At 41.3% G+C, this 288,358-nt stretch overlaps 9 protein-coding genes and 1 non-coding gene across 10 annotated transcripts; 8 read left to right on the top strand and 2 right to left on the bottom strand.

Moving 5' to 3' along the window:
- Window positions 1-89,896: 89,896 nt before the first annotated feature.
- Window positions 89,897-89,990, top strand: trnai-uau (transfer RNA isoleucine (anticodon UAU)). Its single transcript has 2 exons — window positions 89,897-89,934; window positions 89,955-89,990. It is a non-coding gene; the product is annotated as a tRNA-Ile (tRNA).
- A 2,440-nt stretch (window positions 89,991-92,430) lies between these two features.
- On the top strand, window positions 92,431-97,641 carry LOC141009130 (NLR family CARD domain-containing protein 3-like). The gene is made up of 8 exons (XM_073481566.1): window positions 92,431-92,534; window positions 92,629-92,707; window positions 93,376-93,604; window positions 93,715-95,500; window positions 95,600-95,773; window positions 96,060-96,233; window positions 96,817-96,863; window positions 96,958-97,641. Exons 1-8 carry the CDS (start codon window positions 92,461-92,463, stop codon window positions 97,497-97,499), a joined length of 3,105 nt encoding a protein of 1,034 aa, XP_073337667.1. The 5' UTR covers window positions 92,431-92,460; the 3' UTR covers window positions 97,500-97,641.
- A 691-nt stretch (window positions 97,642-98,332) lies between these two features.
- pcca (propionyl-CoA carboxylase subunit alpha) lies at window positions 98,333-109,340 on the top strand. The gene is made up of 23 exons (XM_073481567.1): window positions 98,333-98,411; window positions 99,811-99,888; window positions 100,132-100,179; window positions 100,482-100,550; window positions 100,840-100,953; window positions 101,135-101,188; window positions 101,297-101,428; window positions 101,933-101,969; window positions 102,521-102,599; window positions 103,517-103,619; window positions 103,883-103,977; window positions 104,308-104,458; window positions 104,678-104,821; window positions 105,348-105,422; window positions 105,606-105,674; window positions 105,815-105,890; window positions 105,978-106,191; window positions 106,600-106,702; window positions 107,000-107,098; window positions 107,242-107,295; window positions 107,574-107,714; window positions 108,039-108,116; window positions 108,302-109,340. The coding sequence occupies exons 1-23, from the start codon at window positions 98,358-98,360 to the stop codon at window positions 108,368-108,370; spliced, it is 2,136 nt and encodes a 711-aa protein (XP_073337668.1). The 5' UTR covers window positions 98,333-98,357; the 3' UTR covers window positions 108,371-109,340.
- Window positions 109,341-110,636: 1,296 nt separating this feature from the next.
- vps8 (VPS8 subunit of CORVET complex) lies at window positions 110,637-140,813 on the top strand. The gene is made up of 45 exons (XM_073481758.1): window positions 110,637-110,764; window positions 111,743-111,811; window positions 112,214-112,344; window positions 112,687-112,783; window positions 112,998-113,030; window positions 113,759-113,813; window positions 119,816-119,940; window positions 120,909-120,995; window positions 121,249-121,316; window positions 124,125-124,278; window positions 124,382-124,441; window positions 124,737-124,844; window positions 125,234-125,314; window positions 125,656-125,826; window positions 126,642-126,716; window positions 127,127-127,162; window positions 127,447-127,537; window positions 127,934-127,980; window positions 128,081-128,170; window positions 128,566-128,612; window positions 128,765-128,987; window positions 129,354-129,443; window positions 130,045-130,096; window positions 130,220-130,262; window positions 130,391-130,463; window positions 130,882-131,001; window positions 131,204-131,275; window positions 131,456-131,575; window positions 132,718-132,774; window positions 132,942-133,024; window positions 133,285-133,369; window positions 133,645-133,743; window positions 133,937-134,026; window positions 134,651-134,697; window positions 134,818-134,962; window positions 135,781-135,870; window positions 136,179-136,364; window positions 136,503-136,584; window positions 136,972-137,054; window positions 137,419-137,499; window positions 138,282-138,451; window positions 138,673-138,841; window positions 139,175-139,228; window positions 139,672-139,752; window positions 140,301-140,813. The coding sequence occupies exons 1-45, from the start codon at window positions 110,693-110,695 to the stop codon at window positions 140,418-140,420; spliced, it is 4,212 nt and encodes a 1,403-aa protein (XP_073337859.1). The 5' UTR covers window positions 110,637-110,692; the 3' UTR covers window positions 140,421-140,813.
- Window positions 115,454-116,308, bottom strand: LOC141009023 (DELTA-sagatoxin-Srs1a-like). Its single transcript, XM_073481425.1, has 2 exons — window positions 116,235-116,308; window positions 115,454-115,880 (listed from the first exon to the last, which is right to left on the bottom strand). The coding sequence occupies exons 1-2, from the start codon at window positions 116,300-116,302 to the stop codon at window positions 115,454-115,456; spliced, it is 495 nt and encodes a 164-aa protein (XP_073337526.1). The 5' UTR covers window positions 116,303-116,308.
- Window positions 140,814-144,151: 3,338 nt separating the features above from the next.
- Window positions 144,152-145,354, top strand: LOC141009041 (calcium homeostasis modulator protein 2-like). The gene is made up of 2 exons (XM_073481450.1): window positions 144,152-144,703; window positions 144,941-145,354. Exons 1-2 carry the CDS (start codon window positions 144,152-144,154, stop codon window positions 145,352-145,354), a joined length of 966 nt encoding a protein of 321 aa, XP_073337551.1.
- A 3,142-nt stretch (window positions 145,355-148,496) lies between these two features.
- On the top strand, window positions 148,497-164,060 carry ncapd3 (non-SMC condensin II complex, subunit D3). The gene is made up of 35 exons (XM_073481324.1): window positions 148,497-148,563; window positions 149,615-149,787; window positions 149,936-150,098; window positions 150,598-150,761; window positions 151,310-151,477; window positions 151,570-151,631; window positions 151,717-151,804; window positions 151,953-152,086; window positions 152,654-152,726; window positions 152,856-152,981; window positions 153,903-154,155; window positions 154,352-154,390; window positions 154,488-154,580; window positions 154,750-154,823; window positions 155,117-155,251; window positions 155,429-155,649; window positions 155,898-156,089; window positions 156,188-156,285; window positions 156,360-156,469; window positions 157,212-157,319; window positions 157,443-157,557; window positions 157,986-158,081; window positions 158,207-158,445; window positions 159,531-159,610; window positions 159,860-159,997; window positions 160,189-160,322; window positions 160,557-160,765; window positions 161,038-161,148; window positions 161,481-161,648; window positions 161,781-161,893; window positions 162,102-162,166; window positions 162,713-162,760; window positions 163,091-163,153; window positions 163,264-163,312; window positions 163,798-164,060. Exons 1-35 carry the CDS (start codon window positions 148,512-148,514, stop codon window positions 163,865-163,867), a joined length of 4,224 nt encoding a protein of 1,407 aa, XP_073337425.1. The 5' UTR covers window positions 148,497-148,511; the 3' UTR covers window positions 163,868-164,060.
- Window positions 164,061-165,667: 1,607 nt separating this feature from the next.
- Window positions 165,668-169,308, top strand: LOC141009584 (uncharacterized). Its single transcript, XM_073482251.1, has 4 exons — window positions 165,668-166,052; window positions 166,712-166,935; window positions 167,050-167,209; window positions 167,662-169,308. The coding sequence occupies exons 1-4, from the start codon at window positions 165,770-165,772 to the stop codon at window positions 167,805-167,807; spliced, it is 813 nt and encodes a 270-aa protein (XP_073338352.1). The 5' UTR covers window positions 165,668-165,769; the 3' UTR covers window positions 167,808-169,308.
- A 1,657-nt stretch (window positions 169,309-170,965) lies between these two features.
- rin2a (Ras and Rab interactor 2a) lies at window positions 170,966-211,186 on the top strand. Its single transcript, XM_073482023.1, has 12 exons — window positions 170,966-171,135; window positions 181,322-181,419; window positions 182,676-182,776; window positions 184,259-184,472; window positions 185,406-185,517; window positions 188,996-189,068; window positions 191,075-191,166; window positions 197,187-198,866; window positions 207,384-207,692; window positions 207,834-207,965; window positions 208,133-208,296; window positions 208,723-211,186. The coding sequence occupies exons 1-12, from the start codon at window positions 171,087-171,089 to the stop codon at window positions 209,197-209,199; spliced, it is 3,501 nt and encodes a 1,166-aa protein (XP_073338124.1). The 5' UTR covers window positions 170,966-171,086; the 3' UTR covers window positions 209,200-211,186.
- Window positions 211,187-218,142: 6,956 nt separating this feature from the next.
- slc24a3 (solute carrier family 24 member 3) lies at window positions 218,143-287,207 on the bottom strand. Its single transcript, XM_073482176.1, has 17 exons — window positions 287,118-287,207; window positions 263,088-263,213; window positions 229,863-229,939; window positions 228,802-228,876; window positions 228,587-228,671; window positions 228,186-228,289; window positions 227,482-227,556; window positions 226,355-226,380; window positions 226,168-226,221; window positions 225,550-225,677; window positions 225,059-225,219; window positions 224,068-224,296; window positions 222,517-222,683; window positions 221,293-221,407; window positions 220,513-220,625; window positions 218,451-218,516; window positions 218,143-218,292 (listed from the first exon to the last, which is right to left on the bottom strand). Exons 1-17 carry the CDS (start codon window positions 287,179-287,181, stop codon window positions 218,143-218,145), a joined length of 1,815 nt encoding a protein of 604 aa, XP_073338277.1. The 5' UTR covers window positions 287,182-287,207.
- Between the last annotated feature and the right edge of the window lie 1,151 nt (window positions 287,208-288,358).

The following is a 288,358-nucleotide window of genomic DNA, read 5'->3' as shown; positions in this document are numbered from 1 at the left end:
GAATCCGATGGGGACTGCTGTGTCTCATTCAGCGAGTAGAGGACCACATTCGTGATGAATTTCGAGTCAATCGGTCAAAAGACGACCGTAACCCTAACCCTAGCTCCATAACCCTAACCCTAATGCCAGCCTTAAGGCAGTCTCATGAAACATTGTCTCTTTTCACTAAAATATTCACCAAAAATACAAATTTCACCGGAATCCGATGGGGACTGCTGTGTCTCGTTCAGCCAGTATTGGAGCACATTTGGGAGCGATTTCGAGTCAATCAGTCCAAAGACCTGGAAGCTATTGAAAAAATGGGCCACTTTTTTCTTTAAAATATTCACCAAAAATACAAATTTCACCGGAATCCGATGGGGACTGCTGTGTCTCATTCAGCGAGTAGAGGACCACATTCGTGACGAATTTCGAGTCAATCGGTCAAAAGACGACCGTAACCCTAACCCTAGCTCCATAACCCTAACCCTAACCCTAACCCTAATGCCAGCCTTAAGGCAGTCTCATGAAACATTGTCTCTTTTCACTAAAATATTCACCAAAAATACAAATTTCACCGGAATCTGATGGGGACTGCTGTGTCTCATTCAGCGAGTAGAGGACCACATTCGTGACGAATTTCAAGTCAATCGGTCCAAAGACCTGGAAGCTATTGAAAAAATGGGCCACTTTTTTCACTAAAATATTCACCAAAAATACAAATTTCACCGGAATCCGATGGGGACTGCTGTGTCTCGTTCAACCAGTATAGGAGCACATTTGGGAGCGATTTCGAGTCAATCGGTCCAAAGACCTGGAAGCTATTGAAAAAATGGGCCACTTTTTTCTTTAAAATATTCACCAAAAATACAAATTTCACCGGAATCCGATGGGGACTGCTGTGTCTCATTCAGCGAGTAGAGGACCATATTCGTGACGAATTTCGAGTCAATCGGTCAAAAGACGACCGTAACCCTAAACCTAGCTCCATAACCCTAACCCTAACCCTAACCCTAATGCCAGCCTTAAGGCAGTCTCATGAAACATTGTCTCTTTTCACTAAAATATTCACCAAAAATACAAATTTCACCGGAATCCGATGGGGACTGCTGTGTCTCGTTCAGCCAGTATAGGAGCACATTTGGGAGCGATTTCAAGTCAATCGGTCCAAAGACCTGGAAGCTATTGAAAAAATGGGCCACTTTTTTCACTAAAATATTCACCAAAAATACAAATTTCACCGGAATCCGATGGGGACTGCTGTGTCTCATTCAGCGAGTAGAGGACCACATTCGTGACGAATTTCGAGTCAATCGGTCAAAAGACGACCGTAACCCTAACCCTAGCTCCATAACCCTAACCCTAACCCTAACCCTAATGCCAGCCTTAAGGCAGTCTCATGAAACATTGTCTCTTTTCACTAAAATATTCACCAAAAATACAAATTTCACCGGAATCCGATGGGGACTGCTGTGTCTCGTTCAGCCAGTATAGGAGCACATTTGGGAGCGATTTCGAGTCAATCGGTCCAAAGACCTGGAAGCTATTGAAAAAATGGGCCACTTTTTTCTTTAAAATATTCACCAAAAATACAAATTTCACCGGAATCCGATCGGGACTGCTGTGTCTCATTCAGCGAGTAGAGGACCACATTCGTGACGAATTTCGAGTCAATCGGTCAAAAGACGACCGTAACCCTAACCCTAGCTCCATAACCCTAACCCTAACCCTAACCCTAATGCCAGCCTTAAGGCAGTCTCATGAAACATTGTCTCTTTTCACTAAAATATTCACCAAAAATACAAATTTCACCGGAATCCGATGGGGACTGCTGTGTCTCGTTCAGCCAGTATAGGAGCACATTTGGGAGCGATTTCGAGTCAATCGGTCCAAAGACCTGGAAGCTATTGAAAAAATGGGCCACTTTTTTCACTAAAATATTCACCAAAAATACAAATTTCACCGGAATCCGATGGGGACTGCTGTGTCTCGTTCAACCAGTATAGGAGCACATTTGGGAGCGATTTCGAGTCAATCGGTCCAAAGACCTGGAAGCTATTGAAAAAATGGGCCACTTTTTTCTTTAAAATATTCACCAAAAATACAAATTTCACCGGAATCCGATGGGGACTGCTGTGTCTCATTCAGCGAGTAGAGGACCACATTCGTGACGAATTTGGAGTCAATCGGTCAAAAGACGACCGTAACCCTAACCCTAGCTCCATAACCCTAACCCTAACCCTAACCCTAATGCCAGCCTTAAGGCAGTGTCATGAAACATTGTCTCTTTTCACTAAAATATTCACCAAAAATACAAATTTCACCGGAATCCGATGGGGACTGCTGTGTCTCGTTCAGCCAGTATAGGAGCACATTTGGGAGCGATTTCGAGTCAATCGGTCCAAAGACCTGGAAGCTATTGAAAAAATGGGCCACTTTTTTCTTTAAAATATTCACCAAAAATACAAATTTCACCGGAATCCGATCGGGACTGCTGTGTCTCATTCAGCGAGTAGAGGACCACATTCGTGACGAATTTCGAGTCAATCGGTCAAAAGACGACCGTAACCGTAACCCTAACCCTAGCTCCATAACCCTAACCCTAACCCTAACCCTAATGCCAGCCTTAAGGCAGTCTCATGAAACATTGTCTCTTTTCACTAAAATATTCACCAAAAATACAAATTTCACCGGAATCCGATGGGGACTGCTGTGTCTCGTTCAGCCAGTATAGGAGCACATTTGGGAGCGATTTGGAGTCAATCGGTCCAAAGACCTGGAAGCTATTGAAAAAATGGGCCACTTTTTTCTTTAAAATATTCACCAAAAATACAAATTTCACCGGAATCCGATGGGGAATGCTGTGTCTCGTTCAGCCAGTATAGGAGCACATTTGGGAGCGATTTCAAGTCAATCGGTCCAAAGACCTGGAAGCTATTGAAAAAATGGGCCACTTTTTTCTTTAAAATATTCACCAAAAATACAAATTTCACCGGAATCCGATGGGGACTGCTGTGTCTCATTCAGCGAGTAGAGGACCACATTCGTGACGAATTTCGAGTCAATCGGTCAAAAGACGACCGTAACCCTAACCCTAGCTCCATAACCCTAACCCTAACCCTAACCCTAATGCCAGCCTTAAGGCAGTCTCATGAAACATTGTCTCTTTTCACTAAAATATTCACCAAAAATACAAATTTCACCGGAATCCGATGGGGACTGCTGTGTCTCGTTCAGCCAGTATAGGAGCACATTTGGGAGCGATTTCGAGTCAATCGGTCCAAAGACCTGGAAGCTATTGAAAAAATGGGCCACTTTTTTCTTTAAAATATTCACCAAAAATACAAATTTCACCGGAATCCGATCGGGACTGCTGTGTCTCATTCAGCGAGTAGAGGACCACATTCGTGACGAATTTCGAGTCAATCGGTCAAAAGACGACCGTAACCCTAACCCTAGCTCCATAACCCTAACCCTAACCCTAACCCTAATGCCAGCCTTAAGGCAGTCTCATGAAACATTGTCTCTTTTCACTAAAATATTCACCAAAAATACAAATTTCACCGGAATCCGATGGGGACTGCTGTGTCTCGTTCAGCCAGTATAGGAGCACATTTGGGAGCGATTTCGAGTCAATCGGTCCAAAGACCTGGAAGCTATTGAAAAAATGGGCCACTTTTTTCTTTAAAATATTCACCAAAAATACAAATTTCACCGGAATCCGATGGGGACTGCTGTGTCTCATTCAGCGAGTAGAGGACCACATTCGTGACGAATTTCGAGTCAATCGGTCAAAAGACGACCGTAACCCTAACCCTAGCTCCATAACCCTAACCCTAACCCTAACCCTAATGCCAGCCTTAAGGCAGTCTCATGAAACATTGTCTCTTTTCACTAAAATATTCACCAAAAATACAAATTTCACCGGAATCCGATGGGGACTGCTGTGTCTCGTTCAGCCAGTATAGGAGCACATTTGGGAGCGATTTCGAGTCAATCGGTCCAAAGACCTGAAAGCTATTGAAAAAATGGGCCACTTTTTTCTTTAAAATATTCACCAAAAATACAAATTTCACCGGAATCCGATGGGGACTGCTGTGTCTCGTTCAGCCAGTATAGGAGCACATTTGGGAGCGATTTCAAGTCAATCGGTCCAAAGACCTGGAAGCTATTGAAAAAATGGGCCACTTTTTTCTTTAAAATATTCACCAAAAATACAAATTTCACCGGAATTCGATGGGGACTGCTGTGTCTCATTCAGCGAGTAGAGGACCACATTCGTGACGAATTTCGAGTCAATCGGTCAAAAGACGACCGTAACCCTAACCCTAGCTCCATAACCCTAACCCTAACCCTAACCCTAATGCCAGCCTTAAGGCAGTCTCATGAAACATTGTCTCTTTTCACTAAAATATTCACCAAAAATACAAATTTCACCGGAATCCGATGGGGACTGCTGTGTCTCGTTCAGCCAGTATAGGAGCACATTTGGGAGCGATTTCGAGTCAATCGGTCCAAAGACCTGGAAGCTATTGAAAAAATGGGCCACTTTTTTCTTTAAAATATTCACCAAAAATACAAATTTCACCGGAATCCGATGGGGACTGCTGTGTCTCATTCAGCGAGTAGAGGACCACATTCGTGACGAATTTGGAGTCAATCGGTCAAAAGACGACCGTAACCCTAACCCTAGCTCCATAACCCTAACCCTAACCCTAACCCTAATGCCAGCCTTAAGGCAGTCTCATGAAACATTGTCTCTTTTCACTAAAATATTCACCAAAAATACAAATTTCACCGGAATCCGATGGGGACTGCTGTGTCTCGTTCAGGCAGTATAGGAGCACATTTGGGAGCGATTTCGAGTCAATCGGTCCAAAGACCTGGAAGCTATTGAAAAAATGGGCCACTTTTTTCTTTAAAATATTCACCAAAAATACAAATTTCACCGGAATCCAATGGGGACTGCTGTGTCTCATTCAGCGAGTAGAGGACCACATTCGTGACGAATTTCGAGTCAATCGGTCAAAAGACGACCGTAACCCTAACCCTAGCTCCATAACCCTAACCCTAACCCTAACCCTAATGCCAGCCTTAAGGCAGTCTCATGAAACATTGTCTCTTTTCACTAAAATATTCACCAAAAATACAAATTTCACCGGAATCCGATGGGGACTGCTGTGTCTCGTTCAGCCAGTATAGGAGCACATTTGGGAGCGATTTCGAGTCAATCGGTCCAAAGACCTGGAAGCTATTGAAAAAATGGGCCACTTTTTTCACTAAAATATTCACCAAAAATACAAATTTCACCGGAATCCGATGGGGACTGCTGTGTCTCGTTCAACCAGTATAGGAGCACATTTGGGAGCGATTTCGAGTCAATCGGTCCAAAGACCTGGAAGCTATTGAAAAAATGGGCCACTTTTTTCTTTAAAATATTCACCAAAAATACAAATTTCACCGGAATCCGATGGGGACTGCTGTGTCTCATTCAGCGAGTAGAGGACCACATTCGTGACGAATTTGGAGTCAATCGGTCAAAAGACGACCGTAACCCTAACCCTAGCTCCATAACCCTAACCCTAACCCTAACCCTAATGCCAGCCTTAAGGCAGTCTCATGAAACATTGTCTCTTTTCACTAAAATATTCACCAAAAATACAAATTTCACCGGAATCCGATGGGGACTGCTGTGTCTCGTTCAGCCAGTATAGGAGCACATTTGGGAGCGATTTCGAGTCAATCGGTCCAAAGACCTGGAAGCTATTGAAAAAATGGGCCACTTTTTTCTTTAAAATATTCACCAAAAATACAAATTTCACCGGAATCCGATGGGGACTGCTGTGTCTCGTTCAGGCAGTATAGGAGCACATTTGGGAGCGATTTCGAGTCAATCAGTCCAAAGACCTGGAAGCTATTGAAAAAATGGGCCACTTTTTTCTTTAAAATATTCACCAAAAATACAAATTTCACCGGAATCCAATGGGGACTGCTGTGTCTCATTCAGCGAGTAGAGGACCACATTCGTGACGAATTTCGAGTCAATCGGTCAAAAGACGACCGTAACCCTAACCCTAGCTCCATAACCCTAACCCTAACCCTAACCCTAATGCCAGCCTTAAGGCAGTCTCATGAAACATTGTCTCTTTTCACTAAAATATTCACCAAAAATACAAATTTCACCGGAATCCGATGGGGACTGCTGTGTCTCGTTCAGCCAGTATAGGAGCACATTTGGGAGCGATTTCGAGTCAATCGGTCCAAAGACCTGGAAGCTATTGAAAAAATGGGCCACTTTTTTCACTAAAATATTCACCAAAAATACAAATTTCCCCGGAATCCGATGGGGACTGCTGTGTCTCGTTCAACCAGTATAGGAGCACATTTGGGAGCGATTTCGAGTCAATCGGTCCAAAGACCTGGAAGCTATTGAAAAAATGGGCCACTTTTTTCTTTAAAATATTCACCAAAAATACAAATTTCACCGGAATCCGATGGGGACTGCTGTGTCTCATTCAGCGAGTAGAGGACCACATTCGTGATGAATTTCGAGTCAATCGGTCAAAAGACGACCGTAACCCTAACCCTAGCTCCATAACCCTAACCCTAATGCCAGCCTTAAGGCAGTCTCATGAAACATTGTCTCTTTTCACTAAAATATTCACCAAAAATACAAATTTCACCGGAATCCGATGGGGACTGCTGTGTCTCGTTCAGCCAGTATTGGAGCACATTTGGGAGCGATTTCGAGTCAATCAGTCCAAAGACCTGGAAGCTATTGAAAAAATGGGCCACTTTTTTCTTTAAAATATTCACCAAAAATACAAATTTCACCGGAATCCGATGGGGACTGCTGTGTCTCATTCAGCGAGTAGAGGACCACATTCGTGACGAATTTCGAGTCAATCGGTCAAAAGACGACCGTAACCCTAACCCTAGCTCCATAACCCTAACCCTAACCCTAACCCTAATGCCAGCCTTAAGGCAGTCTCATGAAACATTGTCTCTTTTCACTAAAATATTCACCAAAAATACAAATTTCACCGGAATCTGATGGGGACTGCTGTGTCTCATTCAGCGAGTAGAGGACCACATTCGTGACGAATTTCAAGTCAATCGGTCCAAAGACCTGGAAGCTATTGAAAAAATGGGCCACTTTTTTCACTAAAATATTCACCAAAAATACAAATTTCACCGGAATCCGATGGGGACTGCTGTGTCTCGTTCAACCAGTATAGGAGCACATTTGGGAGCGATTTCGAGTCAATCGGTCCAAAGACCTGGAAGCTATTGAAAAAATGGGCCACTTTTTTCTTTAAAATATTCACCAAAAATACAAATTTCACCGGAATCCGATGGGGACTGCTGTGTCTCATTCAGCGAGTAGAGGACCATATTCGTGACGAATTTCGAGTCAATCGGTCAAAAGACGACCGTAACCCTAAACCTAGCTCCATAACCCTAACCCTAACCCTAACCCTAATGCCAGCCTTAAGGCAGTCTCATGAAACATTGTCTCTTTTCACTAAAATATTCACCAAAAATACAAATTTCACCGGAATCCGATGGGGACTGCTGTGTCTCGTTCAGCCAGTATAGGAGCACATTTGGGAGCGATTTCAAGTCAATCGGTCCAAAGACCTGGAAGCTATTGAAAAAATGGGCCACTTTTTTCACTAAAATATTCACCAAAAATACAAATTTCACCGGAATCCGATGGGGACTGCTGTGTCTCATTCAGCGAGTAGAGGACCACATTCGTGACGAATTTCGAGTCAATCGGTCAAAAGACGACCGTAACCCTAACCCTAGCTCCATAACCCTAACCCTAACCCTAACCCTAATGCCAGCCTTAAGGCAGTCTCATGAAACATTGTCTCTTTTCACTAAAATATTCACCAAAAATACAAATTTCACCGGAATCCGATGGGGACTGCTGTGTCTCGTTCAGCCAGTATAGGAGCACATTTGGGAGCGATTTCGAGTCAATCGGTCCAAAGACCTGAAAGCTATTGAAAAAATGGGCCACTTTTTTCTTTAAAATATTCACCAAAAATACAAATTTCACCGGAATCCGATCGGGACTGCTGTGTCTCATTCAGCGAGTAGAGGACCACATTCGTGACGAATTTCGAGTCAATCGGTCAAAAGACGACCGTAACCGTAACCCTAACCCTAGCTCCATAACCCTAACCCTAACCCTAACCCTAATGCCAGCCTTAAGGCAGTCTCATGAAACATTGTCTCTTTTCACTAAAATATTCACCAAAAATACAAATTTCACCGGAATCCGATGGGGACTGCTGTGTCTCCTTCAGCCAGTATAGGAGCACATTTGGGAGCGATTTCGAGTCAATCGGTCCAAAGACCTGGAAGCTATTGAAAAAATGGGCCACTTTTTTCTTTAAAATATTCACCAAAAATACAAATTTCACCGGAATCCGATGGGGAATGCTGTGTCTCGTTCAGCCAGTATAGGAGCACATTTGGGAGCGATTTCAAGTCAATCGGTCCAAAGACCTGGAAGCTATTGAAAAAATGGGCCACTTTTTTCTTTAAAATATTCACCAAAAATACAAATTTCACCGGAATCCGATGGGGACTGCTGTGTCTCATTCAGCGAGTAGAGGACCACATTCGTGACGAATTTCGAGTCAATCGGTCAAAAGACGACCGTAACCCTAACCCTAGCTCCATAACCCTAACCCTAACCCTAACCCTAATGCCAGCCTTAAGGCAGTCTCATGAAACATTGTCTCTTTTCACTAAAATATTCACCAAAAATACAAATTTCACCGGAATCCGATGGGGACTGCTGTGTCTCGTTCAGCCAGTATAGGAGCACATTTGGGAGCGATTTCAAGTCAATCGGTCCAAAGACCTGGAAGCTATTGAAAAAATGGGCCACTTTTTTCTTTAAAATATTCACCAAAAATACAAATTTCACCGGAATCCGATGGGGACTGCTGTGTCTCATTCAGCGAGTAGAGGACCACATTCGTGACGAATTTGGAGTCAATCGGTCAAAAGACGACCGTAACCCTAACCCTAGCTCCATAACCCTAACCCTAACCCTAACCCTAATGCCAGCCTTAAGGCAGTCTCATGAAACATTGTCTCTTTTCACTAAAATATTCACCAAAAATACAAATTTCACCGGAATCCGATGGGGACTGCTGTGTCTCGTTCAGCCAGTATAGGAGCACATTTGGGAGCGATTTCGAGTCAATCGGTCCAAAGACCTGGAAGCTATTGAAAAAATGGGCCACTTTTTTCTTTAAAATATTCACCAAAAATACAAATTTCACCGGAATCCGATGGGGACTGCTGTGTCTCGTTCAGGCAGTATAGGAGCACATTTGGGAGCGATTTCGAGTCAATCAGTCCAAAGACCTGGAAGCTATTGAAAAAATGGGCCACTTTTTTCTTTAAAATATTCACCAAAAATACAAATTTCACCGGAATCCAATGGGGACTGCTGTGTCTCATTCAGCGAGTAGAGGACCACATTCGTGACGAATTTCGAGTCAATCGGTCAAAAGACGACCGTAACCCTAACCCTAGCTCCATAACCCTAACCCTAACCCTAACCCTAATGCCAGCCTTAAGGCAGTCTCATGAAACATTGTCTCTTTTCACTAAAATATTCACCAAAAATACAAATTTCACCGGAATCCGATGGGGACTGCTGTGTCTCGTTCAGCCAGTATAGGAGCACATTTGGGAGCGATTTCGAGTCAATCGGTCCAAAGACCTGGAAGCTATTGAAAAAATGGGCCACTTTTTTCACTAAAATATTCACCAAAAATACAAATTTCACCGGAATCCGATGGGGACTGCTGTGTCTCGTTCAACCAGTATAGGAGCACATTTGGGAGCGATTTCGAGTCAATCGGTCCAAAGACCTGGAAGCTATTGAAAAAATGGGCCACTTTTTTCTTTAAAATATTCACCAAAAATACAAATTTCACCGGAATCCGATGGGGACTGCTGTGTCTCATTCAGCGAGTAGAGGACCACATTCGTGACGAATTTGGAGTCAATCGGTCAAAAGACGACCGTAACCCTAACCCTAGCTCCATAACCCTAACCCTAACCCTAACCCTAATGCCAGCCTTAAGGCAGTCTCATGAAACATTGTCTCTTTTCACTAAAATATTCACCAAAAATACAAATTTCACCGGAATCCGATGGGGACTGCTGTGTCTCGTTCAGCCAGTATAGGAGCACATTTGGGAGCGATTTCGAGTCAATCGGTCCAAAGACCTGGAAGCTATTGAAAAAATGGGCCACTTTTTTCTTTAAAATATTCACCAAAAATACAAATTTCACCGGAATCCGATGGGGACTGCTGTGTCTCGTTCAGGCAGTATAGGAGCACATTTGGGAGCGATTTCGAGTCAATCAGTCCAAAGACCTGGAAGCTATTGAAAAAATGGGCCACTTTTTTCTTTAAAATATTCACCAAAAATACAAATTTCACCGGAATCCAATGGGGACTGCTGTGTCTCATTCAGCGAGTAGAGGACCACATTCGTGACGAATTTCGAGTCAATCGGTCAAAAGACGACCGTAACCCTAACCCTAGCTCCATAACCCTAACCCTAACCCTAACCCTAATGCCAGCCTTAAGGCAGTCTCATGAAACATTGTCTCTTTTCACTAAAATATTCACCAAAAATACAAATTTCACCGGAATCCGATGGGGACTGCTGTGTCTCGTTCAGCCAGTATAGGATCACAATTGGGAGCGATTTCGAGTCAATCGGTCCAAAGACCTGGAAGCTATTGAAAAAATGGGCCACTTTTTTCTTTAAAATATTCACCAAAAATACAAATTTCACCGGAATCTGATGGGGACTGCTGTGTCTCATTCAGCGAGTAGAGGACCACATTCGTGACGAATTTCGAGTCAATCGGTCAAAAGACGACCGTAACCCTAACCCTAGCTCCATAACCCTAACCCTAACCCTAACCCTAATGCCAGCCTTAAGGCAGTCTCATGAAACATTGTCTCTTTTCACTAAAATATTCACCAAAAATACAAATTTCACCGGAATCCGATGGGGACTGCTGTGTCTCGTTCAGCCAGTATAGGAGCACATTTGGGAGCGATTTCGAGTCAATCGGTCCAAAGACCTGGAAGCTATTGAAAAAATGGGCCACTTTTTTCTTTAAAATATTCACCAAAAATACAAATTTCACCGGAATCCGATGGGGACTGCTGTGTCTCGTTCAGCCAGTATAGGAGCACATTTGGGAGCGATTTCAAGTCAATCGGTCCAAAGACCTGGAAGCTATTGAAAAAATGGGCCACTTTTTTCTTTAAAATATTCACCAAAAATACAAATTTCACCGGAATCTGATGGGGACTGCTGTGTCTCATTCAGCGAGTAGAGGACCACATTCGTGACGAATTTCAAGTCAATCGGTCAAAAGACGACCGTAACCCTAACCCTAGCTCCATAACCCTAACCCTAACCCTAACCCTAATGCCAGCCTTAAGGCAGTCTCATGAAACATTGTCTCTTTTCACTAAAATATTCACCAAAAATACAAATTTCACCGGAATCCGATGGGGACTGCTGTGTCTCGTTCAGCCAGTATAGGAGCACATTTGGGAGCGATTTCGAGTCAATCGGTCCAAAGACCTGGAAGCTATTGAAAAAATGGGCCACTTTTTTCACTAAAATATTCACCAAAAATACAAATTTCACCGGAATCCGATGGGGACTGCTGTGTCTCGTTCAGCCAGTATTGGAGCACATTTGGGAGCGATTTCGAGTCAATCAGTCCAAAGACCTGGAAGCTATTGAAAAAATGGGCCACTTTTTTCTTTAAAATATTCACCAAAAATACAAATTTCACCGGAATCCGATGGGGACTGCTGTGTCTCATTCAGCGAGTAGAGGACCACATTCGTGACGAATTTCGAGTCAATCGGTCAAAAGACGACCGTAACCCTAACCCTAGCTCCATAACCCTAACCCTAACCCTAACCCTAATGCCAGCCTTAAGGCAGTCTCATGAAACATTGTCTCTTTTCACTAAAATATTCACCAAAAATACAAATTTCACCGGAATCCGATGGGGACTGCTGTGTCTCGTTCAGCCAGTATAGGAGCACATTTGGGAGCGATTTCGAGTCAATCGGTCCAAAGACCTGGAAGCTATTGAAAAAATGGGCCACTTTTTTCTTTAAAATATTCACCAAAAATACAAATTTCACCGGAATCTGATGGGGACTGCTGTGTCTCATTCAGCGAGTAGAGGACCACATTCGTGACGAATTTCGAGTCAATCGGTCAAAAGACGACCGTAACCCTAACCCTAGCTCCATAACCCTAACCCTAACCCTAACCCTAATGCCAGCCTTAAGGCAGTCTCATGAAACATTGTCTCTTTTCACTAAAATATTCACCAAAAATACAAATTTCACCGGAATCCGATGGGGACTGCTGTGTCTCGTTCAGCCAGTATAGGAGCACATTTGGGAGCGATTTCAAGTCAATCGGTCCAAAGACCTGGAAGCTATTGAAAAAATGGGCCACTTTTTTCTTTAAAATATTCACCAAAAATACAAATTTCACCGGAATCCGATGGGGACTGCTGTGTCTCATTCAGCGAGTAGAGGACCACATTCGTGACGAATTTCGAGTCAATCGGTCAAAAGACGACCGTAACCCTAACCCTAGCTCCATAACCCTAACCCTAACCCTAACCCTAATGCCAGCCTTAAGGCAGTCTCATGAAACATTGTCTCTTTTCACTAAAATATTCACCAAAAATACAAATTTCACCGGAATCCGATGGGGACTGCTGTGTCTCGTTCAGCCAGTATAGGAGCACATTTGGGAGCGATTTCGAGTCAATCGGTCCAAAGACCTGGAAGCTATTGAAAAAATGGGCCACTTTTTTCACTAAAATATTCACCAAAAATACAAATTTCCCCGGAATCCGATGGGGACTGCTGTGTCTCGTTCAACCAGTATAGGAGCACATTTGGGAGCGATTTCAAGTCAATCGGTCCAAAGACCTGGAAGCTATTGAAAAAATGGGCCACTTTTTTCTTTAAAATATTCACCAAAAATACAAATTTCACCGGAATCCGATGGGGACTGCTGTGTCTCATTCAGCGAGTAGAGGACCACATTCGTGATGAATTTCGAGTCAATCGGTCAAAAGACGACCGTAACCCTAACCCTAGCTCCATAACCCTAACCCTAATGCCAGCCTTAAGGCAGTCTCATGAAACATTGTCTCTTTTCACTAAAATATTCACCAAAAATACAAATTTCACCGGAATCCGATGGGGACTGCTGTGTCTCGTTCAGCCAGTATTGGAGCACATTTGGGAGCGATTTCGAGTCAATCAGTCCAAAGACCTGGAAGCTATTGAAAAAATGGGCCACTTTTTTCTTTAAAATATTCACCAAAAATACAAATTTCACCGGAATCCGATGGGGACTGCTGTGTCTCATTCAGCGAGTAGAGGACCACATTCGTGACGAATTTGGAGTCAATCGGTCAAAAGACGACCGTAACCCTAACCCTAGCTCCATAACCCTAACCCTAACCCTAACCCTAATGCCAGCCTTAAGGCAGTCTCATGAAACATTGTCTCTTTTCACTAAAATATTCACCAAAAATACAAATTTCACCGGAATCCGATGGGGACTGCTGTGTCTCGTTCAGCCAGTATAGGAGCACATTTGGGAGCGATTTCGAGTCAATCGGTCCAAAGACCTGGAAGCTATTGAAAAAATGGGCCACTTTTTTCTTTAAAATATTCACCAAAAATACAAATTTCACCGGAATCTGATGGGGACTGCTGTGTCTCATTCAGCGAGTAGAGGACCACATTCGTGACGAATTTCGAGTCAATCGGTCAAAAGACGACCGTAACCCTAACCCTAGCTCCATAACCCTAACCCTAACCCTAACCCTAATGCCAGCCTTAAGGCAGTCTCATGAAACATTGTCTCTTTTCACTAAAATATTCACCAAAAATACAAATGTCACCGGAATCCGATGGGGACTGCTGTGTCTCGTTCAGCCAGTATAGGAGCACATTTGGGAGCGATTTCAAGTCAATCGGTCCAAAGACCTGGAAGCTATTGAAAAAATGGGCCACTTTTTTCTTTAAAATATTCACCAAAAATACAAATTTCACCGGAATCCGATCGGGACTGCTGTGTCTCATTCAGCGAGTAGAGGACCACATTCGTGACGAATTTCGAGTCAATCGGTCAAAAGACGACCGTAACCCTAACCCTAGCTCCATAACCCTAACCCTAACCCTAACCCTAATGCCAGCCTTAAGGCAGTCTCATGAAACATTGTCTCTTTTCACTAAAATATTCACCAAAAATACAAATTTCACCGGAATCCGATGGGGACTGCTGTGTCTCGTTCAGCCAGTATAGGAGCACATTTGGGAGCGATTTCGAGTCAATCGGTCCAAAGACCTGGAAGCTATTGAAAAAATGGGCCACTTTTTTCACTAAAATATTCACCAAAAATACAAATTTCACCGGAATCCGATGGGGACTGCTGTGTCTCGTTCAACCAGTATAGGAGCACATTTGGGAGCGATTTCGAGTCAATCGGTCCAAAGACCTGGAAGCTATTGAAAAAATGGGCCACTTTTTTCTTTAAAATATTCACCAAAAATACAAATTTCACCGGAATCCGATGGGGACTGCTGTGTCTCATTCAGCGAGTAGAGGACCATATTCGTGACGAATTTCGAGTCAATCGGTCAAAAGACGACCGTAACCCTAAACCTAGCTCCATAACCCTAACCCTAACCCTAACCCTAATGCCAGCCTTAAGGCAGTCTCATGAAACATTGTCTCTTTTCACTAAAATATTCACCAAAAATACAAATTTCACCGGAATCCGATGGGGACTGCTGTGTCTCGTTCAGCCAGTATAGGAGCACATTTGGGAGCGATTTCAAGTCAATCGGTCCAAAGACCTGGAAGCTATTGAAAAAATGGGCCACTTTTTTCTTTAAAATATTCACCAAAAATACAAATTTCACCGGAATCCGATGGGGACTGCTGTGTCTCATTCAGCGAGTAGAGGACCACATTCGTGACGAATTTCGAGTCAATCGGTCAAAAGACGACCGTAACCCTAACCCTAGCTCCATAACCCTGACCCTAACCCTAACCCTAATGCCAGCCTTAAGGCAGTCTCATGAAACATTGTCTCTTTTCACTAAAATATTCACCAAAAATACAAATTTCACAGGAATCCGATGGGGACTGCTGTGTCTCGTTCAGCCAGTATAGGAGCACATTTGGGAGCGATTTCGAGTCAATCGGTCCAAAGACCTGGAAGCTATTGAAAAAATGGGCCACTTTTTTCTTTAAAATATTCACCAAAAATACAAATTTCACCGGAATCCGATGGGGACTGCTGTGTCTCGTTCAGCCAGTATAGGAGCACATTTGGGAGCGATTTCAAGTCAATCGGTCCAAAGACCTGGAAGCTATTGAAAAAATGGGCCACTTTTTTCTTTAAAATATTCACCAAAAATACAAATTTCACCGGAATCCGATGGGGACTGCTGTGTCTCATTCAGCGAGTAGAGGACCACATTCGTGACGAATTTCGAGTCAATCGGTCAAAAGACGACCGTAACCCTAACCCTAGCTCCATAACCCTAACCCTAACCCTAACCCTAATGCCAGCCTTAAGGCAGTCTCATGAAACATTGTCTCTTTTCACTAAAATATTCACCAAAAATACAAATTTCACCGGAATCCGATGGGGACTGCTGTGTCTCGTTCAGCCAGTATAGGAGCACATTTGGGAGCGATTTCGAGTCAATCGGTCCAAAGACCTGGAAGCTATTGAAAAAATGGGCCACTTTTTTCACTAAAATATTCACCAAAAATACAAATTTCACCGGAATCCGATGGGGACTGCTGTGTCTCGTTCAATCTGTATAGGAGCACATTTGGGAGCGATTTCGAGTCAATCGGTCCAAAGACCTGGAAGCTATTGAAAAAATGGGCCACTTTTTTCTTTAAAATATTCACCAAAAATACAAATTTCACCGGAATCCAATGGGGACTGCTGTGTCTCATTCAGCGAGTAGAGGACCACATTCGTGACGAATTTCGAGTCAATCGGTCAAAAGACGACCGTAACCCTAACCCTAGCTCCATAACCCTAACCCTAACCCTAACCCTAATGCCAGCCTTAAGGCAGTCTCATGAAACATTGTCTCTTTTCACTAAAATATTCACCAAAAATACAAATTTCACCGGAATCCGATGGGGACTGCTGTGTCTCGTTCAGCCAGTATAGGAGCACATTTGGGAGCGATTTCGAGTCAATCGGTCCAAAGACCTGGAAGCTATTGAAAAAATGGGCCACTTTTTTCTTTAAAATATTCACCAAAAATACAAATTTCACCGGAATCCGATGGGGACTGCTGTGTCTCGTTCAGCCAGTATAGGAGCACATTTGGGAGCGATTTCGAGTCAATCGGTCCAAAGACCTGGAAGCTATTGAAAAAATGGGCCACTTTTTTCTTTAAAATATTCACCAAAAATACAAATTTCACCGGAATCGGATGGGGACTGCTGTGTCTCATTCAGCGAGTAGAGGACCACATTCGTGACGAATTTCGAGTCAATCGGTCAAAAGACGACCGTAACCCTAACCCTAGCTCCATAACCCTAACCCTAACCCTAACCCTAATGCCAGCCTTAAGGCAGTCTCATGAAACATTGTCTCTTTTCACTAAAATATTCACCAAAAATACAAATTTCACCGGAATCCGATGGGGACTGCTGTGTCTCGTTCAGACAGTATAGGAGCACATTTGGGAGCGATTTCGAGTCAATCGGTCCAAAGACCTGAAAGCTATTGAAAAAATGGGCCACTTTTTTCTTTAAAATATTCACCAAAAATACAAATTTCACCGGAATCCGATGGGGACTGCTGTGTCTCATTCAGCGAGTAGAGGACCACATTCGTGACGAATTTCGAGTCAATCGGTCAAAAGACGACCGTAACCCTAACCCTAGCTCCATAACCCTAACCCTAACCCTAACCCTAATGCCAGCCTTAAGGCAGTCTCATGAAACATTGTCTCTTTTCACTAAAATATTCACCAAAAATACAAATTTCACCGGAATCCGATGGGGACTGCTGTGTCTCGTTCAGCCAGTATAGGAGCACATTTGGGAGCGATTTCGAGTCAATCGGTCCAAAGACCTGGAAGCTATTGAAAAAATGGGCCACTTTTTTCTTTAAAATATTCACCAAAAATACAAATTTCACCGGAATCCGATGGGGACTGCTGTGTCTCGTTCAGCCAGTATAGGAGCACATTTGGGAGCGATTTCGAGTCAATCGGTCGAAAGACCTGGAAGCTATTGAAAAAATGGGCCACTTTTTTCTTTAAAATATTCACCAAAAATACAAATTTCACCGGAATCCAATGGGGACTGCTGTGTCTCATTCAGCGAGTAGAGGACTACATTCGTGACGAATTTCGAGTCAATCGGTCAAAAGACGACCGTAACCCTAACCCTAGCTCCATAACCCTAACGCTAACCCTAACCCTAATGCCAGCCTTAAGGCAGTCTCATGAAACATTGTCTCTTTTCACTAAAATATTCACCAAAAATACAAATTTCACCGGAATCCGATGGGGACTGCTGTGTCTCGTTCAGCCAGTATAGGAGCACATTTGGGAGCGATTTCAAGTCAATCGGTCCAAAGACCTGGAAGCTATTGAAAAAATGGGCCACTTTTTTCTTTAAAATATTCACCAAAAATACAAATTTCACCGGAATCCGATGGGGACTGCTGTGTCTCATTCAGCGAGTAGAGGACCACATTCGTGACGAATTTCGAGTCAATCGGTCAAAAGACGACCGTAACCCTAACCCTAGCTCCATAACCCTAACCCTAACCCTAATGCCAGCCTTAAGGCAGTCTCATGAAACATTGTCTCTTTTCACTAAAATATTCACCAAAAATACAAATTTCACCGGAATCCGATGGGGACTGCTGTGTCTCGTTCAGACAGTATAGGAGCACATTTGGGAGCGATTTCGAGTCAATCGGTCCAAAGACCTGAAAGCTATTGAAAAAATGGGCCACTTTTTTCTTTAAAATATTCACCAAAAATACAAATTTCACCGGAATCCGATGGGGACTGCTGTGTCTCATTCAGCGAGTAGAGGACCACATTCGTGACGAATTTCGAGTCAATCGGTCAAAAGACGACCGTAACCCTAACCCTAGCTCCATAACCCTAACCCTAACCCTAACCCTAATGCCAGCCTTAAGGCAGTCTCATGAAACATTGTCTCTTTTCACTAAAATATTCACCAAAAATACAAATTTCACCGGAATCCGATGGGGACTGCTGTGTCTCGTTCAACCAGTATAGGAGCACATTTGGGAGCGATTTCGAGTCAATCGGTCCAAAGACCTGGAAGCTATTGAAAAAATGGGCCACTTTTTTCTTTAAAATATTCACCAAAAATACAAATTTCACCGGAATCCGATGGGGACTGCTGTGTCTCATTCAGCGAGTAGAGGACCACATTCGTGACGAATTTCGAGTCAATCGGTCAAAAGACGACCGTAACCCTAACCCTAGCTCCATAACCCTAACCCTAACCCTAACCCTAATGCCAGCCTTAAGGCAGTCTCATGAAACATCGTCTCTTTTCACTAAAATATTCACCAAAAATACAAATTTCACCGGAATCCGATGGGGACTGCTGTGTCTCGTTCAGCCAGTATAGGAGCACATTTGGGAGCGATTTCGAGTCAATCGGTCCAAAGACCTGGAAGCTATTGAAAAAATGGGCCACTTTTTTCTTTAAAATATTCACCAAAAATACAAATTTCACCGGAATCCGATGGGGACTGCTGTGTCTCATTCAGCGAGTAGAGGACCACATTCGTGACGAATTTCGAGTCAATCGGTCAAAAGACGACCGTAACCCTAACCCTAGCTCCATAACCCTAACCCTAACCCTAACCCTAATGCCAGCCTTAAGGCAGTCTCATGAAACATTGTCTCTTTTCACTAAAATATTCACCAAAAATACAAATTTCACCGGAATCCGATGGGGACTGCTGTGTCTCGTTCAGCCAGTATAGGAGCACATTTGGGAGCGATTTCGAGTCAATCGGTCCAAAGACCTGGAAGCTATTGAAAAAATGGGCCACTTTTTTCACTAAAATATTCACCAAAAATACAAATTTCACCGGAATCCGATGGGGACTGCTGTGTCTCGTTCAATCTGTATAGGAGCACATTTGGGAGCGATTTCGAGTCAATCGGTCCAAAGACCTGGAAGCTATTGAAAAAATGGGCCACTTTTTTCTTTAAAATATTCACCAAAAATACAAATTTCACCGGAATCCAATGGGGACTGCTGTGTCTCATTCAGCGAGTAGAGGACCACATTCGTGACGAATTTCGAGTCAATCGGTCAAAAGACGACCGTAACCCTAACCCTAGCTCCATAACCCTAACCCTAACCCTAACCCTAATGCCAGCCTTAAGGCAGTCTCATGAAACATTGTCTCTTTTCACTAAAATATTCACCAAAAATACAAATTTCACCGGAATCCGATGGGGACTGCTGTGTCTCGTTCAGCCAGTATAGGAGCACATTTGGGAGCGATTTCAAGTCAATCGGTCCAAAGACCTGGAAGCTATTGAAAAAATGGGCCACTTTTTTCTTTAAAATATTCACCAAAAATACAAATTTCACCGGAATCCGATGGGGACTGCTGTGTCTCATTCAGCGAGTAGAGGACCACATTCGTGACGAATTTCGAGTCAATCGGTCAAAAGACGACCGTAACCCTAACCCTAGCTCCATAACCCTAACCCTAACCCTAACCCTAATGCCAGCCTTAAGGCAGTCTCATGAAACATTGTCTCTTTTCACTAAAATATTCACCAAAAATACAAATTTCACCGGAATCCGATGGGGACTGCTGTGTCTCGTTCAGCCAGTATAGGAGCACATTTGGGAGCGATTTCGAGTCAATCGGTCCAAAGACCTGGAAGCTATTGAAAAAATGGGCCACTTTTTTCACTAAAATATTCACCAAAAATACAAATTTCACCGGAATCCGATGGGGACTGCTGTGTCTCGTTCAATCTGTATAGGAGCACATTTGGGAGCGATTTCGAGTCAATCGGTCCAAAGACCTGGAAGCTATTGAAAAAATGGGCCACTTTTTTCTTTAAAATATTCACCAAAAATACAAATTTCACCGGAATCCAATGGGGACTGCTGTGTCTCATTCAGCGAGTAGAGGACCACATTCGTGACGAATTTCGAGTCAATCGGTCAAAAGACGACCGTAACCCTAACCCTAGCTCCATAACCCTAACCCTAACCCTAACCCTAATGCCAGCCTTAAGGCAGTCTCATGAAACATTGTCTCTTTTCACTAAAATATTCACCAAAAATACAAATTTCACCGGAATCCGATGGGGACTGCTGTGTCTCGTTCAGCCAGTATAGGAGCACATTTGGGAGCGATTTCAAGTCAATCGGTGCAAAGACCTGGAAGCTATTGAAAAAATGGGCCACTTTTTTCTTTAAAATATTCACCAAAAATACAAATTTCAACGGAATCCGATGGGGACTGCTGTGTCTCATTCAGCGAGTAGAGGACCACATTCGTGACGAATTTCGAGTCAATCGGTCAAAAGACGACCGTAACCCTAACCCTAGCTCCATAACCCTAACCCTAACCCTAACCCTAATGCCAGCCTTAAGGCAGTCTCATGAAACATTGTCTCTTTTCACTAAAATATTCACCAAAAATACAAATTTCACCGGAATCCGATGGGGACTGCTGTGTCTCGTTCAGCCAGTATAGGAGCACATTTGGGAGCGATTTCGAGTCAATCGGTCCAAAGACCTGGAAGCTATTGAAAAAATGGGCCACTTTTTTCACTAAAATATTCACCAAAAATACAAATTTCACCGGAATCCGATGGGGACTGCTGTGTCTCGTTCAATCTGTATAGGAGCACATTTGGGAGCGATTTCGAGTCAATCGGTCCAAAGACCTGGAAGCTATTGAAAAAATGGGCCACTTTTTTCTTTAAAATATTCACCAAAAATACAAATTTCACCGGAATCCAATGGGGACTGCTGTGTCTCATTCAGCGAGTAGAGGACCACATTCGTGACGAATTTCGAGTCAATCGGTCAAAAGACGACCGTAACCCTAACCCTAGCTCCATAACCCTAACCCTAACCCTAACCCTAATGCCAGCCTTAAGGCAGTCTCATGAAACATTGTCTCTTTTCACTAAAATATTCACCAAAAATACAAATTTCACCGGAATCCGATGGGGACTGCTGTGTCTCGTTCAGCCAGTATAGGAGCACATTTGGGAGCGATTTCGAGTCAATCGGTCCAAAGACCTGGAAGCTATTGAAAAAATGGGCCACTTTTTTCTTTAAAATATTCACCAAAAATACAAATTTCACCGGAATCCGATGGGGACTGCTGTGTCTCGTTCAGCCAGTATAGGAGCACATTTGGGAGCGATTTCGAGTCAATCGGTCCAAAGACCTGGAAGCTATTGAAAAAATGGGCCACTTTTTTCTTTAAAATATTCACCAAAAATACAAATTTCACCGGAATCCAATGGGGACTGCTGTGTCTCATTCAGCGAGTAGAGGACCACATTCGTGACGAATTTCGAGTCAATCGGTCAAAAGACGACCGTAACCCTAACCCTAGCTCCATAACCCTAACCCTAACCCTAACCCTAATGCCAGCCTTAAGGCAGTCTCATGAAACATTGTCTCTTTTCACTAAAATATTCACCAAAAATACAAATTTCACCGGAATCCGATGGGGACTGCTGTGTCTCGTTCAGCCAGTATAGGAGCACATTTGGGAGCGATTTCGAGTCAATCGGTCCAAAGACCTGGAAGCTATTGAAAAAATGGGCCACTTTTTTCTTTAAAATATTCACCAAAAATACAAATTTCACCGGAATCCGATGGGGACTGCTGTGTCTCGTTCAGCCAGTATAGGAGCACATTTGGGAGCGATTTCGAGTCAATCGGTCCAAAGACCTGGAAGCTATTGAAAAAATGGGCCACTTTTTTCTTTAAAATATTCACCAAAAATACAAATTTCACCGGAATCCGATGGGGACTGCTGTGTCTCATTCAGCGAGTAGAGGACCACATTCGTGACGAATTTCGAGTCAATCGGTCAAAAGACGACCGTAACCCTAACCCTAGCTCCATAACCCTAACCCTAACCCTAACCCTAATGCCAGCCTTAAGGCAGTCTCATGAAACATTGTCTCTTTTCACTAAAATATTCACCAAAAATACAAATTTCACCGGAATCCGATGGGGACTGCTGTGTCTCGTTCAGCCAGTATAGGAGCACATTTGGGAGCGATTTCAAGTCAATCGGTCCAAAGACCTGGAAGCTATTGAAAAAATGGGCCACTTTTTTCTTTAAAATATTCACCAAAAATACAAATTTCACCGGAATCCGATGGGGACTGCTGTGTCTCATTCAGCGAGTAGAGGACCACATTCGTGACGAATTTCGAGTCAATCGGTCAAAAGACGACCGTAACCCTAACCCTAGCTCCATAACCCTAACCCTAACCCTAACCCTAATGCCAGCCTTAAGGCAGTCTCATGAAACATTGTCTCTTTTCACTAAAATATTCACCAAAAATACAAATTTCACCGGAATCCGATGGGGACTGCTGTGTCTCGTTCAGACAGTATAGGAGCACATTTGGGAGCGATTTCGAGTCAATCGGTCCAAAGACCTGAAAGCTATTGAAAAAATGGGCCACTTTTTTCTTTAAAATATTCACCAAAAATACAAATTTCACCGGAATCCGATGGGGACTGCTGTGTCTCATTCAGCGAGTAGAGGACCACATTCGTGACGAATTTCGAGTCAATCGGTCAAAAGACGACCGTAACCCTAACCCTAGCTCCATAACCCTAACGCTAACCCTAACCCTAATGCCAGCCTTAAGGCAGTCTCATGAAACATTGTCTCTTTTCACTAAAATATTCACCAAAAATACAAATTTCACCGGAATCCGATGGGGACTGCTGTGTCTCGTTCAGCCAGTATAGGAGCACATTTGGGAGCGATTTCAAGTCAATCGGTCCAAAGACCTGGAAGCTATTGAAAAAATGGGCCACTTTTTTCTTTAAAATATTCACCAAAAATACAAATTTCACCGGAATCCGATGGGGACTGCTGTGTCTCATTCAGCGAGTAGAGGACCACATTCGTGACGAATTTCGAGTCAATCGGTCAAAAGACGACCGTAACCCTAACCCTAGCTCCATAACCCTAACCCTAACCCTAACCCTAATGCCAGCCTTAAGGCAGTCTCATGAAACATTGTCTCTTTTCACTAAAATATTCACCAAAAATACAAATTTCACCGGAATCCGATGGGGACTGCTGTGTCTCGTTCAGACAGTATAGGAGCACATTTGGGAGCGATTTCGAGTCAATCGGTCCAAAGACCTGAAAGCTATTGAAAAAATGGGCCACTTTTTTCTTTAAAATATTCACCAAAAATACAAATTTCACCGGAATCCGATGGGGACTGCTGTGTCTCATTCAGCGAGTAGAGGACCACATTCGTGACGAATTTCGAGTCAATCGGTCAAAAGACGACCGTAACCCTAACCCTAGCTCCATAACCCTAACCCTAACCCTAACCCTAATGCCAGCCTTAAGGCAGTCTCATGAAACATTGTCTCTTTTCACTAAAATATTCACCAAAAATACAAATTTCACCGGAATCCGATGGGGACTGCTGTGTCTCGTTCAGCCAGTATAGGAGCACATTTGGGAGCGATTTCGAGTCAATCGGTCCAAAGACCTGGAAGCTATTGAAAAAATGGGCCACTTTTTTCACTAAAATATTCACCAAAAATACAAATTTCACCGGAATCCGATGGGGACTGCTGTGTCTCGTTCAATCTGTATAGGAGCACATTTGGGAGCGATTTCGAGTCAATCGGTCCAAAGACCTGGAAGCTATTGAAAAAATGGGCCACTTTTTTCTTTAAAATATTCACCAAAAATACAAATTTCACCGGAATCCAATGGGGACTGCTGTGTCTCATTCAGCGAGTAGAGGACCACATTCGTGACGAATTTCGAGTCAATCGGTCAAAAGACGACCGTAACCCTAACCCTAGCTCCATAACCCTAACCCTAACCCTAACCCTAATGCCAGCCTTAAGGCAGTCTCATGAAACATTGTCTCTTTTCACTAAAATATTCACCAAAAATACAAATTTCACCGGAATCCGATGGGGACTGCTGTGTCTCGTTCAGCCAGTATAGGAGCACATTTGGGAGCGATTTCAAGTCAATCGGTCCAAAGACCTGGAAGCTATTGAAAAAATGGGCCACTTTTTTCTTTAAAATATTCACCAAAAATACAAATTTCACCGGAATCCGATGGGGACTGCTGTGTCTCATTCAGCGAGTAGAGGACCACATTCGTGACGAATTTCGAGTCAATCGGTCAAAAGACGACCGTAACCCTAACCCTAGCTCCATAACCCTAACCCTAACCCTAACCCTAATGCCAGCCTTAAGGCAGTCTCATGAAACATTGTCTCTTTTCACTAAAATATTCACCAAAAATACAAATTTCACCGGAATCCGATGGGGACTGCTGTGTCTCGTTCAGACAGTATAGGAGCACATTTGGGAGCGATTTCGAGTCAATCGGTCCAAAGACCTGAAAGCTATTGAAAAAATGGGCCACTTTTTTCTTTAAAATATTCACCAAAAATACAAATTTCACCGGAATCCGATGGGGACTGCTGTGTCTCATTCAGCGAGTAGAGGACCACATTCGTGACGAATTTCGAGTCAATCGGTCAAAAGACGACCGTAACCCTAACCCTAGCTCCATAACCCTAACGCTAACCCTAACCCTAATGCCAGCCTTAAGGCAGTCTCATGAAACATTGTCTCTTTTCACTAAAATATTCACCAAAAATACAAATTTCACCGGAATCCGATGGGGACTGCTGTGTCTCGTTCAGCCAGTATAGGAGCACATTTGGGAGCGATTTCAAGTCAATCGGTCCAAAGACCTGGAAGCTATTGAAAAAATGGGCCACTTTTTTCTTTAAAATATTCACCAAAAATACAAATTTCACCGGAATCCGATGGGGACTGCTGTGTCTCATTCAGCGAGTAGAGGACCACATTCGTGACGAATTTCGAGTCAATCGGTCAAAAGACGACCGTAACCCTAACCCTAGCTCCATAACCCTAACCCTAACCCTAACCCTAATGCCAGCCTTAAGGCAGTCTCATGAAACATTGTCTCTTTTCACTAAAATATTCACCAAAAATACAAATTTCACCGGAATCCGATGGGGACTGCTGTGTCTCGTTCAGACAGTATAGGAGCACATTTGGGAGCGATTTCAAGTCAATCGGTCCAAAGACCTGAAAGCTATTGAAAAAATGGGCCACTTTTTTCTTTAAAATATTCACCAAAAATACAAATTTCACCGGAATCCGATGGGGACTGCTGTGTCTCATTCAGCGAGTAGAGGACCACATTCGTGACGAATTTCGAGTCAATCGGTCAAAAGACGACCGTAACCCTAACCCTAGCTCCATAACCCTAACCCTAACCCTAACCCTAATGCCAGCCTTAAGGCAGTCTCATGAAACATTGTCTCTTTTCACTAAAATATTCACCAAAAATACAAATTTCACCGGAATCCGATGGGGACTGCTGTGTCTCGTTCAGCCAGTATAGGAGCACATTTGGGAGCGATTTCGAGTCAATCGGTCCAAAGACCTGGAAGCTATTGAAAAAATGGGCCACTTTTTTCACTAAAATATTCACCAAAAATACAAATTTCACCGGAATCCGATGGGGACTGCTGTGTCTCGTTCAATCTGTATAGGAGCACATTTGGGAGCGATTTCGAGTCAATCGGTCCAAAGACCTGGAAGCTATTGAAAAAATGGGCCACTTTTTTCTTTAAAATATTCACCAAAAATACAAATTTCACCGGAATCCAATGGGGACTGCTGTGTCTCATTCAGCGAGTAGAGGACCACATTCGTGACGAATTTCGAGTCAATCGGTCAAAAGACGACCGTAACCCTAACCCTAGCTCCATAACCCTAACCCTAACCCTAACCCTAATGCCAGCCTTAAGGCAGTCTCATGAAACATTGTCTCTTTTCACTAAAATATTCACCAAAAATACAAATTTCACCGGAATCCGATGGGGACTGCTGTGTCTCGTTCAGCCAGTATAGGAGCACATTTGGGAGCGATTTCGAGTCAATCGGTCCAAAGACCTGGAAGCTATTGAAAAAATGGGCCACTTTTTTCTTTAAAATATTCACCAAAAATACAAATTTCACCGGAATCCGATGGGGACTGCTGTGTCTCGTTCAGCCAGTATAGGAGCACATTTGGGAGCGATTTCGAGTCAATCGGTCCAAAGACCTGGAAGCTATTGAAAAAATGGGCCACTTTTTTCTTTAAAATATTCACCAAAAATACAAATTTCACCGGAATCCAATGGGGACTGCTGTGTCTCATTCAGCGAGTAGAGGACTACATTCGTGACGAATTTCGAGTCAATCGGTCAAAAGACGACCGTAACCCTAACCCTAGCTCCATAACCCTAACGCTAACCCTAACCCTAATGCCAGCCTTAAGGCAGTCTCATGAAACATTGTCTCTTTTCACTAAAATATTCACCAAAAATACAAATTTCACCGGAATCCGATGGGGACTGCTGTGTCTCGTTCAGCCAGTATAGGAGCACATTTGGGAGCGATTTCAAGTCAATCGGTCCAAAGACCTGGAAGCTATTGAAAAAATGGGCCACTTTTTTCTTTAAAATATTCACCAAAAATACAAATTTCACCGGAATCCGATGGGGACTGCTGTGTCTCATTCAGCGAGTAGAGGACCACATTCGTGACGAATTTCGAGTCAATCGGTCAAAAGACGACCGTAACCCTAACCCTAGCTCCATAACCCTAACCCTAACCCTAACCCTAATGCCAGCCTTAAGGCAGTCTCATGAAACATTGTCTCTTTTCACTAAAATATTCACCAAAAATACAAATTTCACCGGAATCCGATGGGGACTGCTGTGTCTCGTTCAGACAGTATAGGAGCACATTTGGGAGCGATTTCGAGTCAATCGGTCCAAAGACCTGAAAGCTATTGAAAAAATGGGCCACTTTTTTCTTTAAAATATTCACCAAAAATACAAATTTCACCGGAATCCGATGGGGACTGCTGTGTCTCATTCAGCGAGTAGAGGACCACATTCGTGACGAATTTCGAGTCAATCGGTCAAAAGACGACCGTAACCCTAACCCTAGCTCCATAACCCTAACCCTAACCCTAACCCTAATGCCAGCCTTAAGGCAGTCTCATGAAACATTGTCTCTTTTCACTAAAATATTCACCAAAAATACAAATTTCACCGGAATCCGATGGGGACTGCTGTGTCTCGTTCAACCAGTATAGGAGCACATTTGGGAGCGATTTCGAGTCAATCGGTCCAAAGACCTGGAAGCTATTGAAAAAATGGGCCACTTTTTTCTTTAAAATATTCACCAAAAATACAAATTTCACCGGAATCCGATGGGGACTGCTGTGTCTCATTCAGCGAGTAGAGGACCACATTCGTGACGAATTTCGAGTCAATCGGTCAAAAGACGACCGTAACCCTAACCCTAGCTCCATAACCCTAACCCTAACCCTAACCCTAATGCCAGCCTTAAGGCAGTCTCATGAAACATCGTCTCTTTTCACTAAAATATTCACCAAAAATACAAATTTCACCGGAATCCGATGGGGACTGCTGTGTCTCGTTCAGCCAGTATAGGAGCACATTTGGGAGCGATTTCGAGTCAATCGGTATAAAGACCTGGAAGCTATTGAAAAAATGGGCCACTTTTTTCTTTAAAATATTCACCAAAAATACAAATTTCACCGGAATCCGATGGGGACTGCTGTGTCTCATTCAGCGAGTAGAGGACCACATTCGTGACGAATTTCGAGTTAATCGGTCAAAAGACGACCGTAACCCTAACCCTAGCTCCATAACCCTAACCCTAACCCTAACCCTAATGCCAGCCTTAAGGCAGTCTCATGAAACATTGTCTCTTTTCACTAAAATATTCACCAAAAATACAAATTTCACCGGAATCCGATGGGGACTGCTGTGTCTCGTTCAGACAGTATAGGAGCACATTTGGGAGCGATTTCGAGTCAATCGGTCCAAAGACCTGAAAGCTATTGAAAAAATGGGCCACTTTTTTCTTTAAAATATTCACCAAAAATACAAATTTCACCGGAATCCGATGGGGACTGCTGTGTCTCATTCAGCGAGTAGAGGACCACATTCGTGACGAATTTCGAGTCAATCGGTCAAAAGACGACCGTAACCCTAACCCTAGCTCCATAACCCTAACCCTAACCCTAACCCTAATGCCAGCCTTAAGGCAGTCTCATGAAACATTGTCTCTTTTCACTAAAATATTCACCAAAAATACAAATTTCACCGGAATCCGATGGGGACTGCTGTGTCTCGTTCAACCAGTATAGGAGCACATTTGGGAGCGATTTCGAGTCAATCGGTCCAAAGACCTGGAAGCTATTGAAAAAATGGGCCACTTTTTTCTTTAAAATATTCACCAAAAATACAAATTTCACCGGAATCCGATGGGGACTGCTGTGTCTCATTCAGCGAGTAGAGGACCACATTCGTGACGAATTTCGAGTCAATCGGTCAAAAGACGACCGTAACCCTAACCCTAGCTCCATAACCCTAACCCTAACCCTAACCCTAATGCCAGCCTTAAGGCAGTCTCATGAAACATCGTCTCTTTTCACTAAAATATTCACCAAAAATACAAATTTCACCGGAATCCGATGGGGACTGCTGTGTCTCGTTCAGCCAGTATAGGAGCACATTTGGGAGCGATTTCGAGTCAATCGGTCCAAAGACCTGGAAGCTATTGAAAAAATGGGCCACTTTTTTCTTTAAAATATTCACCAAAAATACAAATTTCACCGGAATCCGATGGGGACTGCTGTGTCTCGTTCAGGCAGTATAGGAGCACATTTGGGAGCGATTTCGAGTCAATCAGTCCAAAGACCTGGAAGCTATTGAAAAAATGGGCCACTTTTTTCTTTAAAATATTCACCAAAAATACAAATTTCACCGGAATCCGATGGGGACTGCTGTGTCTCATTCAGCGAGTAGAGGACCACATTCGTGACGAATTTCGAGTCAATCGGTCAAAAGACGACCGTAACCCTAACCCTAGCTCCATAACCCTAACCCTAACCCTAACCCTAATGCCAGCCTTAAGGCAGTCTCATGAAACATTGTCTCTTTTCACTAAAATATTCACCAAAAATACAAATTTCACCGGAATCCGATGGGGACTGCTGTGTCTCGTTCAGCCAGTATAGGAGCACATTTGGGAGCGATTTCAAGTCAATCGGTCCAAAGACCTGGAAGCTATTGAAAAAATGGGCCACTTTTTTCTTTAAAATATTCACCAAAAATACAAATTTCACCGGAATCCGATGGGGACTGCTGTGTCTCATTCAGCGAGTAGAGGACCACATTCGTGACGAATTTCGAGTCAATCGGTCAAAAGACGACCGTAACCCTAACCCTAGCTCCATAACCCTAACCCTAACCCTAACCCTAATGCCAGCCTTAAGGCAGTCTCATGAAACATTGTCTCTTTTCACTAAAATATTCACCAAAAATACAAATTTCACCGGAATCCGATGGGGACTGCTGTGTCTCGTTCAGCCAGTATAGGAGCACATTTGGGAGCGATTTCGAGTCAATCGGTCCAAAGACCTGGAAGCTATTGAAAAAATGGGCCACTTTTTTCTTTAAAATATTCACCAAAAATACAAATTTCACCGGAATCCGATGGGGACTGCTGTGTCTCGTTCAGCCAGTATAGGAGCACATTTGGGAGCGATTTCGAGTCAATCGGTCCAAAGACCTGGAAGCTATTGAAAAAATGGGCCACTTTTTTCTTTAAAATATTCACCAAAAATACAAATTTCACCGGAATCCAATGGGGACTGCTGTGTCTCATTCAGCGAGTAGAGGACTACATTCGTGACGAATTTCGATTCAATCGGTCAAAAGACGACCGTAACCCTAACCCTAGCTCCATAACCCTAACGCTAACCCTAACCCTAATGCCAGCCTTAAGGCAGTCTCATGAAACATTGTCTCTTTTCACTAAAATATTCACCAAAAATACAAATTTCACCGGAATCCGATGGGGACTGCTGTGTCTCGTTCAGCCAGTATAGGAGCACATTTGGGAGCGATTTCAAGTCAATCGGTCCAAAGACCTGGAAGCTATTGAAAAAATGGGCCACTTTTTTCTTTAAAATATTCACCAAAAATACAAATTTCACCGGAATCCGATGGGGACTGCTGTGTCTCATTCAGCGAGTAGAGGACCACATTCGTGACGAATTTCGAGTCAATCGGTCAAAAGACGACCGTAACCCTAACCCTAGCTCCATAACCCTAACCCTAACCCTAACCCTAATGCCAGCCTTAAGGCAGTCTCATGAAACATTGTCTCTTTTCACTAAAATATTCACCAAAAATACAAATTTCACCGGAATCCGATGGGGACTGCTGTGTCTCGTTCAGACAGTATAGGAGCACATTTGGGAGCGATTTCGAGTCAATCGGTCCAAAGACCTGAAAGCTATTGAAAAAATGGGCCACTTTTTTCTTTAAAATATTCACCAAAAATACAAATTTCACCGGAATCCGATGGGGACTGCTGTGTCTCATTCAGCGAGTAGAGGACCACATTCGTGACGAATTTCGAGTCAATCGGTCAAAAGACGACCGTAACCCTAACCCTAGCTCCATAACCCTAACCCTAATGCCAGCCTTAAGGCAGTGTCATGAAACATCGTCTCTTTTCACTAAAATATTCACCAAAAATACAAATTTCACCGGAATCCGATGGGGACTGCTGTGTCTCGTTCAGCCAGTATAGGAGCACATTTGGGAGCGATTTCGAGTCAATCGGTCCAAAGACCTGGAAGCTATTGAAAAAATGGGCCACTTTTTTCTTTAAAATATTCACCAAAAATACAAATTTCACCGGAATCCGATGGGGACTGCTGTGTCTCGTTCAGGCAGTATAGGAGCACATTTGGGAGCGATTTCGAGTCAATCAGTCCAAAGACCTGGAAGCTATTGAAAAAATGGGCCACTTTTTTCTTTAAAATATTCACCAAAAATACAAATTTCACCGGAATCCGATGGGGACTGCTGTGTCTCATTCAGCGAGTAGAGGACCACATTCGTGACGAATTTCGAGTCAATCGGTCAAAAGACGACCGTAACCCTAACCCTAGCTCCATAACCCTAACCCTAACCCTAACCCTAATGCCAGCCTTAAGGCAGTCTCATGAAACATTGTCTCTTTTCACTAAAATATTCACCAAAAATACAAATTTCACCGGAATCCGATGGGGACTGCTGTGTCTCGTTCAGCCAGTATAGGAGCACATTTGGGAGCGATTTCAAGTCAATCGGTCCAAAGACCTGGAAGCTATTGAAAAAATGGGCCACTTTTTTCTTTAAAATATTCACCAAAAATACAAATTTCACCGGAATCCGATGGGGACTGCTGTGTCTCATTCAGCGAGTAGAGGACCACATTCGTGACGAATTTCGAGTCAATCGGTCAAAAGACGACCGTAACCCTAACCCTAGCTCCATAACCCTAACCCTAACCCTAACCCTAATGCCAGCCTTAAGGCAGTCTCATGAAACATTGTCTCTTTTCACTAAAATATTCACCAAAAATACAAATTTCACCGGAATCCGATGGGGACTGCTGTGTCTCGTTCAGCCAGTATAGGAGCACATTTGGGAGCGATTTCGAGTCAATCGGTCCAAAGACCTGGAAGCTATTGAAAAAATGGGCCACTTTTTTCTTTAAAATATTCACCAAAAATACAAATTTCACCGGAATCCAATGGGGACTGCTGTGTCTCATTCAGCGAGTAGAGGACCACATTCGTGACGAATTTCGAGTCAATCGGTCAAAAGACGACCGTAACCCTAACCCTAGCTCCATAACCCTAACCCTAACCCTAACCCTAATGCCAGCCTTAAGGCAGTCTCATGAAACATTGTCTCTTTTCACTAAAATATTCACCAAAAATACAAATTTCACCGGAATCCGATGGGGACTGCTGTGTCTCGTTCAGCCAGTATAGGAGCACATTTGGGAGCGATTTCGAGTCAATCGGTCCAAAGACCTGGAAGCTATTGAAAAAATGGGCCACTTTTTTCTTTAAAATATTCACCAAAAATACAAATTTCACCGGAATCCGATGGGGACTGCTGTGTCTCGTTCAGCATTTGGGAGCGATTTCGAGTCAATCGGTCCAAAGACCTGGAAGCTATTGAAAAAATGGGCCACTTTTTTCTTTAAAATATTCACCAAAAATACAAATTTCACCGGAATCCGATGGGGACTGCTGTGTCTCATTCAGCGAGTAGAGGACCACATTCGTGACGAATTTCGAGTCAATCGGTCAAAAGACGACCGTAACCCTAACCCTAGCTCCATAACCCTAACCCTAACCCTAACCCTAATGCCAGCCTTAAGGCAGTCTCATGAAACATTGTCTCTTTTCACTAAAATATTCACCAAAAATACAAATTTCACCGGAATCCGATGGGGACTGCTGTGTCTCGTTCAGCCAGTATAGGAGCACATTTGGGAGCGATTTCAAGTCAATCGGTCCAAAGACCTGGAAGCTATTGAAAAAATGGGCCACTTTTTTCTTTAAAATATTCACCAAAAATACAAATTTCACCGGAATCCGATGGGGACTGCTGTGTCTCATTCAGCGAGTAGAGGACCACATTCGTGACGAATTTCGAGTCAATCGGTCAAAAGACGACCGTAACCCTAACCCTAGCTCCATAACCCTAACCCTAACCCTAACCCTAATGCCAGCCTTAAGGCAGTCTCATGAAACATTGTCTCTTTTCACTAAAATATTCACCAAAAATACAAATTTCACCGGAATCCGATGGGGACTGCTGTGTCTCGTTCAGACAGTATAGGAGCACATTTGGGAGCGATTTCGAGTCAATCGGTCCAAAGACCTGAAAGCTATTGAAAAAATGGGCCACTTTTTTCTTTAAAATATTCACCAAAAATACAAATTTCACCGGAATCCGATGGGGACTGCTGTGTCTCATTCAGCGAGTAGAGGACCACATTCGTGACGAATTTCGAGTCAATCGGTCAAAAGACGACCGTAACCCTAACCCTAGCTCCATAACCCTAACGCTAACCCTAACCCTAATGCCAGCCTTAAGGCAGTCTCATGAAACATTGTCTCTTTTCACTAAAATATTCACCAAAAATACAAATTTCACCGGAATCCGATGGGGACTGCTGTGTCTCGTTCAGCCAGTATAGGAGCACATTTGGGAGCGATTTCAAGTCAATCGGTCCAAAGACCTGGAAGCTATTGAAAAAATGGGCCACTTTTTTCTTTAAAATATTCACCAAAAATACAAATTTCACCGGAATCCGATGGGGACTGCTGTGTCTCATTCAGCGAGTAGAGGACCACATTCGTGACGAATTTCGAGTCAATCGGTCAAAAGACGACCGTAACCCTAACCCTAGCTCCATAACCCTAACCCTAACCCTAACCCTAATGCCAGCCTTAAGGCAGTCTCATGAAACATTGTCTCTTTTCACTAAAATATTCACCAAAAATACAAATTTCACCGGAATCCGATGGGGACTGCTGTGTCTCGTTCAGACAGTATAGGAGCACATTTGGGAGCGATTTCGAGTCAATCGGTCCAAAGACCTGAAAGCTATTGAAAAAATGGGCCACTTTTTTCTTTAAAATATTCACCAAAAATACAAATTTCACCGGAATCCGATGGGGACTGCTGTGTCTCATTCAGCGAGTAGAGGACCACATTCGTGACGAATTTCGAGTCAATCGGTCAAAAGACGACCGTAACCCTAACCCTAGCTCCATAACCCTAACCCTAACCCTAACCCTAATGCCAGCCTTAAGGCAGTCTCATGAAACATTGTCTCTTTTCACTAAAATATTCACCAAAAATACAAATTTCACCGGAATCCGATGGGGACTGCTGTGTCTCGTTCAGACAGTATAGGAGCACATTTGGGAGCGATTTCGAGTCAATCGGTCCAAAGACCTGAAAGCTATTGAAAAAATGGGCCACTTTTTTCTTTAAAATATTCACCAAAAATACAAATTTCACCGGAATCCGATGGGGACTGCTGTGTCTCATTCAGCGAGTAGAGGACCACATTCGTGACGAATTTCGAGTCAATCGGTCAAAAGACGACCGTAACCCTAACCCTAGCTCCATAACCCTAACGCTAACCCTAACCCTAATGCCAGCCTTAAGGCAGTCTCATGAAACATTGTCTCTTTTCACTAAAATATTCACCAAAAATACAAATTTCACCGGAATCCGATGGGGACTGCTGTGTCTCGTTCAGCCAGTATAGGAGCACATTTGGGAGCGATTTCAAGTCAATCGGTCCAAAGACCTGGAAGCTATTGAAAAAATGGGCCACTTTTTTCTTTAAAATATTCACCAAAAATACAAATTTCACCGGAATCCGATGGGGACTGCTGTGTCTCATTCAGCGAGTAGAGGACCACATTCGTGACGAATTTCGAGTCAATCGGTCAAAAGACGACCGTAACCCTAACCCTAGCTCCATAACCCTAACCCTAACCCTAACCCTAATGCCAGCCTTAAGGCAGTCTCATGAAACATTGTCTCTTTTCACTAAAATATTCACCAAAAATACAAATTTCACCGGAATCCGATGGGGACTGCTGTGTCTCGTTCAGACAGTATAGGAGCACATTTGGGAGCGATTTCGAGTCAATCGGTCCAAAGACCTGAAAGCTATTGAAAAAATGGGCCACTTTTTTCTTTAAAATATTCACCAAAAATACAAATTTCACCGGAATCCGATGGGGACTGCTGTGTCTCATTCAGCGAGTAGAGGACCACATTCGTGACGAATTTCGAGTCAATCGGTCAAAAGACGACCGTAACCCTAACCCTAGCTCCATAACCCTAACCCTAACCCTAACCCTAATGCCAGCCTTAAGGCAGTCTCATGAAACATTGTCTCTTTTCACTAAAATATTCACCAAAAATACAAATTTCACCGGAATCCGATGGGGACTGCTGTGTCTCGTTCAGCCAGTATAGGAGCACATTTGGGAGCGATTTCGAGTCAATCGGTCCAAAGACCTGGAAGCTATTGAAAAAATGGGCCACTTTTTTCACTAAAATATTCACCAAAAATACAAATTTCACCGGAATCCGATGGGGACTGCTGTGTCTCGTTCAATCTGTATAGGAGCACATTTGGGAGCGATTTCGAGTCAATCGGTCCAAAGACCTGGAAGCTATTGAAAAAATGGGCCACTTTTTTCTTTAAAATATTCACCAAAAATACAAATTTCACCGGAATCCAATGGGGACTGCTGTGTCTCATTCAGCGAGTAGAGGACCACATTCGTGACGAATTTCGAGTCAATCGGTCAAAAGACGACCGTAACCCTAACCCTAGCTCCATAACCCTAACCCTAACCCTAACCCTAATGCCAGCCTTAAGGCAGTCTCATGAAACATTGTCTCTTTTCACTAAAATATTCACCAAAAATACAAATTTCACCGGAATCCGATGGGGACTGCTGTGTCTCGTTCAGCCAGTATAGGAGCACATTTGGGAGCGATTTCGAGTCAATCGGTCCAAAGACCTGGAAGCTATTGAAAAAATGGGCCACTTTTTTCTTTAAAATATTCACCAAAAATACAAATTTCACCGGAATCCGATGGGGACTGCTGTGTCTCGTTCAGCCAGTATAGGAGCACATTTGGGAGCGATTTCGAGTCAATCGGTCCAAAGACCTGGAAGCTATTGAAAAAATGGGCCACTTTTTTCTTTAAAATATTCACCAAAAATACAAATTTCACCGGAATCCAATGGGGACTGCTGTGTCTCATTCAGCGAGTAGAGGACTACATTCGTGACGAATTTCGAGTCAATCGGTCAAAAGACGACCGTAACCCTAACCCTAGCTCCATAACCCTAACGCTAACCCTAACCCTAATGCCAGCCTTAAGGCAGTCTCATGAAACATTGTCTCTTTTCACTAAAATATTCACCAAAAATACAAATTTCACCGGAATCCGATGGGGACTGCTGTGTCTCGTTCAGCCAGTATAGGAGCACATTTGGGAGCGATTTCAAGTCAATCGGTCCAAAGACCTGGAAGCTATTGAAAAAATGGGCCACTTTTTTCTTTAAAATATTCACCAAAAATACAAATTTCACCGGAATCCGATGGGGACTGCTGTGTCTCATTCAGCGAGTAGAGGACCACATTCGTGACGAATTTCGAGTCAATCGGTCAAAAGACGACCGTAACCCTAACCCTAGCTCCATAACCCTAACCCTAACCCTAACCCTAATGCCAGCCTTAAGGCAGTCTCATGAAACATTGTCTCTTTTCACTAAAATATTCACCAAAAATACAAATTTCACCGGAATCCGATGGGGACTGCTGTGTCTCGTTCAGACAGTATAGGAGCACATTTGGGAGCGATTTCGAGTCAATCGGTCCAAAGACCTGAAAGCTATTGAAAAAATGGGCCACTTTTTTCTTTAAAATATTCACCAAAAATACAAATTTCACCGGAATCCGATGGGGACTGCTGTGTCTCATTCAGCGAGTAGAGGACCACATTCGTGACGAATTTCGAGTCAATCGGTCAAAAGACGACCGTAACCCTAACCCTAGCTCCATAACCCTAACCCTAACCCTAACCCTAATGCCAGCCTTAAGGCAGTCTCATGAAACATTGTCTCTTTTCACTAAAATATTCACCAAAAATACAAATTTCACCGGAATCCGATGGGGACTGCTGTGTCTCGTTCAACCAGTATAGGAGCACATTTGGGAGCGATTTCGAGTCAATCGGTCCAAAGACCTGGAAGCTATTGAAAAAATGGGCCACTTTTTTCTTTAAAATATTCACCAAAAATACAAATTTCACCGGAATCCGATGGGGACTGCTGTGTCTCATTCAGCGAGTAGAGGACCACATTCGTGACGAATTTCGAGTCAATCGGTCAAAAGACGACCGTAACCCTAACCCTAGCTCCATAACCCTAACCCTAACCCTAACCCTAATGCCAGCCTTAAGGCAGTCTCATGAAACATCGTCTCTTTTCACTAAAATATTCACCAAAAATACAAATTTCACCGGAATCCGATGGGGACTGCTGTGTCTCGTTCAGCCAGTATAGGAGCACATTTGGGAGCGATTTCGAGTCAATCGGTATAAAGACCTGGAAGCTATTGAAAAAATGGGCCACTTTTTTCTTTAAAATATTCACCAAAAATACAAATTTCACCGGAATCCGATGGGGACTGCTGTGTCTCATTCAGCGAGTAGAGGACCACATTCGTGACGAATTTCGAGTTAATCGGTCAAAAGACGACCGTAACCCTAACCCTAGCTCCATAACCCTAACCCTAACCCTAACCCTAATGCCAGCCTTAAGGCAGTCTCATGAAACATTGTCTCTTTTCACTAAAATATTCACCAAAAATACAAATTTCACCGGAATCCGATGGGGACTGCTGTGTCTCGTTCAGACAGTATAGGAGCACATTTGGGAGCGATTTCGAGTCAATCGGTCCAAAGACCTGAAAGCTATTGAAAAAATGGGCCACTTTTTTCTTTAAAATATTCACCAAAAATACAAATTTCACCGGAATCCGATGGGGACTGCTGTGTCTCATTCAGCGAGTAGAGGACCACATTCGTGACGAATTTCGAGTCAATCGGTCAAAAGACGACCGTAACCCTAACCCTAGCTCCATAACCCTAACCCTAACCCTAACCCTAATGCCAGCCTTAAGGCAGTCTCATGAAACATTGTCTCTTTTCACTAAAATATTCACCAAAAATACAAATTTCACCGGAATCCGATGGGGACTGCTGTGTCTCGTTCAACCAGTATAGGAGCACATTTGGGAGCGATTTCGAGTCAATCGGTCCAAAGACCTGGAAGCTATTGAAAAAATGGGCCACTTTTTTCTTTAAAATATTCACCAAAAATACAAATTTCACCGGAATCCGATGGGGACTGCTGTGTCTCATTCAGCGAGTAGAGGACCACATTCGTGACGAATTTCGAGTCAATCGGTCAAAAGACGACCGTAACCCTAACCCTAGCTCCATAACCCTAACCCTAACCCTAACCCTAATGCCAGCCTTAAGGCAGTCTCATGAAACATCGTCTCTTTTCACTAAAATATTCACCAAAAATACAAATTTCACCGGAATCCGATGGGGACTGCTGTGTCTCGTTCAGCCAGTATAGGAGCACATTTGGGAGCGATTTCGAGTCAATCGGTCCAAAGACCTGGAAGCTATTGAAAAAATGGGCCACTTTTTTCTTTAAAATATTCACCAAAAATACAAATTTCACCGGAATCCGATGGGGACTGCTGTGTCTCGTTCAGGCAGTATAGGAGCACATTTGGGAGCGATTTCGAGTCAATCAGTCCAAAGACCTGGAAGCTATTGAAAAAATGGGCCACTTTTTTCTTTAAAATATTCACCAAAAATACAAATTTCACCGGAATCCGATGGGGACTGCTGTGTCTCATTCAGCGAGTAGAGGACCACATTCGTGACGAATTTCGAGTCAATCGGTCAAAAGACGACCGTAACCCTAACCCTAGCTCCATAACCCTAACCCTAATGCCAGCCTTAAGGCAGTCTCATGAAACATTGTCTCTTTTCACTAAAATATTCACCAAAAATACAAATTTCACCGGAATCCGATGGGGACTGCTGTGTCTCGTTCAGCCAGTATAGGAGCACATTTGGGAGCGATTTCAAGTCAATCGGTCCAAAGACCTGGAAGCTATTGAAAAAATGGGCCACTTTTTTCTTTAAAATATTCACCAAAAATACAAATTTCACCGGAATCCGATGGGGACTGCTGTGTCTCATTCAGCGAGTAGAGGACCACATTCGTGACGAATTTCGAGTCAATCGGTCAAAAGACGACCGTAACCCTAACCCTAGCTCCATAACCCTAACCCTAACCCTAACCCTAATGCCAGCCTTAAGGCAGTCTCATGAAACATTGTCTCTTTTCACTAAAATATTCACCAAAAATACAAATTTCACCGGAATCCGATGGGGACTGCTGTGTCTCGTTCAGCCAGTATAGGAGCACATTTGGGAGCGATTTCGAGTCAATCGGTCCAAAGACCTGGAAGCTATTGAAAAAATGGGCCACTTTTTTCTTTAAAATATTCACCAAAAATACAAATTTCACCGGAATCCGATGGGGACTGCTGTGTCTCGTTCAGCCAGTATAGGAGCACATTTGGGAGCGATTTCGAGTCAATCGGTCCAAAGACCTGGAAGCTATTGAAAAAATGGGCCACTTTTTTCTTTAAAATATTCACCAAAAATACAAATTTCACCGGAATCCAATGGGGACTGCTGTGTCTCATTCAGCGAGTAGAGGACTACATTCGTGACGAATTTCGAGTCAATCGGTCAAAAGACGACCGTAACCCTAACCCTAGCTCCATAACCCTAACGCTAACCCTAACCCTAATGCCAGCCTTAAGGCAGTCTCATGAAACATTGTCTCTTTTCACTAAAATATTCACCAAAAATACAAATTTCACCGGAATCCGATGGGGACTGCTGTGTCTCGTTCAGCCAGTATAGGAGCACATTTGGGAGCGATTTCAAGTCAATCGGTCCAAAGACCTGGAAGCTATTGAAAAAATGGGCCACTTTTTTCTTTAAAATATTCACCAAAAATACAAATTTCACCGGAATCCGATGGGGACTGCTGTGTCTCATTCAGCGAGTAGAGGACCACATTCGTGACGAATTTCGAGTCAATCGGTCAAAAGACGACCGTAACCCTAACCCTAGCTCCATAACCCTAACCCTAACCCTAACCCTAATGCCAGCCTTAAGGCAGTCTCATGAAACATTGTCTCTTTTCACTAAAATATTCACCAAAAATACAAATTTCACCGGAATCCGATGGGGACTGCTGTGTCTCGTTCAGACAGTATAGGAGCACATTTGGGAGCGATTTCGAGTCAATCGGTCCAAAGACCTGAAAGCTATTGAAAAAATGGGCCACTTTTTTCTTTAAAATATTCACCAAAAATACAAATTTCACCGGAATCCGATGGGGACTGCTGTGTCTCATTCAGCGAGTAGAGGACCACATTCGTGACGAATTTCGAGTCAATCGGTCAAAAGACGACCGTAACCCTAACCCTAGCTCCATAACCCTAACCCTAATGCCAGCCTTAAGGCAGTGTCATGAAACATCGTCTCTTTTCACTAAAATATTCACCAAAAATACAAATTTCACCGGAATCCGATGGGGACTGCTGTGTCTCGTTCAGCCAGTATAGGAGCACATTTGGGAGCGATTTCGAGTCAATCGGTCCAAAGACCTGGAAGCTATTGAAAAAATGGGCCACTTTTTTCTTTAAAATATTCACCAAAAATACAAATTTCACCGGAATCCGATGGGGACTGCTGTGTCTCGTTCAGGCAGTATAGGAGCACATTTGGGAGCGATTTCGAGTCAATCAGTCCAAAGACCTGGAAGCTATTGAAAAAATGGGCCACTTTTTTCTTTAAAATATTCACCAAAAATACAAATTTCACCGGAATCCGATGGGGACTGCTGTGTCTCATTCAGCGAGTAGAGGACCACATTCGTGACGAATTTCGAGTCAATCGGTCAAAAGACGACCGTAACCCTAACCCTAGCTCCATAACCCTAACCCTAACCCTAACCCTAATGCCAGCCTTAAGGCAGTCTCATGAAACATTGTCTCTTTTCACTAAAATATTCACCAAAAATACAAATTTCACCGGAATCCGATGGGGACTGCTGTGTCTCGTTCAGCCAGTATAGGAGCACATTTGGGAGCGATTTCAAGTCAATCGGTCCAAAGACCTGGAAGCTATTGAAAAAATGGGCCACTTTTTTCTTTAAAATATTCACCAAAAATACAAATTTCACCGGAATCCGATGGGGACTGCTGTGTCTCATTCAGCGAGTAGAGGACCACATTCGTGACGAATTTCGAGTCAATCGGTCAAAAGACGACCGTAACCCTAACCCTAGCTCCATAACCCTAACCCTAACCCTAACCCTAATGCCAGCCTTAAGGCAGTCTCATGAAACATTGTCTCTTTTCACTAAAATATTCACCAAAAATACAAATTTCACCGGAATCCGATGGGGACTGCTGTGTCTCGTTCAGCCAGTATAGGAGCACATTTGGGAGCGATTTCAAGTCAATCGGTCCAAAGACCTGGAAGCTATTGAAAAAATGGGCCACTTTTTTCTTTAAAATATTCACCAAAAATACAAATTTCACCGGAATCCGATGGGGACTGCTGTGTCTCATTCAGCGAGTAGAGGACCACATTCGTGACGAATTTCGAGTCAATCGGTCAAAAGACGACCGTAACCCTAACCCTAGCTCCATAACCCTAACCCTAACCCTAACCCTAATGCCAGCCTTAAGGCAGTCTCATGAAACATTGTCTCTTTTCACTAAAATATTCACCAAAAATACAAATTTCACCGGAATCCGATGGGGACTGCTGTGTCTCGTTCAGCCAGTATAGGAGCACATTTGGGAGCGATTTCGAGTCAATCGGTCCAAAGACCTGGAAGCTATTGAAAAAATGGGCCACTTTTTTCTTTAAAATATTCACCAAAAATACAAATTTCACCGGAATCCGATGGGGACTGCTGTGTCTCGTTCAGCCAGTATAGGAGCACATTTGGGAGCGATTTCGAGTCAATCGGTCCAAAGACCTGGAAGCTATTGAAAAAATGGGCCACTTTTTTCTTTAAAATATTCACCAAAAATACAAATTTCACCGGAATCCAATGGGGACTGCTGTGTCTCATTCAGCGAGTAGAGGACTACATTCGTGACGAATTTCGAGTCAATCGGTCAAAAGACGACCGTAACCCTAACCCTAGCTCCATAACCCTAACGCTAACCCTAACCCTAATGCCAGCCTTAAGGCAGTCTCATGAAACATTGTCTCTTTTCACTAAAATATTCACCAAAAATACAAATTTCACCGGAATCCGATGGGGACTGCTGTGTCTCGTTCAGCCAGTATAGGAGCACATTTGGGAGCGATTTCAAGTCAATCGGTCCAAAGACCTGGAAGCTATTGAAAAAATGGGCCACTTTTTTCTTTAAAATATTCACCAAAAATACAAATTTCACCGGAATCCGATGGGGACTGCTGTGTCTCGTTCAGGCAGTATAGGAGCACATTTGGGAGCGATTTCGAGTCAATCAGTCCAAAGACCTGGAAGCTATTGAAAAAATGGGCCACTTTTTTCTTTAAAATATTCACCAAAAATACAAATTTCACCGGAATCCGATGGGGACTGCTGTGTCTCATTCAGCGAGTAGAGGACCACATTCGTGACGAATTTCGAGTCAATCGGTCAAAAGACGACCGTAACCCTAACCCTAGCTCCATAACCCTAACCCTAATGCCAGCCTTAAGGCAGTCTCATGAAACATTGTCTCTTTTCACTAAAATATTCACCAAAAATACAAATTTCACCGGAATCCGATGGGGACTGCTGTGTCTCGTTCAACCAGTATAGGAGCACATTTGGGAGCGATTTCGAGTCAATCGGTCCAAAGACCTGGAAGCTATTGAAAAAATGGGCCACTTTTTTCTTTAAAATATTCACCAAAAATACAAATTTCACCGGAATCCGATGGGGACTGCTGTGTCTCATTCAGCGAGTAGAGGACCACATTCGTGACGAATTTCGAGTCAATCGGTCAAAAGACAACCGTAACCCTAACCCTAGCTCCATAACCCTAACCCTAACCCTAACCCTAATGCCAGCCTTAAGGCAGTCTCATGAAACATCGTCTCTTTTCACTAAAATATTCACCAAAAATACAAATTTCACCGGAATCCGATGGGGACTGCTGTGTCTCATTCAGCCAGTATAGGAGCACATTTGGGAGCGATTTCGAGTCAATCGGTCCAAAGACCTGGAAGCTATTGAAAAAATGGGCCACTTTTTTCTTTAAAATATTCACCAAAAATACAAATTTCACCGGAATCCGATGGGGACTGCTGTGTCTCGTTTAGGCAGTATAGGAGCACATTTGGGAGCGATTTCGAGTCAATCAGTCCAAAGACCTGGAAGCTATTGAAAAAATGGGCCACTTTTTTCTTTAAAATATTCACCAAAAATACAAATTTCACCGGAATCCGATGGGGACTGCTGTGTCTCATTCAGCGAGTAGAGGACCACATTCGTGACGAATTTCGAGTCAATCGGTCAAAAGACGACCGTAACCCTAACCCTAGCTCCATAACCCTAACCCTAACCCTAACCCTAATGCCAGCCTTAAGGCAGTCTCATGAAACATTGTCTCTTTTCACTAAAATATTCACCAAAAATACAAATTTCACCGGAATCCGATGGGGACTGCTGTGTCTCGTTCAGCCAGTATAGGAGCACATTTGGGAGCGATTTCAAGTCAATCGGTCCAAAGACCTGGAAGCTATTGAAAAAATGGGCCACTTTTTTCTTTAAAATATTCACCAAAAATACAAATTTCACCGGAATCCGATGGGGACTGCTGTGTCTCATTCAGCGAGTAGAGGACCACATTCGTGACGAATTTCGAGTCAATCGGTCAAAAGACGACCGTAACCCTAACCCTAGCTCCATAACCCTAACCCTAACCCTAACCCTAATGCCAGCCTTAAGGCAGTCTCATGAAACATTGTCTCTTTTCACTAAAATATTCACCAAAAATACAAATTTCACCGGAATCCGATGGGGACTGCTGTGTCTCGTTCAGGCAGTATAGGAGCACATTTGGGAGCGATTTCGAGTCAATCAGTCCAAAGACCTGGAAGCTATTGAAAAAATGGGCCACTTTTTTCTTTAAAATATTCACCAAAAATACAAATTTCACCGGAATCCGATGGGGATTGCTGTGTCTCATTCAGCGAGTAGAGGACCACATTCGTGACGAATTTCGAGTCAATCGGTCAAAAGACGACCGTAACCCTAACCCTAGCTCCATAACCCTAACCCTAACCCTAACCCTAATGCCAGCCTTAAGGCAGTCTCATGAAACATTGTCTCTTTTCACTAAAATATTCACCAAAAATACAAATTTCACCGGAATCCGATGGGGACTGCTGTGTCTCGTTCAGCCAGTATAGGAGCACATTTGGGAGCGATTTCGAGTCAATCGGTCCAAAGACCTGGAAGCTATTGAAAAAATGGGCCACTTTTTTCTTTAAAATATTCACCAAAAATACAAATTTCACCGGAATCCGATGGGGACTGCTGTGTCTCGTTCAATCTGTATAGGAGCACATTTGGGAGCGATTTCGAGTCAATCGGTCCAAAGACCTGGAAGCTATTGAAAAAATGGGCCACTTTTTTCTTTAAAATATTCACCAAAAATACAAATTTCACCGGAATCCAATGGGGACTGCTGTGTCTCATTCAGCGAGTAGAGGACCACATTCGTGACGAATTTCGAGTCAATCGGTCAAAAGACGACCGTAACCCTAACCCTAGCTCCATAACCCTAACCCTAACCCTAACCCTAATGCCAGCCTTAAGGCAGTCTCATGAAACATTGTCTCTTTTCACTAAAATATTCACCAAAAATACAAATTTCACCGGAATCCGATGGGGACTGCTGTGTCTCGTTCAGCCAGTATAGGAGCACATTTGGGAGCGATTTCGAGTCAATCGGTCCAAAGACCTGGAAGCTATTGAAAAAATGGGCCACTTTTTTCTTTAAAATATTCACCAAAAATACAAATTTCACCGGAATCCGATGGGGACTGCTGTGTCTCGTTCAGCCAGTATAGGAGCACATTTGGGAGCGATTTCAAGTCAATCGGTCCAAAGACCTGGAAGCTATTGAAAAAATGGGCCACTTTTTTCTTTAAAATATTCACCAAAAATACAAATTTCACCGGAATCCGATGGGGACTGCTGTGTCTCATTCAGCGAGTAGAGGACCACATTCGTGACGAATTTCGAGTCAATCGGTCAAAAGACGACCGTAACCCTAACCCTAGCTCCATAACCCTAACCCTAACCCTAACCCTAATGCCAGCCTTAAGGCAGTCTCATGAAACATCGTCTCTTTTCACTAAAATATTCACCAAAAATACAAATTTCACCGGAATCCGATCGGGACTGCTGTGTCTCGTTCAGCCAGTATAGGAGCACATTTGGGAGCGATTTCGAGTCAATCGGTCCAAAGACCTGGAAGCTATTGAAAAAATGGGCCACTTTTTTCTTTAAAATATTCACTAAAAATACAAATTTCACCGGAATCCGATGGGGACTGCTGTGTCTCGTTCAGGCAGTATAGGAGCACATTTGGGAGCGATTTCGAGTCAATCGGTCCAAAGACCTGGAAGCTATTGAAAAAATGGGCCACTTTTTTCTTTAAAATATTCACCAAAAATACAAATTTCACCGGAATCCAATGGGGACTGCTGTGTCTCATTCAGCGAGTAGAGGACCACATTCGTGACGAATTTCGAGTCAATCGGTCAAAAGACGACCGTAACCCTAACCCTAGCTCCATAACCCTAACCCTAACCCTAACCCTAATGCCAGCCTTAAGGCAGTCTCATGAAACATTGTCTCTTTTCACTAAAATATTCACCAAAAATACAAATTTCACCGGAATCCGATGGGGACTGCTGTGTCTCGTTCAGCCAGTATAGGAGCACATTTGGGAGCGATTTTGAGTCAATCGGTCCAAAGACCTGGAAGCTATTGAAAAAATGGGCCACTTTTTTCTTTAAAATATTCACCAAAAATACAAATTTCACCGGAATCCGATGGGGACTGCTGTGTCTCGTTCAGCCAGTATAGGAGCACATTTGGGAGCGATTTCGAGTCAATCGATCCAAAGACCTGGAAGCTATTGAAAAAATGGGCCACTTTTTTCTTTAAAAAATTCACCAAAAATACAAATTTCACCGGAATCCGATGGGGACTGCTGTGTCTCATTCAGCGCGTAGAGGACCACATTCGTGACGAATTTCGAGTCAATCGGTCAAAAGACGACCGTAACCCTAACCCTAGCTCCATAACCCTAACCCTAACCCTAACCCTAATGCCAGCCTTAAGGCAGTCTCATGAAACATTGTCTCTTTTCACTAAAATATTCACCAAAAATACAAATTTCACCGGAATCCGATGGGGACTGCTGTGTCTCGTTCAGCCAGTATAGGAGCACATTTGGGAGCGATTTTGAGTCAATCGGTCCAAAGACCTGGAAGCTATTGAAAAAATGGGCCACTTTTTTCTTTAAAATATTCACCAAAAATACAAATTTCACCGGAATCCGATGGGGACTGCTGTGTCTCGTTCAGCCAGTATAGGAGCACATTTGGGAGCGATTTCGAGTCAATCGATCCAAAGACCTGGAAGCTATTGAAAAAATGGGCCACTTTTTTCTTTAAAAAATTCACCAAAAATACAAATTTCACCAGAATCCGATGGGGACTGCTGTGTCTCATTCAGCGCGTAGTGGACCACATTCGTGACGAATTTCGAGTCAATCGGTCAAAAGACGACCGTAACCCTAACCCTAGCTCCATAACCCTAACCCTAACCCTAACCCTAATGCCAGCCTTAAGGCAGTCTCATGAAACATTGTCTCTTTTCACTAAAATATTCACCAAAAATACAAATTTCACCGGAATCCGATGGGGACTGCTGTGTCTCGTTCAGCCAGTATAGGAGCACATTTGGGAGCGATTTCGAGTCAATCGGTCCAAAGACCTGGAAGCTATTGAAAAAATGGGCCACTTTTTTCTTTAAAATATTCACCAAAAATACAAATTTCACCGGAATCCGATGGGGACTGCTGTGTCTCGTTCAGCCAGTATAGGAGCACATTTGGGAGCGATTTCAAGTCAATCGGTCCAAAGACCTGGAAGCTATTGAAAAAATGGGCCACTTTTTTCTTTAAAATATTCACCAAAAATACAAATTTCACCGGAATCCGATGGGGACTGCTGTGTCTCATTCAGCGAGTAGAGGACCACATTCGTGACGAATTTCGAGTCAATCGGTCAAAAGACGACCGTAACCCTAACCCTAGCTCCATAACCCTAACCCTAACCCTAACCCTAATGCCAGCCTTAAGGCAGTCTCATGAAACATCGTCTCTTTTCACTAAAATATTCACCAAAAATACAAATTTCACCGGAATCCGATCGGGACTGCTGTGTCTCGTTCAGCCAGTATAGGAGCACATTTGGGAGCGATTTCGAGTCAATCGGTCCAAAGACCTGGAAGCTATTGAAAAAATGGGCCACTTTTTTCTTTAAAATATTCACTAAAAATACAAATTTCACCGGAATCCGATGGGGACTGCTGTGTCTCGTTCAGGCAGTATAGGAGCACATTTGGGAGCGATTTCGAGTCAATCGGTCCAAAGACCTGGAAGCTATTGAAAAAATGGGCCACTTTTTTCTTTAAAATATTCACCAAAAATACAAATTTCACCGGAATCCAATGGGGACTGCTGTGTCTCATTCAGCGAGTAGAGGACCACATTCGTGACGAATTTCGAGTCAATCGGTCAAAAGACGACCGTAACCCTAACCCTAGCTCCATAACCCTAACCCTAACCCTAACCCTAATGCCAGCCTTAAGGCAGTCTCATGAAACATTGTCTCTTTTCACTAAAATATTCACCAAAAATACAAATTTCACCGGAATCCGATGGGGACTGCTGTGTCTCGTTCAGCCAGTATAGGAGCACATTTGGGAGCGATTTTGAGTCAATCGGTCCAAAGACCTGGAAGCTATTGAAAAAATGGGCCACTTTTTTCTTTAAAATATTCACCAAAAATACAAATTTCACCGGAATCCGATGGGGACTGCTGTGTCTCGTTCAGCCAGTATAGGAGCACATTTGGGAGCGATTTCGAGTCAATCGATCCAAAGACCTGGAAGCTATTGAAAAAATGGGCCACTTTTTTCTTTAAAAAATTCACCAAAAATACAAATTTCACCGGAATCCGATGGGGACTGCTGTGTCTCATTCAGCGCGTAGAGGACCACATTCGTGACGAATTTCGAGTCAATCGGTCAAAAGACGACCGTAACCCTAACCCTAGCTCCATAACCCTAACCCTAACCCTAACCCTAATGCCAGCCTTAAGGCAGTCTCATGAAACATTGTCTCTTTTCACTAAAATATTCACCAAAAATACAAATTTCACCGGAATCCGATGGGGACTGCTGTGTCTCGTTCAGCCAGTATAGGAGCACATTTGGGAGCGATTTTGAGTCAATCGGTCCAAAGACCTGGAAGCTATTGAAAAAATGGGCCACTTTTTTCTTTAAAATATTCACCAAAAATACAAATTTCACCGGAATCCGATGGGGACTGCTGTGTCTCGTTCAGCCAGTATAGGAGCACATTTGGGAGCGATTTCAAGTCAATCGGTCCAAAGACCTGGAAGCTATTGAAAAAATGGGCCACTTTTTTCTTTAAAATATTCACCAAAAATACAAATTTCACCGGAATCTGATGGGGACTGCTGTGTCTCATTCAGCGAGTAGAGGACCACATTCGTGACGAATTTCGAGTCAATCGGTCAAAAGACGACCGTAACCCTAACCCTAGCTCCATAACCCTAACCCTAACCCTAACCCTAATGCCAGCCTTAAGGCAGTCTCATGAAACATTGTCTCTTTTCACTAAAATATTCACCAAAAATACAAATTTCACCGGAATCCGATGGGGACTGCTGTGTCTCGTTCAGCCAGTATAGGAGCACATTTGGGAGCGATTTCGAGTCAATCGGTCCAAAGACCTGAAAGCTATTGAAAAAATGGGCCACTTTTTTCTTTAAAATATTCACCAAAAATACAAATTTCACCGGAATCCGATGGGGACTGCTGTGTCTCGTTCAGCCAGTATAGGAGCACATTTGGGAGCGATTTCAAGTCAATCGGTCCAAAGACCTGGAAGCTATTGAAAAAATGGGCCACTTTTTTCTTTAAAATATTCACCAAAAATACAAATTTCACCGGAATCTGATGGGGACTGCTGTGTCTCATTCAGCGAGTAGAGGACCACATTCGTGACGAATTTCGAGTCAATCGGTCAAAAGACGACCGTAACCCTAACCCTAGCTCCATAACCCTAACCCTAACCCTAACCCTAATGCCAGCTTTAAGGCAGTCTCATGAAACATTGTCTCTTTTCACTAAAATATTCACCAAAAATACAAATTTCACCGGAATCCGATGGGGACTGCTGTGTCTCGTTCAGCCAGTATAGGAGCACATTTGGGAGCGATTTCGAGTCTATCGGTCCAAAGACCTGGAAGCTATTGAAAAAATGGGCCACTTTTTTCACTAAAATATTCACCAAAAATACAAATTTCACCGGAATCCGATGGGGACTGCTGTGTCTCGTTCAACCAGTATAGGAGCACATTTGGGAGCGATTTCGAGTCAATCGGTCCAAAGACCTGGAAGCTATTGAAAAAATGGGCCACTTTTTTCTTTAAAATATTCACCAAAAATACAAATTTCACCGGAATCCAATGGGGAGTGCTGTGTCTCATTCAGCGAGTAGAGGACCACATTCGTGACGAATTTCGAGTCAATCGGTCAAAAGACGACCGTAACCCTAACCCTAGCTCCATAACCCTAACCCTAACCCTAACCCTAATGCCAGCCTTAAGGCAGTCTCATGAAACATTGTCTCTTTTCACTAAAATATTCACCAAAAATACAAATTTCACCGGAATCCGATGGGGACTGCTGTGTCTCGTTCAGCCAGTATAGGAGCACATTTGGGAGCGATTTCGAGTCAATCGGTCCAAAGACCTGGAAGCTATTGAAAAAATGGGCCACTTTTTTCTTTAAAATATTCACCAAAAATACAAATTTCACCGGAATCCGATGGGGACTGCTGTGTCTCGTTCAGGCAGTATAGGAGCACATTTGGGAGCGATTTCGAGTCAATCGGTCCAAAGACCTGGAAGCTATTGAAAAAATGGGCCACTTTTTTCTTTAAAATATTCACCAAAAATACAAATTTCACCGGAATCCAATGGGGACTGCTGTGTCTCATTCAGCGAGTAGAGGACCACATTCGTGACGAATTTCGAGTCAATCGGTCAAAAGACGACCGTAACCCTAACCCTAGCTCCATAACCCTAACCCTAACCCTAACCCTAATGCCAGCCTTAAGGCAGTCTCATGAAACATTGTCTCTTTTCACTAAAATATTCACCAAAAATACAAATTTCACCGGAATCCGATGGGGACTGCTGTGTCTCGTTCAGCCAGTATAGGAGCACATTTGGGAGCGATTTCGAGTCAATCGGTCCAAAGATCTGAAAGCTATTGAAAAAATGGGCCACTTTTTTCTTTAAAATATTCACCAAAAATACAAATTTCACCGGAATCCGATGGGGACTGCTGTGTCTCGTTCAGCCAGTATAGGAGCACATTTGGGAGCGATTTCAAGTCAATCGGTCCAAAGACCTGGAAGCTATTGAAAAAATGGGCCACTTTTTTCTTTAAAATATTCACCAAAAATACAAATTTCACCGGAATCTGATGGGGACTGCTGTGTCTCATTCAGCGAGTAGAGGACCACATTCGTGACGAATTTCGAGTCAATCGGTCAAAAGACGATCGTAACCCTAACCCTAGCTCCATAACCCTAACCCTAACCCTAACCCTAATGCCAGCCTTAAGGCAGTCTCATGAAACATTGTCTCTTTTCACTAAAATATTCACCAAAAATACAAATTTCACCGGAATCCGATGGGGACTGCTGTGTCTCGTTCAGACAGTATAGGAGCACATTTGGGAGCGATTTCGAGTCAATCGGTCCAAAGACCTGAAAGCTATTGAAAAAATGGGCCACTTTTTTCTTTAAAATATTCACCAAAAATACAAATTTCACCGGAATCCGATGGGGACTGCTGTGTCTCATTCAGCGAGTAGAGGACCACATTCGTGACGAATTTGGAGTCAATCGGTCAAAAGACGACCGTAACCCTAACCCTAGCTCCATAACCCTAACCCTAACCCTAACCCTAATGCCAGCCTTAAGGCAGTCTCATGAAACATCGTCTCTTTTCACTAAAATATTCACCAAAAATACAAATTTCACCGGAATCCGATGGGGACTGCTGTGTCTCGTTCAGCCAGTATAGGAGCACATTTGGGAGCGATTTCGAGTCAATCGGTCCAAAGACCTGGAAGCTATTGAAAAAATGGGCCACTTTTTTCACTAAAATATTCACCAAAAATACAAATTTCACCGGAATCCGATGGGGACTGCTGTGTCTCGTTCAGCCAGTATAGGAGCACATTTGGGAGCGATTTCAAGTCAATCGGTCCAAAGACCTGGAAGCTATTGAAAAAATGGGCCACTTTTTTCTTTAAAATATTCACCAAAAATACAAATTTCACCGGAATCCGATGGGGACTGCTGTGTCTCATTCAGCGAGTAGAGGACCACATTCGTGACGAATTTCGAGTCAATCGGTCAAAAGACGACCGTAACCCTAACCCTAGCTCCATAACCCTAACCCTAACCCTAACCCTAATGCCAGCCTTAAGGCAGTCTCATGAAACATTGTCTCTTTTCACTAAAATATTCACCAAAAATACAAATTTCACCGGAATCCGATGGGGACTGCTGTGTCTCGTTCAGACAGTATAGGAGCACATTTGGGAGCGATTTCGAGTCAATCGGTCCAAAGACCTGAAAGCTATTGAAAAAATGGGCCACTTTTTTCTTTAAAATATTCACCAAAAATACAAATTTCACCGGAATCCGATGGGGACTGCTGTGTCTCATTCAGCGAGTAGAGGACCACATTCGTGACGAATTTCGAGTCAATCGGTCAAAAGACGACCGTAACCCTAACCCTAGCTCCATAACCCTAACCCTAACCCTAACCCTAATGCCAGCCTTAAGGCAGTCTCATGAAACATTGTCTCTTTTCACTAAAATATTCACCAAAAATACAAATTTCACCGGAATCCGATGGGGACTGCTGTGTCTCGTTCAGCCAGTATAGGAGCACATTTGGGAGCGATTTCAAGTCAATCGGTCCAAAGACCTGGAAGCTATTGAAAAAATGGGCCACTTTTTTCTTTAAAATATTCACCAAAAATACAAATTTCACCGGAATCTGATGGGGACTGCTGTGTCTCATTCAGCGAGTAGAGGACCACATTCGTGACGAATTTCGAGTCAATCGGTCAAAAGACGATCGTAACCCTAACCCTAGCTCCATAACCCTAACCCTAACCCTAACCCTAATGCCAGCCTTAAGGCAGTCTCATGAAACATTGTCTCTTTTCACTAAAATATTCACCAAAAATACAAATTTCACCGGAATCCGATGGGGACTGCTGTGTCTCGTTCAGACAGTATAGGAGCACATTTGGGAGCGATTTCGAGTCAATCGGTCCAAAGACCTGAAAGCTATTGAAAAAATGGGCCACTTTTTTCTTTAAAATATTCACCAAAAATACAAATTTCACCGGAATCCGATGGGGACTGCTGTGTCTCATTCAGCGAGTAGAGGACCACATTCGTGACGAATTTGGAGTCAATCGGTCAAAAGACGACCGTAACCCTAACCCTAGCTCCATAACCCTAACCCTAACCCTAACCCTAATGCCAGCCTTAAGGCAGTCTCATGAAACATCGTCTCTTTTCACTAAAATATTCACCAAAAATACAAATTTCACCGGAATCCGATGGGGACTGCTGTGTCTCGTTCAGCCAGTATAGGAGCACATTTGGGAGCGATTTCGAGTCAATCGGTCCAAAGACCTGGAAGCTATTGAAAAAATGGGCCACTTTTTTCACTAAAATATTCACCAAAAATACAAATTTCACCGGAATCCGATGGGGACTGCTGTGTCTCGTTCAGCCAGTATAGGAGCACATTTGGGAGCGATTTCAAGTCAATCGGTCCAAAGACCTGGAAGCTATTGAAAAAATGGGCCACTTTTTTCTTTAAAATATTCACCAAAAATACAAATTTCACCGGAATCCGATGGGGACTGCTGTGTCTCATTCAGCGAGTAGAGGACCACATTCGTGACGAATTTCGAGTCAATCGGTCAAAAGACGACCGTAACCCTAACCCTAGCTCCATAACCCTAACCCTAACCCTAACCCTAATGCCAGCCTTAAGGCAGTCTCATGAAACATTGTCTCTTTTCACTAAAATATTCACCAAAAATACAAATTTCACCGGAATCCGATGGGGACTGCTGTGTCTCGTTCAGACAGTATAGGAGCACATTTGGGAGCGATTTCGAGTCAATCGGTCCAAAGACCTGAAAGCTATTGAAAAAATGGGCCACTTTTTTCTTTAAAATATTCACCAAAAATACAAATTTCACCGGAATCCGATGGGGACTGCTGTGTCTCATTCAGCGAGTAGAGGACCACATTCGTGACGAATTTCGAGTCAATCGGTCAAAAGACGACCGTAACCCTAACCCTAGCTCCATAACCCTAACCCTAACCCTAACCCTAATGCCAGCCTTAAGGCAGTCTCATGAAACATTGTCTCTTTTCACTAAAATATTCACCAAAAATACAAATTTCACCGGAATCCGATGGGGACTGCTGTGTCTCGTTCAACCAGTATAGGAGCACATTTGGGAGCGATTTCGAGTCAATCGGTCCAAAGACCTGGAAGCTATTGAAAAAATGGGCCACTTTTTTCTTTAAAATATTCACCAAAAATACAAATTTCACCGGAATCCGATGGGGACTGCTGTGTCTCATTCAGCGAGTAGAGGACCACATTCGTGACGAATTTCGAGTCAATCGGTCAAAAGACGACCGTAACCCTAACCCTAGCTCCATAACCCTAACCCTAACCCTAACCCTAATGCCAGCCTCAAGGCAGTCTCATGAAACATCGTCTCTTTTCACTAAAATATTCACCAAAAATACAAATTTCACCGGAATCCGATGGGGACTGCTGTGTCTCGTTCAGCCAGTATAGGAGCACATTTGGGAGCGATTTCGAGTCAATCGGTCCAAAGACCTGGAAGCTATTGAAAAAATGGGCCACTTTTTTCTTTAAAATATTCATTAAAAATACAAATTTCACCGGAATCCGATGGGGACTGCTGTGTCTCGTTCAGGCAGTATAGGAGCACATTTGGGAGCGATTTCGAGTCAATCGGTCCAAAGACCTGGAAGCTATTGAAAAAATGGGCCACTTTTTTCTTTAAAATATTCACCAAAAATACAAATTTCACCGGAATCCAATGGGGACTGCTGTGTCTCATTCAGCGAGTAGAGGACCACATTCGTGACGAATTTCGAGTCAATCGGTCAAAAGACGACCGTAACCCTAACCCTAGCTCCATAACCCTAACCCTAACCCTAACCCTAATGCCAGCCTTAAGGCAGTCTCATGGTACATTGTCTCTTTTCACTAAAATATTCACCAAAAATACAAATTTCACCGGAATCCGATGGGGACTGCTGTGTCTCGTTCAGCCAGTATAGGAGCACATTTGGGAGCGATTTTGAGTCAATCGGTCCAAAGACCTGGAAGCTATTGAAAAAATGGGCCACTTTTTTCTTTAAAAAATTCACCAAAAATACAAATTTCACCGGAATCCGATGGGGACTGCTGTGTCTCATTCAGCGAGTAGAGGACCACATTCGTGACGAATTTCGAGTCAATCGGTCAAAAGACGACCGTAACCCTAACCCTAGCTCCATAACCCTAACCCTAACCCTAACCCTAATGCCAGCCTCAAGGCAGTCTCATGAAACATCGTCTCTTTTCACTAAAATATTCACCAAAAATACAAATTTCACCGGAATCCGATGGGGACTGCTGTGTCTCGTTCAGCCAGTATAGGAGCACATTTGGGAGCGATTTCGAGTCAATCGGTCCAAAGACCTGGAAGCTATTGAAAAAATGGGCCACTTTTTTCTTTAAAATATTCACTAAAAATACAAATTTCACCGGAATCCGATGGGGACTGCTGTGTCTCGTTCAGGCAGTATAGGAGCACATTTGGGAGCGATTTCGAGTCAATCGGTCCAAAGACCTGGAAGCTATTGAAAAAATGGGCCACTTTTTTCTTTAAAATATTCACCAAAAATACAAATTTCACCGGAATCCAATGGGGACTGCTGTGTCTCATTCAGCGAGTAGAGGACCACATTCGTGACGAATTTCGAGTCAATCGGTCAAAAGACGACCGTAACCCTAACCCTAGCTCCATAACCCTAACCCTAACCCTAACCCTAATGCCAGCCTTAAGGCAGTCTCATGGTACATTGTCTCTTTTCACTAAAATATTCACCAAAAATACAAATTTCACCGGAATCCGATGGGGACTGCTGTGTCTCGTTCAGCCAGTATAGGAGCACATTTGGGAGCGATTTTGAGTCAATCGGTCCAAAGACCTGGAAGCTATTGAAAAAATGGGCCACTTTTTTCTTTAAAAAATTCACCAAAAATACAAATTTCACCGGAATCCGATGGGGACTGCTGTGTCTCATTCAGCGAGTAGAGGACCACATTCGTGACGAATTTCGAGTCAATCGGTCAAAAGACGACCGTAACCCTAACCCTAGCTCCATAACCCTAACCCTAACCCTAACCCTAATGCCAGCCTTAAGGCAGTCTCATGAAACATTGTCTCTTTTCACTAAAATATTCACCAAAAATACAAATTTCACCGGAATCCGATGGGGACTGCTGTGTCTCGTTCAGCCAGTATAGGAGCACATTTGGGAGCGATTTCGAGTCAATCGGTCCAAAGACCTGAAAGCTATTGAAAAAATGGGCCACTTTTTTCTTTAAAATATTCACCAAAAATACAAATTTCACCGGAATCCGATGGGGACTGCTGTGTCTCGTTCAGCCAGTATAGGAGCACATTTGGGAGCGATTTCAAGTCAATCGGTCCAAAGACCTGGAAGCTATTGAAAAAATGGGCCACTTTTTTCTTTAAAATATTCACCAAAAATACAAATTTCACCGGAATCTGATGGGGACTGCTGTGTCTCATTCAGCGAGTAGAGGACCACATTCGTGACGAATTTCGAGTCAATCGGTCAAAAGACGACCGTAACCCTAACCCTAGCTCCATAACCCTAACCCTAACCCTAACCCTAATGCCAGCCTTAAGGCAGTCTCATGAAACATTGTCTCTTTTCACTAAAATATTCACCAAAAATACAAATTTCACCGGAATCCGATGGGGACTGCTGTGTCTCGTTCAGCCAGTATAGGAGCACATTTGGGAGCGATTTCAAGTCAATCGGTCCAAAGACCTGGAAGCTATTGAAAAAATGGGCCACTTTTTTCTTTAAAATATTCACCAAAAATACAAATTTCACCGGAATCCGATGGGGACTGCTGTGTCTCATTCAGCGAGTAGAGGACCACATTCGTGACGAATTTCGAGTCAATCGGTCAAAAGACGACCGTAACCCTAACCCTAGCTCCATAACCCTAACCCTAACCCTAACCCTAATGCCAGCCTTAAGGCAGTCTCATGAAACATTGTCTCTTTTCACTAAAATATTCACCAAAAATACAAATTTCACCGGAATCCGATGGGGACTGCTGTGTCTCGTTCAGACAGTATAGGAGCACATTTGGGAGCGATTTCGAGTCAATCGGTCCAAAGACCTGAAAGCTATTGAAAAAATGGGCCACTTTTTTCTTTAAAATATTCACCAAAAATACAAATTTCACCGGAATCCGATGGGGACTGCTGTGTCTCATTCAGCGAGTAGAGGACCACATTCGTGACGAATTTCGAGTCAATCGGTCAAAAGACGACCGTAACCCTAACCCTAGCTCCATAACCCTAACCCTAACCCTAACCCTAATGCCAGCCTTAAGGCAGTCTCATGAAACATTGTCTCTTTTCACTAAAATATTCACCAAAAATACAAATTTCACCGGAATCCGATGGGGACTGCTGTGTCTCGTTCAACCAGTATAGGAGCACATTTGGGAGCGATTTCGAGTCAATCGGTCCAAAGACCTGGAAGCTATTGAAAAAATGGGCCACTTTTTTCTTTAAAATATTCACCAAAAATACAAATTTCACCGGAATCCGATGGGGACTGCTGTGTCTCATTCAGCGAGTAGAGGACCACATTCGTGACGAATTTCGAGTCAATCGGTCAAAAGACGACCGTAACCCTAACCCTAGCTCCATAACCCTAACCCTAACCCTAACCCTAATGCCAGCCTCAAGGCAGTCTCATGAAACATCGTCTCTTTTCACTAAAATATTCACCAAAAATACAAATTTCACCGGAATCCGATGGGGACTGCTGTGTCTCGTTCAGCCAGTATAGGAGCACATTTGGGAGCGATTTCGAGTCAATCGGTCCAAAGACCTGGAAGCTATTGAAAAAATGGGCCACTTTTTTCTTTAAAATATTCACTAAAAATACAAATTTCACCGGAATCCGATGGGGACTGCTGTGTCTCGTTCAGGCAGTATAGGAGCACATTTGGGAGCGATTTCGAGTCAATCGGTCCAAAGACCTGGAAGCTATTGAAAAAATGGGCCACTTTTTTCTTTAAAATATTCACCAAAAATACAAATTTCACCGGAATCCAATGGGGACTGCTGTGTCTCATTCAGCGAGTAGAGGACCACATTCGTGACGAATTTCGAGTCAATCGGTCAAAAGACGACCGTAACCCTAACCCTAGCTCCATAACCCTAACCCTAACCCTAACCCTAATGCCAGCCTTAAGGCAGTCTCATGGTACATTGTCTCTTTTCACTAAAATATTCACCAAAAATACAAATTTCACCGGAATCCGATGGGGACTGCTGTGTCTCGTTCAGCCAGTATAGGAGCACATTTGGGAGCGATTTTGAGTCAATCGGTCCAAAGACCTGGAAGCTATTGAAAAAATGGGCCACTTTTTTCTTTAAAAAATTCACCAAAAATACAAATTTCACCGGAATCCGATGGGGACTGCTGTGTCTCATTCAGCGAGTAGAGGACCACATTCGTGACGAATTTCGAGTCAATCGGTCAAAAGACGACCGTAACCCTAACCCTAGCTCCATAACCCTAACCCTAACCCTAACCCTAATGCCAGCCTTAAGGCAGTCTCATGAAACATTGTCTCTTTTCACTAAAATATTCACCAAAAATACAAATTTCACCGGAATCCGATGGGGACTGCTGTGTCTCGTTCAGCCAGTATAGGAGCACATTTGGGAGCGATTTCGAGTCAATCGGTCCAAAGACCTGAAAGCTATTGAAAAAATGGGCCACTTTTTTCTTTAAAATATTCACCAAAAATACAAATTTCACCGGAATCCGATGGGGACTGCTGTGTCTCGTTCAGCCAGTATAGGAGCACATTTGGGAGCGATTTCAAGTCAATCGGTCCAAAGACCTGGAAGCTATTGAAAAAATGGGCCACTTTTTTCTTTAAAATATTCACCAAAAATACAAATTTCACCGGAATCTGATGGGGACTGCTGTGTCTCATTCAGCGAGTAGAGGACCACATTCGTGACGAATTTCGAGTCAATCGGTCAAAAGACGACCGTAACCCTAACCCTAGCTCCATAACCCTAACCCTAACCCTAACCCTAATGCCAGCCTTAAGGCAGTCTCATGAAACATTGTCTCTTTTCACTAAAATATTCACCAAAAATACAAATTTCACCGGAATCCGATGGGGACTGCTGTGTCTCGTTCAGCCAGTATAGGAGCACATTTGGGAGCGATTTCGAGTCTATCGGTCCAAAGACCTGGAAGCTATTGAAAAAATGGGCCACTTTTTTCACTAAAATATTCACCAAAAATACAAATTTCACCGGAATCCGATGGGGACTGCTGTGTCTCGTTCAACCAGTATAGGAGCACATTTGGGAGCGATTTCGAGTCAATCGGTCCAAAGACCTGGAAGCTATTGAAAAAATGGGCCACTTTTTTCTTTAAAATATTCACCAAAAATACAAATTTCACCGGAATCCAATGGGGACTGCTGTGTCTCATTCAGCGAGTAGAGGACCACATTCGTGACGAATTTCGAGTCAATCGGTCAAAAGACGACCGTAACCCTAACCCTAGCTCCATAACCCTAACCCTAACCCTAACCCTAATGCCAGCCTTAAGGCAGTCTCATGAAACATTGTCTCTTTTCACTAAAATATTCACCAAAAATACAAATTTCACCGGAATCCGATGGGGACTGCTGTGTCTCGTTCAGCCAGTATAGGAGCACATTTGGGAGCGATTTCGAGTCAATCGGTCCAAAGACCTGGAAGCTATTGAAAAAATGGGCCACTTTTTTCTTTAAAATATTCACCAAAAATACAAATTTCACCGGAATCCGATGGGGACTGCTGTGTCTCGTTCAGCCAGTATAGGAGCACATTTGGGAGCGATTTCGAGTCAATCGGTCCAAAGACCTGGAAGCTATTGAAAAAATGGGCCACTTTTTTCTTTAAAATATTCACCAAAAATACAAATTTCACCGGAATCCGATGGGGACTGCTGTGTCTCATTCAGCGAGTAGAGGACCACATTCGTGACGAATTTCGAGTCAATCGGTCAAAAGACGACCGTAACCCTAACCCTAGCTCCATAACCCTAACCCTAACCCTAACCCTAATGCCAGCCTTAAGGCAGTCTCATGAAACATTGTCTCTTTTCACTAAAATATTCACCAAAAATACAAATTTCACCGGAATCCGATGGGGACTGCTGTGTCTCGTTCAGCCAGTATAGGAGCACATTTGGGAGCGATTTCGAGTCAATCGGTCCAAAGACCTGGAAGCTATTGAAAAAATGGGCCACTTTTTTCACTAAAATATTCACCAAAAATACAAATTTCACCGGAATCCGATGGGGACTGCTGTGTCTCGTTCAGCCAGTATAGGAGCACATTTGGGAGCGATTTCAAGTCAATCGGTCCAAAGACCTGGAAGCTATTGAAAAAATGGGCCACTTTTTTCTTTAAAATATTCACCAAAAATACAAATTTCACCGGAATCCGATGGGGACTGCTGTGTCTCATTCAGCGAGTAGAGGACCACATTCGTGACGAATTTCGAGTCAATCGGTCAAAAGACGACCGTAACCCTAACCCTAGCTCCATAACCCTAACCCTAACCCTAACCCTAATGCCAGCCTTAAGGCAGTCTCATGAAACATTGTCTCTTTTCACTAAAATATTCACCAAAAATACAAATTTCACCGGAATCCGATGGGGACTGCTGTGTCTCGTTCAGCCAGTATAGGAGCACATTTGGGAGCGATTTCGAGTCAATCGGTCCAAAGACCTGGAAGCTATTGAAAAAATGGGCCACTTTTTTCACTAAAATATTCACCAAAAATACAAATTTCACCGGAATCCGATGGGGACTGCTGTGTCTCGTTCAACCAGTATAGGAGCACATTTGGGAGCGATTTCGAGTCAATCGGTCCAAAGACCTGGAAGCTATTGAAAAAATGGGCCACTTTTTTCTTTAAAATATTCACCAAAAATACAAATTTCACCGGAATCCGATGGGGACTGCTGTGTCTCATTCAGCGAGTAGAGGACCACATTCGTGACGAATTTCGAGTCAATCGGTCAAAAGACGACCGTAACCCTAACCCTAGCTCCATAACCCTAACCCTAACCCTAACCCTAATGCCAGCCTTAAGGCAGTCTCATGAAACATTGTCTCTTTTCACTAAAATATTCACCAAAAATACAAATTTCACCGGAATCCGATGGGGACTGCTGTGTCTCGTTCAGCCAGTATAGGAGCACATTTGGGAGCGATTTCGAGTCAATCGGTCCAAAGACCTGGAAGCTATTGAAAAAATGGGCCACTTTTTTCTTTAAAATATTCACCAAAAATACAAATTTCACCGGAATCCGATGGGGACTGCTGTGTCTCGTTCAGCCAGTATAGGAGCACATTTGGGAGCGATTTCGAGTCAATCGGTCCAAAGACCTGGAAGCTATTGAAAAAATGGGCCACTTTTTTCTTTAAAATATTCACCAAAAATACAAATTTCACCGGAATCCGATGGGGACTGCTGTGTCTCATTCAGCGAGTAGAGGACCACATTCGTGACGAATTTCGAGTCAATCGGTCAAAAGACGACCGTAACCCTAACCCTAGCTCCATAACCCTAACCCTAACCCTAACCCTAATGCCAGCCTTAAGGCAGTCTCATGAAACATTGTCTCTTTTCACTAAAATATTCACCAAAAATACAAATTTCACCGGAATCCGATGGGGACTGCTGTGTCTCGTTCAGCCAGTATAGGAGCACATTTGGGAGCGATTTCGAGTCAATCGGTCCAAAGACCTGGAAGCTATTGAAAAAATGGGCCACTTTTTTCACTAAAATATTCACCAAAAATACAAATTTCACCGGAATCCGATGGGGACTGCTGTGTCTCGTTCAGCCAGTATAGGAGCACATTTGGGAGCGATTTCAAGTCAATCGGTCCAAAGACCTGGAAGCTATTGAAAAAATGGGCCACTTTTTTCTTTAAAATATTCACCAAAAATACAAATTTCACCGGAATCCGATGGGGACTGCTGTGTCTCATTCAGCGAGTAGAGGACCACATTCGTGACGAATTTCGAGTCAATCGGTCAAAAGACGACCGTAACCCTAACCCTAGCTCCATAACCCTAACCCTAACCCTAACCCTAATGCCAGCCTTAAGGCAGTCTCATGAAACATCGTCTCTTTTCACTAAAATATTCACCAAAAATACAAATTTCACCGGAATCCGATGGGGACTGCTGTGTCTCGTTCAGCCAGTATAGGAGCACATTTGGGAGCGATTTCGAGTCAATCGGTCCAAAGACCTGGAAGCTATTGAAAAAATGGGCCACTTTTTTCTTTAAAATATTCACTAAAAATACAAATTTCACCGGAATCCGATGGGGACTGCTGTGTCTCGTTCAGGCAGTATAGGAGCACATTTGGGAGCGATTTCGAGTCAATCGGTCCAAAGACCTGGAAGCTATTGAAAAAATGGGCCACTTTTTTCACTAAAATATTCACCAAAAATACAAATTTCACCGGAATCCGATGGGGACTGCTGTGTCTCGTTCAGCCAGTATAGGAGCACATTTGGGAGCGATTTCAAGTCAATCGGTCCAAAGACCTGGAAGCTATTGAAAAAATGGGCCACTTTTTTCTTTAAAATATTCACCAAAAATACAAATTTCACCGGAATCCGATGGGGACTGCTGTGTCTCATTCAGCGAGTAGAGGACCACATTCGTGACGAATTTCGAGTCAATCGGTCAAAAGACGACCGTAACCCTAACCCTAGCTCCATAACCCTAACCCTAACCCTAACCCTAATGCCAGCTTTAAGGCAGTCTCATGAAACATTGTCTCTTTTCACTAAAATATTCACCAAAAATACAAATGTCACCGGAATCCGATGGGGACTGCTGTGTCTCGTTCAGCCAGTATAGGAGCACATTTGGGAGCGATTTTGAGTCAATCGGTCCAAAGACCTGGAAGCTATTGAAAAAATGGGCCACTTTTTTCTTTAAAATATTCACTAAAAATACAAATTTCACCGGAATCCGATGGGGACTGCTGTGTCTCGTTCAGGCAGTATAGGAGCACATTTGGGAGCGATTTCGAGTCAATCGGTCCAAAGACCTGGAAGCTATTGAAAAAATGGGCCACTTTTTTCTTTAAAATATTCACCAAAAATACAAATTTCACCGGAATCCAATGGGGACTGCTGTGTCTCATTCAGCGAGTAGAGGACCACATTCGTGACGAATTTCGAGTCAATCGGTCAAAAGACGACCGTAACCCTAACCCTAGCTCCATAACCCTAACCCTAACCCTAACCCTAATGCCAGCCTTAAGGCAGTCTCATGAAACATTGTCTCTTTTCACTAAAATATTCACCAAAAATACAAATTTCACCGGAATCCGATGGGGACTGCTGTGTCTCGTTCAGCCAGTATAGGAGCACATTTGGGAGCGATTTTGAGTCAATCGGTCCAAAGACCTGGAAGCTATTGAAAAAATGGGCCACTTTTTTCTTTAAAATATTCACCAAAAATACAAATTTCACCGGAATCCGATGGGGACTGCTGTGTCTCGTTCAGCCAGTATAGGAGCACATTTGGGAGCGATTTTGAGTCAATCGGTCCAAAGACCTGGAAGCTATTGAAAAAATGGGCGACTTTTTTCTTTAAAATATTCACCAAAAATACAAATTTCACCGGAATCCGATGGGGACTGCTGTGTCTCATTCAGCGAGTAGAGGACCACATTCGTGACGAATTTCGAGTCAATCGGTCAAAAGACGACCGTAACCCTAACCCTAGCTCCATAACCCTAACCCTAACCCTAACCCTAATGCCAGCCTTAAGGCAGTCTCATGAAACATTGTGTCTTTTCACTAAAATATTCACCAAAAATACAAATTTCACCGGAATCCGATGGGGACTGCTGTGTCTCGTTCAACCAGTATAGGAGCACATTTGGGAGCGATTTCGAGTCAATCGGTCCAAAGACCTGGAAGCTATTGAAAAAATGGGCCACTTTTTTCTTTAAAATATTCACCAAAAATACAAATTTCACCGGAATCCGATGGGGACTGCTGTGTCTCATTCAGCGAGTAGAGGACCACATTCGTGACGAATTTCGAGTCAATCGGTCAAAAGACGACCGTAACCCTAACCCTAGCTCCATAACCCTAACCCTAACCCTAACCCTAATGCCAGCCTTAAGGCAGTCTCATGAAACATTGTCTCTTTTCACTAAAATATTCACCAAAAATACAAATTTCACCGGAATCCGATGGGGACTGCTGTGTCTCGTTCAGCCAGTATAGGAGCACATTTGGGAGCGATTTCGAGTCAATCGGTCCAAAGACCTGGAAGCTATTGAAAAAATGGGCCACTTTTTTCTTTAAAATATTCACCAAAAATACAAATTTCACCGGAATCCGATGGGGACTGCTGTGTCTCGTTCAGCCAGTATAGGAGCACATTTGGGAGCGATTTCGAGTCAATCGGTCCAAAGACCTGGAAGCTATTGAAAAAATGGGCCACTTTTTTCTTTAAAATATTCACCAAAAATACAAATTTCACCGGAATCCGATGGGGACTGCTGTGTCTCATTCAGCGAGTAGAGGACCACATTCGTGACGAATTTCGAGTCAATCGGTCAAAAGACGACCGTAACCCTAACCCTAGCTCCATAACCCTAACCCTAACCCTAACCCTAATGCCAGCCTTAAGGCAGTCTCATGAAACATTGTCTCTTTTCACTAAAATATTCACCAAAAATACAAATTTCACCGGAATCCGATGGGGACTGCTGTGTCTCGTTCAGCCAGTATAGGAGCACATTTGGGAGCGATTTCGAGTCAATCGGTCCAAAGACCTGGAAGCTATTGAAAAATTGGGGCACTTTTTTCACTAAAATATTCACCAAAAATACAAATTTCACCGGAATCCGATGGGGACTGCTGTGTCTCGTTCAGCCAGTATAGGAGCACATTTGGGAGCGATTTCAAGTCAATCGGTCCAAAGACCTGGAAGCTATTGAAAAAATGGGCCACTTTTTTCTTTAAAATATTCACCAAAAATACAAATTTCACCGGAATCCGATGGGGACTGCTGTGTCTCATTCAGCGAGTAGAGGACCACATTCGTGACGAATTTCGAGTCAATCGGTCAAAAGACGACCGTAACCCTAACCCTAGCTCCATAACCCTAACCCTAACCCTAACCCTAATGCCAGCCTTAAGGCAGTCTCATGAAACATCGTCTCTTTTCACTAAAATATTCACCAAAAATACAAATTTCACCGGAATCCGATGGGGACTGCTGTGTCTCGTTCAGCCAGTATAGGAGCACATTTGGGAGCGATTTCGAGTCAATCGGTCCAAAGACCTGGAAGCTATTGAAAAAATGGGCCACTTTTTTCTTTAAAATATTCACTAAAAATACAAATTTCACCGGAATCCGATGGGGACTGCTGTGTCTCGTTCAGGCAGTATAGGAGCACATTTGGGAGCGATTTCGAGTCAATCGGTCCAAAGACCTGGAAGCTATTGAAAAAATGGGCCACTTTTTTCACTAAAATATTCACCAAAAATACAAATTTCACCGGAATCCGATGGGGACTGCTGTGTCTCGTTCAGCCAGTATAGGAGCACATTTGGGAGCGATTTCAAGTCAATCGGTCCAAAGACCTGGAAGCTATTGAAAAAATGGGCCACTTTTTTCTTTAAAATATTCACCAAAAATACAAATTTCACCGGAATCCGATGGGGACTGCTGTGTCTCATTCAGCGAGTAGAGGACCACATTCGTGACGAATTTCGAGTCAATCGGTCAAAAGACGACCGTAACCCTAACCCTAGCTCCATAACCCTAACCCTAACCCTAACCCTAATGCCAGCCTTAAGGCAGTCTCATGAAACATCGTCTCTTTTCACTAAAATATTCACCAAAAATACAAATTTCACCGGAATCCGATGGGGACTGCTGTGTCTCGTTCAGCCAGTATAGGAGCACATTTGGGAGCGATTTCAAGTCAATAGGTCCAAAGACCTGGAAGCTATTGAAAAAATGGGCCACTTTTTTCTTTAAAATATTCACCAAAAATACAAATTTCACCGGAATCCGATCGGGACTGCTGTGTCTCATTCAACGAGTAGAGGACCACATTCGTGACGAATTTCGAGTCAATCGGTCAAAAGACGACCGTAACCCTAACCCTAGCTCCATAACCCTAACCCTAACCCTAACCCTAATGCCAGCCTTAAGGCAGTCTCATGAAACATTGTATCTTTTCACTAAAATATTCACCAAAAATACAAATTTCACCGGAATCCGATGGGGACTGCTGTGTCTCGTTCAGCCAGTATAGGAGCACATTTGGGAGCGATTTCGAGTCAATCGGTCCAAAGACCTGGAAGCTATTGAAAAAATGGGCCACTTTTTTCACTAAAATATTCACCAAAAATACAAATTTCACCGGAATCCGATGGGGACTGCTGTGTCTCGTTCAGCCAGTATAGGAGCACATTTGGGAGCGATTTCAAGTCAATCGGTCCAAAGACCTGGAAGCTATTGAAAAAATGGGCCACTTTTTTCTTTAAAATATTCACCAAAAATACAAATTTCACCGGAATCCGATGGGGACTGCTGTGTCTCATTCAGCGAGTAGAGGACCACATTCGTGACGAATTTCGAGTCAATCGGTCAAAAGACGACCGTAACCCTAACCCTAGCTCCATAACCCTAACCCTAACCCTAACCCTAATGCCAGCTTTAAGGCAGTCTCATGAAACATTGTCTCTTTTCACTAAAATATTCACCAAAAATACAAATTTCACCGGAATCCGATGGGGACTGCTGTGTCTCGTTCAGCCAGTATAGGAGCACATTTGGGAGCGATTTCGAGTCTATCGGTCCAAAGACCTGGAAGCTATTGAAAAAATGGGCCACTTTTTTCACTAAAATATTCACCAAAAATACAAATTTCACCGGAATCCGATGGGGACTGCTGTGTCTCGTTCAACCAGTATAGGAGCACATTTGGGAGCGATTTCGAGTCAATCGGTCCAAAGACCTGGAAGCTATTGAAAAAATGGGCCACTTTTTTCTTTAAAATATTCACCAAAAATACAAATTTCACCGGAATCCAATGGGGAGTGCTGTGTCTCATTCAGCGAGTAGAGGACCACATTCGTGACGAATTTCGAGTCAATCGGTCAAAAGACGACCGTAACCCTAACCCTAGCTCCATAACCCTAACCCTAACCCTAACCCTAATGCCAGCCTTAAGGCAGTCTCATGAAACATTGTCTCTTTTCACTAAAATATTCACCAAAAATACAAATTTCACCGGAATCCGATGGGGACTGCTGTGTCTCGTTCAGCCAGTATAGGAGCACATTTGGGAGCGATTTCGAGTCAATCGGTCCAAAGACCTGGAAGCTATTGAAAAAATGGGCCACTTTTTTCTTTAAAATATTCACTAAAAATACAAATTTCACCGGAATCCGATGGGGACTGCTGTGTCTCGTTCAGGCAGTATAGGAGCACATTTGGGAGCGATTTCGAGTCAATCGGTCCAAAGACCTGGAAGCTATTGAAAAAATGGGCCACTTTTTTCTTTAAAATATTCACCAAAAATACAAATTTCACCGGAATCCAATGGGGACTGCTGTGTCTCATTCAGCGAGTAGAGGACCACATTCGTGACGAATTTCGAGTCAATCGGTCAAAAGACGACCGTAACCCTAACCCTAGCTCCATAACCCTAACCCTAACCCTAACCCTAATGCCAGCCTTAAGGCAGTCTCATGAAACATTGTCTCTTTTCACTAAAATATTCACCAAAAATACAAATTTCACCGGAATCCGATGGGGACTGCTGTGTCTCGTTCAGCCAGTATAGGAGCACATTTGGGAGCGATTTCGAGTCAATCGGTCCAAAGACCTGGAAGCTATTGAAAAAATGGGCCACTTTTTTCTTTAAAATATTCACTAAAAATACAAATTTCACCGGAATCCGATGGGGACTGCTGTGTCTCGTTCAGGCAGTATAGGAGCACATTTGGGAGCGATTTCGAGTCAATCGGTCCAAAGACCTGGAAGCTATTGAAAAAATGGGCCACTTTTTTCACTAAAATATTCACCAAAAATACAAATTTCACCGGAATCCGATGGGGACTGCTGTGTCTCGTTCAGCCAGTATAGGAGCACATTTGGGAGCGATTTCAAGTCAATCGGTCCAAAGACCTGGAAGCTATTGAAAAAATGGGCCACTTTTTTCTTTAAAATATTCACCAAAAATACAAATTTCACCGGAATCCGATGGGGACTGCTGTGTCTCATTCAGCGAGTAGAGGACCACATTCGTGACGAATTTCGAGTCAATCGGTCAAAAGACGACCGTAACCCTAACCCTAGCTCCATAACCCTAACCCTAACCCTAACCCTAATGCCAGCCTTAAGGCAGTCTCATGAAACATCGTCTCTTTTCACTAAAATATTCACCAAAAATACAAATTTCACCGGAATCCGATGGGGACTGCTGTGTCTCGTTCAGCCAGTATAGGAGCACATTTGGGAGCGATTTCAAGTCAATCGGTCCAAAGACCTGGAAGCTATTGAAAAAATGGGCCACTTTTTTCTTTAAAATATTCACCAAAAATACAAATTTCACCGGAATCCGATCGGGACTGCTGTGTCTCATTCAACGAGTAGAGGACCACATTCGTGACGAATTTCGAGTCAATCGGTCAAAAGACGACCGTAACCCTAACCCTAGCTCCATAACCCTAACCCTAACCCTAACCCTAATGCCAGCCTTAAGGCAGTCTCATGAAACATTGTATCTTTTCACTAAAATATTCACCAAAAATACAAATTTCACCGGAATCCGATGGGGACTGCTGTGTCTCGTTCAGCCAGTATAGGAGCACATTTGGGAGCGATTTCGAGTCAATCGGTCCAAAGACCTGGAAGCTATTGAAAAAATGGGCCACTTTTTTCACTAAAATATTCACCAAAAATACAAATTTCACCGGAATCCGATGGGGACTGCTGTGTCTCGTTCAGCCAGTATAGGAGCACATTTGGGAGCGATTTCAAGTCAATCGGTCCAAAGACCTGGAAGCTATTGAAAAAATGGGCCACTTTTTTCTTTAAAATATTCACCAAAAATACAAATTTCACCGGAATCCGATGGGGACTGCTGTGTCTCATTCAGCGAGTAGAGGACCACATTCGTGACGAATTTCGAGTCAATCGGTCAAAAGACGACCGTAACCCTAACCCTAGCTCCATAACCCTAACCCTAACCCTAACCCTAATGCCAGCTTTAAGGCAGTCTCATGAAACATTGTCTCTTTTCACTAAAATATTCACCAAAAATACAAATGTCACCGGAATCCGATGGGGACTGCTGTGTCTCGTTCAGCCAGTATAGGAGCACATTTGGGAGCGATTTCGAGTCTATCGGTCCAAAGACCTGGAAGCTATTGAAAAAATGGGCCACTTTTTTCACTAAAATATTCACCAAAAATACAAATTTCACCGGAATCCGATGGGGACTGCTGTGTCTCGTTCAACCAGTATAGGAGCACATTTGGGAGCGATTTCGAGTCAATCGGTCCAAAGACCTGGAAGCTATTGAAAAAATGGGCCACTTTTTTCTTTAAAATATTCACCAAAAATACAAATTTCACCGGAATCCAATGGGGAGTGCTGTGTCTCATTCAGCGAGTAGAGGACCACATTCGTGACGAATTTCGAGTCAATCGGTCAAAAGACGACCGTAACCCTAACCCTAGCTCCATAACCCTAACCCTAACCCTAACCCTAATGCCAGCCTTAAGGCAGTCTCATGAAACATTGTCTCTTTTCACTAAAATATTCACCAAAAATACAAATTTCACCGGAATCCGATGGGGACTGCTGTGTCTCGTTCAGCCAGTATAGGAGCACATTTGGGAGCGATTTCGAGTCAATCGGTCCAAAGACCTGGAAGCTATTGAAAAAATGGGCCACTTTTTTCTTTAAAATATTCACTAAAAATACAAATTTCACCGGAATCCGATGGGGACTGCTGTGTCTCGTTCAGGCAGTATAGGAGCACATTTGGGAGCGATTTCGAGTCAATCGGTCCAAAGACCTGGAAGCTATTGAAAAAATGGGCCACTTTTTTCTTTAAAATATTCACCAAAAATACAAATTTCACCGGAATCCAATGGGGACTGCTGTGTCTCATTCAGCGAGTAGAGGACCACATTCGTGACGAATTTCGAGTCAATCGGTCAAAAGACGACCGTAACCCTAACCCTAGCTCCATAACCCTAACCCTAACCCTAACCCTAATGCCAGCCTTAAGGCAGTCTCATGAAACATTGTCTCTTTTCACTAAAATATTCACCAAAAATACAAATTTCACCGGAATCCGATGGGGACTGCTGTGTCTCGTTCAGCCAGTATAGGAGCACATTTGGGAGCGATTTTGAGTCAATCGGTCCAAAGACCTGGAAGCTATTGAAAAAATGTGCCACTTTTTTCTTTAAAATATTCACCAAAAATACAAATTTCACCGGAATCCGATGGGGACTGCTGTGTCTCGTTCAGCCAGTATAGTAGCACATTTGGGAGCGATTTCGAGTCAATCGGTCCAAAGACCTGGAAGCTATTGAAAAAATGGGCCACTTTTTTCTTTAAAAAATTCACCAAAAATACAAATTTCACCGGAATCCGATGGGGACTGCTGTGTCTCATTCAGCGAGTAGAGGACCACATTCGTGACAAATTTCGAGTCAATCGGTCAAAAGACGACCGTAACCCTAACCCTAGCTCCATAACCCTAACCCTAACCCTAACCCTAATGCCAGCCTTAAGGCAGTCTCATGAAACATTGTCTCTTTTCACTAAAATATTCACCAAAAATACAAATTTCACCGGAATCCGATGGGGACTGCTGTGTCTCGTTCAGCCAGTATAGGAGCACATTTGGGAGCGATTTCGAGTCAATCGGTCCAAAGATCTGAAAGCTATTGAAAAAATGGGCCACTTTTTTCTTTAAAATATTCACCAAAAATACAAATTTCACCGGAATCCGATGGGGACTGCTGTGTCTCGTTCAGCCAGTATAGGAGCACATTTGGGAGCGATTTCAAGTCAATCGGTCCAAAGACCTGGAAGCTATTGAAAAAATGGGCCACTTTTTTCTTTAAAATATTCACCAAAAATACAAATTTCACCGGAATCTGATGGGGACTGCTGTGTCTCATTCAGCGAGTAGAGGACCACATTCGTGACGAATTTCGAGTCAATCGGTCAAAAGACGACCGTAACCCTAACCCTAGCTCCATAACGCTAACCCTAACCCTAACCCTAATGCCAGCCTTAAGGCAGTCTCATGAAACATTGTCTCTTTTCACTAAAATATTCACCAAAAATACAAATTTCACCGGAATCCGATGGGGACTGCTGTGTCTCGTTCAGACAGTATAGGAGCACATTTGGGAGCGATTTCGAGTCAATCGGTCCAAAGACCTGAAAGCTATTGAAAAAATGGGCCACTTTTTTCTTTAAAATATTCACCAAAAATACAAATTTCACCGGAATCCGATGGGGACTGCTGTGTCTCATTCAGCGAGTAGAGGACCACATTCGTGACGAATTTGGAGTCAATCGGTCAAAAGACGACCGTAACCCTAACCCTAGCTCCATAACCCTAACCCTAACCCTAACCCTAATGCCAGCCTTAAGGCAGTCTCATGAAACATCGTCTCTTTTCACTAAAATATTCACCAAAAATACAAATTTCACCGGAATCCGATGGGGACTGCTGTGTCTCATTCAGCGAGTAGAGGACCACATTCGTGACGAATTTGGAGTCAATCGGTCAAAAGACGACCGTAACCCTAACCCTAGCTCCATAACCCTAACCCTAACCCTAACCCTAATGCCAGCCTTAAGGCAGTCTCATGAAACATCGTCTCTTTTCACTAAAATATTCACCAAAAATACAAATTTCACCGGAATCCGATGGGGACTGCTGTGTCTCGTTCAGCCAGTATAGGAGCACATTTGGGAGCGATTTCGAGTCAATCGGTCCAAAGACCTGGAAGCTATTGAAAAAATGGGCCACTTTTTTCACTAAAATATTCACCAAAAATACAAATTTCACCGGAATCCGATGGGGACTGCTGTGTCTCGTTCAGCCAGTATAGGAGCACATTTGGGAGCGATTTCAAGTCAATCGGTCCAAAGACCTGGAAGCTATTGAAAAAATGGGCCACTTTTTTCTTTAAAATATTCACCAAAAATACAAATTTCACCGGAATCCGATGGGGACTGCTGTGTCTCATTCAGCGAGTAGAGGACCACATTCGTGACGAATTTCGAGTCAATCGGTCAAAAGACGACCGTAACCCTAACCCTAGCTCCATAACCCTAACCCTAACCCTAACCCTAATGCCAGCCTTAAGGCAGTCTCATGAAACATTGTCTCTTTTCACTAAAATATTCACCAAAAATACAAATTTCACCGGAATCCGATGGGGACTGCTGTGTCTCGTTCAGACAGTATAGGAGCACATTTGGGAGCGATTTCGAGTCAATCGGTCCAAAGACCTGAAAGCTATTGAAAAAATGGGCCACTTTTTTCTTTAAAATATTCACCAAAAATACAAATTTCACCGGAATCCGATGGGGACTGCTGTGTCTCATTCAGCGAGTAGAGGACCACATTCGTGACGAATTTCGAGTCAATCGGTCAAAAGACGACCGTAACCCTAACCCTAGCTCCATAACCCTAACCCTAACCCTAACCCTAATGCCAGCCTTAAGGCAGTCTCATGAAACATTGTCTCTTTTCACTAAAATATTCACCAAAAATACAAATTTCACCGGAATCCGATGGGGACTGCTGTGTCTCGTTCAACCAGTATAGGAGCACATTTGGGAGCGATTTCGAGTCAATCGGTCCAAAGACCTGGAAGCTATTGAAAAAATGGGCCACTTTTTTCTTTAAAATATTCACCAAAAATACAAATTTCACCGGAATCCGATGGGGACTGCTGTGTCTCATTCAGCGAGTAGAGGACCACATTCGTGACGAATTTCGAGTCAATCGGTCAAAAGACGACCGTAACCCTAACCCTAGCTCCATAACCCTAACCCTAACCCTAACCCTAATGCCAGCCTCAAGGCAGTCTCATGAAACATCGTCTCTTTTCACTAAAATATTCACCAAAAATACAAATTTCACCGGAATCCGATGGGGACTGCTGTGTCTCGTTCAGCCAGTATAGGAGCACATTTGGGAGCGATTTCGAGTCAATCGGTCCAAAGACCTGGAAGCTATTGAAAAAATGGGCCACTTTTTTCTTTAAAATATTCACTAAAAATACAAATTTCACCGGAATCCGATGGGGACTGCTGTGTCTCGTTCAGGCAGTATAGGAGCACATTTGGGAGCGATTTCGAGTCAATCGGTCCAAAGACCTGGAAGCTATTGAAAAAATGGGCCACTTTTTTCTTTAAAATATTCACCAAAAATACAAATTTCACCGGAATCCAATGGGGACTGCTGTGTCTCATTCAGCGAGTAGAGGACCACATTCGTGACGAATTTCGAGTCAATCGGTCAAAAGACGACCGTAACCCTAACCCTAGCTCCATAACCCTAACCCTAACCCTAACCCTAATGCCAGCCTTAAGGCAGTCTCATGGTACATTGTCTCTTTTCACTAAAATATTCACCAAAAATACAAATTTCACCGGAATCCGATGGGGACTGCTGTGTCTCGTTCAGCCAGTATAGGAGCACATTTGGGAGCGATTTTGAGTCAATCGGTCCAAAGACCTGGAAGCTATTGAAAAAATGGGCCACTTTTTTCTTTAAAATATTCACCAAAAATACAAATTTCACCGGAATCCGATGGGGACTGCTGTGTCTCGTTCAGCCAGTATAGGAGCACATTTGGGAGCGATTTCGAGTCAATCGGTCCAAAGACCTGGAAGCTATTGAAAAAATGGGCCACTTTTTTCTTTAAAAAATTCACCAAAAATACAAATTTCACCGGAATCCGATGGGGACTGCTGTGTCTCATTCAGCGAGTAGAGGACCACATTCGTGACGAATTTCGAGTCAATCGGTCAAAAGACGACCGTAACCCTAACCCTAGCTCCATAACCCTAACCCTAACCCTAACCCTAATGCCAGCCTTAAGGCAGTCTCATGAAACATTGTCTCTTTTCACTAAAATATTCACCAAAAATACAAATTTCACCGGAATCCGATGGGGACTGCTGTGTCTCGTTCAGCCAGTATAGGAGCACATTTGGGAGCGATTTCGAGTCAATCGGTCCAAAGACCTGAAAGCTATTGAAAAAATGGGCCACTTTTTTCTTTAAAATATTCACCAAAAATACAAATTTCACCGGAATCCGATGGGGACTGCTGTGTCTCGTTCAGCCAGTATAGGAGCACATTTGGGAGCGATTTCAAGTCAATCGGTCCAAAGACCTGGAAGCTATTGAAAAAATGGGCCACTTTTTTCTTTAAAATATTCACCAAAAATACAAATTTCACCGGAATCTGATGGGGACTGCTGTGTCTCATTCAGCGAGTAGAGGACCACATTCGTGACGAATTTCGAGTCAATCGGTCAAAAGACGACCGTAACCCTAACCCTAGCTCCATAACCCTAACCCTAACCCTAACCCTAATGCCAGCCTTAAGGCAGTCTCATGAAACATTGTCTCTTTTCACTAAAATATTCACCAAAAATACAAATTTCACCGGAATCCGATGGGGACTGCTGTGTCTCGTTCAGCCAGTATAGGAGCACATTTGGGAGCGATTTCGAGTCTATCGGTCCAAAGACCTGGAAGCTATTGAAAAAATGGGCCACTTTTTTCACTAAAATATTCACCAAAAATACAAATTTCACCGGAATCCGATGGGGACTGCTGTGTCTCGTTCAACCAGTATAGGAGCACATTTGGGAGCGATTTCGAGTCAATCGGTCCAAAGACCTGGAAGCTATTGAAAAAATGGGCCACTTTTTTCTTTAAAATATTCACCAAAAATACAAATTTCACCGGAATCCAATGGGGACTGCTGTGTCTCATTCAGCGAGTAGAGGACCACATTCGTGACGAATTTCGAGTCAATCGGTCAAAAGACGACCGTAACCCTAACCCTAGCTCCATAACCCTAACCCTAACCCTAACCCTAATGCCAGCCTTAAGGCAGTCTCATGAAACATTGTCTCTTTTCACTAAAATATTCACCAAAAATACAAATTTCACCGGAATCCGATGGGGACTGCTGTGTCTCGTTCAGCCAGTATAGGAGCACATTTGGGAGCGATTTCGAGTCAATCGGTCCAAAGACCTGGAAGCTATTGAAAAAATGGGCCACTTTTTTCTTTAAAATATTCACCAAAAATACAAATTTCACCGGAATCCGATGGGGACTGCTGTGTCTCGTTCAGCCAGTATAGGAGCACATTTGGGAGCGATTTCGAGTCAATCGGTCCAAAGACCTGGAAGCTATTGAAAAAATGGGCCACTTTTTTCTTTAAAATATTCACCAAAAATACAAATTTCACCGGAATCCGATGGGGACTGCTGTGTCTCATTCAGCGAGTAGAGGACCACATTCGTGACGAATTTGGAGTCAATCGGTCAAAAGACGACCGTAACCCTAACCCTAGCTCCATAACCCTAACCCTAACCCTAACCCTAATGCCAGCCTTAAGGCAGTCTCATGAAACATTGTCTCTTTTCACTAAAATATTCACCAAAAATACAAATTTCACCGGAATCCGATGGGGACTGCTGTGTCTCGTTCAGCCAGTATAGGAGCACATTTGGGAGCGATTTCGAGTCAATCGGTCCAAAGACCTGGAAGCTATTGAAAAAATGGGCCACTTTTTTCACTAAAATATTCACCAAAAATACAAATTTCACCGGAATCCGATGGGGACTGCTGTGTCTCGTTCAGCCAGTATAGGAGCACATTTGGGAGCGATTTCAAGTCAATCGGTCCAAAGACCTGGAAGCTATTGAAAAAATGGGCCACTTTTTTCTTTAAAATATTCACCAAAAATACAAATTTCACCGGAATCCGATGGGGACTGCTGTGTCTCATTCAGCGAGTAGAGGACCACATTCGTGACGAATTTCGAGTCAATCGGTCAAAAGACGACCGTAACCCTAACCCTAGCTCCATAACCCTAACCCTAACCCTAACCCTAATGCCAGCCTTAAGGCAGTCTCATGAAACATTGTCTCTTTTCACTAAAATATTCACCAAAAATACAAATTTCACCGGAATCCGATGGGGACTGCTGTGTCTCGTTCAGCCAGTATAGGAGCACATTTGGGAGCGATTTCGAGTCAATCGGTCCAAAGACCTGGAAGCTATTGAAAAAATGGGCCACTTTTTTCACTAAAATATTCACCAAAAATACAAATTTCACCGGAATCCGATGGGGACTGCTGTGTCTCGTTCAACCAGTATAGGAGCACATTTGGGAGCGATTTCGAGTCAATCGGTCCAAAGACCTGGAAGCTATTGAAAAAATGGGCCACTTTTTTCTTTAAAATATTCACCAAAAATACAAATTTCACCGGAATCCGATGGGGACTGCTGTGTCTCATTCAGCGAGTAGAGGACCACATTCGTGACGAATTTCGAGTCAATCGGTCAAAAGACGACCGTAACCCTAACCCTAGCTCCATAACCCTAACCCTAACCCTATCCCTAATGCCAGCCTTAAGGCAGTCTCATGAAACATTGTCTCTTTTCACTAAAATATTCACCAAAAATACAAATTTCACCGGAATCCGATGGGGACTGCTGTGTCTCGTTCAGCCAGTATAGGAGCACATTTGGGAGCGATTTCGAGTCAATCGGTCCAAAGACCTGGAAGCTATTGAAAAAATGGGCCACTTTTTTCTTTAAAATATTCACCAAAAATACAAATTTCACCAGAATCCGATGGGGACTGCTGTGTCTCGTTCAGCCAGTATAGGAGCACATTTGGGAGCGATTTCGAGTCAATCGGTCCAAAGACCTGGAAGCTATTGAAAAAATGGGCCACTTTTTTCTTTAAAATATTCACCAAAAATACAAATTTCACCGGAATCCGATGGGGACTGCTGTGTCTCATTCAGCGAGTAGAGGACCACATTCGTGACGAATTTCGAGTCAATCGGTCAAAAGACGACCGTAACCCTAACCCTAGCTCCATAACCCTAACCCTAACCCTAACCCTAATGCCAGCCTTAAGGCAGTCTCATGAAACATTGTCTCTTTTCACTAAAATATTCACCAAAAATACAAATTTCACCGGAATCCGATGGGGACTGCTGTGTCTCGTTCAGCCAGTATAGGAGCACATTTGGGAGCGATTTCGAGTCAATCGGTCCAAAGACCTGGAAGCTATTGAAAAAATGGGCCACTTTTTTCACTAAAATATTCACCAAAAATACAAATTTCACCGGAATCCGATGGGGACTGCTGTGTCTCGTTCAGCCAGTATAGGAGCACATTTGGGAGCGATTTCAAGTCAATCGGTCCAAAGACCTGGAAGCTATTGAAAAAATGGGCCACTTTTTTCTTTAAAATATTCACCAAAAATACAAATTTCACCGGAATCCGATGGGGACTGCTGTGTCTCATTCAGCGAGTAGAGGACCACATTCGTGACGAATTTCGAGTCAATCGGTCAAAAGACGACCGTAACCCTAACCCTAGCTCCATAACCCTAACCCTAACCCTAACCCTAATGCCAGCCTTAAGGCAGTCTCATGAAACATCGTCTCTTTTCACTAAAATATTCACCAAAAATACAAATTTCACCGGAATCCGATGGGGACTGCTGTGTCTCGTTCAGCCAGTATAGGAGCACATTTGGGAGCGATTTCGAGTCAATCGGTCCAAAGACCTGGAAGCTATTGAAAAAATGGGCCACTTTTTTCTTTAAAATATTCACTAAAAATACAAATTTCACCGGAATCCGATGGGGACTGCTGTGTCTCGTTCAGCCAGTATAGGAGCACATTTGGGAGCGATTTCGAGTCAATCGGTCCAAAGACCTGGAAGCTATTGAAAAAATGGGCCACTTTTTTCACTAAAATATTCACCAAAAATACAAATTTCACCGGAATCCGATGGGGACTGCTGTGTCTCGTTCAACCAGTATAGGAGCACATTTGGGAGCGATTTCGAGTCAATCGGTCCAAAGACCTGGAAGCTATTGAAAAAATGGGCCACTTTTTTCTTTAAAATATTCACCAAAAATACAAATTTCACCGGAATCCGATGGGGACTGCTGTGTCTCATTCAGCGAGTAGAGGACCACATTCGTGACGAATTTCGAGTCAATCGGTCAAAAGACGACCGTAACCCTAACCCTAGCTCCATAACCCTAACCCTAACCCTAACCCTAATGCCAGCCTTAAGGCAGTCTCATGAAACATTGTCTCTTTTCACTAAAATATTCACCAAAAATACAAATTTCACCGGAATCCGATGGGGACTGCTGTGTCTCGTTCAGCCAGTATAGGAGCACATTTGGGAGCGATTTCGAGTCAATCGGTCCAAAGACCTGGAAGCTATTGAAAAAATGGGCCACTTTTTTCTTTAAAATATTCACCAAAAATACAAATTTCACCAGAATCCGATGGGGACTGCTGTGTCTCGTTCAGCCAGTATAGGAGCACATTTGGGAGCGATTTCGAGTCAATCGGTCCAAAGACCTGGAAGCTATTGAAAAAATGGGCCACTTTTTTCTTTAAAATATTCACCAAAAATACAAATTTCACCGGAATCCGATGGGGACTGCTGTGTCTCATTCAGCGAGTAGAGGACCACATTCGTGACGAATTTCGAGTCAATCGGTCAAAAGACGACCGTAACCCTAACCCTAGCTCCATAACCCTAACCCTAACCCTAACCCTAATGCCAGCCTTAAGGCAGTCTCATGAAACATTGTCTCTTTTCACTAAAATATTCACCAAAAATACAAATTTCACCGGAATCCGATGGGGACTGCTGTGTCTCGTTCAGCCAGTATAGGAGCACATTTGGGAGCGATTTCGAGTCAATCGGTCCAAAGACCTGGAAGCTATTGAAAAAATGGGCCACTTTTTTCACTAAAATATTCACCAAAAATACAAATTTCACCGGAATCCGATGGGGACTGCTGTGTCTCGTTCAGCCAGTATAGGAGCACATTTGGGAGCGATTTCAAGTCAATCGGTCCAAAGACCTGGAAGCTATTGAAAAAATGGGCCACTTTTTTCTTTAAAATATTCACCAAAAATACAAATTTCACCGGAATCCGATGGGGACTGCTGTGTCTCATTCAGCGAGTAGAGGACCACATTCGTGACGAATTTCGAGTCAATCGGTCAAAAGACGACCGTAACCCTAACCCTAGCTCCATAACCCTAACCCTAACCCTAACCCTAATGCCAGCCTTAAGGCAGTCTCATGAAACATCGTCTCTTTTCACTAAAATATTCACCAAAAATACAAATTTCACCGGAATCCGATGGGGACTGCTGTGTCTCGTTCAGCCAGTATAGGAGCACATTTGGGAGCGATTTCGAGTCAATCGGTCCAAAGACCTGGAAGCTATTGAAAAAATGGGCCACTTTTTTCTTTAAAATATTCACTAAAAATACAAATTTCACCGGAATCCGATGGGGACTGCTGTGTCTCGTTCAGGCAGTATAGGAGCACATTTGGGAGCGATTTCGAGTCAATCGGTCCAAAGACCTGGAAGCTATTGAAAAAATGGGCCACTTTTTTCACTAAAATATTCACCAAAAATACAAATTTCACCGGAATCCGATGGGGACTGCTGTGTCTCGTTCAGCCAGTATAGGAGCACATTTGGGAGCGATTTCAAGTCAATCGGTCCAAAGACCTGGAAGCTATTGAAAAAATGGGCCACTTTTTTCTTTAAAATATTCACCAAAAATACAAATTTCACCGGAATCCGATGGGGACTGCTGTGTCTCATTCAGCGAGTAGAGGACCACATTCGTGACGAATTTCGAGTCAATCGGTCAAAAGACGACCGTAACCCTAACCCTAGCTCCATAACCCTAACCCTAACCCTAACCCTAATGCCAGCCTTAAGGCAGTCTCATGAAACATCGTCTCTTTTCACTAAAATATTCACCAAAAATACAAATTTCACCGGAATCCGATGGGGACTGCTGTGTCTCGTTCAGCCAGTATAGGAGCACATTTGGGAGCGATTTCGAGTCAATCGGTCCAAAGACCTGGAAGCTATTGAAAAAATGGGCCACTTTTTTCTTTAAAATATTCACTAAAAATACAAATTTCACCGGAATCCGATGGGGACTGCTGTGTCTCGTTCAGGCAGTATAGGAGCACATTTGGGAGCGATTTCGAGTCAATCGGTCCAAAGACCTGGAAGCTATTGAAAAAATGGGCCACTTTTTTCTTTAAAATATTCACCAAAAATACAAATTTCACCGGAATCCAATGGGGACTGCTGTGTCTCATTCAGCGAGTAGAGGACCACATTCGTGACGAATTTCGAGTCAATCGGTCAAAAGACGACCGTAACCCTAACCCTAGCTCCATAACCCTAACCCTAACCCTAACCCTAATGCCAGCCTTAAGGCAGTCTCATGAAACATTGTCTCTTTTCACTAAAATATTCACCAAAAATACAAATTTCACCGGAATCCGATGGGGACTGCTGTGTCTCGTTCAGCCAGTATAGGAGCACATTTGGGAGCGATTTTGAGTCAATCGGTCCAAAGACCTGGAAGCTATTGAAAAAATGGGCCACTTTTTTCTTTAAAATATTCACCAAAAATACAAATTTCACCGGAATCCGATGGGGACTGCTGTGTCTCGTTCAGCCAGTATAGGAGCACATTTGGGAGCGATTTTGAGTCAATCGGTCCAAAGACCTGGAAGCTATTGAAAAAATGGGCGACTTTTTTCTTTAAAATATTCACCAAAAATACAAATTTCACCGGAATCCGATGGGGACTGCTGTGTCTCATTCAGCGAGTAGAGGACCACATTCGTGACGAATTTCGAGTCAATCGGTCAAAAGACGACCGTAACCCTAACCCTAGCTCCATAACCCTAACCCTAACCCTAACCCTAATGCCAGCCTTAAGGCAGTCTCATGAAACATTGTGTCTTTTCACTAAAATATTCACCAAAAATACAAATTTCACCGGAATCCGATGGGGACTGCTGTGTCTCGTTCAACCAGTATAGGAGCACATTTGGGAGCGATTTCGAGTCAATCGGTCCAAAGACCTGGAAGCTATTGAAAAAATGGGCCACTTTTTTCTTTAAAATATTCACCAAAAATACAAATTTCACCGGAATCCGATGGGGACTGCTGTGTCTCATTCAGCGAGTAGAGGACCACATTCGTGACGAATTTCGAGTCAATCGGTCAAAAGACGACCGTAACCCTAACCCTAGCTCCATAACCCTAACCCTAACCCTAACCCTAATGCCAGCCTTAAGGCAGTCTCATGAAACATTGTCTCTTTTCACTAAAATATTCACCAAAAATACAAATTTCACCGGAATCCGATGGGGACTGCTGTGTCTCGTTCAGCCAGTATAGGAGCACATTTGGGAGCGATTTCGAGTCAATCGGTCCAAAGACCTGGAAGCTATTGAAAAAATGGGCCACTTTTTTCTTTAAAATATTCACCAAAAATACAAATTTCACCGGAATCCGATGGGGACTGCTGTGTCTCGTTCAGCCAGTATAGGAGCACATTTGGGAGCGATTTTGAGTCAATCGGTCCAAAGACCTGGAAGCTATTGAAAAAATGGGCCACTTTTTTCTTTAAAATATTCACCAAAAATACAAATTTCACCGGAATCCGATGGGGACTGCTGTGTCTCGTTCAGCCAGTATAGGAGCACATTTGGGAGCGATTTTGAGTCAATCGGTCCAAAGACCTGGAAGCTATTGAAAAAATGGGCGACTTTTTTCTTTAAAATATTCACCAAAAATACAAATTTCACCGGAATCCGATGGGGACTGCTGTGTCTCATTCAGCGAGTAGAGGACCACATTCTTGACGAATTTCGAGTCAATCGGTCAAAAGACGACCGTAACCCTAACCCTAGCTCCATAACCCTAACCCTAACCCTAACCCTAATGCCAGCCTTAAGGCAGTCTCATGAAACATTGTGTCTTTTCACTAAAATATTCACCAAAAATACAAATTTCACCGGAATCCGATGGGGACTGCTGTGTCTCGTTCAACCAGTATAGGAGCACATTTGGGAGCGATTTCGAGTCAATCGGTCCAAAGACCTGGAAGCTATTGAAAAAATGGGCCACTTTTTTCTTTAAAATATTCACCAAAAATACAAATTTCACCGGAATCCGATGGGGACTGCTGTGTCTCATTCAGCGAGTAGAGGACCACATTCGTGACGAATTTCGAGTCAATCGGTCAAAAGACGACCGTAACCCTAACCCTAGCTCCATAACCCTAACCCTAACCCTAACCCTAATGCCAGCCTTAAGGCAGTCTCATGAAACATTGTCTCTTTTCACTAAAATATTCACCAAAAATACAAATTTCACCGGAATCCGATGGGGACTGCTGTGTCTCGTTCAGCCAGTATAGGAGCACATTTGGGAGCGATTTCGAGTCAATCGGTCCAAAGACCTGGAAGCTATTGAAAAAATGGGCCACTTTTTTCTTTAAAATATTCACCAAAAATACAAATTTCACCGGAATCCGATGGGGACTGCTGTGTCTCGTTCAGCCAGTATAGGAGCACATTTGGGAGCGATTTCGAGTCAATCGGTCCAAAGACCTGGAAGCTATTGAAAAAATGGGCCACTTTTTTCTTTAAAATATTCACCAAAAATACAAATTTCACCGGAATCCGATGGGGACTGCTGTGTCTCATTCAGCGAGTAGAGGACCACATTCGTGACGAATTTCGAGTCAATCGGTCAAAAGACGACCGTAACCCTAACCCTAGCTCCATAACCCTAACCCTAACCCTAACCCTAATGCCAGCCTTAAGGCAGTCTCATGAAACATTGTCTCTTTTCACTAAAATATTCACCAAAAATACAAATTTCACCGGAATCCGATGGGGACTGCTGTGTCTCGTTCAGCCAGTATAGGAGCACATTTGGGAGCGATTTCGAGTCAATCGGTCCAAAGACCTGGAAGCTATTGAAAAAATGGGCCACTTTTTTCACTAAAATATTCACCAAAAATACAAATTTCACCGGAATCCGATGGGGACTGCTGTGTCTCGTTCAGCCAGTATAGGAGCACATTTGGGAGCGATTTCAAGTCAATCGGTCCAAAGACCTGGAAGCTATTGAAAAAATGGGCCACTTTTTTCTTTAAAATATTCACCAAAAATACAAATTTCACCGGAATCCGATGGGGACTGCTGTGTCTCATTCAGCGAGTAGAGGACCACATTCGTGACGAATTTCGAGTCAATCGGTCAAAAGACGACCGTAACCCTAACCCTAGCTCCATAACCCTAACCCTAACCCTAACCCTAATGCCAGCCTTAAGGCAGTCTCATGAAACATCGTCTCTTTTCACTAAAATATTCACCAAAAATACAAATTTCACCGGAATCCGATGGGGACTGCTGTGTCTCGTTCAGCCAGTATAGGAGCACATTTGGGAGCGATTTCGAGTCAATCGGTCCAAAGACCTGGAAGCTATTGAAAAAATGGGCCACTTTTTTCTTTAAAATATTCACTAAAAATACAAATTTCACCGGAATCCGATGGGGACTGCTGTGTCTCGTTCAGGCAGTATAGGAGCACATTTGGGAGCGATTTCGAGTCAATCGGTCCAAAGACCTGGAAGCTATTGAAAAAATGGGCCACTTTTTTCACTAAAATATTCACCAAAAATACAAATTTCACCGGAATCCGATGGGGACTGCTGTGTCTCGTTCAGCCAGTATAGGAGCACATTTGGGAGCGATTTCAAGTCAATCGGTCCAAAGACCTGGAAGCTATTGAAAAAATGGGCCACTTTTTTCTTTAAAATATTCACCAAAAATACAAATTTCACCGGAATCCGATGGGGACTGCTGTGTCTCATTCAGCGAGTAGAGGACCACATTCGTGACGAATTTCGAGTCAATCGGTCAAAAGACGACCGTAACCCTAACCCTAGCTCCATAACCCTAACCCTAACCCTAACCCTAATGCCAGCCTTAAGGCAGTCTCATGAAACATCGTCTCTTTTCACTAAAATATTCACCAAAAATACAAATTTCACCGGAATCCGATGGGGACTGCTGTGTCTCGTTCAGCCAGTATAGGAGCACATTTGGGAGCGATTTCAAGTCAATCGGTCCAAAGACCTGGAAGCTATTGAAAAAATGGGCCACTTTTTTCTTTAAAATATTCACCAAAAATACAAATTTCACCGGAATCCGATCGGGACTGCTGTGTCTCATTCAACGAGTAGAGGACCACATTCGTGACGAATTTCGAGTCAATCGGTCAAAAGACGACCGTAACCCTAACCCTAGCTCCATAACCCTAACCCTAACCCTAACCCTAATGCCAGCCTTAAGGCAGTCTCATGAAACATTGTATCTTTTCACTAAAATATTCACCAAAAATACAAATTTCACCGGAATCCGATGGGGACTGCTGTGTCTCGTTCAGCCAGTATAGGAGCACATTTGGGAGCGATTTCGAGTCAATCGGTCCAAAGACCTGGAAGCTATTGAAAAAATGGGCCACTTTTTTCACTAAAATATTCACCAAAAATACAAATTTCACCGGAATCCGATGGGGACTGCTGTGTCTCGTTCAGCCAGTATAGGAGCACATTTGGGAGCGATTTCAAGTCAATCGGTCCAAAGACCTGGAAGCTATTGAAAAAATGGGCCACTTTTTTCTTTAAAATATTCACCAAAAATACAAATTTCACCGGAATCCGATGGGGACTGCTGTGTCTCATTCAGCGAGTAGAGGACCACATTCGTGACGAATTTCGAGTCAATCGGTCAAAAGACGACCGTAACCCTAACCCTAGCTCCATAACCCTAACCCTAACCCTAACCCTAATGCCAGCCTTAAGGCAGTCTCATGAAACATCGTCTCTTTTCACTAAAATATTCACCAAAAATACAAATTTCACCGGAATCCGATGGGGACTGCTGTGTCTCGTTCAGCCAGTATAGGAGCACATTTGGGAGCGATTTCGAGTCAATCGGTCCAAAGACCTGGAAGCTATTGAAAAAATGGGCCACTTTTTTCTTTAAAATATTCACTAAAAATACAAATTTCACCGGAATCTGATGGGGACTGCTGTGTCTCGTTCAGGCAGTATAGGAGCACATTTGGGAGCGATTTCGAGTCAATCGGTCCAAAGACCTGGAAGCTATTGAAAAAATGGGCCACTTTTTTCTTTAAAATATTCACCAAAAATACAAATTTCACCGGAATCCAATGGGGACTGCTGTGTCTCATTCAGCGAGTAGAGGACCACATTCGTGACGAATTTCGAGTCAATCGGTCAAAAGACGACCGTAACCCTAACCCTAGCTCCATAACCCTAACCCTAACCCTAACCCTAATGCCAGCCTTAAGGCAGTCTCATGAAACATTGTCTCTTTTCACTAAAATATTCACCAAAAATACAAATTTCACCGGAATCCGATGGGGACTGCTGTGTCTCGTTCAGCCAGTATAGGAGCACATTTGGGAGCGATTTTGAGTCAATCGGTCCAAAGACCTGGAAGCTATTGAAAAAATGGGCCACTTTTTTCTTTAAAATATTCACCAAAAATACAAATTTCACCGGAATCCGATGGGGACTGCTGTGTCTCGTTCAGCCAGTATAGGAGCACATTTGGGAGCGATTTCGAGTCAATCGGTCCAAAGACCTGGAAGCTATTGAAAAAATGGGCCACTTTTTTCTTTAAAATATTCACCAAAAATACAAATTTCACCGGAATCCGATGGGGACTGCTGTGTCTCATTCAGCGAGTAGAGGACCACATTCGTGACGAATTTCGAGTCAATCGGTCAAAAGACGACCGTAACCCTAACCCTAGCTCCATAACCCTAACCCTAACCCTAACCCTAATGCCAGCCTTAAGGCAGTCTCATGAAACATTGTGTCTTTTCACTAAAATATTCACCAAAAATACAAATTTCACCGGAATCCGATGGGGACTGCTGTGTCTCGTTCAGCCAGTATAGGAGCACATTTGGGAGCGATTTCAAGTCAATCGGTCCAAAGACCTGGAAGCTATTGAAAAAATGGGCCACTTTTTTCTTTAAAATATTCACCAAAAATACAAATTTCACCGGAATCCGATCGGGACTGCTGTGTCTCATTCAACGAGTAGAGGACCACATTCGTGACGAATTTCGAGTCAATCGGTCAAAAGACGACCGTAACCCTAACCCTAGCTCCATAACCCTAACCCTAACCCTAACCCTAATGCCAGCCTTAAGGCAGTCTCATGAAACATTGTATCTTTTCACTAAAATATTCACCAAAAATACAAATTTCACCGGAATCCGATGGGGACTGCTGTGTCTCGTTCAGCCAGTATAGGAGCACATTTGGGAGCGATTTCGAGTCAATCGGTCCAAAGACCTGGAAGCTATTGAAAAAATGGGCCACTTTTTTCACTAAAATATTCACCAAAAATACAAATTTCACCGGAATCCGATGGGGACTGCTGTGTCTCGTTCAGCCAGTATAGGAGCACATTTGGGAGCGATTTCAAGTCAATCGGTCCAAAGACCTGGAAGCTATTGAAAAAATGGGCCACTTTTTTCTTTAAAATATTCACCAAAAATACAAATTTCACCGGAATCCGATGGGGACTGCTGTGTCTCATTCAGCGAGTAGAGGACCACATTCGTGACGAATTTCGAGTCAATCGGTCAAAAGACGACCGTAACCCTAACCCTAGCTCCATAACCCTAACCCTAACCCTAACCCTAATGCCAGCCTTAAGGCAGTCTCATGAAACATCGTCTCTTTTCACTAAAATATTCACCAAAAATACAAATTTCACCGGAATCCGATGGGGACTGCTGTGTCTCGTTCAGCCAGTATAGGAGCACATTTGGGAGCGATTTCGAGTCAATCGGTCCAAAGACCTGGAAGCTATTGAAAAAATGGGCCACTTTTTTCTTTAAAATATTCACTAAAAATACAAATTTCACCGGAATCCGATGGGGACTGCTGTGTCTCGTTCAGGCAGTATAGGAGCACATTTGGGAGCGATTTCGAGTCAATCGGTCCAAAGACCTGGAAGCTATTGAAAAAATGGGCCACTTTTTTCTTTAAAATATTCACCAAAAATACAAATTTCACCGGAATCCAATGGGGACTGCTGTGTCTCATTCAGCGAGTAGAGGACCACATTCGTGACGAATTTCGAGTCAATCGGTCAAAAGACGACCGTAACCCTAACCCTAGCTCCATAACCCTAACCCTAACCCTAACCCTAATGCCAGCCTTAAGGCAGTCTCATGAAACATTGTCTCTTTTCACTAAAATATTCACCAAAAATACAAATTTCACCGGAATCCGATGGGGACTGCTGTGTCTCGTTCAGCCAGTATAGGAGCACATTTGGGAGCGATTTTGAGTCAATCGGTCCAAAGACCTGGAAGCTATTGAAAAAATGGGCCACTTTTTTCTTTAAAATATTCACCAAAAATACAAATTTCACCGGAATCCGATGGGGACTGCTGTGTCTCGTTCAGCCAGTATAGGAGCACATTTGGGAGCGATTTCGAGTCAATCGGTCCAAAGACCTGGAAGCTATTGAAAAAATGGGCCACTTTTTTCTTTAAAATATTCACCAAAAATACAAATTTCACCGGAATCCGATGGGGACTGCTGTGTCTCATTCAGCGAGTAGAGGACCACATTCGTGACGAATTTCGAGTCAATCGGTCAAAAGACGACCGTAACCCTAACCCTAGCTCCATAACCCTAACCCTAACCCTAACCCTAATGCCAGCCTTAAGGCAGTCTCATGAAACATTGTGTCTTTTCACTAAAATATTCACCAAAAATACAAATTTCACCGGAATCCGATGGGGACTGCTGTGTCTCGTTCAGCCAGTATAGGAGCACATTTGGGAGCGATTTCAAGTCAATCGGTCCAAAGACCTGGAAGCTATTGAAAAAATGGGCCACTTTTTTCTTTAAAATATTCACCAAAAATACAAATTTCACCGGAATCCGATCGGGACTGCTGTGTCTCATTCAACGAGTAGAGGACCACATTCGTGACGAATTTCGAGTCAATCGGTCAAAAGACGACCGTAACCCTAACCCTAGCTCCATAACCCTAACCCTAACCCTAATGCCAGCCTTAAGGCAGTCTCATGAAACATTGTCTCTTTTCACTAAAATATTCACCAAAAATACAAATTTCACCGGAATCCGATGGGGACTGCTGTGTCTCGTTCAGCCAGTATAGGAGCACATTTGGGAGCGATTTCGAGTCAATCGGTCCAAAGACCTGAAAGCTATTGAAAAAATGGGCCACTTTTTTCTTTAAAATATTCACCAAAAATACAAATTTCACCGGAATCCGATGGGGACTGCTGTGTCTCGTTCAGCCAGTATAGGAGCACATTTGGGAGCGATTTCAAGTCAATCGGTCCAAAGACCTGGAAGCTATTGAAAAAATGGGCCACTTTTTTCTTTAAAATATTCACCAAAAATACAAATTTCACCGGAATCTGATGGGGACTGCTGTGTCTCATTCAGCGAGTAGAGGACCACATTCGTGACGAATTTCGAGTCAATCGGTCAAAAGACGACCGTAACCCTAACCCTAGCTCCATAACCCTAACCCTAACCCTAACCCTAAAGGTGATCTCGGCATTGCTCTACAGTGTACTGATTCATAAGAACCGCGCGCTAACCGATTGCACCACTGGAGCTGCAAGCTACAATTAACATGCTTTAGAAAAAGATTTGTTTTTTAAAAAGAAAAAAAAGGGGGGGCATTTCAACATCCTAACTTTCTCCCTCCAAACATTTATAGTTTCAGGTTGATTTTAAAGCTTAACATAATTCTCTGACCGTCGAGCTGCCAAAAGTCAGAACTGAAGAGATCTGAATCGATAAAAAATGTTGGTACATGCATGCAGATGTGACCCACACTGAATGTGTTCACATTTGTTTTAAATTGTATTTTATTTGTAATATAATCCTGTGTCAGAGCAGTATTAACAGTACTTGTGCAGTAGATAATCTCATGCTGTGGCACAGATAGGCCAGCAGGTGGCACTAGTAGAATGTTGACAGGCCGGGAGGCGTCTCTGTTTCTGTTTCATTCATACGAGAGCTGCCATGGTGAAAGCAACTTCTGCTCTTCGTTTCTTCTGTTACACAGGTTGGTCCAATGTTAAACAAATCATAACAAACAACAGACGTGATTATTAATATGATGAACATGATTAGAATATCGTGAAATAAGGGTCATAGCCTTAGCGTGTGTAGAGTGTGGAAACAGTTTCAGTTTTGTTTACATCGGTGCAAACAAGACCTCCCGTGCACGGATTATTCTTCTCTTTTGTGTGTTAAGTATATTGCATTTTCTGTGTTTCAGAGTGTATTGTGTTGAGTTAAACTTTTACTTATTAGCGCTCAAGAAGTTACACGTGAGGCTCATTGATTGAGATGTTGTGAATAATGTGAAATGACTGAGAGTAATGTCAGTAATAGGGGTAAAGGATTCATATTCCTCGTGAAACATGGTTTAATACTGTGTGCTATATGTGCCTTTGAAACACTTGTGAAATATTTTGAGTATTTGTAATGACTAAGAGAGATATAAAGATAATGTGTTTATTTTAGCTGCCATGGTGAAAGCAACTTCTGCTCTTTGTTTCTTCTGTTACACACTTACACGGTAATCTGCCTGCTTGTCCCTCCACTCGGGACCTGCAACACAGACGACCCTTTTCAGACTTTGCTTTAGTCCTGAGAATCACCTGTATGGATTATTACATATAAAACAGCCAAGAAACAAGCTCCAATGGTGCAATTGGTTAGCGCACGGTACTTATATGACATTATTCTGTAGAGCAATGCTGAGGTTGTGAGTTCAAGTCTCACCTGGAGCATCTTATTCCAAGACTTTCACGATGCCTTTCAGAATCGCTGAACTTTATTTCAATGTTTGTTTGTTTTTCGTCAAATATTGATTAACAGTGTGTACTATTTTTGCATCACATTTCATGTTTTGTAGTTTTGTAGATTGGAAGATCAAACAAAACAAGAACTCAAATGATTTGTCATTATTCTAAATAGTCCAGATGATATGCAACAAATGTGAGGTGAATGAAACTTGGTACGGTTGTACAGTTTGGGGCCCTGAACATTTTCAGAGATGGAGCCATTGCAAAAATATCATGTGGCGGCCATATTTACTTTCTGCCAATAACTGTATTAAGTATTTTGCATCATGTCTCCTGAACCAAACATGATAACACAGAAAAGGTGACAGCAACCCCCGTCAAGGATTACACTGATTCCGTATATAACATCACAAACTGTTCAGGTGAACAGTTTATTGTGAATTCAGTGACATCATGAGAAGAAAATAACAGTATCTGAGAGGCTAGGTGAGACTAATAATAATAGTAATAATAATACAATAAATTATGTGAATTAAGTAATCACGAATCATAAAATAATCATTTCTTCATGACCTTGTTGGAATATAACTATTATTGTTTTACCTAATGCAAATTTCAGTGGGAATATTCACCTGGCCTTCAGGTTTGAAATGTTTTACTACACACAAACCTGTTTTAATGTACCAGTTTATATCTTTATAATCGTCTTTGCAAAACATTTGGCAGCTATTGGTGCCCTCTAGTGTCAAAGGCACCAATAGCTCAAGTGTGACGGACCTATCAGTAATACTGAGAGGCTAAACAACAAAAAGTGTATCACCTCTGTCAGATTGTGTGTTATTTTTCTATATACACGACTCAAAATTAGGATATTGGGATATGGATGCATATATGCAAGTGAATGGAGTCAAATGAAACGTTTTGCATTAACTAATTTAGCGTGGTGTATGTACCACGAGTTTTTCTTTTTCTTTTCCTCTGTATTATTAAAATTATGGGATAAAAGCTAATTACACCACAATTAATTTATTTATCTAATATATGTACTTTATGTACATTTGCTTTGCTTACATTCGATCTGTATGAGCTGGCTGCCATTGTTTGATTTTTAACCTGAAATCTTTGCATATTGTTCCTATTTTCCATAAAAGAAAAAAAAAGGACATAATGAAATGCTGATATGTGGATATCAACTCTCCTACAGCTGGAAAAGAACCAAGTACATTCATACAACTTCTGGAATATTTTGATGTACTTGAGCAATTAAATTTCCTGCCTCTTATACTCCACTACAGACTACATTATCAGACAGATAACTTCACAAATGAGAGTCTCTCCACTGCCTAACAGGTGTTTTCTGTATTCTGGCTCATTATACCTTTAGTCAGGTGGGTGTTGGGAGGAGCTTTGCTGGAAATTTTTATGACAGGACACATGAGGGACTTTTTCTATCCAGGTTGCCTCCACCTGAACGTCTAACTACCAGTCTTAAACCGGACTTGGACAATTTCAACATCCCTAGGATAAGCTCCAAGTTTCGTTTGTCATCTTGAGAGAAAATACCAAACAGCAGATAAAGTAGCAAGAGCAAAACACTTCTCATATTTCATCTCCAACTTTAACTTAAGATCCTTTTTGGTAGGCCTGCTATAAATTCTCTTACCTGTCCCCCCTTACCAGACTCAATTCAGATGTGTCCTACTGTATGTGAAGAATTCTTAGAGGAGACAGATTTTGATCATTTTCAGGGTCGTATTTTTGCAGCAGCATTGATTTTGCATGGTCTTGTTAGACATGTGAGAAAGTTTTTGTTCACACTAACATTTGACCCTGTGAACGTAGCTCAGACTGAGACTCAGTTGAACGAGTCAGACTTCATACTTTCATTATGGAGTAAGGAGAGACACAGGCATGCAAAAGAAGTCACATAACTATGCTTTGTCTTATTGGCTACAGGTTGAACAGCAGGTTGTTTGTGTGAACGTGTGGTCGCTGCTATGAATGACTGTGGATGCAGAGAGAAGGGAGTCCTTCCCTCTAAAGCCACTCTGTGTGGGGAACATGGCCGCCAGACTAAAGTTCTGAGGTGAGGTGATGATCTCTAACTGTCTCTTCTCCATGAAGCTCAGCTCTCAAATCACTCCAAAATTATTCACATTTAATGCTCTGTGTATTGTGTTGAAGACCAGTGCAGCGACACACACCAGACTGTCCTGAACCTGAACCTGAACCTGGACCTGGACCTGGACCTAGCTGTGTGTCCATGAAGAGTAATGAGTCCATGGAACCTCCTTTACTTTTTAAAAAATCTGATAATAGAAGGTGAGGTGTTGACACCGACAAAAACTCATTTGTGACCGAGTTGTAACATATTTTTCATAATTTCCTTCCACATCTATCTGTGCTGTTTTTCAGGATCCAGCAGCAGAGACCAGACTCTCCTAAACCCAGCTGTATGTCCTTCAAGAGCAACCAGTCGAAGCAACATTTCATTGTCTTTAAAGGACAACATCCATCTGCTGATCAGACGTAAGCTGTAACTGACATTAAGAGTTAGTATGCCGGAAAAGTCAGTTGGATCAGCAGGACGAGTAATGAGATATTCTGCTTGATTCCACCACAGAGTCTACCAGGAGTGCTCAGAGGTTCCTGGTGATCAGTCCGCCCAGCAACATCAAACAAACCTGGAAACCATATTTGTGGTCTGTACATGTAAACCAACTTTATATCTATTCTGTTCCACAATAATCCCCACGCTTCACTTTTTAGACCAGTGGATTTTCAGTGAGTTCGACATCAATCTCGGAATCCATCTTATATCTTCTGATGATGATTTAGCTTCTGGGGGGCAACAGCCGATGTTTCAGGGCTTCCGGTGTGGCTAGTGGATATCTGGATAACTGATCTCCAGGGTTCTTCCATGCGTCAGTCATTTTTTACAGTCAGATCAATCTCAAAACCCATCGGCTATTGTCTGACGATGATGTACGGTAGCCCTTATTTCTATAAAATGATATCTACAAATGGAACAGTGTTGTAGTCAAGACCACCTCAACCAAGATCAGTTCATTACCAAGACCAGGACTTTGAGGGGTTGAGACAAAGTCAAGACCAAGACCAAGGTAGGGCGAGACAAGACACAGTAAAAATGCAGTAGAAATGAGAGAGATACCATCAATAAATGGTCTTGAGACTAGCCTCGAGACCGAGACTGATCTCGAGTATTACAACACTAAAATGGAAAGCAGATCACTTCAGATACCTGAATCCTGTCCCTTGGCAACAGATTCTGTATTAATATGCAAATATGTGTTCAGAGATTAGCCATGATTACAGTTTGATTGTCTCATTTACATATAATCTGTTTTAGCTGCTGGAGCAGAACATTGTCACTTTTGCGAAGAACGAGCTGAAGAAGATCCAGAAGGCTCTGAGTTCAGATTACCAAGAATGCTTAGACAGTCAGAAGGAGGACGAGGAGGTGTTGGACGGTGAGGATGAAGAGCAGAGGAGGAGCAGCAGAGAGGCGTTTCTGAGGATCACACAACACTTCCTGAGGAGCATGATGCAGGAGGAGCTAGCTGACCGTCTACAGAGCAGTAAGAGAATTTCTCCAAAGATTTAACATGCTGAATAAATTGGACATTTACTAATGTCTCAAGAGATATCAGACAAAAGGAAATTCAATATTGCTTTGTTGTGTGTTCAGGAGGTCCATTGTGTTTCCAGCGTAAACTTAAATCTAACCTGAAGAAGAAGTACCGGTGTGTGTTCGAGGGGATCGCTAAAGCAGGAAACCCAACCCCACTGAATCAGATCTACACGGAGCTCTACATCACAGAGGAAGGGACTGGAGAGGTCAATAATGAACATGAGGTCAGACAGATTGAAACAGCATCCAGTAAACCAGACAGACCAGAAACAACAATCAGACATGAAGATATCTTTAAACCCTCGCCTGGAAGAGATGGACCGGTCAGAACTGTGATGACAAAGGGAGTGGCTGGCATTGGGAAAACAGTCTTGACACAGAAGTTCACTCTGGACTGGGCTGAAGACAAAGCCAACCAGGACATACAGTTCACATTTCCATTCACTTTCAGAGAGCTGAATGTGCTTAAAGAGAAAAAGTACAGCTTGGTGGAACTTGTTCACCACTCCTTTAGTGAAATGAAAGAAGCAGGACTTTCCAGAATTAAAGATTTCCAGGTTGTGTTCATCCTTGATGGTCTGGATGAGTGTCGACTTCCTCTGGACTTCCACAACAATGAGATCCTGACTGATGTTTCAGAGTCCTCCTCAGTGGATGTTCTGCTGACAAACCTCATCAGGGGTAAACTGCTTCCTTCAGCTCGCCTCTGGATAACCACACGACCTGCAGCAGCCAATCAGATCCCTCCTGATTGTGTTGATATGGTGACTGAGGTCAGAGGGTTCACTGACCCACAGAAAGAGGAGTACTTCAGAAAGAGAGTCAGAGACAAGAAACAGGCCAGCAGAATAGTCTCCCACATCAAGACATCACGAAGCCTCCACATCATGTGCCACATCCCAGTCTTCTGCTGGATCACTGCTACAGTTCTGGAGGGTGTGTTTAAATCCAGACAGGAAGAACAGCTGCCCAAGACCCTGACTGAGATGTACATCCACTTCCTGGTGGTTCAGTCCAAACGGAAGAGTGTAAAGTATGATGGCGGAGCTGAGACGGATCCACTGTGGAAAGCAGACAGCAGGAAGACGATTGAGTTTCTTGGAAAACTGGCTTTTGAGCAGCTGCAGAAAGGCAACCTGATCTTCTATGAATCAGACCTGGCAGAGTGTGGCATCGACATCAGAGCAGCCTCACTGTACTCAGGTGTGTTCACACAGATCTTTAAAGAGGAGAGAGGGCTTTACCAGGACAAGGTGTTCTGCTTCATCCATCTGAGTGTTCAGGAGTTTCTTGCTGCTCTTCATGTCCATCTGACATTCATCAACTCTGGTGTCAATCTGATGTCAGAAAAACAAACAACTTCAAGCAAAGAAGATTCTGCAGTGACATTGTTCTACGAGAGTGCTGTGGACAAGGCCTTACAGAGTCCAAATGGACACCTGGACTTGTTCCTCCGATTCCTCCTGGGACTTTCATTGCAGGCCAATCAGGCTCTCCTCCAAGGCCTGCTGACACAAGCAGAAAATGGCTCACAGACCATTCAGGAAACAGTCAAGTACATCAAGAAAAAGATCAACAAGAATCGGCCGCAAGAGAAAAGCATCAATCTGTTCCACTGTCTGAATGAACTTAATGATTGTTCTCTTGTGGAGGGGATCCAACAGTGCCTCAAATCAGGAAGTCTCTCCACACATGAACTCTCTCCTGCTGAATGGTCAGCTCTGGTCTTCATCTTACTGTTGTCAGAAAAAGATCTGGACGTGTTTGACCTGAAGAAATACTCTGCGTCAGAGGAGGCTCTTCTGAAGCTGATGCCAGTGGTCAAAGCCTCCAACAAAGCGCTGTAAGTATAGAGATACATGTAGCTGGCTTTGTTTTGTCACATTTATAGTGTGCTAAAAATAAAATACGACTTTTATTTTCCTTTTCACATTTTCTTCAGACTGACTGACTGTAACCTCTCAGAGAGAAGCTGTGCAGCCCTGTCCTCCGTTATCAGCTGCCAGTCCTCGAGTCTGATAGAGCTGGACCTGAGTAACAACGACCTGCGGGATTCAGCCGTGAAGCTGCTGTCTGCTGGACTGGGGAGTCGACACTGTACGCTGGAAACTCTCAGGTCAGAATTTATCAATCTGGTGAACTTTCCTTTCCATATATGGATAAATTCCTCACCTGAGTAATGTCTATAGGTAGTTTCAAGACTGTGTGAATAACTTTCTGTGCAACCGGTATTGTTATGTTTGTTTTCTTACTGTAATGGGATTGTTCATGGACGTTAACAATAATAGTAATGAGCCCAACCCCACAGTGGGCGTCAGTACTGTTATATATATATGTATACTGCAGGGATCTTCCAGCCCTCAGTATCCATACATATTGAGACGTGCGTTTTGTGTTCGCAGGTTGTCGGGCTGTTTGATCACAGAGGAAGGGTGTACTTCTCTGGTCTCGGCTCTTACCTCCAACCCCTCCCATCTGAGCGAACTGGACCTGAGCTATAATCATCCAGGAGACGCAGGAGTAAAGCTGTTGTCGGCTGGACTCGAGGGTCTGCGCTGGAGACTTGACACTCTCAGGTATGAACAGGATTAATACAGACAGAATAAGTCAGGGAACAGTAGTAGTTCTAGTCAGCGTCTTTTCATCAGTGTCGAACAACCTGAAACAGAATAGTTGTGTTTTCGTTGCCTTAGAATGAGCATCTTATAACTGCAGAGGTGAGCTGGGGTCCTCTTCCACAAAGTCTGCTGTGTTGCACTGCCATGTTTCCACAGTAGCTAGCTACACTAGGGTTTTTCGCGCTTTTAAAGTCCACCGTAGGGGTGGAGATACTTCCCTCAGGAGTTGTGAAGCCAGAAGTTTCCACTGAACCCCAAGTGGAAAAAGAAACCTGTTTATGTTAGAGCCTGACAGATATATTGGTGTGCCAACGATATTTGAATCCGAAATTCATAATGATTATCAAGATAATACTTATATTAATCTGCCATGAATTAGTGAGCGTAATGAGTTGTTGTCACTGGGCAAAAGTAAGAGACTCGACTGAAATAAAAATAAAAAATCAGCTGATTTATACTTAGTGCTACATGTCAACTTGCAAGTACATTTGTAGAGAATAACAAACTCCGTATGACAGCGATGTAATGTCCATGTTTTCAGTGTGGAGCCTCGTGGAGTCCGATGGTTGAGACCGGGTCTGAGGAAGTGTAAGTGTGTTTCACTCATTCAAATCTCTGTTGATACATGAAGAGATGATCGTGTAATAACTGCAGCTGTATTGTGTCTTCTTCTCTCCATCAGATTCCTGTGAACTCACACTCGACACAAACACAGTAAACAATCAGATCAGACTGTCCTACGACAACAGGAAGATGACACATGTCGAAGAGGATCAGTCGTATCCCGATCATCCAGACAGATTTGACTACTGGCCTCAGCTGCTGTGTAGAAACGGTCTGACTGGTCGCTGTTACTGGGAGGTCGAATGGAGCGGAAAGGTTGATATATCAGTCAGTTACAGAGGAAGTAGAAGGAGAGGAGATAGTGACGACTGTGTGTTTGGAAGGAATGATCAGTCCTGGAGTCTGACCTGCTGGGATGTCCGTTACTACGTCTGGCACAATAACAAAGGCACGTCCATCCCCCCGTCCTCCACCTCTGTCTCAAACAGAGTAGCAGTGTATGTGGACTATCCGGCTGGCATTCTGTCCTTCTACCGGATCTCTGCTGACACGCTGATCCACCTCCATACCGTCAACACCACCTTCACTGAACCTCTTTATCCTGGGTTCAGGTTCTCGGCTGACAAGTCTGGTTCCTCTGTGTCTCTGTGTTCTCTGTAGGAGTTCAGTTTGTACAGGATCACACACAGCTGATGTTGGTGAGAACCCAACTGATAGACGTGGAAGAGGGGGTTGAGTGAGCTGCACAATGATTGGCTGAACTAAGAGGAGAGCAAAGGATGCTGGGATGAAAGGATCCATGTTTAAGGGTAAAGTGTAGGGGTGGGAATGTATATGCACTTCACGATTCAATTCTGACTATAAAACAATTTGCAATGAATCTTGATGCGTGAATGTTTTTGATTTCCATACATGAGTGATTTTTTCCTCACGGTACAAACTTAGATTAATGATGCTGAAGTCAAAGTTTTGGGATGATTTGAAATAATAAATGATGCTGTAAACCACACACTTCTGTGTTTTGCTCACTTCTACTTCATACATCATTTCTTTTTTTATTTTTGGGTCACATTATTCATTTACATATTTAATTTTAGTTCCTTGTCCAGGAATAGAAATGGGATGTTGTTAGTTATTTTATTGAACTGAAGATTTCTGTCGCTTTTCGTTATGCCAGCGCATGTATTATGTTGACTCCGGGTGTTGTCTTTCTGAGGAACATGTTCGGTTTTACTGATTATTCCTCGGCCGATGCTAATAACTTTGTATGCCGAATTGCATTACTAAATGGGACAAATAAAACACGCCTGTTTTTATTACATTTTACTGCTTTTTCTATTTTATATAAATATTTATTATGAATATTCACTTTCTGAGCTTAATGAATAAAGCTTTTCAATAAAGTTGAGAGAAAAAAAATGTGACTGGAGTTGACGCCTCTCTCTCCGCCACTCCGCTCTCTCTAAAGATATGACGTAATCACGTCGGTGGCGTGGTTGACGGTCACAGTTAGGCAACATGGCGGCGCACAGACTCTCTCCATCACTGCACAGGCTCCTGTTCGCTGGAAAGGTGAGCTGACCAGAGTCAGTCTGCACAACACGAGCTCGTTTAACAACCTGCCAGCTGCGTGTTTACTTACAGCACGCGACCGACATGACAGCTGTTTGCATAGTTCATAACCTGCTCGTGACAAGTAACAGGACTGAATGCTCTTGACGGCGAAGGCAGAAAGATAACACGAAACACACACAATCACACATTAGATGATAAACACAATAACCAGTCACATTGTTGAAATTGTGAAAAAAATGTTGCCGGAAGCTCCTGAAGTAAAAAATGTGTCCCGGCGTTTCTTTTGTCAGAGATCGTCAATCAAGTGCAACTTTGACATTGTCTCAGACAGGCTGTGCTCCAGACGACTGATTTAAGGATATCTTCTGTGTTGTACAAGTCATCCTTCTTCATCGCACAATTTAAATACACGGCGTCAATTCTGTTCATCAAACTTATTTTCATCTGGCTACTGACTCCATCTTAATTTGACTTTGGAACAGCATGTGCATTTTGTCTAGTTGTGGCACAGTGTCAGCTGAGGACTGTGCTGTGTGAAATTATTCTCCACATATTTATTTGATAATGTTTAATCTGTTGCAGTTGCATTTTAAATGTTGTGGCAAGACGCAGCTCGATCGCTCAAGTTTCAATGGTGCAGACAGCTGATCCAAAGTTTTTTTTGTTTTTTTTAACTGGATCCTATAAAAGGTCTCATGCTCCACCGATCTAGACCACCAGGGGGCCCCATGACTGAAAGTGATCCATGGGCAAGATGTGTACAACTGACACAATCTTAAAGGTGCACTATGTACTTTTAATCAGAAGAGAAGGATCTTCATTTTTTACTGTCTTTGTTTTCATCGCTGAATAAACAAACTGACCTTAAAGGACACCACAACTTCATACTGTTTTATTTTGTTTATATGTGGCGGACCCTGCCACCTTTCCAGGTGCAAACAGTGCTCTGGGGGACCTTATTTTCCTCTGAGAACAGCTTGTTTATTCACTTATGGAAAAGAATAAATATTTCTGACTTTGTATTATTACCTCATTAATATTGTAAATATTAAAAGTCTGAGTTTGAATTTCTTCTCCAGAACTACAGAATGCCCCTTTAACAACAGCATTAAAGCAAAGTGGTTCTCACACAAACAAAGCATGGAGATCATCTCAGTCTGCGTGCTGTCATCGCCACTATATGGATTTATTGATACATTCAGTTAAAATGTATTCATTGGTTATAATCAACCTCAGTTAATGAAAATGTTTGTTAATGAGCTGAAGCTTGAAGCTTCTCTGACTTTCTGACAAGGGAACCGGATGTGCAAAAATGCTGATTGGATCCAGCTTGTAGTACTCGTTACTACAGCACTCTATAGTAGCCTAATATAGTGTTTCTGTCTGTGTTTTGCAGTATGCCGCATTCCAATCCAGATGCTGTACGCTGCACTGCAAAACTCAATATTCCACCGTGTACAATCCTGATGAAAAGGTAATGCGCAGCTCTCTTCTTCTTTTTCTCCTGCTCTTTGACTGTAACCATCAATGGATTCAAGGCTTATGTTTTATATGTGATTTTTGATTTATATCTATGTGATTTCTGAAACAAAAGTGCTAAAGAGTTAGGGGTCAACATTGCTTTAGTGTTGTCTTCTGACAAAAAGGTGAAGTAAAGAAAAGCCCTTGTTGTGTCGGTGTTAAACAGACCAAATCTGTCTTCTGTTTCTTTACACAGACCTTTGATAAGATCCTTATCGCCAACAGAGGAGAGATTGCTTGCAGGGTAAGACTGGCCAACACAAGGATATATACTCTACATTAAATCCAACTGAAGCTGTCGTAGGATTAGTGTTGAACACCTAAAGACATACACTCACTGGAGCTTTACCTCACATCACACTAAATGGAGGAGATTGTAAACAAACCCAGAGGGCATGGTGGGACAACCCTGCAGTATTATCATCTGGGCCACAAACTTTGCTGCTTTTTTCACAGTTTTGTTGATATTACTTTTCTACTATGAACAATATATTTCACAGTGTGTAATGTTTATTACAACAGTAATGTTGTGTGTTTTTCCATCAGGTGATCAAGAGTTGTCAGAAAATGGGCATCAAGTCTGTAGCTGTTCACAGTGATGTCGACTCCAGTGCTGTAAGTAGCCACCTGTGTTCATACAGAGTTAAAGATTGTAGTTCAGTTTAGATCTGTTTATATCCCAGAAAACTTCTGTCAACTTCTGCTTCCTTTACCTAGGAGGAGTACCACTCAGGGAGTTTTTGCCGAGGTGTTTTGCTACTAAAAGCTACAAAACACCTCTACTAGATACTACCTTGCCAGTGTAGTTTCAAGGGACAGTTCGGCCTCAAATAAAAAATGTACTAAAAAAATGTACTGTTGAGATGACATTTGGATTTAACTTCCTGTGTTTGTGTGTATCCAGGTTCATGTAAAGATGGCAGATGAAGCAGTGTGTGTTGGCCCCGCCCCCACTAGTAAGAGCTACCTGAACATGGACGCCATCATGGATGCCGTCAGATCCACTGGAGCTCAAGCTGTAAGCATTTCTATTACGCATTTCATTATGAGACTGTGGGTAGATGGGATGCATGATATTCTGTGTTCCATGTGACCTGCCAAATATTTCTCTACCGTTTAATCTCTAGAATACATCCACGGATATATCATTTCAAAGTTAAAACACAACAAATAAAGTTCCTTTTTTTTTCTCTGTAAAGGTTCATCCTGGTTATGGGTTTCTGTCTGAAAACAAAGAGTTTGCAAAGCGACTGGTGAGTAATACACAGAATCAGGTAGAAGCTTATTTTAGTTTATTCTGGACCTTGGTATCAGTATGATCTGATAAGGTAAATGTCACAGTATTGTTTTTTTGTTGCTAGGCGGCAGAGGGCGTGACATTCATTGGCCCGGACACCCATGCTATCCAGGCAATGGGGGATAAAATTGAGAGCAAGCTGATCGCTAAGGCTGCTAAGGTCAACACTATCCCAGGATTTGATGGAGTCGTCAAGGTAAGGGCACAAATACACAAGTCTATTTACGAACCCCTCTTGCTTATTGACTGTTTTTTTTAACTGAATATTGAGTGAAAAATGTATGAATGATATAGTAGGTATTATCAAATGTATGCTTAATTGTGTCCTGTAAAAATAAGACGTTTTGTCATTCATACAAAATACCTAGCACCCATACACAAAGTTTTTTTACCAGTGATTCAGGAAAATTTCTGTATGATCTTCATATATCTTCATCTAGTCCCAAACAAGACAAGTGACTGTCTTTATTACTTTGACTACTGACTAATCCATCATCCAAGTCCAACTCCAGCGTTATTCCAGGTCTAGATTTCAGTATTCTACAGTGATTCAGTCAAACAACACTACACAATGACAGATTAGTCCACAAACCATCAAGACAAATCTTACTGATAGTATGGTGGCAAGAGGCAATTATTGCACAGTTGTCAGTAATGTTTTAGTTCATGATCACTCACCATAAGCCTCTCTTTGTGTCAGACTGCTGAGGAAGCTGTGAAGATTTCACAAGAAATTGGTAAGTCGGCATTTTTCAACACACTTAGTGTACAGTACTTGTCGCTGTGTGTGGGAGAGAGAGAGAGCGAATCCCACTGTTCTTTGTCTGCAAAAAAGATTTTCCACCCATTTGACCCACACCCATTTTTTCCCCTTCTGCGAGAATGATGCAACTCTCAGCACTTTACTCTGTTGTGCCACTTTGATAAATTATCTGCCAGATCATACACACACTTTTTTTATCATAAGGTTTCTTTTGTCAGCCTCGGAAGAGGGCTTAATGTAAATGCAATGCGACAGTTCTGTTCCCTGTAGAAATACAGATTTACAGATTACTGCCACAAATAACCAGATAGACTCTGGACCACATGTGGGTGAATCCTTTTGCAGCTTCATAGTCCCTTAACCTTGACAGCACCAAAAACAACACCAAGCAATTGTCTCCATTTCATTCTTTTATATCTTCCCCATGTCAAAGATTTGTCAAATTTGTGTGGTTAAAACAAGGATTCAGTTTTACAGATGCACCTTTACAATTGTGGTGTTGATTTATCTCTGTGTTGCTGCTAGGCTACCCGGTGATGATCAAAGCATCTGCAGGAGGAGGAGGGAAAGGAATGAGGATTGCTTGGAATGACGATGAGACGAGGTAATGTTTTTACCATACAGACCTAACAGCAGTGATGCTGTCATTTTGGCAGTTACTTTGAATTTAGGACACGGTGTGTTCTGTACTAACTTGGGATCATTAACTTAGGAAAACCTTCAGTTAGGGTGGTTTTGGGGGGTAATAGTTAAATTCCTATCCTTAGATAAGATGGGAAGGATAGTTGTGCACACATATATCATCCTTAATTAGTTATGAGTTAAACTCAAACTGTGATGGCAAGTTAGTAAGTGAGGCAAAATGAAAGGTTCAGAAACACTACAAAAGAACAGTTTTAATATTTCAGTGATGGCTGAGGATAACAACTGGATGATAAATCCATTCAGCACTGAATCCTCTGAAATGCCTAAGGTTGAGCAGGAGACTTTATTGGAATTTTCTTGTGACGACACATTGAAGTCTGCCTTCCAAATTGTTAAACTTCTGGATACGTCAATACAACGAATACCCTGTGCTTTCAGACAAGGCCATGCTACTGTATTTTAACAGCATTCATAACGCTGGTACTTGTAAAGCCTGATATTTTCTGAGGTGGTACATGATGTAAAAATTTTTTAGAAACTTAGCACAGTAACTACTACCAAATACAGTTACAGCTCCGGCAGATTACTTTTGGGACTCTTAACTATTTGAAATGCCTCAGATGAAATCACTGCTGCTAAACCAACGACTTCAGTATACTTTCCTCAGACTACTTCTACAGTTACTACTTAATCTCGTAAATCATCTACTTCAACTCCCTAAACTGCTGAGTCACAGTCTGCTTCTACTAACTGCTTTTATTAGAGATCTACTTTTACGTTTAACTATTACTACGGAGCACTGGTTGTTGTAAGACTGATTTTGTATTTGCTACCTTTATTACCGCTGCAACTTTGTTTGTGTGTTCACTGTTACAGGGAAGGTTTCCGGTTCTCGTCCCAGGAAGCGGCATCCAGTTTTGGAGACGACAGGCTGCTCATTGAGAAGTACATAGACAATCCCAGACACATAGAGATACAGGTACGACTCACGTGCACACAAAGTGTGTGAGGGAATTTTCTGCATTATTGCTGACCCTGAAGTCTGTCATGTGAATGCAGTATTCTTTTGCAGAGTGTGATTTGGATATATGGTTTCAATTATTACACTGGATATCAATAATGGATCATTGTGACATTAACTGTTGTGTTAGCAGCTACTGTGACAAAAAGCAAAAAGATGAAAATCACAAATCACCAGTCATTCACCAGAGATAATCAGGGAGCACTGTGTGCTTGTTGTAGGTGCTGGCTGATAAACATGGTAATGCTCTGTGGCTGAATGAGAGGGAGTGCTCCATCCAGAGGAGGAACCAGAAGGTTGTGGAAGAGGCTCCTAGGTTAGTGACAAACTCTGGCACTATGTGGTGATTGGCTTTTTAATATTAGTAATATTTTTTGTGTATCGTATGCTGCAACTGAATTAAAATATAAATACGAATCATATATCATCTATTTGCAATAGTACTATAAGCAAATGCAATGAAAGAGTGATTGTACAGAGAGCAGTGCAGAGCAGCCACCCGTACAGTAAAGACATAAGAGGCTTTGAATTCTTCCTTTTTGTATGTATCTAAAAGAAAATTCAAAGGTTTGGTATTTGTTTCCATTACAATCCCCATTTGCACCACTGAGGTGAGTCTGAGTGTCTGGTGTCATGTCCTCTCCAGTACTTTCCTCGACTCAGTGACACGGCGGGCGATGGGTGAGCAGGCAGTGCAGCTGGCCAAGGCTGTCCAGTACTCGTCTGCTGGCACAGTGGAGTTCCTGGTGGATTCTAAGAAGAACTTCTTCTTTCTGGAGATGAACACACGTCTACAGGTCAGCGTGGGGCTGTTTGGATGTGGAAGTAGTGCAGTTCTGACTGTTGGGTTTAGATTCTCTTTATTTTCACTTAGAAAGACCCTCAATGAACATGAGACCCTTCTTCATGTTTGTGAAGTGTACGATGGAAGAAATGTAGAAAAAGAAATAAAACTCCTACCCTACCCCTTTTTGTTGATGAAACCTGTATCTTCTCTGTTTGAACTTTGACCCCAGGTGGAACACCCAATCACAGAGTGTATTACTGGCCTGGACCTGGTGGAGCAGATGATCAGGGTTGCCAAGGGTTACAAACTGCTGCACAAACAAGAAGATATCCCAATAAACGGCTGGGCCATTGAGAGTCGAGTCTACGCTGAGGTTTGCATGTGTGCTTGTGTGTGTGTGTGATGGGTGTACAGCAAGGATGTTACATTAAAACTTGAATACAATGTTGGAGGTGGAGCCCCACTGATTCTTATGAAAGTTGTTCAGTGGCGCATGAAGCCAAAATGGCTCGACTTCCCCAGACAGCTTAACAGCCATTCATACCTGGGCTCACCTAGCCCTAGCAACCCACATGAAGGACGGTTGGGTCAGTGACCCACAAGTGGCCCTAACGACTCTGAAACTCAGAGCTCACACGTGTCCCTAACGACTCTGTAAGGACACTCCCACAGAGTTTAAAAGCCTGCAACTCCCCTCCAGTTAGTTAGAACTGAAGAAGCCTCTTGGATGAGAGGTGAAACGTCTTCAAGAAACTGAAACAAGTCCAGTTGCCTACGATACAGCACTTAGAATTACCATGACCTGGATGACTGAGAACCTTCATAAACATTTTAAACTTGATGTAACATTCAGCTGACGGTGCCATTGAGAGTGAAACCTGTTTCTGTTGTTCTGTCAGGATCCTTACAAGTCTTTTGGACTTCCCTCCATTGGACGGCTGTCTCAATACCAAGAGCCTCTCAACCTCAGCAATGTAAGTGTGTGTGTGTGTGTGTGTGTGTCTGTGTGTGTGTGTGTGTCTGTGTGTGTGTTTGTGTTTGTGTGTGCGCACATCCAGTCCTCACTCATATACTATAGTTTGTAGTTTGTTTGTTTTGTTTTTCAAGTTATATTCTGCCAATATGAACCTTTTCTTGTCTGCTTCTCGCTCTGTCAGGTCCGTGTAGACAGCGGCATCCAGGAGGGAAGTGACATCAGCATCTACTATGACCCAATGATCTCTAAGGTCAGGGATGTATTAAATATAGCACGTTTTTTTTCAATTATGTGTTTCTAATTTTTAGGAACATGGTCACCACCAGAACGTTGATTACAAAATAAAGGGTTTGTGTTTCTGTTATAATTTCCTCTGGTATCTGTTTGTAGTTGGTTACCTATGGAGCTACACGAGCTGAAGCCCTGTCCAAGATGGAGGACGCTCTGGATAATTATGTTATCAGAGGTACACCAACAGATTTCCACAGTGACACACAGACACTTTTAAAATGTGTTTTCTTTCTTTAATGACGTTTGTTCTTCTTCTCTCCAGGTGTGACCCACAACATCCCCCTCCTGAGGGAAATCATCACCCACCCACGCTTTATTTCTGGCGATATCAGCACCAACTTCCTGCCAGAGGTTTACCCCGACGGCTTCAAGGGGCACCAGCTGGAAGTGGACAACCGCAGGGAGCTTTTGGCCTCGGCAGCAGCGCTCTATATCACTGCTCAGCTCCGTTCACAGAATGTCCTGGGCGACCTGAGGTAAGTGCTTGATGTTGGGGGGCTCTAGTTTGTTACACACGATCCCTACCATCAGTTATCCATTTTTTTTAATGATGTGCCCACATAGAGCCTGAGCACAGAGAGGCAAGACTTCATATGTTTTATATATTGAATGGTGTGTGATGTAGGGCTCCATTAAACATTAAGCATACAGGGTGCACAAGATGCAGGAGCAAGTGGATTTAGATAAGAAAACTACAACTCAAAAGATTCAGCTGAAAGTCTGTAGGGTGAGAGGACAGAAACAGTTTTGAACTAGAAGATGATATTAGATAAGATAAGGCTGAACTCAGTAATTTTGGCACTCTGTATACCTAGTGAAATAAATTATATGTTGGTTAAATATATATCTGTACATAAAATGAGCTGTGTGTATATGTGTTGCAGGGTTTCCTCCACCCCTGTAGAATGTAGCCGCTGGGAGCTGTGTGCAGAGCTGGGCGAGGGATGCTATTCCATGGAGGTCACCAAATCAGGAAATGTTTATAGTGTGAGTATTTAATGTGCACCCTTGAACAAATTGAATATATCATTATTCCTGTTAAGGTATTGAGTGACCTTGACGCATTGAGTCTGGCTCTACTGTAAAGATAAGGAAAAAAATCATTAAAGTTGTGATGCCAAATCATGTACAGCACCAGTCAAAAGTTAGAAGACACCTTCGAATTCCATATTTGTTTTAACTTTTCATTATTTTGTTCATTGTAGATTAATACTTCAGACTTCAACTGTCTAAGCCAGGCATCAGGTCCCTTAAGAACAGAATAATCTGCGTTTGTCTCTGTAGGTGGAGGTGGATGGAGGAAAGGTGGAAGTCAGTGGACAGTGGAACTTGGCCTCCACACTGCTGCCACTTACCATCAACGGCACAGACAGGATGCTACAGGTAACACGCGCACACACACACACACACACACACACACACACACACACACACACACACACACACACACACACACACACACACACACACACACAGATGATATATTGCATGCATTGTCTAATACTATCCTTTTTCTTTTTATTTAGTGTCTGTCCAGAGATGCTTCAGGACGGGTTGTTCTGCAGTACCTGGGCACATCAGTAAGGCTGCGTGTCTGCATGTCATTATAATTACATAATCACACACGCATACGGTGCTGTCTCTAGTGTTATGCTTTCTAAGCAGGCTATAGTGTAGGTTGGGGTTAGGTTAAACCCTAATTAACTGTAACATTTAATTGTTCTTAAAATTACTTCGCTTACTTTTCTTTAAGTTCCCTTTTAAGTAGTAACTATGTTATTTTACAGGACCAGTTCCTCTCATCAGAAGAAATGGACACCTGCTTCCGGTGTTTCTCACACTCTGTATTCTTCTGTAGTTTAAGGTTCGCGTTCTGTCCAAGTTGGCAGCAGAGTTGAACTCCTACATGCCGGAGAAAGTTGCAGAAGACACCAGCAGCATCTTGCGTTCACCAATGCCAGGCTCAGTTGTGGCTGTGTCCGTCAAGCCCGGAGATACGGTAACGCATCCCAATATGTAGAAGTTTATAACATACTGTACATACAGAAGCCTTTACTAACACATTATCCATTACATGTGACACTGAGACGTGGTCACAATGAAAAACAATATTTTCAGGAGTGGGTATTTACTGGATATTATTTTTGTCAACATCCTCTTGTTTGGTGAAGGAGGTCTTAAAGCTATTCAACTATTCCATCTCCATTTTATTAGCAATGTTTTAAGATAGTCAAGCTGCTAACACTATAGGTCGAACTGTAATGCTACTAAGCCATGGTTCTTATACACTGTCTAATGTTTTTGTGTGTGTGAATGTGTGTAGGTCGCAGAGGGTCAGGAGATCTGTGTAATTGAAGCTATGAAGATGCAGAACAGTTTGACTGCTGCCAAGCAAGCAAAGGTAACAATGTGAAATACTGATAGTGAAGTGTCTCTCAGTAACTGCTGATATTAAGTTTAGAGAATTTAATGTGTGTGTTGCTTAATCAGACGATGAAATCAGTGCATGTTTTCTATATACTGCATTGGCCTTGAATGTTTTAATGTTTAACTGTGCGTGTTTGTATGTGACCTCCTGCCCTTCAGGTTAAGAAAGTCCACTGTAAACCAGGGGAGACGGTGGGAGAAGGAGACCTGCTGGTGGAGCTTGAATAACACCACCTTTGTCCTTTTGATGTGTGACATCAGCACCAGGATGAGCCTTATTCCTCTCTGCCAGTGTGGATCTTCCTCTGTGGACACAAACAGACTGGACGTTAACAGATTCTAGATTTTTCTTGCCTATACAGTGGCCCCCAGCGAAGTTTAGTTTCCCTGATGGTGACTCAGAGCTGAGTTGTATCAGCTGTGTTTGTGTCTTTTCCACATGTCAAACTCCTTTACTGTATGTTGTTGGGTTGGATGAAACTGTCTTGAAAAAGCTTTGTGTTATGCTTCCACTTTTTGTATTTCCTAGACCTTTCTAGATTTTTAGTTTTTGTTCACCTACAAAAATTATTTTCTCACTTTGCCACTATGCTGTCTGGCCTTGCAGCAAGTTAATTGGTTAATGTGTGAAGGTTTTGAGATGTCTACATAGGAAATGTCTGCCATTTTTTTCTATGATTTTAGCACCAGAAAGTGGCAGTAATGTAAGACTGAAAACAAAATTTAAGGACTTTATAACAACCATCATTAACAAATGGCAAATTTACAGTTGATTACACTTTAGTTAAAAGTTATTTCACTGTTAACAATGAAATGCTGTATGAACCATTTATTAAACAATTGTAAAGGTTTATAAACATCAGTTACAACGTTATAATGGCCATCCAAATAATGTTTATAGATGAGCTAAACAGTATTTAACCATTTACAGAGTATTATCAAAATAAGTTGCAACTATACAATAAACAATTGCTTAATAAATGGTTCATGAAGCATTTTTTTGTTTGTTCACAGTGAAATTAACTATAAATTTACCATTCATTATGATTGTTATGAAGTGTTACAGTACCAAATAGTGTGTTGATAACACTTGAGGTAAGTAGGAAAAAGTAGGAATATAGTTGTAAATTTGTTGATCTGAGACCCTACAAGACACTACACAAGCAATAAAGTGCTCATTATTTTCTACATACAGTAACTCTGCCTGTCTCTGACTAAAATGCTGTCCGACTACGTTAGAAACAACAGTTGTAATAAGAAAAGAGATGTCACAATATGACTGATGGAGTGACTGATATACATGGGACTTTGACATACAAATAAACACCAGTTCTTGCTTACAAATGGGTCATACATTAAAGGAAAAATCTGTGTAAATGAGTCAAGAAATGACAGTGAGAAAGTCTAGTAGCTTAGTCATGCTGTGCAGGGTTTTCCTCACATGGTTTGAAACAACGAAACGGAGGCTCACACATCTTTCAAATTCATACTCCTGACTTCTTTCCCCACAGCCTGAAAATCACAGGACTTATCTGTTGTGGGGAAAGAAGTCAGGAGTATGAATCTGAAAGATGTGTGAGCCTCCTTTCATATGGAACAGAGGGCGAACAGTATCTGACAGTAATACTCCAAGCTGTCAGGATTTGCTTTACCAGCAGAAATGTACCGTGGGAAATGGTATAACAATAACGGAAAATGTAAATGTATATTAATGTGTATTATTTCGTTTTGGTTTCCTTGTTTATTATATTTTCCGTTTTGGGCTGAAAATAGGAAAACAAACACCAGTTTTCAGTGTTTGGTGCATACAGAAAAACGAAATATTGACTCGTTTTTTCGTTTTTCGTTTGCCAGATTAAATGGAATAATTGAATGATCAGATGATACACGGACCGGGTCGACAAGTGACCTACACTCTCTTTTCTCCTCTCTCCTTAGCCACTTATAAACACCAACCTCCGGATGATTGATGCATCATGTAGCCAGTGAGATTTCACATCCAGCAATATGTAGTTTATTACATTTTTTTTAAAAGTCATAAACGTGGAAATTATGCAAGTTTATGTAGTTTTAGTATTTTGCTGTTCTAATAGGCTGTTTTTCCACCCAAGCACTTGTTTTTGACTATTTTGTATGCACAAAGTTAGTGTTAATAAGGAAATAAAGAACTATAATAATGAGTTTTTCCCTCTGGCGTATTAAATTTGAACTTGGACCACGTAAGACTATATGATGTGGACCCATTGTGTTTTCCAGCTAACAGGGGTCGTATATGTCTAGACTTTTCTTAATTATGCTATTACATTACATTCTGTTCTATTGAGCTTAACACACATTTTACATTTGTATTGTATTTTGTGAAAATGACAGTATGTTTTCAGGCACTTTGGTGTACGTTTAGAAACTTTATTCTGAAAAAACTCAACCGGAAGTTTTGATGAATGTACTTCCGGCTTGTGGAATCGTAAAAGAAGAAACACAGGAGGAGATCCTGAGGAGAAGCTGCTGTAGGAGAGCCCTCCGGAGCCCTCGGTCCGTTCACACCCAGACATGACGGACTCTCCGGACGCCCGCAGCTTGGTGTCTGCTTCCTCACAGCTCAACCTGATGGAGGTGGACGCGGTGAGACTCGTAATATACTTACTCTAATGTCATGGCGACTGATAACATGGAAGATGCAGTGCGTTGTTTCCCAGACGTTGACACACTACGAGAAGTGGCACTGTGCAGCTGCAGCTCTGAATTATGTTCATACACGATACTTCACCTTTTGTGGCCAAAGGAAAAACACATTTTTGTGCAGATTAGGCCCCAGCAGCGCGAGTGTGAGGCTAGCCGCTGTCAGGGAGGCTGCTGGGAAATGTATTCAATGTCTGTGTTGTCATAATAGTGACATGTATTAAAGATTTATAGACACTTGTCAGATGACACCATTAATGTTGGTGTTTTAAGGCTTGTGTTGTGTGACTGTATCGGTGCAGTTATTGACACAGCAGTCCATCACACTGTCCTGAAGGCTGGACGTCATCACGTGATCGATTAGACGTTAACCATTCAGCGAGACTTTTAACATTATTCAAGGAATAAATGTTAAAATGTCTCAGACAACAAATATCTGTAATGATGTGTTATCATCTTCCACTAATTCTCAGACAGTCAAGAGTAAAGGTAGGGTTTGTGGTGCCACTCGTCGTCCGTGGTGCGTTCAAGTGCAGTCACCTCCCGTTGTCAATAAGGACTCTTAGATCAAACACCTAGGAGTCCTTAAAGAGGTCATATTATGCTGTTTGGTGTTTTTGCCTTTCATTAATTGTGTTATGTAGCGTTTTTGTGCATGTAAAAGGTCTGCAAAAACACGTTTTACTTTACTAATATAATAAAATAATAAAAGCTCAGACTTATCTTTACCTCAGAGCTTCACAGTTCTGCTCAGGGAAGCTCACCAACTACTTCAAATAGCAGTGTGTGTGGACTGGATGGCTGGTAACTTAAGTAGTAGTTGTGAAGTGGTTTCCGTGGGGTAAAACACATGACGGACATGCTGGCAGTCAGACAGAGAAACAAATTCAGTTTTCTAACCATCGCTGTTTTTGTTCTCAGATCGACGATAAGGAGTTTGACATTCCCCAAGTGGACACACCTCCCACACTGGAGAGCATCCTCAATGAGGTGAAGTACATGCTACTCTTTGACCGCTACACTGTTTTAATTTATACACTGTCGACAGTATGACAAGAACTTTTTGGAAATAATCAGTTCATCAGAGAAGCTGCTCCATGGAGACTCCTCTATTCATCCTTCACACTTCACACTTCAAAATAGTTTGTTTTGTTTTTGTTTTTCTGTAATGTAGCATAAAGGGACTCAAACTCAATGTCGTTTTGCAACCCTGCTGTTATAAAAGCAGCAGATGAACGTCAGCTTGGGATGAGTATATACAACAGTGAGACATATCAGTGGAATTCCTGAAGTGCTTGCTTTGAGTTAATGGTAACGTCATACAAACCCGCTACAGGTGAAGAGGAGCCTTTATCGGATGTGTGTTTGTTTTGTTGTCCTGTGTGTCTGCAGCTGGAGGATGAGGAGGAACCATTTGTGTTGGAGGACACCTGTGTGCTAAACACTGACAACATGGATGCTCACTCCTGTGACACCTCGTCTCTGGCCAGCTCTGACAGTGGAGACCCAGTACACCTCAAACGGCATGAACACACACACACACACACACACACACACACACACACACACACACACAAACTCTATAAGAAGTCTGATAGAAAGCCGAAGATTGCTCACACATGTTGCTGCAGTAACCAAAGCAGCACGTGCATCAGCAGATACAAACGCACATCCGTACCCTGTAGTCCCGAGAAGAAGTGACCAGGAGCCAAACAAACAACACAGACACTCACTATAACTTACTGTTGATGCAAACCTTCTTGTCACAGCATGTACAAGGTAATAAAATTGGAATTCTGTCATTCTGTATGTGTGTTCTGTGTACATGTGTACCTGTGTTTGTGTGTCTGTGTTTGGACTTGAAGAAAGAGGAGGACAGTGGATCTGAATCCGACAGTTCATGGGTCTGTTCTTCGACACAGCCTGCTGAAGGGCATCTCTGCACAGATCGTCTCCGCTGCTGTAAGTCACATAAAACACACACACACACACACACACACACACACACACACACACACACACACACACACACACATTATAACTTTGTGTTCTTAATTGTTTTTATTTAGGTCATTTAGGTGACAGAAGTCTTCAGAATTGTCCATTTGTTTCAACAGACTAATGCATTTAAGATTGTATTTAAGCACAATAAAAACATCTGTATCTTCCCCCTCAGGACAAAGTGGATGCTGGACTGCCAACTGCTATAGTGAGTATTACTTTATTCAACTGAACAAAAAAAGATTTTAGTCAAAGGAAAATTTTGTAACACACTCTGACATTTAATGGCTGACCATGTATGCCCTCATGATGCTTTTTTATGAATTTAATAATTTCAATAGTGGCTATATACTATAGACATGGAAAATAAGTATATAAATTAGTCTGTGATCGCTGTTTATCGAACAGCTGTGAATACGGGAAAGTGCAGTCCTGATTTTATCAGGCAACGCAGCATTGATTTCCACTTCCCAGGCCTTCCAAACACAAACTGGCAGGTGCAGAATCCTCAAAGTCTTTTAAGCATTTCAACACTTCTACACACAAAGGTTGAATATATTTTCAAACGTTGAATATATTTTTTAAAGAAGTCAAAGCATTTGCCCACAACTCTGTACTCAAGTGTGTAAACCGTGAGGAAGATTTGGGAGACAAGTAGAAAGGTGAAGGTGCATGCATATGTGAGAGGTGATCATTATTTGTAAAAAAAAAAAAATGCAGCCCAATAAAAATACAGCAGCTGAAAAAAATGTTCAAACTTTAGAGAAACTTCTTCTCCCTCAGGTGGGTCTATGTTTGTGGTCTTTGATTATAAGGGTCCTGATGGCGGCAAAGTTAAAGTTTGATACTGTTTTTGTGGTGTCTGTTTTGGCTTTCTTCAGTTTCCCGTGACTCCCTCTAATCAATTCTAAGCTGTATATATTTTGTTGTATTCAGACAATGGCGGGTGTGATTGCTGTGGGAACGTCTCATGGTCTGGCCCTGGTCTTTGGTGAGTCTAAACTTGATTATCCTCTTTATACGCACACACTGGTTTTAAGGATATTTTCAAATTTTAAACAATGAGTGTAAATAAAGTTAATTTAGTGTAGTTATGAGTAATAAAACAAGTTGACATGGGCTGCTGTTATAGATTATATTAAAGATATTTTTATTGGGATGTTCCGGTACCTCAATGATAAACGCATATACAACATACGAAGATCACAATGGCCCTGTTCTCATTTGACATCGGTATGCGTTCTGAGTGATCGGATCACAAGTAGACAACTCTAAGTACAGGTGTGAACACCCCCAACACTCATTGAAGACGCATTTGACATCCAGTCGCTCAGACCTCATTTGGAGGGGGGTCTGGGACACATGTGACCACATTGTTTTGGCAGTGTGTGCGCGCATGTTTCCTGGGCCACACTGAATGACAGCATACTCAACTTACATCCTCCTCGAAACAAAAAGAAGAAGCCACAACAACAGGTAGAATGGATTAAACACTGTCTGATTCTCTGTAATGTAAATAACGTACACATAAAAGGCAGAGAGATGTAAACATGAAGGTTTATGTGCATGACCAAAGAAATCTCTCACTATATCATACACACACACACCCAGACACAAACTCTTATTGACTGTAGCCTATACAAATGCTCTGCCACCCTGTGGTGTCTGTCCTTCTCAGACACACTGAAACATAGCCATATGGCTAATTTCTGCTCCCTTTATGTGCAAAAAGACAGTTGTATTCCACTGTAAACACGCACATTCATTCAATTGCAGGGTGTGGCCATGAGATGGCGCTTCCCTCACAAGAAACATACACAGGATATATACCCTTTTAAACCTAAAACCTCATTCTTCTACTCGATTACATCTCAGAGGCAAATATTACACTTTCATTCCACTACATTTATTTTAAAGCTTTTGTTAGATTAGTTAGCATTAGGCCTACTGGTTACTTTACTGAGTTTATTTATATTTTATATCAATAATCTAAAGTTGTAGCTAGGTTATTAAAATGAGTTCATCCTTTACCTGCTGCAGCCCTAACGTTATGAACATATTAATGCATCAATAGTTATAATTCAAGAATATAATGTATATTATTCTGAAATGGACCATTTGTTCATTTAGTTTATTCAGTCATAAAAATGAAGACAGTGTGTTTATTTAGTTTGTTTAGGCATATAAAATCAGTCAATGAAGATGTTTCTTTTTTGATTAAGATTTCTTCCCAAAAACTACATAGTGCACCTTTGAATGAGTAGGCCTACTTTTACTTTTGTGGTACTTTTACTTAAAGAAGTACTTACCCGCTGTAAAGATGGCCCTTGCATAAAAGTGGGCTGTCTTTTCAGTAGAAAGACACAAATATTTATATATATAATAACGTGCACTCAGAGCACGAGCTGAGATGGACATGGAGCTCCCTGAGGCGTGCACTACTACATCCTGCAAAACCACACCCATCCAGGCGAAATCACCATATGCACTCATATTTAAAGTATATGGATTAATGAACACCACTTCTGTTGGAGACCAACTTTGTCAATTGACTGTGGTTCACACACATTTAAACATTTTATTAAAATGACTGTGATCATCTCACATGACTTACATTACAACAGTAGGATGTTAATACATGCCAGTATCATTGACATCCACCCTCAGGACTGCTTCACCTGAGTCTGACATAGAGGCACTGGCAATAACATAGTCTCCCTCATAAGAAATGGAGGAGCCATCAGCCTTTGCTCTTACAAAATTATTTTCATCTCCATTATACATAACATCATACAGATTGTAGTCGCAGTCGTTTCCTCTGTCAAAGATCCCCACAGCAAACCAGTTGGAGTAAAGGTTTCGGTCGTAGGGCACGGAGAACATGACAGCCATGATGTGGCTGTAGTCGTTCAGGTCGGGGTTGAAGAGGTCGTAGGTTAAAACGCCGACGGAGCCGGTCGCAGCGCCAGTGTGCTTGTTGAACATTGCGCTGCCATTGGAGCAGGGACCCACCATGGGCGGCAGAGGCACTTCACAGCAGCCACTCTCAATGAACACCCTGAAAACAAAGACAGAACATATCAGATGGGTTCTTGGAGAAATTATGTTTTCAAAATAACACCATTGATTTTACATGTACGAGTGGGTTTTTTGTCTTCTTACAGGCACGCGAATGCACCCAAAAGGTGTCAAAACAGTCGTTGCCTAAGTTTCCTTTGGTAAATGTGGATGTTAAATTATACTTTAACATCAGAACTGATGTATGCATCAGCACAAAAATAAACCTTGCAGCCTAAAAAGTAAATCTAAACTCTTGAAATGTCCATGCCTACGTTATTTAAAAAATATTTCCGGGCAGTTTTTGCAATTGCTGTTACAAAATACAAGTCAAGTAAAATAAGCAACACCTAACCTTGGATTGGCGAGAGTGTAGCAGCCAGAGTTGTTGTTGATCTCAACGTAGCAGCTGCGATGAGGCATTGTGATGAGGTGTCGAGTGGCTGCAAGGGGAAGAGGCTGGCTGTGAACTAGAGACAAGACAGCACCATGTTAGTTATTTCAGCATCCATGTAGCAATGCAACAGTTTGTCAGACTCAGTCTTCTCTACTGATTAATAAGTGTTCAGTTAGAGCGTGACTGATGGCTTTCAGTAGAAAAACCATCACTTCATGATTTCAGAGACAAAACACAAAGATGTAAGTTACATTTACTGATATAAAGACATTAATGGTGACAAGAAATCTGTGTTCTCCAGGATAAATCTACCTGTGGCAGTCAGGTTTCCTCCAACCCCCACACTGATAGCTGGAAAAGCACAGATGGAGCTAAGACCAAGTAGTGTCTCACTTATCAAGGTGTGCCATGGCAGTGAGTCAGCATACACCACACAAGGGCCCTGGCACTGACTTGTCTAACTATTAATGGCTAATGTTGAAGAAAATTCATTCAAGTCCAGTTGAGAGGTTTGCTTTAGCGGTGTGAGTTTATAAAAGTATGCCGGCACACTGGTGAGTTTACAGATGCTGGAGAAAGGTCATCTCTGAGTCGGTGAGCTGACCAAATGAAATGGAAAATGTCTATGCAGTAAACTAAAGCAGTGATTAGGCAGTATGTAAATAGTAGTGATCAAAGGGTACGGGAAGGCAGTGATCAGACCTAATGAAATTATAGATAGAAAAAAACGGCAGTAAGGGAGGCGGGCATGTGGGGAAGGAAGGATGCATTGTACGCGTATGATAAGATCAAGATGGTTGAAAGCTGCCTCCAGAAGTCACTTGATGAGATTAGACTTGATTAGTCTCAAGTCCAAATGTGTATTTCTTCATCACCAACTAATTAAGCCCGTCATAATATCGTCTATTTGCAAAGTTCAGATGTCTATTGCTTCAGGTACACATTAACTGGCTGTAGGTGTGTCCAAGTTAACTACCATTGACAATAACTGTAATAGTCAAAAAATGAAATAATATCGTGTTAATAATAGTTGGATGATAATATCAAGTAAATAGTCCAGCGCCTCTTAAATCGTTTTGGTTTCTTTTGACAGTTAATTATCCCCTGAGCCAAAACTAAGTTCTTAAAATATGCAGTTATGTACAGGTCTCCTGTAGAATGGAGCAAGTCACCGAATAGTTTTGGAGAATCACAAAGTTCTTACACTTTTAACAAACAAATGCAGATGTGCCTAAACAACCTATATGAATGTATGTAAGCCTTTTTCTGTTTGATGTCAAGTTTAGTTTTCATTAAAGGTGCACTTTGTAGTTTTGGGGAAGAAATTTTAATCAGAAGAGAAAGATCTTTTTTTTTGTTGCCCAAACAAACTCAATAATCAAACTCTTCATTTTCATGACTCAATAAACAAATTGACCTTAAAGGACAACACAATTTCATACTGTTTTTCTTTGTTTATATTCTGGCATTACTATTGTAATCATTAATTTAAATTTTTCTGTGCTCGTTCGGCCTTCATTTTCTTTATATTAAGTTTGGTAATTAGAACAATTGATAGTTTTGTTTTGCTGTTCTTGATTTTGTTGTGTAGTATCAACATCAGCTGCCTTGTATTTCTATTTTTATTATTTTCATCTGACTGATTGACTGAAAGGAATGAACCATATGGAAATAAATCTCAATATTAGCAACATCAGCCCAGGCCAGTAAAAATGAGCTATAATCACTACTGTCCACCGTCTTAGAGACACACATTATGTGAATAAAGGAGTACTTACCTTTTTGTGATTTGCAGATTTAAAACGATCGTTGGTGCAGGTCTGATGCAGGATGTGATGCTCAAGTCACTCTGCACACGAACTGCTCACACACTGGGTTTTATTGACTTAGGTAATCAGGGCCTTTAGGCACCAGCCAACTCCCTCCTTATCTTCACTTGAGTATCAGCTCCCTTCTCTGTTCCCGGACCTTGCCAACACATTATCACCATGCAGGGTTGAATCAGGCTTATTACATCAGTGCCCACTATTGTTGGGACCTTTTTTTCATTTATAAACCTTTTAAGAGTATCCTTTTATTTGTACAGGGCGGGTGTCAGGAGGGTAGAGATTCACTGGTCTACTCTGGTCATGGAGTAACAATAGAAAAAACAGAAACACAAATTAATTCACTGACCATAAAATGAGATTTCTGCTATGTGACCTGTAGTTTCAATAAGATGGCGTCTACCTGGAAGGCAACAATCAAGACAGTCACCAAAATAGCGACTCTTTAGTACAGGTCTTTGCATATAGTGATTTTGTGATCACACAAGCACTGTTAAAAAAAATCATTATCAGTATTGTATGCAGAAACACAAACATTACTGTGTGTTCTCTCACTACGTCAAAATGATAAGGGTGAGTTGATCCTTGTGGCCGTTGGTCTCATATTACATCAGTGAACTGAACTCAATTTGTGTGCTTATTATAGCTTAAAGAATTTGTTAAATAAAACATTTTATAATCGGTTCATCAAGGGCAAATTGACGTTATTCCTCCATTTGTCATTTATGTATTTAGGAGGTCACACTGATAACATGCAACAATTAAACATTACCACCGTAGTAAAGAATCTTACGTGTCCACACTGAGAAAAACTGCTGGTTTAGAGCTCTGGTAGATTCTCTGTTTCTATTCAAGCACTGAACCATTATCATGACTCAAACTAAGCTAGACACTAACTGAGTGCTGTAGCAGTATGTGTTGTAGAGTCTGACAAGGACATTTGTAGACATTCAAGAAAAGTAGTTTTGTAATCATTTTCAGACAGTGTCTTTGGTTATAAATGGTTCTCTTATAATTTTTAACACTCCTGTTACTGCAGCTCAACGTGGTGAATGTTGTTAACCTGCAGTTACAGAAGTCTGGATCTAGTTGAGGTGAAGCTGAAGTTCCCCGGAAGAAAGTATAAGTCATTTCAAAAGACAACCCTAGACATAAAATGTTTATTGCATGTTTAATGTTTTTTTCAGAATTATAGCAATGTCAAAATATGCAAAGAGCTGCTGGTCTTCAAAAATTGAATGAGTTCATACTGAGATGTTGTTTGGGTTTTGATTGGGGTGTGATTGGGACTGAGGTATCAGCAGGCCTGACCCATGTCTCTTTATATTGCTGACATAATGATGCCCGAACAGGAAAAGGTATGAACATCCCTGTCAGATGGGTCACTCATGTTCATTTTCTGTTCAGCCTGAATGCCCCTGAGACATCACCGCTCATGTCCATTTTGGTTTGGCCGAGCTACTTTGGTGCATGCTGTGTTGTTTGACTTGCAATGAGCAGTTTTTACTGCATCCCCAGCTCTTCATTTGGTGTCGGTGTGTTGTCTTTTGGTATTGCTGCGATGTTAGATTTTGTTTATCCAATGTAACCTTAAGGATTTGAAAACCTTGAGTTTGTCTTTTTTTTTTTTTTTTATTTGACTGACCACGCCTGTTTAAAGCGTGTGTATAATTGGCTTCACCAGCTTAATGTCCTCTCTATCTTCATCTTCAGATACCAACCAGGCTCTGCGGCTCTGTCTAGGTTCAAAGGCAACTGGGGCAGAGTTCGGAGCTGTCTCTGCCCTCAGCATCAACCATGATTGCTCACGACTTCTGTGCGGCTTCGCCAAAGGACAGGTATATACTCAGACACACACATGTACAATCACAGGCGTTTTGACTGGGTGTTGATTAGAGTTCATAAACTTAATAAAAATATCAAAAAAATTAACAAACAAACATTTTCAGAGAGTATCATCATTTTGATTTGATTTGATTTGATTTGATTTTGGGATGTTAAAGTGTTTTAGCTGCCAGACTGTGTTGAAAAGGTCTTTTGGCTAAACAAAAACATTTTTTTTCTTGACGAATATGAGACGATGATGAGCTAAAAATAGATCTTTGGAACAATAATATGACGTAATATATGTTTTGTTTTTGGCGACGAGGCAGGACTAAAGTGTTAGTGGTGGACTGTTGAACATTCATAAAATTAATAATTTTTTTCCCATAACTTGAGCATGTAGTTTGTCTGAAAAAATATAAACCGTACATCCATGTCATTGATTGACATGTTCAGATTGTTAGAATCACAGGTGATGCCAATGAATATCAAATATGAAACTAACTTCAGCCTGGTGTGGTGCCGTCCCAAACTAACAGCGAGTTAGTGACAACATGATCACTTTTGGTCGGCAAAAATTGACGTTAGATCTGTGGACACACTTTATTTATAATTCGGCAAAAAGGAAAACAACAGTCATAGCAGTGTGGTACGACTTCAAATGTCTATTCAGGTTGCTTGTATTCTTCCCACTTAATCTGTAGCCACAGGTTTTTTCACAGTTTCCCTGTACTGCTCTGTAAAGGGAAACTGAGCATATATTTGCTAACATTAAGTTTGTGTTACTGGGCAGTCAGCTGTGTCAACTTTGGCAAATTTGCAAGCAAACCACACTGGCTCAACCTGTTATTCTCCTTAAAAAAGGTGGCTCAGGCATCTGATTTGGATGGCTGCGATTGTAATTCATTATCTAATATGTTAAAGTGAATTGTATTGAACATTGTCTTTCTCTCTCCATCTGTTTGTCTGTCTGCATGATTAGATTACAATGTGGGATCTAGCCAATGGGAAGCTTCTAAGAACTATCAATGATGCCCACCCTCCAGGGACAGCTATACTGCATGTGAAGGTATATACACACACGCACATGCACATGCACATGCACATGCACATGTTGTCTTTAGTGGAGCATTAATGTGTATGCCCGTCTGGCTGAAAAAGTCTTTCGCATACACAACCATGACCAAAGAAACATCTTTAAAACAATAAAACAAGTTTACACACACTCAGACTTTGGTCTAGTTGTTACATGGATTGGATCTTTCATACTGTCTATCTGGTTTGTGTCCCTTATTATTATTTCCCTGTGTTTGTTTCTGTAGTTCACAGATGACCCAACTCTTGCAGTGTGCAATGACAGCGGAGGATCGGTTTTCGAGCTGGCTTTCAGGTAAATGACTAGAAATTCTAAAAGGCCTCACCATGGGCAGGGCTGGCAGGGGGTGATAAGACGCACCTTTTCAGTGTTTCATGCTGCCTCCTGCAGCTGCAGTTGTCCCCTCCAGCCCCTCACCACCACCACACACGCATAATACACACACACACACACATACACACCAACATACAATTAGCTAACACACTAGCAAAGGTTTGTCGACACAAAACGCGGTTGGAGATGCCGCGACTTCTCTTTCGAAAAACCCGGGTTTGTCGCCACAGATCACGTTGGAAAGTGTCTCCTTAAAAGTATTCACTGGTTTCACACTCACAAATCTGAGTTTTAAACTGCAGTCACTGATTCGCAGTTTTCAAGATATGGACCTGAACCAATCAACAACATTACTAAACATCCATATACATCGTTTTGGGGTTTAGTTCCTCTTTAATGGCATAACTTTCTCAGTCTTATACCACCACCCCTGAAGTTTGTAACAGCCTGCCTTCACTAGAGGGGATTGCTTCACATATTTTGGTCAAAACTGTACCACTGTTGTGTTGATCACAATAAAAAATCCTAATTCAGGCCTGCCCCTGTTAATGAAAATGCTAGAAACATATGGGGGATATTCAGGATATGCCCTAAATATACATAAAACACAGGTTATGACATTTAATTACACACCTACTGAAGAAATCAACGTAATGTATAGTTTTAATTGGAACACACCCTTTATTAAATATCTGGGAGTAAATTTGCCTAAAGACATGTCACAGTTATTCAATATTAACTATAACAGTATTAACAAAAAAATATATGATGACCTCGATGGGTGGAGCCTGTTACCTCTTGACTTTGGAAGCAGAATTAGATCAATAAAAATGAATATTCTCCCTAGGTTATTATATCTTTTTTTATCATTGCCAGTGGAAATTCCTCTGAAACAATTTAGAGAGTGGAACAAACATATTTCACGATTCATTTGGAATAAACAGAGACCAAGGGTAAAATTTTCCACCCTTCAGCTTCCGGAGGAGAGGGGTGGCAGGGCCCTCCCATCTTTAAGGGACTATTATTTAGCAGCCCAACTGAGGCCTCTTGTATATTGGTGTAATCCCTCTTATGAAGCGAAATGGAAAACCATGGAGTTATCTTTAACAGATACACCAATTCATTCACTGCTTGGTTGTGTGGGGATGGAGGAAAAAATACTACATACAGAGAGCCAATGGGTGAACTGTTCATTGAAGGTATGGGGTGAGGTGGTTAAAAAATTTGAACTCCAGAAACAGATAAAACTACTTAGATGGCCAGCGTATGACCCTGAATTCACACCAGCATTATTAGATCATAGATATAAACAATGGACCTATTATGGTGTTACTGCTGTATGCAAAATTGTTAAAAAATGGGAACTTATCAGCTTTAACAATTTGTGTCAAATGTATGGACTAGGTGGGCAAGACTTCTACAGGTACTTACAGGTCCGTGATTATTTTTGTAAAAAGCTAAAAGGTTGTAACCCAGCAGAGCCACCAGTGTTTATTCATATATTTATGGATGCATACAACTCTGGGAATATTAAAGGACTTATAAGCAAGTTATACCACAGCATCACCTCTCTGAAGAAGGATTCAACGGACTATATAAGACAACGGTGGGAGAAGGAGTTAAATACTGTAATAACAGAGGACATGTGGTCAAAGGCCTGGAAAACACAATCATCCTCCACCAACTCCTGGACCTGGAGAGATTTTTGCTGGAAAAGTTTAATTCGTTTTTTTATAACTCCCAAACAGAAGTCCAAACAGACTGGTACACAAATTACCTGCTGGAGAGAATGTGGAGAGGTTCTTGCTGATCATGCCCATATTTTTTGGTCTTGCCCCTCCATTCAGTTTTTTTGGAGTGAAGTGACAAAAATTATTTCAAAGGTTCTATGTTTTAATATGAATGTATTGTTCACAACTCTCTATCTTGGGAATATGCCAGATGGGTTGAGTGAAGCTGATCAGTACCTACTTAGGGTCTTGCTGGCTTCAAGAAAGAAGGCCATCACAAAATGTTGGCTCCAGAAAAATGCTCCCACTACAGAATCTTTTGTTAATATTGTAAAACAACTACATGTACTAGAGCAAATGACATATTCAATCAGACTCCAAAAAGATCTAGGTGAAAAACGGTGGCAGAAATGGAAAGACTACTTAGCAAATGAATGAGACTGTATACACGTACTGGATATGATATTTGCCTTGTGGACTTATTGATCACCCCCGGACCTTGAATATGGGTAATTGTTCAATGTTTTGTATTTATCTTTTGTTCTGTACTAAAAGATGAAAATGACTTATAAATAAAGAGTTTAAAAAAAAAAAAAAACTGTACCGCTGTTGATTCAACATGTTGAATCTTGAAGGATTGTCAGATTTCCTGTCACTGAGTTAAGCATATCTTCTTATACTGACCATGGCTAAAGATTGCAGTGATATCAGAGGTCTGTTCTCATTCTCACTCTGATGATTGTTTGGTTTAAATTAGGTCATTTATTATTGATGTTATGACAGCTTGTTGAAAGCTAATGTCTGTTGGTATTTATGATGTCATATCCTGTTGGTTTGGAAGCACATAGTTTTAATTTACTGTTATTGTTCAAGCAGTAAACTGCACAAGTTGGAACCATTGTTAATGTTGTCACCTAATGTTGATGTAGTTTAAGTCTTACCCTTTTGATGAAAATGTGTATACATTTTAGGCAAACTCTAGTCATTTAATTTTTGTTAGATTTGAGATAGATAAATTTGTCTCTCTGTATGTTTCCAGGAGGGTGATGGGGATGCGGTCCTGTGACTCCCGGTGTCTCTTCAGCGGTTCTAAAGGGGAGGTCTGCTCTATCGAACCCTTACATGCTCCTCCAGACTTCAGAGACCATCCCATCACACACTACTCACTGCTGGCTATGGCCTCTCTCACTAAGGTATACAAACACACACATCTCAGTTCATACTTCATGCTTCTTCCTGTGCCTATCTACCTACCACTGTGTTAGTTTGTGATGTTTTTGTCTTTTCTTCAACCAGATTCTGGTCATTGGACTAAAGCCCTCTCTGAAAGTCTGGATGACTTTTCCCTACAGCAAGGTCTGCATTCCTGTTTTCATGTTCATCTTGTTGTTAATGAGTGTATATTGTCCCAGATATATTGACACAATGACTAATACGGGTTGTAAATGAAAGGGTTTATCTCACCCAACGTACAAGCTAGTTGACCGTTGGCCATGGTTTTTGTGGTGTGATGAAATGCAGCTTTTTGTCTGAGACACAGGCTACCTGAGGCGACACAGCAGTCGCAGGCACAAGGAAATTCTGCATCTATGAGCATGTGGAACATTACTTGAAGCGATGATGACTGATGTGATGCCTTCTCTTTCACCAGTCTGATCCATCCAGTGTTCCTCAGCTGGCCTGGCAGTTTGTTCCCGTACAGAAGACTGTCAACCCGATCCTGGCTTTTTCCAAAGGCGACACAGTGCACTTCCTCCTGGTATCTGCTCAACTATCTCTTTACTCCAAAATGGCAAAATACGGTTTAGACCAAATTTCCATTTATTTCGTATTTTTTTACATTATACTTCTCTCTGCACTTGAATATTGTGTTCAGATAGTATAATAGAAAAAATATAGATGTAAATTATGGCATTTCTTCTGCTTCCATGGGTGATCAAAGTAACGCTTGATGTAACCTTGATTCCAGTACTTGTTCTAGCCTCCAGACTGTGCTCAGGGGAATGTTATTTCATTACGTGCATTACAAATGCATAACACAGAATGGTGTCTGCATGCTAAACTGCTTCAAAAGTGTATTCTGAGATTAGTAATATGTGCAACAGTTTTTAGAGTTTGAATGTTCTCCTCTCCGCTTTTTTGATTCAGGTAAAGAAGGAGGAGACGGGGACCATCCATGTCATTAAACAAAGACAATTCCACCTCAGCTGTGACATCATTAGCCTGAGCGTAAGTAACTAATTCAAGTCCCACCACTGTGACACCAACAAGCCCTGTGATGTGTTATATCAGACCCTCTCCTTTTGTCCTTACACAGTCATATCGTGTAGATCTAAATATTCACCCTCCTCTTACTTACTAAGGAATATTCTGTAGATCTAAGCAAGGGGCCCCTCTAATAACATATATGAAGGATACATGAGGATATATGACTATATCAAGGTACCAAGAATTGTCTTCATTGCTGTGCATATATAGTCTATCTATCAGTGTGGCTTTTTTGTAAATAAAGACAAATGTTGTTTGCTTTAGTGCAAAGTGCTTGACTGGTTCTCCTCCTGTCTCTGCAGTGGATTAACAGTCGGACCCTGGTCCTGGTAGACAGCCATGAAAAGCTGCATGTGGTGGACCGGCCCAGTCAGGAGATTTTGGAGACTCTGGACTTGGAGCAGGTGCAACTGGTCTATAACAGCCGACATTTCAAATCGCTGGCCACTGGAGGGAATGTCTCCCAGGCTCTGGTGAGAGATTAGCTGATGGGGGGGGGGGGCAGGATCACAGGTCAAAGTTACTGGGTCAGAGGTCGAGGTGAAAGTTAAGATGAATGTTCTAAAACAATCTTTAAAGTGATTGTGATAATGAATTGGATTTGGAAGATAAGTTGTTATTGATCATAAATACACAGCTAGCGTTCAAAAAGTGAGTAGTTAGTTGCATACAGAGCGGAGAGGACAGCTTTATATGCATATTCGGGAGCCCAAATCACACAGGCTCCTGTAGAGGCAGGGGACACTGATTTGATAAAGACCTGCACACAGTTTCAGGATAGTATTTGGATGGTCTTATTTACTATGACTGCAATATCTAATCTGTTGTCTGGGTTCTTAGATTGTAGTGTAGGTTCCTCTGACATCAGAGACTGCTAGCGTTGCAGGAATGCAGAGCTAGTTGAAAATTAAGAGGTAACAGGTGGGTTACTGACCTGCTAAGGTGGAGTCTAGCCCTCCTCAACATAACCGTATGTCCCAGAGATGCAGAATTTCACTCCGTATTCAATCCGGATGTCCGGAAGTGGCATCATGTGAGGCACTTCAACAGATTTTGCACATCTACCTTTGAAGCCATAAAAGGCTCGAGCCAGTTTGCTTCACATACGCAGTCACGCTTTCCAAACACTGTAACCAGACTTGCATATGTAAAATCCGTGTCCACTGACAGGTTTGGAATTTTCTTAGAGCTACACTCTCCCATGAGTAGGTTGGCTGCAACAAATCTGCTGATGCACTTTAAATAAATACATCTTAACCATGTGCCTAACTGTGTGTCTGTCTTCCAGGCTTTAGTGGGAGAAAAGGCCTGCTACCAGTCGGTCTCAAGCCACGGAGGACAGATTGTCTATTTGGGCACCAAGGTACACTGTGCATTTGTTCTGTTTGTTGTTTGTATGTGCTCAACAGCTGTGAGCTGCCATCTCTGCTTGTGGAGTTGTCTCTCTCTGCACATTGGTCAGTAGTAATTGTTGGTAACCACTTTGAAAGATAATGCTGACTATCGTTGGGAAAAGCTGATAAAACACTTAAAACCCTTGATATTAATTTTTTACTATGTGGTACCAAGTAAGAAACACCAATCCGACGTCTTAGCCATGACCAATTTTCCTCAATGTATCCAGTAGGGATAAAACGATCTACACCATATATTTTGATATCATGATCTTCATATAATATGGCCTGTGGGCTTCCAGAGAATTCTTTACGAAAGTTAAGTTACTTTGGTTTTGCTTCTTAATCTTTAACAGTGTGTTACTCTCTTCTCTTGCAGTCAGCTCACATTATGGCTTTACGGAACTGGAGAGAGGTATGTATAGCCCCTTTTACACACTGTAACTCTGAATAATGCAGATTGATCGTGCTCTGCGATGCCCCTGCGATTAGTAAAGACTTGAGTGTGTAACTATAGTTCATCCAATCATCCTCCAGCCTGTTACATAGAAAAACATCTGTCTTGCGCACTAAAGCACTGGTTTATATGCACTGTTTTTTTATGTTTCATATATATAATAAGATTTTAGTCATCAGTTGACCAACAACTGCTTGCTTTGCACCTGACCAATGTCCCTCCTCGTCCCTGTCTGTGTCCAGCGTATAGACTGCCTGTTGAAGCAGGAGCATTTTGTCGAGGCTCTCTCTCTGGCCTGGTCCTTCCATGAGGGAACTGCTAAGGCTGTGGTTGGTGGGTATAAATTGTATTACACATCCAGCAGCCTGTAAAACAGGCAAAAACATACACACAGATGTAGAGGGCAGAAAGAGAGCATCTTCCAACCACCCAACCCTGATTTGCCCCTTCCATTGTCTTGGAGGCTGTCCTGGCCGACCTCAGTAGACAAATCAGTTGTGACTCAGACACTGTGACCAGACATTAGTGCTGCTAATTATCACTTGTCCAATGCTTCACTTGGACTGAATACATTAAACACAGTATCAGTGCTTGTTTTTTCAAGAAATTGAAATGTTGTCAGCATGCTGTTTAATCAATGATATTTTTAAAAGAATAGTATTAATACAAAAATCAATTGTGTGACAGATGAAAGATACAAGAATAATGTGTAACATGTGTTTATGCCAGGCCTTTTTGGAGATCCAGTGAAAAGGAAAGGAGTGGTAGGTGACAAGGTAAGAACAGAAAACCACCGTTCACTATATTAAATCTATCTACCTTGGACAGTGTACTCTCTGGACATGTTTGAACTTGTACCACTCTTTGTGTCTCCAGATGGTAGAGATCATTTTCCAGTTTACAGAGCATGCTTTGAAGAAGTGCCCTGAACAAGGCAAGATCCAAGTGATGGAGCAACACTTCCACGTAAGTTAACATGCCTTAAAGACCACACCTTACAGTGTCCTGTCTGCCACAGAGTCAGTACCCTCATGGCTGACACTGGAGTGTTTCAAAATAGAGAATACACTAGCCTGCCTCAAAGTTAAAAGGACTAACTGGTGGAGCGAACAGCATTAATCATATCACTACAATGTAATGTTCTACGGGGAAACCTTGGGGGGAGTCCTAACATGTATTTGGATGGCCCTTGACACACACCAACCCACCCAAAATGGTTGCAGACCAAGTACACCCCCTCATGGCAACAGCACTGCCTGATGGCAGATGATGATAGGAATGGAAAAGAAAACTCTGACATGGTGTCAATAAATGGTTTGTTTGAAACTCTTTCTCTTTCTATCTCTCTGCGGTGTGTTCAGGATGTGGTTCCAGTCCTGGTGGATTACTGCCTGTTGCTACAGAGGCCGTAAGTTTATATACATTTCATAGATGCACACAACCAGTATGTTTCTGAAAACCATTTTTTACTGTCACATAAGTATTAATAGAATTATCACTAATTCTAGCAAAGTAATCTACAAAAATTAAATATGTGTTTTTGTTTTTTTGTGTGTGCAGCGACCTGCTGTTCAACCAGCTGTATGCTCGGCTCGTGGAGAACACTGTTGCTAAGGGTGTCTTCCTGGAGTCACTGGAGTCGTACATTGTTGCTGACCGCCTTGGTCACCTTACCACACCAATCATGAGGGACCTTCTGGCCCATTACCATGGCAATGGTATGATGGACAGCCTGGAGAGATGCATTGTCCATCTGGATGTCACCAGTCTGGACATACAACAGGTGAGTGAGTATGTGACTGTCTACAGTAAGGACTGTATGGTAAGTAAATTATGCTGCTCACAGCAGTCAACAGTAACTAGAATTATTTGCTAAAACAGATGCAAATTTCAAGCAATCTCTTCAGTTGATAGATGGCTGCCCAATAATTGATTATCTGTAAATCATGAATAATATATGAAACATGTTGGACATTTTTCCATAAGAAAACTGTGTCAACCACTGACTTGATTTACGTTCAATGCAAAATCAGAAAAGGGTTAAATTAGGTGTTAAAAGAACAGATAAAGTAGACATCAGGTGTCTTGAATGATAAACTTATTAACACAAATTACTTTTTGATGTATTTGTGTGTATGTGTGTTTGAAGGTGGTTCAAGTGTGTTGGGACAACCAGCTCTATGATGCCATGATCTACGTTTTCAACAGTGGAATGAATGACTACATCACACCTATGGAGGTAAGTCCTTTACTAAAGTTGGTCATCACGTTCATCGTGTCAGACTTGATACGTTTTTAAAAAAAATGATGTGCTTAAATCAGTAAGATGACTTTCATTACAGTTGAATTAAAAGGTGCTCTATATATATATTTTGGGGAAGTCATTTAAAAGAATAGAGAGAAGAGGAAAAATCTGATTGAATTTCATGTCCAGCTCACCCAAAATCAAGAACTTTTCCCATTTACATGCATGTCCATTATGGAGCACTGTGAAGCACAAACTGAGGCTACGGTGTGCTAATATTTACGTATATAATATAATACGTTATATATATATACCATCGAGATGATAGAGAAATGTGTGCCAAAATGTGGCAATAAGTAGAAACCATCTGACCTTTAGGCTTACCAGTTTTTACCTGTTATTATATTGCTGTTTAAATTCTTGAAATTACCCTGCTTTATTTGTTTTTGTACAGTATCATCTTAAGTGTACACACTGTTTGGTGCTATGGTTCAGTTTTAAGTAATCTTTTTTTTGACATATTAATTTACATTTAAACCCCGAGAAATAATTGATAACATGCCGCTCTATGTTGTCTCTCACATTTATATTGTAGAAACTCTTTGCCGTGATTGGTTCACCAATTAGGGAGGGGAGAAGTCTAACAGGTAAGGCTGAAAACAACACCCCCTAGAGTTCATAGCACCGAATATTTTAAGCATCTCAATAGTGCAGAAAGTTTGAAAAGTATATTTAAGTCTTTAACTCTCTTCCTTTTTCTTCTTGGACAGAAGAGGAGGTGGTAATGGGAAACAAACTTCTGGTGTACATAAGGTGAGTTCACACAGATGTCAGTTTATACCACAGTCCATGAGTTTGTGCAGCTGACATACCCTATTGCAGAAAGTTTGGAGTTTGAAATAACGTGTGTGTGTGTGTAATGTGTGTGTGTGTGTGTGCAGCTGCTGTCTTGCAGGAAGGGCATATCCACTGGGAGACATACCTGAAGACCTTGTGGTTCAAGTAAAGAACCAGGTATGTAGATACTTACTATTTACTATAGACTTGCTTGTCTTTTTGTATGAAAATGAAAATGGTAGAGTCTACCTTTTTGCCTGTTATTAAATCTGGAAATGTTTTGTATATGAATGCGTCTGCTCTTTGTCTTCACATGCTGGATAGTGTGTGTCCTGGGGCGATGAGATTACTCATTACTCATTACTCTTACTCATCATTGTGTGTTATACTCAAAAGTGAATTGTTCTGCTGCACTGGTATGTTTTTATTTACAAAGCAATGGTAGTTGAATGTGTTTAGCTGAGAGGTGAGAGGGTGATGAGGGATAACACCACTGTTCATCTGAAGAAATGTAACTGTAGTCATTACAAGGAAGCCTTTATGCAATATATTTGTGGGCTAATGCAGTGTTTTTGTACGTGTGTGTGTGCCTCAGGTATACGAGTTTCTTATCCGTCTCCATTCAGCCGACTCGTCAGAGGAGGAGGAGGTTTTTCCATTTATTCGTACTCTCCTCCACTTCGATACCCGGGAGTTCCTCAATGTCCTTGCCATGGTGAGATCTCTTCATATCATTTTAACATGCAAGTAAATGTGTGATGAGTGTGCTGAAAGACTGGATGACTGTATCTTGCATAATCATAATCGTATTTCCCTCAGCAGTAGGTTGACATTTCAATTTTATACGGCGGAAAATGAAAGAGATTAACTTTCATAGGTTTTTTTCCCTGTCATTTAACATTTGGTTTTCTTTCTAGACATTTGAAGACTTCAAGAATGACAAGCAGGCTCTTGAGTACCAGCAGAGGATAGTGGACATCTTACTTCAGGTAAAAAATTACGAAAAACTTCCATGTGTTGTGTCTGTCCCACATACTTTTTGACAGTGATGGTAGCATGGAGCATAAAGAGAGGCTCAGTAATCTTTTCCTTTATTGAAACAGACACTAGCCATGTTTTTGTCTTTTTATCTTTTCTTTGATGATTAATATATCTTTCTGGTTACCTAGGTGATGGTTGACAACCCAGACTTTACGCCTTCCCAGGTGGGTGGGCTCTTCACCTTTTTGGCTCGCCAGTTGGCCAAACCAGACAACACGCTTTTTGTGAACAGGAAGCTCTTTGATCAGGTAAATAATCCCCAAAAGACTTCAAGTAATCAATGATTGTATTATCGTGATAGGTAAAGGTGCAATGAAAAAAAGTGAAAGTTTTCACCCTTTGGGACCCCTTTATTTTCCTTAAATGTATTGTGAGGACAGATTGATTGATTAATTCCACTATCAAAAAAAATATCTCTCAACTTTTCATATGACTGCTATCCAACTCCATCAAACAAAAGGTGTTTTCTTTTCACAAGCGAACTCAACACGGACGATGCCAGACAGTTTCTCTAAGAAACAGAGAGGCTGATTGTATGTTAAGATTACAGTTTATAGACAGAAAGCACAGCTGCTTTTACATGTCATTGTCCAACAAGGCCTTGTTGTCTGCACACCACGAGAAGCTCAACCTTGACAAGACAGCTGCTCTTCCTTCCAGGGAAGGCTTTTCCTTATCATAACGTCTCTCATTAACAATGAGGACTAGCTGGTAAATGTGGTTTCAAAGGAAGACCACCTGTCCTCACTGTAAGGAATACTTCCTGTGAAAATATGTGGTATAGTTTTGTATACTAACACAGGAGTTTCTTAGAGAAACTTTCCTTTGGTGTTTTAATATTGTTTTATTGTCTGTTATTATTGTACTTGATTTTATTGTAAAGTGTATTGAGACCATGTACCATGGTGATTTTGCACTCTAAACAATAAATTGATTGATTGATTGATAACACAATCACAGACATATTGTCAACCAGAGAATATCTTCCTTCATAGTGTCTGATTTCCTGTTGCTGAGTGAGCCCAAGTGTCATTTCATCTTTTATTTCCCTGCAACGGTTCTTCAGCCAGAAGGAGGCTGGGAAGTGGTCCAAGCCTTTGGTCCAAGCTCTTATCTTGGTTCTCTTTATGTGCAATCACAATCACCACTTGTTGTGATATTTAATCTGTCACAACTTGTTGGGTCAAACAATAGGTTGCTTATCGCAAAGATACTGGCATGAAACTATTGTAACTCTCAAATAAACTTCCTTAAAATATGTTTTTTTGTGTCCTTTACCACTTCCTCATCCATTATTTTGTCACATCAGCATATCCCATGAGGCAGTATTTCTTAGAAGTACCAACCTGATATCCACCTCCATTAATCTTTGGTCTTATTGTCTTTTCAGGTTCTGGAGTTCCTGTGTTGTCCAGACGATGACTCCCGACATACTGAGAGACAGCAGGTTCGGTTGAAAAATGAAAATAATCTGCTATTACCAAATATTTGAAATAAGCTACACCTCAAACAACTACAACAGTAAAATCCTGTTTTATATTAATGCATGAGAAATGATTATCTAATGATAGTGACACGTATATATATCTGGTCTTTATTGTGACTGGTGTGTAGGTTCTGTTGGAGCTGCTGCATGTTGGTGGTGTGGTCCAGTTTAATGAAGAAAGGCTGTTGGCTTTGGCGGAAAAGGCCAAGTTGTAAGTAGCCAAGCCAAGCCAAGTCCCACCTTTCACATAACACATATGATCATCGATCCATAGTTAATATAAAATGCTGATGACAGTCTCACAGTGCTGCTTTTCATTGGTGTGGTTAACTATCTGTGAAAACACCAGAAATTGCAATATAATTCAGTTATTATAGTAACTTATTTATTGTAAGTTATGAGTTGCTAACATTATTATCATTACATATTGCAGGCTCGGTTACATGTTTTTGTCTCCCTCTTGCCCTCTAGCTACCAAATCTGTGAATTTCTCTATGAGAAGAAACATCTGTATGACAAGATAATTGACTGCTACCTGAGAGACCCCCTCAGAAAGGTAACATATATTTTAGATTTATCTATGTAAACGTGTTTGGTCGATATATGTTAAATTTGAATCTGTGCATTTTTGTGTATGTTGATTTATGTGTGATTTTTTGTTAATGGGTTATGGTATGCAGGCAGAGCTAGACAGCTGGTACAATTTTGTTTCAGCTGTTATAGGCAGCCTGGCTGTGTGGCACAGGCTGTTTCTTTACCTTTGAGTGTTGAAGAACGTAGAAGACACCTGTAAATACTTGAGTCTTGTGTGTGTGTGCGTGTGTGTGTCAGGGGGAGATCTTCAGCTACATCCACAATCTGTTGTCCATGCCAGGCTATAGCCCTGAGGAGAAACAAACGGTCAAGGACAAAGTACTGCAAAACATGCAGGTCAGTACATTACAGAATGACATTCACACTGGGATTTACACACCCTTACCCCTATTGCATTCATAATGTGAGTAACTAAGCCCCAGAGGTTTGGCTAAATTGCCTCTAACCTGTACCTCATATACTGTATCAGCCGTGATTTTACAAATGCAAGGATGCATATGACACAAACCTATACCATATATTTTCACAGGAGCTGGTGACCCTTGACCCCAGTAAGTTAGCTGACTTAGTGGTGTTTCACTTCACCGAAGAGGTGCGGCAAATCATCTCTGAGTTTCAGGTAAGGTCAGAACACATAATGATGTCATGATGAATCTTCTTCATCTGGTAATGTTAGTGCTGACAGTCAGTGATGATTGCGACTAAATATATTTTCTCAAGTACTGTACTGAAGAACAATTTTGTGGTACTTCTACTTCCTTGATATTTCCACTCCACTACATTTTGGAGGCAAATATTGTACTTTTTACAATTTGGGTTACTATGAAGTTACTTTGCATATTGCATCAGAGCCAAAGTAGCACTTTTTAAAATATTTTTTGTTATTTATCAGCAATCAGATAAAAAAAAAGATTATGATAATTAGAAAAATAGTGAATAGCAGATCAGACCCATAGTATACAATTTATATGTGCATGTAATTTATATAGTATCAGTATAATTTACTGATTATTTATCAAAAATCTTATTGTGTTAATATTTTGTGTTATATGTTCTGAAAGATCAACGGCACTATTGTCTACCATTTTTAGATAGGTATTCATTACATCCCCTGCCCAGACGTGGCTACAGTATATACTATTTGCATACTCATTATTGTTGGCTGCACCAATCACAACAAAACAGCCTGGGGGGACTGTTTAATGTCACCAACTGAATTTCTCAATTTACTCTTTCTCTCTAGGATGACAAGCTACTCTACAAGTTTCTCAGCTGTCTCCTAGAGCCACGGTACAGTGTGCATCCTGTTCTGCTAACTCATTCCTACATCTTATAAATTTGCCTCCTGTCCTCCCTGTTTATTTACTCCCATTTCTTCCTTCTTTGCCTCTCATCTGCTCTGTAATACAGGGAAGTTCATCATCCGGGGACCATGCTGCTTCTGGAACATGACCTCCATGAGCTCCTGTTGGACTTACTGAGCCGCTTCGCCCCCCAGCACCTACTGAGTTTCCTCCAGACCTCCCAGCACTACAGACTGAAGGAGGCCATACAAGTACTATCTACTACACTTGTGACATGTGCATTTCATGTGTTTGTGTATACAAGATAAATATCTGCTGGAATAGCAGGAATAGTTTTCCATATGACAAGAAAGATACGCTACCAATCAAAAGTTTGGGGTCGCAATGAAAACTCACACTTTCATTAATCATTGGCAATGAGCTGCCAAATGAATAGAAAATATATTCAAGACATTGACAAGGTTAGATATAAAGATTATTTCTCGCTGTCAGTCTGTTGATGAAATCTAAAGAAATATCACTCCATGCTTCCTGAAGCACCTCCCACAGGTTGGGTTGGCTTGATGGACACTTCTTACGTACCATACGGTCAAGCTGCTCGAACAAAAGCTCAGAAAGGTTGAGATCTAGTGACTGTTCTGCAGCGGCATAGGCAGAAGTGATGTGCTGTGATGTCCCAGCTTGTGATTTCATTTTTCTGCATCAGCTCTTCTGTTAGCTTCATCAGTTGTTCAAAACCACACCTTGAATTGTCTCTACACCGAGCATTGCTCTCTTTTAGTCCTTCAATTAGTTCGATGCACTCAGAGATGGATAATGTTGGGCTTTGTAAACCCGTGTGGCAAAGTCGCTCGTCTGAAATTATTTCCCAAATGTGATGAGTAAAAGCACGGGGGTCCTGGATGGAGCTCTTTTTGCACTTCCACAAACATTGCGTGTCTGCTGCTGCCTGTCATGAAATGGTGTATATTGTTCACTGTATCAAAGAATGTGCTAACAACCATTATTTTAAGAACAGCTTACCTGAGACTACGTGCTTATCTCTATCTTTCCATGTCTTTCTCTCTAGATAACACAGAAGTATCACCACAATGAGGCTACAGCTTATCTGCTGGAAAAGAAGGGAGATATTCAAGGAGCGTTTGATGTCTTGTTAGAGGTAACTACAAAACACCCAGGGAATAATCATTTATTAGATCAGTTAATGAGCTAATTATTCACATGTACCTCTCTTGCACATGAATGCAAAGTGACTGACATATGGGTCATATCGACATCCCCACATACCGGTGTGCATACGGGCGTCACTTTCAGTTGAGGTGTAGAAATATATATTAAATATATATTATATATTAAAACAAACTGTACCTAAATACAGTCAGTAAATGTACTGACTAAATGTTCTGCACGGTTGCTGTTTTATGTAGATGTCATCGTCACAAATATGTTTTTATAATCTCTCTGAAGACACTGAAGGAGAAACTGAGTGTCCTCACTGCTGAGAGTGACGGAGGAGTTGAAGGAGATGAAAGACTTGATGATGAGGAGAAGACCGACAGTGAATCCACGCTGACAGGAGTAAAGGATTCACTGAATGACATTATTGCCTTGTGTCATCGAAGCTCTCGGAACCTCGACCAGCAACAAAGAGAGGTAGTGGTGTGTGTGTGTTTGTTTGTGTGTTTGTGTGTTTGTGTGTTTGTGTGTGTGTGTGTGTGTGTGTGTGTGTGTTGTGGGAGGGTCGGGGGGGCCTCTCTGCCTGCTCATTCATTGCTTTTTTTTTCCTCACAGGTCCTTTGGTTTCCACTTCTGGAGACCATGATGAATTCTCAAAGACAAGGGAAAGGACTTGGTGCCAAACACACATTTGAGGGTAAACAAACACACAGTTGTTTATATGACTACACAAGACAGATGACAGTGCTTTGCTTTGCTCTACTGGACAACACTGAAATGCAGTACACCTTTTTTTTGTGTTTTCTCTGTTGTGATTTGATCTTAATGTGGCATGGAAAATGCAGGTCACCATGAAAAACAATTAGATTAGTTATTAAGGACAAAAAACATTTTTCATTTAATTTTTATTTAGGCATTTTAAATCTTCCATAATGAAGAGTAAGCAACACTTATGGACATAATTCTGTGTTGCAGAATGATAACTAAATTAACCTTGTACCACCTAAAACAGTACGACAAGCCCTTGACAGTGACATGACAGTGGTGACGGTGCTGATGATTAAGTTTCTATTATGTTTCTCAGTGCTGAAGGAGCTGACGATGAAGGTTCTCAACTGTATGAGCAGCTTTATTTCTCTTCCTGCCATCATCCAACAAATACTACAGGTGTGTATTTGTGATTTTCTGTAGAGTTTCTTAATCTTCCCAGTTTGAAGTGATTCTTCTTAAAAATACACAGTCAATGTCTGTGGATCTGCTTTACTAAGAACTCCTGCTTGTGTCTGCTTAAATTCCTGTTGGTTAGAGTGGTTTTCAGTACAAAGTGTGTGTGTGTGTGTGTGTGTGTGTGTGTGTGTGTGTGTGTGTGTGTGTGTGTGTGTGTGTGTGTGTGTGTGTGTGTGTGTGTGTGTGTGTGTGTGTGTGTGTGTGTGTGTGTGTGTGTGTGTGTGTGTGTGTGTGTGGATGATATTTCCATTTGTACTGTACGTTGCGTATTCATGACATGTGACATGGTCCTTGTGTCTGTCAGGACCCAGTCTATGGGAGAGGGAAGCTGGCAGAGATTCAAGGTCTCATTCTGGGTATGCTGGACACATTTACCTATGAACAGGTAAACCATCATGCGGTCGTGGGTCTGTGTTATGTAGCCCCTTTAGCTACTTGGTGAGGTTTGAGTTTAAATGCTGCGAGTTGAACCTTACTAATAGCAGAATAGGAATAGTTTATTTCTGTTCCTGTAATTTCTGGCCATTTTTAAATGGTCGTTTTGATAGCTTGAAAGGTTTATAATCAATCGCAGTTTACATTTTTGGACCGTTTCAGATTTTATAATAGGTGTGTATTGCGGGATGTGCAGTGCTACACAGTGGGTGACATCATCGATAGAGTCGAGAGAAGCTGGAAAAAAAATTCTGGTCACAGGCATGTAACTATGGAAGCAAGCAGACTTACACTTTTGGGATGTATAAGCTTTCAAGCAACGACGGCACCACCAACTTCCTCAAGAGCTCCAATGTCCAAAATTTTTGGAGGGAAGCAGACACTCCAAGTTTTCTAACCTGCTGTCATTCCCTCATTTTTGACTTTACAAAAATAAAATCTACATCAAAGCATTCAGCAACTTCTCCTGTCACTCATGATATAAAAAAGTAGGCAATGGCATTTATTTAAACACAAGAGCAGTGCCTGAATTACAATTCAATTCACACTGCTGGAAGTTGTATCAACCCCTCTCTGATTGGCATGTTCTGTAAATGGACAAATCCTGATGCTGTCAAGTGTTGTTTTTTTGTAATTGACAAATATATTCACATATGCAGTAAAGAAGTGTAATTGTAATTGACCTGATAGAATAACAGATTGGCCTGAATAATGCTGTTTTTTCTGTTTTAGACTTTACTTGAAACAACCACCAGTCTGCTGAACCATGACCTCCACTGGTCCCTGGCTCACCTGCGCGCTGCGGTCACAAGGGGACTCCACCCCCGACAGGATTACTGTAACATTTGTCTCCAGCAGTACAAGAGGAGGCAGGACTCTGCTGAGGAGATCATTGTGTTCAGGTAACATACAATGGAGGTGTTTAACTCCTGGGCAACAGTGAAGACTCAAATGGTTTCTGTCTTTGATGCTCACTAACATGCATGTGGTTCTTCGGTATTATTCAGTCACAGGGTGAACCTAGGAAGCAGTATACTGAACTGTATGTCCTGCACTGAACATTTTGAGACAAACACATGACCTCTTTACAGGTGCTAACATGTTTATGTCTGTGCCTTGTCAGCTGTGGCCATCTGTATCACGTCCAGTGTCTGCAGCAGAAGGACTGTGGGTGGGGTGTTGCTTCAGAGCTGCAACAGCGGTGGAGCTGCTACAAGTGTTCGTCCAGCAAAGGAGGAAGAGGCGGGCCTTCTTCTGAACAAAAAAGAGGCCGCAGCACATCCCTGGCACAGGTGTGTACATTTTGTGCTAGTAAAGAAGGGAAACAATCAGGGTGCAGGATACTGTTGGCATGCACAACAACCAGGGGAAGTAGAGGGGGGGGATTCAAACATGATTGGCTGCAATGTTTCATAGCTATGAGACCAGTGATATAGCAGGCTGAGGAGGAAATGCTTCATCACCACACGCTCTGATCTATATTCCACTTCACCCATCAGCAACAGTAGCTAACCATCCTGACATAGCCCTCTCTGTCTCTCTCTCTCTCTCTCTCTCTCTCTCTCTCTCTCTCTCTCTCTCTCTCTCTCTCTCTCTCTCTCTCTCTCTCTCTCTCTCTGTGTCAGACTCGTGTTACGTCAGTGCATCATGATGCAGGAGCAGAGGCTGACAGAAAGAAGGTAATATTTTATCAGATCTGAAATGTGTTTTCTATGTCAGTCTTTCGCTCTAAAAAAAATTTGAAGGATGATTAATAAGTAATACTTTTTAAATCATGGAAAAAACACTTAACCATTTGTCCTGGGGCCAAGTCCTATGCAAGTCCTATGAAAATAGGACCCAAGTTGTAAGACAGTGGAATTATATGTAAAGAATCATTAATGAAACACACCTAGCCACAGTTAATAAAACCTGACTGCAATATTCTGGACATTTTTGTTTTTTTTTTCTGATTTTTTTTTTCCACCCTTGAGGTTCACGGAAAAATCTATTGGCTTTATTGCTTTTATTATAAATAAAACTGTGTTAGTTGCACACTTAACACGCTGTATGAAATGTATTAAATTACAGCTCAGTATTTCTGTTCTGACTACATTTCATCTGGTTCTTTGTCGCGGTCCAGGTGATTGTTGAGGCAACATTGGACCTTCACCAGGAACAGTCCTGGGATCAGCTGCGCTGTTTATACCGAGGACCATCCAGGGTAATGACACTGTTTCTCGGTAGCAGCTGGAGAGCCTCCTCATTTATGTTACTTGATAACACACTAATAGCCAAACACATCACATCAGAAATTCTTGTTTGTTTTTTTCAATGATTTTCAACACAGACTCAACAACACAAATAATGCACTGTTGCCACAAGAACTTTACATCTCACCAGATCCAAGATATATGATTTGCAGTTCTCAAAGCTCTGGCAGAGTCAGACTCCATCCATTTTACGTAAAATGTTGTTTTTCACAACCATACAGCGTTTCTTCTTGTGGTGGTTTTCCACATTAAACTGCTGAGGTGTCTAGCTGACAACACTAGCACTGATGACAGAACATCATTTACCACAACACTCCTGAGGTGCCAATAGTTCCTCCTACAAGTCAGGCGCTTGTTAGGGCGGCACAGTTTGACGCAGGAGCCGATTGGTGTATTACATACAGGCTATTGAAAGTGAAAGTATTGAAATGGAATGATACAATGCATGCGTTTCATCCTTTTCCAATTGTTCTGTTTTTTTCTCTGTTTATTTTTTCAGCTATCCATCCTTTCAGAACTGTCCCACAGTAATGAGAAGACAGGACTTCTTATTACAGCCCAACCAGGATCAGAGAATTTCCAACTTAAACTCTCTCCTCCACCTCTGTTTGAAGAGTGAAGGATATATGTCCATTAATTGTCTGGACTTCAGTGGACTTGATTAAAGACGTTCTGCTTTCTTCTGATTTCCTGCATTCCCCTAACTAATCGAGATCAATGTGGATTGATGTTTTTTGCTGCTTTTGATATTGTAAAACTTCTTTTAAAATGCTTATGTTAAAACAAAGTGTTTTAATATTGATCATATTGAGTCACGAGCAACTCTACAGAATGTAGCTTTGATTTCATCCTTTGTACAAAAGCTGACTGAACCATCTAGCTTTGGTTTGCATGTTGGTTCTGGGATGTCAGAAGTGGATCCTGACGTTACTGCAAAGAAAGTTGAAACATGTATTGATACTGAATGTTTGTGTACAAGCAGTAAAAAGCCATGATGCTTCCGCCTCTCTTATTTCTGCACATTAATTTGAGACACTAAACTTCATCCTTCCATTGTAGGATGAATAAAAAAAATACAATGATTTTGTCGCAAATGATGGCCTTTGATTCTGCAGTGGGTCATAAGCAAACAAAACTGCATCATGGTTGCCAAATTATCCAAAATGGACCCAGAATTTTTTTAATTTTAACAGCTAAATGAATTTTCATGTTTTAACATTGTGTAAATTTGACCTTTTTACTTGCTGTTGATCCATGCAGCAGATTGAATCAGCTTGTGGATGTTTCTTAGTAAAATGCACTTTGGAAGTTATCTGCTCTCCTTCAGTTTTTACGTCCACAGGCTTGTTCCTTTGAATTTTTTATCAAAGGACAACGTTTTCCAAGAGTTGACTCAAGCAGGAGGGTTTCTTATCCTTCTAAGAGTTGAAGAGGTCTGTTAGTCGCAGTCACAAAGAGAAAAAAATAAATGGTGCTTCACTAATCCTGGATGCATGAAATAAGTCCTGCAGTTTCTGTGTCTATTTGTGTGTTTTCTCATTAAAACAGGCTATGACCTCAAAGGGAGAGATGCTTTTCCCCCCTGTGTTAATTTACCTATTGTAGACACACCCACTGCTGCAGTGATGAATAAAAATCATGTCTTAAAAATGAATGTTTTAATTACTTGGCCAAAGCCAGACTCTACACAACAGGTCACATAGGTTTTTGCTTCAAACTATCGTACAACAGACTACTTATATCCAGAATTTACAGTTTTAAGTGTCCTAACATTTTGAGACCTCAGATACTTACATTTGTGTGTATGGGGCAGAAGGTTTGAAGTTGCAGTGCAGGACATAAAAGTTTACATACATCTGTAAAGAACATGTGTATCATGGCAGACTTGACCTCCAATGATTTCTACAACTCTCATTTTTCTGTGATGGAATTATTTTATCACAAAAAACATTCATGAAGTTTGGTTCAACGATGATTTTATTATCAATTGTCCATCAAGTTTTTCACAAATAAAGAAATATATTCATGTAAAAACATTTGCCGAAAGAACAAGTAAGCCCAAATAGATATAAATGTTTTGTAGACAGCTTTTCACAAAGTTTATACAGTTCCTTCTAATGAACAAATCTTAAAATTGAGCGTTTTGTAAGGGAGTCTGGTGTATTTCTCTACTTTCTTTCCCCCCCAAAGAAGTAGCCTACTAGTTAATGTTTACTGGATTTGTATAATTTGACATAAAATGTATATTTATATGCAGGTTATTTGATTGAGTATGTTTCTTATTTGGTTGTTGTGTTTGAATATGTGCTGATTAGTCAATATGGTCCAGATGCAGAGTTTGTTTGTAGGTTCTCATATGTTTTTCTATTTGGAAGAAAGATTTGTTCTCTTGTTGGGGGGTTATCTGCCGTGGTCCAAAGAGCAGGTTAGTGTCACCCTGGGACTCAGTGTTTGGAGTTTTCCCTGCCAGTCTTTAGTGGCGCTGCGTTGGATATTAGACATGTCAAAGGCAAAAGACAATATTGTGGCAGACGCTTCGTCCCGTGCCCCTGTGGTTATATTTTCTGTAAATCATGGGGTTTTTTTTATCAGTGCCTGTTTCTGTTTTGCTCTCTCTCTCTCCTTCCCCATTTGGTTATGCTGCAGCTTTTACTTCCCTTTATTTTGTTTAAATGCATCTCATAACAGTCAACACACAATCTCCACTCTCATGAGCTCAACAATCTGAAATCTGAGCAAAATCTATCCAACCCACCAGCCCGATCAGCAAACAGACATGGTGAGGGATGCCGGTTTTGCTATCCCATGTTCTAACATGGACTCTGCTTCCTTTCAATGACATTTTCCTTGAGTATGACCAGCCGGTAGGAATGTTGTTTAAAAGGTTTATCATCCCCTACATCTATAACATGCTCAGTCAGGTTGGTGTGTGAGGGTTTATCTGAAAAAAATCAGACCAGTGAGAATTCAGCAACTTCATCAGATCTGCCTGCTGCGCGTCCGACAGTTAACAAAACTGACTGTCAAGGCAGTGAAGATACTCTGTAGTTGAGTGTTCCGGTAAGAACATTAAAATCTTCTGAAGGCAAGACTTAAACTGTCAAGAAAGGAAATACTCGAGCTTAACTGCCTCATTAACTCATCGTAAAACTCACAAAAGCAGTCTCAGTTTGTCCTTCTCAATCACCTCTGGTCTGGTCAAAAATAAATCCTCAATTCACAGAGTGAAATGTGAAAATATTTCAGCTCTACACACACTCATTCCACGTCCGCTGCACATCTCCTCAATCTCCACCCACCGGAGTCCTGCTCAGAGCCGCTGTAAATCACCTCCATACTGTAGGCCTATGTTCTGTCTTCAAACTGACCTCTGACCTCGGGCACATCTTTAAAATAGCAGTAAACAGGTATTTGCTATGTAAATATATAGTGGAGTAATGGAGTCCTGAGCAGAGAATAATGTTACACTCTTTCTACATGTGTTGTAATCTGAGTGTATTGAAAATGAGACTCAATCAACTGTATTTTTACAAAATCATAAACTGCACCTTTAAAGAAAATTTGTTTCAAAACTGTTAGAATTCTGATTTAAACTCAATCTGCATCAATCACTATCCTCAAACTCAATTTTTAGCAGCATACTGAGTAATTGTCTTTAACTTTGATTCATGTTTCTGATGTATGAGTCATACAGACTCTCAGTTCAGGGACTGCCCCGCTTTGTCAAAAGCTCTGCTCTGTGGTCTGCAGCACATGTTTTCACTTACAGATCTTCTTTCCACGCGGGAGGAAACTAGAGGGCAGTTCCGGACTGTGAGTCATCACTGGTGCCCCGGCTGCTAACACAGACACACACAAAAAGAGGTACCTCTCTCGTCAGTCTTGCATGTATAACGTGTTGAAGTTGGACATATTTTCACAGTTTTTCCTGAGATGCTGTGCGCCGTGTGTTTTTAATGGATTATACGGGCTGAGTCACATGTCCCGCCTCAGGACACTGGCAGAGCGTGAGTTTGAATAGCTTCATTCTTTGGCGAACATTTGTTTTCAATGAAAGGGTGGATCTTATTTAAAACACAAAAGGAAAAAATGTTTTTGACACTCTTCCGCTTCCTCTCTCCATTGATTGCAAGTATGAATTAAGTGCAACACATATTTCCTATAAATAAACTGAATCCACTCATTACATAAGTGTTCAAACTAACAATCAGAGCAGTGTGTTCGTTTGAAGTTTCTCAAAAGCACTGTTTCTCACGTATTTCTCTTTTCTTCCTCCTGCAGCCTGACAGTGTAAACCAGACCCACAGCACTTCAGTTCAGTTATTCTCAGTAAAGACAAAACACCTCAACATGGCTGCTGCTGCACTCGTCACGGAGAACTTTAAGTTTGTGTCCCTCTTCTTCAAGAGTAAAGATGTGATGATCTTTAACGGTCTGATCGCTCTGGGAACGGTGGCTGGCCAGACTGCGTACAATGTTTTTGCCTTTCACTGTCCATGTTCCTCTGGGAGGAACTACCGCTATGGCCTGGCTGCCATTGGTGTTCCAGCACTGGCATTTTTCCTGGTAGGAATAATGATGAACAAGAACACATGGGACCTTGTGTCCGAGTGCCGGCTCAGAAATTGCAGGAAGCTGTCGGCAGCCGCAGCCTTTGCGCTGCATGGAACCATCATAGGTCGAGCTGTGGTGGCTCCTTTAACCTGGGTGGTTATCTCTTTGCTGCAGGGCCAGGCATACACATGTGCCTTCAGTGAGTTTGTTAACTCGAGTGCACTGGTCGGCTTCCCCCATGATCAGGGGTCAGAGGTCATGGCGAAATTCCCGTGTAAAGAAGGTGTACCAACAGAGCTGCAAGGCTTCTGGCCTGAAATTGAGCGGCAACTGAAATATGAATCTCAGGTACTGGAGAACTTTATGTTTAGTTTTTGTCACATTGGTTTTGTTTATTCATTATAGCTCCGCCCAAATAGGAAATGTAAAATAGATGCTCTGCTGTTGTTTGAGGACTTTGCTTGTACAATATTGTTTATGGCATTTTTAATTGATAGATATAGAGATGGGTAGAGCAGACCAAGATATTCATATGCAAACAACAAAACCTGGACATGTTGACTTCACCTTTGTCCATCTTTCCAGTTGATAGGCTGGCTGCTGGTGGCAGGAACATCTCTGGCAGTGTTCCTGATGCTGTGCATGAAGCGCTGCTCTTCTCCTCTTGGCTACCTGCAGGAGGACTACTGGTCTGAGTACCGCTCAAGTGAAAAGAGCCTCTTCGAGCGCACAGCAGCTGTCCACGCCCGCCTCCTGGCTGCAGAGAACATTAAGAGCTTCTTTGGCTTTGTGGCACTGGACAAGGAAGAGAAGGAGCAGGCAGCTGAGTATGAGACTGCTACTCCTATCTGCAGCACTAACTGGAACAGGGTGACCGGTGTCTACCTCTACAGGGAGAAGAATGACCTGCCGCTGTACAGCAGGCTCAACAAGTGGGCCACATACAACCAAGAGCACAATGAGGAGGCAATGGAAAAAGAGATGGACATGATCTACTGATGGTAGTCTTCTGGAAGAAGGTCGTTATCTACCCTGAGATCAGACGAGGGGATGCAGAGTATAACCCCTGTGGGAAGTACATGGTCAAGCTTCACATTCTTGGAGTTCCCAGTCATAATCTCTTCCTGGGAACTCCGTTGATGTGAAGCTGGGACGAGGGAACCGAAAGTGCAAAACTGTTAACTTCTTTGCAGGTTTTAGGACTCATTACTACAGCACTCTATTACAAGTCACTGTAACATTCAAATTATTTTGAAGCTGATATTTTAAGGTCAAGTAGTTACATAATGTTGCCTTAAGATTTTTAAGGAGAAAATCTACATTCAAGAGGTTAACCAAGTGTTTACAACCCCAATAAAAAAAAAAAAACGAAGTTGGGACGCTGTATAAAACATAAATAAAAACAAAATGCAATAATTTGCATGGTTTTCAGAAGTATTCCTGAGCCCATGTAGTGTCAGTACTGTAATAGCCTTTATTACATCATGTGTTTGACAAAGGGGTGAACCTCTCCCCATCCTCGCTTGTGAACAACAGAGCCTTTCGAGGATGCCCCTTTTCATACCCGATCACGTGACCATCACATGTTACGAACATGTTTACCTGTGAAAGGTGTTTTTGGAACATGACACAACATGACACCAGTCTTTTGTTGCTCCCAATTTGGATAAATCGTGTTGCTGGTATCAGATTAAGAATAAGCATATATTAACAAAAGTCTTTGAACTGTCTTTGTCTTGTCTATAAACTACTCTGTAATATTTATGTTTTACACAGAATCCCTCTACAAGGATTGTAAAGGAGTTCTCAGGATGTCATAGAAATATCCCACTTTCATACTTGTATATACATCTGTTGTCTTTGTCACTTACATATTCTTTGTTAATAATTACCAAATGTATGTCCTTTATCACTTCCAGTGTGATCCAAAATATAGAACTGAAAATTAAAATTCCATCAAGGTTAAGTTGCATTGATTTGTGTGTTTGGATATGTCTCTGTAGTGTATTTGCAGTGTTCTCTAAATGCTAAATGTTTTCCGAATGCTGCACATGTGTTTCTCAAATTAATGAAGATGTTTTCTTAATCTCCTTGTGTTTTGTCTCTTTGCATGTGTTTTCTTCAGTTGCAGAGCAGCAAGCTTTCAGGGTCACCATATACTCTGTTAAATGGCACAAACATGCATGCATCCATATAATGAAAGCCTTTGCTTAAAGTTCAGAACTGATAGTAGTAGCCTAGTTTCACATTTTGATATTGAGTATGGATTTGGGAATTTTGTATCTCTTCTTGTTTTTTAAGCATTTAGCCACAGATTGTTTATTTTTATATTTGCAACACATTAATCATACAAATTCATTAAATTGTATTTTGAGTTAATCTGCCTCACACTTATAGGATACGGAAGCCCTAAAGTACGGAAGCCCTAAAGGGCCATGCATTCATACATTTTATTTCCTCCGTTTTCCCGTGATAACGAGTTAATTTCATTTGTTTTCTCGAGATCTCAAGTTATTATCTCGAAATAACAACTGCCGTTTTCCTGAGATAACGGGATAATTTTCTCGAGATCTTGAGAAAACAAAACGATAGTGTAGTATATTAAATCATTGCAGGAAACATCGTTCAGTGTAGCAATGTCAGAGGAGCAGGAGCATATCGATCACCGCGTCACATATCTTTTCAATCAAGGCCTGACACAGGCTGAAATAGCATTATGCCTTGCTATTACAGATAATATACACATTAGTGTGCATAATCTAAAAAGACGGTTAGCAAGGCTTCAGCTATATCGGCGGCGCAATCTAAGTGAGCCTAATGTCGTCATTAACTACATAGCTGACCAGCTATGTAGTTAATGAGGTGATCTCAAATTAATTATATCGTTATCTCGGGAAAACAAAGTTTCATTATCTCGAGATCTTGAGAAAATTATATCGTTATCTCGGGAAAACAAAGTTTCGTTATCTCGAGGTCTCGAGAAAATTATATCGTTATCTCGGGAAAACAAAGTTTCATTATCTCGAGGTCTCGAGAAAATTATATCGTTATCTGGGGAAAACAAAGTTTCGTTATCTCGAGATCTCGAGAAAATTATCTTGTTATCTCGGGAAAACGGCAGTTGTTATTTCGAGATAATAACTCAAGATCTCGAGTTATTATCTCAAAATAACAACTGCCGTTTTTTTCCCGAGATAACGAGATAATTTTCTCGAGATCTCGAGATAACGAAACTTTGTTTTCCCCAGATAACGAGATAATTAATTTGAGATCTCGAGATAATGACTGTGATATGATAGGCCTGAGATTATGGAGATGCTCAAGACCTCGTAGCTGGTCAGCTATGTAGTTAACGACGACATCAGGCTCACTTAGATTGCACCGCCGATATAGCTGAAGCCTTGCTAACCGTCTTTTAGATTACGCACACTAATGTGTATATTATCTGTAATAGCAAGGCCTAATGCTATTTCAGCCTGTGTCAGGCCTTGATTGAAAAGATATGTGACACTGTGATCAATATGCTCCTGCTCCTCTGACATTGCTACACTGAATGATGTTTCCTGCAATGATTTAATATACTACACTATTGTTTTGTTTTCTCAAGCTCTCGAATTAATTATATCGTTATCTCGGGAAAACAAAGTTTCGTTATCTCGAGATCTCGAGAAAATTATCCTGTTATCTCGGGAAAACGGCAGTTGTTATTTCGAGATAATAACTTGAGATCTCGAGAAAACAAATGAAATTAACTCGTTATGACGGGAAAACGGAGGAAATAAAATGTATGAATGCATGGCCCTTTAGGGCTTCCGTAATAGGACGCTTTATCTTGTGTTATTTTTTATTATTTAATTGATTTATTTAGTAGGCTATTATTATATTGGAGGCAGTCATATTCATGGTTGTATTTTACTGCTTCTCATACTCCAGATCACAAGAAGGCGGTAATGAAAGCTGAAAGAGATACACGACAAAAGAAATCAGTGACGAAGAGATGTTTCTCTGAGGCTGAACACTCCGGGACAGTAGGTGGCGCCATGCACCTCTACACGTTGGTTTGAGAGCCGCCATTAAATAAGAGAAGAAGAAACGTTTCTCTGCGCATGTGCAAAAGTCTGTCGTTTCGGGCGGGCTGATTCAAAACATAAACAAGATGGATTTGATATCTGCGCTGCACTTTCTGAAGTTAAAAGAAATCCCAGAAGGTAAAATTGTGTGTTTCTTCTACGATGTGCACGATGTTTTCTATTTTATTGATTGAAGGGAAGAATAAATTCGGATATTTTACGCCGCCCTGGCCTAAATTCAAGTTACTCTAAAGTTAGCTAACTTTACGTTAGCTATTTTCCGCCCTGTCCTCGTGTAGTTACAGGATTAACACAGTCACATCTCATTCACAAATCTTGCAGATTTGCCGATGCTGCTTGGTTTGAAAGCAAAAAACATTTCAAATGAAACCTTAGACTGTATGCGTGAATCGTTGGGGATCGGTGGCGCATTCGGCTAAAAAAACCCCCAGCTGTCAACACTCACTGCAGCTTGAGCTGATCCTTCGTCTCTTTTGAGTAACCCAAGCCCATCTTTATGAGATAACGTCAATGTTAGCTATTTGCCTTATTCAGTAAAGGGTCAGTAGTTAACGTTACGCCAAAAGGTGAAAAGTACTGTGTTGCAGCTATTCGAGACATCGTTGAATTGACAAGTTTTACAAGGGACTTTGGTGAAATATTCTGCAAATAAAGTTACTGATCAATTTAGTTATGAGGCTAGTCGCTTTAATGGGATGTATACAGAACAGGATGTATACATAATGACTAATTAAATGCACAGGACCGGTTGAATAAACCCATGTTATCGTTACTACATGTGATACGTAGGTGATATGTTGTTTTGTTTTCTGACTGTTTAGCGGACAAAATAGTAGTAGCCCAGTAGTTGGGCTCTGAGAAACTGCAATTAGCTTCTCTGACATTTTACAGTTAAACAATTAACTGAGAAATCTGGAAAATTATAGGAAGATTAATTGATAATGTAAATGATAACTAGTTCCAACCCTCTTTAAATTCCTCTGAAACATCATTTAGACAGATTTCATCAGCGGCAGACTGCTGATGGTGTTAGCAGCTTGCGTAGTTTAGTTTAAAGGCAGAAACAAACAGTTGGCATGTTGTTGGTTAAACAAAAACATCCTTACATGATTACTACAAATGGTATGTGGCACTTAAAGTATTGTGATAACTTTTTTTTAATTTTCAGCCTGGGTGGACGAAGTGTGGGACCTCGAGTTCACAGAGAGAAAACCGCTGGATGACGCCACAGAGGAAGAACTTGCAGTCAGTGGAGACAAGGCCTTCAGAGCTCTGTACCAGTGTTTACTGGCCCACGCTGCTGACCATCAAAAGTCTGCAGGCAGAGATGGAGCTACACAGGTAAAACTGATCTAACGCAAAGACAAAAGTATTGGCTCTCTGAATTTTGGGTAATTAGTAAAAAACTTGCCTGTGTGCTTTGATGTTGATGCAAAACATTAATCTGCTCGGTATCTCCTTTCCTGTCTGATCCCATGTTGAACTGCAGAGCATCTGGGCGACTCTGGGGGTGAATGGGGTGTCAGTCAAGTCTCTGGTGGCTGTGCTGTCCTTCTTCATCTTGGCAGGAAAAGCCAAAGCAGCCAACGTCCAGCAGAGAGTGAGCGGTCTGCACGCTGCCTCGATCTACCTGCTGCTCCTGGGAATCCCAGGTGAGAAAATCAGGGAGAAATATACATCTAAGAAGCCCGGCATATTGCTTCAGTGCAGCCACATAGCAGTAAGGTTTTAATTATTTTCTTCTTCTGGGGATTATTGAAACAGTGAGTAGATACTATATAGCTGTATAGCCGTCACAATTATTGGCCTATAAACACCGAATAATTTGAATCTGTAAAGTAACTTGCAGTCCAGAAAAAATAAAGTACCAGAAAATGGAAATACTCAAGTAAAGTACCTCAAAATTATACTTTATAACAGTACTTGAGTAATTTGTACTTAGGTTTATTCCATCACTGGTTGTTTGAAGTTTTGATACAAAGAGTAAAATTTTTACTGCAAATGAATATTGGTCCTACAGTATATATCAGTTATCGGTCTCCTTGATTTCTAATAATCGGTATCAGCCCTGAAAAAGCCATATCGGTTGACCCCGAGTGTGCACCTAGCTTTTAAGCTGACTTTGTGTGTATGTTTGTTCCTTGCTTTCAGGGAGTATAGCCAATAAGGTCTTCCATGAGGTTTTATTGGACACGTGTGCAGACTTGACCTCTCACTGTTGGCCTCAGGACTCTGGAAAGAAGCGCAAGAAGGACGGCCTGAAGAGTTCCCAGACAGAGGGAAAACGCTCCAAACCACAGCGGAAAGACACTGAGGTATGGTCATGTACTCAAAATCACTAAAACCTACAAGACCGTTATAAGATATGATGGTAGATAGATAATGTGTTGTACAGGGATTATCTTACCCTATCTAACTTGGATATGGATATGTGAAATAGGGCTGCAACTAACATTTCTTTTCTTTTCTTTTTTATACATCATTTTGTGTCATTTTATACATCATTTTGCTCCTCAAAATTTCCCAGAACCCAAGGTCATGCCTTCAGATTTCTTCTTTTGTCCAGCCAACAGTCCAAAACTCAAACACTCTTCATTTACTATCACAGATGACAAAGAAAAGCTGCAAATCCACCCAATATATGCTGAAGACAGCAAATGTTTAACTTTTTGCTTGAAAAATGGCTGAAATGATCAATTGATCAAAACTGTTGACAACTAATTTTCTTTCAATCGACTAATCAATTAATTGACTGATCATTGCAACTGCAGTACAGAATGATGTATTATTTAAATGACCAACAGTGGAATAAATAGTCTAGAGGGAGTGTGGAAATGATCAGAACTGTTGCTGTTATCCTCAGATGGAAGTGGATGAGGCAGAGGAAGAGGAGGAGGAGGAGCTTCATTTCTCTGGCCAGGACTTGATGAAGATCAGAGATGCTGTGGTTCTCTTGGTCCAAAGCCTCCTCAGACTCCTGGAGACATTTCAACTCAAAGACAGACCACAGAGCACCAGCAACTGCATGCAGGTAACTAATGATTCCATCATCACCCCCACTTTATACCATACTGCACTGTCCTCATGTTTGAGCTGTTTACCTGTTTGTTTTCTTCTCTGCAGATCTTCAGTAAGCTGCTGTACTTTGAGCCGGTAATTGGAGAGCTAAGCTTTGCTGCTCCGCGGTGAGTTTTCTTATTTCTCTCTCTGTCTTGTTGAAGAATGTATCAAGGATGTGATCGAGCTGACAGTACTTTTATTTCTGCACAGAGATATCACCAAGCTCAGGAGTGTTCCTGAGATGGCTTTCTACGGCCTGCAGCTGCTCTGCTCACCAAAACATGGAGACCAGAAAGAAGTAAGATCCATGGGCCCACATGGCTCTTGATTATCTGAGAATCAATTTGAGAATCACTGGACCAGCCCATTGCACACTGCTTAGTGATCATACTGACATAGCTTCCCATTAACAGATATTTCTAATAAAACTGATGTCTATTGTCCAGTCTCTGCGCAGGGTTTTCCACCAGCTTCTCTACGTGATCCTGATGATGAATAAAGGCAACAGAGGGAAGCCCTCCCTCCTTGTAACCAGCCAGGCCATCCTGTCCACCCGCGACCAGGCCGTCCATTTTGTTTGGTAAACAGCTGTCTGGTGATCAAATATTAAACCAACTGTTCAGTATAATTTCAACCAAGTGAGGACATTTTACATACCTGCCAACCTGTACACATTTTGCGTAGCACGTACGCATTTTCACATCATAATAGGCTGGTAAGGCTATTGTCCCGGATGCAGCAATTATTTATTAATGAAAAAGAACCAATTAGATATATGATTTTTGGCTGCACAGACATATACTTGAGTTGAAATCTTTTTTCAGCATAAGGTGGTTCTCAAAAAGGTCAGGTCTGACGTTGTCGTCTCACAGTTTTTTAAATGATGTACCGGACTTCATTCACCTCTGTCTTAATTAATTGGTTCACTCGCATACAATGCAACTGCTATAAGCATGATTTGTAAATGCTGACACCAAGCAACTCCATCTTCTAATTGTTCCTTCATTTTTGTTGGTGGATGGAGTGTCAAGAAACGCTTCACATCAGGATAATTTAGTTGTTGATCATTTAAGGATACTTCCAGCTGTTTAACTGGGTATAACCCAACATATAACTTTGTACCTGGTTTGTGTGTTTATGATAACAGTCATCTTGTGAATGAGCTGAAGGAGATTGCGCTTCCTTTCCTGCAGATCCTCCTGCAGCATATCTGCTTCCAGGTAAATCCTCCAGCATACACTCAGCAGTGATGCACTTCCTAGATAAGATAAAAAAGACTACTGTATTAGTAAAGTTCAGACAGTTGATGTCAACTGTATGTGATATATTGTTCTTCTGTGGATGTTTAGATGGTGGAAAAGAGTGAGTATCGAAGCCATGGAGCCCAGGCTGTGGCTATGTTGACGTCTCAGATGGAAAGTCAGGACTACGCCTGCTTCATCAAGTGGCTGTCTAACTTCTCCAGAAGCTCAAAGGTAATGCATCACACGTGTTAACTCTAATTTGTGTGAAATGTCATGATTCAGACATTATATGATGATTGCAGGTTTTTGCACATGCTGTTCAGCACGACTTCTTTCTAAATCCAGAAGGCAAACATGTAATAATAATAATAAACAATAATACATAAGTGAGTTTGAACAACTGATTTTAACAGTTCGGATTTTAACCCACTGTTTTTAAGATACACTGCAGGATAGTTAATGAACCTTTCACACATTACTATCAAGGGTGCAGAATAAAAAGTTTTTGGGTGTTGCTAAATACAATCTGATGCTACAATCTTACTTTGTTGACACTTTTATCCAATGGGCCTGCAATTAATGCATTCAGCCATGTGGATAGAACCCAAATATCTTCCAAGTACATCAAACTTTATTCAAATTGCTTTTGCTGCCACATTTACAACAATAAGAGAATAAGTGGTGACAGGAAGGTGGCTCTGGCAATTCAGTCTCAAGTCTCATTGACACTGCCTTTTAAAGGCGGGAATATTCTGCTGTTAATTCCACCTCGTATGTATGAAAGTTACATAGGGTGGAATGGTCGGACAGTTTTGTTCCAATGAGGTAGTAACAGAGCCGCAACAGAGGTGATTTGAGGTCTGTGTATAAGAGTAAGCCGGCAGCGCAGGACAGGGGTATGATGTTCTGATGGCGTTCACACTCTGACAACTAAACAGATCCTTTAATGGATATCGCTCAAAATAAAAGATAAATGTTAGGCCTTTTAGTACATATGGACGATCAAAGTTTGATCGTTTAATCCCTACAGAAAGCAAATATCCCCTACTGAATGTCAGGAATCAGTTGCTATAATCTAAATATGTGTCAGGCTTCATTATCTCCTGTCAGTGGATTCCCCATATGTACAGTCTGTTGTTCTGGCTTCTGTAGATGGTGCACCGGCTGTTCTCCATAGATGTGGTGATGGTTCTGCTTGAGCAGCCAGAGAGGCAGCCGGAGGAGTGTCAGGACCCTGAGCTTGCTTGCTTCCTGCCACACAAGTTCCTGATCCAGAGCCTGCTGTTTGCTCGGCGGATGGACAACTCCCCCACTGTCCAAGGCCACGCCCTCACCTGCCTGGCACAGTGTCTGGAGCTGCCTTCTTTCAACGTCACCCGGGCCGTCCACAACCTCTTCTCTTCCAGTGAGTTTAAAAATAGCCGTTTTTTCTGTAAAGTTAACGTAGATGTGAGGAATTTGGATTAACTTCAGTGGACAATACACTTTGTAGAGCTGATGTGTGAAAACACATGAGGGGGGGAAATCACATAACTGCTGGCATTATTGTATAATCTAAGGGGGAAATGTATGAATGTAATCTGTTTCCTCTCTTTGTTCAGCTGAAACCCACACAGTGCTGGAAGGTGAAATCACAGAAGGTATGCATACTCTTTTTCTAAATGTAGTGAAGGCCTGTTTCGCTGTAGTACATGTTGTCTGAACTGTTGGTGTTTTTGATGTGACTTTGTCCTTCAGGAAGTGTTAGCTCTCAGCAGACCCAGAAAACCTACCGCACTCTGCCGTTCAGGACTGTGGAGCTCAGCACCACAGATGGCTCCCTCTGTGACGGTGAGACAAACTAATTTCAGCATGTCACTCAAATATTTTTATTACATGCACTGGGTACTGCACAGCAATTTGGAAACAGGTGTACTGATTACACATGTGTACTTTTGTATAAATATTTATTTAATCAAAGTCTGAGATTGATTTGAATTATTATATATTTTCGATGCAGCAAAAGAGAATCTGGCTCTTCTCCTGCGGCGTGTAGAGGACTCGAAGACGAACGTGAGGAAATCGGCTCTGCAGGTATCAGGAACTGAGTTTTACCAGACAGCTTCATGTTTCAAATCCAAATAAGTAACAGCAAAATAACTCATCAGTCATTAGTACTGTATACAGTCATGGTCAAAAGTTTCCCCTTCGGCTTATGATTACAGCTTATCATCATATTTTGAATTGTGAAGTTACGGGAAAAAAATTAACTTTAAGTGTATGTAAACTTTTGACCACGACTGTCTATATTTTTTACCCTGGCTTTGTTGTAAACAAAGGCAGGCACAGATGACTTTTAACCTTCATCCTCTGCTGTCCCTCCACAGGCCCTGGTTGGTCTCCTGAAACATGCTGTGATCCCCATGAGCTGGGAGAACTTGTCTACGCTATCAGAGCGCTGCAGAGACTCAGCTGTGTCTGTGAAGAAGAAGGCCCTGCAATGTTTGGGAGAGCTGCTCGCTGTGAGTGTTAACTATTACATTAATCACCAACTAGAGTTGCAGGATATGTAAATAAAATGTATTGGTTTCTTTCCTCCTCTATGACAATAAACTCAATATCTTTACATTGGAGACAAAACAAGACATTTTTTAATAAACATTTCTAAAAGTTTATCTTTCATTTGCTCTGATCACCAGGCTAAACCAGAGTGCAACATGGTGCAGAGGGCGTGGCTGCAGGGTGTAGTGCCAGCCGTGGTGGACTCTGAGAACACAGTACAGGACAAAGCCCTGGAGGCTCTAGACCAGGTGCTGCTCAGCCAGGTCAAACAGTACTCTGCCAGCCGCCATCTAGATGCCAGTCAGAGGCTGACTTGGGACCTGCTGGGCCTGCTCTGTCACGAGTGCCAGAACCTCAGGTTGGACCAAATATATTCAGTCCCATTTGTATTTATACAGTCATACAGCAGTGAAATGCTGAATGTTTTTATTTTTATATTTAGATTGAAAAATGGTCAAAACATAATGAATGCTAGATATTGGCACAAAATATTAGGCATTAGCAATCAGTTCAAAAATATTTTTACTGACCTTAATTGTCTTTAATGTTTGGAGCATGATCACCTCACTGCTGTTGCTAATACTGTTTTTTGTCCCGGGTCTCCAGCCGATATTTCAGCAGGGCCTTCACCATCTGGTCCAAGCAGAACAAGTTTACACCATCATTCATCACCAACCTGATCTCACACACTGAGGCGGATCACGCTGCTGGGGCCTGGCTGCTGCTCTCTAAGGTGGTCGCTTCGTCCCCCAAACTGCCCTATGGCAAAATCCTGGACGCTTGGGACAGCATGATCAGGTGAGAGGGATACACAATAATTATTCACAACATTTACACTGAGCTCATAATTTATTTTCAGCTGAGGATCCACTGTAAGATGTATTTTTTGTTCTCAGTTCAAAGGATGTGACCGTGACAACCTGCTGTCACATCCTGTCTGTGATGGGAGACATCGCTGCACATTTGAATGAAGATACCAAGGACAGGATAGTTAGTAAGTGATTGTGGAATGGGGTGATGGGAAAATTAACTCGAAGAGTCTGTCATAATCCTTGTCTCTCTCTCTAGATGATCTGATGTGTTGGTTGAAGGGATTTACTTTGTCTCTGGAAGTGATCTCTGCTGCTGTGGAGACTCTTCTTCAATTTGGCCGCAGTGAAGACATCAAACAAACTCAGGTTGGACTTCTTGTCTTGCATTTATGGTATTACAGCAGTTTCAGTCCACTGATGTCATTTTAGACAATAAAGATCATTGTTAAAGTGTAAAATATCCCACCTCCATTACATATATTTGTAACGCCAAGTCACAAACGACATTTGAAGGATCATTACAAAAAATTTGTGTATATTGACTGATATCGGTACATTGGAATATTTTACTTCGTTATAGGGATGTAACAATACCAAAAACTCACAGTACAATACCATCACGATATTAAAAGGAAGAAAATGACGGTGAAGCAGACAGGACGGGTGGTGGAGAAGCGGCACAGCCACCCGGCTGCAGCTCGCCCTGCGGAAAGCCGCCAAAAACAGTTTGAGACAAGCATTGAGAATGAAACCAACCAAGCCAACCAATCAGACTCCATCTCATAACACCTGCCCTACGCAGAGTAGGGCAGGTGTTATGAGATGGAGTCTGTCTTCTTGAGTAGTATGATTGCGCCCTCTGCTGTTCAAACAAAACAATTCAAATGACAAAGAGCAGTAGTAGAATGCATTCATGCTGATTTCCCTCTTTGAGCTTTACGAGCATAATAACCACGTGATAGGCTGGTAGGTATCGTCACAGTCCCAGGTTCTCCCAATACGATGTCCATCACATCAACGCCTCTTCTATATCAGAGTTAAAAACTCATCCCCAGTTTCCACTTGTAGTTTCTGTCATGTGATACGTGATTTCTTTTGTTTTGTTCAGGCTTTTCTGAACCAGCACTGTGGTGAGTTGGTGTCTATCTGCGAGGCTTATTTAGCCAGCATCATCCTGAGTGAAAAGGGAGCCGAGAACCTCAATGAGGAGCTGATGGTGAGAACTAAGCCTTCGCTGGCTTTTCCTTCTTACCCCAACACCTTCTTTACAAACATGTTATGACCATCCAGGTCAGTATAGCTGTGCTTGTGATATGACTGAAAATGTTCTCTCTTCCAGGTAAAACACCTCCACACTCTGGGTGTGGCTTCACTTCACTGTCCTTCCAGGGTTGGCAAAAGGACAGTGCTGCTGGTGGAATCTGTCCTTACAACACATTCAGACAAACTAGCAGGTAGGGAGGATGGAAATCTAAGAAACACAGTTCTAAGTGCTGTATCATAGGCAACTGGACGTAGGTTGCTAGGGCTAGGTTAGCCCAGGTATGAATGGTTGTTAAGCTGCCTGGGGAGGGAACTCAGTACTGCACTGTAGGTGGGTGATAGGTAGTGTCGTAGACCACCTCCTCTGTTCAAAGACGACTGTTTCAGTTTGACAAGAGACTGAAAATAATGCCCCCTTTTTTATTTATTCAATCGATAATCATTTTCTACATAGAGATTAAATAAGCACCTGATATTACAAAGTGTATTGCTTAGGAGGAATGTATTACACCGTACCAAAGGGCTACTCCTGCTGGTAGTATCAAAAAAGACCAAGTAAACCATGTAAGTAAACCAACAATGACATGGCTGATCTGTTCTTTATGTTGGTCACTGACAGGGAACCAGGAGGAGCTGCCGGCCTCGCTGCCTCTGTCCCAGTTCAAAACAAACTCTCTGTCTACCAAAGTCAGAGCGCATGGAGTCATCACCTTAGGTAAACTGTCCTTCTCCCAGTTTTTGTCTGCTCATAATGGGACACAAAGTGATAGCCTCAACCTCCATACATTTCTGCCATCTCATCAGACATGTCTTCTCTTGATTGGCTTCTGTCTGGTTCAGGTAAACTGTGTCTGCAGCATGAGGAACTAGTCCAGAAGTACCTGCCGGTGTTTGCCAGGGAGCTGGAGGTTGGCACGGAGGTTGCTGTGCGCAACAATGTGGTGGTGATTATGTGCGATCTGTGTGTTCGATACACCAACATCGTGGATCACTACATACCCAACATCTCCACCTGTCTGCGAGACAATGAAGCTGTCATCAGGGAACAGACTCTGATCATGCTGACCAACCTGCTGCAGGTGGGAACTGTTGTTTGTTGTGTGTTACTATTTATTGTAGTTTAATAAAAAAGAAATGGGGTTGTATGAACATAGAGGTAACGCTATATATTAAGGTGCTTGTAATAAGTGTTTGCAGTTAATGGGCAATAAGGAACTTATAACGCTGTACACAATGCTTAATAAGAGTATATAAGAAACATCTGATTGCTAATTAAACAGGAATTAGTTTTTAGTGGTACAAATTCACAGATTGCAGCAAAAAGGTTGGCACATTTGAATCTCTTAATCTTGTTTGACTTGGAAGATTCTGCACCAATCGACCCTGTTTAACTCTTTCACGCTACTAGACTATTCCCTGAGAATCTTTCTAGAGGGGTGAAGGGATGGGAATCAATGTCAAGTTCCAAGTTGTTGGCTCTGTTGTAGCTTGTTGATTCCTTGTATCAACGTTGGGGTTATTCTGACAGAAAACAATGACGTCAAACTCCTGAGTCTACACCGCTGTAAACTTGCAACAGGACAGAATCATGACAGAGATAAAGAAACGGTCCAAAGCATGGCTTCTATTCATGAAAAGAGATAACTGCAATGTTAGCTGTAATGTCTGTAAAATGATTTCAAGTAAGTGTGGAAATACCAAAACTATGCAGAAACATCTGTCATTGCAACATGGGTTTATATTCCAGGAATGCCATGTATTTCACATCCAATGCACGTGTGCCACTACTTCCAACTGAGCGGTACGCCCATTACAGAGGGTAAACATTCTCTGTTATAATAACATTATTGCCAAAAAGGCACTTTGACTAAAAAAAAACCCAAAATGAAAACAAATCCTGTAGAAATTGTAGTCATTTTATCCATTTTACGTAGATGCTGACAGTGTTGCTACAGCTTTCCAAGAGAGATAATAAAACAGTTGCACTGACTCTTTTTTCCACACAGAGACTCTTTTTTCCAATCAGAAAATTGATTAGGAATCAATAAAGAATCAAACCGATAAGCAGAAACAATCTCGGCAGTAGTATCAATAAAATGTTATCAGTTCCCATCCTCAGAAGGGTGTGTTTTTAATGTTTATCTCGCCCTTGTTGTTTTTCTAGGAGGAATTTGTGAAATGGAAGGGCTCCCTCTTCTTCCGCTTCATGGTGGCGTTGGTCGACCCAGTTCCTGCCATTGCCAGGTAAATCACACTGCATAGATAGAAAGATGATGACTACGTAAATAATAATGGATTCTACTGTAACAAGTGCCAACGTTGTGGCAGTGTTGGGAAATCAACAACGTCCTAAATCATTGTGTCAGTATTGTAATGTCCAAGACAAAGATCATACATCACGCACACACACACGGAGCTTGGACCAATCCTGTTGACCGCCTAGAGAAATCAACCATAATATCAAACCTAAGTGCTGCCTGTTTCCTTTCCCAGTCTGTGTGAATACTGTCTGGTCCACCTGCTGCTGAAGAAGAACCCAGAAATGTTCAGCATGCACTTTATCGAGTGCATCTTCCACTTTAATTCCTACAACAAACACAAGTCCTACAACAAGTTCCCTCAAAGTGAGAGGTAGGAAACTGTCATGCACCTCACATCTGGCTTCATTTCTCTTCGATTATTTTCAAAGATAACACTTTAACTAGACTGATAAACTGAAATATTACACTATGTATCCTGTTACAAATCATGCAAGGATTATTTGTAAAGTTTACTCAATTGTTTTTTGTTCACTGGACTTATCTTTTTCAAAATCTGTCCAGAGAAAAGGTTTCGTTTTCGCTGAAAGGAGCTCATCACCATGACAAACGTTTTCGGATCTACCGCTTCCTGTTGGAGCACTTCACAGACACGCAGCGCTTCAACATCACCAACAAGATCAATCAGACCATCTTAGGTGAGCATGTACGCGGAGTAAAATCAAAGCTAGAAATCACTCGTGCATAAAATCACTGATTCGTTTTTACAAATAAACCCTAGTTATTCTTCTTTCAAGCGTGTTTTGAGCATCTTAACAAATTTTATTTGTGATTTCTGGACTGTGGACTGACCAAAGTCTTTCACCAATGGAGCAGTATTGACCTGAAATAGAAAAAAATCACTTGTAACCTCCTACCTTTTCCTACCTCAGCATGCTTTGCAGATGAGGAACTGCCTCTAGATGCAGATGGTGCTGCGATTTTGTCAGAGACCTTCAAAATCTTGAGTCTGAAGGAGATGAAGCTGCAGGCCATATCTGCAGGAGCAGGAGGCGCTGCAGGGGAGGAGCCAGAGGAGGAGAACATGGCCAACATGGCTAAGGCTGTCCTACAGGCAGCACAGAAGAAGGTGGTGTCACAGGTTAGAAATATTGGCCAAGTTACTTGAGAAGTGTAATCAATTACGCATAAAGAAAAAAATTACATTCCATAACTCTGCAGCAGACTCACTTACACGCTCTACTAAGTAAGTCCCCCCCCCCCCAGTAAGTCAAGTGAATAGCTGTGATCAACATCAGGCTGCAGGTACAATACGAGATTAGCGATAGAGGGTTCCTACTGGAAAATACCAGCTGTTCAATATTGTGTAATTTTGTGTGGCGCGCCTCTTAGCTCTCCTGCTCTGACCCACAGGTTCAGAAAAAGGCCTTCATTGAGAACACAGTTCCTCTCATCATCAGCCTGAAGAGCCTGCTCGAGCAAAAACGCTCTCCTGTCCTCAGAGACCTAATGGCATACCTCCAGGTGAGTTGTACACACTCTCTCTGCATGTTCATTTCATTAATCAAGGGGGAGAAGAAAAAAAGATCTACAGAGATTAAATCAAATACATTGTGAGTCTCTATTGCCAGACTGATGTATGGAATTGTATTAGATGTTACTGAGTCCACTTCCTGAAGAGCAGACTATAATGCAGCATGAAGACAGGTTGAGTGATGTTCATGTTTCCACTCATTCAGTTTTTAAATTATAGTTGTCTTGGTCTTTAATTGTCTTAAACCTAACCTTACCTTGAAGTTCTTTAGTGTGTTACATATTTCATAATTTACATAACATTATGCTGTTGTTCCTATTAGGTGACAATGCAAGACTACCGTAACGAGGTGAAGGAGTGTTTCTCTGGAGACGAGCAGCTGGCGGCTGAGGTGGAGTTTGCTCTGAAGACGGCTGAGAAGGAGAGAGAGATGGAGGAACAGTTGGAGAACTGCAGCCTGACAGGAGACAGCAGGATTCCCACTGCACAGGTCAGAACACACCACGTTCGCAACAACACTGATAGTTAAGATATTGAGTGCATCTACACTTACATTAATACAAGTGCAGGCCGGTGTCTGTGAGTTCCAAACAGTCATCGTGATTGTGCTCTCTCTCCTCAGCGTTCAGTCCAGGGCTCTCCCGTCAGGATCAGGCCCCTCCTCCCCTACAGCTTTGCCACACCACAGGTGCCACGTCCAAACCCCCTGTCTGCCAGACTGACAAACACTGATAGGTAGGTCTCCATCATAGCAGCTGTTGAACACAAGGGACTCACTAATAAATGAAACACGGTGTGCCTAGTAATTAACATTTTTAACAGTTTTTTCTACTTCGTAGGATTCCACTGGTTTCCTTTTATCCAGTATAATATGAATACACATTTACATGCACGTGGATTCAGTGTGGGAAAAAAATAACAATGCGTGTGTATCTTTTATCAGTCGTGTGCGCAGATCCAGGCGGGAGGAACATGTCCAGTCTAAGTCAATCGCTCTGGAAAGAACAGGTATGACACACTGGACGTTTATGGAAACTCTGAAAGTGAATCAAAGTTGTTGATCATAGTGGTCAATGAAGAGAATTACTGAGTCTTAGAGCATGCTTTTACTGCTTTGGTTCACTCCTGCCGCTCTCTTAACTGCGTTTTCGGTCACAGTAGGCAGTCCTTTTAGAGAAAAAGATCTAAAAACCCATTTGGAGTAGCTGATGATCACAGTGGAGTATTTAACAGCGAAACAGCCAAATATTTTGCTCAGGAGTTGGATGAGAAAAAACAAGTGAACAGAGTGTATATTGGACAATGTATTTTCTTGAATTTTCTAAAATTAATTAGAGAATGGAATAGCATGGGAAAACTGTACTTAGTGCTACATTTTTTAAATTACAGAAGCAATTTAAACTTGTTTAAAGGTGTAATTGAATTATTTGATATCATTCCCAATCTGATTATAATAATCACATAGTTTTCAATGTAATGATGATTGAAGTATTTTACAGAGACTGACAGCAATCTATCGTGACTGATAGTTTGTCTTATGTGACTTTGTTTCAGTGATGCACAAAGGAGCTGTGAATGACCGAGCCTTCAGCACACCAGCAGGTACAACCTCTGCAATATGTCCCACACCACACACCTGGTCTTAAACGCATGCTTTCATCCATATAATATTTCAGCACCACATGTGTATATAGATGCTACTAGAAGGAATTGAACACACCACCTATAGCAGTACTAGGGAGAGTTCTCCGCTGAAACTATTTCTCAACTACATTCCTTGATAAACTTTAACTGACCTTCAGTCCTGTCCGTCCAATCTTTGTCTCATCAGTACAGTGCATTTCATTTTAGTCCTGTTACCTTATTGAGAAGGATTTTTATCTCTCCAACACACCCAACTCCAACTGTCCATCTGTCCTCCCTGTCATCCAGGTGTCAACGTCAACTTAACCTTTGATGAAGGACTCAGCGCGATCTTCAGTGAGCGAGGAACAAGTGAGTTAATCTGGTTTCAAGTTTCAAGTATGACAGCGTCCCTGTTCCGTAGAAATCAACCTGCGAGGTCGACAGGTTTAGATTAATCTGTGTCTGTTGTGTTCTTACAGGTCTTGGCGGAGAGACCAGTGTTCTTCATGTGCGTCCAAATGAGCAGCAGTAAGTGTGTTACTTTAGTCATATCTTCAACAAATTTCATTCATTTGGGCATCTGATTAAGATGCCACCTGGGGTCCGTCCTTTGGAGGTTTTCTGTGCATGTACAACTAGCAGGAGACCCTGGGGTAGACCCAGAACTCCCTGAAGTGAGCACATTAGAGATGCACGTTATGGATTATTTTCAGCCAATTGGAGATATTTTTCTCTTGGATTTCTGCCTCCAATGCAGTACAAGGGCGGTGTATGTCATTTAGTTTGTGTTGCTCACAGCACTTTTTTTTTCTTTCTTTCTTTGTTCGGGTCCTTTCATTGGGAACTTTCTCTGTTTCAAGCCTTAAATATATCGATTAGACTTTTGATTTTAATTTAAATGGCGAAGCTTGTCTCGTACTACACTGCGGCAAACACTGTTTTATATTCCCAGTGTAAGGAATGTTTCTGTGGAGAAGGTGGGATTTATAACTCGGCTCTCTTCTGTGTTTCAGAGCTACTGGACCGAGGCTGTGGAACGTGCAGTCTCCTCTCCGCCAGAAGAAAAAACCATTGAAAGTTTAATTGACATGCAGCTTCATTTCTTTGTTTCTGTTTTTTGTCTTTACTAAAACTACAGCTGTTACCGCTTCTTTCATCTTCATTTACATCTACATGCTGTTGATTGATATTCTGTCAACTTTATCTTTGATATATTTGTGTAACTATTTGTCTGAATTTTTTTGGTAATAAAGGGGACCTTGATTTTTGGTCATCAGATTTGTTGCAGGTCTACACTATGTTGTTAAAACTGCTTTCTTGTATATTTCCTACCTTGGTGGTAGATGACCATTAATACTGTAACATATGTGTACCTAAACTCAATGAAAATATATATGAAACACTTTTGTTTAAGCTCCCATTTTCCACAAGTTCAAGTAAAATATTTAAGACTGTAATGCACAAAAAGGAATAATTTCTTTGAGATGATTTTGAGCACAAATTTGTTAAAATCAGTGTTAGAGAGCACTTCTCCCTTGCTAAGATAATCCATCCCCCTGACAGGTGTAGCCTATCAAGATGCTGATTAAACGGCATGATTAGTGCACAAGTGCGCCTCGGACTGTTCACAGTAAAAGGCCACAAATTGTGTGATTTCGAACTTAGCCAAATTCCTTTTAATCAACTTTAAACTTAGAGCTCTCGCAGTCATGATGCACTGACACAGAATCCTTAGGAAGGTTCCCCTCCGAGGAAACTAATGTGGTCTTTTCAGTTGAATTAACTTTCATGGACATGGTGAAGATCTGAAGGCCGCCATGTTTTCCAGTGTAATTGTGTGTAATTGTCCCACAACAATTCACACAAAAACAGAAATGGAAAAAAACACTGAAATAAGAGAGTAACAGTTGTGCATTTTAGAAGAAATGAGAAATAAATTATATTTTTTCTTTGGTAAATTCTGGCTACCTACTGGAAAACAAAACTGAAGTTGGAGAGAAACACTGATAATCTGCTGAACCTACAAAGTAATTACGGTATATACTGTAAATATTTTAGTTAAAATATGCTGCCAAAACTACAGAAGCCCTAAAGCTCGAAATAACAACTGCCGTTTTCCCGAGATAACAGGATAATTTTCTCGAGATCTCGAGATAACGAAACTTTGTTTTCCCGAGATAACAATATAATTAATTCGAGATCTTGAGAAAACAAAACGATAGCGTAGTAGACTAAATCATTGCAGGAAACATCATTCAGTGTAGCAATGTCAGAGGAGCAGGAGCATATCGATCACCACGTCACATATCTTTTCAATCAAGGCCTGACACAGGCTGAAATAGCATTATGCCTTGCTATTACAGATAATATACACATTAGTGTAGGACGCGGTGATCGATATGCTCCTGCTCCTCTGACATTGCTACACTGAATGATGTTTCCTGTAATGATTTAATCTACTACACTATCGTTTTGTTTTCTCAAGATCTCAAATCAATTATATTGTTATCTGGGGAAAACAAAGTTTCGTTATCTCGAGATATCGAGAAAATTATCTCATTATCTCGGGAAAACGGCAGTTGTTATTTCGAGATAATAACTCGAGATCTCGAGAAAACAAATGAAATTAACTCGTTATCACAGGAAAACGGAGGAAATAAAATGTATGAATGCATGGCCCAGTGCATGTTTTTCTGACACCTATTTTATAATGGGACGATAAATCCGCCGTGGATGAATCTCTCCCATCACTTCCCTCCGCTAAGGCCTCTGGGAAATGTAGTTCCGTAGCCGCCCCCAATGTTTTTTCAACATTTCGATGACGTTTGTACAACGTGATATCACGCGCTGGACATTTCTCGGTGTATATCCACTTCCGCTTCTGCCTGGTTGCGGAGTGACCGAACAAACGTTTAGAAAAGGTTCAGGAAGGTTATCGGGAACGTTTCGTTTATTTACAGTGCGGGCAAGAAAAGAGAAACTTCAATGGAGCCTGTTGAAGAAGACAATCACGACTGGCCGATGCAGCAGCGGGTGGAGGGTTATGTGAACAAACATATGGCAGACATTGCTCTGGAAACCCTCCAGCAGAGGCTGTCTGTTGTGTCAGATGAGATGCACAGTCTGGCTGAACATGTCTCCAGGCGCTCAGAGGGAGTGCTCAAAGACGAGCCGCGGCGAGAGGGCGTGAGCTTCGATGTGGAGCCGCCGCTTCCCTCCGCCTGCAGCTCCGGAGCCGCTGATAGGTTTATATCCTCCACATCCACAGGTAGACGGCTGGCTGCGAGCCATTTACTGCACTCTACAGCAACACCTGGAAATACTTCCAGTTTCTTTAAATGGTCTGTCAGGGCAATGGATAAGTGAGTTAAAGTAAAACTTAATTGAACTGTAATTGAATGATCAAAATACTATTTTTATTTTCTCTGTAAATTTAACATGACACGTGTGTTTTAACTGTGAAAATGCCTTGAACTATTCTGTATTATCCTATTGTTATATTATTTATTAAATAATAATAATAATAATATGTGAAAATTGACAACAGCATTATTCTGAATAAATGTACCAAAATATTCAAAAGCACATAATATAACAACCTTCTGTTCACTCTTTGAGTTAATATTTAAAAAAAAAAAAAATGTAATAATGCAGCTGGTCTCTAGCTGTGACAGATAATGATAAAAAATGTTATTAATATCAATAATTAAAACTACAGAACTGTGAAACCAAATGTCTGGATTTTGCTGTTATTATATGGCATAAAATTTAATTATGGGATCAATATTCTACTTGGCAGACGTCATATCGATCAGATACATGTCACAAGTGTCTTCTTCCGAAGTTAACCACAGCACTAGCCCGGTTTATTTACTCAACTCAAACCCTAATCTTTACCCCATCCTGTCACGCTCGTATTCTCTACAGAGACGGCTGCTCAGCGGAAGATCATTGCCCTCCTGGTGGAGATCAAAGAGGAGCAGCAGAGGCAGTGGGCAGTGCTGAGAGACATTCAGGCCCAACTGCAGGGTCAGACCTGCTGCGAGGAAGAGGATGTGGAGGCTCTGCATATGGATCTCCCCCTGAGGACCCTTGAGCAGCTGGATGAGACGGAGAAACACCTGGAGGACACAGGAACACAGAAGAAAATGGTAGTTAATAGTCCTGATGTGAGGCTCCAAGTACCTTGAGTTGCTTGCTGTGTTAGTACTTAGTGCCCAGCACACAGTAGTGAAACTAATGTCCATACCTTGTTCAAATTCAAGGTGTCTTACCTGTCACGGATGGGCGGGGCTACAGTTGATGATGCAGTGAGACGTCTTTTGCAAGCCGTTCTTTCATTCGCTGTTGGTTCTGAGCTGAACTGGGTGGGCCGCGGACAGAAGAGAAGCTTCAGGAACACTCGTCTCCAAGGGGTCCTCTTCCGTAAGCACGCATGCTACATTTTATTAAAGGGACAGTTCATGCCCAAATTAAAAATACACATTTATTACACACAAAACTAACTAGCTTTGTGAGCTAGTCTCTCGTCCATGGGTATACTCAAACTTCCTCCTGCACGGTGATATGGCTGGTGGGTGTACTTCAGTAGAAAGAAAATAGTCCCCAACTACTTCCCCCTGTTAACGTAACATTTAGTGGTTGGGTTTGGTCTTTTCTTTAGATTTGTTGACAAAAAAATAAGAATACCACCAGCTTTATTTTAAAAAAAATCTATAGCACTATACTATACATTGTGAGCATCTATCACGTATATTACTCGGTACTTTTTGTACTCGGGATGTCCTGAAGTTATTTTGGTCCAAATCCAGATTATTAAGATAAGGATGCTAAATAACACTGAGCTGTACAGAAAATAATCACGCGTCTTCTCCTAGGTGCTCTGAAACGAACACCAGTGGGTAAGGAGGCCACACATCACCAATATGCTGACGTGGTGAAGAAGTGGCTGCGGTTCGCTCCATTCAGACAGGGAGGGACCGGCCGTCGCTGCAGCAGACCTCCTGTGGACTCTGAGGACTGAGTTTTAACCAAAGCTGCTGACACTGACATTTATCTCACTGATTAGTTTCTCCGAAGATATCTAAACAATACGGTTTCCATTCTGGCACATATATCCTCATGTAAATATAACCACACTGTACATGAAAAGATTGCTGTTATGATAACAATATAATTATTTTTTTGTCACCTCTGCACATTTCTGGTATTTTTCTACAGCATGACTGATAATGGTCTGCGGATATTATCAGCTGATTTTGGCCACTTCACAGACAACTCGTTATTGGCGTATATGTTGTCCAATATGCGCCGATTTTCTTTTCTACAGAATATGATTCAGAAAAAGATGCTTGGTGCACTTCGTTAATTAAGTTTAATGATTAAGTTATTGTTATTGTAAAATATCCTGCCTCTATCACATGTCTTTGTGACACATTTGAGGGACCATTGCAAAAAATGTGTGTGTATTGGCTGATATTAATGGTGTTCAAGGTCACAGGAGGTTTCCTTTCAGTGCGTCTAATTCTCAGTTTTCGGCAAGGCTTACTGGATAAGGTCAAAGCCCTCTGCAAAGTTAAGGTGTACTTGGCTGCTATTGCAGCATTCCATGTGGGTTTGATGGTAAGGCTGCGGGCCAACATTCCCTCGTCAGCCGTTTAATGAAGGGTGCCCGCCGTCTGCGGCCAGTATCCAAGCAGCTTGCTCCATCGTAGGATTTGTCAACTGTTTTGGATGCACTGTCTACCCTCACTTTGAGCCTTTGGATCAGGTGGATCTGAAAGTGTTTTCCCTTAAGACTTGCTGGCACTGGCATCTGCAAAGCAGGTCAGTGATGTTCATGCATGTTCTGTGCAACCAGACAGTCTTCAGTTTGCCACAGGAGACGCATGTGTGGTGCTACGGCCTAATCTGGCCTTTATGCCAACCAAATCCCTCTCAGCTCCTCTGACTATTCTCTGCAGGGCTTTTTTGTCTGACATACTACAGCTGGAGTACCATGTCAAAATACAATATGTCAGAACGCTCTCCACCACACCACTATAGAAAGTCCTGAGGATGCTGATGGGGAGAGAGGCTTGTTTCAGCTTCCTCAGGAAGTACAGTCTCTGCTGGGCCTGTTTCGTAGTCCCTGAGGTGTTTTTATTCCAGTTTAGGTCCTGCGAGATCTGCACTCCGAGGAACGTGATGTTCTCCACTCTCTCCACTGTGCAGCCACTGATGCTGAGAAGAGCGTGCTCGGGCTGTGACCTCCGGAAGTCGATAATCATCTCCTATGTTTTGTCCGCATTGAGCACCAGATTATTTTCTCCTCTTTATAGGGAGAGGATGTCCATCCTCTTGATGCAGTCGTCTAAACTGCCAGTCAATGTGGCTGGTGTAATATATACATTGGGTCTCTGAGGACTACACGAGGAACGTACCCCCTAGTGAGATGCCTGACTTATGTTATCAGAGGGCCGGGGTTACCTTTGTGACCTAAAGATATATGGTGTGCCGTTGAAATGACATCCTCCATTGTATGATTTTTTTCTAGTAGAGTGCATACCTCTGTCAAGGCCCAACAGTCCCTTTAAATAAATTAATAAAATAAAACATTTGAAACTGCTCAATCTTTTCTAGATTGAATCTTATTTAGATCTGTGTCAAATTGTACTCACTCATAGATACCAGCCACCTAAATAAACCTGTTTTTTTTCCATCAAAATCCATTCATTATCCTCCAAGAAATTAATGAAACACCCTATATCGCAATGTTAAAGAAAATACGAAAAAAAAAAATCCTGGATCTGTCCCTTCATCTGGATCCACACCAAAAGTTACTGGGGTCTATTCTAGGCAGAGACCCATCCTTCATCTAAGTTTCATGAAAATCCTTATAGTAGTTTTTGTGCTATCCTGCTAACAAACCAACCAGCCAACAAACAGACAGGGGTGAAGACACAACCTCCTTAATAAAGGTAATAAGGACCAATAAATGTAAATAAAAATAGGGGTAAAAAGGAAATTAAAGGACATTTAATTCAAAACCACATTCCAGTTATGGTCTTCCTGCCAGCTGCATTGGTGTTTCTGATGGTGTGCTGCGTTAAGTTTATTATATGTGCCTTTGGCTGTACTTTGGGAGAAGCCAAGGACAAATTTCCACTGAGGTAGATGTAGAAGTCTAAAAATCTTCTAAAATTAACAATCCCTGTGACATCACCCTTAATAAAAACATTCTCCTTCCATTTAAGTTAAACAAAACTGCAATGTATTTTAAGTTTGTTGCTGTGTCGTGCCAATGACCTTAAAATGCTCTTTGACTTATTCTTTGAGCTGCTCGAGTCATTTTTGAAAAGTGCATCACAGTGTTGTTATTGCTCTGAACTGGAGGTATACAGTCACACTTTGTAGAGGGACCTGTAACATTTTCCCCACAGGAGACACGTGATACGAAAGTTAATGCAGAGTTGTTGTTTTTGCTCCTTTGCAGTGCTATGGGGGAAGACGGCAGAGGCAGCAAGCCGGACAGTTAGATAGACATTTTCCGGAAGTGTGCAGTTTCACCTTCAAATTAAAAGCATAGAATTTGACGCTTAAAAGGTGTCTCCATTAAAGAAATGCTGCTGCATCACACATAGGGCACCATTAGGGCATTAGACTAGGGTAATTTTGAGAAGTAAGATTATTGTTAGAGATTTGAAAAAAAATATATATATAGAAACTTTATAGAGGGATGAAAAAAAGTGTTTGCTTTCATGTTCATATACTGGTGCATAGGCTTACACATATACATGCTGAAAGTGTACTATATCAGACAACCTTTATTCTGTATGCCATTGTTATGTCCTGTTTTTTTTTGTTTTTTTCCCCCAATTATTTTCTTCACTCAAATGATTTCACTATCACTGAAGTTGTCTACCTGTACTCTGGTCAATTAAGTGCAAGAATAATTGAATTGGTTAACCCCGCAGACTGAGCTTCTCTGGTTACTTTGAAGTAAATGAAGAGAAAAATAGATGTTTGAAATAGACAGTAGGAATTTTAATGTCTTCAGAGTGAGTGCGCTACTGTACAGTGATATGTATTTTATTTTGAAAAGAACAAACGGAAGTCCAGTGTTCTTATGACGTACTTGACACAAAGGCAGGCAGCTGCTCAGAAGAATCCAGGACCATGGAGGCGACCGGCGCAGGACGGACTACACTCACTTGTTTTCGTCCCCTCCAACTATAAGAAATGCTTGGACACAACTCAAAACAACCACAGCTACCCGACATGGATATATAATGCTATTTACACATCCAGTAAATCGTCCGAGATGCAACGTTTTCTTTTCCCACACTGGAGTAACAGTCACTCCGCAGTAGGTAAGTACTGTGAAAGTTAGTTAGCTGTCCTTTGTGTGGATATTTTGCACTGGTGACACCGCGTTGTTGTCGTCTGTAGCTAACTTCCAAACTCAAAGTTGCCTTCTTTTGGGAAAGCGAGACTCCCCGTCGTTGAAACATTATTTATTACTGGACGCTTACACCGTCAATCACCACAAAACATTATGCGTGAGGAATCTTGCGTGAGGAATCTTGCGGGACGTGTTGTGCGAGTCATCACCTGTTGAGCGACGTCGATGTTTAACCAACATCCCCTCCTTATGAAAGCAAATGCATCAGTTATACAGGATATTAATCATGTTGTTTTGCGTCACACTGAGTACAGACAGAGTTTTGTGTTTGGTAATAATGTGCACACACACAAGGAACCGGACCCGGATTGAAGCTGCTCTCAATGTTATGCACAGGTCGAATAGGCATAGAGATGAGTACAGACATACAGCTGTACAAAGACAACAAAGCTGAACGACTTAAACAAAGAAGTTAGAAGAAGTGCCTATAAAAAGTATACAACCCCTTGGATGTTTTCCCCTTTCATTGCCTTTATAAGTGGAAACATGGTCAATAATAATTTGGCTTTCTTGACCAGAATTTACATAAAAAAACCCTTTGATAATCTCAAAATGAAAACAGATTTCTACAAAGTAATGTCAATTATTAAAAATATACAATGTTAAATAAGTGACTGTGATTCACCCCATTCAAGTCAGTATTTTGTAGATGCACCTTTAGCTGCAATCACAGCACTGAGTCTGTGTGGATAGGTCTCATTCAGGCTTGAACATCCGAACACTGTAATTTCACTCCATTCATCTTTGCAAAACTGCTCAAGCTCTGTCAGGTTGCGCGGGGGTTGGTGCTTGAAGAGCTCTTTTTAAATCCAGCAACAAATTCTCTATTGGATTGAGGTCTCGGCTTTGACTTGGCCACTCCAGAACATTCAGATTGTTGTCTTTAAACCATTTCCGTGTAGCTTTCGCTGTATGCTTCATGTCATTGTCTTGCTGGAAAATAAATCTTCTCCCAAGTTGTAGTTTTCATGTAGACTGAATCTGGTTGTCCTCCAGGATTTCTGCATTTATTTTACCCTCTATCTTTACAAGCCTTCGAGGGCCAGCTGCCGAGAATCATCAACCATGTTTCGCAGTGGGGATGATGTGTTTGGTGTCTGTCAAACATAGCATCCAGTCTGATGGCCAAAAGCTCCATTTTGGTCTCATCAGACCAAAGAACCTTCTTCCAGTTGACCTCAGAGTCTCCCACATACCTTTGGGTGAACTCAAGTTGAGATTTAATAAGCTTTCTTCAACAGTGGCTTTCTCTTTGCCACTCTCCCAGAAAGCTTTGACTGGTTAAGAACCCGAGCAGAAGTTGTTGTATGCAGAGTCTCTGCCATCTCAGCTGTTGAAGCTTTTAACTCCTTCAAAGTAATCATTGGTGTTCTGGTGGGCACTCAGTTTGTGAGGACGGCCTGCTCTAAGCAGATTAACACATGTGCCATATTCCTTCCATTTCGTAATGTTGGATTTAACTGAACTCTGGGGGATGTTCAGTGACTTGGAAATGTTTTTCTATCCATCCCCCGACTTACACTTTTCAACAACCTTTTCACAGAGTTGCTTGGGGGTGTTCTTTTGTCTTCATGGTGTAATTGTAGCCAGCAATACTGATTAACCAGTGATTGGACATTTAGACACAGGTGTCTTTATACTAAATCGCTTGAGACACATTCACTGCATTCAGGTGATCTCCATTTCACTAACTGTGAGACTGCTAGCACCAATTAATAACTTCTGGCCCCTTGGACACTTTAAAGGGGGGGAATATTTATGCAATCACTTATTTAACATTATATGTTTTTAATTGATTGACATTACTTTGTAGAAATCTGTTTTTGCTTTGATATTAAAGGTTTTTTTGTAAATTGTTGTCACAGTTTATATTATAGGCACTTTATACATAAAAGTGGATGAGAAAACAGGTGTATATTTAAATATGGGCCTATATTAAAAGCAACAATGGCCACCAACACAATGTCTATGTAGGAGTCAGGTGTTCCAATCTTCTATTCTGCATGTAAATAACACAAACGATGTAGCATTCTGCAAATGTTTTATTAATTTAAGCAGTATGTTCCTGTGGTATATAGTCCATGTCTACTACAGAGAAGCGTAAACTTCGATGTACAGATTTATTATTGAGTTGGAATTTTACTTTAAATGCGTGTACTTGGTCATTTATAGCGACTTGCATAGTTGACAGTATTTTAACACATCTACACATCCCATCTTTTCTGGGTTGAGAACATACACGACCTTTCAAACAGAACCCATGTTGAGTTTTCAATGAGAGATGTGATTAAGAGGTATCCTTTTTTAATGCCAGTACTATAAAGAGCTGTTTATACAATTAAAATGACCCAGATTAGTGAGAATCAACTAGATTGAACAAAAGGCTTTAGCATTATTGCTGGAAATGGAGGAATTAACTACAATAACCAAGTAATAAGCACTGAATCAGCATGTCAAGAAAACCTACCGAGTTTATCCCCAAAAGTTCACATCCTGAGCATCTATTAATCTGAGAGCAAATATTTCAGCTCAGCCAAGAAATTCACTTGTCTGTGGCAGTGTTATGTAGCTGCTGATTAAGGAATGGGCTTTCTTCAGCCCCTGAGTGTTTCCAGCTCACACACTGGTGTGTCAGCTATTGTTTGCTTGCTAATTAGACCGCTCTTTTACAGTTGCTGCCAGGCATTTGCAGGGTTCTCGGACTGTAACCTTACCCGTTACCACCCACCTCTCACATCGTATCATCTTCCTTAAGACATTTTTTGTGGGAAAAGCTTGAAAAAGTCAAAGTAAGCCAAAGTAATTTTCCTGGAATGGGCCAAGACCCTGGTTTTCCAATCTCCTCAGAAATCTGCTAATGTGCTTAGCACGCAGTGTCGGGACCAAATCAGACTAGTACTGTTGTCAACCTCAAACCTGAGTCACAGTTCAGGAATTCACAATGACACCGGGAACTATGCTGCAGACTGTTAATTAGACTATTAGACCAAATAACAATTACTGTTCACAGCAGCCAGAACTACTTCCAGTTCAGTTCCATTGCATTACCTAGGGCTGCTGTGAACAGTAACTGTTATTTAGTGCTGACAGATTAAATAGGATTTTCAGGAGGCTCTCTTTGTCAGCAGACAGATCACAGGCAATAAACTTGGCATATTATATTCCTCACACTTGCAGCAGTCGCAAAGTTAGCGAGCTGCAGTTGCATTGAGTCCTGTTCTTTTCATCATTACTTTTAATCATTATTAATACCAAAAACTAATCCACAAAGCACCCAGGTGGTGAACCTAGATTTATGCATATTTCTCCTTGTTGCATTTGGTGTTATGAGATGTGACCTGAGTTGATAGTCTGTGAGTACTGCGGGTCATCAGTAAATGGTTATCAGTTCATCGGATCAATCAGCCACCTTTCATATTATTGTTTCTGTTGTATTCATTGAAAGTTCCATAACATGTCTTCATATTTTTTATTGTGAAAAGTTTTAAGACTTAACCCCACTGAACCTTTAATATCTTATAATTTACGAATGTAAATTTGTTTCGGATATTCTGTCAGTGCAATTTGTAATTTGTAATTGCTGTAAATATTTGAGTTCACTTAATTTAAGTTAGGTTTGTTTTACATCTGCTTTTAAGTTTTCCATGGATTTCTTCAGCTGTATACTCTGACCCAAATAAATATCCTGCCTGAATATCCGAGTTAGCCAAAACACTGTAAAAAGACCCCTCGATAACCTCCTCTGCCCTCATGGAAAATTGGCGAAGTTATCCTTTAACAAGTAGTAGAACTTTATACCTTTTATTGTTAAATTTCACACATTCACAGCAGTACTCATGGGGAGCATGAAATTGAGTCAGCTGAAATGTTGTGCAGTGTGTGTGTGGTGGGGCAGTTACCATGTTTCTTCTGATATTAAGACAGCAGCAGCAGTTAAGTCACAGTTGAAGCAAACTAGTTGTGTGTATATTATCAGTAAAAGGGTACGGGGTAAAGGGTTACATGTGTTGAGTATTTTGAGTTTGAGTCTTATTTTAGACTGATTTTCATGGAGGTAGGATGTCCACAATGATAGTTCAACACTTTAATTAAGATGTTGGCGTTTGCTTTGGCTTGCAGTGCAGGCTTTGATAGCTGTCACCACAGAAAACACCCCCTCTCTTCAATCAAGACATGTGTGTTTGTGCATGTGTTGGATTTCACCAGCGTGTGTTTGGTTTTCCATGGAGTAAAAACTCTGCCCAGCAAAGCAGAGACCCATCCATTGTAAGGGGAGATGGAATGCATTTGACACACTTTTAGGAGCTAAGTGTAGGCATTTTATTTGGAAGACGCTAAATGTCTGCCATCATATCCCCTTGGTAAACCACAGCTCACAGGAAATCCCATCAGGCAGCAGAGAAACATTTAGGAATGGTGGATGTTTAGAGGGTCAGGAGGTTCATTGTCAGAGACATTATTCAGAGCTGCTGTTTCCAGCTCGGTACAATGCTTTACAACCTAGCCTGGACTTTAAGGGGCCAGTATATTTTGTCAGAAGCATTTGTCAGTTGATTGAATAGCAAAACAAAGATATTCAGTTTACTGTCATAGAGGAGGAATGAAACCAGAAAATGTTCACATTAAGGAAGCTGCAACCAGACAATTTAGAATTTTTTTTAATCTTAAAAAATTACTCAAATTGATTAGTCCATTATCAGAATAGTCAGTGATGATTTAAAAGTTGACAGCTAATCGAGCAATCATTGCAGCTCTAGAAGAATTGTACCATAGACACGTGAAGAGCTTTTTACAAGGTGGTTTATAACTTTATAGTGGTTGCTTTTTGTGTAATTGACTGTCGCTAATCTCAACCTCATTTGTTAGTGTTACCATGATGTGCAGTTTTCATGATCCATGTTAAAGACAAAACTAAATTTACAGCCTTATCTTGCATTGCTGTGTGGTGTTAGTTAGCCCTAGTGCTGTATGATAAGGAAGAAAACATGTTATCTCATTCTAGCATAAGCTGCAGACTCTTGAAAAGCTGAGTCGCTCATACATACAACAACTGGAACATGGCAGGCCTGTCTTGCCTTGTTATTGTTACTGAGATATGATTGGACATGGCGTCTTGACCCTGAATAAGGTTGACAACAAGGCAGGTATAAAATGTTACAACAGGTGTCTTTTACGTAGATTTGTGTTGATATTTTGACACCTCCACCGCAACTGCCTCTCCTTTTCTCTGGGAGTAACTCCCTGCCCCTGGGGTCAAGGTCTGGAATCGGTTTGCAGTAGAGTGACAGGATGATAATGGGAAACACAGAAACGCTCTTGGAATGGTAGTTTCCAATTGTGCATATGCACACCAGAGATGTTATCAGAATCCTTACAGTGGTAAACAGTAGTTGTTGTGAAATTGTTAATTAAATTTAGATGGAAAAGTGATTCATGTACGACTTTCGGGAAGACCAATTGCACAAAGGGAAACCTAGCATGCTACCATTGAATTGTTAGATTGGGAGGTTTGGTTGTATGACACAAGTGCTTGCGGTTGAGATATTGTGTGTGAACTCATTTTTACCTAGTTGCTTCATGTCTTAACAGACAGGCTTGGACATGTAGACTCAGGCAGCACTGAGCTGTAAGATAACAAATATTTACCATGCTGACCTAATATAACAAATAATATGTTTTATGAACAGTTTTGCAGTAATGGGGCAGTTAGAGCCATATCCATTTCCAATCCTTTGTTTAATGTAAGGGCCCATGCTTCAATTGAAGTGCTTGTCAGAACAGCTATAGCAGTAAAATTCCTTCCCCCTCATGTCTTTGTGATTTGTAATTTTGCAGGCTTCCTCTGACAATTGTTGTCCTCACTCAATAATAGACATGCATGCAGTGATTGGTCAGCTATGTGAAGTTGTGAGAGGAGGCAGGGTTTCAACCTTTCTAACTCACTTTTTTCATTATTAACATGACTATCCCACTCACATAATGTGAAACACCTTTTAATTCTGAAAAGCCATCCGAAAGTCTGCATTGTTATCCCCATTTGTACTATTAATTGCACTGAGACTGTAAACTCATGCAAAAGAAACAGAGTTCTTGGAGGACCATCAGGTGGCCATTATGATAAGTGACCTTCCGCCCTGTCTTCAAGTTTAGCCTCTCAGAATGGGTATAAAATCCATTTCTTAAACTGTAGTAGTGACGTACAAAAACACTGATTTCCTTTCCAATCCAATACCAGGAAGCCAATAACAAGGAGACTGATAACCAATATTTGGAACCAATATGCATTTAAAGTAAATATGAATTTGAGATAACACAAGCTTCAACACAAATCTTAGCTGAAATGCCTTTAAGCATTTGTTTAATTAAAATAGAACGTTCCTACTTTATCTAGTAAGCTATCAAATAGATTGAGTAAAGTATAAAGGAAAAAGGTATGAAAGTATAAAGTAGCAGAAAAGTACTAGTCAAGTACCTTAAAATATAGTAGGCAGCTGGACTTGTTTCAGTTTCTTGAACACATTTCACCTCTCATCCAAAAGGCTTCTTCAGGTCTTAAGAAACCCTTTTCGATGAGAGGTGAAACGTCCTCAGGAAACTGAAACAAGTCCAGTTGCCTACAATATAGCACTTAGAATTACTACGACCTGGATGACTGAGAATCTTCACCAACCAAGTATCCATATATTACATTTCAAATTATTAGCCTTGTTAATTTCAGTAAATATATATAATCATCATACAAAATGATTTATAATTAATTCATATTGACCATACAGTATAAATCTGTAAAGGGTTTAAATTCTCTTAAAGAGATTTACACAAACAAAAATGGGAAGTGGTGTAAACTGAAAACTAAAAAAAGTATTCCTTCCTTATTTCTTTCTCGTAAGTTTGTTTGGGGTTTAGGTGTTGGTTGACAACTTGAAAATACAATCACAATCACATAGGAATTATGGGAGTGTTCCCAAGGAATGATGGGAGTTGGTATTGTATGGACTGCATGCACTACGTCATTTTTAACCACAATCACAATACACTACAACTACCAAGTAGAAAAGGGATGTGCAAGATTCAGTTTGTGTCTGTCCAACACGTAGGTATTGCTAATTGATCACACGGTGCTACGTTAGTCATTGCACAGACCACCTTTTTGTCACGCTGTACAGCCCTGCCACAGTCTTTGGTTTTCTTTTGAAGAGGCTTATTTGTTGACATCACTAATGGGTTGGGTCTCCACAGAAAATGGGAACATGGAAACCACACCACTGAGAACTACTGGAAGTTAGAATTGTTCAACATGTTGCAACTGCTTTTAGGTATGATTCATTGAGCAGTCAGTTTTGCTTCACAGTTAAGGAAACAGAGGGAAACCATGGGACACTGTAGATTTTGTACCTGTACAACTGGCTGATGTTTTACAGTGTAGATGACAGTAGGGCTGAATAATTTTGGAAAAAAATGCTGCGATTTTAAATTCTAATAAGAGAATAATAGGACATTTCTGTAAACGATTTCTGACACTGAAATGTGTCAGGCTCAGGAGCAGCATCTAAATATTGCACATTCTGCAATCAAGTTAAATAAAGTAATAATAATGATCAGCAAATTAATTGCAGCCTCTGCAATTTGCTAATTGTGTTGCTTCAAATTGCGATTTCGAAGGCTGAATTTGTTAATCATTTAGCCTTAGATGGTAGTGAAACACACGATTCATTTTCATTTACCCATTTTATGTTGTAGTGGCGTGCCAACTGTGGAGACCCACCAGCTTTGGTTAACTGTTAATGTTAAGCAAACGGTGTTGGTGTTGTCGGCAAATGTCAGGAGCTTGACAGACTGATGACCGGAGGTACAGCTGTTGGTATACATGGAGAGTTAAGGATGCAGCCTTCAGGGGAACTGGTGCTGATGGTCCTGAAGTCAGAGACATGCTTTCCCAGCTTCACAGGTTCTGTCCTTTCAGACAGAAAGTCAGTGAATCTCCTGCAGGTGCAGTCAGGCATCCTCAGCTGGGGGAGCTTGCAGCAGAACGTGGATGATGGTGTTAAAATTCATGGATCCTTTCCTTTATCTGGAGCCACACCAGAAGTTAATGGGGTCTATTCTGGACTGAGATCCACCCTCCATCCAAGTTTCGTGAAAATTGGTTCTGTAGTTTTTGTGTAATCCTGCTGGAAACCAATCAACCAACAAAGGGACACAGGTGAAAACATAACCCCATAGTCATCAAAAGCCAAAAACCTTAACTTAATCTAAAAAAAGCAAAATCTACAAACCTCTGCTGCTTGAAATCAATTTTACTGTAATTCACCTTTCTGATTTGTAATCACAATGCCAGGTAGCTGCACAGCAGCATCTGCATGATTAAATACAAATATATTTTTTGTAATTCTTGGTAAACATATCCTTTGAAACTTGTGCCAGTAATGTCAGTAGGTCACATAGTACAAAATATGTTGTCATGTGACTCAGGGGTTCTTTATTTTTCCTTGATGGACAACCACAGGGGCCTTCCTGTTTACTAGGTCTGGTCTGTGAATCACACAACCTTGAAATCACATGCATGAAAACACACACACATATTGCTCCAACCAAAACAACCCACTGCAAGCCCTCTTCACTGCTTTGTTTTGACAAGAGGGGTCGGACCACCAGAGTCTCATGAGATATGTGAAGAGGAAAGGGGGGAGTGAGAGAGACAGGAGATAATGAACAGCAATGTCCCATGTCTCCTTGCCCCCTATCTGTCAAGGCAGATGGCTGCCCACCTAGAGCCACTGCCTATGTTAGGTCCTTGTAAATTAAAGTTTGTTCTAGACCTGCTATTTATGAAAAGTGTCATGAGATGACTTTTGTTGTCATTTGGCGCTACATAAATAAAATTGACTTCCAAATTGAATTTACTAACATTCAGATCCATTGAACATTTATGGAAAATGTTGAAGACTGAGAAAGCCAAGCCATCTGTAACATAACAAGGAGCTTTGTCCATGCCAGCTCAAGTGCATGCTGTAATTAAAACCAAAGGAAAAATACCAAATACTAAGATATGCTGAAATTTGTGGACATTTATCAAGGATTTAACGTTTCACCTAAACTTATAAGCTGATATATGTACTGAAAAAAATAGTATTACATCAAAACAAATGCAAGATAGTGTAAAGTACTTTGACTAGTGGTCTCAGACTTTTTTACCCTACTGTACATTGGCTCTAACCCAAAGTGAGCTCTAGCCCGCACATGTGTATAGAATATGTATGAACTTAGCACCTTTTTGGCTCTGAGATCAAAAGCATTCCAACAGAAACTGGACAGCAAATGTTTTGTCTAAAACATTTCCCTCCGAGTCTCGCCAGTGACTCAAATAGCAAACAGTCCAGTCTGTCTAACAAAAGCCACAAGAGTTGTGTTTTTACAACGGTCTTCTTCCCAAACATTGTTGCTGAACTGTCTGTTGTCAGAGAACAGATGCTGATGGTGTTTTCCTCTTACGTATGTCTTTCTGAAAAGGGAGATCTGGGAGGTGTTTTCATGCCATGACATAGTTGGCTCATATCAGCTGCTGGAAACTAGATCCACCACAACATCTGGGTCGAGCGTGCCTGTGTGTATGTGTACATGTGTTCAGCCTCTGTTCATGCAAAATCACTAACAGCATTGTTTTGTATGAACCACATAGTCATTGTTTTGAGTGAAATGTCTGTCAGAGCTCAATCTAAGATCATGTCTCCCATAGCAAGTTCTCCTAGTTATAGCCCTTTTAGTGTTTTTTGACCCTGTTTTTGATCCTGACTTTTACCTCTGCTTCATTCAAATTTAAAGGCTTTTTGCTCTTTAAACTGAACTGTCTCGAGTCGTGCATTTAGGTCCTTGATTTGAATATGAACAATTCCATAGCAAGCCTAGTGAGCAAGAAAAAACCCTTCTCGTTCAAGTTGGCGCAAAAGTTTAGGTTTATTTTTTAAGTTAATTTTTTTATCTTGGAAACGCAGTTGAGTCTTTCCCCCCCTCTCATCCACTGAATGGACCAAACTGAGATGCATTGTTTTGTGTTTCTTTCTATGCATGGCTCTAATGTCCTCTGTTCTTCACAGAACGTTCAGCAGAGACAGACAGAGGCTCTACAGACAACATGTCCACCAGCACAATAACTCAACCCTGCAAACAGGAGAGGAAAGGCAGTTTCTTCAAGGTACGTACCACTCAAATAATTATACCTGTGTGGGGCAAAATCAAATCACACACAGAACTGTAAAGATGGGAGGTTTCAGCCATTCTAGTTCCCATAAAGATCATGGACAAGAAGATGTGTGGGTGGGGGTTATGTTTGTCATAACATAGTATTTCAGATAGTGTAACATGTTTTTATATGATACACTGACCACAAGATGCGTTCCATCAGGATCTCATTGTTGACGATGAGGTCATCAGGTGCAACTTCACACGGTTTTAAGTTTGAAAGAGAAGAGACTGGTGCAATCTGTGATAGTCAAGGGGTCTGCGCTGAGTTGAAGCTATAAGCATATTGATCAGCTGGATTCAACTGACTACGGTCAGTACAGCTGAGTCTAAGCTGTATGTTTGTGTATGGTGTGGTCTATATATTGTTGTGCAGGCAATATGGTGGCAATGGAAATGTGTCAACTGCAGGCTGCACTGTGGTCAGTCAGTGGTCAGTGTCTTGTCCATTCATGTCTTTGTATAGACTTGTGTACCACCAACACAAAATATTTTAAACCTTTACAAAAAAAGTTGGAAACACCTGAGAATATAATGATGTTACTGGAGTTGAATATACACTTGCGTGACACGGTGTCTGCAACGAAAATGTTTCTCTTAAGTTGGTGTCTCTATTTTTCGGACACTCTGATAAATAGTTTTTTTGCTAAATATCGTTTCTTGTATGATAATATCAATGACAGATATTGAACAGATCACAGTTATCTGTATGAACACAAAAGTGGAAGTAATACTAAGTGCTATATCATGACAATCGTGGCATATCAGACAAATGGACTTGTTTCAGTTTCAAGAAACTGAAACAAGTCCAGTTGCCCTCCACATTGAATGCATCAGAACTGTAATCCCCCTGAAAACAGCTGAGCTAATTGGTTCCTTGCTCAGTTCAAGCTGCTGATATGACAGAAACAGAAACGTTGCCCAACTAGACAGAAAACCGGGAAATGAAACAAATGACGGCAGTGTGACACTGAAAAGAATCGGAGTCAATCTAAATTCCAGGAAAATGATAGCAGTACAATATTCCTAAAACAAAAGCTATCAGCGCCTAGTACTGAAAGGTATGAGTTGAGGGGCTAGTTAACGTCCTCAAGATTTCAGTCCTGGTTGATTTGGCAACACTGGTTTAATGATCTGATCTGATCTGATGAACTGATCTCTGACCTGTGTTATCTTTAAACTGAACTGTTGTTATATTTGTCTCTGTAGCTGATCGACTCATTTGCCTGGGAAATCGGCACCCTAAAGAAGGAAATGGGGAAAAAGACTCAACCTGCAGAAGGAGACCACAACACAGATACAATACTTGGGTGAGTTCATATTGTGCAGTGTTTCCCCTAGGTTGGAGTTGTAGCAGCGGAGGTGTCCGACAAGAGCACATTTTTTTTGTATGTTTGCAAAGTGCAATGTCCTGGAGATTTCAGTGTGTCTGGTGGCAGCATAGGGACTCTAAGGAAATAAAGTACATATGAGGTGTGATGAGTCAGTATTTTAAACTCATCTGAAAATTAAAATCTGCACAGGTGACAAATCTAATATCACCTTTTGAGACTACATGAAGTTTTTTCAAGAGGAACTTGAAGAGAACACCAAATATTGTGGTGTATCTCAAACACTTCCACTACATTAATACTGCAAACGCTGCTAGTTGTGTTTACAGTGATATACGGGGGGGGCTCCTTCTCCTTCTCCTTCTTCCTCTCCTCTCCTCTCCTCTCCTCTCCTCTCCTCTCCTCTCCTCTCCTCTCCTCTCCTCTCCTCTCCTCTCCTCTCCTCTCCTCTCCTCTCCTCGTCTGTCTGTCTGTCTGTCTGTCTGTCCACATGCATACTTTTCTATGTTCCAGCCAGTATTGCAATTTGATTTACTGTAATGCAGTTCACCCTGGCTACCAGCAGAGAGCACCCTTTAAAGGCATTGAAATCTGTGTTTATGAATTCTTGTGTGAGGTTTTCATCAAGCTACAGTACGTCAGGAGTCAGCAGATAAAATGACATGGTGATAAGGCGTCCGGGAACTGCAATACAGTGTGTGTAAATACTTTTTCCTGTTAGTCTTTGAACTTGCATAACATCTTAAACTTCGTATCAGTAGTATCAACGATGAGAAGATTCAAAATGTGTATGTGCATTATCGCAAGCACATACACATTTTATCTGGTAAATAATTCCTCTTCAAATACACAGCTTCCTTAGAATTTAGAAAGTACCTGCTGAATGTTGAGGAAGTGTGAAAGAGGTGGGGCAGCCGAGTGAATCACATCAATTCTATTTAAGTCATCTGTTTTGGAATGATTAATAACGCTTCGTGACAATTGGTCATTGGCTGTCCTATTTTTTGTCTCTCTCGTGGTTTCTTCTCTGTCAGCATTTGAGACATTTTATTGTTGCAAACACATTTTAAACTTTGAACATCCCGTGCGTGTTTATGTGTGTGCGCGTGGTAGTGTGTGGTCAAGTCAGTACCAGTAGATTGTAAGTATATTGGTGATGAATACTGGAATCAAGTACATGTACTTCAATTTGATACCACTGTATACTTCTACTGTACTACAATTTCGAGGGAAATGATAATACTGCCACATTATTTGACATTTATAGTTAATAGGTGCTTTAAAAATTAGACATTTTACATAAAAACATAGAATGAACATATAAAATGTTGTGTTTTGTTATAAATTAAGCTATCCGGTATACTGTAAGCATTTGTGCATATGTTATAATGTTCAATGGTGGTGTGAAACATAATCGCTGTAATGCACTTCCTTAAATTTGTTTGATGATCTTATTTTCAGGCTGGGCGAAGAGGTGGGAGGTCTCTTTCTGCAGGCTTCACCTTGTGCTGCGATCAGAGCGGGGGGGCTGACCGGAGCGAGAGATTCGGGCTACGACTCCCTCCATAGGCGGCTCAGTGTTCTGGACAGAGTGGTGCATGCACATGCTGTGTGGCTACAGCTGGGCCTCAGCCACCAAGATGCCACACATATACTGCAGAGCCAACCCACTGGGGTGAGGAACAGCAGCCGCTGTGGCTTCTTGTATCCAACACTGTTGACTCAAAGCTTTCACGTAGTGTAAAAGTTTCACTTCTCAGCACACACACACAGACAAGTCAAAACACTAACTGAGTGGGTAAAGTACTAGATTACTTTATATACATGGACTGGGTGGTTGATTATGCCAGCATTTTCAGTAATTTGGTAAATACATAAAGTGTCTTTTAATGTCACTTTATTTTCTAAATAATAGATATTCAGTAAATAAATGTGGGTAGATATGTACTATACATAAATGAAGAACCTTAAATGTTCACATTCCTTGCCTGTGAGGACACTCAATCTTGCTGAGAGTGGTGAATCAACTCACTGCAATCAGGTGTGTGTGTGGCACTGATTGGTGGTGATTAAGCCCAGGTGTGGGAAGCCTTCAAATACCCTCAGTCTCCAGTGCCCTGTGCTGACTCATTGTCTCACCTTCAGAGGCAGTGAGAGGTTCTCCCCGGTGTCAGTGTGTCTGACAATACCATTCTAAGAATTCCACCTGTAGTTTTCCCAGAGAAATAAGTTGGTCCTTTAGAGTTTGCTGTGACTCCAGCCTTAGCCTTTCATTTAGAGTTTTTCTGGGCCTCCTGGACAACTTTAGTTTTAGTCAGCTGCTTGGCAGTGGTGGTTTTGTTAATCATTTGTGGTGCATTGTTTTCTTAAGGAAGCCTGTAGTGGCTCCAGACAATTTCGTTGTTTTGTTTTTCCCCCCATTTCCAGCCCATCGCTACTGCGATTTTTGTGGTTATCCCCCTGGGATAGCTTAGAGAGACCCCTGGGTCTGCACATGTGTCCCACTCTCCCCCCCCTTTTTCCTGACATTGCCATATTACAAATGCTTCACAGAAATGAGCAAAGTACTTAAGTATATGTTCTGACTGGATGTTTCCCTGGTCTGCAGTCATTCATAGTGAGGAAGTCGACCAGCTTGCAGAGAAAAGTAATATCTCTACGCATGGACAAAGACTCTGCAGTTCCTGTCAAAGACTTTCCTGTCAAGGAGAGCCAGTACAGTAAGTATCTGGGGACCCCTACTTCATGTGTTTGTCTGTGGTTTTTCCTTTTTCCTTTTTCCTTAAATTTCCTGTATCTGGCAGTCAGCTTGTGAAGTCCGCCTCCAGCAATACAAACTATTAGAAAGATGAATGAAGTGAACAGGCTATCATGGGAAATATACCCTTGCTAAAATATGGCTGTGTCCTGGCGTCAGGGGTTGTTGTGGTTGTACGCAACAAAGAAATAGGTTCAGCTGGAATTTCTAGGCTGCTGTAATTATGTAGCTCCATTTTGGACTTAGTAGTCACGTTTTGTGTGTGCAGAAACCTACCATTATCATACAGGCCTAAATCATTATGACTCAAATATAATTCAGATTAGAATTTGGATTCACCAAGAAAAAATAATTGTCACATAATGCGTTTTATCAAAGTTTTGAAAATGTTGAGCTTTTCAGTGAAATTGACTATGGCCATCAGACTAGACGCTATGTTTGGCGTACACCAAACACTGCACATCACCGCAAACGCACCATCCCCAACTGTGGTTAAAACAAAGTGTGTCAGCTGATTTCCCTCATACGAACAGCACCATTGACATGTTGATTGACAATTAGTGTTTTCCATCACCCTGTATTTAAAAATCTGATTGGCAAATGAGAAAATGGCACTGTTTCCCCAGCTGTGAGGACGCATAGGAAACACAAGAATTCATGGCTTCATGTGTTCCAATTAAAACCATCCCAGGTGATTGAAAAAGCTGCATTTAAAGGCTCCAAACTACAAACTATAGCACCTAAATTACTTGTGCCCTGAGTAAGCCCTCAAGCAAGAAACATCCCTTCTGTTGTCTGTACAGTATTCCCCTAGAGGCTTTGTCCCAGTGTTAAAGGGTTATGTCACCTAATGTGTCAGAGGCTTCAACATATTGTTCTCCGTTTGCAAGATGTCCTGGTGAAGACTGACTTCTTCTCTTACGTCACCCTATCAAAATTAGTGTTTCACTTATTTCACTGTTTTCTTCTTTATTTGTGTTTTATTTTTAGTTACCTGGAAAAGGGATTTTCCTAAAGCTATGACCAAATATCTCACTTCTCTGAACGTGTAGTGTGTTCCTCTTGTACCTGTGTGTGCTGTCACTTGTCTCTGTCTGCACCAGACTGTAATTTCCAAATCCTTACTTAGCGAGAGTATGTGCTATGTGTGAATCACAGCCCGCTGCAGCATTTACCGCATTTTTTCTTTTTACTTACTGGTTACTGGTTAAAGGTGTAGAGTGAAGGGCCAATGATGTCTCTCTTATCACCTGAAGAGAACAATTGAGTAATACCTAGGGCTGTCAAGGGATTTAATAAATGAATCTAAATAATTACAAGCTTTGTGGAATAATTAATCGAAGTAATTCAGTAAGTCATTCTACATAGACCACTTTGTTTACAGTAATGCGTGTAAGTGTCGGACCAATTAAAATATTGACCTGTGGGTCGCTCTGGATGGTCAATCTTTGTACCAAATTTCATGACCATCTATCCAACAATGGTATTGCCATCCATTAAACCATGCTGCTAGCAAGTCTTATAATCTGGTTACTGCTTATAAATACAGAATGTTACCGTCTGTGTTGTTGTTCATTCAGAGTCTCTTTGTCAGTATGAGGTTTTGTTCACATTTGTTTCGTTATCGCCAAAGGAGCAAACCCAAGTATGAGTTGTGTTGCAACATATGACTGAAATCAATTATTGTATGTGACTCATTTTACTCAGCAACTTGAGTATTACAGTACCGTACGGGACCTGTTAGATCTTGTGTTCTTCAGAAAATTGTAGGGACATATTTTGTGTAGGTGCGGCAAAGAAGTCTGTTTGGCCAATGTGCCACGTGTCCAAGTCCTAAATAATCTACATAATTTAAGTATTAAGAAATCTCAAGCTATATGTTGATAGAACAAGGTCTCAGCAGTCATACAATATTGAGAACTGAGTTTGTACTTTTTTCATTAAATATAAGGGTTGCTACAATTTTGCACTGAAATGACAGCTGACAACAGCAGAGAGGAGAACAGATTTAAAGTTTGAGTAGAGTAAATGCCCATAGTGAGCTGATTAATTAGTGGGAGAGAGAGAGTAAGATGGAGAGAGTTGTGAATGAATAAACGTTTGATTCAACCTACACTGAGCTTCATTACTTGAGCTGACACCAATCAAGGGGAGCTTGTAATGCAAGGATTAGTGACTATGACTAAAATTAGAAGAACCAATGCTAAGATATTTTCTCGTGCCATGGAAACCTAAACTTAGAAACTTGTTATCTTACTATTTAGTTGGACTTTATTTATATATAATATTCACACTAATTGTGTTCTTGCTCTTACCTGCCAGTAGTTCCTTAAAACCTTAAATAAATTAAATACTGTGTTGAAACTGACTTAACAACCTTTGTGCCACGACCATCAGTGTGGTCTGAAGTTTAGTTTGTCACATGCAAAAACTAAATGACACTTTGTTTAAGATGAAAAGACATCTTTCACTTCTGAAAGTCAATATTTAAACAAGAATACCTTTGATTATTAGAGCTCAGTGGATGAGGACAGCTCAAGTTGTGGGCCTGCTGCCAGCTGGACATATGTTTGTATTTAACCTAGTTCCCTCATTCCCTCTATAGCGTAAACATATTCACTTGCTCTCTCTGCACCCTTCCCTTCTATTTAACTAATTCTTTATCAGTCATTTTGATTCAGTAAAGGTATAACTGTAACAGACTAGTGTAGATATCTTACTTTATCCTTTTCTATGTTTTCTTCTTGCTTTGAACGCATCAACATTTTTGACAATCTTGAATTTCTTTCTCTTATACGCACACACATGACTATGTACACACATGCCTGTTATCTCTATCCACACCCAGTTCCTAGTCACGTTTATTTCAGTGCCAAAGGCCTTGACTGTAAGCTGTTGTAAATGGGTGCCAAGTTATGAACAAAACAAGTTCTTGCCAAGTGTATTACTTGCACAAATGTATTTTTTCCCCCTAGCAATACGTGTGATCTGTTTTCTAGCGAAGTGTTCTCTAACAAATCCAATAAGCAGTAATTTGAGTCCACATGGGGAAAGTGGTCACCACCACTGCTGTTCTTGTTGCTATTCACTCATCATTTACATGACATTGATAGAACCAATGGGATTCTATTATCCTTTTTAGGAAATTAAAGTTAATCTAGAGATTATAAAGATGAAGTAAACAATTCCTATTCATGCTTTGCATTAAAACTTGCCTCTAGCTGTTGTGCTTTTTTCTCAGCTATGTCCCCTTTGCCCTCTGCCAGTGAAATAACTTAAAACATGACACATGGTTGGAGAGTCAGCATGATTAATGTGTTTGTTATGATTTTCTTCATATTTATTTGAACCAGATTGAAGACATGAACAAACTGATTGTTTTAAATGCATTTCCTCTGACAGTTGTTGTGTCTTGATCATGTTGTTCTGTCTTCCTTCAGCTTTCTCTTTGGAGGGATCAGGCCTGAGCTTTGCAGACCTTTTCCGTCTGGTGGCTTTCTGCTGCATCAGCAGGTGAGTTCATCAGTCAGAATTACTATTGATTACAGAAAGATATGTTGTAATCCATGTTTCACATACATGTTTAATTAATACACATATATATGACACAAACAACCCCTTCCATTTATGTATGAGATCTGTATATTGTGCCAAAGATATTGAAACTGGAAGAGTGGGAAAATTGAAGGAGGGAGTGGAGAGGCGGCGTGAGCCAGAATTTGCGTCAACATTCAAGTTGTTTGTACTTGCATCGGTACACTGTACACAAGAACCACAGGAACTGCGTATAACTAATTAATGCATACATTGGAACTAACCCTGTCAACAGAGTATGAAGAAGTAACACTTCTGGCATTATGCCCAAGATGCCTATGTATGGCTGTCATGGAATTACCTGTTAACAATAATAGAATAAAAATACGGAGAGAAGTCCTCGTATCCTTGATTCTTTATTTAACAATGCAAAGAATGGGCACCACAGTCTGCAGAGTATGGAACCAGGCCACCCTGACATGAGACAAACATAAAAAAAACTGTTTTGAAGTTGTACTAGAGGTCAACAACACAGCATAGCACATTTAAATGATCTCCATTATATTTATACCTTGTGTTTATTTATTGATAACACATGCATTGTGTCCTAAATACCGAAACTGCCACATCACATTTATGCAAATAGAGAGCTCCTACCTTAGCCAAACATTTCTAACAAGGAGTCATAGCTTAGGAGTGATTTAGGAAACTTCTTAGAGCAACCCTGAGCAAGGAAGGGACAGAAACTTTTATTTTTAGTGAGGAGGCGTAGTTTCTGCTTCGTTGCTAGGCATGGTCCATTGTTTTAAAAGCTGTGATTGGTTGATCACAAAAAAGCCCTCTTTGTGATAATGGGCATAGACTGGACAGTGAAATCGATCGGCGTAATCATAGAAAATTGTCTCTATTATGACACGTTGTAATTATGAATATTTTTTTCTGTAATGAACAACAAACAGGCCTAGTTGTGTAGCCTCTTCACATGCTGAAAGCTGTTATATTTATTTACCATGCTGATAATTTTAGCAGACCTACTTAATCTGTTTGATGTTAAAGCGTAAAACGATTTTAGAAGGAACATTTGGCTGAGGCAAGTGTGGGAGAACATATGGTTGTGTGCACCAGTGAGGAGTGTGATGTGTTGCTGTCGAAGTGAGAGAGGAGAGGGGGACTATAAAAGCACTGTGATCGTTTGTGTGATCACTCTGCTGATGGAAGGCCTTCGATACACCAAAGTCCTCAGTTCTGAACTATTGCATTTTTACAGTTGCCAATTATCTTTGTGGTGTGATCCCTTCATTTCTGGCATTATAACATGATTGATGTGACTGCATCTCCAAAGATATTGACCACAAACCTTATCCCTGCACGATCTTAGCTGTTGTGGTTCATTAACTCACTGTCATTCAGCATTCAGCCTCTTTTACAACATTTTCTCCTTTAAGATACTCCTAAGGCTCTTAAAAGTCTTCCTCCTGACTCTAAACAGTTTTTCACCTTAGGAGGTCTCTTCGTTAAGGGCTTAGATGCATTGTGAATTATTTTAATCTTTACCAGGATGTAGTCTTAACTTTAAGGGAAAATTCTTAGAAAATATCATAATTCTAAGATTTTTTTCAGAATTTTGTGTTTAGGAGCAACACTTTGTACTAGGAAGCTTTATGAATATGGCCCCAGATTTGTATTGACTAAAGCTGTAATTTTCCGCTTTGATCACTCAGGTTTCCTTCATTGAAGCCTTTGGAAGCTGTGTAAAAGCTTTGAAAGGTCTTGTAAAAGACCCGCAGGGAGGAGAGCAGCAGGCACATTTTACCTTCCAGTTTAGCCAGAAACACACACCCAGGCCAAGCCACATATCTCTTTTCCAGCGTAGTGACTCACAACCTTTTAGGACTTAGCTTTCAGTTCTGCTCTCTTTTTCTCGTTTTTCCTTTTCTCTGTTGAAGTCTTTCTCCCTTACACTCAACCTTTTCTCTTCATCTTAGGGATGTGTTGCCCTTCACACTGAAGCTTCCAGAGGCTATCGCTTCAGCCAGAACGTCTGCTGATCTTGAGGAGGTTGCTAGACTCGGAGCAGGTTTGTTTTCTCCTTTCACATTGAATGTACTATAGATTTAGGGGACAAGCATGCAATTGGGGGAATCTGTGGCAGGCAGGAGGTTTCTTGACTCCATTGCAGAATACAAAATAGAGACAAAAACTTTAATCTAAAAAGGAATACCTCAAAATGTTACAAATGTTGCAGTCAGGATTTACACCAGTATCGTGTGTAATGTCTGACAGATGAAAATATCAACGGCCAAAATGTCCGGTGAGTAAATATGCCAAATACATTAATTAATTAACAGCATATTAAATAAAGTAATGTTGTGTGACCTACAATCTATTTCCAAGACAACATAAATATGAACTCGTATTATGCAAAAGTTTTACCACAGCTGTTAAAATATTGAGAGATTCACTGACTGTTAGGTCATGTGCAGCACGCTGCCAGTGATTTCTGCCAGGAAAAATGTATATGGACACAAGATTCTGCATGTCGCATTTTTCTAGCAGTTTTTGGACTCGCATAGTTCAAATTAAAAAAAAGTCTAGTGTAAACTCTGGTTGCAGGACATCCAAATTAACTGTCTAGTATAAAATAGTAGGTAGTATACTGTTGGCTGACCAATAGGTATCTAAATGTGCATCATTATAGATTCCCATGATTATACAGAGTGGTGTAGGGATTACATATTTTGCAGGCCAACCCGAAAGTTAGCATTGCCCTGTTTCCCTCATCAAAAAGCCTGCGGGATTTTGAATTGTATTTTGGATAATTGCCAAAAATAAGCTCTGTGTCAAACACAAGCTTATGATACTTACATGTTATGTTCATCAAGATAATCTTCACAGTTGAACACCACTTTTGTGATTTTTGGGTTAGGGTTAAGTGTAAATTAATCGCTAGAAGTAAAAAACTAATGTAGGGCCATAAACAGACTACACTTCAGTTGATTTCCAGGTTTTAGGACTCACCACTCTATTAAACACACTACAGGAACTTTTAACTGGTTATGAAATAGAGAAAATAAAACTATTTTCTGGTTTTCCTTCTGATGTTCTCTGGCTGCTCTGCCTCAACTCTGGACAGACAGCTCAACTTGTTGCCAAAGTGACTGCTAACTACTGCTTATCAAGAGCCTCCCAATGAACACCTCTGAACCGGGGGTAATGTACCTTCTGCACTATTGGCTACTGTAAATGCCAATCGATATCCTATCCCAGTCCATCTCTAGCTTCTTGTTTTCACAAAAAACACATAACCATGTTGAAGCAAATAGCAATCCACTAGCCATGCATACTGAATAAAGAAGCAGCTCTGTGGTCTGGTGGGACAGCACTAAAACAAAGCTTACTTTGTTTTCCATTTGCATAGCCACGAATAGATACATCAACACAGACAGCTGTGTTTGAATAGGAAAAGTAGTATTTAAATTTGTTGCCTCTTTCTTTTACTCATGCTTTCAAAACAAATGCACGCGCTAGCAGAGCTGTTAGAGACCGCTTTTGTCCACAAGGGCTGCCAGAATCAACACAAAATTAAAGTTCCTTGTAGCTGCTTTAAGTCGTGAAAATATAGTTTAGTAAGTCAGGTGGACATGGTAAAATCGCAATAGAAAAGTCTTCAGAAAGGATTACCATATAATCTGTGAAAAGCGAATGAAGAGAGTGAAAATAGAATAAAGTAGGTTATGTGTGCAGAGGTATGCTATCACTGTGTCATGCAATGATTGTGTTTATAATAAATCTTCCTTATTGCACCAACAGTGACACTCCTCCCGTCAGTTTGAAGCATTTATGGGTTATGTTCCATCCAAACTGATTTGTGCACTTCGCTCAGCCTAATGCAGGAGACAGGGAAAAGTAGACTGTTTTCCTCTGTCCCACATCTGTTGTGTGTAAAAATTCTAATTTTTTTCCCCCCGAGTTAAGACACTCGTAAAGCCTATTTGAACCACATTCCCCCATGCTTGAAGGATTAAATGGCATGCCAGTGCTAAATGACTCACCCCAAGGGACAAAAGCCTCTTCAAGGCCCAGATCAGTGCTGTGCAGCTGGGCATTGACTCACGTGAGAGCTATAGGCCTCTCGAGCTTCTTCTTGCCTCCCAGCTCTGGTGAAGGCCTCAGCCTCATTACAGCATTCACCACAAAACATTAGAGCTTTTCATTCATATAATCTGGCACCTCCATCTGAAGAAAGTGTGATCATTTTTCTGTAATGACGACCATGGTTGTTATTATCACAAAATAATTTAATTTATGCATAAAAGTGCAGGAATTATTTTGACTTATATCTGCTTCTTCTAAGTTATACTACATCTTTTTTAACTTAACGTAACTGAAGCAACAATAGTGGTTTATTCGTGTGTAGGTGTTGTTGGATTTATCTTCCATGCCACTTCTCTTTTCATAACCCACTCAGATTGACCTTTTCTGTCCATTCAGGCTCAGCTGCTGTGACTCAGCTTTGAGCTATAGTATACTCTGCCAGACTCCCAGTGTCCCTTGGCCTGACAGCCTCTTAAAGAGTTCAGGATGACACACAATGAATTGTTGACACCCTCCCTTTAATGTGGTCTCAAATTGTCTACAGACATTTTCTCTCTATTTTTCCCTTGTATTCCTCAGTCTGTCTCTCTCAGTCATTCATAAAAGGGTTCCTGTTTAGTCAGATGACACAATGGTGGGTTTTGTGTCCATGAAGGTAATTGTGTTACTGTAAATAGATCATCTAAAAGGCAGCTCTGACGTACATACGATCATGTATGGCTGGGAATAATAAGAAAACAGCACTGACGACCCTGATGTCTGATGCCAGTGTCGTATTACCTGTTATATAGCTCGCCACCTGTGATAGCAGTTTGGCTTCGAAAACAGTTTGTCATCTTTTTTGATGCCTTTTGAAAGCAGTTCTGTTCAATATACAATTATTAAGTTAACATTAAATGTGTTGTCTTAAAATATGAGAAGCCTGGCAAGTATAACTCCCCAGAAAGCTCTGGAGCAAAAATGAGCGAATGGATAGTATATAGCTGTGAGACTCCTCAATTCATCCTTCACACTCCATATTACTCTCAAACCTAGTTTTGTTTTTCACTTGCTATAGACATTTACAAAGATAACACATATATACAACACATATATTGTATATTTCCCTACTGCTTTTCAATAGCCGAACAGGTGGACAGTGTAAAGAATATTGAAGTTCAATATTGAAGATAATTGCCTGTTTTAGAACCCTGTTTACCAATCTGCAGTAAAACTGACAGACGCAGCCATTTATCAATTAAGTCTATTTACCTTTTGGCTTTAGAGCTGCTACAGGTTCTCATAGTCCAACCTCTTTGATCACACTTTATTCACTTAAAAGGATTGTAGCGTTGCAATCAAAGCCAAATCTGCTCCCCCCGTTGGCATTTAATAATTACATATTTGTTTGATCTACCTGTTGCTATTCTAAGTACTTCATAAGCCCCGTCAATCATTCAGTTTCTGAAATATTTCCAGCCATGGAAGAGCCAAAGTTACTGACTTCATCTCTTGTTCTGTGGTAGCAAGCTATTTTTGGCTCCAGTTCAGCTGTCATATCTCTCTACAAGTTGCCCCGACTCACCCTTAACTTTCCCGGTTCTTACATCAGCCACGCCAAACCACATTCCTCTGTTCTGTCAGTCCCAACTATACCTTATGTTTGTGTGTGTGGACCTGTACAGAAACACTTTGCTGTGCTTTGCTTCTTCTTGTGTGAACATGCCTGTATGTATTACTGAGTAATCAAAATAATTCCACGAAATCTGAAGTTTCAAGAACACAATGTAAGATATCTTAAACAAACAGAAGTATCAAAACTGTATTTAATATGATATTTACAACAGTAATTGGTAATACAATCAGAGCATCTAACAGAAGAAAAAGTACAAGATATTAATAGAAGATAGAGTAAAAACAAGAGTAGAGTAGGTGGTAAATGGGAAGAAACTTTTGTGTTGGTGTGTTTGAGGTCAACAAAGAGACAGACCACGCAATTCAGCTGAAAGGGAGGGAGGGATCTGGGCGGGAATACTGTGCAAACAGCCTGCCCATACACACATTAACAGGAGTGAGTCATAACACAGATTGAGGGTGAATGAGGCAGAGAAACCAGTCGAGTTTCAGCTTGTGCAGACACAGCAGTGTGTCTTCTGCGACACCATCAGAAGTGGACAGAGAAGTTTGACTGTGATCATTAGGCTTTGGGATCACAGTGAGTATTGTTGCCCTCTCTTTCTGCTCTGTATTTGCTTGAAGGAGCTGCTCTGTGTCTGGTACGAGTGTTCCTAATGTGGTATTGTTCCATTGGTGTGTGTGTGTTTTCTCTGTCTGGTACGGCTTGGGCTGGAAAAGGTTCAACGAAGTATTCTGTCACAGTAGTTTAGTGCTGTTTTCCTCTTTCTCGTTTTCTATGAAAACGCTCCCCAAGAGACTGAGCCTTTCAAACTGCAAAAGTAAACAGTGGTGATTTTTGCACGAAGTAGAGGTCTTTTGAGACTGGTTGTAATTGCAGGACTTGTATTGAGTCATTGGGAGTGGATGAGAGGGCATGTTTAAATAGACATAAGTTAATCATTTTTCATTGTTTTCCTGCTGCTGACTGTGGTTAAGCACTGTTTGGTTTGAGTATATAAAGTTGTCATCTACTAAAAGAACAGCAGGAGGCAAATAGCTGATAACAGTTTCCTTGTTGGTCAGAGGTATAAAGGGACATAAAACATTGTTCAATATATATACTGAAGTTTTAAGGGTTACAGAGGGAAAATCAAAAGATGTAGTGTCTTTCCACATACACGAAAAACTCCCAACAATAATCTTATATCTTATATATGATTTAACAGTCAAAGATATAATTCTTGCTGCTGGAGTCAGCATTTGCACATGGTCAGTAAGTAATCCTGTATACAAAGTATACACATTGCTGTTGTTCAATCGTTCCAACCAAATTCCAAAACTGTTAATGCAAAGGAAAAATGTTTCAATGGCATTTGCTATTGCTTTAGCTCAGTCTGTAGTTGCAGGCAGGGGCCCTGAGGAGAAGACCTCAGTCCGTCTCAGAACACTTCCAGTAACTGAAATACGTGGTTGTGCCATTATAAATAACTTGGCTTGTTTAGTGGAGCTATTTTCAGACACATCTTTGTCAACAATAGTGACATTATCCTAGACTGATTACTTCCTCATATTTGAAAACCTCAATGGTTACAAATAGGGAATATGTCGGACCAGTGATTCTGTAAGCTGGCTAGTCTCATTACTATTGTTTTGGTAAGACTCAACAACTAAAAGGCTGAAAGAGCATTAGACTGTAATAAGCCTATTCAAAGTATGTTGATCATGTGGTGCAACCAACCAAACGGTATGTGCTGTAGAGTGCAGTTTATGCTGAATTTATGACAAATGTGATGTTACACCTCAGTTGTTGCACCTCAGTAGTCGTGAAAATGATCCACTGAAAATAACTTAAATTGGTGTTTGTTAATGTAAACTACATTGAATTTACACAACAAAGTCTGTTTCAGGTTGTTTGAGAATACCACTGCACAGTTGTATAAAGTCTTTTGTGGCTCCAGGGGAAGCTGCACACAGTATGTTAAATGTTCTTAAGTGATGAGTCAGCACCAGTTGGGGCTAAAAATGAGCTGGGAAATGAAAAAAGTCTGGAGGTGTGCAGTTAGAAAGAAGTGAGCTTATCAGAGCTCTGTAGCCTGCTCCTCATCTATGCTGCAGGCGAGAGGCTAAAGGCTACATTAGCTGCAATGTTTTAGAAGTGCAATGCTAAATCAGTGGAGTATTCTTAATTATTTTGTCTGAAAGCTGGAGAAAAGGACTGAATCTTTGGTCCAGGTGTGGACAATCTAATGTTGGCTTCAATCCACTTACTATTATGTTTTGCGGTTGATGGCATTGCTATCCCCAGAGATGAGACAGGGCCAGAAATATTAAATTTGGCACTTAAATGTCGTATCACACCCTGCCAACTTAATATAGGTACAATATTTCTCTCACTGTCGCACACAGGTGTCTGGGATGCACAGTTTTGCCACAGGAGAAAGGGCTCAGTCTCCTTGTCAGGAATAGCTGTTCCTGACAGACCACCTCCCCCTGCCCAAAGTCCAGTCTCCTTGGAAACCGCCCAAAGTCCAGTCTCTTTGGAAACCGCCCAAAGTCCAGTCTCTTTGGAAACCACCCCAAGCCGCCCTAGGCTTCGAACTCGCACCCCATCTGAGCTTGAGTGTTGCCAGTCCAACGGAGCTCTTTGCTTCATCAACCCCCTCTTCATAAAGGTTCACCAACCAGACGGCAACAACTGCGCCACTTCAAAGCAAGGCCTGAGGGAGGAAGCTGTCAGCAACAGCCCAGAAACCAACAACAGTAACCCTGAAGAGTCTTGTAGAGATAGTCTGCACATCTGCAGCTTTGATCACAGCGACAGCAACCAGTCAGGTCAAAGCAACCTGCAGAACCTCAGCAGAAACTCAGATTTACTGGACGAAAACAGTGAAATCAGCAACAGCAGTCAGAAGCTGAGCACTGCAGACAGCGTGTCACAGTCCCCACCTCCTCGTCCACCCCCACCTCGCTTTACAAAACAACGCTCAGCCCCTCCTCTCCAACAGCGCAATATGCCAGAGAAGATCTCTTGGATCAATGTCCCCAAGGAGAAGGTGGAGGAGAGGGAGAGGGGCAGCAGCCTCCTTTCTCGTCTGGGCTCCTCGCTAAGCATCAGCCCCTCATCCTCCCCTCCAAAAAGATTCAGCATCAGCTCCCCCATATCCATCCCTCGGCCCTCCCTGCCCATCTCTCTATCATCGCTCTCCTCCTCCCCACGTCGGGCCAAGGCCTCACCATCATCCAGCCAGGAAGATGCCCAGTGCCACTTGGCACTAGAGGAACAGACTATTGAGAAAGCCCTTTTTAGGGCCAAACTGTCCAAGTGTAATGCCACCAGAACCCAGGACACCAGCAGTCCTCCCGACCCTTCACCGATGACAACAAGCAAGCAGGCAGAGGTGACTGGAGGAGAAGGAGAAGAAGCAGTCAAGGAATCTAGTGGCGGCGGCCAGCGGCTGAGTGACATGAGCATTTCCACAGATTCCTCAGAATCTCTGGACTTTTCTCAGTCCTCAGCCTTCTTCCTTCCTCCGCTGCATGATCCCAGCCCCCCCACTGAGGCTGATTTTAACATCCACCTCCCCCTCTCCCTCCCACCATCGCACCTGCCTTACTGCAGCATGGAGGAGGACGATGACGATGAGGATGATGAGGATGAAGAGGAGCCTGACTATGGCGTCAGTCTTGAGAGTGACCAGGACCAAGACCAAGACCTGACCATGGTGCCACCGGGCCACCGCACAAAGCGTCGCCCCAGTGCCAGTGCTTTGGTCCTGCAGAAGGCCCTGCGAGGGCACCTACGCAAGATGAGTGGTGTTTTTAACTCGCTGCTGACGCCCGAGAAGAGGGCGATCCGCAGGGTGATGGAGTTGTCCCGGGACAGAGGCTCTTATTTCGGCTGCCTGGTGCAGGACTACCTCAGCTACATGGGCGAGGGTGCAGGCACCCAGGCGTGGCAGGGCTATGCCTCCGGACTGGAGCTACTGCAGACTCTCCGCCAGTTTATCACTCAGATGAAGAGCTACCTGAGACAGAGCTCAGAACTGAATCCTCCAATTGAGAGCCTCATTCCTGAAGACCAGATCGGTGAGTACTAAAACAAAAGTTCCATCATCTTTACTCTAGCTCTTAGCTCTGTTTTGCCATCTTTGTTATTTCACTAGTTTTACCACCAATGGCTTTTGTAATGCAAATGTAACTGTTACCTCACCCTAGAAACAATGTCAGCTTAATGCTTTAATTATAGTAATTGTGGGTGCATGTCGTGCGCCTCAAAGTTTCGTCATCTGCTGACATATGGGGATGTATGTTCCTGTATGTAATTGCAACATCTGTACCTGACGTTAAGCATCATGACCTACTCCTCAACCCAACAGGGAGGGTGGTAGGAGTCACTGTGTTTGCTGATAATTTAGTGGTTATTTTTAGGAAGTGTGAATGACTGCTGTATTTATGGAGAAGTCTCAATTTTAACGGAAACTGTATGTCACAGAAAGCAAGTCGAACGTCGACGCAGCGGTTTCACTTCGATTTTTAACCAGTGAGGACATTGAAAAACGTGTTGTCACATGTTTGCAGCTTGATGTGTACATGTGTTTATGTGTATGTATACGTTCCTGGTGAAGCCATGGTCATTAGGCTCATTTTATATTAATTGTATGTTGTCATGTATGCTGTTAAGTCAGGATCTGTTTGCAAAAACAAAGTAAGGACGGGTGAACATGTAGTCAAATATCCTTTCATCCAGTTTTAATATTTGCATTTTCCTCTTATTTAATTACATCCCTTTAATTATATCCATAATTTATATTAACTGATAATGCCATTACAGCGACATGAAAGGGGGAAACCAGGCACAACTACATAAACACATGAGAGCACGCACACACCTGCCGGAAGAGCAGTCTGAATCATTGACGCCAAGATTCAGTGGCTGCATCAGACCTTGGACAGAGTAACACGTAAACAGAGAGCACAAAGAGGGTTTTATCTCAGGAGGAAGGGGGCTGCTCAACCAAGCTGTTTCTATTGGCCCCATTCAAATAGTTCACCAGAGGGCTGTAATTACCAAGTCATGAATTGGGTGAAAAACGGTTCTGCTTCATGTTAACATAACATTAACACGTATATTGAATGCTGACATTTTACATGTGCTTTAGCCAGTTATGAATTGTTAGAATTATGTATTTCAATTATATTATTTTTATTAATGTTGGATGGAAATGGAAATATTAGGGCAATAACAAGATCTGTTATGTGATCATCAAAGCACAACATTTTTTTATGAAATGGGCATTTCAACCCCTCATGCTGAATTTCTATTATCGGGATATTCACGAACATCCTCACAGCAACTTGGAAACAGCTGTGAAAGAAGCAGCTGTAAAATTGAGGATCATTTTTTTGAGAGTCACAACTGAAATGACTTTTTTTTACTATCATTATTTGATTCCTTCGGTCCGGAACAGCTGCACTATGAAATCATTTTATTCCCATTCAAGTTAGCTGGGTGCTAAACAGGAAGTTAGCTGGCTCGGTCGGCTGAAGCCTCTATGGGCCACACAACACGGTCGAGCTTTTTTGGCTTTGAGCGCCACTGAGCTTTTATAGGAATGAACGAGGTGCCATCTCCAACACTGTATCCAGGTTTCTTGATACATCCATGGAGAGAACTTAGACCGTTAAACAGGAAGATAAACTGACTGGAGTGGGAAGCTTAATCACCTACAGGTTAAGGTTTGTTGACATCTAGTAAAGGTGCCACATCTGAAGGGACCAAAAAAAAAAAAAAAAAAGTCAAAAGCAGCTGTATTTTTGCATGTGGTGTCGTGTGCTTGCATATTCTCTAGTCTGTTTAATTCTTGGAATGGTTGCACAATATGTTGTTGTGGCAGCCTCAGAAAGTCATTTCTGTAAAAAAAAAAAAAAGACCTCAATGAACAGGCGGCCCAGATGCGTTTGGTTGAATGTCTGCCAAGACGTACAATCTCTGTCTTACTCCCACTCCAGTTCCTTTAAACCAACTCTCCAATCAGAGGGAGAGGATTTGAGGCAAGCCCCCTCCACTTTCTGTCTCGCTCTGTCCTTCTCAGACACTCTCTTTGGTGTTTGGATTTTGAGGAGACAGAGAGAAAAAGAAACACAGTCTCTCTCTTCCGCTCTCCTTACCTTAAAGTCATATGCCAGTATTTTGGGAATGTCTAAGGGGGGTTTAAATTAAGTAATACGTCTAAATGAGGGATGGGCAAATGGGATTCGTGATATCTTCACATGCTTTAGGGCAACTCTACGGGAAATGCTGTCTTAAATTCCAGGAGCAGTAATGCAATTTTCACACTTTGCATATTAAGCAAATTTAGAACAGACAAAGAAACAAAAAAAAAGTGCAGAAATAAAGGGAAACACATAACAGCAAGCATCAATGTTGAGGAAAAGGAAGTAAATCTGTCAGTAATTTCTCCCATTATCAGAGGAGACAGTCATAGAGTTTCAAGATGGAAGATGCTGCTGTTGTTGTTGTTGTTGTTGTTGTTGTTGCTGGTCCCGTCTAGCTCTCACTCAGAAACCCAGCCATGCGTGTGTTTGGGTTCAGGATGTTCAGGCAGGGTGAGGGGAGTGGAGGGGCGCAGAATAGAGTTCCTTGTATTCTACTCATCCCACACTGTGAGGCTCTCCACTTGCAGATAGATTGAGACAGCTCGACAACTCGTCATAGAAGTGGTCTAATAACATCAGCAGCTGGATCAGACATGCACTGGCCTTTGCTGTGTTTGTGTTAGAGGGTCTCAGACATGATCTTGAATCTTAGAGCTTCCATTGACAACCTCAGACTCAAGCAAAGTCTGCTGAATTTCTCACACACAAAAGTTGGAACCTTTCCCTTCCCATAAAGGCTCATTTTCAGCAGTGAGCCTGTTTAGAGTTTAGACCTGGGGCCTGTTTCTGTGCTTAAAAAAGCGGGGATTAAAGTCCAACTCCTGACTTGAATTAACCTGACAAATCAGTCGAGGCTAAAGTGGTTACATAAAGCTCAATCCAAGCTCGCACAGCCAGACTAATTTAACACAGGTTCAACTAGTCAAGATGACTTTGTGTGCACGCTATTCAGAAACAGACCATGAGGTCAAACACAGATCAAACTAATCCAACATGGCAAACAGCAGTGTTAAAGAGAGAGCAGCGATGTTAACAGCCACGGTGGAGGGCTTACTTTTGGAAATCTACAAACAGGACAGGCAGGACTAGACAGGCGATTGAATGTGTAAGTAGCACCTTACTTAGAATATGAATATGTACTTTGGGCAACTCAGTAGCTTAAATGGTTGAGTGTGTGCCCTGTGTACACAGGTTTGAATCCAACGAGAAAATAATACGTCTACAGGTGAAAATTAAGTTTAAAAATGTTACTCAAAGTGGTAGGTTTGCCCACTGGCTATAAAAGCACTTATATAGTGATACTATTATTTCTTATTTCACCATTTTTATTCTACTTACTTCTGACACATGGGTTTAGATCCGTCTTTTACTAAAAACATACACTCACTAAACAGTTACTTTTTTGACTTTACATACACATTTATTAACCAATTCATTTTTAAACAGGGTTGATCATTGGGCAAATAGAGGATAGACGCATATGCATTTAGATAATACACTTCTGGTCACTATATTTTTTTGCAACTGTTCTGTTAAATATTTATGAATCCGTTATCATTCTATTGGGGTAATTTATATTGAGACTTATGTGTTTTGACATTTTGGCCTATGCTACAAAAAATATGTAATTCTATATCAGTACAGTAGCAGGTTTGAGTTTCTTGTTGCAAGTAGGTAAAGTGACTCCCAGTAAGCAAATTAAGTATATAATATATTTCTTCCCACACAGGTGGGAATGCACTAAAGGTGCAAGAATGTCTTGTACCACAACAATAACTGTAATCTATTAGAAACAACAGTGGGAAGAATAGCAATAGCAAATACCAATGACTGTGTCACGGGTAACATTTGTGGTAATTGAAACACAGTTTACTTTGGCCTCAAACGTACTTAAAGCATGCTGGGAAACTCTACCACCTACCTAACCTGGATCAGGTTAGTTTCCCAGCATTAGTTGCCAAAGTTACTGAGCTTGAACTATGCTGACATGCTTTGTGGAACCAATTCAACTGAAAAATGAGTCAGACTGATGAAACCAGTTTGTCTTATTTAGTAATCTTGCTTGATAAAACAGGGCCCTGCCCTTGATGATTATTATAAGTTAAGTTGATTAAGAGAAGCCTGACTAGTATTTTTGCTAATCTAAAGTTAGCAGATCAACCTTTTTTTTAAAACTTTAAACTCTGTTTAGAGAATATGGGTGGGCAATATGATGAGCGTTGGTTTTGTAATTTTGGTTTGGTTATTGCATAAATGTGGTATCATAATTTGTCAGGTTTGGATTAAAAATAGTTTTAGATGCAAGGAAATGCACTTATTCACTGTCTTGCAGAGAGTTAGATGAGAAATCCATACCACTCTCATATCCCGCCATCCAATATGAAACTGGAGCCAGCAGCCAGTAGTCTGGCACATAAACACCCACTACTTTACTTAATAGATATGAGAGTGTTATTGATTTTCTCATGTAACTCTCATAAGGTGAACTACTGGTTTAACAAAAAGACAAAACGATAGGAGGGTTTTACTGGTGAAACCTACTCCAATCCATCTAGTCAATGTTGAGACTGTAAAGCATTCTTTGATCATTACATCGCTACAAACACCTCTAAACGCCGGTCGCTCCACCCTGTTTGCTCGTTTGTGTGAACTAACAACAGGTACAAAGGCTATTTTTAAGGTATACATTATCTAAAAAGGAAGTAAGTAATCTATATATCAGGAGAACTGCTTGGTTCAGTGACAGGACAGATGGTCACACCTGTCTTCCTGATTAAACCAGGCTATTTTTACTACACATGGACACAGTCTCATTGTCTACATGTCTTTGCCATTCTGCGTGGGTTTAAATGTATATGAGTGTGGGTTTAATGTGTTTTACTGTGATTCTATCTGCTGTGAAGGCCACTGGGGCATAGAAACTTGGGGCTACAAATAAAAGAATAAAAAATAAAAGCTGAATATGCGGAAATTACCCTGTACATTTGTCAAGGACAAGATGTTTGGTTGAAGGCTAGAGGAGCACAGAGAGGATGTTTGGTCACAGGATGTTTATATCAAGCGGGAAGAGAACCTGTTTTGTGGCAAGAGTTGTGTGTTTTTGTGTGTTTCGCCTGCTTTGGCTGTCCTTGGCTGATAAGGAAGGAAGAAGGAAACTTTATTTATCCTCAAAGGGCAATTCAGTTTCTACAGTGGTTGACACCCTCATAAAAAAACATTCATACGACATAAATCATACATACATAGACATATCATAATAAATAAAACAGAACACTATTTCATTGCCCAAATTCCCGGCTCAGTTCTCTGCATTTAGCAGCCGAATAGATGAAGGAACAAATGACTTGGAATACCGACAGGTCTTCCCAAGAGGCTGCTTATATCGCCGTCCTGATGGCATCAGCGCAAATTCTTTATGAAGAGCGTAGTTGAAGTTGACCTTCAGCAGACGTGACTCCTCGATGCAGAAATTCATTTTGAAGCCAGGACAGGACACAGAAGTCACTCACTCACTTATGACCACAAAGAAATGCCCAATGTGATAAGTTTGCAAGACACACAACTTTACTTTGAGAAGTCTAATTTGTAGTTGTATGTGTGTAAATCTAACCTCATCTCCCCTTTATATTTACATTAACAGACCCCTTAACTTTAGGCCAACAACTGGATGCAGTGACGTTTGGTATTTTTCCTTTAACAAATCACTTAAAACAATTAGTTGATTCTCAAAATAGTTACAGATTGATTTCAGGATCTATGTCAATCATATAATTGGTGTAACAACTAATTGTTGTATTACTACTGTGAACTGTCTCCAACTGAAATGGTAAGGCCAGTGCAAGAAATTACTCAGCAACTATATTGATAATCAATTCATGGTTTAAATCATTTTTCAAGCAAATGTCTCTTTTTGCATAGCCCTCAAAGCAGACCACAGTGCATTTCTCTACGCATATAGTTTGTTTTTGTGACAAATACACATTTGAATAATTTGAATCCATTAAAAAAAGCGGTACAAAAAGATACTATTGTGAAGAGTGGAAGAGTTTGACTTTAAAATGCAGCAAGGAAATGGTTTCAGACGGTAATGGTTGTACCCCTCCCGAGACTTACGATAACATTTTTTAAGTTTTTCCTTGTACCTGTTTCAGGTCATACTGGAAAACACCGCTCAAAATACCCTTTTTGTATAACCATGTCTGTCACACAGTTTTGTTCTGTGCATGCACTTAGAGGATGTCACCAGGAACATAAAATGATGGTTGTTTTCAATAAGACTTTTTTATTCAAACTAACTTGTAATCATCATCCTAAAATACAAAGATTTACTGGAAAATACCAACATAATCTGTGCCAGTCAAAAGTACCAGAACAAAAACAACATTGATTGTGCTGATGCCAGCTCAACATGATGGGTGCCCTACTTACTGGAAACTTCCAATCAGTATGTAGCTGTGGAATTAGGAAGTGAGAATGTGCTGTCGGGTGCAATGCCAGCAGAGGTATCAACAGGTAGCAGTGATGCGGGTGTGGTGAAATTTTCCACTCAGACCATTCACTGAGGGGGAATTCAGACTGTCAGAGACTGGCTGATTTGAGTGGCATATGCTGGATGCCATCCAGCTGTGGTGGAAAGTAAAATCTGTGTCTGCAGATGTGCTCAGCTGAAAAAACTGCTGACTTCACTCTTTTCTGGAGAAAAGTCAGCAACACACACACACACACACAGACACGCACAGACAGCACTCACACGTGGTCCTTATTCAGCAGTGCTGTGGTTTGGCCTTCCTGCTGTCTGTATTATGATATCATGGTTTGTGTTAGTCAGACTGCACGAGCTGAGCTTGTAAAAGCTGATGTTGACATTCACTGTGTGAATACACACCCGCTCTGCTCCAGCAGCAGCAACACACTCAACTGTGTCTGACTTGAATGTGTACAGATGGTGTACAGTCAAGGTTTGGGTCACACAGTAGTAGTGATCTGATCTCGACAGTCTTAGGGAAGCTTGTAGGTCCTGATAAGGAAGTCCACAACAAAACTGATAAGGAATAAGACGTTGTGTTTTCCGCTGAAAATAAATGACCTTGAAATAGAAAGAAAGAAGACAAACAGCCAACTGAATACTGACACATCAACAACTAAGGTTACCAATAAGCCTAACATTAGGGTGGTACTAAAGATAGATGTTTACCAGTCAGTGTGAGTTGTGGACCTGGTCCTGTTATCTGAGGGTTGTATTTAATCATACTGCATATCTTAAACAAACACAGGAGTGGCAGTTCACTTCCTTGATATATGAAAATGTCTGCTCACAGACCTAATTGGATTCAGAGATTGTCAGCAGGGTTTCTGAGTTCTTAAGTACATGTCCAGCAGGCAAAGGTTCAGGCTCTGTGGTCTTGTGCTGCTGTGATTTCCAGCTGCTTCTTCAGCCCTGTAAAGTTTGTGAGCCACAGTGTCAAAAGAGTTCAGTCCACTTCGTGCTATTGCTAAACTATATTGTAAAAAACTGACATTCTGGGACATGAAAAAAAATGAAATACTACAGGAATTTTCACTGGATAACTTTAATAGCTCTATTTGGAAAGAATTTATCATTCTAAAGTGATTGGGGTCAGTTTGTAGAGGCTTGCATTTAATCAAACAATCAAAGTAGGCCCTTTGTTTGATAAATTGAACAAGAATGATTGTGATTGGTGGTTTGCTGTGTGTGCAGAGCATGCATGTCACACAAGCAGCAAACTCCCATGTATCCAAGAACCCTTAAATTGGACTAATTTGGTCTGTCTGGGCTACTCAAAGTCCTTTCAAGTCATTGTGAAGTTCACTGTGTGCCTTTCTACTTCATAGTGTCCATCCACAGGCAGCATGCAGATTAGATGGCATCTTAAAATTCCCAAACCTAGTCTGTAGCACCATTGCATGCTGTCTAGTATTTATTTACAACATAGATTATTTATGGCCACATAAGAAACCATCACACACAAAAAAAAATCTTAGTTATAATTAAATAAGAGTGCAACTCTTAGGCTTCATTATCATGTGCACTCAAAAGCAACTGTCCACTACTGTCACCACATGTTGATTCAAATATAGCTAAATGCTGAATTGCTGAATATCACTTCCTGTTGTTCTCGAGGTTTTCCAGAATCCTCAAAGACTCTTCTAAACATCTGGATAAATAAATATTTCCTCCACTGGGTTCAAAAGTCTTTCTATTGTGCAACATAAAGAATCATTTTTGATGTATTTTTTAGAAAAACTGATGCTTGGCTCTTGTCTAGTTTGGATTGGCTTTGGGCTCAATGAAATCTTAGTAATGTTTATTTGAAGTTGCCTTTTTTTTTTTTTTTAGAAAGTCTACTGAAAGCATGGACAGAGTTAAACTTAAAATCTATAAACAAACCCATGGGAAATAAATCGCCTGTGTCCTCCTCTCCTCAGACCGAGTCCTGGAGAAGGCCTTGCACAAGTGTGTCCTGAAGCCTCTAAGACCCATGGTGAGTGTGGCCCTGCAGGAGTTCCAGGTACGCAGCGGGGCGTGGCAGGAGCTGAAGGAGAACCTGTCATTGGCAAGGGCCCGGCAGCCGCAGGAAATGGGTGTGGCTGACGCTCTGCCCCCAGACCCTGTGGCCATAGAGAAGATCAAGCACAAGTTCCACACCATGAGTAAATTGTACTCGCCTGAGAAGAAGGTCACCATGCTACTGAGAGTCTGCAAACTCATCTACACCATCATGGAGGACAATTCAGGTGAATGTTGTATCAATTATCTGCAATAAAAAAAACACAATAATCCTCAAATCAGTCAGTAGAGTTGAACATCTGTAAAAAGTACCAAATGAAGAAATGAATAGCTTGAGATCTCACCTTCCTGCTCTGTCTGCTTCACAGGCCGTCTGTATGGTGCTGATGACTTCCTGCCCATGTTGACATATGTGTTGGCCCAGTGCGACATGCCCCAGCTGGACAATGAGATCCTTTACATGATGGAGCTGCTGGACCCCTCACTGCTCCATGGAGAAGGTCTGTTCGTCTAAACTGGAGAGCCTCCACCATAACACCATAAACAACCCACACTCACATCAAGATGCAAAATACCTTTGGAACAACACAAATTAAGCTAAGAAGATTTGCCTTTAACCATTTATGTACATATACTCACCCTCCTGCCTCTATGTGTTCATGAGCAGGTGGCTACTACCTGACCAGTGCCTATGGAGCTATGTCCCTGATCAGGAACTTCCAGGAGGAGCAGGCAGCCCGAGTGCTGAGCTCTGAAACCAGAGATACACTCCACCAGTGGCACCGCCGACGCACCACTCAGCGCTCTGCCCCGTCTATTGATGACTTCCAGGTAAAAACATAGACAATGGATATGGACATGCTGGACAATTTGCCTTTAAATGTCTTCTTCAATCAATAGTTATTTTAAAAAGTATTAAAAGTAAAGGTAAATCATACGTATATTTATGTGTGTATATATACTGTATAGTAATGGTATGAGAATTAGGTCTTACAAAGATCCATTTTCATTATCTTTGTATGATGGAACCATTTTAGCTGTCCACCTTTGAAAACATTGGTGAGGAGGGTGTGAAGTCCATTAAAACTGGCTGTGGTCAACATGAGCATCAAAGATTGTTGTATGGCTGTTGTCAGATAATTTGACGAAAATTGCAAGTTCTGCTTCAGGCTTAATGTCTTACCCCAGAAATAGTGTTCAGTGTGTGACAGAGCCACATTATTTGTCTAATTGTTCTTTTTTCCGACTCTCGCTCAGAACTACCTACGGGTGGCGCTGCAGGAGCTGGACAGTGGCTGTACAGCCAAGACCCTGCAGGTCCAGCCGTACAGCACTGTGGAGGAGGTGTGTCAGCTGTGTGCCTACAAGTTTAAAGTGTCAGACCCTGAGAACTACGGCCTGTTCCTGGTGATGGAAGGCAGCAGCCAGCAGCTGGCACTGGACACCCACCCTCAGAAGATCAAGGCGGAGCTCCACAGCCGCTCGCAGGCCACTCCCTTCCACTTTGTCTTCCGCCGCATGGCCAACAGCAACACCTTATCATCGGCTCTCCCCGATCCTACACCCAACCTCAACAACCTCACTGTGACCTCTGACCCCCAGGCCAACCTGAATGACCTCAGCACAGACCTGGCAGCCCCCTCCCCCCAGCCCACTCTGAGCTCAGGCCTCAGTCCTGCTCTGAGCCTCAGCCTGCCGCCCAGCCTCCACAACGGCAACACAATATCTGTGTGACTGTAGCAGGGGGCCGACTGAGAGTTTGAACAGTGTCTTTGTCTCCCAGCTGTGGCACTGTCGCCCATTATCTCTAACAAACATGCTTCCATGAGACTTCAAAGAATAAGCATGTTGACAATTGGGCAAAAATGATGTGTCGAGCCAGTCTTTACAAAGCCTGACTTCTCCTTTTGATGACACGTGTGTCTCAGTGGACATCCGCCTGCTGGAAAGTTCTGTCTGACAAACACAGCTGAAAGAGGAAAAGAAGAAAGCAGGGAAGGAAGTGAGAGAGATAGAGTTTTTTGTATCTTTCCTTGGCTCTAGTTTGGCATCAGAGCAACACAACTGTGCAGGACACAGCTCTCAAAGTCTAAACACACTCCACGTTGAACATGAAGTAAAGAGCACATGAACACTAGAATGTGTTCAGCGTCCTTCAGGTGCTGATTCAGGGTGAGCTGTTCTTGTTGTTACCTTTTAGGGTACGTAGAGGGAAATCACATCTCAGATACATGTGAATCAATCACTATAAAATATACAGCAGATAGTTTATTTTGGTGATAGGTTTAACTCTGATTTATTTGTTACAGTTGCTGGTAAACTGTGACATGATGTTGTTTGTGTTTTGAAACTGTTAATCCTCGATACGTTTTGATGGTTTGGTGACACCCAGTGGCGGGTGGTGCATATAGCAATGTTATATTTTCAAACTGTTTGAGAACATTAGTGGCCTCAGGTGTGAATCAGTACACCTGACTGAAACAAAATTCATTCAGAAGAAAAAGAAGAGGAACCCTGGCTTACATCTACAACCTTAAAAAATACCTTAATAACTAAATTGGAAGATAATGAAATGACTGTATTCTGTCATCAAATCTATCAAACGCTGGCTAATGAGCCACAGCCGTTGGCTTTTCCTCTGTGCTTTCGACATGCTACATTTCCTATGCATTAGAGTGCATATTTGCAGGTAGATCCTAACATTATCAGTGGAGGGTAGTGTACTGTATTTGTACATGTAAAGTGGCATTTTGATAAAATAATCTCAAGGATTAACATTTTGAAATTTGTAAAATAGTGTAGCAATTTGTAAAATATTCTTGCATGTAGTTTAAGTGTGTTGTACGAAACAGGCAGGTCTGCTAGTGTTTAAAATGTAACATTCATTTATATATTTACTGATTATCCTGGTGATATGATATATGATATGATATCTTACCTGATCGATTTTGCTTGTTAAAGGGCATCTTTTCCATTCAGATTGACAATATGCGACTGAGGGACAACTATGGCTGGCTGCCGTATTATAATTATAGACAAGTCTCTGTAACAGTGACAAATGTTAAAGGTTTTAAGAAAAGAAAAAACACATATATGGACTTCAAAGCTGGGCTGAGGTCACACAGTGAAACATGCCGTATGGTTCTTGTAGATATTTGGAAAGACAAAGATATGCAAGGCTGCAGTCGACAGGAGACAAAATGTTACTGGGAAGTGCACTCTGAAATGTAGTTCTCATCAGGGTTGAGTTTGGTATTGTCACTCAAAATAAATACTTGAAATTTTCTTGTGAATTTTAAAGGTTTTAGTAATTGAATCATAACACTCCATTCATTCATTCCTGTTTTACGTCATCAGATGTCTGAGTGACGCTGGTAGAGAGGGAACTGAAAAGTGATAGCTGAAGCAACCCTGAGAGCTTTTTTGGAGGCAGTTGAGTAGCATTAATGTCATACATCATCTGTATGTAACCTGTACCATGCACGTATATCATGTATATCCTGTACCATGTATTTTCCAAGTATGAATTGACTCGTACTGATGTTATTGGTAATCTAACTTTGTTTTATAAAGCAAAGTGAGTATTTATGTGTCTGTGCGGGGATTTTTCACAGAATAACTTGTCTATGTCTATACTTTTCTTTATGGTGAAAGAAATCGGTCATTTAATGATATCATAAATATTCTTCTGCACTTAATAAATGTTGAAAATTGAATTACATGCCTGGCTTCATGTTTGTATTTGATGAAAGTTGTTCTGTTAAACCTTGTTGTAGCCGACCTTCAGTACTAGAGGGTGCTCACACCTCACATTTCCATACAGTATCAGTGGTTCAGAGTGCTGCTGTACTTGTTTCATCTGCCATCTCGGGTGTAAATCAGCAACTGATCAGAGTTTGATGCAAAATAAAACACTTTGGATTTATGATACGGTTCCCCACATGGCATCAACAAAGTTTAAGTGTCTCACCAAAAAAGACATACAAGAACATAATAATAATAGTTAATAAGTATAACAACTAGAATATTAAATGCATTAGGAGCACCTTCTATAAAGCACTGCAAAACAGAACAAAACAAAAGGAACTTTTCTGTTCCACTACCGACCACTCAAAGTGCTTTACAACACATGCCACATTCACCCAGTCACACACACATTCATACAATGATGGCAGAGGCTGCCATGCAAAGTGCTGACCTGCTCATCATGAGCAACACGGGCTTTAATAATATGCACTTTGTAACGCTTTATTTTTAGATCGTTGTAATAATTTACTTTTACCTTTACTTTAGCAGGGAGGACCCACTGAGACAGATGTCTCTTTTCAAGGGGTAGCCTGCAACAACATACAAAAAAGAAAATCTACAAATATAACAGATATACATATTTACATACACATTCTTGTGCACACATACATGCAGTACAAGGCCATAACTCAACACATATGTGCACCATTAAAAACAACTGCAAGTATTTTCCTTGAGCAGTTCAGCCACTAGCTCTTTAACAACACCATATCGTACCAGAGAGGAAAGCTTGGCTCTACTTTGAAAGTTACTGGTTATTGGTTGACAAAACATTATTCAGGTACAGGAAGTTTAACAATTAGTACTTTATAAATAAAACATATACTGTGATGTGTCCTCCGCCTACCCAGAGAGCCAACCAACAGCGCTATACAGGACACAGTGGTGTGTTTGAAACCCATCACCTGCAATAAAATGCAGTGCATCCAATGGCTTCAAGACTGAGACTGGTGCATGAGAATAAAGTGTGTCTCCATAGTCCAATACTAGCAATATTGTTGCCTGCACAATCTTCTTTCTATTGAGCATGGTTAGGCAGATTTTATTCCTATAAAGAAAACCAATTTTAGGTTTAAGTTTGAAATATGTGATCTAAAACACAAATTGTGATCTAGCCAAACACCTAAGTACTTATACTGCACTTACATGTTCAATATTTACATTGTATACAGTAGACAGTTGTACATTTTTGAGTTCAATGTTTGTTCTTGAGAATATCATATACATTGTGTTATTTTGCATTTAGTACCAGTTTTAGATCAGAGCTTGTTGTGAATATAATATTGTGTCATCTGCATATAGGTGTTATCGACAATTTTGCAATTCCATAGCAATGTCATTTATATAGAGAGTAAACAGTAGAGGTCCCAGAATAGAGCTCTAGTACACCATGGTTAACCGCCTGGAAGGCTGACCTCACCTCATCCGCTCCAATAGCTAGTTCTATTAGTTAAGTAGTTTTAGAATCAATTACAAGCAATCCTGTCTAGAGAGACTTACGATAATTTTCTTAGAAAAATTGAGTGGTTCGAGAGACAGTATCGAAGGCCTTAGATAAGTCAATGAAGAGGGCTGCACAGTCCTGCCCTTTGATGATCATCCTCAAATTACAAATTTAGAGACCAGCTTGTCGGGTAGAAAGTCAAAGTTAGATCATTTCCTGTTCCCAAATTCTGATAAAACTGAGATGTTGGTCATTGGGCCCAATAACTTTTATTGTTACTAGTTTACGCTTATCTCTCAAAGTACAACAATCAACAATCTTGTTGTTACATTTGATCTATGTACCCTTTTTTTGATCAGCACATAAAAGAAATTACGAAGATCGCATTTTTTTTTTCACTGAATCAACATGGACAGAGGACAGAGGGTGTTGTACAGTGTACAGATTGTAAAGCCCACTATGAAGGTAGTGGTCAGCGCTTATAGGTATGATTTTGCATGTATGTGTGAGTTTGTAGGTCCCACAAAAACTTACTGTATGACAACGCTTGTGTTACCTTAAGCAAAGACAACTTTATTAATGCTCAGGTAGCAAAATGATCTCTAAAATTACATTTGAAACATCTAAACACAAAGTAAACCATTCTTTTGAAAAGTTCCTTGTGTAGAAAGAGGTAAAGCTTGGATACGTAGAGAAACGTATCGTCTGCAAACACTCACTCTCCATCTCTTACATCCTATGCTAGCCACAAGCATGCAGTCATCTAGGATATCCAGTTCAAACTAAATCCAGTGCCATCAGAAAACTCATTGGACTGTCATCCCAAAGTACATGAAGATTTACCATAAATAATTTATTATATTGAAATATCTCCATGCGAGTAAACAAAGGACAATAGTTTCAGAGGTCTCAAAACACATCAAAACAAAGGGGAGTACAAGGGAGACCTAGGATCTATGAAAATATATTCAACAGATATACAGATTGAGACAAAAAATATATAATACATTTACACCTATCTATATACATATGTACATCAGCAATATCACCCATGTGAATATCACAAATTATTTAGAAATCTCCTCTAGAAGACTACTCTTTTCAAAACATGAGCGTCTTCATGTAGTTTGGTTAGTTTTAAAGACATGGTACCCTATGTTTAGGTGTTAGGTACTTGCAGTGAATAGCAGCACAGAACGTATTGAACCAAATAATCTGTAGAATCAGGTGTTAAATGGTAAAGTGCATGATATCTTCTGATATATATGATAAACTGAAAAAATGCCCTGGGTCAAAAAGATACTGATCATACTTAAAAACAGGATGATATATGCCTTGCAATGACTATTCATCAACAGTCAGCATATTGTATAACATAGAGTAAATATATGTCGTCACCCGACCAAAAATGAGCAGAAGAGAGCTTGTGGCAAGTGATACGCTGGTTTGAGCCAGGATGCTGCAATACAAATTCTTAAAGATCCACTTCTTATTTGTATAAAATACATCAACTGTTGATGTTTTTTTTAAAATAAAGTTTGTGTCCCAACAGTCATCAGCATTTTGGGAATGGTGACAGATAAAAAATATTGGTAATAACACTCTATTTCATTGGTCCCATGGCTTCCTAACAATTTCCTGGAAAGAAATTAAGACAGAGACAGTGCTCAGCTGGTATACTTCCAATCAATAATTGCTGACTTGACCGAGTCATTGCACAGCAGGTTGGTTGAAAAGGCAAATATGTAAAATTGCCTACAAGTTAATATGATGAATTAACCTTCCAATTCTAAAGAAATATTTATTTGGGTTTAATGGCTCTATGGGAAGTTTTCCATCAAGGTAAAAGCAGTTCTTTATGAGAATTTTGGAAGCTCATTTCTGCTAGGAAAAGAAAAAAATTATTGGAATGACGAACATAAAATAACTCATGATGATTCTCGATTTCTTAGACACTAAGTCAAAATTATGATATAGTAAGTCAAAGATACAAAAAAAAAAAAAGTAATTAAATATAATTTGACAAGTCACAAAAAAATGTGATTTTACATTGCCCAAATTATGGGATAGTAAGACAAAATGATGTCTCACGGTATATATAATACAATATAGTCAAAGAATTTGAAATAAATTACTTACATTCTCATAACTGTGATCTGACATCTCATGATTTTGACTTAAGAGTCAAAGTTTTGATTTGCATTCACAAAATTTTAGTACGTCATAATTTTAATTTAAAAAAACTTTAAACTTATCACCTAATAATTTTGAAACAGTTAACTCCCATACTTTTGACTTCAGTCAAACATCTTACTTTGTATTTCATTACTTTTATTAACCATGATTATTTTTCGTTTAATATTTTTTCTGGGTGGAAATGGGCTTTTCCCCTGGAAGTCAGCAACTGCTTCTAAACTTATAACGATGTCCTGCTCTTTTCAAATACATGAACTAAATTCTTTGTCTACTGTCTCAGAATATTATCACAATTTTACCTAGAAAACACATCTTTTTAAAGAAATGATTAGGAAATGATAGGACCATAAAACAAATCTTTTACTGAGGTGCATCAGCATTTCTACCCTGATATGACATGCCTGTGATAAAGACAATTATTACCTCAGATTCTAAATATCAAGGTCTCCCTTAAGGCAGACATTAAAGCCAGAATCTACAGTATTTGATAATAATCAAAACAGTACAGCTTACTAGGACTTTAAATATGCTGTGAGGCAGAACAGCCCATGATGATGGTTGTAGGGCTCTGTGTGCTAATAACAGTCCTGTTTTGATTGTTTGTATAGTCATAGATAAATACTTTCATAAAGAGTGAAAAGCTGTGTCACATATTGAGACAGCATTTACAACTTGGATACATCTACTTAAACTATTATAAATTTGTCTTTGATCAATAAACCAGCATATTTACATATTTGTAAGATTATAGTTATTGCATTACAGAAGATTCAAAACACATTTAAACCCTGTTTTCCGGTGATAGCACATAGTACTCTGCCTGTGTCTCTGAAATAAATAAATATGTTAGATATGTGTATATATATATATATATATATATATATATATATATATATATATATATATATATATATATATATATATATATGTATATATATGTATATGTATATATATATATGTATATATATGTATATGTATATATACATATAAATATGTATATATATATATTTATATATATACATATATACACACACATATATATAAATGTATATATATATATTTATATATATAAATGTATATATATATATATATATATATATATATATATATATATATATATATATACATACATATATACACACACATATATATAAATGTATATATGTAATATATATAAATATATGTAATATATATATATATATATATATATATATATACACATATACATATACATATATATATAAAAACATCAATTCATGTTTAACAATCGAAAGACAGCATCTCCCAGATTTAATATTACTGATCAATAAATTAAAGTTCACCTGAAACAAATCAGACATGTCTTCCCTCAATGAGAAAAAAAATTGAGTGGGGCACTTGACATTTCAAATGAAGGTATCTGGAGGAACAGCTGACATTTTGATGGACGCTGTGTGAGAATCAACAGGCTCTGACAGACGAGTGCTCGCTGGAAGTCTTTGAGAAATAGCATGACGTCGCTGGCTTGTCTCGCCTCCGTAGTGGAATAAAAATCGCCTGTAGGGTTCACGAACCACATTGCACATGCTCTAAAAACTAGTAGGAATATTTAAGTACCACAAACCTACCATATATGGACAAGTCTAGACATTAGGTATTACAAAATACAAAGAACTCCTGGATAAAAATAAAGTTGATACCCCAACGTTAAAGTATTTGAGCTGGGATAAAAGTACTGATGCTTTATATTGCATCTTTACTCCTACAATACTACCACGTAGACACCGCGCCTCCTCTTTGGGAACACGGGGGAATAGGACATCCATCCACCACAGAGGAAATATCTCGTCCAACTTGCTTGGCTGTTGTTTAAAATAATGCCACCACTGTTTTGAGTCTATTTGGTCCGTGTCTTTGAGAAGAGAGAAAGCAGCAGCCCATCTCACCACAACAACCCCCCAAAAACATAACCTTTAAAACCTTGATATGCTAATATCAAACAAACCTGCGTCATTTCACAAGGATGCTATCCTTATAATCAGCACGCATTAGGAGGAGGAACAGTTGCAGTCTCCCTGCGTAGCTAGTTTAAGCTCTTCAGTGCAAGTTCAAATTGTGTTTTTTAACATCCAGACACACCTGGTAACTAAATCAAGTCATTAAATGAACTCAACCGTCAGAGGAAATTGTGCTTGTTTGTACACAAGTGGTCGTCTGAAAAGATCTTAGGTGTGGATTTCAGCAACACTGGGTCCATAAATTAAACCTGCGCCGGTGTTTCGTGACCTCCAGTGGAGAAATGTGCGTAAGACACAAATAAATAATAAATATGACATCTGGGTCATACACAGGTGTGCTATTTACAAAAGGACTCTCCATAAAGCTAACATAAAGCTAATTAATCTCCAATACAAAACACAGACGCTACAGCTGTGATGCTATTGAAGTCAATTTCTAAAAAAGGTGACTGAATAATGCCCTGGTTCTCTCTCTGTATATGTGTGTGTGTGTGTGTGTGTGTGTGTGTGTGTGTGTGGGTCATCATATAATTGGAAAACACTCTACAGATCACATAATGGAAATATAAAAAGTCCTATAATGGGAGTTTGAAAAATGTGCTCATCTGCATAACAGATTATGTTCTTTGCCTCGAGACTTCAACTTGTGGCCCTAATTCTATTTACCTTGACAAATTTCCATTATCTGTACCACAGCACTAAACTACACCCTCCCACCCATTTACATCATTGCTTTTATCATTATTACTCTCAGCTAGTAGAACTAAAGGACCTGCCTTTCCTCTCAGGAGAGGACTGCAGCTAGTAAACATTAAAACTTACACACCTAAACACGGGGAGTTTCAAGCAGGAGTCGGACAAAGTTCCTTTGTTGTCGTGGTTGTTGTCCTCAGTGCTGTCCTGGCTTGTAACGAGTCAGTGATTTCCATCTCTGCTCCTGAACTCAATCCCACACTCTGGTCCTGACAGAACACCAGAGCAGCTCCATATTGCACTCAGCAGAAAGACGGGCATAAAAAAAAAAAAAGAGCAGAGTGGGACCTCTTCTCACAAAAGAGTGTGAATCAGACCAGTGTCAAATGGCATTTGCCCTAAATTTAGAAATATACTTTCTGGTTCTCATCACGATGTACAGCATTTAACATGTTGCTTGGAATCCCTTGCAAACACCACTTCTAGCGTGAGTGCGTGTGCACATATGTACATCAGTATGTGTGTGTGTGCGCGTGTGTCTCAGTCATCCCGGCAGGTCGGCAGGTTGACGAAGGTGAAGATGTTGTACTCGATGAGGCAGGAGAAACACAGGAAGACGGAGTAGAGGAGGAGACAGGTGAAACCCAGACGTTTGTCCAAAGTCCACTTGTTTAGGTGAACTCCCAATACCTGGACAGACAGACAGACAGACAGACAGACAGAGAGGGAGGGAGACAGGTGGGTGGAGAGACAGGCAGGTAAACAGATCAGTAGACAGTTTGGGAGAGAACTCAGAAATCTGTCAGACTGTCCTACTTATGTGCTGACACATTCTGTTGTATACTCACAGTTATAAACACAGATGCGAGCAGGAGCCCCACAGAGAAGATCAGTCCTTTGCTGTTGAGTTTGATCTGCGACAAGATATCGTGTGAGACATCACAATTAAAAAGAAGGAAGTAGAAAAAGAACAAAAGACATTTTGGCAATTATACTTTGATCACAATCCACTCACTAAACTTAACGCTGCTCTAATGCTTCTCCTTTCAGGACTACAGCTGGCTCACCAGGATTTAAAATGGCAAAATCTTGCAGCAGTGAGATGTCTCTGCAATCAATCCCTTATGCTAGCAGCAGGATATTGTTCTCAAGCTTGTTCAACACCTTTTAATGATTTTAGCAAAATAAAACAAGTCTGGCCATGAGTACTTTGTTTCATTGAAGCTCATTTCTTTGTACAAGCACTTACATAATTCCTTTGTGTTTATCATTTGAGATGCGCCGTATATAACCCAGCTGCTTTCTTTATCACAGCAGTAACTCAGCAACTAATTCCACACTCATTCTCTCTGCCTCTCTCTCACACTCTCTCTCTCTCTCTCTCTCTCTCTCTCTCACACACACACACACACACACACACACACACACACACACACACACACACACACACACACACACACACACACACACACACACACACTACCATACTATCTTCGTTACAGCCTCTGTTCATGCTTATTTCTCGGACACTTAATTGCTGTTCTCTTTTCTGTTGTTATCATAATGTCTCACTTAATGCATCAGCAGTTGTGTTTCATCACTGCAGAAAACTCAAATGTAACTCTTATCTGTTCAGCTGCTAACTGAGTGTAAAGACACAGTTAATTGCAACTCTGTCTTGTTTATTCCTGTACACTGTAGTATTGATTTTGCATTAAAAGATGATTGTGTCTGAATGCCAGTGTGGCTGTATGTTGAACCAAGAAGTAACATCAAACTCTAATGTCCTATATACTCTAATACTATATACTCTATATATATATATATATATACTATATATACCTATATACTCTAATACTATATACTCTATATATATACATATATATACATATATATATATATATATATATACACACATATATATATATATATATATATATATATATATACATATATACACACAGTACATATATACATATATATACACACACACACACACATATACATATGTATATATATAAAGTATGTTGTAAGTAGTTACGAATTTGTTGACAAAAGGGGAATTTTTAACATGACTAATAAAAATAATATGGACATTGCTATGCTACATCATGAATGTTTTCCCTATTGTGTGCCCCTATTGTTCTCTTTTTTCTTAAAGGGCAACCCTGCTAATTTACCAAAGTGTGTTTGCAGGTCTGAGGGACCTTAGGGAGAGTTTAAAGTCTTTTGTGGCTCCAGAGGAAGCTGCATGTAACCCGATATATTCCCTCCAGCGATGTCACTCAGTGGCACTGTGGGTAATAGAGGCTCCAGGTTTGAAAAAGCAGTCCACTGGTCTAGCATGGCACTCCACTGTTGGACTCATTATGGACAGTTTCAAACAAATGATCAAAATTGATACACATAAACCAGAGATATCACAGTTTTTATTCCACACGTTCTTCTCCCTTTTCAAACCTGGTGCCTACATTACCCACAATGCAACTTAGCCACTGAGTGACATTTCTGGAGGAATTTATCAGATTGCATGCAGCTTCCTCTGAAGCCACAAAAGGCTTTATACTACATATTTTCACATATGCAGTAAGACTCCCCAAGACCTGTAAACACACTTTAATTTGCAGAATTTGTGCAATTTCCCCCTTTAATTCCATTAAGCATACAAATGTTTTGAGCTCTCACACTATGAAAACCATCATGCCTTGGACGATGCAAACAAGAAGTGTTGGAAAGACGAGAAGATAATAACCACATAAATTAGTGCCGAAACAAAAAAAACCTTCAAATTTGATGATTATCTCATGTTATAAGGAGCTGCAAACTGCAAGAGACATTACCGCTATCATTGGAAAGTCATGGTGTGACCCTGAGAAGGAGTGTTCAGTACATTGAGGATGTGCTACTTACATCAGTGCCATAGCTGATAGCCAGGGTCTTCAAGGCCCAGGGGAGTCCAAGCCCCACCAAGATGTCAAACACGTTACTGCCGATGGAGTTGGACACTGCCATGTCTCCCATTCCTAAACAGCCACACAGAGATGGTGTTGTAAAACAGCAGAAACATAGGGGACGGGAAAAGGAAGGTATGGGGAGGGCATGAAAGGAAAAGTGAGTGGGCAACAAGGAGACAGGAAGGTACACTGGGTGTGTTGGGTTTGGGGGGGGATGCTATTCGGTAGGACAGAGGTGGGTCGATACAGATGAGATCAGTGAAGCAATGTGTCCGGCCGACATCCCCCAAAAAACAACGGCCTGATGAAGAGCCAGCAGCTACAAAGTGAACAATGGACGACTAAACTGCGGTGGCGAGGGTGCATCTCTCAGCGAGCCACCGCACGCAGACAGACAGAACCGTTTAAATATTTGATGACAGGAGCAAGAATAAACACAGATGAAAGGGTGGAGGGAGGGACCCCGTTGGGCTGTCTTCCCTCACCAACCCCCCTTTCTTTTACAGCCTCGCCACGGGTACGGAAGAGGGACAGCTGAAAAAGATGACAGGCCTGCAATCTTAACCCACCCGAACCACCACCCCCGGCCCACCCCACCTCTATCTCTGTCATCTCCTCCCCTCTTTGATTGTGACTTCACTTTGACTCTGCTGTTTGTCTCCCATCAGACCGCAGGTGTGTGTGTTTGTGTCAAATAATAGCTTAGTAATCTGCCATTTCGTGTGTGTGCAATTACCTTGTCGTGCCACTATTAGGCTTGCCATGCAGTCTGGGACGCTGGTGCCGGCTGCCAGGAAGGTGATGCCCATGATGACATCTGGGATGCCAAGTGTAAAACCTATCACAGTTACCTAACCGAAAGGAAAAGACAGAGACAGACTGTGACTACTTGTGTTTTGGCCTGTGTCCTTGTGTGTCCTCACTGCGTGCATGAGATAAACAAAACAGGGACCCACTCAAAAAATAAAGTTAGCGTTGCTTTGAGTGCAGTGAATCTGTAAATAAACCACAGTTAACATGCTCACCATATCAACTTTAGCAGGTGCGAATATGTCAGCGTTATACTTACTTACAAACTTGTTCCACTACAACCAAGTGGCAAATCTTTTTATAAAGCAGCTTTAAAGCCATCAATCACTTGCCATTGCTAATGATGCTATGTGCCTGTCGGTGTGTAATCATTCAGTAGTTATGCTAAGACATCAGCAATGTCAATTTTAAAAGACAAGTGCACTTTTGACATATTATCGAGTGCAAAGTATGTCATATTTTTTGACATATTTTTGTCAAGCACAAAAACTTGCCAAAAATACTCTCCGAGCACAGAAGCTTTAGAGCTGGAGGGGTGGGGGCGAGCTAGTTTGCATGCTAACTTTGATATATATATATATATCTTTGCAATGTAATACATAGACATAACGTCAGAACTGTTATTCACATTCTGTTGATAATTCTCGCTAATGTTTTCAAATAAAATTCATACATATAGCCTACCTTTATAGAATAAAAGTAGCCTATTCTACTTTTTTTAAATTTAAAAATAAAAAAAAAATTAAGAAAGCTCTAGAGGTCTCTAGAATTAGACTACAATATATCATCTACGATCATACACAATGTAAAAGCATAGTGTTAGTGGTGTTAAAACTTTTTTATCATTCCTTCGGGCTGCTCCTGAAAAGAATATAGCTGGTATTGATTTTGTTTGTAGTTTCTCCTGTATGTTTTCTGGCTGCAATTGGCAATTTGCTACTAAATTATGTATTTCCTCTGCACACCTTCCTGCAAACTCCAAGGACACATGCTAATTTCACACATTAATTGCTGCTGGAGACATTAAAGATGAAGGAAAAACACAGGCTACAGCAGAATACGTAGCATATCACTGAGACAAATGTTGTTGTTTGTTTTAATCAACATCTTTGTCAGTTTGCGTTCCCCCCTTTTTTCCCCCTTCTCTCACCATCCACACCATGATGTACGAGAAGCCGGCGATCCACAGGGTGGAGCATACGAAGGACAGCATGAACCAGTTGTCCCAGCGAGGTGTGGAGCAGTTAGGGACGGTGAAGTACAGCAGCAGGCACAGAGGCCAAGCCAGCAGCCACTTCAGCTTGTTACACACACCAGCTGTAAATACACATGAAAAGACAGTGTCAAGACTGAGATGGACTGTGTGAAGGGAAGATGGGTAAAAAGACTTATAAGATTTATATTATGGTGAGACAGTTGAACAAAGGAATTCAAAAAGGCAAGAATGCAGGAGGTAGATAAATTACATGAGGCTGGAATGAAAACTCAGATAAAACTTCATCAAATGTTATCAAAATTCAACTTGTTTCGATAAAGACTTCATTTGATCAAAATGCACTTGATTCGATAAGAATCCCTCTTGCATCATCTTGCAGATGATCAACACAGTCGTGGTTCTGCTTTTGTTAAACTGTTTTAATCACACGGTTTGTGCTTTTTATCTAAATTAAGATCAAATCAATCCAACTTACACTTAAATCAACTTTTTGTGATGAAATTTGTGTTTCACCCTTTTTATTTAATATTTTAAGCAATGATTAGCCTTTAGCTGTGTTTGAAATATGCTGTGTAAGGAATGTACTGCTGGATGGAGCAAGTGGAAACGCCGTGTCAAAATAAAATGAACTGAGAAACATACTAAAAATAGGAGATATGGAACGCCGAATAGCTCTGTACGCATATGACGAATTATGTTTGCTTCAGTCTGGAATGAACCCTGCCTACCTCACTTGACCTGACAGATGCGTTTGGCATCTTTTCAGGTTGCAAAATAAAATAACAACAAATCTGTAATAATGTTTATGGCAGAAAACGAGAGGCTTAACCCTCCAATTTCGAAACTGGGATTCAGTTCCCTGGGCGTTTATATCACCCCTCTACTGACCAAATCAAACCAGCTAATTACAACCCCCTCTCAGATGCAGTTATGCAGCTTATCAATAGGTGGCAGGCAGCGCAATAGTTTGGAGCTCCCCCCTCTATCTACTCTAGAAGACATCACTTTAAAACATTTAGAAGCTGAGGGACGTGTGTCTTTATTATACAATCTGTTTGTAAGGAAGTGCAAAGAATCTTCAAAAAGTATTCTGCAGGCTTGAAGAACAGATTTGAAAGAGAATGTAACCAAGGAGGAACGATCACAGGCTTGCTCCTTAGCTCAAACGCAAACAGTAAACACACTCTAAATTACTACAGTATAAATGGTCAAGTAGACAGTACATCACTCCGGTTACACTGCACCACTTTAACCCAAATATTCCAGACACATGGATTAAATGTAATCACCAGAAGGGGTCTAAAAACTGTACGTATGGGAACTATTTCTTGCTAATCACCAGTCAAGCACAGTGACAGCTGTCACTCTTGAAAAGAAAGCAAATCAGATTTCAAGAGACGTTAATCTATTTCTACAAACAGAAGTGACACAAAGTAAATCATTTTCCGTAAAACACATTTACACAGACGCATCTTCTGCAGCTACCTGGGCACTGGAAGGGTACAAAGGGTCCCTCCCCATCCTCTTCTTCTTCCTCCTCGTCGTTTTCGTTGTTCTCATTGTCCTCGTTCTCCGTCTCGTTGCCCGCCTCGTCCTGGCGAGCACCCCTCTCGGCCCCGGACAGCCCATTTTCTATGCCCCGCCTACTTCCTCCTTTCACTGGAACATCGGAGTCACCATTGGTCAAAGTCCGTGTGTTGATTAGCCGCTGCCTCTGTATCACACACAGTTATACAAACATACTGATGGATATAGCCTGATCAAACCTTGAACACCAATTCCATTTATAGTACAGAAAATTATTAAAATCACTAAAAAATCCAAAGCACAAAAATTCTTCCCTTTTATTTTGTCAAAGTATGTATTTAATTATTTGACAGGGTCAGTGCACAGCTACTTAGTTTCATCAATTAGCTATAAGCTAATGAACAGGAAGTTGTTGTGGGGGGCTAAGGACGCTAAAAAAAACTCACAAAACCTAGTTCACCTGTCAGAAGTAGCACAAACTGATATCTGATATGAGTTTCAGGATTGGGTGGCCAAAATGGCTCAAAAGGGCCTCCACCAAAATTACAAAAAAGACAAAACATACCAAGATAAAATAGTCTCTTAGTGACTTAGACCAAACAGGAAGTCAGCCACCTTGAATTTAATGTTAATTTGAGGAGGACTACAAGTAAGTGAGGTTTTATGCAACAGTGTCACTTAGCATAATTTGAAGACTGTGATTTAGTACACATAATGCCCACTAGAATCCTCAGTGGTGGAGCTGATTTGTAGGCTGGAGCCTCAGTGCAGCACCAGATTACCTTGTTAAAGGAGCTGTCTGAAACACTTTTCCCTCCCCTGCACAAAAACACACTGCATTCTGCTTCAAATTGGAAATGGCAGCAATCTTTTTTTTTCTTCTCTTTTTTTTTTTCAATCAAAAGCAGAGTTGTAGTATGCCTATATGCCCGTTTTAGTAAACCCTTACCTCGGTGATGAGCATCCGTGAGGCCATGGTGAGGCGGGTTCTGGGGGAGAAGTGGCTGGTGATCATGATCCTCATGCCGGCCTCGGAGAAGGTCAGCTGGTGGGGGTACGCTGACAACAGCTCATCTACCATCAGCACCGACGGTTTCCTGTGGTGGTTTGCTGTACGACACACACACACACGTAATCACACAATATACACATGCACATGAGCGCAAGAGAACACATCCATCTACTACATTTCATACCTTGTAATATCTGTGCTTGAACATCCACAGCACACAATAAAATCCAATGTTAACAATACAACATTAATGGAAATAAAAAGTACATAAATTCACATGAAAATTCTACTTAATTATGCAATTTACAGAAATGTATAATATGAAAACATTTGTCGTTTAAGACTGGTGTTAAGATTTATTTGTGGAGGAGGGTTGCGGAAAGAAAAAAACGACCACCCGTCGAATCCCAGAGTACTAAAAAGTTTACCTTTCTTAAGTAGAACTGCAGTTGCATCACAGCCATCATCTAGTTCAGCGTTGCTGGCCGCTCCATTTCTCAAAGTGGACGAGTTCTTCTTCCGCCTCTCCAGAAAACGAACAATGTAGGAGTTACACCTGAAACAGACGTCAGGTAAAATCCAAATCACTTCTAACATTCATGTTTTGTTTTATTGAGCTGCTGTGGGGCTGTTGCGAGGCCCGACTGCACTCCACATAAAATCAATGTTTCATTTATTTATCTGCCATTTCTATTTAATGTGGTTTTCATTTTCAAGTTTTCTATCAACATTAAATACCACCATTTTTACCCGGGCCACAGAGAATACTCACAACCGATTGGCTGCAAGATGTACATTATTGTCCGACCCATGTGATTATAAAACATAATGCACTTCATGGAGATGCTGCAGAACCTGACCACAAACACCACAAAGCAGACCTAATATGGCTCTACACTGAAATACTTTGACAGATTAATCACCACTAACAGGTTGGGGGACTCCAGCTTTACAGTATCCTTATTTTGTCAGTGACTATCCTTTCTTAAGAAAAGCCATAAGATGTCATAACTGTGTGTTGTCAGAAATTAAACTTAATTACTTACTTCATGATCAAAATGTAGACGAAATACATCAGAATCAACGTGAGCGCTTCCCACCTGGAAAACACAGTTCAGATCAATTTACCATTTCAAGGATTTAGTAACTTTGAGGCTGTGAGTAGATTTAGTGATTGTCATTAATTATTGTGATTCATTTCAAACAATCAAAACTTATTAAAATTAGACTTACCAAACCACTTTTTCATCATATATGAACTGTAACATGGAGGAGGAAATGACAGAGAAGAGAAAATCATATATTTGAATGTCAAACAGATGTTAAAATCACACATATTGGACATACCTGAAGGTATTACAGGTGAGTAAGTGAGTTGTTAAAATTCAGGGGCATGTATAGACATTTGAAACACCTGGGGCCAAATCCTGAAGAGAGGAATATGTAAAACTGAATATAGTACTACACGTAAACATTATTTATTTGAAATACTTCGCTGGATTTGATTTAATTCCCACTTGAGTGTGTGTCTTCTTTAAAAGTATCCATAGATTTCTTCCAAGATTTAATGTATTTGTGTTCTGTAATGTTGACTGTTGACTGGTGCTGGAAGAGAAATGTACTTTTTTTAAACGTAACACTAGAGAGAGGTGCTCAGCTGAGTTTCCGTAAAAGGTTGACCTGAATTCAAACACACAGACACACACACACTCTCAGTGTGGGCCGTTGCTCACATAGGTTATGGCTATGGCTTCTGCATTTCTCTGGGTTTGAACATTGTTGAAAATGTTGTTTTTGTGCTGTACCACCAGACAGAGCAGCTTCTCTCCTCTCCTCAATTCATAAAAACGTTTCTTAATCTTCAGAATCTGACCCTGTGGCAGGAAGGCTATTCTCCTTCTGTTGTCTAACAGACAACTTTACATTAGCTAGCCTGTCTGCCCGTGCAGAGGGCAGCTGCACGCATCCCTTTAATCTGGTTGTGGGTTGCCAGGCTTCGTCGACAGATGGGTTGAAATTTGTATGTAGTCACAGGACTGTGTGTGTAGTGTGTGTTTAAGAGACGATCTGGCAGAAAAGCACACAAAACGTCTGGAGCTTGAGAGCCATGCATGGGAGAAATCGGGACAAACAGGAGCGTTGGTAGGTCTGCTGTGTGTGTGCTTGTGTGTGAGTATGATAGCTATGTTTGCTGCAAAAGTGGTTGTATGAGGCCATAATTCATATTCATATTAAATATTTTGGCAGTACAAAAGGGATCCGTGGCTATAGCCCAACACCCCTGATCAAGCTCTCCTGATACTCCACTCAAGAGACTTCAGGTTGTATGACTGTTCGTCTGGTATCAAGCTGTTCCTTACCACGATAAGAGCAGAGATAGACAAGGTGTAGTAGGAAGAGTCTCTGAGCAGAGGCCAGCAGGAGAGACGTATTGTCTGTGAGAGAGAGACAGACAGACAGACAGGAAAAAGGAGTGAGACAGTGATAGAACCTGCAGACACTGAACAACATTTTTTGTCCTGTTGAGTAACACATCCGACAAGGTGCTCACTGCGGTGCGCTACTAACAAGATAAACCGAGCTCTGTGCCTGTGTTTGTGTGTAAGTGTGCGTGTCTGTTTTGGCATTACATAACGTGTAATCTAAATAGGAAGAAAATTCTTTCAAGTCGGTTTTTCTTTTCCTCGTGGGATTACAGCAGTGAACGGGACAGATATCATTTTCTGACTCACACACTTTTGCGGCAAAATAAACGCAGTTATGACGAGAGGGAGAGAGAGAGGTAGAGAGTGTTGTCTCCATCTAAGGCTTTAAATATAAACTGTGATGAATCAACTAAGACATACCGAAAAAAAATATCAGACCTGCTGCAGGCAGAGAATTAAAAATAAATGTAGTTTTTTAGAGAATAAACAGTGCCAAGGACTAAGCAGAAACAGTTTTGCACATGTGTCGACCTCTGTCTGTTTTTGTAAATGTACACGTATATATTGTGGCCATCACAGTTAAGTTGTTCCTATTAAATTCATTGTTCTCAAAAATGCAAAAATGTTTTGTACTCTACCTGTACGGCAAATATACCACACACTCCGATAATGCAGAGGATGTTGAAGACGGCTGAGCCCACGATGGTGCCAACCCCAACGTCACCTTTAGTGATAAACACTCCTGTACAGCACACACACACACACGCATGATGACCTCTTTGTTCACATTTGGTTTTAGGTTTTTGTCTAATGCTTACATGGTTGTGTGGTGTTAAGAGTTGGTTTGGTTCTGTGACTACTGTATTATTATAAATCACATTAAAAGGTCTAACAAACAACATTCTGCCTCACTAGATTTCAGGACACAACTATTTGCTAAGTAAAGCTATAGTGGAGTACAGACGTCCTGAGCAGAGAGGGGAAAAAAATGCAAATAACTTTATACAATTGTGTGTGTATGCACGTGAATGTTTCTCACCGATGACAGAGGTAAACAGTTCAGGGGCTGAACTGCCTGCTGCCATGAAGGTCGCCCCTGCAACATCTTCACTAAGTTGGAGACGCTGGTAGAGAGAAGGTAAGAGAGAGTAAGAAAACTGTGTTTTTAACAGAAAGACATCAACAAAGCATTACATGGAGAGTTGTTGTGTTGGCTCAGTAGGAGTGCAGTAATAACCTGCAGTGTTTTCTTACCTCACATATCTTCTCTAGTGAGGGGACAAAATAGTCATCACAGACCAATGCCAGGGCGTAGAACATGTAGACTGCCTGCAGGGCCAAACACAAAAACCAGGCAGATAATAAGACAATAATACACCAATATTATAACCTTTTCTGGTTGTGAAAGAACCCAAGAAATTAAAAAGCTTTTTAGATTGTTTCTTCGGGGGAATATAAAACCGAGAATTGGTCTCAATAAACTTACGAAGCATAGAAATAAAGGGGGGTGAGGAATACCTGGAATATCTACATATTATCTGGCCTTTAATGGCAAATATCCCTTTGCTTTAGGCTTATCATGAACATTATGAGGCTGGCAGCTGGATATGATTCTGCTTCTGATAATGGTTTTTGGTTACTGTATACTCTATATGCTGATGTTAATACAGCATGAATAGGTGAACAGACAAATATACAAGGAGAGAAAAGAGGAGTCAAAGGCTTCCGTCAACACGAATGTTATGTTATAAGGAACGATGTAACCTCTGTGTGACATGTGGAGCAGTTTTGGCGTCTAAATCTCAGATCACATCCTCTGCTCAACATCTGCATTACACCACACTGGCAGCCAGATCAGTGTGTGGCTACACAGTGTGGTCTGTGAGTGTGTGTGAGATTTCTCCCATTATTCTCACAGGCCATCAGGAGGTTATACTAGAGACAGGTCCAGGTTTTATATATAACTATATATTTATTATTTCTGATCTGTGCCAGGATTAATGTGCTGTTCATGCTGTTTGCTGTAAACTGTAAACTCAAAATGTTCTCCATGCTAACTTGTCTTGATGAAATGTAAAAATTTTAATAATGTCTCATGTTATGTTCGCCAGTATGCTGCTCTAAATTTCCTTTCTTCAAAAGAAGCACTCTTCTCACTCATTAATTAATTCCACTTGTTCTACTTTACAGTTTTTTGCATCACTACTTAGTCAACATCAACCCAATGCAGCTCCTGTCCTGTTGTGTTTCATTCATGGAAACACACTGGCAACTTTCACTGAGTGTGTATGTACAGTGCTGCAGGTGACACTCACACAGAGGACGTGCAGGCCCACAGCTCCATCCATTCGCTCCTGGTTGGTGAAATAATCTCTCGGGAACTCATGAATTGCTGTAGAGAAAACACACACGCACACACATACACGCACACACACACACACACACACACACACACACACACACACACACACACACGTGTAAGGAGAATAAATGTGAAACATTTACTGCGGTGACAGAAGGAAATATCCTGAGGGACTCAACCAAACAAACACAGAAAAATAAACAAATATATAAATTCAATGTGACAAGCACAGATAAAAGTCAAATGGACAACTGAATTTAATATACATAGAAAGGGCAGAAGTATCAATGAAAAGTATTGGCACTACAATGAATTCAAATAAAACCATCTTAAATCCAGTAAGGAGACAGAAAAATACATTTGATTCTTGATTGATTGCGTCTGTTCTGTGTACAATGATACCAGAAATGAAGTATTTGACCAGAAGTCACCAGAGCTCACAGGCAGGAATCAGGACCTGTCAGTCTGCCATAAGGGACAAAGGAAATATCAAACTCTGGTCTGCATAACAAGATTTTGTTATGGTGACCAACAGCACCATTTTTTTCTCTGATCTCAGTGCAGGTGTATTGAAACTTACAGTCGTGGTCAAATGTTTACACACACTTGTCAAGACCATGTACATCATGGCAGTCTGAGCTCCAACGATTTCTACGACTCCCATTTTTCTGTGATGGAATGAGTGTAACACACACTACTTTGTCACAAAAAACATTCATGAATTCATCAAGCGGGCTGCAGTGACGTGTTGCAACTGAAGCCAACCTGTAACAAGCACCCGTCAAAAACCCGTCAAACCAATACTCAACTCATGTCTGTGCAGGAAACCTGAGAGAAAGATGTTTCTAAAAGTCAGTGAGTGTGCTCAGCTCTCATTACTGCAGTTTCAATACACCTGTATCAGCTACACTTTCTCGCTCTCTCTTCATTCTGACAGCGAGTTGACACACACACCACTGCAGTGTCCACATAACCCTGCCTCCTCTTACTCACTCAAAGCGCTGTGTTCTCGTCACTCATCTCTTTCGCTCCGTTTTTGACCAGTTTTAGGGCCCAGATACATGAAACCGACATCAAAGAACTAGCGGCTACGAAGGATATGACAATGCCCATATACAAGCAATGTTATAGACCAGAGCTAAGGAAAGGTACTTCATTGTTGTGTCAGCTTTCTCCTTTGGTGTTGAATATGGGATTGAATAAATATATTTTTCAAGGTATTGTATCAAAGTTAGAAATTCACATATCATGACGACGCTAGCGTCCGCCAAAACGAAAAACCTGAAACAGAAGAAGAAGCATCCAGAGTCTGAATCCAGTGATCCACAAATGCTCAGAGTGAAGCAGCCCATCAGTGGGATCAGTCTGACTCTGCTCTGTGCCTCCATCTTTAACCTAACAGAGGTGTCAGCATGAATCAATCATTACTGCGGCCAATCACAACATGCCAAAATATGCCATACACTCATTCACAGCCATCATGTGCATTTCCCGTTGTATACGAGTCTCAAGTGGCCAGGCTAAAAATAGCCTCAGTCCAGTCTGACTGTGTGTGTGTGTGTGTGTGTGTGTGTGTGTGTGTATGTGTGTACTTGGGATTGACTTGGTTTTCTCTGTGTGTGTACTATTTGTGTGCCGTGCGTATGCGTGTGTGTACTTTCCTGTGTATGTTTATTTGCTGCGTGCGCTTGTGTAACGTGAAGACAACCCAATGTGCAGTGACATTCTGTCTCTCAACAGCCGAGAGCTTGTGAGTCAGGCGGCTTCAGCATCAGCCTACCCTGTGTGGCCCAAACACAACACGGGGCTGTATGCTCATAGGAACTGACAGCAGCACAGAGAGTGGGAGAGAGAGGAGATGAGGGCGACATGAGGGAAAGACAAAAAAAGAGACATATTTAAGAATTTGACATGATGTGGAGTTCAAGTTTGAGGACAGAGGGAAGGCTAGAGCTACAAACCTTTACTGTACCCTTTATTCACTCACAAAATTCAATTACCAAAATGAGAAATCCGCTAATATTTCCAATCCAGGATGAATTCCTAACTGTTTTTCTCTTGAGCTGTCTGCAGTTTCATACCGCTTAATATAAATGGTCAGCCTAAAACTCACACTATAGATATTATATTTAAGGGTGGGTGGTATGCCGGTTTCATCACGTTACCGGTGTCAGGTTCTGCTATAGACAAGGATTTTGCAATACTTCCATTTCCATGATAAATGATTGAGCATATAAAAATCTAGAAACCATCTTGTGATAGAATCATCAACAATGGGATATCCCGACTCATGATTACCTGTGAAGTTTCATGACTTCATCAAAACGAATGTGGGCCAGGGTTGAGAAGTGTGGCACCTGTGAAGTCACGTGACCGTATCTCACACGGTTGTGACACTATTGTCCTGAAAAAATCTGCTCACGGACAGACAGACATGTAAACACCTGGCAAAACACTCAAAACTGCTTCTGTGTCTAGGACCTGGTAATATATGCTCTATTGTGGATGTGATAACACCATTGACTGCTGTTCTCCTCGCTAATGCTGACTTCGGTAGAAACATGTGGAAGATAAACAAAACACCCCAATTTTTCCAGTGTTGTGTCCTCCACCTGAGGAAGTAGACCCAGTGGATTCACTTCATTTGTAATGGAGATGTCCCCACAACAACTGGAAAACTCCTAAATGTTTGAGCAATGTTAAGGCTTTGCTTCAAAACTCAAGCTCAAGGACGTATCGTTACAGAGGTCAAGAGAAATTGGTTCTCTAATCAGCTTCAAATGAGGCCTATACTTCATTTGTATTCCTATTTGAAGCCAATAAACACATATCATTTGTTTAAAATTTTTTTTTTTAACTTTCTTAGGATATGTTCTCTTACTATTTTTGCAATTCCGTAATACAAATAAATTTAAAAAATACTGTGAAATAAACCATAAACCTTAGTTCATATCGCCCAACACTAATTATATGTCATTTCTGCCCCGAAATCCCCCTAAACCCTACAGACTGGACTTAGTACAAATAGCACTGAAAAATCTCCCCCAGTTGACAAACAACAACGCATTGTCGTAGTAATAACATTGTGCCTGACTGGAGAGAAGGCATGCACAGAAACCGACAAAGAGTAGACACAGAGTAGACTGTTTAGTCAGCACGTGTGCATACTAATAAATATGTGGGCACGTTCTATTTGCACTCATACAAAGCTCATACACAAGAAAATAGATCCATACATGACATAACAGGTAACACATCTGGGGCTGGGTTGATTTGCAGCTGGGTCTGAATCTGGACCTTGAGTAGCCTAAACCGTGAACATTATTGTTAAAAAAAACACAATCCTAAAAAGGATAATGGAGAATGAACAAATACACATATTCTTAAGCTGCAATCAAGGGAACCACCAACAATGAATATGATGTCTGGAGAATGCACTGTTCTACTCTGGCAAAGTACAAACTGATACATTTTTTTACAATGAAATACTTTAAAGTGACATTCTCATCAGGATGGGATACAAAGGTAACCTCAATTGATAGCATTTTGTGCCACAAACCATTAAAAACACACTATTTGATTTCTGGCACTAGGGGCCTCTCAATTAAAACAAAAGAAGTAAGTAGTGTGTGATCATGGGAGTTGTTGTCTTTATTGGTAAACAATCAACACTGCTGATGAAAATCTATCTGACTCAACTCAGGCAAACATGTTCACAGATGAGGCAACGTATTAAAGTTTTATGAAAGTCACGTTTATTCTCATTCACAGGTTCCTTCCTCACTCTCTGACTCTCTGCTGGCACCGGACCAATCAAAACGCACTGTTACCTTAAATAATTTTGGACATTGTTGGAAGCATTCGGGATAATATCAGTACACAAGTCAATAAAATACATAGGTCTAGTCATTTTAAGGCATTTTAATGAACAAATGTTATATATTAAAACTTTAAGTAAGTCCACCATTCTCACATTTGCTGCTTCAAATTCTGCTTCCACTAAATCTGGTTACAATGAACACCTCACATGCGAAACATGGAGTCGTTAGTAAGAAGTGTTTATCACCTCTGTGTGCTTATCTAAAAACTGCTTTAGTTTGTTTCAGTAGAATGTGTTTCCCACTGAACCTTCACAGCCAGGACAGCCTGTACCAAGAGTAGTGCAACACACACACACACACACGCACACACGCACACACGCACACACACACACACACACACACACACACACACACACACACACACACACACACACACACACACACACACAGAGAACATGCAGAGAAGAAAACAATTAAGTTCAGTCTCTGCATCGTCTCACATCTGACACATATTGTCATATTGTATGCATATTCATATACATAGTCACAATTAAATCCCTTGCACACACAATCACATTGCGTGGTCACATTGTGTGGACACACACACACACACACACATACACACACACACACACACACACACGCACACACACGCACACACGCACACACGCACAGGCCTCTATGCATACTGATGAGACACCTCTTTAGCCAATTCCACAGCCCCAAAATAACAACAGTCCGGCTCTATTGGCATGACTGCTTCTGTTGGAGCGTCTATGAGGAGTCTTTGTCTGTTCAATTCACAGATTAGAGCCTCACTGAAACTGGCCAATGCAGGCATGGATAATGGACACAGGCCAACTCTATTTCTACTAGAGATGTGTTAGTGTGCGTGTGTGTGCATATGTATGTGTGACAGGCCATCACGACAAAGCTGTCCATTCTCTTTCCTTTCACCTCAACCTGGCACTGATACAGATACTTCCTGAGCAGATGACAGGCAACATGTACGACAAAATATTACTCAAACACGTTATCATTCAAACACACACACACACACACAGGAGTGTGTAGTTCCGCTAGACGAGCCAAGTTTATGTTTCCAAAAGGATTAAATCCATCTTATCTGCCTCTCTCCATACCAGAAATTCAGAAAGGTATTTTGAAATTGAACCTGGAGTTGTCATATAGAAACATGTGGGTTGTTTTTCCAACAGAAAGACACTTCTGCCAGGAAACTGTGATATTCCACTTTAATATACTTTACAACACAGAGCAGAGCACTGTTTTCTGCTGCTACTGTGTCATTTTGCTGTGGTTTTGAACAGGTTCAGTTGAAAGAGTAGGCTACTTTCAGGGTTTTAAATTGATTTTCCAGTTCAGCCGATTATCTCACTAACTGCCGAGGAGAGAATTCAGAAAAAACACAGTCAGTTTTATCAGTTATAGCCGGGTTGCACTTTTAATAATTACAAAAAATACATCTTTATTACCAGTTTATATTCTTAATAGAAATGTACATTATATTGTAGAATGTTTCACATCCAGTATATTAGTAAACATATTAGGAACTGGTCTATAAATTGACCTCTGACATTTGTCAGATAATCAGCATCTTGTTTATGGCTTTAATTAATTAAGAAAGATATTATTTTAATTAATTTAATTAATTACATAAAATTACTTTTAGCTGCGTTAGCGGGGTGGGCTAGCAGCAAGCTAACAGCACCATTAATTATATGAATATAGAAGCAGCATGTAACACCGACGGGGAAGAAGAGCGTTGTACTGCTAAACGGGACCGACAGCAGAAGGTATTCTAGCCAGCTTAAAGAAGGCACACCTAAATAAATATACATCGTACAGAGTACGCTATCTTTAGAACATTTTTGGTGCTTTACATTGCCGTCAGACAGCCCTTTTCTTCGGGACTACATTCCCTCAACCGTAAAATTTCTGTATTCCTACGCACATGCACAGCTGTGGCTGTCTGACGTCAATGTAAAGCACCAAAATATAGCAAACACTTGAACGGATGTAGTTTCTTCTTTTAGGTGGCTAAAATACGTTCTGCTGTCGGTCCTGTTGAGCAGTACAACACTGCCGGTGCTACATGCTGATTCTCCACACAGGGGGAGAGCTGACGTCATCTACTGCAGGTAATACACTGTGTTGGGGCCCTAGTGTTATGGGTCTGCTGGTGCTCTCAGGCCAAAAAATAAATAAGTAAAAAACAAGAAGAAAAACTTTATTTTAAAGAAAGTATTTCAGTTCAGGTGTTAATTCCACCTCAACACGTGACACAAACTTCCTTCTTCGACCGTTGACCATCTTGTGGTTTTGGTTGCATGTCATGTGTACATACAGTATGTACATACAGGATTTATGTTACTATTGCCCTCCGCCACTCTGGATAAAAGCCTCTGCTAAGTGCTCAAAATGCTTCTTTCTGTCCATGTCAAAATGCATCAGTCATATATGAGCATCCATCATGATTTAGGATTAAACAGACCCATATGGTAGCTGGTGATTAGACCAGCCTAACATCAGCACTGCACTGACATCACCCTCTCATACTGCACTAATCTTGTTAAATATTCTGTGAAAAAATGGATGTCGAACAGTGAGTGAGACAAAAGCATTGCATAATCTACGGATTTAGAAAATGAAAAAAATCTATATGAATTACAGAAGCTGCTGTGTTCAAGTTGGTTCTGGAAATGTCTAATCTGTGTGAGCTAGTATTTTGCTGAGTTAAGTGCAGCCTGCAGCCTCTCTGAAAGGCTTTCTAGAGTATAGGATGAACAGAGCAGGACATAAAAAGGGATGGACAGACTGTTGGCAGCTGACCATTTGGAGAGGCCCAGAAAAATATTTGGATCTACTCAAAAGCATTAAACTGTAGCTTCCATATTTCAAAATGATTGAAGAAATATGTCTTCCTTCAGTTTGGAGTTTTCAAAATGTTTTCCTGTCACCCTCCATACATCAAAATATTATTTAAATCTCAACATGGGGAAAAAACAGGCTTATAATGAAGTACATCAGTACTGCAGAGATGTCCCTACATGTGTTGTTCTCCAGATGTAACATCTGTCACATCATCGTGACTTTAATAGTTTTTTTTCAGTGAAAATGAAAATTATGCTGCAAAAACGATCGTTCCAACTAATCATGAATCACATCCCAATATTACAGATTTAAATTGTTTAGACACAGAAGTGCAGAGAGGCAGCCTTTTCTTGTCATGGACCACAAGTCTCGAAAGCCTGCCCATAAATGTTCAGCGTGCAACTTTTGTGAATTCCTTCAAGAGACATCCGAAGACTTATCTCTTAGCTTGCGTTTTTGGATATGCCCTGATTCTGAAAACGGTTTTACACCAGACATATCAATGAATAAAATACTTGTTTAGGAAAAAAAGTTGTTAGACATTTGAACTATACTTGCAATGAAATCCACAGTCGAGCAGCATTAAACAAGTTTAACAAGTTGTCCACAGGCTTGTTTAGACAACCGGGAGAGACGGAGAGGGTCTTATTTTTCATGTCATGTTACAATCCGCTCACATACAGCCAAAGAAAAAATTATGAATACAGGTAAATTCAGGCTTTTAATTACTTTTAATCTCAAAGTTGTTAGGATTGCCCTGACAAAATTGTATATAGTTTGCGTTAAAGCTACAAGTACAACACGTGCAAAATGCCAAAAATGAGTGCTAAATTCAAATTGGATGACTTCTTCTTGGGTTTAGGTCATGGCACCAAGAGACTTTTTTGTAGGTCTAAGTGTGATAGACGTATACTGAATTTTGTACATGTAGGCGAAAGTAGTCCCGGGGGCAGCAATTTAGGGGGTGCTAGCAAGCCATTTTGCCCTGCCAATGGCCAAAACAGATAAAATACAAATTTGCAACATTTTTTAATTTTGTGCAAAGTTTTATGAATAACTAGGGCCCGAGCACCGAACGGTGACACATATATTAATATTTATACCACTATGTACGGCTGCTAACAGGTTAACTAAATCCAACTTAAATTTCTTGAGAAAATCCTTAAGGCCTTGATGATGGTATATAGTGAAGATTTTGAGTTCTCATTGGATGCTGATGCAGTGGCAAGAAATTTTTCGCCATAAAACAGGAAGTACTTATAAGAGTGGGAGTGTAAGGGCCCATTGATCACTGCTTGCAGTTTTAATAATTCTCGTTCGGTGCTTGGACCCTAAAAATGTTTGATGAATTGCCACTGCAGTTTTGGTTATTTCTGAGAATGATACAAATGTGAAGCAAAGCTTTAGCCACATACACACACACACACACACACACACACACACACACACACACACACACACACACACACACACGCACGCACGCACGCATGCACACACACACACACACACGGTCATCTATCAAATCCCCAAGCTGTGTGAGATCAATGTGGATTGACCCGAGCGGAGACGGACGGCTCGTCACTCCAGGGGCAGAGAAACAACAGTCAACCCCCCACCCCACCCCACACTGCTGCCACCCCTAACACTTACGTAACACCACAAGCATTACATAAGAGCTCTGCAGCTCCAATAGAGACAGACACAGAGAAAGAGCGAGAGAATCCACCAAATCCTACACATCATTAAAGGGATCTGAGGAGGCAGCAGTGTTTAAAGAGCAGCAGAAAAGGCGCTGCTTTATGCAGATGACAGATGGCTTTTCCTCCATCTATGACAAAACATGCTTAGCATCTGTTGTTATCGAGGGTTACTCACACTTATACACACATGTAATGTTTAGAGGGAGAGTGCTGTTGCACACAGACAATGACCACTACAGCCCTGCTGTCATGTAAAAACCATCTCTAAAATGCTATTTTGTATTTTTGAGTGAGTTTGCCAGGTTTGAGGACGTTGTTTGTGTGTCACTCGTTTCTGGTTTCGGTTTGACTAATTTTTTAAGAAAAAATTCTGAAAACATTTTAAGGACACAAAAGTAAAAAATTCTCTGATTCCAGCTTGTTAAATATCTATATTTTCAAGGATGTCATTGTGCGCTTTTGGGAAACACTGATGTTTTTCACCATTTCGTGGAACACAGTTAGTCTAGTCTAGCATTAAGAAAGATGCAGGTGGAGAAATCCATTTAAAGTAATAGTAAAAGTGGCATTGCTTCACTTATAATATTTCATAAGACCAGAAAAGACCAGGGAATCATTTTTCTTACTATTATGTACGTATATCTTTATCTTAATCTGCTTATACCTCAGTGTATAAAAAACACACACATCCTGGATCTGAGGAACAACTATCATGTTGTCTGGATCTCCATGAGCAGGGTCTCTCTGAGCTGGATGTTCCTGACTGTCTGTATTCTCTGCTTCCCAGTAATGATCAGTGTATAAAATCACACCTATGATGAACAATCAGACAAATGTTTACTACTGATAACAAACTGTAGTTTGTGAACTTCAGTAGACAATGACAGTTAACAGTGTGCAGTACTACCAGCAATCACAGAATACAGCTAACGATAGCAACATGTTCAAAAGCAGACAGGTCATAAGTCCTGAACAATAATACGGCCTATAGATGCAGTGATTACCGTGGACACGCCGAGTTGTGGCTAAACTGTGGCTGGAAAAGTGTTTAATCTCCGTGTCTTTGTTTTGCGTGTGATTTTAGATGTGACAGTGCATTTTAAATATTGTCTGCATAAGCAGGTGGGGGAGGTCTGTGGATCAGAATCTACTGATGGTGCCACGCACTCGTTTTCGGACCAGAGGAGACCGATCTTTCCAGGCTGTTGCTCCCAGGCTTTGGAACGATCTTCCGCTCTCTCTGCGTTCAATGGAGTCTGTTGACTCCTTCAAAAGGCAACTTAAGACCTATTTATTTGTTAAGGTTTTTGCTTAATTGTCTTTGGGCTGCTATGATTGTCACTGAGTTGTCTTGGCCTTTTAAACTTAAATTTTGTATGTACTTTTAACTGCGTATTGTTTTGTTGAAACTGTAAAGCGCTTTGTGACCCTGGTCTGTGAAGGGCGCTGTATAAATAAAGCTTACTTACTTACTTACTTACTATTGTTGGACATGTTGCTTTTGTTTCCTTGGCAACGCTACACTAACGTTCCTGTGCCGCATCTCGCAAGACTCTCGCACTGACTTTTGAACTTTTACGAGAGTTTGAAGACGCTGTGCAAAAACTAGTTCAGGCTGGTTTAGGTGAGTTTGTGAAAACAAAACCAAACAAAAAAATAATTCCAATACGTTCAAAGAAAGTAAATCCATAAGTTAGGCTAGGCTCATGGCTTGGGCAGCTAGCAGCAAGCTTCCAGCAGGGCTGCACCTGCAATGATGAAAGTACACATAATGAAATGACTAAAAATGACTGGATGGCAGATGCTATACCCACATGTGCATATTATGCTAACAGAACTCAGCCACAGAGGCCTGGCTACACAACTCAGCAACACAACCAGGACCACAGATCTATTGTGCCTGCAGGACGGAATGAATAACAGGACTACAGAAACTAGAATGCGTCTGTCTGGCCAGTGTGCAGCCTACTCTGATAGGGCACTGGTTAGCAGAATCACATTCAAGTGGAGCAACAGTTTGGTTTTAAGAGTCTCACAAGCATAATCCATGTTTTACCTCCTACTGATACAGTATACTGGACAGGATTTGTAAGCCTCCCTCCCTCTCCCACACACACAGTATGCCAGTCTTGTGGCAGCTGTCCTCATCCTAAAGATGATAGTTTAATGCATTGGGAGGTAAGCACAGCACTTAGGCTCAGACCCTGACAAAGTCTCATTTAGGTTCACTGTTTAATGCAAACAGTTCAGCTCATGTATTTATTATTTGTACTGACATGCTTTGCACACAGCAGCAGGTATGAGGGAGAATTATGATGTAAGTTTAAAATGCTCGACCCTGTGGCCTTACGCCTGCTGGTGTATAACAGTTTAGTTCATAAGAAAGTGTGCAACTACACACACACACACACACACACACACACACACACACACACACACACACACACACACACACACACACACACACACACACACACGCTGCAGCATGTGGTTGCATTTATTTTCTGCCACAAGTGCTTACAAGTAAGTGGGTGGTATTACCTAACACGTCGGACATTCGTCAGTGGGGAAACAAAGTGTAGAATTGAGAGAAAACAAGGGGGAAGCACGAAGATAAGTCAACTCTATTTACAACATTTTCCTGTAAACCGCCCACTAACATCAGTGTTGGATAAATACAAATAAACATGTCTTTAAAATGGCTTTTTCCTTTGAAATAACTTTTAAAAAAGTAAATAGTAAGTGGAAAAACAAAGCAAAGTGAGGAAAATAAAATGGGAAGACAGAAGGAGGAGAAGAAATCAGGAGAAACAACAGTCCAGGTTGAGCTGCCCCTCCGCTCTGTTCCTCTATAAACTGTTCCTGTGAGTGTCTGCAGCCTCTGGCCACAATTAGCACCAAAGGTGGCTCAGTGAGGGGGGGTACTGAGTTCACACTAGCCCACCCTTGAGCTACAGTAGCAGGGAAACTAACCTCAGTACTGCCCTGCTCTTTGCTGTAGCCCATGGATACAAGCTCCATTCACACTGCCCTTTCAAGGCAAGGAAACACATAATAAAAAAACAAAAAACAACACACACACTGGAGCAGCTTTATGCCGGCGCTGCTTGGTTCAGTGTGAACAAACAAAGGTGGCGTAAAGGCGAGCCTAAGTTGCTGCAATAATGCGGAACCTCTGTGTGAAAAGGGCTACAGTTTACCAACTTTGGCTTCTCTTTGATGGAGTTATCTCAGTTCCACTCATTCAATGTGATAAAAGTAAAGGAAATCACCCTATCATCACTTCTGAAAACAACAAAGCTGTAGCCGAAGCAATGATTTCAAAAACACAACTTTATAACCTTACTCACTGATTTTGGTGAAACTGTCTCAACTCTCGTTGGTTTGCAGAGTTAAAGTAAAAGTAAATGAAGTATTCTGATCCTGAACTGTGTTTCTTACTGATGATCTGATGTGAAACTTGGGTAATACTCTAAACTACAGTTGGATTGTAAGTTTAAATTGCTGAATGGCCCAAAACATGAAAGATTTAAGATAAGATAAGATAAGATAAGATAAGATAAGATAAGATAAGATAAGATGAGATGAGATGTACCTTCATTGATCTCCCCGTACAAGAAATTCAATTTGGCACAGCAGATAAAGGGAACAGTGACCAACAATACAATACAAAGAGTAGTAGGAGTTGACTAAGAGAAAAATAAATAGTATTAAAATATATATATACTCAAATAAATAGATAAGGTATAACAGAATAGATGGCTATATACACATTGGTCATGGATCTGTGTACATATGCTTATGAAATGTGCAAAAGATCCTCAGATAAACATACAATGTGTGAGACTGTAGGAGGTTCTGGGAGCTGAGGTGTTGTGCAGTCTGATGGCTGATGGTTTGAGGGAGCCCGCCAAGTGCTTTGAAGCACGTGGCTGAATGAGTCTGTGGCTGAACGTGCTTCTGAGCTGCCTCAGTTTGACACAGAGAGGATGAGAGGGATTGTCCATGATAGCTTTCAGCTTTCCGCTCATCCTCCTCTCGGTCACTTCCTCCACACTGTCCAGTTCCATCCCCGCCACAGAGCTGGCCTTCCTAATCAGCTTATTCAGTTGGTTTGTGCCACAGCTGCCGATACCACCTCTCCAGCAGACCACAGCGAAGAAGTTCATACTGGCCACCACTGACTGGTAGAACATCTGTAGCCGCCTTGTGTACACATTGAAGGACCTGAGCCTGCTCTGTCCTGTCCTGTAGACGGCATCAATGTTGCCCGACCAGTCCAGTTTGCTGTTCAGTTGCACCCCTAGGAACTTGTGAGCGTCAACCATCTCCACCCCCTCCCCCAGGAGAGAGGGGAGGTGGTGGTCAAGGGAGGGAGTGTGAGAGGAAGATTGGGGGAAGTAGGAGAGGAAAGGAGGAGAGGGGGTGGTTGGGAGGAGGAGGAGAGGAGAGGAGCTCATGAGAGGAAGGGAGAAGGGAGGGGAGGTGGTGGTCGAGGGAGGGAATGTGAGAGGGAGCAGGTGGGGAGGACAGGAAAGCAGGGGAGGGGGAGGTCAGGAGGAGAGGAGTGGAGGAGAAACGGAGAGAGGGGAGAGAGGGCGAAGTAGGAGAGGTGAGGCCTGGAGGAGGAGAGGAGAACCTTAGTGTTGGCATAAGATAAGTCCAAGGTCTTACAGTAGACAGTAGAGGCTCTCCGCTCTGCTACGCAGAGAATACGTTGCAAGTCTATTTTTGGTGGAAGCGGACCGAGGCCCTCGACATGAAAGCATCTCTGCATAGAGCAGATCGAGCCAGACAGGAAGTGAAGCGCTCCTAGTGGGATATGAAGTCGCGTGGAAACAGCGTCGCACACACCAGGTAGCGGAGATGTGCCCAGTAGAATATGAAGCTTAGCGTTAGTTCATGCAGGACACGGAAGTCATACGCCCCAGCTGCAATCAGCTGACAGCCTGCCGATCGAATCATCGTTACCAATCAGTCTCACACAAATCACAGCTATTCTCACCAAAAGGTGACCATTTAAAAAAGGCTCCCTCCTCACTCATAACGACTCCTGTTCAAAAAAGCTGCCACACACAGGAAAGCTTGCTGCCACCACCCCAGCCTCCACCTTTTATCTACAAATAGTGGTGTGAAGGTTTGTATGGAGGGCTGAAACTGCCAAAATTAAAAAATAAATACATTTCCCAATGAATACATGAATAAATATGCCAATGAATGAATTAATAAAATATAACATAAATTGATTTTTCTATTTCTATTTGCTTCTCTATTTGTTTAACTTTGTATTAATTGCCCTACTTATCTACTTTTCCACTTAACTTTCCATTTTACTTTATTTATTTATTACTATGTAATTTATTTCAACAAACGTTTTTTATTTCTGTATTTTCATTTTACATTTCAAAGATACAAAAGTTTTTAATAGGTTTTTTGTTTTGTTGTTTGTTTAGCCTCTGACTCTGACTGAATGCCAGTTTTTAATGGAGAGATAATAATAATGATTTTTTTGTTCAGCTTCTTACTTCATTAAACTTTTCTTTTTGGGGGGATTTTACCACATTCTCAGCAATGAACTTGGTGATGACTAGAGAAACAATGAAGATAACTATGAAAATTAGTCATTCAAACCCAAGTCGTAATAAAATGAGCAAAACGCCAAACATGACTGTCTCCAACTGGCCTTTGGTCTACAGTCCCTCTTCACGTCTTTTCCTAGTGTCCTTCAGTGAAACCACATCAGTTAAAGTTAAATAACTGTTAACTTGGTTATATTCACACTGCACAGGGTCACCTCTGGCTCAACAGGTAATTTATGTATGAACATGGGAGAGAGAAGAGAAAAAACATAGAAAGAAGGATGGAGGGAGTGGATCTATCCGTGTATAGCCTATATATATCCATTTGAGGAAGATGAATGACAGCAAGAGCTACTTTTTGTTGCAGATGCAGAGAGCTACACACTGAAAACTTGTGTGTATGTGTGTGTGCGCACTACTTCCCAGCTAAAGGTTACATGGTAATACTGACATTTAATCAGTGAGGCAGCAAACGTGGGCAGCAAGAAATCAGATTATGACCCGCTCTGACCTGGGACTCATACGATACAGGATAGAAATCAATATAATATTTCTTCAGTGTCTCACCTGTGGATGATGGAGTGTGTATGGTATGTGTCAAATATATGTCCTTGTGTTATGTTATCACTATCGCTTTCATAACTGTTATGTCTTCTCAGTCCAGAGAGGAGTGGAAATAAAAGAGCGGGTCCATTCATGTCAAAAGGATTTTTGCTGCCCACATATCATGTCATAGTCAACACTGATTTAGTGGCTTGCAGGTCAAAAGAACTCAAGTCAAGTTAAAACAAGTTACTTATGGGTTTGTTTCTTTATGTTTAGGCAGTGTATCAATATGTTGAAAAGTTAAATTCTTGCATGTCAGTATGCTCACATGCTCAAGGTTAATTAATTTACCATTATACAACACCAAGGTTGCAAAACAAAGCAAAACTCATAATGACAATCTTAACTATTAGCAAACATGTTTACCCTGGTCGTCATCTAACGTGTTAACACATCCACATTTGCTAATTAGCACTAAGACAATGTATAGCTGAGGCTGATGGGAATGTTCAGCTTGAAACTGACCTGATGATAGGTCAAATCACCAAAATCATTAAAATGCATGATCTGGGAACCTTGAGTACTGAGGTTAGTTGCCCCGCTACTGTAGCTCAAGGGTGGGCCAGCATGAACCCAGTGCACCCCCGACCCCCCACTCCTTGCTGAGCCACCTCTGGTGCTAATTGTGACCAGAGGCTGCAAACACTCACAGAAACAGTTTATAAAGGAACAGAGCAGATGGAAGCTCAACCTGGACTGTTCAATCGTTTTACCCAGTCTGTTCTTATCTTCTGTTTTCCCATTTTTCCTGTTATTAATCTTTCTCTTGCCTTCTTTCACTCCTTCTGCACCATCTCCTCTTCAATGCATACATTTTAGGTCATAAAAGGGTTTTACAGTAATTATTGACTAATTCATCTCACAGTCACTGTTTTCTCATCTGTTCTTGCTTCTTTGTTGAATGTATAAAGCAATTATCTATGTGTGTATGTGCATGCCAACTAAGCATACTTTACAGTCTCATTGTCTTTTATGGCTTTATCAGATAGGAAAGCTTAGAGAAATGACAGGAAATTAGATTACAGAGGGAGGGGATGACATGCACAAAGGGTCACACATCAGACTCAAACCCTGGGCGCCCCCAGTTCCATTGCTTTAATTTAATAAATTCGTCAATATAATCATACTATTTTCAACACTTGCTTGTTCTTGATTACCCAAGTCCCATTGTCACACATTGTTATTGAAGTTAGTTAATGTCTCAGCCAAAATGTATTTTGTACAATGTTTTCCATTAATTAACGAGACTCCTGCGGCCCGTCATAGTCTCATATTGATCCAAAAATGTTTTTCACTTGTCATAATAGCGCTGAAGATCTGTCTTTAACTCTGTCAGATGAAACAAATGAGAGTTGTTGTATGTATATTTTTGACAAAGTAGTATGTGTTCCTCTCAACTCAAGACTGCCATGATGTACATGTTCTTCACAAGTGTATGTAAAACTTTTGACCACGACTGTAGCTAGCTTCGTGAGAAAATAGCATCTCCATTCCTACTCTTGCTTGATAAGCTGTGATTGGTCAATACAAACCATAACCAGAGCGATTTGAAGGTCAAACAGGGTACAGGCTGGAATTCAGCGCTTCGAAACAAGGCAAGTGCATCTGTGTGATTATAGCATCATCCTAAGCATCTACCCAAAGAATAAAGTAAATAAATTAATAAATCAAAGTAAATTAAGAGAACACTGTTCATAATTATCACTTCTGCATCTTGTAATTGCACCTTAAAGAGAAGAAAATCCCACAATTATCTGTCTGTATAATTATCTAGGCCATAATTAGAAGATATTTCTTTGGTGAATGCAATGTGCCTCCATATATTTCAAATTATTCTGATGGCATAAATATTGTTTGGAAAAAATGGGGGTAGTGACATGAAATGTAGTCTGCCAGAGTGATTTTTATAATAGTAACGCTGAGGAACGCTAAACCAGGAATTATTCAAATTCTTAACGTAGCGACTAACATTTAATTTTAGATTCAGCCTTGTAAATTAGATTAAATCATCCCCAAGTACTTGGCACATCAGTTATGATCATGGAGCTTGTTTCAATCATCTCTGCTGTATGTTGTGTAATCCTGTGCCTCTCTCTCCATTCTTTCCACATGAGTAAATATCATGAAATAAGCAGCACAATCCTCCCTCTGACCAATAGGGAGATTACATATGCCGTCTCTTTAGCATTTGCCCTCCTGACACGGACTGTACCACCATTATCATCTGTAGAGCTCCATAAAGCTCCAGCCTGCCCTGCACATGCACCAACACTGGATGACAACATGCATTGTTCATCCACATGTGCTGTTCATTGTGGACACACGCTCCTCACTTTAGCCCCATCATATATCTGACATCCATGTCTACACAAACAGATGGGCCTGATATTAATCCCATCACACACACACCGCATGTTACTTTAATGTTCCTTTTATTCTCTGGCCTAACGTGATCCTGCTTTACATCCACTCAGCTGCAAGTCATGACATCACTCTGTATGACTGAGCGTGGCTTTCCTATGTATCATCTCACTGCACTCAGGCCGGTTCACTCTCAGTTTCGCTGATGTATATTGTAAGCTGTCGTCACTACATGAGAACCCTGCAGTACCTACATAGTTCTGTTGTTGCAGTGAACTTCTGATGTGTGGGAACGCAAGATCGAGGTGAAAGTCAGTTTAAATCGATGCAATCTGCATATTTTTCAGCAAAAACAAGCCTTGTATCTGCAGGTTGTGAGGGTTAGAGTAAGGATAATGAATTACAAGATAGTCATCGTATGTAGCAAGTATAGATATGCAGGTTGTGTATAGCTGCAGGGGTATATCATGATATCCTCATTTTCTGGGCTCTAATTGGTGATATCTACACATTGCAACAGCATTATGTTAGAAATGAGCTTGCAGCTGACTGATTAGAGTATGAAAAACATTTGAGCGTAGACACCAAAAATAAACCAAGTTGGAGGGGAGTGGAGAGAATTAGGAGTTATTAGGATTTGATATTGTTCATGTGGCAGAGAAAACAAGACAAAATCAAAATGACGTGTTTAAAAAGGTTTGCTTTCTGAATCCAAATGAGGCAAAACCACGCAACTGTGATGTATTTTGAATAGCAAAAAAACATGTTAATATGTGCCTATACAGATATGTTAGGTCTGTCTTCTCTGCCAACAGGAAGCCTCAGCTAAAGCCACTGTGACAGTGATCTCCAAACACAGTTCCAAACCACATTGATCATCTAATCACATTCAAGTGTCTACGACTTAAGAGAGATTTAGGGGCTTAAATGGAACATAATATTCATAGTAATGTTTTCATTGGTGTATAATCACCTGGAACTAAGAATCATTGTGTTTTTGTTACTAAAATGAGCCCTTTATATCTACAGAAGGAGTAGGTCCTATTCTACAGAGCCCGCCATGTTGCACCGCCATGTTTCTACAGAAGTGCAGAACGGACAAACTTAACACTGGCTGTAGAGAGGACCTTTTTCCTTTTGCATTCATGTTTTTAGTGAACGCCGTAGGGGAGGGTGAGAACATTTACAAAACAATCTTTTCAAGTAACTTTCTCTCACTGGGCATTGGCAAATCAGCTGGTTCTAGCTAGTTATCTGTAGCTAATTAGCCAATTGGGAACACAGCAGAAGCAGAAGTTTCTTCCAAATGCTTTTAAGGCACAAATGGATGTTTACATTTGCCTTGTTTGTCAAATCTTTTTTACATTCACACAAGGATGAAGCAGGGTGAAAAATCGGTAAATAAAATGTCCAACAACAATGTTCCCAAGCCTCAAATCACCACAGAACCATCCGCTTGGCTTGTGACTGATTTCCGACAAATATGAATTAAATGGAATTATGAAACCTAAATGCAAAAGAGAACATTGTGTGATACAGTCTTGAAAATATCTTTCCTGTACTCCTTTTGCAATCAGTAGGATGGAGTTGGATACAGAGTCAAACCAAAAAACGTTTCCTCATTGACATAGATACAGCATACTGTACACAGAGATTTGCCTGCAGGAGGCAGTGAGATCTCCATGACAAAATTTCTGTTCTGTATTCCAGTGTCCATGTCCCTGTCTCTCTCTTCCTGAACCCCCTGACTCGGGTCTGTCAACTCCGGCTCTTTAGTTTCCACCAGGAGAGTTTTGAAATGTAAACATCCCCCATGGAGCTGAGGAATGCAGAGCGGCACGTCGAGGCACCAGAGAGGGCCAAGCTCTGCTGCAAAGCCTCTGGTATGCCAACAGCTGGCACGGTGCACTGTTACTGGCTATCAACCATGCTGCAGTGAGAGAGAGACGCAGAGAGAGAGACGCAGAGAGAGAGAGAGAGAGAGAGAGAGAGAGAGAGAGAGAGAGAGAGAGGGCAGGTGTGTCCAGGTATGAAGCTGACATGCACAGGGAGAGAGATGTGGAACACTGCAGTATTGAAATATGCATTGGACATGGTGTGTGTCCTGTTCTGGCAACTTCTCCATTTTTGTAAAACACACACCAATGTATTAACACACACATGCACACAAAGTCCACTGGTAGGTCACACAGTTCACTGGTTGCCATGACAGCAGGGGGAGTAGGGTCTATTCCCACCAGCTAAAAATTTGCTGATTTGCCTGAGTGCAGAATGGTCCTAAAGAGTGTACCTCCATTACACACACACACACGTACGCACACGCAGTTGTAGTGACTTTAGCTAGGTTATAGTGTGGGTGCCGTGTAACTACTCGCTCCTGAGAGTTTGTTTGTGCTGGCTGCAGATCTGTGGGGGCTGTGACAGCATCTGGTATGCCTCTAATACATTCCTGTTGTTAAAGGGGAATTCCACTCTGTTTTAGAGACTATAACATATAACGTTAGCTGTAAATAATTTGGTATAATTACAGTGGTGTGTGTCCCCGTTTTGACTTATTCTGGCTAATTGGACCGCCTCATAATTTGAGGTTGGGCGATGATTTGCAGAGAATTTTCCATAGTCCATACTGTAAATTATCAAATAAAAAATGGTATCCAAATAATGTTCAAGCTTCAAATATTATCCCTGGTTGAGACATGCATAAACAATTTAAGGCCAGTCACTAATAAAGGCAGGGTGGCTGGGGGAAGATTATGTAATACTGATCAGTCTACTGCTGTTAGTTTCTCTTATTCACACAAATACTGTTTTCATATACTTTTTTTTTGTTTTTTAAACGCTTCTACTTTGCCTGTTTTTCTACTATGTTAAGCTATGAAGCCATTGTCGATAAAATATATAACTTCCTGCATATGGTATGTGTCACATTGAAAGTCAATCGCCCTGTGGCTGTCACCCCCATCCTGATGAAGTGCTTCAAGAGACTGCTTCTCCAGCACATCAAAGACAACATCCCTGCCAGCCTGGACCCTCACTAGTATGCTTTCAGAACAGATCGACAGAGGACGCCATACCTGCTGCTCTTCAAACACCTGGAGAATAAGAACAGGTATATGAGGATGCTGTTTGTTGACTTCAGCTCAGCATTCAACACAATCTCACCCATGAAGCTGATTGGAAAACTTAACACTTGAGTACTTGAGTACAACACTCTGCAACTGGAGTGACCCCAGAGAGTTTGGACTGGCAGTCACACCTCCTCTACGTTAGTGCTCAACCCCGGAGCACCCCAGGGCTGTGTGCTCAGCCCCCTCCTGTTTACACTGCACACCCATGACTGCACTGCCAGACATCAAGAGAACTCTGTTGTGAAGTATGTGGACGACACCACCATCAACACATTACAACGATGATAAAAAACAATCAGAGATCACAGTGGGAGGAAATCAACAATCTTGCAGAGTGGTGCACAGAGAACAATCTACTGCTCAACATCAGCAAAACCAAACAGCTGATTGTTGATTTTAGAAAAAAGGCAGCAAAGACGCCCCTTTCTACATCAGTGGAGCTGAGATGGAGCAGGTGAACAGTTAAAGGTTCGTGGAATTACTACCACTGTGAACCTATGTTGGTCATCGCACATTCCCACCCTGGTTTAAAAAAAAGCACAGAAAAGGCTCTACTTCCTATGGAAATTTAGGAAGGCTAAATTCCTGAGCAAGATTCTGGTCAGCTTTTACAGAGGAGCAATAGAAAGCATGGGAACATCACAAACTGACATGGTTTGTTCACGAGACAGGACAGGAAGGCTCTACAGCGGGTGATTAAAACCGCCCAGAACATTATTGGTACCCAAATACAGAACATCAGCGACATCGCTGAAGTGAGATGTCTACACAGAGCCCACAGGATATTAAAAGGCAACACCCACCCCAGCCACAGTCTGTTCACCCTGCTGCCATCTGGCAAGATACATTAGTATCCACTGTCATATCACAAGACTACAGAGCAGCTTCTTGCCCAGGCCGGGAGACTCTTGAACTCATCCTCAACAGTCCATTGTCTTAAATAGATATAGCAGGATTTAAGGACTCGTGTTTGATGCATGTGCTTGGAAACTGTATGTCTGATTGTAAATAAAGACAGGTGCTAATATTGTGTTTTCAAGATGTCTGCCTTTTTTGTCAATGAAAGACCTGCAGTGAAAACAGTGCATTTAATTGCCAAAAAGGTCAAAGGTTCATCCTTCACGCAACTGCTTCTACGGCCTCTAATAACAGGTCTAAGTCACAGGGGACGTTGCACTCCTCAGTAATTTCCTCAGAGTATTATACACTGACAAGAATCGTTTTTGCATGTGCACATGTGATGTTCAGGATGGACCCAGGGGGTAAATTCAATTCAAGAGAAGAATAACGAACGTCCCGCAGGGCTCCACACTAACACATTTATCTTTTTCACGCAGCAAGACGTCTGGCTAAAACACAGGTACAGACAATTAACATAGTATTTCCTTGAAAGTAAAACATCATCACACTGCTGGGATGTGTTTGTGTATATGTGGATTTCATGAGTGGAGCTGGTGTGTTTATGTAGGGTGATTTATTGGCTTTGTCAAAACATGATTCCCAACCAAATCCCCAGTTGAGTTCAACATCATTGTGATCATGTGGACATTAATCACTGCTGTCATTCATCAGTCAAACTGTCTCATCACACTGTTGCTAATATTGAGGTAAAATTTAGTTCTGGTTTGGTATAATCATTATCAGATCTTAATATATGTCACAGCATGTGATACAATATGTACTGATGGTTAATACAATAAAGTAAAGGTAGATAAGAAACATGGTTATTTACATCTCTTTAAACCATGGTCTGAGTGAATACTTGATTCTGATTGGCTGCTAGGTGTGAATGAATTCCTGATAAACACCTATGGAAAAACTAAGCAGTTCCAGAAACTGCCTGTTCTAATTCAACGCATGAGAGCTTGTATCTATAATGAATAATTATCCCTTACATACTGTATACAGAATCATCAAAGTTTGAATGGATTCCTCAATGTATTTGCCCGAAAATGCTGACTGAGTTACTTCAACAGTTTAGTTTCTGGCTGTCTCACCTGCATTTACCACTCTGCTGGTTTTAGCTTCTCCATCTGATCAATGGCAGGGAATGTAAAGGAAGAAAATGAATGACAGAACCAGATATGCTCTGCATTTCTAGTTAGAATTTCCCTTTATTTCAATGTGCTGAAGAAACTGACACATTCAACAAGTTCAATTCTATTCAAAGTCCCAAGTCATGTTGTGTTTGAGTGTAAAAACAAGTCATTATATACACAATCCACTAAATTTATTACAATTTCAACAAAGTAACCATATAAAAATTACAGAAGCAAAAGATTATTTCATAAATGTGTATTTATTGCATTCAACTAAACTTTGAATGAATTTTTGAACGCAAAATGTACCGTAGCATGTTATTCCAGTGCCAAGGGCTGTTTTACCAAATCTCATACATTCAAAGAGAGAATCGAATCCAGACCTGGCATCTGTATTCTTGCAGCATTTTCCAATCATCTCATCATTAAGTGCTTTTTATATGACTTTCTTTTGGGTGGCAGTCTGTAACAGTCAGAAGAGAACGACACTGCATTCTGTTTATCTAGAAAGAACTTCTCGGCAATCCACCAAAGTATCTTTCATGTCTTCTTAGCTATAAATACAGATCACACGGCACTAGCTCTCAGGACTATTTGGTCCTAAAGGATAACCATACTACATATAATACTATACGCTATACGAGTTAAAGAAGCTTTGTTGAAGCAACGTTACAAAACAACAAAAGGGAGATCTTTAATGCTATTATGTGAAGTGAGAACTATTTTTGGTCCATTATGAAACTGTGGTGGGACGTATAAGAGTGTGGCGGGCTGTCACAGTCTAGTTAATTAATGGGAAACACTGCTAAACCTCTTTTAATAGATAGTGAGCATTATGAATGGGGGCGTTTCATTTTAATTAACCTCTATTGCTTCATATGTATTGTAATTTTGTTTAACAGTTTTAAATATGTGTTGGTTTTTTTATTAGTGTTGTTATCAGGATGTCATTGCAATAGAGAGCTTTCTCCCATGGCCTTCCCTGTTTAAATAAAGATAATGATGATGATGATGATGATGATGATGATGATGATGATGATGATGATGATGACTTTCTGTGTGTCCTCAAATATCAATGGCAGCCTTTAAATTGTTTCTTGCCTCTGCTGTTATTTCATCGCCATGGAAAAAGGACTGTGCTGACACGACTGTCTCTGAAAACTGCCCCAGAAGGTTGAAGAGCTTCATGGCCCAATGGAATTAGAAGGTAAGCATGAAGGTAAGCAGACTAACACACACACACACACACACACACACACACACACACACACACACACACACACACACACACACACACACACACACACACACACACACACACACACACAAATTCACAGCCACACATAAACGGTCACTTAACGTTTCCCTGACACTTTCACACCTCTTTGTCCTGCATGGCCTGGCTCAGCAAAAGGTGAAGGAGAAAGCAAAGCTTGCAAACCAGGTTCTGCTAAAATGATAATCCACGTTATAAATAAGCAAGCAGACTGCAGTAAAACACACGAAAAACCTCCCAGACGTTGATGAAATCCGACACCTCATGTGTAGCCGGCCTTGATATTACGCTGCTGAGTAATATGACATTTAAGCCTTCATCTCCATATGTGTCTGGGGTTGGGTTTGTGTGTACATGTTCCCATGCAGACAAAAAGTAAGTGCAGTGACAGACTATGCATAATATCACACCATTATGCAGAATGTGGCCTGACTTCCCACTGCACGCAGAGGAGACACAGCAGTAAGTGTCAGATTCAAGCATGCGCACACACACACATACACACACATTCATGACAGTCTACTCAAAAAGGATGAAGTAACAATCTGCTACAACTGTTACAACTATATCACACCACTGAAAGACAGTGTCTGGGAGGAGAGCGGTTCTTAGCATCATTGCCTCGACATCCCAGCAGGTGTTTTCTTTATAGTGACACTAATGTGGTGGCTGACTACATCGTTGCCATGTTGCACTGTTGCCCCCCTCAAAGCTCCCGAACTACACCAGAGGCAGTGCATTTTGGTGAAATGATAGTTCACTTCTCTGTAAGTTCAGTTTGTCCCACAGCCAACTGTTAACCATCTGAGCGTTCACACAGATGGAGATGTGGATTACACTGCAGGAGAGGCTCGAGAGGTGTCTATTAATGTTTTGATACTTTCTCCACAGTGAACTCTGCTCACTGTTGGAATTCATTTTAAGTGCTTTGAAACCACAAAATGTTCCGGCCTCATTATCTTAAGATTATAAATATGTCCAAAACGTCTTTTTGATAGAATCGAACTATCCCGACTTGACATCTGAGCAACATCGCTGGATCTAATTCCCAGGGTTGCTCCACTGATCAAATAATAACCGTGATCACAATTTTGCTGTGCAGTTATTAATGCAACATTTAAGCTCAAGAGTCCAATTACTACCTCTAATAGCTTTCAATTGCTTCTCATGTTCTACATTCAACAAATTAGGCAAACTTACAGGAGGTGTCATCATTTGATGTAAGTGTGGAACAAAAGATCTGCAATGGTAATGACTGTAGTAGTAACTGTTTGGGGTGGCAGTAGCTCAGTCTGTAGGGACTTGGCTTAGCATCTTGCCGGTTCAAGACCCACTCAGACCAGTCAGTACAGAGCGTGGACTGTTAGCTGGAGAGGTGACAGTTCACCCCCTGGGCACTGTCGGGGATGCCCTTTAGCAAGGCACAAGACCCCTAGCTGCCTGGAGCGACTACAGCTGCCGTTTACAGCGCAGTCCCCTCACTGACACTTGTCTATACATTAATACATGTGCACGAGTGTATTACAATAATAGTGAAAACTTCCTCAAGGGGATGAATAAATATCTTCGTCTTCTAATGAGACCTGAGCCAGCTACATTCTCTCAATTCAGACCATTTGACAGGCACAAGCAAAATAGCCGTCACGAACATAACACAGTCCAAAAAGGCCTTGCAGTTACTGCTAACTGCGGTGGCTATGTGCTAACTGGGTTGATTGCTGAATGACAAGCTCAGGGGCTGCGTTGCCTACAGTGAGAGCTGCACATGGTTGTCATCGCTAACTGTATCCAACTACTTCATGTCTCACTCACATACCTAACATTATCATGATCAATGTAAACAACAGCAACATAGCTTGGGGATATTTTGGCTGCACTTTCTCTGCCGTTCTTGTGCAATTAGCTCGCTAATAGCTTCAGCAATGTGTCTGCATAGCCTTGTGGAAGTGTCCAGTATACGCTTATAAGAGTTTTGTCCTTTAGAAATATAACAAAAAATGTTTGTAGAATGACTTACCAAACCTTTCTTTAACGGTTAACTTGGAGAAATCAACTGTTTTGATTGTAACACAAAATAGCCCAATTTTTTTGATTCTTGATAATGTGCATCTCCTTTTCCTGTCTTAGACTTTGGATTATTTCGTGCTGGTGGGATTTCTTAACAGGAAATGATGCAATCTGAAGTGACAGAGAACCCCCCCCCCCTCCCCCACCCCCCAATACATACACATACATGCACACACACCCTCGCAGCTGGCCCGCAGTCTCTGACATGCCTAGTGAGCTTTCTTGGAGTGACAGATGGGCCGCGGGCAAGGAGGGGATGGCTTGGTAAACATACTCATATAATCACACACACACACACACACACACACACAGACAGAGGTACACTTACACATGTAATTGTCCCCACATCCGCACACAAGCTGGCATCATGCTCTCTCCTGCCTTCGCCCACAGTCTGTGTTCGTGGCTGGAACCCCAGGGTGTCACATACATTGGGCTACATGACCTGCCTGCCTTTCACAACCTGTTTGTTCTCCTACCCTGCTAAACACCACAGGCCACACAACAGCAACAGCTAGCCTGCTTCATGGGTTATGATATCTAAATAAATCTGCAGAGGTTTCTTTCATAAAGAATGGAGCTGGAGCTGATGTTGCTAAATGAATATATTATTTTATATATATATATATATATATATATATGTGTATATATATATATATATATGTGTATATATATATATATATATATATATATATATATATATATATATATATATATATATATATATATATATATATTGTCTAAGGTTAACCACTCAAAGACAATACAGCTTTAATATGTCTTTGAGTTTAAAGGATGGTATTTAGTGACCGTCTATCCCATACTCTGAAGACTTGATATGAATATGCAAGCTGATATACAATAAATATTCACGTTTTACTAAGAAACTATTTGGAATTGGTTTCCAAATAGTGCAATTCCTACTCATCTTAGTGACCCCTTGATGTTTTCAGAATGCTAACATGCTCACAACAGCTGTGGCCCAAATCTCTCCCTCATTCATCCATTCACTACTCCCTTCGGAGCAACAGACACTCAGTAGTTAATTCTATAGTGATCAGTAAAATGAGATGTTTAACTCTTAGTGGTGATGCAAAAATTATAATGAGTCTAACAACTGTAGCATGTCATGACTTTTAATTTCACATCCATGTTATTGCATTGTATTGCAGGACTGTTAGCATAAAGTAGTGTACAAGCCTTGGAAATTACATTCCAGTGGCGGTCAGTAAATATAATGCACTATATAGTAAACTGGGAGTGATATTAGGACTATCTTGGTTTAAAATGTTAGTATGCTTACTCTAATTAGCACTTAACATGAAGTACAACTGAAACAGTCATGAACCAAAGTGTTCAGCATGGTGATGTTTTTGACACTAGGTTAAAGGTCAGCAGATCACCAAAGTTATTGCAATAGAGTGCTGCAGGGATGATGTATTTTTGTAGGATCACCTGGTAGTTAGCATCGCTCTGTTCCCTCAACAAAAAGGCCTGCTGGGTGTTGGAGTATTACCCAAAATAAGCTCTGTGGCAAAAACAAGTTTATGATACTCACACTTTTTGTTCAGCAAGATAATCTTCACAGATGAACACCACTTTTATGATTTTAACGTGACTTTAACGTCACCACCACTAAGCTTCTTCCTAGGTTATACTTTACACACTTTAGCTACTATAAACTGATCTACAAGTTGTAAAGTTAGAGTTGGAATAGTTTGCACCTAAAGCCTGCCTGTAAAGACAGACTAGTGAGTAGATGAGTTTCCAATTTGGTCAGGATGATGTTTAATGTCCTGGACAACCTTTGGTGACTAATTTAGCTACTTGTTAGCAACCGTTTTTTAAGACACATTAACAGCTTTATAGTTCGCATGTTGGGCATTTACTCATATGTTTTATGCTGTAGAACAAAACATGAAGGTTTGTGTTGACCACAGGCCTTGTTTCAGACATCTACTGAAAAACCATTCAAAAAAACCCATTGACTTTTAGACGAGGGAAACATAAGTGGAAAAAGCTAACTTATGTCTGGGTTTTAGGACTCATTCCTGTGGCACTATTCATCTGGAAACATGACAGTGAGTTCTACATTTTGCGGCAATCGATCCACTAGTTGTTAAGATATTTCACTCTGAACAAAAAAAGCTTGAACCTTAGGACAGTATTTGAGAGAGGACAGGGGGATCACCAAAGTCATTAGGATTCATCATCTGGGAACCATGAATGTTTGTACTAAATTTTAAATTAATCTCCCTCCCCCAAAAAACGTTCCATCCAGCATTTTTAAGTCGGAAGATCTAACAGCACAAATCCCTGTATTTCCTGTTGTCTCTTGTTTCTATTATTCCTCATGAAGTTCCCTCCCTGTGGCTCTGAATGTTTTCAGAAACCCAGTTTCAACAATTTTTAGCTGCCTTCATTCTGCCAGAGCCTTCTCTAGATAGACTCTGTCTTTCAGGTTCACTCTGCCTCAGTGTGCAGTAATGGAAAAAGGGAAAATGGTCCCATTAAGCAGATAATTAGCTGCATGTTAGAAAAACCTGCAGTACACATGCTGTTTATCATGCTGTTCTGTGAGTCAAGGCAGCGGTTGTTCATGTGTTTTTAAAAGGAATTTACAAAGCATTTGACTTTGAGAGATGAGGCAAAACTGCAGCAGGACTCAGCACTGACAGTACTGACTGGGAAATAAAGGTCTAAAGTCTAAACCCCGCCGGCTGCTCCTCAAGGCTGCTACAACACTGGTTCATTACACCTTGCAATATGGAAGACAAAATCTAATAATTAAATAATATGAAAGTTGAATGGAACAGCATAGTATAGCTATTCTTAGAACTTTCCCAGGAAAGAGTCCAAAAATGTTTAGTCTGCAGTTTGTGCCATGAGGTCACTATAATTAAAAGGTTTGTGAGCATAAAAGTGATTCATAAATGTCCTGCCAGTCTGTGCTAGTTAGATTCTGAGCATGCAAAGTTGCTGGGGTACTTAGAATTGGAGGGTATGATGGTCATTTTTGTGCATTACCTAACACATTTTGTGTATTTATACTAAAATAGCATATGGATTTGCTCCCTGAAAAACAATATCATTTGAAGATTGCATTATGTTGCTACAGTGGACTTAAAGAATGCCCTGAGGTTGATTTTTTGGCCTTAGGATGGGGTATAAGTCAAAAATGGAACGAGTTAATCATCAGGAGAGCATGAATGTGTTCTGCAACTTTCACAGCAATTTGGTCATCGGGTTTTGATGTATGTTAGGTAAGGCGAAAGTTTTGGCCAGTTGTGGGACTACAGAAAAGGTTAGACGGTTACCAGTAGTATAGCGATTGATCCTCTTTGGACTATGATTTTCATGGCCAGAAGTTTCAAAACAGCTTATGTTTAAAAGTGCTGCTCAAACCCCACAAAAACAAACCCTCACAGAGAGAAGTGAACGATCCAGAACAGTGTTTGTTTCATCAGCGAAACACTACTCAAGAAATAAAAACTAAACAATGTGAAAGACTGAAAAAACGGTCAAATGAACATGGCTGTTCTCAAAGTCATACTCAACGACCTGCATGCATCTGTGTAATCACACATCAGTTGCTCCCGACCAAAATCATTGTTCAAGTCAATCAAAGAAGTCAGTTGCCATGGCACACGCACACGCACACACACACACACACACACACACACAAATAAATACACACATTGTAATACGCCCCAGCTTGTTTGCGGTGCATGAGCAGAAAGGAGAAAGTCCGCCATTGTAAACATGACTATCTCTAATCCAACACAGTCCACTGTTATAATAGCTGAATGTGTATGTGTGTGTTGGTATTTGACCTTAGAAGGATGGAAAATGACAAAAAAGCTGCAGCCATGCCAAACATGAGCAGAAACAAATGTGTGCGCTGTTTTGTTGCTTCACATACATGCACGTCTATGTTTGTACATGAAATTCCTTCAGTGTTGGAGCACGTCTGTGTACTGGATTTAGTCTGCTGTGTGTACGTGGATGCGTTGTGCTGTCTGTATACTGTGTGTGGTGAGTTGAGGGGAGGAAGTTAAGTGCCATTGATCTGACCAATTACAACACAAACAGAGTGCTGGAGAGACAGTCGCTGCTGTAGGAATGCATAGAAACATCTCTTGTGACAGATTAGAGGAGACTTTTCTGAGTTCTGTGTCTGCTGCTGTGAGCACTGATGGAGAGTTTAACCCAGACTCTCGAGTGCGGTTGGTAAAGCTGTCGGTGTTACTGTTTACCTGCACAGGTAATCAAACTGAGTTTAATTAAAAACAATAAATCAATCTGCTTCATATTAATTTAATTGGTGACATTTTCTAATCTGCATGTCTTCCATTTTGTTTTTGTTTGTTTGGTGCTGCTGGTGCTTTGTGCTGTACTTCTCCTGTCAATCAAATACTGCCAATGCTAATCTAACTTGTCTTTTGGCATTGACTAAATACACCGTCATATTTGTGTGAAATCAGGGGCGGTCATGAGGCCTGATGAAGGTCTAGTATCTCAGGCATTCAGTTTATTCAGTCATATAAACAAGGACTGTTTGTTTGTTCAGTCATGAACATCAAATAATTTTCTCTTCTAATCAACATATTTTCGCCCAAACTACATAGTGCACTTTTAACGGCGGGGCGGCACAATATATTATATTGTTTCAGCATCGACATCACAATGTGCACAGGATGTGCAAAGTCAAATAAAGTAAATCACCTCAAACACGTCATGCCACAACTTTTTTGCTGCTTTACAAATAGGAAACTCACATGGTTCTAATCGCTCAGCTAATCTAAAGGAGACAACCGTCTAATATTACATAATATAGTCTTTGGATACATGGGGGTTTGTTGCTTGAGAGTGACATGCAGCCCCTGCATACACAGTGAAACACAATCATTTTTGATTCATATATCACAGAAAGCAGGGTTTGTTTGTTTGTTTTGTTTGTTTCTTATAACGCACTCCACTACAAAATCACCCCAATCATTCTTGAATGATTATTTTTTTCCAAATAGAGCTATTCAAAGGTTAATTTAATTGTCATTCAACAACACAGGGTTGGACAACAAAGTGCAAGTTGTAGTCCCTTTATGCTATAAACAAAAAAAAATTACGGTGGAGTGTTGATGAGTTCAGGAGTCCCGCAGCCTGAGGAAAGAGAAGCTGCTTTGTAGTTCGGTTTTATGGCAGCGGATACTTGTGTAACTCTTGTCAGTCAAATTATCTGCTGAAAATTCCTGTATTTTTTAAATTTGCAGTACAGTACATTTCACAAAAAAATATTTAAAAATGTTGTAGTTGTTGTTATGTTGTTGTTGTAGTGTCAGTTTTTTCCAATATTGTGCAGCACTTATTAACGGTAAAGTATAAAGAAACCAAATTCTGACATAATAAACTTAAAAATAAACATCTATCAAACAATCTATATCCCATCTGATGAATGGTGCTGTTGGTTCAACATTAACAGAATATTTGCAGTATACCTCCTGATGCACATGTACGTCCCACAAACAGCATCATTTGTGTTCAGCTGAATCCGGCACAGTACAGTTCAATTGATTTTCTCAGTTGAGGGAGGCACATAGACCCCAGCTGGCCTGAGCCAACAGCATAAGGAGCAACGTTATTTTGGGGAATTTGCCGTCACGTGTCCGAGCTCCATTGTTCCGTACTGCAGTCAAGCCAAAGCCACTAAAAATAGGACCAAGGCTATTTCCCCCAAACTGTTTCTGTGAAAGATAAACAACAATTGCAATATATTTGTTTCCCCCCAATTGAGGCATCTGGGGCCCATTCCTACATTTATCCTACTCCCTTATTCTTCTACCATACAGTGCTTATCTCTCTTACAAAGGCAAAGACCGCTCACTGAAAAACTGTCTGTCTCCCTCATTAAATCCTTAATCTTGGACCTTTTTGTCTGGCAGGAGGGTGAAATAATTTGACTTGTTTGTCCTGTAATTCATCCTAAAACAAGAAGGGTTCATCTCGGTTATTTCAAGACATTGTCATTTGGTTTAGAGTCTAATCTTGCAGGAAGTTAAACAAATCCAATTAAACACTCTGCCCGAGATTTTCACTTGTTTTGCGAACAAAAAGGATTTGATGCTCCACATGAGATTAAATATTTGTTTAGAGGGATTCGTGCATGCACGTGTTACCACATCAGTGGCAAATCTGTACCTCCATGGTGTGTGTGCGCAGCGTTTTTCCGTGCATGTGTGTGTGCCGTATCTTTCCTGGCTCTGTGCATGGCAAGAAAGCTCTATGGCTTGAAATTGAAGTGATGATTGTATCTGTCCCAAAAAAAAAAGACACCCGAGAGAGATAGAGACAGAAAGAAAAACACAAAGAAGAAGCAGGAGACAGTAAGTGCTCCGGGGGGGATGAGAAAGCTAAACAGATGATAATAGAGCGATGGAGAGAAGGAGTGAGTGAGGCGTAAGGACCATGTTGTGAAGGCCCCTTTTAGTGCAGGGAAGCAGGAATAATCCCCATTAAGGTAATTAGTGTTTCAGGAGATAAAGCATAATTAAACAGAAACAGGCTATAAATTACCGTATGTGCTGTCTAAATATGACTCATCTGTACAAATTCAGTCCGACTGCAGATTGGTATGTCTCTGCATCCTCAGACTACAGGCAGTGTGTGACGAGTGTGTGTGCATGTGTGCATTAGATGGGGGCGGTGTGTTTACAATGAGATCAAGAGAATGCTTGGCAGGACGTCAGTCTTGTAAAGCCCCAGGATTCCACATGGAAAACACTCACACACTCCGCGCCATGGGGAAAACACACGAAGACACACACACACACACGCACAGACACACACACACAAACCGACAAGCCCAGAGAGAAAACAAACATACGGCATGAGAGCTTTTGATACACACCGAGGAGGAGACTAGCAGACACACAGGGATACACATGCAGTCTGCGTTGAATTTGGGGAAAAGCAGAGGATTTCTACCTGGGAGTTTCATCAGCTTTCATCGTAATGTCAACATCCCCCTCACTTTCTCTCTCTGTTTGTCTCCAGCTCCTCACCAGAAGGAGTGCCGTTCATTTTTCATCTGCAGCTAAGCTCATCTGTAGCCAGCTCTCATGAGACTGAATCATGTGTGTGTGTGTGTGTGTGTGTGTGTCTGTGTGTGCACAAAAAGGTTTTTCTTGCGTAACAAACCTGATTTCTATCATCATACAGGATACTAACCCTCCCTGTTTAATAACCACTACTACATATTGAAGGATGAATATAGGAGAGTCATTCACAACAAACTTCACAGTAAGAGCCCATAGACATGCTAGCTGCTCTGTGTAGCTGCAACATTATGTAACTATTGACCTAGAATATAGGTAGAATGGTGCCTCTGTCATCCTCATTCTGCACCCCAAACACCTGTATTTGCATTATTTTGACTTGGGGGACAGGCTACTATCTCCCACGAGAAACATTACACACCAACAACTATGTTGATTAAGCTGGATCATATTTAATGGCGACATTTTTTTCTGGTTCTCTCTCTGATGTCCTCCAGCTGAGCTCTGCCCTCAACTCATGGTAGTTAACAGAGTTTCCCTGATGGACAGAAAGCTTTACTTGCCCCTGAGTAAAGCCTTTCCTCCTATGCCAGGATGAGAACTGGTGCCAGACTGGCTATGCAAAACTAGCAAATGAAGCATCACAGCCAGTCTTACCTGGTTCTGTGCAGTTTTTTTCAGGCTCAGTGTAGAGCTTAGACCCGTTTTCATAGACTTCTTGTAGAAGGTGACGACTCTCCCACCTGGCGCCCTCCTCAACGATGGAGCTGGAAACGTGATATCCTGAAAGAGTCAGAAGAAAAAGACAGAAAAGAGAGATGATGGATTGGTTCCATAAATAACTTATTTTTGTGCTGCAAACTAACAATCAGACAAACCATTGGCTGCTCTATCCCAGGGCACTTGGCTGAGTGAAGGACACTGAATGCATCTCGTTGCATTCAACAAACTTTGTTTTATGTAACAAAATAAAAGCACTTTCAAAGAGACATTTGATATTTTTTTTGCAATTTCTACGGACATTCTTTTTTTATTCGTAAAATAGATGCATGTTGTAATGTGCACTTTAAATGTGCCCTCATGCACTCACGTGCACGAACAGCATAATGGCCGTGATGCACAAGCTCTTAGTTCTGCAGTTAATTGACACTCCTGAATACTCCAAACCTTCCCCTCGCCCCACAGAACAAAGGCAGATGAGACATGCATCTTGTGTCACCACACTCCTGCGGGAGCATTAGTACGGCAGCACGCTGAGCACCGCGAGGCCAATCATTCCAGCTCAGTCATCTGGGTCACAGTATCCTCAAGCGCCCCATCTCCAACCCATCTCCTCTCCCACCATGCAACAGGCCCTGACATAGGTGCAGAGCACGCCGGGGCTTCTATAAATAGCAGCGTGCTCTGCTATATTTATCAAAACGCAGAAACATGAAGCATTTGCAGCGTTTTACAAACAGCTATGTCGCAGGAGGAAGGAAGAACAGATCGGCTGGAACAGGATGATTAAGAGTGATGTTAGTAGCTGTTGTAGTATGGCAGTTTTATGATAAATACATGCTTGGAGGCATATGTTCACACCAACAACTGACCATAAGACAAAAAGACCTAAGTCTTTGACGTGCAATGCAACAAAGATGTTAATCCCTGACAAAATGTGTTATCACCTCAGTAACATCAACATATTTTGGATTGATTATTGGATTGTAACATTTAATGTTGTCTAACCACCTGTCCTAAAGACATATCTCAAATAGCATTTATTGAAAAGGGTCAGCACAACCAAATTACTAAAAATATAACATAAAAAAAGGAGCTGATTTTTTTATCAATTTCAAGGACAGTGTGAAACCCTGAGCGGGAAAGTGGATTCCGTCATCCACTTGGACTTGTGTCCTTGCGCATGGGAATGCGCATGGGACAAACTCATAGAAAAACCTCCGCTATCCTCTCCTAGAGATCAAAAACTCCACAGGGACCTGTAACCTGTGTACTTCCTGGTATTAAGTACTATACTTTTTGTATCTATTATTAATTCCACTGCTCTATAGGGGTGTCACGATTCTCAAAATCCACAATTTGATGTAATTTTAAGGTAGTGAATCAATTTGGTTTGGGAATAGCTGATTTTGATTGATTTTCAGTTTTGAATCAAAATAGTGACAGAGCTACTGCTACATATAAACCACACTTTCTCTCGGGGACATTATTTCCAATGTCAGACTGCTTAATGTTTTTTGGATCAATGAAGTGAAGAAATGTAAGGTATTTTTCATTTGCTGGATTTGCCCAAAACACAATGTTTCTCATGAACTGTTTCAAATAATGTATTTTATTATGTCATTGGTATCACAATTTGCATATATGGTGACTGAAGATTTCATCCAAATCTCTACTCAGCATTAAAAAAAAGTAATGACATCCCTTTACAGAAACAATGTCTGTTTCTGTAGACGGATGTCATAACTTCTTTTTTAATGCTGTAAGCAAGTTCCCATTCACCTATACTGTATTAAAGTCTCAGAGAAGGATGTCTCAAACATGGACAAGTAAAACCGAAACCGTCTGCATGACTAGAAACAACAAGGTACATGAACAGAGCCTTCAGTATCATCTGTAAAAGACATGTGCGTTTTATATAAAAAACAAACACAAAGCACAGCTGTGCAGTGACACTTGATTACAGTGTGTGGTTCTATAAAGAGAAGTGAAGGGTGAAATCTGCCAAGCTGCATCACTGCCAGAGCTTCTATACAACTGTGACGCCTTTTGCCCTCTTACTGTATGCTCTTCCCCTGAGCCAATGTTTCTGTGTGTGTGTGTGTGTGTGTGTGTGTGTATATGTGTGTATGTGACATTAGTAGAAGACATTGAACAACTTTACAGCTTGAAACACACTCCACAGGAGTCCTCTCTATCTCTTGTCATTATTAAATAACTTGAGTCTGTGGTCCATTAGACAGCGTGCGCGCGCACACACACACACACACACACACACACACACAAGAACCAGAGGTATAGTAGATGTATACTATTTACAATGTAAGTACACACACACACACACACACACACACACACACACACACACACACACTTAGACACAAACAAACAGACGTTGGTAAGCGTTTTATACTGCTTGTGGTCCAGTGAGGCAGAATGCATCATCACTGCTGAGGTTACTATGGTGACTTGACGTAACAGATAAGAGTGCATGACATAACCCTGAGCAACATGCGCACACATTAAAAGACACACACAACAATGAATAACTAAGCTACAAGTAAATGCCATCACGTGAGCTGTGCACCGTCAGTCACGCAGGTAAACAGGCTCCTGACAGCAGATAGAGGGCTCCACACTGTAGTAGTTCATAGAGAGGAATGTGAGCCATGTTGTTCTGACTCATGTTGCACTATCAAGAGATTATGTTTAGTTCTGTTTCTGCTGTATATTTTTGTGGGTCATGTGGGTCATGAGTTTGGCAATGTCTGTTGGTATATGTAAGATATCTTAACCACTACTGACCAGTTTGGAATAAAGTCTGGTATTATTAGTGATCCCCAGAGGATGATACCTAATGGCTTTGTTGACCTTATTACCTTTGATCTAGTGCCATTGTCAGGCCAAGTGTCCTCATGATAAAGTCTTTGGTCCATGTCAAAGTATCTCCAAATCTAATGCCCTGATTGTCTTTTGGTCATGGACCTTTAATAATGAGGCAGACTGGGGATTTCTGGCACAATTCAATCTACTTCCAATGTGCACGAAAAAGGAAATATAATTCCTGGGCTCCTATACTCAGTAAGTCTGTCTGGTGACCCTATTAACCTTTCCTTTAATGCCAATTTTACGTCAAAATTTCCATTTGTACAAAAAGGATTCATGGCATCTAATCAGCAGGTGTCCTGAGCATATTCATGCTCTCTCGGGCATTAACTCTCTGTCCTTGGCGTTCCATTACCTATTTCTAGTGCTCAAGAGTCCTCAAGAAATAATGTGATTTAATGACATTCAGAATTCAGTCCATAAAAACCAACTGCATATACATTTAAACAGCATTTAAACACAAACGCTATTGGTTTGCCCTCAGGGTGAGGTCCCTCCACCTAATGCATGTGAGTTAAGGGCACTGGCACTCAAATATTGACTGCACCATTTTTGCTGTGAGGCTTGCTGTGTTGCACTTGGGTGAGTAGTGCTAGCACCCCTGGACACTCCTCAGTGTAGTCTGCCTCTGCACAAGTGGCCTCAGCCCAGTTTTGTTTGATTTGCGTTGGACTGGCAGCTTTAATATTTTAAAGCCCTGTAGAGCTGAGGGGAACTGCTCAACTCAGTGTGAGCAACTCCTTTTAAAATTACAGTCATTTGTTCCTTTGCTCAAAATATTGATTGGTACAACTCAAACGATTGAGAGAAAATGGAGAAAAAGTATTTAATACTAGGTGAATTAACGTACGCGTATGTTGCTGGATTTCCCTGCAGATTTCAGACAGTATGGAGATGTGCCAAGATGTGCTGCACCTGCAGGAACCACCCACCTCACAGATCTAGGCTAGCAGTGTATGTGTGAGAGGTGTGTGCATGTGCATGTGCAAGTGCAAGTGCAAGTGCATGTGCATGTGCGTATATAAAGAATACTTCAGGGGAATCTTAAACATCAGGAGAGCTGGAGTGAACCTCAGAAATATTCTACCCATCTATGTCTCCACTACATTCATCCATCCACTTCTCTCTCCCTCTCACTAACACACTATTCCATGTTGGTCAAAGTCCTATGTCTATAGGTCCAAGCCGACCCCAAAACGTCACATAACAGGGCTGCCCATCGTTCTTCACTGTCATGTTTAATTAGCTACTTTATCTTCATTAGCGTCCCTTGGCAGGCTTGTGTGTGTGTGCATGTGAGTACATATATGTGTGCATATTTCTCTGTCCATGAAAATGAGTCCACGTGTATCCGTGTGACAATATGTTTCTATGCGTAACATGTATTCTGTGTGTATTTATTTCTAGAGTGTATATTTGTGTGCAGGGTCATCAGTCGTCCGTTTAAGCGCTGTATGCATGTGTGCGCTAGTGAGTGCGAGCTACAACCTCGTCCCTGGAGAGAAAGGAATCAGGCCACGCGCACGTGGCTCCTACTATACGGGCCTATACCATACTGTACATGATACCAACATCCTTGGCTCCTCATCATAGGACCTTCAATATCTAGGTTATTGTATGTATTATTATACATTACATACATTAAGCAGATATACATCAATATACATACATGTTTACATTATTCATTACATTAGTGTTGTATTTCAGGCACCTTGTGTTGATCAAAGGAGTAAATTCTGATGTATGTTGTTAATGCAGGACTGATTTTTTTTAGGTCACCGTACCCAATAAGCAACAAAGTCTGTGTCTGTGCGTCAACAACAAATATAGTAGTACTGTCTATAATGGTAGCAATATCTTAAAAGTGAAAAACATGGCAACTCTAAAAAAAGTGTTCAGGTTAGAACTGACGTACAGTATGGTAAAATACATGACACTTAAACGTGCCTTAATTCTCACTCTTTCTTTCCTTAACCTGTAACATTCTGGATGAGAATATTTTATTCCACCTTTACTCCACTAACCCCAAGACTAGATGACTTGACAAGCAATCATATAACCAATAAATCACTGATCATCTTAAACAACTAAAGCCCCCACTTATCTACTAACTTTAAAGCCTGCATGTCAGACTGGAACAAGTTGTGTCTCGTCTCTATTAGAGTGTGTGTGAGAAGACGATGTGCCACACTTTGCAGTCGTGTGTGAAAACCTCACTGCTACAGAACACAGTTTCACAGTCATGTTGAATGTTGAGTTAATAGGAGAGCTGGACAGATGAGATGAAGCCTCAGCAGAGCATCAAGTTCATTACTTAACCCAGTAATGTAGTTCTGTTATACATTATAATTTGATTTCACCAGCCCAACTATCAACTTGTTAGGAAGAAATCAATGTTAAAACCAGTGTCTATATAAATATTATCATTTTGTTTTGGCAGATGGTAAACAAAGCACACATTGACAGAGAAGAGAAGAAGTCGACAAAAGCAAATACAACAAGCATTCTACTGAAGCAATTGACCAGAAAACAGGTCCACCTTAAAAAGAAAATCTTGTCTAACACTGATCAAATTACAGACCTGATTTAACCTTCATCAATCATGCTTATGCCATAGATGCGTGCCCATAAAGTTTACCTGAGCAATGAGGGAGTACTGCTCAAATTTCGAAATCACTTATTTTCTAATATTAAATAGTACTTTCCTCAGCAAGTAATGAGTTATGCAATATTGATTCAATTTTAGGAGGATACAAAGAAATAAATGGATTTGTCTCAGTAACTTCCCCTTAACCATGGTTTCCACAGGAGGCAGTGTCAACTCTGACCTTACTTGTTGGTGACCATTCACTGCACCACCAAGGAGATGACAGAGGAGGAGACCTGTAGGAATTTGCTAGAAACAATAAAAAATAAACCTCGGCTACACCTTGCCGTGATGTTTTCAATATTTCGGGGACCTTTGGTTCAAAGTCCGATGGACCACTTTCTATCATTAGACTGATCAGTACAAGATCAGCAGAATCAAAGTGTATCCTCACCTACAAAAAAACCCCACTGTATCTTTCTCCCACTGTATCCAGCATCTTTCCACACAGAATTGATTCTTCCAGGTAGTCGATCAGTCAACTCTCTATCACAAATCCTGACTATCACACTGCAGCGGAGAATCAGAAACACACTATGTGCACGCGCTCAGCTACATCCACTCAATATCTCAGAGCAAGATCAGTGTTAGTTTCAGTAGGCACTTCTGTGACACACTCTCTCTGACTCACACACACACACAAACACACACACACAAACACACACCAGCTTTGCCTTGCCGGGTGATTGCCCGTCAATAAATCGATACAACTATGAGTGGTTAGGATGACACTGGTCCCTTGTGTTTTTAAGAAGTACTGTATGTGTCAAAGAAGATTCTCCAGAGGGACTATATACTGTATATCTATAATAATTAATAGTGTATAACCTTATTCACAGAGCCCCTTTCAAAACAAAGTCACAGCATCCTAACAAAGGTGTAGTTATTTTTTAATGCAGAAATGTTACATATTATATCTTTAAGAAAAAGACTCCAGGACTTGAAACAGAAGGATGTTAGATTAAGCATTTATACATTACACCAAGATAAAAGAGCTATACATGCAAAGCCCATTACAGTGTTCCCAATTTGTTGCTTAACAAACTTGACAGCTCGTTAATGGTCTCATTAGCTGACACTGTCAGACAACACTCCTGCTGTGAGTGTGTAAGGTTGCTGTCATCTCAGACATCTCTCACTCTCATCTCTCTGTTTGTCTCGAGATCCAACCCGGGCTGAGAGGAGAGGTGTCACATGAGGGGAATAGGTGGAGTGGAACGATCCCATCTCCTCCTGAGCTCAGATGTGCTGTGGTCAACTTCAGATAAGGAATATTTGTTTCCTTGATAACAGCATTCATACATTGGGTCTGTCCAATATACTTAAAAACAGATTTTAACCAATATAAAGATTTTATATTTCACATATATGCCAACTTCAGTAGATACAGTATCTCTGAAACACAGTACATGAGATGTCTTTGACATAACATCAACACTCTCACACTCTCTTGATAATGTTATTTCATTTTGTGAATGCACTACACTAAAATTCTTGTCATATCAGACTGCACAACACCATAGTGACCAGTACCTCCTGAGCCACTGAAACTCAAATCATACATCATGTAGTTATAATGACAGGTACTGCACATGTATATACAAACAGTCTGTATGAGTGTATAAACATCTTTTATGAATTTAATGTAGACACACCATAAGTGATCAGAAATGATCTAAAAGGTGCATTATGTAGTATTGAAGAAAACATTTTAATCAGAAGAGAAAGATCTTCATTGACAAACAAACTCTCTTTGTTTTCATGACTGAATAAACAAACTGACCTTAACAGACAAAACAATGTCATACTGTTGTACTTTGTTTATATTTGGCGGACCCTGCCACCTTTCTAGCTTCAAACAGGGTTCTGTGGACCTTATTTTCCTCTGAGAACAGCTTGCTTATTCACTTATGGAAAAGATAAATATTTCCAAGATTGTATTATTACAACATTAACATTGTAAATTTTGAAATTCTGATGTTGAATTTTTTCTCCAAAACAGCATAGTGCCCCTTTCAGAATAAGTCAAAGTACAAATCGAAGATTATTTTTATAAATGAGGCCCCGTAGCTTCAAAGTTAAAAATAATACAGCGTTGTCTTCATCAATTAAACCATCTTTGGTTGAGTGCTAATACAGGCATCACCATGCAGAGGGCAAATTAAGCAGACAACTCACAGAATTGATGTTCGGTTGTGACTTAATTGTTACAGTTAATAAGTCTCACATTTGTAGCAAGTAGAATTTTGATTCAGATTTTTAAAGCCTTCAGTAATCTTATCAAAAGATGCTGAGATGGTGACATTATTCATTTTGAGACAACAATGCCAAAGCAACTGGAATAATAAGATCATAAATATCTTATCACGCTTTATAAAACTGGCAATCCTTTATTTTCTTGTAATACTCGTTAGAAGAAATGAATCGTGACCAAAGCTGGCTCCTCTTCAACATGTCGAGTCAAGGAGAAAATCAACAAAGAAGCAAGAAGGATAGAAATGAGGCGACATTACCTCTCAAGTGTGATGAGATTTTTGAGGCAAGTAATGTTTCATATTTCAGAAACACTAGCGCTGAAGAGAGAAAAGAGGGAATACCAAATAATTTTCACTCTCACTCACTTTTGACCTTTCCCGCAGACAAATGAACTAAATCTGCTCTTTCTTTCTGAACCGCAGCAGATCCATGTCTCTTTGGATGAGCATCCCATCCAGTATACATGTCACATAGAATAACCAACATGACATTAGCACGATGTCACTTATGTCACAGTGCGTGAATGTAATACATAAGCGCCGTGTTCCCTTTGTCAATCAAACATGATGCATGAAACGCCCAGGTCCAGAACCTGAAGACATTTTCACTTTCTCTCTACTACCGCGTGAAATAATGGCCCCTCAGAGAATTCAAAGAAAAAGGACATCGCCTCAAACTGGTATTCTCCTTGTGTCTTATGATGGGGGTATTGTGGGAGGGGGTAGGTGGCTCTGGGGTTTCTTCAAGTGATGTTGATATTTGGTTCAGGATTGTTATTAAGAAGATGCAGAGCAAATCTATGAATTTGGATGGACTAACATTCTCCAAACACCCTAGCCACATACCTCCAATTTTAAAAGCAAATGTTGTGAACCCGTCCATTCTGTCAAGTGGTTAGTTTGGGAGTCAGTCTGTCTGATGGAGTTCCTACTTGTTGTCAGACAGGGAAGTGTTTCTTTGACAGCTTGTGGCTAAAATACACTAAAATACACACTCAATATCAAAGTGAGTGGACTTCTAAACAGTTCTTGCTTCTCATCGTGGACTGAGTGAAAGCACATGCACTTTGATGGCTCCCAGTCAGTTTGGGAGCCACTACGTAACATTTAATTAATTTTGTGATCCATTGTGGCCAGGCCTCGGGACTAATGGCATCCCATCATTCCCAGGACCATAGAAAATGTGTTTGGGATGCACAGAGATCTTCTCCAGGACAAAAGAGATTGAATTGTATTTCAACTCGCTTAGGAAATAAAGTGAACTGAGTGCTGACTATACAGCCTGTCTTAACATGCTGTTAGTTATCTCTCTTTCCGCAGTGCTGCGGACATCCAGGTCCAGAACCTGAAGAGATTTTCACTTTCTCTACTGCCATGTGAATTCTCCTCCACACAGCAACACAGACCAAATAATGTATGAGGTTCAGCGCAGCAAAGAGTAAGAGTGTGTGTGAGAGAGGAAGATTATCTCTGTGGAAATGTCTAGAAATTGGACAAAACACACACACACACACACACACACACACACACACACACACACACGCACGCACACACACACACACACGCACACACACACACACACACACACACACACACACGCACGCACACACACGCATGCACACACACGCACACATATTTCAGTACAAATTGTCTCTCCGGTGCAGAAACGACTTCAGACAAGATAGTTACATAATCAGGGTATATTTGCCTAAATTGTCCAAAAATGGACGAGAGCAAATGTGTGGTGCATTCTCTCTGTGTGGGTCCCACGAGGGGTTTGAGATGAACAAAGCAGAGAATGCTCTCAGTCAGACAAAGCTCAACATGACTAAAAGGCAGTCTCATAATACCCTGTTCTGTGCAGGTATATGACTGTGAAACCCACTAACACCCACTAACATCTGGCTTTTGTCTTCAGTGGGGAAGGGTACAATCACCATTTATTCCCATGTCCAAAAGAGGTGTGACGGTACACGTCATGATGATGACGTGTGTTTTTTTCAACGTGTTTCCCCCGGTGTCCTCCTGTTAATCTAAACATGTACCCGCTGACTGTTTCTAATCATATGGATGCTGTTATAATGTATTGTGATTGAGATCCTGACCCACCAAACATCCTGGAAAGTGACAACGTTACGTTTTTTATTCTAAATTACATAATCGCCATCAGTAAACAGGACGCTTTCTGACTCTTTCACTCGCAGGGAGGGATGCTGGGATCCTTCCCCACTCTGCCCTGCCCACCCCACACACCATTTGGCTAAGCCAACAACATATGCAAATGTTTTGCTGAAAGTTCAATATTTTCAACTTTCACAAACAGGTGAATGATGCAACTGATGGCAATTCGCACCACCTGACTGGAATAGATAAAAATTGGCTTCTATTCACATCTGCACTGACTTTGTCGGGTTTTCATGTCAGGAACGCTGCGGACCAGAAAGCACCCTGGCTTTGCTTTGCCCAAGTTTAGTTTACCAGGTTTTCATGCTCCATTTTTTATGCTCTTCTCTCCTAGTGGTGGTGGTGAAACAGGCTTGTAGTGCACCTGGCTCTAATTTCTGGTGCACCTGCGTAAATTATAGACAGTCAGCCTGCTGTCTCTTCCTAAGACTACTTGGACAGCCAATACATTTTGATAAAGTTCTGAAAACCTCAGTCAGTCCATCTCCTGAAGTTATTCTCCCGTCTTTAGAATATAATACTCAATGCACTTGGAAACAAACTTATAATCAGACTTGAATACGATGGCTTCTGGCAGCCAGACAGCCTATTAAACAGTGAGCTCTCTGACTGAAGAGCAGTCTGCAGATAAGGAGACAGTTTCACTCATTATCTTTCCCATAGAGGAGATTAATATCCTCAGCATATTTGTCTTTTCAATAGGAAGGGCCTCTCTAATCTCTAGCATAATAAGCTTCAGTCCAACTGTCACACACACAGACACACACAAGCACACAGGTGCAGACACACACATACAAACCCAGACGAACAGATTGTTAAATTTCATTCAGAGTCATCTGAGAATGTGATTAATCTGATCAGAGTAATTAAAAGCGTAGAGGGTTCCTCTGGCCTTGCTAAGTGCAGGTGAATAGCACTGTGATTGTGTTTGCATTCGTCAGGGCAACACAAGGGCCCTCAAGGCTAATCACTGCAGGAGAGTTCAATCACACACCCGACTGTGTCATCATCAGCCAACAAGGGCCCCTCAGAGAATTCAAAGATAAAGAACATCGCTTCATACTTCATACTGGTATTCTCCTTGTGTCTTATGATGGGGGTACTGTGGTAGGGGGTAGGTGGTTTTGGGTTTCTTCAAATGATGTTGATATTTGGTTCAGGAATTTGGTTCTCCAAACATCCTAGCTGGCCACATACCTCCAATTTCCAAAGCAAATGTTGTGAACCCGTCCATTCTGTCAATACAAACTAAGTCAACTGGTTCAGTCTGTCTTGGTTCTTGCTTCTTATGGTGGACGAAGCGAAAGCACATGCACTTTGACGGCTCCCAGTCGTCACAGCTAATGCCCAGTTTGGGAGCCACTACATAACATTTCATTAATTTTGTGATCCATTTTGGCCAGACTAATGGCGTCCCATCGCTCCGAGGACGATAGAAAATGTGTTTGGGATGAACAGAGATCCTCTCCGGGACAAAAGAGATTCTTGTATTTGTATTGTATTTTGACTCACTTAGGAAATAACAAAGTGAACCGAGCGCTGACTAATTAGTCTTAACATGCTGTTACTTATCTCTCTTTCCACGGTGTTGTGGAAAGATTGGTGGAAAAACAAAATTAAATTCCCTTTATTCCCTAATTAGTTAATTTTAGCATGCTAACACACTAATGTGTGGCCACCAGCAGGTTGAAGTTTTCATTCACCTGTTAAAATGTCTGGACATCAATTTTCTGAATTGACACTAAACTTGATACAGACATCAATGGTTGCCAGAAAAAGTAACCCATCCCCCTCGGCTTTTCCTGAAGCGTCATATTTTTGGCAACACTGCTGTTGCCATGTATAGCCCCAAATACCTGCTGCCATGGCAGAGGACTCTTTGCATTGTTGTACTGCGATATTGTGCTTACAGTTACTGGTCGCCACTAATATATATTGTCAGTTTAATCCTATCAATAAGGACAGAGTTCCTCAAAGTGCTTACGAAGAAATCGAATTTGAACATTTATAATTCCATGATCACTTGGAAAACTATCTGCTGATGATCATGTGAAATGACTGAGGGCTTCAGAACAGCTGATAGATGGGTATTGTGGTGAGATTGTTTCTCAACCACCAAAAATGACTGGTCATGGTATGTAATGATGTAATGGATTGATATCCTAGCTCCCAGAGCAATCGACGTTTTAGAAAAATAAACCTGAAATATGTGGCATTAAGGTCAAACCATTTTGTGCTGTTATTTTTTTCAATAGCACGGCCAGGTCTCCCACTCAGGCGGTCTGTCATTGAAACCTGCAAACAACAAAAAGTATTACCTTCTAAACTTACTGTCTGGTTAAAACAAGCATTTGAAGAGAAATAACGGGATTGGTTAACCTGAGTAATTCTCAACAAATGTTTGTTTCGACCTGTCTTACATTAAAGCATCAGGATACATAACTCTGATTTTAATCTACAGCCACTAACCTATATTTCACTGCATAATCATTTTCAGTTGTGAAACCAACACTGTCAGATTTGTGGCCTTTGGGGAAACAGCGGGTCTGTTCTGTTCTAATGTAGCAAAGGACTCCTCTGTACAGAGAGGCAGAATGTAGAGGGCTGGTGAGAGCTATGGCAGGTCTTTGCTGAGCTCCTCAATCAAATGCTTAATGAGGACTTTTACATTGCTTCTCTATATATAGCTGCTGGGTCTACCAGTTATTGGGGCTAAGCAGCGGGACATGACTTTAAAACCTATATGAAAATTTGACAATGCCAAGACTGAGCATGAGAAACAAATAATGAATTAAGTAAGAGCTTAATTCACCAGGAACAGAAATGAACACAATTAAGGGAAAATGTCAGACATTGTTTTTTGATTGGACACTGGAAACTGAAAAGTGTAAGTCACAACTCTATCTAAAATGTGTGTATGTGTTTGTATGTTTACATCAGTTCCAGATGCGAAGGGTTTTAGAGTACCTTAGTTACCTCCATGAGATGTGTGTATTGATAAGCAAGCCTTATCATGGACTGTGTTTTGGAGCATGAAATCCAATCCCGCACTACTGGAAATTTCAACAATGGATGGTAGTGCTAAGCCCTTCAAACTGAGCCTCGTGTCAATTGCGATTACTAACACACTGTATAACAATGAGCCTAATAGAGGAAACAGAAGATTCAAGAAGAGGAACTGTAAGGGAGTAGACGTGAGAGCACAGGTGGAGGGAAGCAAGTAGCAATTGATGAATAAAGGAAGAGAAAGTAAAGACAACAGCAGGTCTACAGAATCTTGTCCAATGATCCCACTCTTCCTCAGGGAGAGACCCCTTTCTTCAACTCTTGCCCCCTTCCTTGTGTCTATCCGAGCCATGTGAGGATCCCAGAATACACATGGCAGGTGCTAAAATAGGCTTTGGGCTGGGTGATGAATTAGGAAGGGCATATTTGGGGAGCAAGGGAGCGACAGAGAGAGAGAGAGAGAGCAATGGAGACAGAGAGAGTGAGAGACAGAAAATAGCTCCTAATGTTTAATCACAGCTAGATCTAATACAATACAGAGCCCACAGACAAACCCAGTGACCCTAGCTTAGATTTGCTCATCCATCATAGCTGAGCTCTGACTGTGTTTATGTGTGCGTGTGTGTCCATATGATTTGATTATGAACACATGAGAAAATACTCTTGAGGGTGAGAAATGAAGCTGTTGTTAACAGATTGGGGACAATCAGGAGACAAAGATACACACACACACACACACACACTTCAGATGGTATGGTATGGATTTCTCAGGGCTGATGCTGATTATTAATGTAGGTGACAGATATCCAGTATTTGGAACTGATACACTTTTGCAAAAAAACACAAAACTTTATTTAAATACAAGTTATGCATATGTGTCATTCTGTAATTTGCTGCAAAAGAGAACTTTTCTACATTATCTTTTAAAAAGTGCAAGGAGCCCGAAGAAAGAAAGAGTCCCTGTATGTCAGCGTTTCCTTTTATAATCTCCATCTGTCAAAATTGGAATTAAGACAATAAAAGCACCCCAAAATAACAATAACAGGTCAACTATGTCTAAAAAATAATGAATCTAAAAGGGGTGTGTGGATAGCTTGGATGGAATAAGCCAGAGACTGCGTGGAGGTGATCAGGTTGTTGACCACAGCGGAGTGTCCTGGAATAGCCGATGACGCTGTGTGGGAGCAGGTACAGGTGGAGAAGAGACGTTTCTCCTTAAGGCTGGATAATCAGACATCTGCTTGCTACTATGACGAGAAGTGGAAAAGAAAGGTATGTAAATGTTTGATATTGGCGACGATTTGAGCTGAGATGACAGCATGTGGACCTGCGCAAAACAGCAGCATGGATGAACTAAAGGCAGGGAGACAATCATATTTCAAAAGACGAGGATGTCTAACAGCAACAAGCAGCAAGATGATAGGCTAACAGTGAGAGTGTGTCACTGTGCTATTGGATAGATGTGCCCTGCTGATATAGATAATGACAGGCAATTATGAGGGAGCATGTGTGAGAGCAGTAAATGAAAGGATGGTATGAGAAATAAAATAAAGACCGAGCACGCAAAAAGGTAGTCTTCCTGCCTTGCTTCATTTAAGATTTAGCTTCAGTAGTGAATATCTGCAAACAAATCTGCAGTTCATCAAATGGCCAGACTCTAATTGACACATACATTGTCCACCATACTATATTTAGAGTACGTTGGTGTGGGACCTCTTGCAGCCTGAAAGCACAGACAGATTCGGTTGCTCCTCAATGAGCTGAGTGTCCACTTAATTGTCAGCTCAACACCAGAGTGTTTCCTGTGAAGCGCACACATGCACACACTCATCAACTCTCTCTCTCTCATACAGGTACGTATGCACACATTTACAAGATTGTGACCTTAGTGTGACATTATTCTCAATGTGCTTATTGAATAATCCTCATTCTAATTTTGAATTCACAAAGCCCTGCATCACAGTGTCCCTACTCCCAGCAGGCTGGTGGAGTAGCATCTCCACATGATCCCACACTGCTCTCCAGCATGTAATCCGAAGTCTTCCCCCCACAGTTCATAGTGTCATGCAGTCAGTCGACACATGACGTTACACACAGGATCCACTCAGCTGTGAATTCATTATTAATCCTCAGGCTTTAATTAAACATAGTTGGGGACTTCCATGGAATCAACAGGAGTCGTATGATAACCTCGTTATTTGCAAGAAGCCTGTGAGAACCCATGTGTTTGTGTATGAGCATGCTTATATTTTTAATGTTAGCTCATGTTATCTAAAACTGGCAATACGACACATTTTAAGCACATATACATGATATCGTGTGTACAATTTTAAGGTTTAAAAAGCCTAGAAACTAAAAACCCAAGTGGTACCCTAAAGACACCTTGTGGGTTGAGCCGAACCCTTTTAGCTACATGCTCTTGTAACTTGTCATCATCAATAAGTTAATGCTGCACTAATCCCACATTTGTGTATTAAAAATGGATCAAATAACTATACGTGATGTGAAAGGGGTCCCTTGTAGTCACGAAACCCAGGAGAGTTATCACATCAGCAAGCAGCTGTAAGCTACCTGCCCAGCACCAAACAGCAGACAGACAAGGTCAACAACTAGCTGGTAAACGAAGTGGAGCATTTAACAGCTAATGAGCCAGATATTTTTTTCACAGAAGTTGGTGAAGACTAGAATAGAATGAGAACTTCTTATTTCTGGAGCAGAACCTTGAAGTTCCAGGTTCACTTCCGCTCTCTATTCGCTGCATTATTTAGCTAGGATCCAATTGGTTTGGATAAGCTTTGATGTGTTCGAACAACCACCAGACATAAACAATTAGCAAAGGTTGTTTGTATGTGCATTGGTTCTCAGTGGTTACAACTGATCCGTTAAGTCATTTAATACTGCTTTAAAACCACAAAATTCCTGAATGCAGCTTTAAATGTGCAACATTTCCAGTAATCTCTTCAGCCCAGTGAGTCTGTGTAGTGGAACCCTGTCTTTTAGCTCATATTTGCATGTGATGCCTGTCTGTCTGAATAGCATTACAGTACCGACAGTATTACTGGACTGAATAACATGAACGTGCCTTTGTCCATTATTCAGTCAGAGAAGAGGACAATATGATTCCCAGCATTCTAACCCAGAGAGCAGACAGGCCCCATTAGGTGCTCAGCTTGTTACAATAACACAAAGTCATCTATCAAAACCTGGACTCGCTGTCACAAAGCCTACAAAAAGCAGCTCCTATAATGAAGTGCTGCATGAGCAACAGATCAAGAGGGGTGCGTAACAGAGAACAGACAGAGTGAGAGGAGAGAGAAGGAAAAAAGAGAGAAAGGGGGAGCGAGACTGAAACAGTAGTAATAATAAAAGCAAATGAGAGAAAAAGACATGGAAATTCATATATTTTCATCCCTGATGAGTATCAGCAGGCCATTTGCACCTTTCAGTCATCACACACACAGACCCACACACACACACACACACACACACACACACACACACACACACACACACACACACACACACACACACACACTTCTTTCCAGTCATTACTGTGCCCTCTTCATTTTACTGCAGTATAATTTGCACAGTATCTTTATTTTCCTGTCAAACGAGGAATGTTAAAACTCCAAAAGGGCAATGTGTGTGTGTGTGTGTGTATGTGTGAGAATAACCTCGATGTGGGTTTCCTAGATTGTGCACAAGTGCAGATGAAGGTCAGCTCATCTATGCTCTGACGTCAGTCAGAGTAAAGTGGAGGGGTTAATCTCTGTGTACCTGACATGTTTGCCGGTGTTCACATGGTTGGTTGGTAAGATGTTAAAGCTGCACTGATCAATATTTTCATTTTTACAATGAAGAAAATTACTATTACATTACCATTACTTATTACTATTGTATAATGTAAAAGGTGTCACTCATGATTAACCCACAGAGAATTATCACCTTAATCTGCAGTCCCCCTTTAGCTCAACGGATTGTTTTGGCCTCTTTCAGCTCATTGTTTTGGTTTTCCCAAATGTAACTCTTTCGGGTCAGTTTCACCACTCTCATTAACCTCATCTCCAACTGCAGTTTTCAGTAAATATCAGTTGATAAACCCACAGTAGGCTACACTACTTGTCCAGCACCAAACAGCAGGCTGTCAAAGTTAGCAACTAGCTGGTGAACAGGGCTGAAAAGGCGTGAATGTTGGACTAAACACGAACGGATGTGTACCCAGGAAAGTGTTTACCACCATGTTCAGCATTACATACAAGGTGATACAAGGTCTGTTTTGTTTACAGTGTAGTCTGAGCCCTCAAATGGACAAAAATGCTGTGCAGGTAGTTTCAAGGTCAACATGGTAGCGATACAATATTACGATATTATTATGTTTTCACTGTTTACTAGCTTAGTTTAGCAAGTTAACAAGCTTCTACTTAGCAAATTACATCTGAGGCTGGTGGCGCTCGATGAATAGTGAAGGTGTTCACCGAAGTTATAAGAGTTTATCCTGTGGGGAATATTAATGCCGTACCAAAATTTGATTGCAATTCACCAATGGCAGTTTAGCTGCATTAAGTGTGCTTGGGCAAACACAGTAGGTTACCGTAATAAACTCAGAAACAATGACGCAGACATGGGATTGTTGTGTGGCAAGACAGCAAATAAATAAGTCGACAAACGGAGGAGCTGTGCTTCAGCAAATTCTGTGAACAAGCTCTTTTGAGACTGTGTACTGATGATGTACACAGTGACGAGGGAGTGAGCTCGGGCGAAAAAGAGAGAGGGAGAAAAGAAAGCTGTAGCTGCTGCATCACAGGGGCACTATGAAAGGCACAAGGGTTACAGCTACAGGGGGGTATACCGAAATGATAGCTGAGTGCCACCGAAATGGCGGGAGAGAGGGACAAGATGACAGCATAGTGACCACCAGATAGATGGGAAGCTTGAGAGAGAGTACGACTGAGGAGGAAGAAATGGAAGGATGGGGAAAAAACAGGAGAGAGGTTGTTTGTGTCTACCTCAGACTGGGGAGTGTTGCGCTCTGTTCACACAGACTGACCCAGATGCAGCTGAATTAGACACAGTCCTTGTCATTCCTGCGTGCGTTGAAATGTGTCCATAGCACAGAGTATATAAAACTGGCAAGTACTAAAAGCAAACACTCAATGTTTTATCAGACATGTTTTCAATTTGAATTATAACGCTGCCAATTTGAAACTGTATTCTTGTATGGCTGCTTGTGTTCATTCACTTTTGGCTACAGCAGCTGATGAGATGTTAGTAAGCTGCTGCCTGTTTATGCATCAAGCAGATACAGAGCAACATTAGCTTCAGTGTCTGCCATTTAAACATTGGCTTTTACTTTAAAGTCTGTCAGCATCATCTTATTGTTGCCATTTTCGCTCTTAGGTCCAATAACAGTTGAGCGTGAATAAATACACTATATTACGATGTGATAATTCACAGGGGTTACTTCAAGTGATTTTACAGTACACATACTGGAGTTTGTAGAACATTATGTATTTATTCCTCAAAGTAAGGTATTAAAAATCAATACCAAACTAATGTACGTGTATCAATACTAGTCTTACAAACATGACGATAATATTATGAACAAGACGTCTGCTGAAAAGACAGGCTGTCTTTACTGGCATGTAAACACTACTTTGAACTGTACATACATTATGCAATAATGGGTTAAATTTGGTAAAAAATATCATGAATTGGTCAGCAGCACGATTGCTGATACAGCAAATAGAGGAAGTGCATTTCAGCTATATGTTGCATGTGACTTTATGCAACATGTCCAATCTTAACCATCAATAAATGCAGCTTTAATGTGCCTGCCGAGCACAACTAAGCTTATGGTTGTCTGTGGGAACATGTGGAAGTTCCTCTCAGAAAGGGGAAACTTCTGTAAGTAACACAAGGACTGGTCTATGTTAACCACAGTTTGTAATTTACTCATCACGTGCTGCTGACAAATGTTAGCACACACTCATGCTTCATATACAGTGACTTTTCATTTAGCTGTTATTTAAGGTTCAAACTCATTTACATTTCAGTCACTATTTACAATCAGCCATCTTGTCTGACATCCAATGGAAGAGAATATTCCTCTTGTGTATCTCCACAGCTCTGTCGGCATTCTTTTGTTTTTAAGTAGCTACTTAATGAATCTGTCAATCACACATTGGAGGCACTGCCCAGGGAGGAGCAGCAAATTCAGTTATGGGAAATGTCAGAATCTGCCCATTGGCAACAGTTAGAGAAGTTAAAAAAATTAAGGTACTGTAGAAGAGTAAAGAGGCTCTTCAACGTTATGGTTTGAGTCCTTAAACTTAGCACTGCTTAAAGGATAATTCCAGTTAATTGCACTTTATTTGACAGTTTAGGCAATCATTTCTATCAGTGATGGGTAAAGTTTTTGCTGATGGACTATGTTGTGCTACAATTTACACACAGCATTATAATATGCCTTTAAAATCCATCTGAGACTTTCATTTTGAAAGTGCCCATTAAAACTTCAGGCATTATTTTTCCCATTTTTTGTCATTTTAGCCACAGTGAACCGTAAGTGTCAGAACTGGGAAAGAACGCATCTTCTTCCATCTGTTTAGTTCCGTATTTATGCAGAAATTATGCTATTATAAAAATGAAGTGTAACGTGAATCTACGGATGTACGGCTGAAGTTTTGCATATTTTCATGCACGATTCTGTTAAATGAAAGAGATGTTTGTAAAGGCATCTGTGTGACAGGCCTGCTGTGTAGCTTGCAGTGTTGAAGTGTACTGCTGAGACCATGCTGTTCATGGTGTTACACGTGCAGAGGGGAGCATTTTCACAACAGAGACCCTGTGAATGTTCGTCTCGCTACAACTGCAGGTATGTGGATTTAAGTGCATTTGTACTATTTTTCTGAAAGAATGTATTTTGGTTATTTATTTCATGAGAATGTTATTTATCTTTTTGTAGTGCTGTCTTACTTCTCTGCAATTGCATCGTAGTTAATGCTGGCGCTTGTAATAAACCAGAATGTTAATCCAAAGAAAAGGGACCTCTCTCCATCCTCCCTCCGTTTCCTCCACTTGCTCTCTGACTCACTTTATCCCCCTCACTATGGACAGGCTCCCCCCTTTATCTTTTCTCCCCTTCCGCTTGCCTCCATCTAACCCTCTTCATCTCACTTCATCCCTCCCGTCTACTCCTTTAGCATCTCCCTCTTCTACCTCCTTCCATCACTGGCAGTGCTGCCCCACCCCCCCCAACATTTCCCCCGTCTCTTGTCTCTGTTCTTTTTTGTCTATTTCGGCTCCGAGTCCCGGGGCTTCGTCAGCGCAAAGTGCTCCGTCTGTGCTTCTCCGCTCTCCCCTCCCGTCCTCTGCTAGCGTGCAAAGAGAAGGGGACCCACCGACGAGAGCTTTAAGTTATGTAATGAGATCATCTGGAGACTAATGTTGTATAGCAGATATACCAAGCAGCCATTAGTGGCTTCTCTATAGCACGACCATTTGTCTGGCTGCTACACACGTCTTTTTGGTTTGTCACAGATGGATGATGGAGGGACTTTAGATTGAGCAGCCAGGCTCTATGATATTAAATCCTCCAGATGACAGCGATGGCAACATGTGTTTGGGTAATCCTCCTTCCTATAGTGCTTTTGTCCTGGGTCTGGGTTTTACCTTGTGTTTCCAGGAGGTGAGACAAGGATGGATGGGCTTAGGGGAATGGTGGTCGAATTGAGGACAGATGGAGGACAAGGGGGTATGAGGAGAGGTGTGTGTGCGCATCCACGTGTTGGTCCGCAGGGCTGTGGTGGGGAAGCAAAGACATGGGGGAATGTACACACACCTTGACACGTGTGTTAGTGCATTTCCAAGACCGTGAAAGCCTCGGTGTGCCCAGAGGGGTACTATCACTGACATGAGAGGAGGTCCTGCTCTCCCATGTGACAGTCGATGTGAAAATGCTGTCAATTAGCATCCAACTCAGAACACATTTCTCCATCAGCAGAGGTCAACGTCGACAGTACAGTGTAATGGTCATACAGTTCGGTGCTGAAATGATTTGTCGATTATGGGGCTACGATGGTAGAGTTGGTCTGCCTTAACTCGCAGGGTTTTTAAGTGTTATTGTCAATTGTCAATCAGTTGTCAGTCAAAAATGTTGAGCTTCTCTAATGTTAGGATTTGCTGCCTTTCTCCGTTTTATGTCCCTGTGACTTGAGTATCTTTGGGTTTTAGACTACTGGTCGAGCAAAACGAACAATCCAAAGATATCACTTGGAATTAGGAATTTCTTCAGTATTTTCTGTCATTTTATATGAAACCAGGGGTTTTCAAGCTTAAGTTTTCTGGCATAACATTTTTGCCAAGATATTATAAAGCACTAGGGGTTTTATGATGATTAAAATCAATAGAAATAAGCTTTCAATTTTGATCAGTGAATTCAAGGCAGTATTTACCCACCTCCCACGTGTGCCAGCTTGCGTGCGTGTGGCATGCGTCCGAGGTAATAAGAACTAGCCTGCAGCTGCACTCCATGACACTTATCCACGTGTCCACTGGTACAGAGGTTTTTGTTGGGTTTATTTTCTTGTGCAGAGATCCTTTATCAACTCGTTTGGGAAAAAGGTTTACTCAAGACAGATTTGAGAAACTTCCAAACTTAATTTGTATCTTCTTTTTGTCGAAGGTTTTTTTCAGGTTTGAATCTTTGTCTAAGCCTAACCTGCTAAAAACCACCAGGATACGCTCAAATGACAGTTATCAGGGCATTAAACCAATGATCTGTTGATCTTCACGGATCCAGATGCGATGGTCTGACAAAAGCATAGCCAGCAGTGCTGAAAAATTATTTTAAAATTGAAAAATTGAATCCAGTCATGACCTTAAAATCGAAAGTCAAATCATGGATTTGGAGAATTGTGACACACCAATGAATTAGTTTTAAAAAGGGTTAGGGATCTACCATCAGGGGTTCAAAACCCTGATAAAACTGTGAGGAGCAGCAAATACTCACATGTGAGAAGAAAGATTAACAGATCAAGTGATAATGATAATAATAGCAGCCCTAACAACATAAGCAAAAAGGAAGAAAGAAACCTCTTCATTCTATTAAAAAACACAAATATATTCTACTTACAATGATATAGAAAAGAGCAATAAATCCATACATCTGAGAAGCTGGAACCAGAGGATGTCCAGCATTTGTCCTCATTTTTTTCATTTAAGAACTGCCATTATTCAAATTCATTATCAATAAGATACAGGTGTCCCAAGTTACAAGTTACAAGTTACAAGTTACACTGAACACTTTTTCTCAATCAATCAGCTATTTGGGCCTTTTTTTCTCTCCATGCACTCCCATTTGTTTGATTTTAACCTGTGCAAATAAATAATACTCAAAGCATAAGCAAAGCATAATCCACTCACTGATGAATCCACAAATAGTTTCAATCAGTGCTGCATATCTCTTTCATTTCACTGTAGTTGTCTCCTGTGTATGGACGCACTTGTGTTTTCACTGGTTCTGCATTATTACGATTGAGCTGAAGTACTGTAACAATAAGAGATGTACACCATAACGAACATTGTAACCCATCGTAGTTCCAGAGTTGGGAAATTTCATGACTGATTTCATGAGGTGAAATGTGCCACTGATGTTAAATATTACATATTGGAGACATCTGGCATTTTCATAATGTCTCTGTACTCACTACACATTCTCATCTTCTCTGTGGCCCCCAAAAATAGAAGCTCCAGCACACCGTCAGACTGAAATCAGTGAGTGGGTGAGCTGACGATCTGGTGAACAATTTGCACTAAACTTAGAAACTCATGGAGGTAATCAACAAACGAAAAGTGTGAGAAAAGATGGACGAGAAGATTCTGCAACAGCTTGTTTACATAATGATGATGACACCGTCGGTCTGACTGGTTTTGGAACCGAGTCGATAATATTCAGTAACATTTACTGGGCTGCTGACTTGACCATTAACAAGACCTACTTGGCAAAAGACAGCAAAACATTGGCTGAGCTCAGACCTGGTAATGATATAAAGCTGTTCAAAAGTCTGAGTCCAGCTCATGTACACCCTGTTTATATATCCCAACTGACACCACACAGCCCATTGATCACAACGAGATGATTACTGACAAGTCAGTCAATATAAATATCCCTGTTGGTGATGCTCTACTGTTCAATTGATATTTCCAGTTAAAGAATGCTGTTTAACTTTACACCTCATGTATCAGCTGGTCTCTGCCTACTTGTAGCTGACAGGAAATGGTAGAAAAAGTAGATTTCTGCGAAGTGATACAAGCAACACAGACCAGCACAGACACCGCAGCCATTTCCAGGGGATTATTATTTACAGATGTTGAGCTACAGGAAAGCATGCTCTTGTTTTTTTTTTCCTTTACTGTGATTGTGAATGTGTGCACGGACACACACACACACAAAAAGCTGCAAGTCAACAACAACTCACTCTGATGTAGCTACCCTAATCCCAATGGGATCCATAATGTGTCACATCCTTGACAGCCTTTTTAATGGTGCGTGACAGCATCACTACCGTACACACTGAAGCCACTGTCACTCAGTCACATTTGTTCACAGCCACTTAATGTCTTCATGTTCATTAATCAATATTAACCTCGTGACTAACATTTTAAAATGACATGCTTAATATCATTTTTAATATCACCATGTGCTGCCCACACTTTTTCTGATTATTTTCCTTGCAAACATTCATCATGAATCAATTTTCTTCTTTTATGAATTTTAAATGTGATAAAAAGCACAAAAACAATTACAAATACACACACACCCCCATGGCAATGTGTTTATCTAACCGCATTTTTGCCCTTCAAACAGCCTGTTGTTCCTGCTCGCCACAAACTTCACATGAACGCTTCCCCTCTTCACAACATAAACATGTGAATTCAGGTTGGGCTGACAGACAGCGAGACACGAACACGTCTAAACTGGCCCCTCACCTGCTTTCCGTGCCACAGACTGGAGCCCTACGGCGAGCCCCAGCAGTACCCCCGCAAAGCACATCTGGACGGCGAAGAACTCCTTTCGCTTTCTCCGCCTGGCTTTGCTCCTCCGTCGGTTCAGCATCACTCCTCCTCTGACGGTCGTCTCCGGCATCCCTTCAACCACCACGCGGGCCATGGCGCTCCTCTCTGGGGCGAGCGTTCCGGCGGAACCCCCGGGTGGTGGTGCAAAGGTACGAGAAACTGAAGCGAGCCGAGGAGGAAGAGACGGCAGAGAGATGGGCTGCGTGTGTGCACTGAAGTTACTCGACGAGAGGAGATATGACTTGCTTGTGGATGGATTTGTAAAGTCAGCCCGAGTGTAAAAAAAAAAAAAAAAAAAAGTTTCGTCCGGTCTTAAATTTCAAAATAAAGCGCTTATCGATTAAGAGGTGTTTTTTTTTCTCCAAACAAAAAGACTAGAGCATTCTTTATCTTCAAATGATTTTTGTCCGAGATACTGTCTAAAAGCCTTTGGAAAAACCTTGACTATTTTAATTTAACATTATTATGATAAAATGTCATTCTTGACAGAGAGCCCAGACGAATTTGCGAAACGAATACCTAGGCTCATATAAACTAAATGAAAGCCAAAATTAAATAAATGTATCAAAATTAATTCTTATTTTATGTAAAAATGTATTTTGCAATTTTTTTGTATGTAGCCTGTGATTCACAGAATTTGCATTGAATTCTCCAATAGCACACTGTATGCTAATATAATTGTCTGGTTGACATTTGATGCAAAAATTATTACTGTTATTATTATTATTATTTTAATCAGCAGCAGGAATGGTACCTCAAGATATTTCTGGATGGTCAGAATAATGCAATCGTATTTTATTTTGAAGTTCGTATTTCCGGTTCTTGGCTCACTCCGGAACATTTGCGGTTTGAAGAGGTTACTGATGAGTGCTTCTCCACCGCTTCTTCCTCCTCCATGCTTGGAGTCGGATGGCGGGTTTCCATAGCTAAATGATCAGGGGCATAAGTGGATGCTTGAGGAGTAGGCTGTGGAAATGCAGGCTTGGATGTGCTGCTTCGGAGCTCCGGAGGGGAATGTGTGTGTGTGTGTGTGTGTGTGTGTGTGTGTGTGTGTGTGCGTGTGTGTGCGTGCGTGTGTTATGTGTGCGAGAGAGAGAGAGAGAGAGAGAGAGAGAGAGAGAGCAATACTGATCGTGCAATGTACACTTCTCAGT

The sequence above is a fragment of the Pagrus major genome, chromosome 15 (genome assembly GCF_040436345.1).
Source record: "Pagrus major chromosome 15, Pma_NU_1.0".
Classification (NCBI taxonomy): Eukaryota; Metazoa; Chordata; class Actinopteri; order Spariformes; family Sparidae; genus Pagrus; species Pagrus major.
Note: the sequence above shows the minus strand (reverse complement) of the source record. Positions and strands in the feature narration are given on the sequence as shown.

What these genes read in the sequence shown, in the direction of transcription:
- slc24a3 (XM_073482176.1), bottom strand. Translation starts at nt 287,181, where the DNA reads ATGTGCTTTGCGGGGGTACTGCTGGGGCTCGCCGTAGGGCTCCAGTCT. An exon ending in GTGGTATATTTGCCGTACAG is followed by an intron (nt 227,557 to 228,185) that starts GTAGAGTACAAA and finishes TCTCTCTCACAG; the next exon opens with ACAATACGTCTCTCCTGCTG. An exon ending in GTCTACATTTTGATCATGAA is followed by an intron (nt 225,678 to 226,167) that starts GTAAGTAATTAA and finishes CGTCTGTTTCAG; the next exon opens with GTGTAACTCCTACATTGTTC.
- pcca (XM_073481567.1), top strand. Translation starts at nt 98,358, where the DNA reads ATGGCGGCGCACAGACTCTCTCCATCACTGCACAGGCTCCTGTTCGCT. An exon ending in GAGGAGAGATTGCTTGCAGG is followed by an intron (nt 100,180 to 100,481) that starts GTAAGACTGGCC and finishes TTTTTCCATCAG; the next exon opens with GTGATCAAGAGTTGTCAGAA. An exon ending in GTTGTGGAAGAGGCTCCTAG is followed by an intron (nt 103,978 to 104,307) that starts GTTAGTGACAAA and finishes TGTCCTCTCCAG; the next exon opens with TACTTTCCTCGACTCAGTGA.
- LOC141009041 (XM_073481450.1), top strand. Translation starts at nt 144,152, where the DNA reads ATGGCTGCTGCTGCACTCGTCACGGAGAACTTTAAGTTTGTGTCCCTC. An exon ending in AACTGAAATATGAATCTCAG is followed by an intron (nt 144,704 to 144,940) that starts GTACTGGAGAAC and finishes CCATCTTTCCAG; the next exon opens with TTGATAGGCTGGCTGCTGGT.
- LOC141009130 (XM_073481566.1), top strand. Translation starts at nt 92,461, where the DNA reads ATGTCCTTCAAGAGCAACCAGTCGAAGCAACATTTCATTGTCTTTAAA. An exon ending in CATCCATCTGCTGATCAGAC is followed by an intron (nt 92,535 to 92,628) that starts GTAAGCTGTAAC and finishes ATTCCACCACAG; the next exon opens with AGTCTACCAGGAGTGCTCAG. An exon ending in ACCTGGAAACCATATTTGTG is followed by an intron (nt 92,708 to 93,375) that starts GTCTGTACATGT and finishes AATCTGTTTTAG; the next exon opens with CTGCTGGAGCAGAACATTGT.
- ncapd3 (XM_073481324.1), top strand. Translation starts at nt 148,512, where the DNA reads ATGGATTTGATATCTGCGCTGCACTTTCTGAAGTTAAAAGAAATCCCA. An exon ending in AACATGGAGACCAGAAAGAA is followed by an intron (nt 151,805 to 151,952) that starts GTAAGATCCATG and finishes TCTATTGTCCAG; the next exon opens with TCTCTGCGCAGGGTTTTCCA. An exon ending in GCATGGAGTCATCACCTTAG is followed by an intron (nt 158,082 to 158,206) that starts GTAAACTGTCCT and finishes TGTCTGGTTCAG; the next exon opens with GTAAACTGTGTCTGCAGCAT.
- LOC141009584 (XM_073482251.1), top strand. Translation starts at nt 165,770, where the DNA reads ATGGAGCCTGTTGAAGAAGACAATCACGACTGGCCGATGCAGCAGCGG. An exon ending in TATATCCTCCACATCCACAG is followed by an intron (nt 166,053 to 166,711) that starts GTAGACGGCTGG and finishes TATTCTCTACAG; the next exon opens with AGACGGCTGCTCAGCGGAAG. An exon ending in CAGGAACACAGAAGAAAATG is followed by an intron (nt 166,936 to 167,049) that starts GTAGTTAATAGT and finishes TTCAAATTCAAG; the next exon opens with GTGTCTTACCTGTCACGGAT.
- vps8 (XM_073481758.1), top strand. Translation starts at nt 110,693, where the DNA reads ATGACGGACTCTCCGGACGCCCGCAGCTTGGTGTCTGCTTCCTCACAG. An exon ending in TGACTTTTCCCTACAGCAAG is followed by an intron (nt 124,442 to 124,736) that starts GTCTGCATTCCT and finishes CTCTTTCACCAG; the next exon opens with TCTGATCCATCCAGTGTTCC. An exon ending in AACTGCTAAGGCTGTGGTTG is followed by an intron (nt 127,538 to 127,933) that starts GTGGGTATAAAT and finishes TGTTTATGCCAG; the next exon opens with GCCTTTTTGGAGATCCAGTG.
- LOC141009023 (XM_073481425.1), bottom strand. Translation starts at nt 116,302, where the DNA reads ATGCCTCATCGCAGCTGCTACGTTGAGATCAACAACAACTCTGGCTGC. An exon ending in TACACTCTCGCCAATCCAAG is followed by an intron (nt 115,881 to 116,234) that starts GTTAGGTGTTGC and finishes CTTTGTTTTCAG; the next exon opens with GGTGTTCATTGAGAGTGGCT.
- rin2a (XM_073482023.1), top strand. Translation starts at nt 171,087, where the DNA reads ATGCAACGTTTTCTTTTCCCACACTGGAGTAACAGTCACTCCGCAGTA. An exon ending in AACACAGATACAATACTTGG is followed by an intron (nt 182,777 to 184,258) that starts GTGAGTTCATAT and finishes TCTTATTTTCAG; the next exon opens with GCTGGGCGAAGAGGTGGGAG. An exon ending in TGCAGAGCCAACCCACTGGG is followed by an intron (nt 184,473 to 185,405) that starts GTGAGGAACAGC and finishes CCTGGTCTGCAG; the next exon opens with TCATTCATAGTGAGGAAGTC.